The sequence below is a fragment of the Puntigrus tetrazona genome, chromosome 5 (genome assembly GCF_018831695.1).
Source record: "Puntigrus tetrazona isolate hp1 chromosome 5, ASM1883169v1, whole genome shotgun sequence".
Taxonomy (NCBI): Eukaryota; Metazoa; Chordata; class Actinopteri; order Cypriniformes; family Cyprinidae; genus Puntigrus; species Puntigrus tetrazona.
In genome coordinates, this window is record NC_056703.1 from 13913644 (window position 1) to 14194973 (window position 281330).

The following is a 281330-nucleotide window of genomic DNA, read 5'->3' on the forward strand; positions in this document are numbered from 1 at the left end:
GACACTGGATATAAACAACGCAACTATTGTAAGTAAATCCACTATTAGTGCTTTGCTATGTGTTTGAATTTGTCCATGCGATATGGAATTTCTTTTTTTGACTGGAACGGAAAGCCATGGGATTTCTAAACCGAATATTTGTCACCGTTCTGGAATTGGAGTGAGATTAAACCGGCATTGTTGGCTGCGTGGCAGATGTCGTTTATTCAGGTGAATTTACGCAATAGTTTCGAGGAAAGGCGTGAATGTTCGGTAGACTTGTTATCACGGTCGTGAGAGACTTTTCGATAACGTTCGCGAAGTGGATTTTCTTGTAATTCCGCTGCAGATAAATGTGTTGAAATGCGATGTCGGGGCTGATGAACTACTTTTCGTTTTTGAGCTGTTGAATGAAGTGCGGGCGGCGGTGTCCGTGTTAAAGAGGAAGAGCTGCGCAGAATGTAGAGTCAGCACACCGCAGTGCGCGTGACCCCCGAACGCACTCACATCCACTGGGAAAAGAGTGCAGGAGTTTGATCATTAGTGCAATCGAGTTACATATGACTTTCCATAGCCTAAGAACCTGACCTGGAAAAACAAACAGTCGAGTGGCTCTTAACAGCCTGATTAATATAGTATAAATGGACCCTCTTTTATGGAACACAAAACATGTCTGTATTTATGCTCTCACGGTTTTATCGTGATCTTAACATTTAAGTTGTTTGGTCAAGAGATCAGTTTTAGCTGAAATGTTTATTTAAACCAATTTTTTATTTAATATTTTGGTCTTCTGGATGTTTTTCCTCAAGGCCTCGCTCAAGCTGTTCCTGCACATGTGAACTTAGCAAATGATCTCCACTTGCAAGTGTGCCATCACTCACTGAATCCAATTTCAGTTTTAATTCAATTGGGTTAGTATCTGCAGCATAGTGTGCTTGCATAGCGTTTCTGCTCTTACGTGTCTGTTTCTATAGAAGCATATGTTCAGGAATCGGGTCTGCTCTACAAAATGCATATCACATCTGGAGTGGATTTGGAGAACAGAAAGATGGATAATAGTTGGCCCTGCTTCCCAAGATTGTTCTGCAGGCAAATATGTGTGATGCTGAGGGCTTGTAGTTCGCAAGAGCAGATAGGGTCATGAGGGCAGATAAGCGCATAGACAAAGCAAGAAAATGTAAAGAGTTAGATTGAGAGGAAGTGACAAAGAAAAAATGTTTGCTTCCCTCTGGTCTCCATATGTGGACCAGAACCGTCGAACATTGCCTTAATTGCTGTAGTATGGAATAGAAAAAAAAAAAAAAAGAGGCCATCTTTGATTCAAACCATTGAATGTATAATGTATAATAAAAAAACCTTCTTTGCACATGTAAGAACTGGCAGAAGGTCGAAGGTATGAAGATCAGAATTATGAGAGAGATTAATAAAATTTCACTATTAGCATCATACGCTCTCAGATATTAAGGTACAAAGTTGTCACTGGGGTTGTCACAAAATGTGCAAGGGTCCATTTTGGTACCTAAAAGGTACATATTAGTATAAGTGTACATATTTGACCCTCATAGGTACAAAAGTGTGCCTTTTGAAAAGGTATCGTCCCCAGTGACAGCTTTTGTACCTTTTATTTCTAAAAGAGTGGAAGATAAATTGATATATAAACGTAAGTTAGAAAATAAGTGGTGAACTATTTAGTTTAGTCTGGAGTGTCTCCATGGACCCGCATTGTTAGAAGAATTCCCCCATGTGAAACAACAGTGGAACACAAGAGAGCTCTGAAAGACAAATGAGGAGATAAGAAAGATGAGGAAGTGATTTCAAGTGGATAAAGTGGTGCGTTTCATAAATCCTGTCTGTTGAAGCCCTTAGCATCTCTGAGCTCAAATTACCATTTTTGTCCAATTAGTGCATATGTTTGAGTCATCTTTTGCTGCCATGTCATGTGAACATTCGGTCTGATGTAAATTTCCATTGGACATCCTGCCATTGTCAATGTGTGATGAACTTTGGAGCACAATGAGAGCAAAAGGAATACCAGATTTTCTATACAAAGACGGGTCAATTATGATGAGCTATTAATAGGATGCGGCATGCAGGAACAGTATTCACTGATTTGTGAGTCACAGGATTGTGTTTAGGAATCTACAGTACAGACTTGTAAGAACATATTAAATCTCTACAGAAATTAGATAAAAAAAACTAGACCAAGATCCTCCCAGAGGCAGACAGGCAAGAAACAACTGGCCGGCAATGTTAGAACTGAATGCACGGGTGAAGATGTTACTAATAAAAATCTGTAAATGTCTACGCCATTAAGACATTATAATGTTTACTCAGTTTGCCATAACTGAGTTGCAGTAAAAAAGAGAGACTTCTCTTTGGTGATGCATGCAGGACCTCTCCAATCCTTTAGTCCTCTTAAACTCACCTCTTCAATCTCCCAGAAAAAATCTGCCTCCACATTTATCAAAATCCAATCTTTTTTTAAATTATTGTTTATTAAGAAAATGCATATGAATATTATATTTAATTCTGGGGTAATCTGTTTGCACACATCTATTTCTATACAGAGGATGTGATGACAAACAGTTATATTTGTCTGTATGCGCGAGGAGTATATGATAGGAGACATTGATATTGTTGTGATGTGATTAATGTGCGATACCTTCACCGTGTGATGCGCTATAGACTCCCTCCGCTGTCCCGCTGGAATCTTCAGCAAACACGGAAGAAGCGACACGACACGACGGTGAACGCCAAATAACGGCCTGGATGCCGCAGTTGCAGACACGAAGAGCGATCCGGATCCAGCGAGTCCAGTCCTGCGCGCTGTGTTTCAGAAGCGATGCGAGGTGGGCTTACAGAGCTCTATAGCGCGCCTCTATTTCTACACGATCAGCAAATACTCTCTGTATAGGTATGCGGTATCAAGTGTTAGGGTTATTTTTATACTTCTGTCAGTTCTGCAGGTTTTCGCGAGGCAAGAAATATGTATGACAGAGCAGAACCGATACTGAATAATCTGAACCCGAAAGTCCTGCGCATGGACGCGTTGTGGATAGGAGTTTGATCGCACGGGCATCTCAGAGGTAGGCAAAATATAATATTTGCATGTGGAGTTTTGAATACGTTGCACGCCGCTTAAATGCAACCGTATAGGATGGTTTTCGCCGAGGATGCTTTTTTCAGATCAGTAAGTTTTTTATAATGCAGATGATCGTTTCAAACAGGATTCTCTTGAAGATGTATATAGGAATGTCGGTCGGTGATAACTCGATACGGGGTGTGCTGCTCGTGTGTCCGGGCGAGCGCGTCAAACTGCCGTGACATTGCTGCCATGTGAGATGAGGAGTTAAACGACTGCTTGTTCGACATATACATGTGTACTTAATGATCTGTAAATGAGTATACTGCCGTTAAATACTTGTCTGGTGGTAGTTTGGATGTTTTGGAGCTTGTTAGTGAAGTGAAAGACCACTGCCTTGACAGCCGTATTTGAATTCATTTCCTGAACTTCTTTTATTTACGTTCGAGGTTGCAAGAATAATTACTAGGAATAATTGCACCGGAATTACTTGAATGTATTATTGTCGCGAGTGTACTTTTGCAGGCCTGGTTTTATGTCTGTGTCTCATGTCTTTGGAGATTGAATTTGAAGTTTGGCTAATAGGATTTGCTATCAGATAGAAACATTAGTACATGTGCAATTATTGGGAAAAAGTAAAAAAAATGTTTAATATATTCTGTGAGGAAATACAGCTCTGTTTGAATCTCTACAGGACGGAATGACAACCATGGTATATCATTAACGAAATATAAAAGAAGAGTAGCAGTGATCACACGTGACCTGTAAACCAGTCATATAATGGCTCTTTTGTTTTCCCTTTTATAACTTTGTCTGCAATCCCATTTAAGCACAAGCGTAGTTTCATGAAATGAATCACACCTGTAAGGAAATTGCTCACGAGTTTATTTATTAAACAACCATTTTTGGATATTAGACATCAATTATAGCTAATTATGTCGTTCTGAATATGTTTATTACAGTTAGCAAAAATACTTTTTTTATATATATGTTCCTATATAAGAGTAGTGTGTTCAGTGAGCTCATCCACTGACTTCCTTTCAAGCAGAACAACTTGCACAGTGTGAATTTTTAAGCCGTTTTTCCCCGGTGGACGTGCTCGGATGGCCTATCTCAATGGTTCGCTCAACCTGTGTTTTTCCTTTTCTGTGTTTAGAATGTTTTCTAGTCAAATCTGTCATCAAATAAAATTTCATAGGTGCACCTCACTGCCATTAGTGCGACTGGTTTGAGGGCCGTTTTGAAAATTTGGTGGCAGATCCTAATAAAAATGTAAATTTGAATGGATTCTTTGCTTGTTAATCCTAAATTAGACCAAAGTAGAGCAGATATTTTCAGTGTTCTTCAGCGATCATTCTTCTGTTTATAATAAAAATGTGTGCTAATCTCTAAGATCAGGACTAAAATTGTGCTACTGGTGTTTTGATGGTTGACTGTCAAGTTTGACAGTAACTCTCTCTCTCTGTTAAACAGACCAAAGCTGATGTGTTTTCGTGTCAGTTTGTTCTCTGCATTGTCTACCAAACAGAGCAGGCTGTTGAGGGCTTGTCTGAGCACAGCGCCTCATTTACACTTTCCAGCAACATTGTTCACTTCTGCACAGAAACTAATAAATAACCTCAGGCCTTCAGAGGAGCGGCATGGTTCATTTCCACAGTGTGAAATCTTTCATCGGCCTCTCTTTTTTTACTTGAATAGAGTTAAATTATGGTACACATCACAGAATTCCACAGAATTGTCTAATATATGATTAGACTGTTATAAACGGAGATATAGGAATGTCATAAAAGAAAAAGTATTCACGCTTCCTGACACTCCTCTGCGAGTCTGAACAGGACTCACCCTGTTCCTTCTTGGGAAAACTATTACTTAGTTGTGGTTTGATTAAAGCCTTTCTGACATCCAAAGATTTGATCCAAGAATCTAATGCTGACCTATTTTTACTAATTGCAGTATTCAGTCATAGGCCTACTTCGTGTTATAAAGGTGATGCCGCTGTATGTAGTTTAACCAATTTATAGTTTATTAGTTTCACCCAATTTATTTAATGAAGTTAGATCTCTCTGTATTTGAGTGCTGATTTATCTGCTTATTTCATTCCACATTTAAATGTTAAACAGCATCCTGAAATATTCATGCATTTCACTTGTACCTCGTGTAAAAAACGAAACGATCTCACCTAAAAAAGGAATGTAAATTTCAAATAAAGTATGCAGGTTGCAATGTAATCTAAATAATCGTTTCATTCGGGCTGGAGCTGATGTGTTAATTGTCCTCTGTTTATCAATGGCTCATCATTATGTTGCTCAGTTTAGTGAGTCAGCACACTGGCTTCTGTGAAGCATATATCTGTGTGTTTGTCATCCACATTCACAGAATATCTCGTTGTTATCTCTCGTTATCTTCTACGTTGTTCTGTAGAAGAAAGACTTTATGTACTAAATTTGATTTAAAGATGTCAACGCCGTTCAAAACATTCAAACTCTTCCAGAAATACTTTATGAATCACATGATCAAACTGGAATAGGCATGTTTCAATGAATGACCTACATACTATGTCGATGCAATCTGTTAGGCAAGACATAAAACATAAAAAAGTCCGTTGTCACATCTAGGATCAGTATAATTTGATCAGAAATGAACACACTGTATATATTCTCTGGAACATTTCACTTCTCTGGGTTTTGCTGGGTCACTTATGCAACAGCGAGGTGGCTTTTCCCACACTTGTGTTTGAAACACTGGCATTTGTTTTCGCTGGGAGCGTGCGCTAGTTAAACTCACTTTGATAAAAGTCAAGGTTAAAGGAAATACACACACAGCGGGATGTAGTTAACAGAACCAGCTCCAGAAGTATGATTTAATGCAGAAGGTATTCGTTGAAGGAGTCGTGCTTTAAAACCCCTGATGTATTGTCACACGTATACAGCTCTTACGGTCTGTTAAACTTTTCAGCACGCAAACATACACAGTAAAACTGTTACGCAAATGTTCCTATTAAACTGCTGTTGAACCGTTTTAAGTTTTGCCAGCCAAGTCCATTATCAGCAGACACACAGAGACATGATATAGTCATCTATCATACGTGTGCCAAGACTAACAAACCCTGATTATTTGCTCAGTCTCTTTTTCTAAATTAGAGTTTGTTTATTATCTCTCACTTCTTATTAAATTTTGTAAAAATGTTTTCTGTTTTCTTCCCTTCTAAGTGGATCCCACTTTTAACTTTGACCTAAAGAACCCATGTGTTATGTAAGTGCCACTTCATCTGAATTAGGTTTTTTAGTTTGAAGGATTGTTCACTGTATAAAAAGCTTGCAAACACCCTCAATAAACTCCTAATTCACTAACGTAGTTAGGTTTAGGTATCGTGTCAGTTAAAGGATCTAAAACATGGTCATACAGAAAAATGCATTAACATTTGCCTATAAGTACTGTTTAGACAGTACAAATAAATCAGTAAAATAAACAGAAAATATGCAACTAGTTAATAGTGAGAACTGAATCTTAAAACAAAGTGTTACCAAATAGTTACTTAATAACCTAGATACACACTATCATGAAAAAATGGGTCAAATTTTTATGGATTTTCAAATATTTTAAAAAGAAGCTTCTTACGATCACCAAACCTTTTGAAACATTATTGCAATTTAAAATAACTTTTCTATTTTTAATGCATTTTAAAATTTATTTTTAGCAGATGTTACTTCACTGTCACATGATCCTTCAAAAATCTTTCTACTATGCTGAAGTGTTTCTTCTCGTTATTACTGTCAACAGTTGCTGCTTAATATTTTTTCATTTTTGATTTTCCAATTTGCTTTGTAGCATTATGAATGATATTCTTTTCTCTTTGGTACAGTTGCTTTATTTATTTAGTCAAAACCACTTAATTACTGTTGACTTATTTTATATACTGCAGTGTATGAGCTAAATACTCTCTCTTTTTCTCCCACAGGCATACTGCGTTTTCAGCGTCTAAAACGATGGCCGGATTGTTGTCCTGATAGAAATAGTGTCCTTCTGGATGTGGCCTTCAAATGTGTTTATGAAAAGACACTCTGAGCCAATGAAGAATTTTCCACAAGAAAAGAACAAAAAAGGCGCCCTGACTTTGTCCAGTCGGATTGGTTTTGAATGCTAAGTGCGTTGTGATTTTTGGCTCTCCTTCACGTGTGCAGTCCATTGATTGTATTTCACCTCTCCTTTCTTCCATTCACCCTGCTGCAAGGTCTGTCTCTCTGTTGTTCGGGAGGACACGGCAGGTCGGACATGTCTGCCAAAGCCCCCATATACCTAAAGCGACGAAGCCGCAAAGGAAAGAAGGAAAAGTTGCGAGACCTTCTTTCGTCAGACATGATCAGCCCTCCGCTGGGAGACTTCAGACACACCATCCACATCGGCAGTGGCGGGGGCGCAGATGATCTTTTCGGTGACCTGTCGTTCCTACAAGGTAAATTCCACCTGCTACCGGGCCAAGAAGGTCACCAGGGCTCATGTCAACTAAGTCGCACAGCGAGCGTAAGCAGTCACCCGCCGGCCAGCGAGAGCTCACCTCTTTTGAAAAATGCCTTGTCGCTTCCTATCATTGGGGGGGTGCAGGCGCTCACCCTTCCGGCCCCGACGGCCACAGCGACGGTGACCACTGCCGTCCCAACACCACTGTCAGCGACCCAATCACCCCCAACATCTCCGTCTCTCGCTCCGCCTCCCAAACCTCCCAGACTGCACCTGGAGGAGAGGAGCGTGTCACGGCACGCGTCACTGCCTGTGTCTCCGAAGCGCTCTCCACTTCATTTGCACACATGCAAACAAAGTCCTGAGGAGAATGAGAAGTGTGTGAAGGATGGAGATGAGGAGGAAAAGCCGTATCTGTCCAATGCCGGCTCAATGCTTTCCCTCCATCTGGACTTGGGGCCATCAATCCTAGAGGATGTGCTTCAAATCATGGACAACCAGAGAACAGGGACATTCGGTGGGGGACTTACACCAAGTGGACGGCAAGAGATATATACCTGAAAGTGAGCTAATCACAACATTTTTCTTCTGCCCTCTGAGAGAACTTATTTACCTGCTGTACAGTTGCATTTTCTTGGAAATGTAGAATTTTATGCTCATCGTACATATAATCTTTGGAAAAGATCTTTGGAAGCTCTAGGAATGGGGCCAGTTCAAACTGAATCTGTTCTGTCGTCTGATTTTTTTCCGGGTTCAAATGAAATTCATTTCTCTTCACTTTGGACTACAAGCAATACACCAATTCCGGCTACTCTTAGATACATTTTGAAGCATCTGAAAGCATTTAAGCAAGCACATGTAAAACTACCTGCGTTGTGTATGTACTACTACGGAGCAACACTACGGGAACAGAAAAACTGACATTTTTCTCTTTCAAAGCAGCAATGACATCATCTCCCCCTCTGTGTTGTTGCAATTTGTGTAATCGGGTAAAAATGCGCAGCTCCTCCCTAATGATCTGGACACACACTCATGCCAGGAGGCCTCTGCATCTACACCCTGGGATTGTAACTTTCTCTTTTTGTTGGGAGTAGTTTTCATTGTTCCGAAACAGAAACCCAAAGGCACCGAATATGGAATGTTTTCCTTTTATAAAATACCCTTTTTTTAAACTGTTTTTGGTTTTGTTGAGGTGTCTGCAATCCCTCAGGCTTTGACAGATGATCACTTTCTTTTGGCAGCAGTGTTTTTTTCTTTCTCTGACTTGAGTGGTGGGGCCTTAAGGGTTTGTGTTATCTTGGTAACCCTCGTGTAACTCAGCCCACGTGGGTTAATAATGCTCTGTGCTTCCTGTTCAGAGATAAAGACCTATTACTGTTAGTATTGTTTTGTCAGATTATAAACTCAGATAAACAACTTGTAACCTTTTTTATTAACTTACCATAAAATGCATCAAACCATCAACAAGGAGAGCTTAAAAGAAATAGCAGTAATAGTCGTATTGCAATCAACTTTATATGATGCTAACTTTGCACTGTAACAGCAATAACAAAATCTACTGCATTGATTTACAGTCAATCATCAGTTCTCATATTTAAAAAAATATGTTTTGTTCTTAATAGTGAATTGTCTAACAGTTTCATCCTTACATTGTGAAATTAATTCTAAAGCTGAATCTATATCCAAAACCACAGTTCTGTTCACGTAATTTCATTTTTGATATACATATGATCTAAAGGATTAAATGCACAGACAGATTAAATTATATGGTATATATTTCCATTTGCTAAGTACTTGTTTTTGTGAGAATAAGAACTCATTTCTTTAAGCTAAATGTTACTGAACTGAAATAATACTGAACAGGGACCTAAATCATAAACATAAATAGAGTTTAGCACTAATCATAACATAGAGTTTATTTTACATTTTCTTAGACTTAATTAACCTAAATGTTCTCATAACCACTTTACTGCTAAAATTATTTGAAAGAGACAATAAGCAATGTTAAATATGAAAATCTTGATTTAAAAAAACATGTATAGCTCGCGTAAGTCATTGTATTACATTAAGGGTGATCAGGGTTAATGAGGATCTTATGATTTTGCATCACTGAAGCACAATTACGACAAAACAAACAAAATAATAAGAGTAAATAAAAGTACAATACCATTTTACAGTAAACAACTGGGTAAATATATATGGGTACGTGTAAGTATGAACAGGCAAATGCATTGCTAAAACATGTTAATAAGCATCTCCAAAATACTTTTCTGCTCCACCACGGCAATACTGTGATCATTTATCTTGTGTAATATTAATGCTAGTTTGAGTTTGTGAAAAATACAGACTTGGATTATTACTGTATTTTAGATTAAACTGAAAATATGATGGCATGACTTGTTTCTCAGACATCAGATTCCTGACAAAGACTTTTTATCATAAAAATGCATCATGTTTTTAGACTGAAGGGGAAACAGCTGCATCTCTGTGAGGAATATTATAGCATTGCTGCCTTGTCAATGAAAGTGAATCATTGATGCCTTTGACTCCACTTTAACGATGTGTCATGTGCCTCTGCAGCACTGAAAAAGGAGATATTTTTGCCAATGTGTTGGTTTTTAATGGCCTTTATTTTTGTCGGATTCTGTGCTAGACGTTAAGTGGATATTTACTGCTGCTGCTGCTGTACACGCTACAATAGACTTGCAGAAAGAAACATAATAGTGAATAAATGCTGATTTCTAATCCAAAGTTTGACTGTGAAATCTCTCTCTGACTTATGTGCTCCTGTATGTAAACACGAAAGCAGTCAAAAATGGCATGATACAATACGGATTTGTAAGGCTTGTCCTATTTTAAAGCAAAAGAATTCCCTAGCTAAGACTGAAATTATTATGAGTGTGAAAAGAGCAGAACTGCAGGTCAGTGCATGAATGACTGTTATTACTGCTCTTACCCGTGACACGCTTTTTTTTTTATCAAGTCATAGCACGCATGCCTTTATTCTGTTTTGAATACAAGCAATGTCTTGAATTTGCGATTTTGAACATATACCTTGTGGCTGAAACCCATGCTTGTGGTTGCGTGTGAGGCCCATTGAGAGTTTGTGAGTGTGTCTATGTACTTATTTGCAGTAGCTCCTCTCTTTTCTGCACAGGTCCTGGGAATCTTTCCAACTGGCTTTATTAACACAGAGCAGCCCGAGTCCCTGACCTTACGATCACAATACCATGGGAACACCAGCGAGAAAGAGTGAGAGAGTGGGAGGAAAGGAGTATGGAAGGAAAAGGGTTGAGGGAAGGTGAACGAGGGCAAGGATGAAGGAAAAGAGGGGTTGAAGGTTTGCAGAAGAGCAAAAAGAAGACCGTTGATAACAATCCACAAATGATTTATTGTTAAGAACACATTTGTTGCACTTTCATACACATTTCATTAAAAGTCAGGAGGGTGAGGCTCCTACAAACAACGGTCATCATAGCCAGCTGATCTGCATTCTGATAGTGATTGTTATAAATGTTAAATGAATTATTAATTTTGGGCAAACCTCTGTTGTGGTAGTGAGCCATGCTCTATAGCAAATCCATATTTAAAGGTACAGTTTAGCCCAAAATGATTTTTTTTTTTTTGTCGTGCTTTACTCACCCTCACATTGCTCTGTACGACTTCCGTTTTTATTGCTGAACACAAAAGAAGATTGTTTGCAAAATGTTTCAGGCTATTCTTTCTTGAGGCAATCGCATTCAGTATGGACCGATGTTCTTTGAATCATTATTAACTTTCATTTTTTGACAAAAACTGTTTTTCATAGACATCCCAGCTAATAAAAAATTTATTGCAAGAACATTTTGGTAAAGTTAGGAAAATACCATTTCTGAATGTTCTCTAAAAATTCAGAATGTTAAATAAAAAATAATAATTTCTTGGTAATGTGCATGTTAGAGAAACTATGATGTTGGTTTTTGCTTAGTCTGTTCCTGATGCCTGCATTATTTTTTTTTTTTAAATAATAATCATGGCCGAACCTTAAAATTATGTGAGTATGTACATTGTGTGTGTGTGATTTATCTTAATGTAATTAGGGCAAATACACCCTCTATATCACAGACTTGCTCTAATGTGTTCCTCCTCACTCCCAAACTAAGAGAATGTAACAGATAATAGCCACCCAGCATCTGAGAACACACACGCACACATAAAAACATTTCCATGGAATATTCTGACAGTGCTCTGAGGAAGGGAGGATACAGAAAAGTATTCACCATGTGCTCTGCTACTTCAGTGAAGCCTTTGTGAGCGTGTCAAAGGCTTTGCTCTGTGTGTGGCTACTATTCACAACCTGTCAGTTGTTATTGAGAAAGACCAATAAAAGGAGGCAACGTTAAAGAAAAGGGAATGAACAGATGAAGAGGTTTCGAAAGGCTAAATAAAAAGTTGTTTGTTTTGTGATAGCCTATATCCTTTTAGGGAAAGTCAGCATAAAAGTGGTCTGTACAAGAAACATTTACATGAATATATTCCTTTACGAAAAAAAAACAGTGCTTGTGAGTTGTGTCTGTTCAGCTGAGGACACTTTCCACAACATTGACATTAAAGTAGGACTAATCAGATTGTATTTACAATAGCCTTTTCTATATGTTCTCCAGACCTTTTCAGAACTCCAAACAAAAACTAAAGCCAGCTGCTGAGGCCCCCAGACCAGCATATCAATCAGAGAAACAGATCATATCCATTACAAGAGGATGAAGGGGGTTAAGATTTCCTGATTTTTGGTGCTTTTATACCGCTTCTGTTTTATATTTAATTAATGTATATTAATATTTGACTGAACTTATCGCTAAAATCTTTTTTTGCCCAGACAATTGAACAAAATGTTGTTGAGAGGTCATGGTTGTGAGGTTGACAACTAGCGCCACCTCGTGTCCATTCGTGAACAGTGCAACACGATGAGTTTGACTTGGTTTTACCCGATCACGTTTCAGTCTAGAGCTTATTTACTCGTATGCACACAGTTAACGTAAATCTGGAATGTGTTTGATTCAGCATAATGAAGTGAATAAGAATTTGGTCAAAATTCTAGTCGATATGACTCATGAACTAAATTTAAGTCTTACATTAAGTGATACATATAGACGTAATTAAATTCATTGTTTGCTAAAAAAAAAAAAAAAAAAAAAAAAACCCTCACATCCAACTTCTGTCTATTCTTGGGGTCCGGCGATATCCGATTCATGAACGAGTAATTGAGTCAATTGAATTAGATGAATCTTTTTAATGAATTGATAGATAGTTCACAAAACCCTACAGGCCTACATTACGCTCGGACTCGAATCGAACAGGCCTTGTTGTGTTCACTCGCTGACTCAATTTATTTTTATATAGATATATCGCGAAAAAGTTTTATTGTACTTTTATGCCATTTTGGCTTCAATAACAACCAGTACTGCATTTAATGTTTTGCGCGTTTCACAAAAAGCACATCGTAATGGTTTAGGAAGACAACAAATCTCTATTGTTGGATGCGCTGTAACTGTCTATATTTGAACACGAATTAAAGCTTAGCGCTCACCCTCCCTTCTCCTGAACGCCCCTGACCCGTGACCTTCCCCTAAGGTGCTTCCTTTTGCGCAAGCGCAGAACACCCGCTGTGAGCGCATTAGAGCCAAGATGGCGGCGGTGGTGGAGAATGTTGTCAAGCTGTGAGTATTTTCAATCCTTATTTGACTACATATGAGATTTCCATGTTGAACTATGATATGTAAGTTTGAAGTAATAACACAACATGATGGGCTTTTAAATAATTTGCGTAAAGAGAGCTAAAGACACGTGTTTGACAAGGTTATCCAAGCTCTGGTTAAGTTAGCTGTACTAGCAGCTGCCGTGTCCCGCTGGTGTCAATGCTTCAGTTAGCTTCCGTCTTTCAGCATGACCGGGGAGTAAAGCATGTAGGAGGCTTTTCTGTTCCGCTAATGAGTGTGTTTATGTCCGCGCTGTCATAAAGTGTCACGGAGACCATGTTAACGCGATTAAATGTTTTATTCAGTTGTTGTTTGTCAGTGATTTTGTTGCTTGGTTATTTCAGCCCAGTTCAGTTTTAGAGGCAGCAGCTGTCAGTCAGTTTTATTGGATTGCACTTGTGTCATGTGTGGATATGAACACGAGAGACTCGTAACACTTATTTTAAAGCAGGCTACATTTACCTGACACCTTTTATTTAATGTTATTAGCTAAATAGTTTGCTCTACCTGAAGGTTATGTTCATTTATAACTAACGATACACTAACTGTATCATGTAGTGATGTTCTGAACCCAGTGTTTTTAGTAATTTGGGCTGCTAAGTGCCTGTGTTCTTTAATTTAAAATTAGCTGTTCAATAAGAAGGCAGTGAAATGGCTAAAAAGTTTCTAACTCGTTTTTACAACTCTGGTAGCTCCTGGAAGCACAGTTCCTTATTCAGACCTCACTTTTTTTCTGACACATGGTTTGAGGACACAGTAGGCATATCTGCAATAGTCAGAAAGGGAACAGAAAACAGGATTTGCGCTTCAAAACAGACCACAAATTGTGTTCAAATCTGTTCAAATTGATTTTAAGTTAAATTTTCTGTGATCAACACTTACCAACAAAAATACAGGAATCATTAGTCCGCTAGTAACATTAACTTTGCAGTATCAAACACTGTTACTCCGAAGCCCTGTGTACAGCTGCTTTAACATCTGTCTCGGTGGATCGATTTTATCGATATGTTTCTAGAAGGATTTCTGTTTTCACAGCCTCTACTCTCCAGCTGGTTTTATTGGTCAACTCAATCATGTAGTCATCTATTACCAAAAGTTTAGAGAGTACACATTATGTGGATCCTATCTGTCAGGCATTTTTAGCATTGTTAATGTTTTTCATTATTATGTTTTTATTAGTTTTTTGTACGTTAGATTTAGTTTTTGTCATTGTTAAATGTTTTTTATTAGTTTGTTATTCACACGTTTTTTTTTTTGTTTTTTTTAAACTAGTTTTTCTTTTATTTTGAAATTGTTTATGTCTGGCTTTCAATAATTATTATTGTAGACATTTTTCTCCTTAAATTTATTTTAATTTTAATTTCTCATTTTTGTTACACATACTTTTTTCGTCCAGTATCTAAGACTAAAAGTAATTCAAAAAAGCACATACATATACATATGCAGCAATCGTGGCTGTTCACTGTTTGACAGGTGAACAAAATGGTTATTTGCTATTGTCTGAGAGGACTCAGAATGCATTAGTGTTAACGCCACCAATTCAGTGTGGTCACATATCTGACTACCTCTAAATATGGTTTGACACTGAATCTCATTTACACCTCGATGGTGCTGTCCGTCAAGTGGATTATGATAGCAGGTGTTTGTGTGGTCAGAGTGTCTAGTTTGCGGTCAGAGTGTCTGGTTTGTGGAATGTGCTTTTCCATTGACCAGGAGTCTTTTGAAGCCACTGCTCTGTGTTTTGGCGTCTTCAAGGCGGGCGATCATCCCAGGGCTGTTTTGTTGTCTGGGCTGTAAACCCCTCAGAGCTCTTGGTTCTAACACACCAAAGCTTTAAGCTTTTGTTTCATCCTCTGTGACATCAACGCCCGTCTGTGCTCTAATCTCTCGGGCTTTAGCTAGCCTGTGCTCTCTCCGGGGCTCTTAGCGGTTGCCGGGGTGACGGGCGGCAGCAGCACCTGCTAAGTGGCTGGAGTGAGAGAGTTACAATGACTGAGCTGCATGCCTGCAAGACCTCCTGCTGCATACAAACACACACGGGTGGCTAAGCTGAACAGGGTTTAGCTGGATTCAGGGTGGCAGTGTTGGGGTGTGTGTTGACACACTATTGCTTGTCCCAGACAGAAAATGGCTACTTTAGGCTCTGTGTGAGTTTCAAAAAAGCACCTCTGGTTGAACTTGGTTTTAATTCAGGCTTTTGCATTTACCAGGGCATTGTTTCTCTGTCTGTAGGCTGGGTGAGCAATATTACAGGGACGCCATGGAGCAGTGTCACAACTATAACGCCCGTCTGTGTGCAGAGAGGAGCGTCAGGATGCCCTTCCTTGATTCTCAGACAGGTGTCGCCCAGAGCAACTGCTACTTCTGGATGGAGAAACGGCACAGAGGACCAGGTGGGAAGCACTCACTCATAGTGGTCTGTTTACAGAACAGAAGTGTGTTTTGTAGTGTTGGCAGTATACCAAATGAAGTTGATACCAATACTAGTACCAGTTGTTGCTAAACGGCAAAATTATTTGATACAAATAAAAGTTAATTTTTTTATTTATCTATATCTATCTATCTGTCTATCTATGTATGTGTATATGTATATATATATATATATATATATATATATATATGTGTGTGTGTGTGTGTGTGTGTGTGTGTGTGTGTGTGTGTGTGTGTGTGTATGCATGCATGTGTGTGTATAAGTTATGTTATCTCAAAATCGTAATGCCAACCCACCTTGCAATACAAAGTAATTACATTGCTATATATTTATATCAGTGTATCAATTTCTTTTATGCATGTATAATTAATGATTAAATATCTATTAGGGGAAAAAAATAATCCAAAGATATCCAAAGAGGTGATGCTGGACTACAATCACAAAAAATGGCATTATACAAATATAAAAAATACTGTCTTTTTGTTGTTTGTACATTTATTTAAAGTAATCAGAATTTGCATTAAGTAAGGAGATACTGTGTTCATCACAAATAAGAGTTGGTTACTTTTCTTGTCAGTGTTATTGTTATCATTGATTAACCAATATTAAATAATTATACTGCAAGGCCTAATGTACTTTTTTTCTCCCAAAAGGCGTTGCCCCAGGTCAGCTGTACACATATCCAGCACGACGCTGGAGGAAGAAGAGGAGAGTTAGCCCTCCAGAGGACCCCCGTCTAGCCTTCCCGTCTCTAAAGTCCGGTACGCAGCCACTCGCTTTCTCTGTCTAATGAAAATATAGATGTGTTGTTTTAGTAAATCCCTGTGTGTAGGTTTATTTATTTATTTGTTTTCCAATTTCAATGTAATTAGACTTAATTAAATTGTATGATTTGATGACATTTCTATCCATCTCTGTGCAGTTGCCTATGGATGTGAATGTGCGTGTGTATGTTTCAGAGCTGGATCTGGGGCTTAAGAAAGATGTTTTCTCCAGTGATGGCAGCAGTTTAGAGGCACTTCTGAAAGGAGAGCCAGTGGACAAAAGATCTGGGGTGGAGATCCGCACAGCCGAGGAGGAACCCAGCTCTACCGAGTACTCTTCTGGGGGACTAAACCCCAGCAGTAGGGTCCGTAAGGTACTAAGAAAACATCTTTTGATTGGAGCTGTCACTGTTTTTCATTCAAATCTTGCCTTGCCTAATGATTCTGTCTGATTGGTTTTCACTCTTTTGTGTGTGTAGAGAATTTTGGAGCCGGATGATTTTCTAGATGATCTGGACGATGAAGATTATGAAGAAGATACTCCAAAGAGACGGGGAAAAGGCAAGGGAAAGGTGATTTTTTTTTTATTTTATTTTTATATATATATACTATAAATTATATGCATGTACATAATCTTTACACAAAACCTCATTTGTGTTAACAAAACGCCTCTGAAAAGTTACATTTATGATAAAAAATGGTTTCACAGGGACGTGGAGTCAGCAGCACTCGGAAGAAGTTGGAAGCAGCAGCTGCTTTGGAGGATCGAGACAGACCATACGCTTGTGACAGTGAGTCATATACAGCATTCAAGAAAACCACATGACTCAGCCTGCTGACCTCTCGGTGATCTCATCTGGAGATCGACTTCTCTTTGCTATAAAAAGGCTGAGCTGTACTGTAACACATCCAGTCACAATCAAAGATCTGTGTCACCCCTTCTCAGCAAAGCTGTCATCGTGAGCTTCACCACATGAAGGCTTGCAAAAAAAAAAAAAAAAATCATCTGACACGCTGAACTTGGGAATAATGTGTCAGTTAGCTCTTTCTTGTCTACTCATGAAACCAGAAGTACATAAATAAATGCATTTTGTTACAAAAAAAACAAAAAGCATATTCCTTTTACACTATATATGCTGTGATTTACCAATCCCACATACAGCCTAATTAAACTAGTAAACAATCTTCTAAACCAGAGGGCAATTTCTACTTGATATCCATTTGGTTCCAGGTTTTGTGTTGTTCTTTCATAGTTCTGGATCTCTATTCCCTGCATTTGTGTCCTTGCCCTTAAATGTGTCATGATACTGTGATGCAGATGTTCTTTATGAGTTTATTTTTCCTGATTTCCTGATTCTTGTTGTCAGTCTGTGAGTCTTTCAGTCTTTCTTTCTCTCCTTTTTCTTTCTCTTTTCTCTCTTTCAGACACTTTCAAACAAAAGCATATTTCAAAATCTTCCGAAAGAGGTATATTGCTCTCTTTCTCTCTCTCTCTCCGTCTAGTTCTCCTTTCCTCATTCCCTGTCTTTTTCTTTTCTTTCCCCACCCGCTCATGTCTTGGTCCCCTCTTTCTCTTTATTTTGTGTGCATTGCAAACGTGGTTTGTCCCAAGATCGCACTGAACTTGTGTGAAACTAGAGCTTATTAATGGGTACATTTTACATTTTCTTTTTTTTTTATGTAACGAAAACTGCCTGAACAGTGTTAAGTGTGACAGCAGCTTCACAGGAAGACATTTTTCACAGAATTCATTTCTTTTTTTTCCCCCTAAACAAGTTTTGCTGCCTGTAGGCTATGTGAAATGTTCAGACATGTTCAAGCGGGTTGTTTGTTGCAGCATGACATAATATTACTTTCCAGACTGAGGTGTTCTCGTTGGGAATTGTTTGAAAAGCACTTTATACTAACAATTTACTTACATGGTTCTTATGAATAAGTATCAGCAGGGACGTTGCAATTAAAATATAACTGTTCAAAATGTTTGGGGTCAGATAGAATTTTAGAATTAAATAAAAGATCAAACCAACACTGCATGTATTTGATTACAAATACAGCAAAACAGTAGCATTATTGATTGTTTTTTTTTGTTTTTTTTTACAGTTAGTGATATTACAATTTGAAGTGATTGTTTTCTTATATAAGATGTAATTCATTCTTAAAATGAAAAGCTGAATTTTCAGCATCTATTGCTCTGTTTTTTTTTTTTTAGTGTCACATGATCTTTCAGAAATCATGCTAGTGCTAAATTATTCTATGCTTTTTGGTGCTCAAAGAGACGTTTGTTTTTAATCAATGTTGATATAAAAAGTATTTATTTTTAAATAGAAATCTTTTTAAATGTAAAAATGTTTACTGTCCCTGTAATGTATCTTCACTTAAAGAATTGATATCTATAACAGAATCTTACTGAATTAAAATTTTAACAGTAGTGTATATTCATGTGCAGCTCACAAAACAACAATCTTTCAGTATGTTTAACATGTAGTTAATCAGCTGTGATGCATTAGTCTTTTTTTTTTTTTAGACTTCAGTGCTTTGTTCTGTTATATTCTTAGTATGCAACTGATTGTACTCTACATTTCTCCTCCTTGCATATTACTTATCATTTGTAAGAAACATATATCTTAATTAGCTGTTGTTACCCCCCTCCCCAGTTAAAGTAAACTGATAGAAATATAAATTGCTTCTCTTTATCTCTCTTATCCTTATTCACCTCTTTTTGTGCTTCATTACTTACCCTGTTTCGTCTCCATATAACTCTCATTTCTACATTTTTTTCATTGCTGCTTGTAACAGTCATCCTTCTCTTCATCTCCAGATCACTTCCCTGTTTTTCTCATTCCTTTTTGATTAAACTGAAATAGTACCTCTGCTTTTAAGTTGCCAAAGGACTCCCTTTTCCTGAATGTGTAGTGCTTATGGTTTTAAAGGGATAGTTCACTCAAAGTTGAACACGTGAAAGTTGTGTCATAATGCACTCACCATTTTGTTCTGACCAAATACCTTTCTAGTGTTGAAAACTAAAGGAGTTACCTAACAGAATAACCAAGCTGCTCTTGTTTAGTGGAATTGGCCAGCTGTTTGCTTACACTGTTTTGGAAAAAAGGCACTTGGTTCTATACAAAGAAATAAGTAATTTCATTTTGAAACGACAAGGCTGAGTAAATGACGTTGTTCATTTTGTGGTGAACTATTGCTTTTGTTAAAGTGGAGCACATTGGGTGAATCTTAATAGCATATTAACATTTGCTATGCTGTTGAAGAATGATAATTAATGAGCATCTGGAGAGCCAGGAATGGTAGACTAAACTCTCATGCATGAGAGAGCTTTGGTGTGAAGCAGTAGTGCTTCATGTGTACAGTACAGATGATGATTTTTTTTTTTGTGCATAATGACAATTACAGGTGCTTATAACCCATAATTGTGCTCTGTGTGTGTGTGTGTGTGTAGTCTGTGGGAAGCGCTATAAGAATAGGCCTGGTCTCAGTTATCATTACGCCCATTCTCACTTGGCTGAGGAGGAGGGGGAGGAGAAAGATGAGATGGACATTCGTGAACCAACTCCACCCCAACAAGACGAACCGAAGAGTAAGTAATTAATGGCAGACTCTGGTAGCCAGCTGAACAGAGGCCATTTAACTGTCACTTTGACTGGCATGAAATAATTTACACAATCTGTTGCCAATAAAACTAAAAGTATATTTCTGGTTGGCGTCGCGTCGTAGACTAGATTTATTTCAAAACCATGTGAAGTGCTTTGCCTGCCTTCTAAGGTGGTGCTGTAAATGAAAGCTTGTAAGCGACCAGTTTGGAATGCTTTACGTAGGCAGCATCTCACAGAACCTCGTAATGCCAGCTACCTGACTGCTAACTAAGCTAGCTTCTAATTTTCTTTGAATCCTGAGTGATAATGGGTATTCTCTTTCTCTCTGGTCTATCAGCTCCTAAGAAGGGCCCAGATGGTTTGGCTCTGCCAAACAACTACTGTGATTTTTGTTTGGGAGATTCCAACTTGAACCAGAAAACCGGCCAATCGGAAGAGCTTGTGTCCTGCTCAGACTGTGGCCGTTCTGGTAAACCAATTACACATACTTTTGCTTGCTTTCTTGGTTTTGGATTTTTCTTGCCTGGATTATCATTGACTGATTCTCTGTTCTCAGGTCACCCCTCTTGTCTGCAGTTCACTCCAGTGATGATGGCTGCTGTGAAAACCTATCGCTGGCAGTGCATTGAATGCAAGTGTTGCAATATGTGCGGAACGTCTGAAAATGATGTGAGTTTAACACTATCTAGCCGTAAAAATGTGGAAAAAAAGTGTATTTTACCTAACATCTATCGGGAAAGCATTATTGTGCAAAACTGTTCCCTTCCTTGGTTTATTATGCATCTCTGTTTCTCATGCTTTGCCGCAGGACCAGCTGTTGTTCTGTGATGATTGTGACCGAGGTTACCACATGTACTGCCTTTCGCCCCCTATGTCTGAACCTCCTGAAGGTAAAGCAACATATGCAGTAATACACACAATTCTTTATATACGCAGCTCCTGTTTTTAAAAGTGATAATAATAAGAAATGTTTCTTGAGCCCAAAATCAGCATATTACACTGATAACTGAATGAGACGGGTGAAATGACTTAGTTATAATACATAATGTGACTGTTGCCCAGACGTTTTCCCTGATTTATGGTCTGAATAAGTTGACAGTAGTTGCCAAATGTCAACCAGATTTAAATTGAGAGATTTCATAGAAAAGCACACAGTGTGTGGAGATCAGACTCTCTTTTTTTTTTGTAGCTTCTATGAATACCTTTTTATGTTTGATGTTTTGAGCTGATTTTAGAACACGTTTTATTTTTATTTTTTGTCTTCTAGCAAATGAACATATTTATAGGTATAATAGGTATTTCATCCCGTATACATTGCTAAATAATAAAGATGTCTATTTAGTTCAAAGAACATATGAAGGATTTATCTTATATCATAAATAAGGGTATCATATAATCATCATTCATTGAGTATTACCGCAAGTGAATAATTGCATTATTTTATTCTTTACAGGAAGTTGGAGTTGTCATCTGTGTTTGGCCCTCCTGAAAGAGAAAGCCTCTATATACCAGAATCAGAATGCACCTCCCTCGTGATGGCCTTTTTGGAAAGACAGACCTTCTTTCTCATAGTTACCCTCCTAGATTCATCTGTTCAGTTTAAGCAAATGAAACGGGTCGAACAAAAGTTGTATTGGAACAGAAAAAAAGACGACCCCCTTGTCCGTGCCCGCAGACAGAAAAGGAGGGAGAGAAAGCGAAAGGGAGTGAGAAAAGAGTGCCCTTCTTCTTAGTTCTCTTTCACATCTCAGCAGGTTTGATCTCAGTATGACTGTTACACAGTTCCAAGTTTCAAACTACCCCTGCTCGTTGTTTTCAACTATTAGCCCCCCCACAACTAACACAGTACTTCCACAGCAAACGTCAAAGCCAGTCACAAACTCTCTTGACACTTACAGCAGTACATACTTGGAGGAAGTCGCTATGAGAATATTATGACTCTGTTTTTGAGTTCCTGCTCATATTAGACCTGATATTTCCACCCGTTTCTGGGGACACTGTTTAACAAGTAATTAGCTGCAGCTTATATCAGCCACAATAAAAAAAAAATTGCATATTCAGCCATATCCAAAATACTCTGTACTGACACTGTGCTTATCACGGAGACGAATAGTTGAAACCAATCAGCATGCCAATGCTTGTTCATAATAAGCAAAATAGAAAAGAAACAATAATGTGTTTTTGTATATTTATAAATTTGTATAGCATATAAAGGTGTGCCGTATTTAAGATCTTAAACAATAGAAATGGTTCATTATTATGATGGGAGTTACTTGGGGATTTTTTTTTGTTGTAATGATAGCATCTGTATATGCCACTGAAGCACAGAGTCTAGAAAGTCAGCGTGTGACCTCTTTACTAACTAATGGGTTAATGGTGCAGGTAAGGGTAGTGATTTTAATTTATATTTTTATATTGTCATTCATTTTTGCATTTTTTTAGACATGCTTAAGATATTCAGAAATTGGTTACAATTTAGGTAAAAGTGGATAGGACATCGGGTAATCGAGGAATAGGATTGAAAAACAGGACTAAAAAAAGAAATAGTCCAGTATAAAAACGTTCAGAAATAATGACTGTAATAATAACTGTTGGCAATTAATGGAGATGTAGAACAATATATTGCAGTCTACACTGAGATCAGTTTGAGGATTTTAGTAGTTTGATAGATTCTACCAAGAATGTTAAATGCCTTTCAAAGTAATCCTGAAGGATTCACTGTTGAGTACAGGAAAGATTTCTATAGTGCAAGAAAATATGTGGACAAATACTTCAATGCCATAATTCTTATGTTTACTGTAATGACATTTCATTGATTACGGCCATACATATGACAAACATATTCTTTTATCAAATTATCATTAAATTGCCAATTGCCGGGTGTAGGATATTGAGCAAAAGTATTTCTGGAAAAAAAAAACACATGTAAAACACACAAGTATGTGGGTCACATGCTTGGTTAGTCAGCAAATTAATTTTAATATAGCTTAACCAAGAGTCTGCTTTCAGTCCTTTAATCTGTGGTCTGTATTGGCATCTTTATGGCATCAGATATGTGCCATTTAAACTGGAAAAATTGTCACTTAGAGAGAGGGTTCACACAAAGAAAGTTCAATTGCCGTCATTTACTCACAAACTGGTATAACTTTCTTCTGTGAATCATAAAGAAATGAGAAATGTCTTGTTTTGGTCACCGTTGACTCCTATTGTATGGACAATAAAAAAAAAAAAAAACATAGTTTGATCCCAATATCAACTATCTTCAAAATATCGACTAGCGTCTAGCGTTCCACAGAAAAAAGTCATACGGCTTTTGAAAGGCTTGAGGGTAACAAAATGGTGACGGAATTGTATTTTTTTTTTTGGCTGAGTTGTACCTTTAATTAGGGATTGAATGATGGTAGTGAAGACAGAAAGGTTGCTGAAATGACCCAGTGCTAAATTCAATACAGCACGGATGTGAAATGTGGTATTTGCTGAATTTGTCAGAGCTTAGTTTGACTTCCTAGAGTAAGCTGAAGCAGATATACAGCGTGCTTCAAATGTTCCCATATTTTCCTGTCTTCTATTGCCATTTACCTTCACAATCCAGCCAAAACTTCCTTTGTTTAAAGAATAAATCTAGAGCACTGCACGCAGTTGGCTCTTTTGACCCTGTTCTTTGTAAATGTATACTGAATGAAGAAATGAATTGATCTGAGATGAGTTCTGTGTACTCTGTAAGTCTTCAGTTTTAAAATAACCGCAGACCTCCATAAAGGTTTAGGCTTATATCAGATACTGATACATTAATTATTGCTCATGGCATTCATAACATGTACAGGATCTTATCATTGTTTTATTTTTCATTCTCAGTTTAGTTACTGCATGTCTACCTTACATGGTCATTTATACATAACACAAAACATTTAGCTTACACTCACTCTGTTGTACTCGCAGTACCAGCATAGTAAAGGATTATGGGAAATGTAATAATTTAGCTTTATGGTATCAGCCAACTAACTATTCTTAAAATAATTAGAAAATGTAACGGTTTACTTTTCCTGATTTATTTTTTTAAATGATTAACTACACCGTTTAAAGACAAAGTGGCCATTTGTTTTTTTTGTTTGTTTTTTTTTTTTTGTAATTTATTTTTTCTTTATTTAAAAACAAAATGTGTTTTGTTAGGTTGGTTTTGGGGATTCATTTGTTTGTTTGGTTTTTTTAGTGTATGGTACACTTTTTTTTTTTTTTTTTTTTTCCCAAGAAAAATAAAACTCACATACCTTTATATGTTGTGATCTTCACTTCTTGTTAACTTGTTCAGTACCCGTGCTGAGCACATTTACATTCAATAGTACATCCCTTATTTAATTTACTGCAGTTACGAGTGTCTACAGATTAAAATATGTAACTAAAATAAGTCTAATCGGATTAGAGTTCCAAATGTTTGGGGGTAAATTAAGAAATGTCTTGATTTTTGGTTGCTTTAACACATTTAAAGTAATCTTTGAGAATTAACACTACTTACAAAATCGTGATATTTATTAAATTAACATTTATTTTTTTTAACGCGATTTAATAAGCACATTTAAAATGGCATCAGAATAATTTTTCAGTGTTGTTGTCAAGCGGCTGCTAAATGTTTTCTTTATTATTTATCTATACATAAGGCAATTTAAAATAACATGCAACAGATTATTATTTCTTGTTGGATCTTAAAGTACTATACCAGCTTTTGATGTAGCCAAAGACATATAGACCGCAAGGCTAAGTAACTTCCCATTAGTGTCTGACAAGATTCAGAATCAATCAGTTTTGCTCTGATAGTGTAATGTCTAAAAGCAGAGGCACACACAAATTTAGTCATACAAATATAGAAGTAAAATCTGAATTAAAAGTCATATTCCGATTTACCGCGGCCCCGAAATCATTCCATAGAAAAAAGTGTGGCAATTGAAGCACTATGTCTGGATCACTGAGTAATTAAAAGCACCCGTGCTATAAATTGAGAAATGATAGTGTAAAAGATTAAACGTTACTGCAAGATTTATTCTGCCTCACAGAGGCATGGCGATTCCAGCTGTTTGTATCCCACTTTCGCTTATCTCCACATCGACAAAGTAGCAGTGCTTTGAATGTGACCCGGAAGGACTCGTTGCAGAGGGCATAGCACATCGGGTTGACCGTGCTGTTTACGTAACACAGCCAGTATCCCAGCTGCCAGAGCTTTTCTGGCACGTGGTATGAAATGGAAGCCAAAACCATAATGTTGTATGGCGTCCACGTGAGGATGAACGCCAACAAAATGGCACTTAGTGTCCGGGCCGCTTTTTTCTCTTTAATGATCACATTGATGCGATGTTTGGCTCTGAGCTGGTGGCAAATGCTGTGGTCTGACTTTTGGGGTGCTTTTAAGTGGGGCTGATGTCTGGTGGGACGCCCAGCTGATGAGCTGAACTCTTGCACCTCTTTGATGTCCTCTGATCTGCTTTGCAGATCCTTCAATTCAATTGCAGTTGGACTGGATGAAGATGCTCTCGCCTTGACCTTCTGCTCATGTTCCTCGTCTGTCGAAGAGGACAAGGCGCTGTAATCCTCATCTTCAATGTTCCAGCTACTGTTGCTGTAAGCCTCCTTGTAACTCTCACGAGCTGACTTCTGCATAACGGCTGTGGTTTTGTTTTTCGATGAATTGAAACACCCAGCTGACTTGGCTTTGGTTTTGCCTTGTCCTTTTCTGGGATTTGTTTCCTTTGAGCGACTTAAGTTGCTCTTGGTACTGGTTTGGTGCACTGATTGTTTTTCCAACCCATCCAGAACATCTCTAGTGTTTTTTACAGCCCCGACAAAACCGGCGAGTCCTTTCGCTCTGTTCTCAATTTCCCAATAAATTCGCCAGTACAGAATGATCATGATCGTGACGGGTAGGTAGAACGCAGCGATGGCAGTACCGTATGCAAGCGGTGGAACCTTCAAGAACGGGATAGAACAGGCCTGGGCTTCAGCTCCAGATTGTCGTCCAACCAGATGAGGCCAAAACAAGATAGCAGGGCCCCATAGCATAAACGACACCACCCATGCGAGAGCGATCAGTGCTGCTGCTATTTTCGGTGTTCGCTTTGTTCTATAAGTCAGGGGCCGTGTGACTGAGAAGTATCTGTCGAAGCTTATGACCAGCAGGTTCATTACTGAGGCGTTGCTCGCGACGTAGTCAAGTGTCAACCACAGATCGCAAGCTAGATGTCCCAGTGTCCAGCGGCCCATGATTATGTAGGCTGTGTATAGATTCATTGATACAGTACCTAAGATCAAGTCTGCCACCGCCAGACTCAGAAGATAGTAGTTACTGATGGTCTGTAACTGACTGTTGACTCGGATGGAGATGACCACCAAGGAGTTGCCCAGGATGGTGATAAAAGACAAGGGTCCGGTCACAAGCACGATCAAAACCACCTCCCATACCTGGTGACCCTTAAGAGGAGTCATGGTGGGGATAGTTGCTTGTGAGATGCAAGTGTGGTTCATATTCCCAAGGAAGACACAACATCAGATCCTTGAAGGGCCAAACGCATTCTTCAGGGTGTAAACCAGAAAGCGTCTCATGCATTACTAATTATGAACATCAGGGGTGCTCTGTGGCTCCATGTTCTGATAAGAAAGAAGAAAGGTAAGTTGTTTTTAAAGCATCTTGGGTAAATGAGGTTACTTTCTCCAGCCTTTTGAGGTGATGACAGTTTTGAAGTGCTATCATTTTAATTGGTCAACACTCAGAGCTGTTCTTATATATAATTAATTACCGTTTACTAATGAGCCTCATTCACTTATTAAAGTATTACACCTTGCAATTTATATTTGCATTCCCTTTGTTTTATTATCAACACTTACTGGCAAATATGTTTGGAATGATTAGACTAAACATTGTTATGAGTTTAGGCACACTCTCGTTTACACTTGGATATAAATTTATACCTGTCAAAATGTTATGAACAGTATACTAGTCACTTAAACAGAAATCTCTTCTGTTCACCAAACCTGTATTTATTTTATCCAAAATACAGTGAAAGCAATAATATTGTGGGCAATTATAGAAATGCATGCTTTTGTTCAGCAAGAATGCTTTAAATTGATCAAGGCATTTATAATATTTCTTGTTTATTCATCAAACAAACTTAAAAAAATTCTACTTTACGCTGTTTCTAACAATGTTTTTAAGCAGCAAATCAGAATATATGAATTATTCTCAAGGATCGTGTGAATGAAGGAACATGAAGGAATTAATTAAATTTTAAAACATTTCAATTGAAAAATGTTAATCAAAATATTTTTTACTTATAATGTTACTGTTTTGCTGTACTTTGAATCAAATAAATGGAGGTTTGGTGAGCAGAAGAGACTTCTAACTTTTAAAAAACCTTTGACTTTTAGTGTATATACTTTACTTGTTTGACTCCAAACCACGTTATTTAAAAAAACCCTCACCATGTTAAGGGTTCCCTTTACATTATTTTCTCAGTCTCTGGTATAACTAATCTGTGTTGGTATGCTTTGACTCTTACAAAGTGGGCACCTCTTTAAAAAGAAATTTTAGCTATCAAATAATCAATAACATGATAAAAGGAAGAATGTATTGTTTCAATAGATTTCTGCTTTAAATAACCTGCTGTTACTATTTTTTATTCATCAAAGAATCTTAAAAAAACATTACAGGTTTCAAAAAAGAAAGAAAAATCAACACTGTAAAGACTGGAGTAAACGATGATGAATAACCTATATTAAAACACAAAATGATTATTTTAAATTGCGGTAATATTCCACAGTATTACAGTGTCATTTATTTTATTTTTTTAATATCAAGTAAATGCATCTTTGAGCATACAAAACGACTTTAAAAGCTTTAAAACTCCTACTTTTCTCAAACTTTTGCTGTGTAAACTCAAACGTGTCTGGTGTTTTGTAAGAGTCAACACATTAGTTGTAATAATGAGAAAATAATGTAAATAAAAGGCTTCACATAACATTTGGATAAAAACGTCTGAAACATTTGCAAGATATTGTTTGTAATGTTTATTGAAAGAGCGCAATTTTTTTTCTCCGTAATTTGACTTCACAGATTAAGGCAGCTTCACGGTAGTCAATTTGTGTAGGTTAATTTTGAAGTTTTATGCAATTCACAGAAATACAATTCATCAGTTTCTTACTGGATTCTCTAATCATATATTTATAGTTTAATTTTAACCTGAAAAAATAGCAGTGGCCGTGAAATAGCAATAGAAATATTTAACAACATCATTAATATATAATGTATAAGTGTATTAATAAATGTTCACTTACCTTTTGGAAACAGTCCTTAAAACTGCTGTTACCCTTAAATTGTGCATTTGAGGTCATAAGATGTATATTTATCCGTTTTCCCCAAGTGTCCACTGTAGGATGATGCATGATAACCCCTGATGCCATTGGGCATACTTTGATGATGACCAGTACTCAAGCAACAGCTACTTCCACGGTTGTGTTTGACTTGGAAGAAAATCCTAGTAACAGAAAAGAGTTGTTGTAGCTCATCATAACAGCGTAGTCCACTGGCTCAGAGGTGACAATATGTCCTCTTCTGGCTGGAGGACCTGAGCTTCGGCGGCGGAAATAGCCGACTGTCATAATACATGTAAATACTGAATGAGAGGCTGCTAACTGTTCATACTCACAGCCCTGGGTGACGATGTGCAGACACCTCTCTTCGTGTTTACCTCAAATGAGCTCTGAACGCTGATGGGTTGGTGACCATTCACCCTCATTTATAAACAAGAATATGGTGTATTACAACAGTTGGGAGCCACGCTGTTTTTTTTTCTTTCGCTTGGTTTATGTATAATGCTTGGCGTACAAACAACCTGAGTTTCTTCTCTGTGATGGGTTAATACATCTTCGCTGTAAGGTTTACATGGAGCATTTGTGAGCTGCACAGTCCACAGCCAGATTTAAATAGAAAAAGCACAACATAATAAGGTTTTACAATCTGGAATGGTTTCATTTATCAGTTAGTAGGTCATACGTGAAGACGTGTTTTGTTTCATTTAGCTCGCTTAAGACTTTTGGTGTAAATCTGTTCTCGAATTGTTACATAAGCTGATAATGCAGGTTGACCCGTTCATTGTATACTTAGCAAACAGTTTGTTAGCTTGTTTGATTTAAAACAAATTTGCAATTCAGTTTTTCATTTCCACAATTTTTAATTTCCTCTGTTGTCATTTAATGTGACACTCTTGATTGTAACCGTTAGACTACATATATTAATTTACTTTGCCTTTATAGACTACATCTTTGTAGTTAATCAGTAATCATCTTTCTCACACTTCTGCCTGGCCTTTGTAGCAGAAAACAAACACATGAACAGCTCGTTTTATTAATTAATTGAAGGACAGTGAGGTAAGATTTGCCGGGTTGGGAGAAATGAGAGCTAAAATTAATATACCCAATTATATACTGCTACACCGAAATGATAGATATCTGTTGTAAACACTTTTTTTTTAATTTTTATAAAATATGTGTCCTTTAAGAAATTCTATCCACTTTCTGTCATGTTAAAAAAAAAAAAAACGAGTATCCTCATGTCTTGGTTCACCATTACAACCAAAAATTACAGTGAAGTGTTACTTCCTCCTTGCAGTTTCCCGGCTGAGTAATGGTTACATTTTGTCATGTTTGTGAAATATAACAAAAAAATGTGTCATTTCATTGTAAAATTGAAATTTTACTTGGTAAGGGCACATTTTGTTTTTTTTCTGAGAAAGAAGGTCCATTTGCCCTAAAATTCTCAATCAAGCCAATGCAATGGTATTTTGCATATGTAGTTCTCTGATCAAGAATATGAGAATAACGCTGAAAGCTGAATCAATCTCTCATTTTGAAAAAACTGCACATTTAAGTAGTTTTAAATCTTTAGTTCTTTAGCTAAAACCATGTGTTTGTTGACACATTTATCTCCATAAGGAACACATCTGCTCATTGTAATGAGTGCTATATACTGGACTCTAAAATGAATATCTGGTTATTGTTGTCTTACCTCACTCTCTCGATGCATTGCTTTGTTTTAAAGAATATTCAGGTATTTCTTATGAAGACAATCAATTGTTAACATTATGCTTTATTGTAAGTAAAAGACCCCGTATGAACATTATAAGGAATAGGTGGCAGCAAAAGGAAAAGAGGTGAGAAATGTTGTAAATAAACGTATGCTTAGGATGTCTGTGTTTTGTCTCGTAAAAGAAGCTTGACAGTTGTGAGGCTGGTCACGCAAACCTTAAGGTAAAAGTTTTACAGTGTTTCCTTTAGGTTTTAATAGGTTGTTACTTGTATAATGCCCATTGCAGGGGTAAGAAAAACTGTTTAGGAGCAGTATATGGATGTCAAATACAGACAGGTACTGCTGTATGTTTCTTGGTAACACTTTAGTATTGGTAACAATTAACTATGACTTTTCCCTCAGTAAATTCTTAATTTGCTGATTTTTAATAGTAAGTAAAATAGTTTTTAAATTTAGGAATTGGGTAGGATTAGGGATATGGAATAAGGTCATGTAGAATTAGGCATTATTGTATGCTTAATTAGCACTAAAAGACACACATATATATATATATATATATATATATATATATATATATATATATATATATATATATATATATATATATATATATATATTATTAGTCTTTTACAGTTAATTAAGCACATGACCTTATTCTGTATGTATATGTTTATGTGTATTCAGGCCATATCGCTGCAGTGCACTGGTGTGGCTGTCTTAAGTCTCAAGGAGTTGTCATGAACCATATCTTCTGCATAATTCATTCATACAGCAGGGGGCGCCAGACGGTTTCTCAACGCTTACATCCCAAACTTTTTGATAAGTTTTTGCGTCTTATTTTTGGCTTGATATACGCTATTGTAATCAATGCAGCAGATCGTACGCTAATACATTTTAACATCCTTTGGGTGTTTTGGGGGCGCCACAGGGGCTGGACCGAAAATGGGAAAGCATCTGAAAAAACAATTATTTTGTGGGGTGTGTGCGAGCCTAGGCTCTTTCCCATTGTTTCAACCGCTCATCTGCAGGCAGGAATTCCTCAACGGCTCCCACCCACCGGTCACAGGCTGCTAGTCGTGTTCATAGAATATTTGATGTGCTTATTAGCAAATTAGTTAGTTTTTTTTATTATTCGTTTTTGTTCTCTTGGGCAGTGATGTGCTCGCGCCACAGGTGGGCTGTGCTCTCCACACCTGTCTACAGGAATGACATGTGATGCTCTGAAGCCTCACTGAAGCGAAGCGGACCGTATCGCGCGTCCCCTGCACAGCGCGAGCGTGACCTTTAGGTGGACTTCAGGTTGCCGAGCTTTTGAAACCGGAAAACTTGCAGGTAAGACAAATGACTAAATATGTCTAGTAATCTTTCCAGCTCATGCAGATACCTAAGTTTGGCATGTTCCCTTAATTTAACAAAACCAATGCAGCTTCGCTTCTGCTCTTAAACTACTCAGCCATGTCTCTCTCCACGCGGCCTGTTAGCTTTCTCTTATTTCTCTTAAGTGTCTTGTGGCTAAATTAATTAGGAGTGAACAGTAATTACACCTTTTTTTTAAGTTGAAATATTTTCCAAACCTTCTTCTCCAAATCTTATGAACATCGATAATTGAAGGCAACCTAAAAGTGTTTTAACGATTTTATGTCCTCATAAAAGAAAAATTGAAGCATTTTTCCCCCTAAAGTGTAGTATCAGTATATAGTATAGTATAGTGTCAGTTGTATTTTGGGTACATAAAATGCCACTGTCTTGACAGTGTCTTTAGCCCGAGTCTGCCAAAAATGTATAAAATGTAGAGCAAATTTTACCACAGAATGTTACAAAATACAATATATCACTGCAAATTTGGTGAAAATGATATGGTGACAGAAAAGTGTTGTGCATGTCCACTGTTAAATTTTAGATGACAAATTAAATGTGCTAGTGAGAATGTGGCGCCTATAGCCCCCCTTCCCACCCTCCTTTTTTTTTTTTTTTTTTTTACATAAGAATAGGTGTAAAAGCCATTTAGGTACTGATATGTCCACTAAAAGCACACTAGTGTGTACTTCGAAGGTGCTGATATGCACCCATTGGGATAAAAAAGGTGTGTACTTTTTGAAAGCGACCCACCCCAGTAAAAGTTTTTGTCTCTTTTATTTAGAGAGTGTACTTAATTTCCTCTAGACAACTGTTACAAAACTGTCAGTCACAGAAATGTATGATCTGTTGCAAAGTTTGACCCCTATTGCATTATTATGTGTTTGCAGCCCAAACTAAGCTTCAGTTATTACATTACACACATGTGTTCTTGTCTTAGTTTCGGTCTACTTCTTTGTATTATTAATAGTCCAGTCATTTTTCAGCTAACTTCTTGTTCCAATTTTAAGGCCGCATCGGCGATTATGACGATGGAAACGGTAGGTGTAACAACTGTGTGTGATACTTTTTTGAAAATGAGTTTTTGACTTTCATCCTGGAAACCACCGAAAGCATCTCTGTGGGAGTTCCCATCTTGTATTTCACCCCAAGCAAATTGTGCACAAGGACTAGGCCTAATTCCAACTGTTTTAAATCTTCTCAGTGTGATGCAATGAATTGCATAGTCTGTTGAGCAAGATCACGTCAGTGCCACGTTAGTGACAGTTCTTTTAATATTAAAATCACAACTTCATCTGAGTCATATATAACACTATATAATATATATTTATTTACTCTAAAATGCAATATGAATATTGCATTAGAACATACCTTGGAAGTATTTTAACAATGTTCTTTATTGTCAGTGAAAGCATGTTTTGCCATAAACATGTGCAGTGCTGTTTAATGGAATGTCTCACTTTTGCAACTCTTGCGACACAGTATTTCTGCTTCGCTCTGTTCCAGACAGACCCAGTGAGATTACAGAGCTCATATGTTCATTCCCAAGTCCTAAGTAGCTGTTTCACTTTACGACAGATTGGGATGAACTTGAGGCGGTTAATGCAGGGAATCATTTTACACGGTTAAAAACCATTATAAATAAAGCATTAATTTATCCATGTATGCTGGGTAAAGTGGAAGGAGAAAATAAATAATGTTTAGATAAATTCTGCTTTAAGGAATCATCTGCCATAGTGATTTGATAAATTACACTGTTTACATTTTTCAGAGGGAGGAGTTTATCTGGATGTCTCTGGGATTTAATCTTTTCAAAACTGCACCAACCCCTGATCTAGAATCCAGCCACTTAAGAGTTTACTTTAAGGCCCGATATACTTCAAACTAAGTTCTTTTTCGTTCTTTGCTTGAGGGAAAAAAGAAGTTTGGAAAGGCTGAGCAACAGGCTTACTTTATGTAGCCTTCTGTATGAGCCTATGAACCTATGTAACCTACTGTATGAGTTTGATAAAAACAAAGGTTTATTTATTGTATAAATTAACATTTAAATTCAGTTTTGAAAAGATGAAGAATCTTATATCTTTACTCTTTTCTTTCATTCTTTTCGTAGCTTTGGAAAACTCTATGTTCTCTATGTTGCTTTTTGATTAACTCACAAGCTTGTCCCAAGCTTTGTTGTAATTTAATTTGTAAAAATATATTGCTTTCGCTGAATTTTTAAAGTCTCTCCACAAGTAATCGTACGTTTGCAGATTTAGCTGTTCAGCTATATATACTGACCTGGAAATGTTGCTCCCTTGCCTGACCTTGGATGAATCAGAAACAAACCAGGGAAAATAAACCTATGTCAAAGAAGGTTTGGTTTCAGAATAAAACCCACCGATTGCGTAACCTCTTCGGACCAATCAAAACTCCCCAAAAACTCTGTTTTGCCCTGATTTCGTTTGAAATTCTATCATTTCAGTTCATTCTTTTTTTTCGTTTGAAATATATTGTGGCTTTTAAAGAGAGAGTTCACCCAAAAGTGTAACATTTTGCCATCATTTACTCACCCTCCAGTATGAATTTGTTTTGTATGTTGATATTTTGATGGTCCCCATTGACTTCCATGGTATTTTTGGAAGTCTGTGAGAATCAACAGCTGTTTGGTTCTTTAAAATCCTTCAAAATATCTTCTTATGTCTTCTACATAAAAAAGAAACCAACTGGTTTGGAATGACGTGAGGGTGAGTAAATTACGACAAATAGAAAATTTTGGGGTGAACTGTTCGTTTAAAGAAATACTCTCATGTTGTTCCTTTAAACTCTCATTGGTCTTTTAAAACCCCACTGACTTTCATTGTTTGAACAACAGCTGCTGAAACATTTTCAAAAATGTTGTATTGTGCAGTTTTGGAATGACATAGTGGTAAATAAATAATAGAATGTTTTTGGTCAGCAATTCCTTTTAATTTACAAGTTTAAAAAATAGTTTACTGGGAATTATTTAATAAAGGTATGTCCCTTTAGGTATATCAACATAACCTAACATTTTTCAAAGTTCTGCACAAAAATTCTGTGCTTGCAATCCAGAGTGGACATATCCCGACCGATATTTTTTTGTTGTTGTACATATTTCAGACTGTACATTTAGCCTGAAACTGATTTGCACTGAAAACGTACAAAGATGCCCAGAGATGCTTTCAGTTGAATGTGCCAGAAAATATTTGTGTGTTTTATGTGTCAGTGTATTAGTCTGGTGAGGTCTATTTTTTAAGTGATGCGATGAAACATCAACAAAGGTGGTCAGTACAGGATGTTTGTGCATGTGTGCATGTTTGCTTTTAAATGAAAGGCCCAATTGTTGATGTAGAGAAGGGAAATGCCAAACTATGCTGAACCAAAAAAAGAGACAGCGGCTCTGAAGTGATCTTACAGCTTACACACAAACTGTTTGTTTATGTGTAAATTTGAAAAGGCATTGCATGAGCCTGAAAGGGGCTGGCATAAGTTTGTCTTTATCATGTGTTCATCAGCGGATTAATTATGTACTAGATGTGTGTGGGTGTGTTTATGTGTGTTTGTTGTCTGCTACTATGGTTACCATGTCCATCATTGCTCTGTGTTTGCCATGTCTGATGTTGTAAATAATTAATTCAGCCCTTCAGTTTTCAATATGCATGAACAGCTTATTGGTATCCATGAGTAGTTTCACGTTTAAATTTAAATAGGAGATTATGAAGGTGCATTCTGTATCCGTATTATAAGTGGCATGCTGGATTGATTAAAATCTCATCTTCCTGTCTTTTCCACAAGCCCTATAAATATGATTAATGAGATCGTACGTCAAGCCTAGTACATAAGCCAAGTGTTTCCAGTTGTATCATGGCTTGGCTAAAGGCATTCAAAATGCAGTTCAAAAATTATTTTCAAAATACAGCCAGGAGAAGAAAAGAGTGAGAATTCTACAACCTTGATAAAGTTTTCACTTTTAATTTAAGCAATGTTTGCAGTCTTACACTTGCAAAGTCAGCAAATTTGGCCACTGGTAATGATTTTAATTTTGATGATTCTCAAAATAGAATATTATCTCAGAATATTAGAATGTTTCCTAAAATCAGTCAAAAAAGGATTTGCAACAGCTAATGAAAGTAATGTAAAGTTATGTTCAGCATGTATATATCATATATAATGAATATCATATATACACTCAGTATACTTGTTTGGTGCAGTACTCATTACTTGTACTTGTTTACTCAGTGCAGTACTTTGCAGTGCAGTACTTAGTGAACAGTGGCATGGAAGCGATCAGCATTGGCACTGATGAGTCACTTGAGCTTTCACTCGTCTGTAGTGCACTGTCACTTTATAGATTGCTGGGGTTCAGGTCAGGCATATTGGAAGTCCTAATTTCATGGTCAGCAAACTACTTGGAAAAGGGGCTAAAGTCCTGGTGGAAAAGGAAATCAGCATCTCCATAAAGCTTGTCAGTAGATGGATGCAGAAATTATGCAAATAATGTCCTACTGCATGGACTTTGGATAGAACACAATGGACCAACACACCATGTCACAGCACCCCCAAATCATCAGTGACTTTGGAAACTTCACATTGGGTTTTAAGCAGTTTGGATTATGTGCCTCTCCAGTCTGCCTCCAGACTCTAGACCTTGATTTAGATAAGAAATTCCAAATTTTACTTTTATCTGAAAAGAGGACTTTGGACCACTGAGCAGCAACAGTCCAGTTCTTTTTTTTTTCATTAGCCCATGTAAGATGCTTCTGGCGTTGTTCCTGTTTCAGAATTGGCTGAAGATTTCAGTTTTCTTAAATACGTCTGAGCATGGAGACTCTTCATGAAGTGAGTCCAGCTTCAGTTCACTCCTTGTGAAGCTCCCTCAAGTGTTTAAATCAGCTTAGCTTGCAGCCATCTCTGTTGTTTGTGCACCTTTTCCCACCCAGTTTCTTCCTTCCTCTCTACTTACTGCATTTAATATGCTTCGATACAGCACTCTGGTGACCTTCTGTGACTCTGACTTACTCTCTTTGTGGAGGGTGTCAGTTATTGTCTTCTGGACCATTGCCAAGTCAGCAGTCTTCACCTTTATTGTGGTTTCCAAGAACAAGAGATAACACGGAATTTATACTATAGGGATGGCTATTTATTAAAACTCAAATGTAAATATTCAAATTTTAGTATATATGTTTATGTGTGTGTGTGTGTCTATACAACTAAATAAAATAGATCCAAAAGGAGCACCGGTGCTTTTGTAATCTTAACGCACTCCTTGTCTAGTCTAACGCCTGTAAAAATGAGCTTTTAAAGGCTTAGATGTGTTTCTGCGCTTCATCTGTTTGTAATTTCAAGATAAAAAGAGTAAACAGGCAAAAAAAGAGAGACACGTAGTTAGGCTTTTGCTGACAAATGACATTTATGCATCTGACAGCTATTCTGCGATCATTTGTTACAAATGTGCCTGAGCTTGTGAGGAAAAAGAGGGAGGGACTGAAGAGGGAGAGAACGAAAGGGGGGAAAGAGAAGAAATGTTCTGAGGATGAATCATGTGACGTTTGTTTGGCCGCTTTAATAGCCTGTAGTCATGTTTGCATGTAGTGTCGGCGATCAGATGATGTTAGGCTATTTTTCCTGTTTAATTACCTCTTACTCACACAAGTTAGATTCTGCAAAAGCTAAACCTGCAACCCTTTTACTCTTTCCTTCCTTTGTAAAGGGATGACTCAGCCCAGCTTTTTTCTGTGTGCAGAATGAAAAAGAGAAGGATAGCAGATGGTGGAAAAAGAAACTGCTGAAGAAAGAGATCTATTGAAGATAGGGAAAAAGGAGGGACAGTCTGACACAGATTGACTTACAAAGTAAAGCAAGAATGTTTGATAACAGGAAACAGAGAGAAGTGTTTTGTTTGTGAAGTTTTGAAAGTGGTCTTTTGACTAATCATCTGTGGGTGGGGCTTTGGGTGTGGGAGACTGTCATCAATGTTTTCCCTTCATGGACTTCTAGAGCAACAGAGAAGAAGAGAACGAATACATTTGTTTTAGTTAGAGAGTGAGAGAGGGGGAGAGAGAGAGGAAAGCTGTATTAGTGTGTAAGTGTAGAGGATGGACCGCCGGCATGTGTGAATATGGACGTACGTGTGCTTTAGCAGATTTTGGTGTATGTTACGTGCCGAACTTAGAGCAACTACCTGTATGCGATAAAATGCACACACAGACGAGTCAGAAACACCTCGAAGATTGTTAGTGAAGAAAACTGTACGCGAGGGATTCCCTTTAAGAGAAAGAGAGAGGGGGAGAGAGAGGGAGAACGATGAAATACCGCCGCAGGGTAAGACTTGTTTTAATTACATCTGTGTGGGTGTGTCATGTATGCCTGTATTGCTGTTTTCAAACAGTGACGTTTTATCTCGTAAAGGTGAAAATTAATGCCCCATTCGGTGTCTTCAGCCTATGTATGTGCATGGTGGGTTGCAGACATGTTTTTTGATAGTCTGATCGAGCACAGAGGCTTTGTTGTTGATTTGCCACTCCTTTATGCATAGCATGTCACACATAGCTTTAGCGACACGCTGCACAAGATCTCTTTCCTACGAGGCCAGTCTGCCTGTCTTAGTGTCCCAGATAGAGATCACTCATATGGGCTGCACAGCAAAGAACAGCCCTTATATGGAAGAGCTGGAGACTTATAAACTCAGAACGGCTTAGTGCCAGATTATACAGCAATGTTGTATTACACCTCCCTCGGGGAGTACAGTACCCACATTCTCAAGCTGTAGAAATGGTGTCTACAGACTACTGCTTTTGAAATACCTGATAGAAATCTCTGTTCGAGGCATCCTCTCACTCTAATGAGTCTTATACACCTGGTGTTTCTTCTGTATTGGGTAGCTGTAGAAGTAAAAGGGGTCTAAAACATTTGCGATCCAGTCACTGAAACTGTATGTGGTGAAATGCATGTGACCGCTTCATATTTTATGTGTAATCTGTCCTGGTGTATTTTTGGAAGCAGCAAAAAACAGTACTCAAATAAATCCACCTTTGCATTAAAGTTGTTTTAAATGTAGGTTGTTTGTGACTGTGTGATACAGTATTATATATCTTGAGAAACGCAAAAACTTGAGACTAGCTGGTTTAGGACATTGAGTATACTGCGGTGGTCAGATTAAATTAACTAAAATAATCCGGTGTTGTTTGTATGTGCTACACCAATCGATAGTATCGCGAGAGCTGGAACCAGTGCAGATGCTTCATGCTTTCAAAATGATCTCATGGGACTTTGATGTCATACATCAGTGCAGCACAAACAAACAACAATTGGTCATTTTAGGCAATTTAGAAATCTTGTGTAGAATGTGTTACAAAACTTTTATTTTAATAAACATACATAACATGCATAACAAATAAACACACATTTTTGAAAAAAATAAAGTGGCTTTTGCATTCAAAATCCTTTACTAAGAAGTGCAAAGGTGGCAAAACAGTTAATTTAAGTGTCAGCAATAGAGGTTGAACGATAAGGCTTTTTCTCTGGCCCATCAAGCTATTAGAAATTAGTTGATGGCCAATATATGATGCTGATTTTTTGGGACAATATTTTTGGCTGATTTCCACCCCCTTTATCTGATAAGAAGAGAGTTATGTGAGTAAATGTTCAAGATATAATAAGATAAATATAATATAATAAGAAACACAACATGAATCTAATTCTGAATAAAGCGTTATCATAAGTCCCTGTGCTTTAACCAAAAAAAACAACACCAAATAAATCATCAGTACTGTATTAGTGAGCAAACTGAGCATGCTCAGCTGCTTCGCCATTCAGTTTAGCAGGTTCTTGCTGTATAATAATTTAAGTTACTCAAAATGGTTGTACTTATTTTTGTTGCATTAATCTACTTTTAATAGTTCAGCCAGCCTTTAAAATGTTATTGTGGGACAAAATGGAAGTTGGATTTACACTGTTGTCTTAAGTAAAGTATGCTGTCATGAAATCAGAGACCTTTCCCTTCATAAAATCTAGTCACAAGTGACCACAGGAGACACATTTTAGATCCATGTAAACTGAAATGTATCTCAGCTGATCAATTGTGTTCAGATCCCCCGGGACACATGCTAACAGCAGATGCAAAAAGCATATTAATCTAACTAATTTGGTCATGGGATTGAAGAATTAAAATGTCTATAACTATAAATGTCTTTTATAGGTGCAGTTGGGAATTTGGGAAAATCTATTTAAAATCAGTCTTTATTTTTGCAATTACATTTTTTTTTGCACACCAAATAACATGCGTTATTTTTAAAGGTGCTTTATGTAATTTAAATTGTACTAAAGCATTAAAATACAACATCACATCTGCAGATATTCAGGAAACCTGCTACTTATTTTTCCAAAAACAATGCTACAGACAGTTATTCAACGTTGAAAATGTGCATTCTGTATCGGAGTGTCTGTTTTTGTTTTGGTCTGTATGATTCCACCCACTTATAGTTTGCCCAATAATATTTTTGCAGCCTGTGTTGCAAGTTTTTTGAAAGCAAAGCACACTGCAGTCTGTAGCCATGTAAGACAGCAAACCAGTTGGATTAGAGATTTCTGATTCCACCTAAATTAAGCCAAAAAACCCCTATCCATCTAAAAAGACTACCGGCGTATTAAAACACACTCATAGTTTGCAGTGTAAGGTCTGTGGCTTCCATTGTCAGTTGCTCTCACTCATATTGCATGTCCTCAATCTGACAACCTGCATAAATGTTGAGTCTGAGGAAGAGGAGGCAGAAGAAAAAAATATTTGAATACCCATTTCAACCACTAACTTTCATTATTACATCCTGCACCTTTAAATAAAATATCAGTGCACATAGTTCCTTAACAAGCTTTTAAGTCAAAACCTTTCCAAACTTGGCTCCAGATGAACTAATGAATCTTTAGTCTGTCAGCTCAGCTCAAACAAGTTGTTAACAACACTCAAGATTAGAAACTAATGAAACTTGTCAAAAAACATTTGACTATGAAGAACAATTTGCTATTAAATGTTTTTTTTTTGTTTGTTTTTTTTTACGATTTATTATTCTACACCATTAACTACACCATTAACTATTAACTACACCACTTCTTAACTTACTACACTTAACTACACATCTCCATTGCTTCATAAAAATAAACACAAAATAAGGTGTTTTTAGGTTGCTGATAGGTTGTTTTTGAGCTGAAAGGGGTTTAAATACCTTACCTTTTTTGGTTTAATTACCTGTTTGGTTTAAAAAAGCATGGCAAATGAAACCCATCTAATGGAACACAGAAAACATGAGGGGCACAATGAGTAAAGAGTTAATTTTAGACACAGATATCATCATCTGCTCGTGCTTGTTTTCATCTGCGTACATCTGCATCCTACTGTGTAAGTGCACATTAAGACATAAAAACACACAAGGCGAGGGGAACAATGGATTAAGAATGGCTGAAGGAACGATTTAAACATGCAGGTGTCTGGGGAGAGGGTTTAAAGTCTTGTTAGGCATTTTAGGGGACCCTTATCACTAATTCATTGGAAAAGAATTTGTGGAACAACAGTGGAGCAGAGCCAAGGAAAGTGAACATCCACTCACACACTGTATTACTCCCAGCAGATTATTGTTTTAGCATGAGCTTCCACAGGTGACCTTCCTGTCTCTCTCACAAACACACACAAACTCGCTCTCTTTCTGAACCCACTCCAAAGGCACACTTCCTCAAACACTTAAAGTCTTGTCAGATTTTCCACTGGATTTACATGCAGAGGTACCAGCACTAACTCTGATAAACAGACAACTGTGTGTCAGGAACCATTGCCAAATATTTCCATGGCGCCCATCCGTAGTGAATTTGTACTCAGATGAATGTGTCTTTTAGCGATTTGTACTTTTTGTGGTATATGCTGTGTATATTTGAATAATGTTTGCATTTTTGCAATCTGCTAAAGTCTTAACAAATTACCCAAAGCTAGTAAACAACTGCACAAGGGGAGGAAAACTTTGTGAATGATGGACGTTCCAATTCCGTGTAAATTGGTGGAACTTTCTAAAGAAATTCTGAGGTTGTGAATCCATGTGGACCTTGTTGTAAGTGTACATACACACTCTCAGTTCCTGTATTGTGGTCCTGCTGTGTGTAGTGTTTGCTTCAGTGTTCTCTTTGTGTTTTTTTCAGTTTCTATCTAACTTTGTTTCTTCCTGTAGGAGGTTGGTGTAGAGGGGGGTGTAAGGTTAGTGATGGAGAGCGCTCTCTCGGCAAGAGATCGGGTCGGTGTCCAAGACTTCCTGCTCTTGGAGAACTTCAACAGCGAAGCTGCTTTCATTGAAAACCTGCGCCGGCGGTACAGAGAGGGCCTTATTTATGTAAGACATACACAAAAACCATCTTACTATATAATACAGTAAAATACTTAATTATATTTACACATATTATGCAATTTATGAGCATTTACATACTATAGGATAAAATATACAACGCTGTTTAAAAGTTTGCAGTCAGTAAAAAATAGTTAAAGGTATAGTTAACCCAAACATTAATTGCTACTCATGCTGTTCCAAACCTGTAAGTGTAAGTTCTTCATTGATCTTCAGAGCACAAATGTTTATTGTATATGTATAAACAGCAACACTACTGAAATGTGCCAAGGACAGTAGGGCTGTCAAAAGCATAGAAAAGCTAAATTCTAATTTTCTATTTATATATTATTCAAATTCAAATTATGTTTGAATTTAAAAGACATTAGACAATTAGAAAAAATATTGTACAAGTATGTAATAAAGGACCAAAAACCAATCACAAAGAGAAGGCAGTAGGATGGGGAAAAAACGCAATTGAAAGCCTTAGGGACTGTGGTAAAATAATCCATGTGACATCAACGGTTCAACCATAATTTCACAAAGCTATGAGAATACTTTTTGTGTGCAAAAAACTAAAGGGTAAGAATTTTTGAATAAAGACGTTATTTTAGTTTTTTGGCACACAAAAAGTGTTCTCATAGATTTATAAAATTACAGTTGATGTCACATGTCCTTGCTATGTTTTTTGGACCTGTGACCATTTCAGTTGCATTGCTATCTATGCAGGGTCGAATGCAGATGAACAAAGGTCTTACGGGTTTAAATTGCATTAAAAAATCTTATCAGTCCAAATTTTTGATTGGTAGTTAACACCTGGTTTTCTGCTTTTCCTTCTCTCTTTCTTTCTCTTTTTCTTTCTATCTTTATAAGACATATATTGGCTCAGTGCTTGTGTCAGTGAATCCTTACAGAGAGTTGGAGATTTACTCCAAACAAAACATGGAGCGCCACAGAGGAGTCAATTTCTATGAGATCTCTCCTCACATGTGAGTGTTAAGTGTGTGTGTGTGTGTGTTTATGTGTGTTATGGCCGTGAGAATCCCTGAGAACATTCCGCCAATTCTCTTAGTATGACTCACTTTCCTGGAGATCCCGGGGACTGGACCATGCATACAACTTTCCATTTACCCACACATTCACGCTCACCCACACCCACACCCGCATACTCATTTAAAGAAAATGTAAAATCTTTCCCATAGAAACCGGTATAAACCCATAGAAACAATATGTAAATGCAGGAAAGAAAACTGTACTTGTCAAATGATTTTAAGCACACATGAAAAAAAATTCTTCTTGTGAAACCCAAAACTGTAGTTTGTTGTATTGTGTGTTATTGATACCATATGTGTTTATATGACTTTAGTTTTGCCCTGGCCGATAATTCATATCGTGCTCTGCGGACTGAGAGACGAGATCAGTGTATTTTGATTTCGGGTGAGAGTGGCGCTGGAAAGACTGAGGCCTCCAAAAAAATCCTTCAGTACTACACACACATCTGTCCCACCCGTAACAACACACACACTATCAGAGAGAGACTGTTACAGTCCAACCCAGTACTGGAGGTAAGCATACGCAAACCTTGCTAGGGTTCTTTCTGCACAGTTTACTAATGTCACTCTCACTTTGTCACAACAGGCTTTTGGGAATGCTAAAACTCTCCGGAATGACAATTCCAGTCGTTTTGGGAAATACATGGACATTCAGTTTGACTACAAGGTAAATGAAATGCACTTTCTTAATTTATGGCAATCTTTTACTTGATCCAGCCAAATATTTTCTGGCCTACATTTCAGCTGTTCTCATTAGCAAAAGACAAAACGTATTGTAGCAATTATTTGGGCATTTTGGGCAATATTTGGGCTTATACTCTATACATCACCTTTTATGCACCATTGAAAACAGTTCTTTCTATTTATGTCTTGTTCAGGGCGCTCCAATTGGAGGTCACATCCTAAACTACCTCTTAGAGAAATCCCGTGTGGCCCATCAGAACCATGGTGAGAGAAACTTCCACATCTTCTATCAGCTGCTGGAGGGTGGAGAAGAACCTCTTTTGAAGACACTTGGTTTGGAGAAAACCAACCCACAACATTATCATTACCTTGTTAAGGTGTTTATGTTAATGGTGTCAATATGTGTTCATGAAAGAAAGCAGATTTGTCTACCATTATGGCATCATGGGCATCATATTTTAACAGACTCTCTCTCTCTCTTTCTTTCTGTCAGGGTAACTGTCCACGAGTGAGCTCTATCAGTGATAAGAACGGTTGGAAAGTTGTGAGAAACGCTCTCACCATAATTGGCTTTAATGAGGAGGAGATACAGGTATTCCACACATAAACTCCCGAGTACAGAAGACCTCCTGTCATAGCAAGAAAACACCCTAACAAAGCTCCTTTCCTCTTTAGGAGCTGATGGAGATTGTGGCCAGTGTCTTACATCTGGGTAATATACAGTTCGGTGAAGATGAGGAGGGAGAGACACACGTCACCACTGAAAATCAACTGCAAAATCTGTCCCAGGTAGGTTAATGTCCCATCTCAAGTGATAACTTAGTATGTGTCTGAACTTTATACCTGTTTTTGGGAACTAGATACCTGTCTCATTAGTGACAAACCTTGTCTCAGGTTTGTTGTGTGCTATTGTGACAATAGAGTGCTAGATGCTAGAGTAACAACATCTGACAGAAAGTTGTCTGAATACCATTAAATACATATTAATTTGAATAAAAAGTCAATATTACAATTTTTAAACAATATATCCCAAATTGTTTGGTTGCAGATGTTTTATTTGTTTGCAAAAGATGACAATGATCACAATGTTGTTTAGTTTGACAACCTGCCTCTTGATGTCCTGCACAGATACATAGTTGCAGAGAATATGTGTTTTTTGTTTTTAATTTTGTCAACAGCTGCTGGGTGTGGACGGGTCAGTCCTGAAAGAAGCTCTTACTCACAAGAAAATTGTTGCCAAAGGGGAGGAGGTAATATCACAAAATCTTTCTGTGTGTCCCACTTTGAGATTTCAGCAAACTCGATCTTTGCTAATATTATAACGCATTCTGTCTATTAGCAGATGAACAAACAGTTGTGTGTATGTTTGATTTCAGATGATCAGTCCTTTGAGTTTGGAACAGGCTCTGTCTGCTCGGGACTCTTTGGCCAAAGCCATATATGGTCGTGCCTTTACCTGGCTTGTCCAGAAGTTAAACCAATCACTGGCCTTTCAGGTATGTTTCTGCTGATGAGGACCATGTCCTTACTTTACTTAGGTAGGCAGTGTCAGAGCATCATCTCGCATTTATGAACTGGAGCTTAGTGTGCTTTTTAGGTTTTGATGTGCCCTCTAGTGGAGTGATCGTAAAGATTAATATATTTTTGTGTTCTTACAGGACGAAGTCTACTACTCCAGTAAATGTTCTTCTATTATTGGTTTGCTGGACATATATGGATTTGAGGTCTTTCAACACAACAGGTTTGTTTGATTCACTCTCTCACTCTTGCCCTATTCAGACAGGACAAATTTTCTTAACTTTGTAAAATTTAAACATTTTATTTGCACTGTTATCATCACATTATAGAAAAATGACATAAAATACCATTAAGATATCAGAACAGAAGTAAGGAAGAATTAAGTACATTCATGTCTGTCTTTTTTCTGTCTGTAGTTTTGAGCAGTTTTGCATTAATTATTGCAATGAAAAGCTGCAGCAGCTGTTTATTGAACTTACACTGAAAAGTGAACAGGAGGAGTACGAGGCGGAGGGGATTGTGGTGAGTCTGTGGAATAAAAATAGTGCAAAAACACTTTAGAAATGACAAACATTTGTATCTAAGGTCCCCTATGTTAAAGATATTTCCAGTAGTACATTTCTAAAACATTTCTATTGATAAGTAACTTACTATTAAAAGGGATCATTGGGTCACTATCACTTTAAAATAAACCCTAGATTATGCACAGCAAACCCCTCAGTTTAGAATAAATATAAATATCTTTAATATTCTGTTTATTTAAATGTTTTTCAAAAATAAATAATACAAGGAATTATAACTATTATTAATGTGTAAAGACAAAAAACTTCTGTTTCCAAGTTTTCGTTCTTTTAAAATTTCTGTTCATAGAAGAATACAAAAAACATCATAATTTCCACAAAAATATTAAGCAGCACAAATGCTTTCAACCTTGATAATAATGAGAAATGTTTCCAGAGCAAAGATTCACCTTTGCGCTCACAAGAATATTGCATGTTAATATAGTTTGAAAAAGAAAAACAACATTTTAAATTGTAATTATATATTACAACAACAATACTAAACATGGCCATGGTATGCTTACAGACTGCTCATATTTCATGTTTTCACTTGTGTTATATTTGTGTAAAAATGATATTCTTTGTGTTTGGCCAGTGGGAGAAAGTGGAATATTTCAACAACAAAATCATCTGTGACCTGGTGGAGGAGAAACATAAAGGCATCATCGCTATTCTGGTCTGTCTGTGTGTTTTCCTTCTAAATGTGATTTTTGTTTTCAGTTCATCCAAACTGAATTGAAATGAACTAATCTACTTTACTGTAATCAGGATGAGGAGTGCTTACGACGAGGAGATGCAAGTGATATCACCTTCCTGGAGAAGTTGGAGGACACACTGGGTGGCCATGCCCATTTCGTCACGTAGGAGCACTAGCATAGTCTCCATCTCCAATGTTTAAGCAGCATGCCTTATGTTTAAGATATTACTGGTATCTGTTATCTCATTGGCCCATTTTATGTTCCAGTCATAAAATGGCTAACGGGAAAATCCGCAAGGCTATTGGGCGGGAGGAGTTTAGGCTGGTTCATTATGCTGGAGAGGTCAACTACAATGTCAACGGTGAGGAGAGAACAGCTATTCATCCATCTGTCCGTGCCATTGTTAATTTAGTTTGGTGCCGTAATTGTAGTTTTTGTTCCTCTATTTTCAGGGTTTCTGGACAAAAATAATGACCTGCTATACAGACACCTGAAGGAGGTACAGTGTGTTTACTGTGTGAGCTTGATGTAACGGGTGATCAGTATGTGTTTCTAAACCCACTGCATCTCATTCTAGGTATTGTGTCAGTCAGGGAATCACATTATCAATCAGTGTTTCCAAGCAGATGAGTTGATGGACCAGAGAAGGCCAGAGACGGTTAGATGAACACAAACACATGCTCACTCATAAAGACACACACTGTACATACGAAATGAAGTCTTGTTTTCTCTTCTTAGGCTGCCACACAGTTCAAGCTCAGTTTGTCTAAACTGATGGAGATTCTGATGTCTAAAGAACCATCGTATGTACGCTGCATAAAACCCAATGACGCTAAACAGCCAGGTAAAAGCATATGTGTTCTGTATTGCTAGGACAATAAATTGCACACACAAAATGCTTGTATTTTCCTGTTTTGATGTTATTGACATTGTGCTGTTCTTCCTCGTTCCTCTTCCTCTGCCACTTCAGGTAGATTTGATGAGGTTTTGGTCAGGCATCAGGTGAAGTATTTGGGTTTGATGGAGAATCTGAGAGTAAGGAGAGCTGGATTTGCATACAGACGAAATTATGAGGCGTTCTTGGAGAGGTCAGTCTTGTGCAACCAGTCTTTCTATTACCAGATTTGAATGTTTCTTTACCTTATTTTGTTTTTTATTTCTTTCACAGGTATAAGTCTCTGTGTCCGGACACCTGGCCAAACTGGCATGGGAAACTCTCAGAGGGGGTTGCCACTCTGGTAAATCACCTGAACTATAAACCTGAAGAATACAAACTGGGCAGGTGAGGGGTGATATATGAGAACATATACCATTTAAAAATAGTGAAAAAAGATCCTCCTTTTCTGGCTCTGGGGCAGCAGTGGAGGAGCTGGGGTGAAGTCTATCTTAGTTTGTTTTCTGTTTAGGTCCAAAATCTTTATCCGCTTCCCAAGAACTCTGTTTGTGACTGAGGATGCACTTGAGGGCAAGAAACAAACCATTGGTACATTTTTTTTTTTACTGCAAGCATTTACTTAAAGTTGTAATAATAAGCTTGCTTTTTGAACATCACTTTTGCTTAGATTTTATTATGATATAATGAATAAATGTACATTTATCTGAATGTTTTTAAGCTGTCACTCTACAGACGTCTTGGCGGGGCTACAGGGAGAGAGCCAAGTACCACCGGATCCGACACGCAGGTAACCGTGACAAATAGACTAAACACAGACAGACAGACAGACAAAGCAAAGAAATGCAACAGCCGATCTGTTTTTCTCTTTCATCTTGCAGTAATTGCTATCCAGTCGTGGTGGAGAGGAGTCAAAGGCCGAAGGAAAGCCAAGCATCGCAGACAAGCAGCTGACACTATACGCAAGTATGAGAGCTTTTGTATCATGTAGGTGAATGAGTTACATTGATTGTGTCACGGATTCCATCCTTCATTAACCCTTGATTTCATCCTTCCCTAATTTCACAGGTTCATCAAAGGCTTCATCCTGCGCAATGAGCCTCGTTGCCCTGACAATGAGTACTTTCTGGATCATGTGCGATTCTCTTTCTTGATGAAAGTGAAACGAAATCTGCCAAAAAGTGTTCTTGACAAGAGCTGGCCAAGACCACCGCCCTCACTCGCAGAGGTATGATAATAATTTATGATCAGTTCTGAAATCTGAAATCTGTAAGGTCAGACCAGCTAGAGTCTGGACAACGTAGATGTGATTATATTAATGTTTGAAATGAATACTTTTACTATTCAGCAAGGATGCATTATATATATGTATTTGAACAAAACAATCTCTTTTCAAAATTAACAATAACACAAATCGTTTCATCAGCATATTAGTATGACTTATAAAAGATTGTGTGACACTGAAGACTGCTCCGAGCTGTGTCTGCCCACTGCTCCAGGTGTGTGTACACAGTGTTTGTACATGTGTGTTTGTGTGCACTTGGATGGGTGAAATTCAAAGCTCAAATTCCAAGTGTGACACCATACTTGTCAAATAAATGGAGCCTTGATGAATATAAAAGAATTCTTTCAAAACCTATCCCCAAAAAGACCCAAACATTTGATGGGATTGGGTAGTGTATAACAACTTTATTTTTCCCCACAGGCATCTGAGCACCTTCACAGAATGTGCATTCGCAACCTGGTCAATGACTACTGCAGAAGAATCCAGCCAGAGTGGAAGAAGCAGGTACTGCATTCATACAAGAGTAAACGCACATCTGCATGGACAACCATAACTGATCTCACCCTGTCTGTAGCTGGAACAGAAGGTTGTAGCCAGTGCCATCTTTCGTGGTCAGAAGGACTGCTACCCTAGAAGTGTTCCCAAACTTTTTGTAGCCACCAGACTAGGTAATATTCACAAACACGTGAAAAAATGTCTATGCTGAAAAACACAAATGCATAGACAAACAAACGTAGAAACTCAGTGACACATTTTTATCACCACAGAGACTGAAGAGATCAATCTCAAAGTGTTGCAAACTCTTGGGACTGACAACAAGGTGAAGGTAAATGTGTTTTTATGCTTTTGTGTGAAATTAAAGCTTAATATTAGTTGTATATTACATATAAATTTACTAGATGCTTTTAGATTTTTTGTTTGGTCACAAGGTTCCATGTAGTATTCATTAAAGTCCACAATGAATGAGGTTTAGTTTTGTTCATTTTGGATGTTACAGTATTTGAATTAAACTACAATGTAAGCTGCAAAGAAATTTTGAACTGTAAATGAAACAGCACAACTTAAAAAAAGGTCAGATGAGGGGAAAACAATTATGTCATCCTCGCATAACACTCAGGTACCATCTTAACACCTGAGGCTTCATCCTCTTTCTCCTGTAGAGGGTGCACTCAGCCTCCAGAAAAAAAACAAAAATATTAGACTGTATCTAATATAATACACACACACACACAAATTGATCTTACCACAAAACAATGGCAAATATTTATCAAGATATTTTTGCCAGTGCCAGAGCCAGTGCATCTGACCTAAATTATTAAGTTAACAATAAAAAACATCAATCAAACATAATACCCGTCTTAATAAATATTTTTAATTTTAATATTAGAGTGGTTGAGAATGTACTTGTGTATTATTTTCTATTTCAGTATGGTGTAGCAGTCACTAAGTACGATCGGCACGGTTTCCGCCCACGTATTCGTCAGCTGTTGTTGACCACTTCATCTGCTGTACTGGTCCAGGAAGCAAAAATCAAACAACGTATCGACTACGGCACATTGCTGGGTAATGTTACTGTAATACAGCTCTAGCCTTTGTTGCCTAACAATACTGTACCACATCCCAGCTTATTAAAATTTCATACTCCTGTTTTTCACCGTATCTAATTCTTGGGTAATCATACTCTTCCCTACTACTCGAACCATAAATTCTCCTCAGTGACAAACAGCTGGTGTGCCATTAACATCTTACTGGGTAGCACTTCACAATACCATACAATCACTGTTTGCTTCTTTTTGTAGGTATCTCTGTTAGTTCCCTCGGTGATGGATTCTTTGTTTTGCATATTCCCACCACTGACAGTAAGCAGAAGGTAAGAGATGCTTTGTGATTGTATTGGTTGTGCGGATGGACTTTAATATTGAGCCTCTGACCTTTAGGGTGACCTGGTGCTACAATGCGATCATGTGATTGAGGCTGTCACCAAGCTGGCCATCATGGCAGACAAGATACACAATGTCAACATCAGCCAGGACAGGTGTGTGCATGCACAGTGGTAAATCCCTTAATAGACAAACCGGTTCAGGAGTGTTTTTACAGCACGTATATTTATGCCTGTTTACAGCTTTTAATCTGTTTATGCTGTACTCTCCAGTATCAGGTTTGCCATAGCGAGGGGAAAGGAGGGAGTGATAGATTTCTCCAGTGGTTCGGACCCGCGAGTGGTCAAGACCAAGAATGGACACCTGTCTGTGGTGAGCTTCACACAATAAATGATAAAGAAATACAAGGCTAAAAAATGCATTGGAAAAACGTAAAATGTAATAATGAGACTATTTAACAAGTAAACTGAGTTCTCTGGTCCCTCTTTTCCAGACCACTCCACGAATGTCATGAACAGCCAATGAGAGCTCACCAGCAGTGGACAGATCATTTCACAGGAGTGCTTTAGCCAATCACTACACAGAGCCAGACTACTCTTTTATGATTCGTGTCAGTCTCAAACCAAAAGCACATTTTAGCATGTTAGCAAGTGTGTATTAAAGGACATTTGTAATCTTTTCATTTTAACAAAATTTTATTATGCTTAATGCTAAATGTTATGCTTTAATAATTTTATTTTTAATTAACTGATTAGTTTATTTTATATTTTCTCTCAGCTGACCAATTAATTCAATTATGTTAATACTTCAAGCTTTAGTATACAGATATACTACAAATATTTCTGAGAATTCTTATTTACTAGGTAATTTTTTAAAATTTTAATTCAAAAGCTTTATAACACCAAAACGACACCCCTACTTGTCAGCGCAGTGTCTCATAACTCAATTGTTGTTGAATAATTAAAAAAAATATTAAATGCATTATGGTTACTGCATTATTTTTGGTTTGCTTTATTAAATCTCTAAAACTATGTCAAAAACTGCTTCTAGCAGTGTTTGAAACATCAGTCATGACAAGTTTAGGCTGCATCAAGTGTTGAGTATGACTTTACTTACTGTCTATTGTATGTAAAAGAAGAAAAAACTGTCACACAAATATGCACTAGATGCACTTCATGGTTTTATTCAAATCAAGCTTGTACAAAATAAACATTTCACTTATGCACTTAATTACAAACAATAAATATTCTATAAAAAAATATAAATCACATAAATAAAATAAATAATTTAATAAATAACACAAGGTGGAAAGTACAGGGGAATGACAATGAAAAAGGGATGTAAAATCTCATTCTGACCTCTGATTTACTGATTAACAGTAGAGGAGGGAAGTGGGGTGTTTGGGGAATTTTGGTCTTCCAGAATGGCTGACTAACCTTTTTTTGTTTCAGTAAAATTGTCCAATATAAATAAAATAACGCACTTACCCTTCAAACAGACAAATATACATTCAAGTACAATAATTGTATTATCTAAAAATACTATTGGATCAAAAAAACACTGTTTGGCAATCTCATGATAACCCACACTAGCTGCCTGCTGATGTACTGAACCCCTGAGACTTACCAAATACATCAAAAATACTTAAATATAAAATACAGAATGCAGTAAAATCTGTTTAATTAATTGTAAACAAACAGTAAATAAAAAATAGTAATAAATTATTTTCATAAATAAAATATTTAAAGCACAAGGTAAACAGAAACTGACATGGAAATGTTTATGGATATGAATGTTAGTGTATTCAATTACGTAATTTCTTGGTTTTGTTTTAGAATTAATTCTGTGTAATACTTGTGCAATACTTGTTTTTTTTGTACTTTTTTAACCGCATTGGTTAAATTACTTAAGTGCGTTTGTCAGTATTTAGATTGGAGCACAGAGTAATCTCGTGCCAATCTGCTTAAGTACCGTTCCAGGTCTCTCAGTATCACATACCCCCTCAGATGCTGAATCCAGCGGGACATCTCTGCTGTTGTTGTCTGCAGGGTGTCCACAGATAACTGGCTTCCCGTGAAAATTAAGCCTGCTGATGCCTGGGTGGGTTGTGGAAGGCTGACGGAAATCTTCTCCGTCACTGAAGTAGAAGACTGCGTGGAGCTGCGATGATCATCTGTCTGAGTTGGGGTCTGCAGTATTGTGGTGCTCTCTGTGGAATGATGCATGCTGGGAGTCGGACTGGAAGATGAAGTTGCGTGTAGAAGTGGGGAATTTGTAGATGCCGTGATACTCAGACTGTTCAACTGCAGATAGAGGACAAGCATTAGTAATCGGTATGATTAAGCATAATTTCACCTAAAATTTTCTTGGTAACACTTTACTACTGCGCGTATATAGAATTTATATTTTTCATGTCTGACCTTAAAATAATTGTTGCAACATTATAACGGTATTAGTAATATTCTAATGCAATAATATCATTTAGAAGTCTAAAAACTAGTATAAAAAGGTGGAATTTGTTTGCTCTACCAGTAAGAACATTATCACGCAGATATCACGAGATAGACCAGACAAATATGACTAAAACGCTAGGCTGCGTGCCAGTGTCGTTAACGTTATTTTTAGATATAAATATATTAGTTTCTATATACGCTAAAAAAAAAAAACCCCTTGGGATTTTTTGAGATATTCTGGCAAGAGCCCCCTCGTTTTGCAACTAAAAGGGGTCATAATGAGTTAGTTGATCATGGGTGTTGTGACACCGTGTCTATGAGATCACTCAAAGAGGTACTGATTACGCAGCAAACAAGTGTGAACTTGTACCTGAGAGTTGACTTGTTTCATTAAGTCCCGCAAATCTACTTGCAGACTATCGAATCTTTGGCACAAGGTGAGCTGAGGCCTTCCTCGTTTGCCCCTTCTCTGCTCTCTTCTTTCCTTCGTCGCGTCCCTCTCTCTCTCCAGCTGCTGCCGTTGAACTTCCAGATGAGTCCAGAAAGTTTGGAGGTTGCGAGAGGCCAAACGCAGACGCTCAGTGTCCTGAACCGAACCACGTGTTAAAATATATCCCCGTGTCCGAAAATAACTAAATGCGCGATAAAGAAATGATGCGCACCTGCATGCGTAGCCAGGTCCGATAGCTGACGGTGACCGCGGGAAGCGTATTCAGCATCAGCTCCCTGTATTCAAAGAGCTCGTCGCCAAACAGCTGTTGTTTCTGTGAAAACAAAACCGCAGAAGTGGATTATAAATAACAAAATGCGACAACACAAGTCATAATGTCGCTGATGTGTTTCGGTTTTCTTACGTAGCGGGACAGCAGCTGCTGAACACGTGCACGAATAGAGAGAGTAAGGCGCAATGAATTGGAGAAGGACAGCGCCCCTCTGTGTCCAAAAGGGTAAGAAGAGTTTGTGAACACCAAACAGATGAGGATGAGGATGCAAAGAGGAGACAGACACCGCCGAAACATCTGGGAGAATGGAAAATTAAACTGTGGTCATTTAGAGTAGCGATACCTTCAAAATGATGCATAGCAAGAGGCACGGTTTGTCAGTTTTTATTCACCAGCGTTTTATCGATTAAATCTCATGACAGGTGGGCAAAACAACTGGACCGTACACGTTTTTATTTACATAATAAAACAAAGAGAGCCTATGTTTTTTTTTCAGTCTAGTAAGCGATGCCGTAAATACGAAATGTCAAATGATAGCCTATGGTTTCTTACCTCTGTTTGAAAGCTAGTACTTGATTGCTCAGTCGCCAGCAGTGATTTGAGATGTTGCGCTCGAGATAACATCTTATATTCGCTTCTTATTCGTTTCGGTTTCGCTCTTTTGGGAATGCCAGTGTCTGTTCTTCTTTTTCAGCACGCGTAAAAACTATTCCAAGAAGTAAAGTATAGTATCTAAGATTCTACTGTATTTTCATGTTTTTATAGTTATTAACGCCTTATTTCTTTATATCCCCCCCCACACACACACAACATCAAAGAAATGGTACGAGAGACAAAAATATATTCTAAATTAAGATGCATAGATGCGCTTGATAGAATGTGAAAATGAAATGAAAATGAAATGCAAAACATCAGTTTCAAAGCATCGTTTGGTAGATATTCAATATTATTTCTGTACGTTTAAAACAAATTGCGCTTTTTCAAAAAAGAACTGTATATCTGAAATCAGGCGGTGTTTTCAAACCTGTAGCAGATTTATTTATTTATTGGTCAATGTGTTAAAATGAAGTATTAAGAAATTATGACTTTGTAATAAAGCATACATTAATATACGTGCTGTAGTTGCATTTTACAACCGTTGAAGATATGGAAACTCTCACGAGAGTCCCTATGGGGAAGACCCTCCTACGCTTCCTTTACATAATCTAGTCTCTGTCTTTCTCTGACGTTGTCTTACTCAACATCTGCTTTCTACAAGATGAAATTTCTGTTTTGCACCATGACCATCTGGGGCATAAATTCATAAAAAGTACCTTCTTAAATAAGCAGACCACAATATATTTAAGTTTGAAAGATCTGTATAAAAAAAAAAACCTGAAAAAAGATGGTTTCACTTGCGCTAGAACTAATGCATTGCGTTTCTATATCCCCTGTTCATTTGTTTGGAGTCAGCCCATCTTTTTATCCCATTGGGCCACCATGGATCAGATTTGTTAGTCCAGAACATTAGATGAGCAGTCAGATTGGGAATTTGTAGCTGAAATTTTTAACTGTTTCGCAAACCATTTCTGCACAATTTCTGCAATGTGACGGGGTCATCCCTCTGCTGAAAGAGGTCACTGATATCAGGCAAACACCTCTGCTATGAAAGGGTGGATTTGGTAGGTAGGTGTTATGCATTCAATATCTGCATGAATGCAAAGACTTATGTTACACTGCCGAATGCTTTTGGAGCACTGTTTTGGAGATGCTCTGACCCAGTTTTAGAGCCGTCACTATTCGGCCCTTTTTTGAGTCACTTAGGTCTTTTCAAGGTCTATAAATCAACACATTATATCCCACCCCTTTACAGATGCCATTGTAACAGTTTAATTAATTATATTCACATCACCTGTCTATATTTTTCATGTTTTCTGCAGTTCCTGCTGCTTGTAGAAGTTAAAAAGACTAGGTAAACATGATAAGTGGAATTTAGTCCTAGTTTGTGCCTTTGAGTAACAACTAAAATATATTTAACATTAAAAAACAAGTTTTAATAGAAAATCCTCTGGATTGTTCTTGTACATTCCCAGTATTTGTTGAATTTACTTTCTTTCAGTCTCTATAACCTGGGATATCCGAATGCTACACAACATTTTTTTTTTAATCTCTGCTTTTCAGGGAATATCCATTCTAATGACACTGGCGATTTCATCTGCTGTGAAGACATGAAGTTTTAGACGTGCAGCACAAAGTCACTATATTTTGAGGTAATCATATTACAATTGTTTAAAACAAAATGTCGCAGATTCCGACCACAGCTACTATATAAGTTAACATGTATCGTACAGTGAGTAAAAAAATTGTGAGGTTTATTTGGTGGTGCAAAACCGCAGTTGCACCACATGAGCGTCTCACTTCAGGTTTTTCATGGCAGAAGTTTTGAGTTGAGCAATACTTCCTTTCTTCATTGCGCTCTCTCTCTCTCTCTCTCTCTCTCTCTCTCTCTCTCTTTCTCCCCGTCACTCTCTCACTCTCTCTCATGTGATATTAATTGTCAGAGATAAAACTTCTTATTTGGGAACACTTACGTCACTGTCACATCTGGTTAAAGAAGCAGACATGTAGATTCAAGCAAACTGTAATACCTTCCGGTAAGAATTCAGGGACAGACAATAGTAATGAAGCATTCAAAAACAGTTTAATTTAAATAATAATGGATGCAGGTGTTGGTGATTAGTAATCAAGTGACTGGGATCGTGTGTAGGAAGCTGCTTTCGCTGTGTGACATCATCCTCTCCCCCAAAGGTGTCTCCTGATGCTCCTGACCAACGGCGAGGAAGACCCTGCACCCTGGGAGCGGGGTGATCAGGATGGGCTTAATGGAATTCAGATGGAATTATGTAAGGGATGGATCTAAGTTATCGTCCTTGTCAGCCCCCGATCTCTCCTCTGGACCGTACCCCTCACGGTCTATGAGGTACTGTAGCTGGCCGTCCCGCCAGTTGAGGAACTCTTTGATGTCGGTAGATGGTCTCATTGAATTCGAATTCGACTTCGGGTATAGGTGGGGGTGCTAGGTGCTCTGTGAAGGAAAGGAGAAGAGGGACAGTGAAGGATTGAGCAGGGAGACAAACGTAGAGTATATTCTATAATGGTCTGGTAGGTGTAACTGGTAAATGACATTGTTGATGTGCCATGCACTGAGAAAAGGACCTATGTACCGGGGACTTAGCTTCCTGCTGGGCAACTGGAGGTGAATATCTCTAGTGGATAGCCTTACTTGATCACCTGGTTGGTAGTTCATTGAATACCTGTCACTGCAGTGGTAAACTTCCCTAAAGTGTTCTACAAAACTGTCCAGTCGAGGACTACCTGCATTCCCCAGTTCTTCTGCCCACTGCAAAGCTCTACCAGATAATAGTGAAATGATGAAAAGCGATCTTGCCTCGCTCTGTTGAGAATAGATGAGGTGGCATTTCCAGATTCCATGTGTGCCTGCCCGCCTGCCTGGTCAAAAAGAAGTGAGCTTAATTATATCAAATGTGTTCTTGAAGATTACTTGAAATTATAGGAAAAGCTGCAGTTTCAGGTAATATGAAATTAATGAAATAAAAGGCCACTTAAGAGCATTCATTTTTAAACAGTGCACTTTGTAATGTTGGAAGCATTTTATGTATTTTCTTTTAAGAAGAGACCAGGAGGTTCTTGGTGAAGCAGAAGTTCATTTTTATTTCAAACTTGTTTGTGCCCCGCTGTAGTCATCAAGAAGTCTGCAAGAAGCCTTCAAGAAATCTAACTAAGGCCCAGCACAGTGGAGTATATAGGTTTCAAGGGGGAAGAGTACATAGAGATAGAAACCACTGAAAAAAATGCGTGCAAATACAGAACAAGAAATTTTCCAGCCTTGATATATATATCATACAAGTGTCATTCAAATGCATAGGTGCAATAGAAATGCTGAAACTAAAGCCACAGTTGTACCTTGAGATTAGCATTCCCACTTGGGAAACCTGCCAGATGTTCAGGAACCTTTTTTCCGTTCATTCTTTTATGTCGGAACCTATATTTAACCTTTTATAAATTTGTAATACCACAATCCCCTCTTTGAGAGTTTGAATAACTCTCACATAACACAAATGTAATCCTCCATGAATCCACTGTATATCCTATGTTTAATAACATAAGCTCCATCTCGCAGTCATGCAACTTGAAGAAGTTATAGGCACATATATAGTTTGTGTAATATGTAATATGGTTTTCAGAACCATAACTCTTGACACATACGACACGGATGGTAACATGGAAAACCTGCCAGATGTTCAGGAACTGCTCAGGGCCTGGGCTTCCTGCTCTTGGAATGTAAATCACAATACACATAACTTTTTTCCATTCATACTGTTATATTGGAACCTATATTTAACCTTTTAGAAATTTGTAATACCACAGTAATAATGTAAAATTTAATGACTACATCATTATTAATGTGTAATTATATTTAGACAACAACATTCTGAAACAACATAAGATGTCAAAAAAAACGCAGTCTAAAGTTAGCTAATTATATTTGAAAGTTTGCTCTGTACATTAACTCAATTGTAAATAACTTTCAAGTGTCCAAAAGCATTGCATTCAGCTTTTTTTTTCATTTTTGTATAATAATGTAATCCAGCATTATTTTAGATGATTTAAAGCACATTTTGACTATTTAAAAAATAGTTCAGATATAGTGCAGAATTGGAAAAATAAATATTTATTTCTCATTTTACATCATTGTGTGTTTGGTACAAATTTGTAAAGAAAAAAAACCCAGTTTTGCTACAATTTGAGATAATATGGTTTTAGAGTTTTGAAACCCGATGTATAGAAGAAGTAGTAGACCACATGGAGGGGGAGCAAAGTGGTTTTGAACAATTTGTCATTTCTTCTTGTTTCGCTGTGAGCCGTAAGAAGGGGGTAATTCTCTGACAGACACCCACACAGATTTCACCAGGGGTCACAATGTCTTCGGAGAAATATGACGCAAATGACTTTGTATGAATGTCATGAATACATCAGTGATGTGACATATAAAATATACATTTACGCATGAACTTAATGCATGCAAAACCATGCATGTAATAATATAAACAAAATGTGTCTTAAATACACTTTTGATATCACACTTCCCTCCTGTTTTTGTTCCAGTAGTTCTTCCTCTTTTCTGTTTTTCCAGCAGTGTCTCTATTTCCATTTGCTGTGATTGTCAGTCCTGACTCATCCAATACTGTATGAGTTTGTCTTATGACACACCAGTTTTGTTACATTTCTCAGCTAAAACTTATGATCTCACTTCTGTGTCTCTCTCTAAATTTTTCCCCCCTTTTTGCTTTCTCAACTTACATATTTGAACTGCATTTTTTTTTTTAGCTGAGTTATTAATCATGACACACTATGCCTATCTAGTATGGGGTCAGACACCCTTTTGCTCTCAGAACTGCGTTTCTTCGAGATTTTGGTCGATATTAACACATTCTCAGCTTTGTCAGGTGCACATCCATAATGCAGGTCTCCTGTTGGATTGATCTGGTGACTGTGGAGGCCATTTGAGTATAGTGAACTCATTGTCATATTCAAGAAAACAGCTTTGTGACATGGCACATTATCCTGCTGAAAGTATCCATCATAAGACAATGTGTTATGATTAAATCACTTAAATCACCTTTCTACCTCATTCTGTTGCTCATTCATTTGAATTATCCACATCTCTCAAGCCATTGTCCGATTAGATGTTTTCGTTAACAAGAATGAAGGGCTAATACATTTGTGCAATATTTCTGACAATGCAGATCCTTAACCAAATGACAGCATGCCATTAAGCTTCACTGTCAAATGGATTAAAAACAGTTTAATAGCTATCAAATGAGATTAGCCATGATCGTGTATATTATGATTCCTTTTTGTCAGGTATTATATGTGGTATCACAATTTTTCCTTATCTGAACTTGATCTAAAGAGACAGGAATAATAGTAAGACAAATTCTTATTAATCACTGAAGGCTATTAATAATACAAAATATTAATACTAATAAAAATAACAGTAAATATATATTTTTTTTTTGCACGACAAGGTTGGGTTTTTTTTTCTTTACAACTGTAGAGAGAGACAAAGCTAATAATTATACTTCATCCATTGCTGGAATCCAAATTGAACTCAACTTAGACGAAAACTGCTTACCTATGAGGCCATTGCTTACAGTTTTTTAAATGATCCACTAGATGGCAATGATAACCTAAAACTAGTTAATACTAGACAGTAAGAAGGCCTTTTCTTTTGTAAAGAATGGTTATGCATGGGCCAGCAGATCTCTTGTTAGACCTTTTATGAAAATAATTTACATAAAAATATCCATGCATATGTGTAGAGTATATATAGATGCATGCAGTTGTAAAAAAACTGTAGAAATGCAAAACAGAAACATACTTAAATTTCAATCCAATAGTTAGGTTTTCTTTTTAATTGAAAATAAAACAAAGATTATAGGGAAATACAATTTCAGCTTTTTTGTTTTGTTTTGTTGTGTTTTTTTTTTTTTTTTTTTTTTACAAAATGTTACTTTAATTCATTGTCATTGTTTTTTAGTGTTAAATTTTGAGTGAAAATTGCTCTACTCCAAATGTTTTTAGTGTGCCTCAAATGCTTCACCAAAGACTAATTGTGTGCAGTTGTTAAACAATTTGATTTTAAAACATTGTCCTGATCCCCTGATAAATTGATGTACTAATAATGAAATACTGATATATGAAAAACTGAAAAAAGTAAATCTGTCTCAATCTGTTATTTAGATTTGCATTTCAAATTCTTTAATGTTGTTCTTTTGGTTTATTGTTCCCTTTTACCTAGAAAACAAGACTGACATCAAGCAGAGAGAGAAAATAAACTAAGTTTCATCAGTCACAAGCATCCCGCATTGACTCCAACAGAACAGAGCCTGCGAGGGTGACTGCAGTTCAACATCTGGGCTCTGCATCAGCCACGCACCTCCGCTTTTGGTATTCATTACACACATTATTTATTCATCTTAAAAAAATATTCTCTTGCTAAGGCTGGTAGCTATGCCAGTTTAAGAAACATGTCTGCGGTACATCATTTACTTTTAGTTTCAGATACCAGTACAATGATCGGAAATTGAATAGGAAAATGAAAGATTCAGATTTCGCAATATGCATCAGCTAAATACACAAACATTTTTTTTTTTTAAATCAATCTCATTTTCCTCACCCGGATCTTTACCATCTAAACACAAATGTCAGAACTGATTCCTGACAATCCCTGGCATAAAACAGCAATAGTGAAAGTGGCCTACAAATGTTTAGGGGGATTTCTTGTGTCCTCTTTACAAGAAAACAGAATCAATATATTGTAGTCGAAATTCTTAGAAATTGCTAGATATGCATAGCAATTTGCAGATATTGTTAGTTTGTGCATGTCTCAGGTGTAAGGAACTGGCAATAGCTACCTTTAGCTGTATAGCAATAGCTTCGAAGTTTGCCTTTATCTTGTTTGACTACTAGTGGTACAAAATTAAGTCAAATCAAATCTCAACTTTTTCTCACATTTATTTAGAACTAGGCAAGAAGTATTACAACTTAAATAATGAAGAACTCTCTCTTGTTGTTTTACATGCATAATAACTTGTGCGATGTACATGAATGCTGTTCTTTTGTACTGTGGTTAGAAAGGTGACTGTGATTTTTAAAATGTAAAAATCAGATGAAAATGCTTCTAAGTATTCGGTGAGTAAGACTAGCAAGTGTATTGAACACAGAAAGTACCAGATGGGTTTTTGTTTTCACACCTGTATAGCTGACTTTTGTTTTTGTTTTGTTTTATTTTTTCCTTGAATGAGAAGTTCAGTCAGGGCATCCTCAGTGTATTCCTCACCTTACATGAACCAAAATCATGTGATGAGACACCAACTGTCTCTGGACTTAGGCTCTACCAGTATGGAGCCGGCACCCCTGAGTGGCGATCAGAGGCCCGGACGGGGGATTGTTTGTATAAATTAATTTTTTTTTTACCTTGTTTATCTTGTGAATGGTCATTTGTGCCAATTCTGTCCAGCTTTCTCATTTGCACTTACAACAGAAGGTGATTTCGAAACATCTTTTGTTTATTCCATCGCTGGATGTCCAGGAGGTGGAAAGGAGGGGGCATTTATATGGGGTGCAGGGGTTATATATAAAAAGCGCACTCTCTGAATGATTGTGGATGTGTCTGGACCTGAAGAAAGTTGGAGAGCAATGATGCATACAGTCAAGCTGCTCTGTGTGGTTTTCTCGTGCCTCTGTGCTGTCGCCTGGGCTTCGTCTCATCGCCAGCCATGTCGTAAGGAATCCGTTTCTGTAATACTACTGATTTTTACTGTAATATTTCTGCATCTGAACATTCTCTGAAGCTATAAGCTATGTGAAGACATTTTACCTTTAACATTTCCTTTTCAGATTCACCACCACTGACCAGTGGAACAATGAAAGTGGTGAGTGTACAAAATACCAAAAAGATGTTTAATACTTATAGTTACAGTTTCGACTATGTAATGAGAGAACTTTAAAACGGAGCTTTTAAAAATGCAGCGTCATACAATTACATGCATAAGCCCTCATGTTGTCGCCATTTGTGAACTAATAAGAGCTAAAGAAATAGTATTTTGCATTGAACATTTATACTGTTTTCTTTTGTTTCACATGCAAAATGCACATTCAGGTTTCAACAGGGGGTCATGACCTTGCGTCTGGAGAGTATAGTTATGACTCCAAAGCGAATAAATTTCGTTTTGTGGAGGACACTGCTCACGCGAACAAAACTTCTTATATGGATGTGCTCATACATTTTGAAGAGGTAGGCCTTATCAGCAATTCTGACTCTCTCTATTCCTCTTCCTCTTTCAGCTTGTGATTTACAAGTTTTTGTTTTTGTAGTTTTTTTTTCCGTAATATATTTTCAAGCACTTTATTTCCACACAGGGTGTACTTTATGAGATAGACAGCAAAAACGAGAGTTGCAAGAAGGAGACTCTTCAGTTCCGTAAGCACCTGATGGAGATTCCACCCGATGCAACTCATGAGTCTGAGATCTACATGGGCAGCCCCTCCATCACAGAGCAGGGACTCAGAGTCCGCGTATGGCACGGAAAGCTGCCTGAACTTCATGGTCAATACCTTTTTTTTTAATAATTATGTATATACAGTTTTTTTCATGATTGTGCTTTTTAACATTTCAAAATATCATGCTTATTTTTTGGTGGGTCCAATTTCCTTTTCAGCTCACTACTCTCTGTCAACCACTTCCTGTGGCTGTTTGCCGGTCTCTGGCTCCTACTATGGTGAGAAGAAGGACCTTGTCTTCAGGTACAGCAGAGATTAAACTCAAGTTTTTCTGAAAATGATTTTGAAGATGTCTATGCGTTGTTGCATCCTGCAGCTTTACATATCAGTTATTAATCTGAGCTATTTTCTGCTTCAGTTTCTTCGGCGTTGAACCCGAAGTCGATGACCCACAAGTCTTTGTTCCCCCGGCCTATTGTGAGGGGGTGGCATTTGAGGATGCGCCAGACGACCACAGCTTCTTCGACCTGTTCCACGACTGAAAAAAAACATGATATACAAACTGCCAAAGATGGCTACACACAATAATAAAAAGAGCATTTAAATAAAAAATATTTCCTGTATCCATCTTTCTTTCTTCAGAAAATGTCTGCAGTTTTTTTCTTGCTATCTTTTTTTGTCTTTTGCAACTTGTTTCTTCACTGAAGTCAATAAAGCTGAGCTTTCACTGAAATCCATTTTTGATGTCTGTTTGAAAAACAAGAAAATCAAAATCAAAAGTTCTTATTTCCAGGAAAAGAGTTTTATGTGCAATGCAGTAACAAAAGTTACTGATTCACTTCAAATGTTGACTACTATATATATCACACACACTTGACCACATTGAGCAGTTGGCTCGCATTACAAAAACTATAAACACAGGATCAATGAATAAATGGACAATGATGAATGGCAAATTAATTCTTTAATGCTACAATAGCGTTTGTTTGCATGTTTGTTTCAATAAGAAATAGTGATGATCCCAAGAATCTTCTGTTTGCCTGTATTCAATTATGCACAAGAAATGTTCATAGGATGTCAGGGTCAATATCACAGACAGAAACAGAATTATGGGATTGTTTTTATTAATATTGTTTTTATTTCTTAATTTTAAACATTTAGTTATGCATAATCAAATAGACTTTACAATGCAGTGTTTATTTAAATAATAAGATCAATAAGGTATAGGTTTATTATGATTTAAGCCAGGGTTCCTCAAAAGTTTAGCTCCAACCCTGATAAAACTCACCAATCAAACGCACATAATGTCTTGAGGATCATTAGAAAACCACAGGTTTAGAGCTAAACATTATGCATGACTTTGCACTTTTTTTGCACCATTTACATGAAGTGGCAAAAAATTATGCTTGGGTGCACAAATATGCATTAAATAATGCTTAGACTAACAGTTATTTGCTGCCAAAGCATTAATAAATGGTTTAGTTCTTAAACCATTAATGTATAACTCACAATTAGCACAGATTAATGCATATTAGTGTCACCGTATTGCAAAGTGTTACCAAATAGATTAATACAAAATAACAGTGGCAAGCGTATGGATTTATTCACAACATTTTATTATTTTTACTATTATTAATTTTAGTTTACTACTAGCCTAGAAGTCTTTATTTAATAACAGCTTTCTTTGTCATAGGTCTGTTTTCTTTGTCTTCTTTGACTTGTAGCCCATCACATCCGATTTTATGTATCATTAAAACACACATCCAGTAAGTGTAAAGCAAGCTACGCGTTACGAGCATTTTTTATTTATTTATTTTAAACGTTCAGAAGATTTAATACTTTTATTTGGACGACTGTATCTACAATTCCCTTTGGTGTTGTTGTTATTGGTTGAATCGAGCACGAAACCCTGCCCACCGGAACTAGCGGTGCACTTGACACATACTGTACATTTCATTTTATTTCAACAATGGCAATAGCACGCGTTGCTACCGAATACGTGTTTTCTGATTTTTTATTGAAAGAGCAGAGTGACTCTAAGTACAAAGGCGTGCGACTGGAACTCGCAGCAGACAAACTGGTCACTTTTATCGCGGTCGGGCTTCCTTTGTTACTCATCTCACTCGCCTTTGCACAAGAAGTCTCTGTGGGTCAGTAAAATTATTTAATCACCGCTTCCGACATTTGCGCGGGAGGAAGCAGTCGAAAGTAACTGTTGTTTAATTTGAAACATCTGATAGAGACGAAGAGGCTTATACCTGTGGGGCTAACAGGTTCAAACTGATAAACGCGAAGCGCATCTCTGTTATCTTGATTTGAACAGAAAGGCTGGCAGTGGTTGAAAAACAATAGCTAAATCGACGTTTATTATATTGTTCTTACAGGACGTGTTTTACACAACTTCTTGTCGATTTTCTTTAGACAAAGGCCAACATCAATCGCTAATCGGTTTTGTGTGCGTGCGTGCGTGCTTGCGCGTGCGTGTGTGCGCGCGCGCGTGTAAATCCAGAATGGGTGCGTCTTTGCTGGGGATGAGTCAGGAGCGGATTGCGCGTTCACAAAACTAAACATAATGGCAAGCACGCAGGCAGCAATGTAAAAGCATGCGAGCGATTTATTTTTTTTTTTTTTAAGTTTAACATTGCGACCAGTCTTTCGCCACTGTAAGTGCATGCTCGCGCGTTGTAACCTTATATCTTTCTTTGGTTTATTTTTATTTCATATAGTGTCGTCTGAGGGCGTGTTAGCGTATCTGTTTCAGTAAAAGAAGTCGGAGGCAAAAAATAACACACGTCTTCAATCACAGCTGAACTAGAGACAAAACAGTTGTTTTATGAAATTTAACAAGAAAAAGAGCATAATCATATCAAACTCAGGAAATTCCCCCAACGTTCCCATATGGTTTCCGACTGGTTGTTTTGGGGAACCAAACAAGACGTTCTTTGATGCTATTTAATTCAGAAAGATCTCGTTATCTTGCTCGCTAAATGTGGCAACATTATCCGTTTTTCATGGCTATCATCATGGATATGGGCTCTGTTGTTAAACTAGTTTTTAATTAAAAAAGGTCAATAAATACCGACTGTATTAATTTAAAATAATAATATATATTCTAGGTCCCACTTTATATTAGGTGGCCTTAACTGCTATGTACTTACATTTAAATTAACCATTTGGTACAATGAACTCATTGTATACATACATGTTTTTACATTCTTCTTATATTTTTAGAAATACCTTTATGTAATTACATATGTAATACATTTTTGTACTTACATTTATAATTACACCATGACCCATCCATTAGTCAAGTCAAGTCAAGTGGCTTTTTATTGTCATTTCAACTACATATAGCTGTGCAGTACATAGTGAAATGAGACAACGTTTCTCCAGCACCTGGTGCTACATGAAGTAATTATACCTTAACCCTTAAACCTACCCATACCACCAAACCTGTCCCTAATCTTACCCGTGGTCCTTAATCAATATGGTCTCAATAAGTGCATTTCACTTTTTATTTTGGTGTAAGTACATTAAGGCCACCTAATATAAAGAGTGACCATATTTTATTAAAATAAGTAACACTCTGAGATGTTAAAGCTCACTAATATATGTTTGCTCATTTACTCACTCTTGTGTCATTCCAAAACTGACTTTATGTCATCATTTATTTAGAACTGTCTTTTCCCCCTCCATACAGTGGAACTCAGGAGACTCCAGTATTGTTTGGAGACCATTTTTCTCTCGTCTTTTGTCCTACTTTTACCAATACTTAACACTATACTTTAGTAATCTGTAAATTATGAAGGAAGCATTTGTCTTTGGTCTATAGTTTTATAATGATTAATTTAAGATGTTTGAAAGAAATTCATAAGCAGACGTAATTACCACAGAGCACACCAACATAATACACAATAATTTCTGTGTTATCTGTGGGATATGATGAATCTCATTTCCATCATATAGCTCTTGTTATGACTTGATCTGTAAGAAAATGACACGTTCTTGTGTAATTTCCTCCCTCTTAGGTACTCAGATCACATGTTTTCCACCCACTAACTTCACATTGAGACAGGCTGCATATGTGGACTCCTTCTGCTGGGCTGCAGTAGAGCATCACCCTACAGAAAATGGGGCTGATAGCGCCCCCCTTCATCTACACAAGGTAATTGTGAACAACAGTGACGTCCACAAAGGTGCTTTTTTTGCTTGGTTGTTGTCTTATTCTCTTGTCTCTTTACCTGCAGTTCTTTCCTTATATCCTTCTGCTGGTTGCCACCCTCATGTATATTCCTGCTCTCTTCTGGCGCTTCACGGCTGCCCCGTCCCTATCCTCTGACCTCAGTTTTATCATGGAGGAACTTGACCGTTGCTACAACCGTGCCATCCGCCTAGCCAAGAGCCTCACAACCAAACAAGACAAAGACATTGCAGAGGACCCACACAGGTGTAGTGCACTGAACATTTTAAAAAGTCTAGCTGCGATGGCAACCTGAAGTTTGAATTGTGAGAAATACAATGTTCAATGGGTGCTTCTGAAACTACTTCTAAAAGCCATCATCAAGCCATTAAATATAAGACTCTTATGTTCACAGAGGCTGCAATTATTAGATTAAAAATAAAGTAAAAATAGTACTTTTAAACATTACAAATGTAATGGAAAAATGCTTCTCTATTTTACTGTATTTTTTAAATGTACTTTATTCCTGTGATGAAAAAGCTGAATTTTCAGCAGCTGTTACTCCAGTCCTTAATGTCACACGATCTTTCATGAATCATTCTAATATGCTGATTTCGTACTTAAGAAACATTTTGTTATCATCAACAATGGATCTCTTTTGGATTTTTGTTCAAGAATCCTTTACGTGTGGAAACCCTAAAAGAACAGCATTTGTTTATTCATTTATCCGAATTGATCAAATCTTTTATAACATTATAAATGTCTATGCTATCACTTTTAATCAATGTAATGCACCATGCTGAATAAAAGTATTAATTACTAAATTATTTCCTTTATGAATGCTTGTGAACAATGCAATTCTTTGCTATTTAATTTTCCTGTCTATTTCCTTTTCCCCCTCATTCAGAACCCAATTATTTAAATATCCTTTATATTCTGATTCTTCTGATCTTAATCTTAAATCCCTCTATTCTCTCTCTCTCTCTCAGTGGTCTTGAAATGACTGAAGCTTGTTTTAAGTACCCTCTTGTAGAGCAGTACTTAAAGACAAAGCGTTCATCTTGGGCTTTAGCAGCAAAATATCTGCTTTGCCGGGTTTTAACATTCCTCACTTTATTGCTGGCCTGCTTTTATCTGACCTACTACATCTTTTGGGTGTCACCCAGTGATCAGTTCTCCTGTCACCTGCGCAGAGGTGTGTGCTAGAAAGCGTGTAGCTCTACATGCGATACACTTCAGAAATGAACGTGTGAGAGTGTGTGTGTGTGTGTCTAATCGTTTTCTCATGTTTTGTCTCTGAATTGTGTTTGTCTGCAGGTATATTAGTAAACGAGAGTGTGGTGCCAGATGCGGTTCAGTGTAAGCTGGTGGCAGTGGGTGTTTTCCGCCTTCTCAGTTGCATGAATCTGGTGGTGTATTTACTGTTAGTACCGGCCGTGGTTTACTCTGCCTTCCAGCCTGTTCGTCAGCACCAGAACGCTCAGTTTCTCCGTCCATACCACCTACTGCCTGCTTTCGGTCACGTGCTGGATCTGCAGCCTACCACCCGCCGTTATGATGACTTCAGCATCTACCTGCTCTTCTTGGAGGAAAACTTGAGTGAGCTTAAGAGCTACAAATGTTTGCAGGTGTGTACATATGTGCATTTGAATCGTTGCATTTTGTGCTTATGTTTTGTATTTTTGTCATCCCCAGAGCTGAATGCTGGTGTCAGCGAGTGAACACTTACACGTTTGTCTGTCATGTGTGTATGCAGGTGTTGGAGCTGCTGTCAGAGGGAGAAGAAGCAGCATTTGACACCATGTGTCTCCTCAGGACTCTTGGACAAGTGAGGACTGACATGGTGGACAGAAAACAAGCCCAAACTGTAAATGGAAGCGCAGAGATAGAAATCTCTCAAATAAAGGGTAAGTATGAGTAAAGTGAAAATAAGACACAATGATTTCCTTCACAATTAATTTGCCTTTTTTGTATAATTTACTGCTTATATTATGTTGGCTTATTAAAATATACATTATAATAAAACATATGAAAACATATTTTTCAAATGAAATGGCTTGCAAGTTTCTTATGTGAAGAGAATGAACGCACTAAATACATGTTCTTTTTGTCTGTAGGTAGAAAAAAGTAGAGAATATAGGTAAAGCATTCTTTTTGTGCAGACTGTTGCTATATCAGTATGAATGTGTTTTTCTCTAGATGCCTCTTCTGTTCTGATGGATGATGGAGTACAGACAGAAAAAAGCTGCAGCTGTGAGAAAGATGTAAGACACAGGGTGGTCTAACATACAACAAAATCAAATCAAATCAAATGACAAACAATCAGTTTACACGTATTCTGAATATGAAGAAAATGTACGATTATATCATGCTTGAATATAACCGATTTACTAATGAACTAACTGAAGAATTAAGCTGCACAAGCTTTTTATGCCTTACGTTAATAGAAATGGTATGAATGTTTTTTTTTAAACTTGATGAAGTTATTATTTGTGAGGTTGATGAATGTTAAAACCCTATTGTATGCATTATGAAAACAATATTACAACATGTATTCTGGGGTGTCCTTTGTAGGTCAGTATAGTTGCAACTATGAGAGAGAAAGAAACTAAATAATTAAGATGCTAATGTTAGAATATTAACAACTAACTTCTGTCAATGTTGCCTCTTGGTAACAAACAATTAAAATAATAATTGTAATATGGCTGCAAAAATATAATGTGACCAAGAAATCATCAAAGTCTTCTCTTCTTTATAAACCTTCAAATGCTAATCTTATATGCATCATGTATTTGCAAAACTGTGGTACAGAAAATGGGGTTGTTTCCCTGAGGCAACATCATTAAAAAGTTAAAATATAAAGGATGTATTCATGTAATATCTAAATGAATGGAAATGGTTTTATGATGCATGACAGCTTAATATTTGGCTGAGTAAAACTTTTCTAGAGGTAATAATGCACTGCCTATATGCAAAAAGCAATAATCAAATATACAAAATATAATGTATGATATGTATAATACTGTTAAGTTTAATATTTTGTAATTTTTTATTTATTTGATAGAAATCAAGAGATGTGTTTAAATCATTTTGTAGTTCTAATAGTAAATTTAGTTTTGTGTCTCCTTAGTTGTTAAATCGCATGTCTTCAAATCTGAGCTGTTCAAAAATGGTCCTAAAATGTTACTTTTAATGGACTTCATTCAGGGATGTAGAATGCCAGCTTGTAATGTAATAAAAATAACTCTCTGTTGTCATGGACTTCTACCTTTGGCACATTCAGTACATAAAAATAGCCCACACTCATAGCCTCAACACTAATGTTCAGATATATTTCAGTAAAACAGCTTCACGTTTTCATTTACTGCTAAATATCAAATGCTGATAGTTTTATAGCTAAGTGGGAATAAAGCACATGCATCATTTAAGCACAAAGGGTTCTTCAGGCTGATGTGGTTCTAACATGGGCTATTCAAGATTTTTTTTTTTTTTTGGTTGTTTTTTTTAAGAATGTAGTAGCCATTGCTTGAAAAAAAAAAAACAGCACATAGTGGACGTCACAAACATTACTACTGTCTAATGAGACATCTAATCCCATTTTCTCCAGAATGAGATACCCAGAGATATTCTGCTGATTCACTCAGTCTTTCCAAAGAAAAGCCACCAGCTGTCACCTTCTAGTAGATCCACGTTCAGGGCATTCTAAGCAAACTTCTACCCCTCAACAAGTATTAACAATTAACCAAAACCCACTTGAGATGGTCAGCGCAGGCTACTAGAGCTGCGTGAGCACCAGAATGTGTTTGTCTTTCGTGAGCACAGTAGCGCTCAGGAGTTAACGTGAATTAGTTGGGCAAACACAGCTAATGTGGCATGCGTAATTGGACAGTCACTTAAAAGTGTTAAAGTGTGTTTGCGCGCAAGATTGGTTTTCCGCTGACTCCAGAACCCACCTAAACACAAGTATAAAAGAGAGTAGCGCACACTGTTCGTCCCAAACCTTCTCTCGTCTACCATCTCTGCCGTTCCTTGTCCTCTGCTTCAAGAACAGGTACGTGACCAGCAGGATGCTAAACCAACAGATAGTGCCATTGTAACTGGTGCTGCACGTAGCTATATATATTTTATCTGTGTTTCTGTCAGCGTGACCATGGCAGTGTGGCTCCAGGCTGGTGCTCTGTTGTTCCTGTTGGCCGTGTCCAGTGTGAACGCTAACGCAGGGGCCCCGCAGCACCTGTGTGGATCTCATCTGGTCGATGCCCTTTACCTGGTTTGTGGTCCAACAGGCTTCTTCTACAATCCCAAAAGAGATGTTGACCCTCTTCTGGGTAAGTATCTAGTAGAGAATCTTAAAAAAGTATGGAAATATGGGAAGAGACGCTAACAAGACTCTGGATACAAAGACGTTCCACCTGTCTTGTAATTAATATATTGAATGTATTTGTGTAGTGTACATGGTATGTTTTGTGTGCATTTGAAATGCAAATACATTGCATGAAGAAGATGATACTGAAATAATAATATTGGCTAAAATGTGGCTAGAATAATGGCAATGGTTAACGTGATTTATCCCTGTAATGGCAAAGATGAATTTTTACTAGTCATTTTAATATGCTGATTTAGAGCTCAACTGACATTTCATATTAGCAATTTTATAATATGTTAATATTTTTGTGGTAATTGTAATACATTTCTCAGGATTCATTAATCAGTGGGAAGTAAAAAAATAAATAAATAAAATTATTTGATCAATTAAAAAAATATATACTTTTGAAAGGTAGTGTATAGGTACAAAATAGGTGTAATGTATAAAACAACTTAAAAAGTACATTTACAGTATCTCATCAATGCTAGACAGTATTTGGGGGCATCTAGATGAGGATCTGATCTGATGTCATCAAGAGCAACGATTAAATTGGGCCCTTTATAGAACTAATGTCAGGATTTTCCCTATTGTTGTTTTTCCAGGTTTCCTTCCTCCAAAATCTGCCCAGGAAACTGAGGTGGCCGACTTTGCATTTAAAGATCATGCCGAGCTGATAAGGAAGAGAGGCATTGTGGAGCAGTGTTGCCACAAACCCTGCAGTATCTTTGAGCTGCAGAATTACTGTAACTAAAGAATTTGCACGTCCTGTGACAGCCGCCAGTGACTTCACCACCTGTTTGCACACAGGTACCAGCCTTAATGCCCTTGATTTGTTTTTCATAGAAAATAAAATTTTGTCAAATGAATTCAGAAGTTTTTTTGTCTCTACTTTGCATTTTAAATAAGGTATTTAAAATTCCACTCATTTAAATGAGAAAACAATTTGGTTTTATTTGACAAGTTAGGATATTAGGATATCCAGAAATAATTCACATTAGTTCAGCCCCTTCTGAGGTCTGCTGGTTGAAATACAGACTGTGCTCGGATTCTGGTTCCATTGCTAAAACTCAAAATCTCTAGAGTGGAGTCTAAGTCAACAACTTTATGGTTTGATAGCAAAACCGTGTGCTTAATTCTGAGGGCCAGAGATGTGAAAATGGTCACTTTGGTACAATTTGATTCTGGTGACACTGACTATAGGGACCAAAAAATCTAAATATTATTACTGTAAAATAGCAGCAGCACAATGCGGTTGTCAGTCGTGTATTTGGGATTAACAACCGTATTTTCTACAGGTGTGAGTCTCGTTCATACAGCAGCTTACAGTTGAGGAGTGCAACAGTAGTCAAGCCCCACAGTGACCAAAGTAATATCAAAGATGGCGATGTCCATAAAACTAAAGTCTTATCCCTTTCTGACACAGCAAGGGTCCAATTTAGCAGCTTTCTTCAAACCTTTATTAACTGGACTGACAACCCTATTTTACTGCTGGGTGAACGCAGGCCTAGTAGTGCAGTTGCAAGATTGTGATCCCTTTTCAGAAGATTATAGTTGTAGGCCTTTTTGATTTTTAACATTTCCTGAATGCAAGCTCTTTTTTTTATTAAAATCAACTTTTTAAAAATACATATTAACTATAATCATTTTGAGGTTGATTTTTCTTATTCTGTGTTACAATGTCCAACCAAAATTTCAATGAATGTATGTCTTATCAACCACAAACACTTGAGCTGTAGTATATAACCAGTATTAATGACAAAATCTACATACACTGTAAAAAACAATAGCTGTTTCAACTTGAAATAACTTGTTACCCAACTGCCAATTTTTTTGTTGTTGAGTCATTTACATTAACATGTTACATCAAGTTAAAACAGATATTTTTAACTGTGTATAAAGCATGTCTAAAGCACAATGAGAAACACAAAAATTGAGAACATTATACATGTAACAAAGTTGATTTATTGTTTTCTCTCATTTATTTAAAGCCCTCCTGACCCTCCATTATTACAGGATAATTTTGCTGTTTTTTCCCCCATCATAATTAATTACATATTTTTAATCAGACTCATTTTCTGAATATTGAAACCAGCAAAAGTCTCCCTGTATAGATCTTCAGCCATGCATGCTTTTTTACTAGCCTAACATTAAAAAAAGAAGCTTAAATAAGAAGCAAGAGACTAAGCACCAAGACTTTTTTTCTTTTGTTCATATATGAAAGAAACAACATGTTAGATTACAGTCAACTAAAAGGCAGTGTGTTTTGCACTTCTAACACACAACCAGACCACCACTAGTGATTCTGAAATGTCCTTCATTTGAGTGGTACAAACAATACCAAGTGAGCCACATGAAAAAGCCACACTGTCAGCTACATATCTCAAATGCCACCTTACAACCTTTTTCTCTCAAACGTTTTTTTAAAGCGTAACAGAAAAGTTGTTTTTTTTCTGACATGAAAGGAAATAAGCCAACTACTCACAGCAGAGAGAACTGCTCTGCTAATTAACAGAAACTAAAGGCACCAGGAAGAGGATGAACCAATGTGGTAGGGGTGTGGGTGTTTGTGTGTGTGTGTGTGTGTGTGTGTGTGTGTGTAAGTGGTCAAGAGTCTAGACCATTCTCCCACAAACTAGCCCAGATACAAAAATCAAATATCTATGAAAAGTTTTTCTCTTTAATTTACATTTTCAGTCATGTAACTGAGCCGTTTACAGATTTTTGAAAACATTTTTTTCATGCGCTCATATATTTATTAAACATACCTGCTGATTAATTTATGGCCACAAGAGGGAAGCAGAACATTCATTTACAGTGTTGTTGAATTATTACGGACTGACCCCTGATCTAATTTGCATTCAGACAGTAAGACTGATTTGGGTCAGACCTTTCTCTGATTATAATTGTTATTTTTTATATAACTTAAAATTATATAAAAGATTCTGTAGAGGATTTCATCAATCATTCTGATTAATTCACGTTACAACAAAAGTATTTAAAGTGTGAGAAATATCATGTGAGGTTTTAGTAAAAAATAACCATGAAACATACTTTCAAAGTGTCAAACCGGAATTTTCCCAACTTTCACATGCAACCCAGAATTTTGACTAATGCTTACTTAGCGGTTTCTAGGTAAAGTTTATTAGTGAACTCAGCAGGTCAGGTGTTGTGAGGTGCACTTTTCACACATTTTGATTGTTTAAATGACTCCTAATGTTGCACCATCACAACTAATCAGGGATTCTTCTTTTTTTTTTTCACCAGTATTCCATTATCTGGCTTTAACACAATGCAACAACAGACAGAGAATAAACAAGTTTTCATACTCAGACTTTTAGGAGAAAATTGAAATCAAATCAAAACTAAAATTCCAAAGTTGTTCTACTTCTACAAACACTTCTACTTAACAGAACATTTTTGTGGCACTCTTAAAGGGCCTCAAATCTTTTAACCATCACGATAACCATCAGTTATCCATCATTTTCTTGACTAATCACATTAGCTTGAAGAAAAATTGCATTCTTACAAGTATAACACACAGAAATGGCTGTATCAACATCTGGACTAGTTGCTAATTCAAGAGTTTTCAGGCAGTTTGCTGGAAACCTCTATATGAAAAGAAAATATTATACTTCAAGTAAAGTGGGGATTCTTTCAGTTTTGTTCAGCCTGGTAGAAAAGCAGCAGATACACAAAATGAAGAGGATCATGAAAGAAAGTGTTGTCTATTCATCAAAGATTTGCCATATGGGCTATTTGTCAAGTATTTGAGTTGAATCTGACACACTCATCCCCAACCCATCAACAAAATATGTACACCTGGTGTTGAACCCTCATCAGCCACATTGCACTACTTTGGTACTTCAGCTTTTCTACCTTGGCTGGATAGAAAAAGGAAGTGGCATTTCAAGCAAAATACGTTTAGGAATAATTTCCTTCACATCAGAAGCTTTGTTGTTTAAGAGAAATAAAAGGTAATATACATACAATCTACACATTTGATGAATCATTGTATCACTATACATCATGGATCTGTCCAGAAGAGTTTAGACAGAACATAGTAGAAGCAGAAGAGGCAAATCGTGTCATTCCATTCCAGTCACATGGAGATGACAATGGGGAAAAAGGTGAATTAAGGTCCATGTTAGTCAAACTTCGGACTGTACAAGAGGTCCAAAAACATACTAATAGAGGACAAAAGACATACTAATATGAATGTAGAACCATCAAGAGTAAACTTGAGTCCAGGATTATGCTTAATCTGTGAGCACTCTACATTCACCTTGAAAAGGTCCATTGATCTTTTAAACACAATGGCAAAAAATGGGAACCAATTATTATTCAGTGTTGCAGTTCACAATACAGGTATATATAAAAAGACAAAAAAGTGCTTTAGATTATTAAGTAAAAACAATGGAGTTCATAAAACAGTCAAACTGGGCATCAGTAAAGGCCTTTTTTTAAATGTTGAGTCCAAAATTAAGGTATGAGGGTTTTGAATTGCTGACTCAGAGTCTAATGTTTAAGGGTCAGAGTAAATCTGCAGTCTCAGTGATCTTGAGCCCCACACCAGCACTAACTGGAAGTGCATTCCCTAAAACCACATGATATCGCTGCCATTTAAATCCCAGCCTTCAAAGAAAGGGCACGTATGCTCTCATTAGGTGAATTTATGAGCAAAGATCCACAGGAGACACTCAGCAAAGCAAATCCTCATCAACATCAGCCTATCAGGTGTCTTAGCAATAAAAACATCCTCCAAAATCCATGGTATAACAAAATAGGCATGAGTAGAAACCAATAACGGTAGAGTGGAACACAACAGCCAGGCAAAGTGGTGAATATGGCTGTTGCTAAAGTGATTTCATTCATCTTCTTGAAATAAAGAGAAAAAGAGAGAAAAAGAGAAAGGTGAAGTTAATTCTATTATTCTCCCAAAATGTCTTTAAGCTGAAAGGCTGAAAAAACGAGTAAGTGCTTCATGGACTATAGTGTCCTTTATACCACAGATCCATACTGAGATGTAAAGAGACAGAGCAGGAGAGAAAAGAGCAGGTACTGTTGTAAAATGAAATGTAAACACCTTCTACTGAATTTAAAAAAAAACTGGAAAATCCTTCAAAACAGTTTGTATCCTTCTTGATTAGATCATCTATATTCACTCTCTACAAAATAACACCATCCTCTTTTTGTAATAATCTACACAAAGGGCAGCGCTGACATAGTGATACTCTTTAAAAAGGTTTAAAAAGAGAATAGTTTTTTTAAAGAATTCATAAGCGCACAGATGCTTGTCTTTTTGTGTGTGATGTGTTAGTAACTGTAGATAAGGATGCTCTGTATGACAAAGCGTTTAGATATAAACCTAATCAAACACACCTGAACCAGATGGTTAAGGTTTGATGTTCATTAAAAATTACAGACATTTGTTAGAACAGGTTTAAACTAAATTCTGCAGAAGGGTGGATTTCCAGGAGCAGGACCAAGCTCAAATCAATTTTTTTTTTTAAACATACAACACTGACCTAAACAAGCTACATGTCTTAGAGGCTTTTAGATGTGTGTGCAGAGCATGTATGTAGATGTGTATGCATGCATTGCAAGTGTGTGTGTGTGTGTGTGTGTGTGTGTGTGTGTTGTGTATATGTCTAGTTCACTAAATAACAGGCCACGTGATTTTCCCCCATCTCACAGTGTTTGTGGTTCTCCAGGGGCCGTGTGTGGGCTCTGGGGGGGAGAATGTGGTGGGGACTGCAGGAGGGGGGTAAAATGTGGGATTGGGGGCAATAAGAAGGGGCGGCTGTGGGGGATGGGGGCAGTCCGGAGGGCACCAGTGGTCCAGGGGGTCCGAAGGGGCCAGTGGGTGACTCAGCAGGTGGCTGGTTGTAAAAGAAGAAAGCACACTGATGGATGAATGTCTCGATGATTGTCTGGTAGGTACGTGTGGCTGTCAGGGCATCCATAGAGGTGAAATCTGGCCTCATCAGTGTTGGCCAGAAACAGATAGAGAGATTCTCGCTGGTCATTAAGTTGACTCTGTTCCACTGACTAACCCTGAGAAAGAGAGAAAGAGAAACAGAGATTTAATATCCCTTCCCTTTAACTGATCTCCAATAGGTAGCAACTGCAGGTGGTTCTCAATCTCACTTGTTTAGATGGCTCATTACATATTTGAAGACATCAAAATTCTCCCTGGGAAATCGTCTTAACACATCCTTCATTGTGTGAAGCCTCTGTTCTCGATCATTAATTTCTATGCACAAAAAATTAAAAACTTGATTATTCCACAGGCTTAGACAGGCATGGTGTTATGTATGACATAATATCCCATTTTACTTCCTCTGCATGCAACACTTCAGGAAGATTCATTTAAAATATTCCTCACAAAAGCATTTATAGAGTTCTAAGCAAAATCTTACTGAAAGCTTCCACCAGCTCCTCCTGTGAACTGTAAGGAACCAGAGGCTCAGGCAGCTCAGAGAAAAAACTTTTCATTGCTCCGGCAACTGTATTCACAGTGAAGTCCTTCTCTACAAGGTCCAGATTGTGGTCTTAGAGGAATGAAAAATAAATAAATTAACTGAAGTGAGAGCGATAAAATGAGGGTAGCAAGAAAGAAATCAAAGAAGAACATGAACAGTAGATCTTATCCATCAGTATGATTTTGTGAGTGTGGAAATAAAACTCAAAATACATTTTACGTGTACATCCTGCACTCATGGATACAATATGTGCATTAACACAAGACAATCCACCATCATACAAAACAAATTCTTCTGAACTTACCCTGTTCGAACTGTCTCTGCATGCTCTCTATCTCCGCCTTATTCCCACTTACCCTGTAGATACCCTCTGTTGTGAGACCTGAGAGGGAGTATTGATTAACAAGATCACTTTAATGTATCTTTCTATGACTCACTGTAAGCATTTTAAGGCATTTAGCACTAATCACTGTCAGAATACCTTTAGTGTCAAAGATAATTCTACAAACTGTTACTACATACAGGTCTAATATACTGGCTAAAGCACATTGAATTACCACTGTGTATGAAATGTGCTGTATAAATAAAATTGCCTTGCTATTAAAAATGCTAAAAAAACCCACAACTTTTTTATGGTTCTAATATCTTCATTGTCAGAGCATAACTGAAACCTAGTCAGGAAAAAGAGTTAACTATGCGCAAAACTATGGTGTGGTGTGATTTATGACAGCTACAGCCCATTAAGTATCTAATTTTAACTGGACGCTGCAATAATGATAAGCTTATATGGTTTCTGTTATGGACTGAGTATAATGTTGAAACAGTAGCAGCAAATGTACCTGTGGCCTCAATGTAACGAATACACTTGTCAATGAACACTGGAATAGGTCGTTCAAAGGAAACCACATTGACCAAGGGCACTCCAAAGTAGTTACTCTCCAAAGGCTTAGAGATAGAATGACGAGGCTTTGGTCTTGTTTTCTGCCAAAGAGCAAGACAAAATATAGCTTATTTAACAATTACACATGACATTTAATGAAGCCTCAAATAGAATCAGTTATTACAAATAAATACTATACTACTTTTGTAAAGCCATGTAAAATGACTAAATAAATGAATCTTACTTTGCCTGGTCGGCGAAGACTTTTCAGTATGTTCCTCTTTTTGGGATCTTCTCCTTCTTCATTCAGTATATCTGCCTTTAGTCCTGAAACATCATCATCTTTTGACCTTGAGAGAGTGCCAATCTCATCATCGCTACCAATGGAAAAACTAGTGCGGAAACTGCTGAACTTGCCCAAACGTTTGGAACGATCACGGTAGAGACGTGGCTTTACACGTGCAGCTGAAAACTTGCGACATCTCTCCAATGAGCTGCCATCGCCTTCACTGTCTGAACCGTTGCCTCCTCCATTCGAATGGATCCGATTGGAATTGCGGATGGTAATAATTTTACCCTGTGTGCTGTCATGTGGCACAGAATATATGCTATCCTCATAGCTGGGGCGGGGTTTAGAGACCGCATCCATTGGCTCAGCATAGTCTGAAGGATCATAATCTCCTCCTAGAGGCCACGTCACATTGGATGTAAGGGAACGGCGATGGCTGACTGCATCCACATACGGATTAAAATTTGGTTTTCTAAGGTCGAATGTCACACTAGGTTTGGGTCTTACTTGTGGAGGAACTTTATTATTCAGTTTGTTCTCAAAGGTGCTAAGGTCAGAGATCACAGAAAATGTGTCACCTGAGTCCAGGTCAGGCAATTTGAATCCACCGTGAGAGGTGAGTGTGCCATCATGGTAAGGCGGGGAAGCTTCCATGTCTTCCTCAGAATCTAACAGCATTGTTACAGGGCTTGGGGAGCCACAGTGTGGCGAGTACACATTCTCATTTGTGCTACTGGCTTCTGCAACATTTTCATACATATGACTGGCCTCAACAATGGTTCTCTTTTCTAATACCTCTGTGAAAAATTGTTCCAAAAGGTCTAGTTTGTGTAGTCCTCCAACAACTCCTCCGGTGCCACAGACAATACTGCAAAACCGTCCCTCAAGTTCACGTGCCAGTTCTTCACCTTGGACTAGCATTTCATGAGCAGATTCAGAGTCCAGAAGCTCAGTCCGCGTTTCCCCCACTGCAAGCAGTTGAACGGGGACAATGTCCTGAACCTCACACAAAAAGGCACACAGGGTTTCAAAAGAAGCCTTGCGGCTAGCCGAGTATACAGCAATGTAGCCATGTACCAGCCGACTCTTACGAGTGGCAAAAGAAGCATGGTATGACATTAGCGACAGTTCAATTGTATGCTTGTGACCACCAATTGTTTGTTCTAGCAGCACTGAAGTGCCACTTGTCTGAGGAGACGTTGGCTTGCAATGCTGAGGAAGAAGAAATGGTGCAAAGAGTTGATCAATGTCATAGGAGTCTCCACACATTAGGCACATGACAATACGCAATTCAGCCTCTGGGCTCTGATCCTGCTGTAATTCTCGAATACATGGAGGCAGCGGAGGTGCAGGTGGGGAACAGCTACGAAATGTTGAAGTCCTCCTTGTTTCAAGTAGAACCTTCAAGACCTGATTGATCTGCTTTTCATTTACATTTCGCCCATAGCCAGTGCCTGGGGAGGCAGGTTCCAGGTAGTTACACTGCAGTTTTATGGCTACCTGCTGACCCTGTGAGATTAATGCTTGAGCAGTCTCACCACCAATGTCACCCAGTCCTCCAACGCCTCTTTTGGTTACTAGTAAGAGTGACAGGGGAAGCTGAGCCATATGGTTGTCTCTTCTGCCAAGTGTGGACTCTCGCAACTTCTCAATACTTTCAACAATATATGATAAGGATTCTTTTGAATTGTACAAACACAGGCATCCGTGGGGAGTAAATGTGGATGTATGAAATGAATTGACAGGAAGTCTAACATTACCCTCAATGGGCCGAAGGATAAGCTCATACATTCTACCTTCAAGCATATAATGATCGTCATTGGTACACAATGCCCGAATCTCATTGGCTAATTCTCTGGCAAGTCCATCTTTGCCGAGTATTACAAGATTGATTCTATCTACCTTTCCATCAAACATATTGGACTTTCCAAAGGAAGGGTATTGTGCAGGGAAGCACGAAGCTAGTATTTGCTCAATTTTGTTGTCAACACAGTGTGGGCAGTTTGGACACGTTTCTTTTGTAGGATGATACACAAAATGGATGTGTTTCAGCACTAAAGCATCCCTTTCGGCTTGCAGTTTCTGAAGGGCCTTGAAGCGTTGTTCTTCACCCAACACTTCTTGAATTGCTCCCATCTTCTCTTTACTAGGTTTGGCATCTACCTCAAGTTCATAGAAGAGCTCAGAGTACTCTAGTAAAAGCTCCTGAAAATCCTCCTTTGCCCTGTCTATGATTGCTTTCTGGTGCCGGTTATAAATGTCCAAATATTCTGGCTCCTCAAGCCACTGGTAAAAGTCTTCGTTCATGATGAAGCTTCGGGCTTCCTCCCAGGGTTTGCCAGGGGTAACGAAAGGTGATGATGCTAATTTCGCTTTGAACTCATGACGCATCTGGGCACGCTTGCATTCATTGCGCAAATGTTCAAGGTGTGCATCAAATATTATTTCAGCAGCCGTGGTGTCTAGCACATCAAAGGGGATACGATCATCTTCCATGTTGTCAAGATGTGGCGTGTCCTCCCAAGGCGCATCGTCCAGTACCACAAACCAATGATCAAAGTCTTTTTTAGACTCGAGGACCTTCTGGACTCCAGACCAGCTCAAATGCTCAATTTCATCCAACTCGGACACTAAGCTACTTAATGCGAGTGGAAGAGCGGTCAGGTATGCTTTGCGACGCCTTTCAATGTGTTCCTGTTTTAGCCTGTGAATGTGTTGTTGAAACAGCTTTTTAGCTTTACCAGTACCTTCTAAAAATACATACTCCTTGTATTCGGGTGAAGTCTGCATTCGTCGGCTAACATTGGGCCACGTTTCATTGTGATTCTTCACAATGTGGTTCACCAACCACTCATAGCGGTCCTTTGCAGAAGCAATTAGTTGACTCTGGTGCTTTAGTGCCTCAAAGTAAGGAATGATCTTGGGCTTACCTCTTCCCTTATCAATAAGCTGTATCAAGGTAAGGAAAGCCAAATCAACATTGACGTTGGACCGTGCCGACGTTTCAACAACCTGCAAGTTCTTTTTTGTAATGGCAAAGGTATGAGAGTCCTTGATGTATCGCTCCACACCCTCATCACACTTAGTGAGAACCAGCACAATAGGCTTTTTTGTCTTGCTTAAGTGATTGTACAAGTTGGTGATAAATTTCATTTGATCATCAAAGTTGCGATTCATGCCACGACTAACATCAACACAAAGCAGAAAGCCATCCACCTGCAACTTGCCTTCGGGCATTTGCTTCTGTTCGAAGTCTTGCTCCAGTCCCAACTGATCAGTGCAGAAGTACATGAGCTTTTCAGCAGAAGCCAGTTTGGTGGAGGCAGCTCTTTTGATGTAGGGCTGTAATGCTGTGCTGCGATGAGGCTGGAACGTTTGGTCATCAATGAATTCGGTCTGCTCAACCACATGCATTCTGCAGTCTGCGCCATCTTCCAAAACTCTCCCCACCTCTCCCCAAAACAGGAAGTGGTCATTGTTGACTACCCGGCCACCAAAGTCACTTGTACTTAGCACAGAAGTGTGATCAAGATGGAAGTCATCCGCACTGGGCCTGACAAAGCGGTTACAAAGGCATGATTTGCCAACTCCACATTGCCCCTTCTCTTTCTCAGTTCCCGACAGGCCAACAACAACGAGGTTGTAGATAGGCATTCGGGATTCTTGCTTTTTAGCCATCATCATCGTACACAGGCGTTCATCTTGCCATGCCCCAAAGGATGACAAAGGCAGACTCTTTAAAATGTGTCCATAAAATTTTGAAGGAAAGTCCTGTATTTGATTTACAATTTAGGGTTTATTTCTGATGTTTCAATCATCTTTTCGGGTCAAGAAAACTGCTTGTATGTTCTGTCCATATTAGAGAGTATTAATCAGAGATGCGACGTGAAGAGGCAGCAAGAAATGGGGCTAACCTAAATGAGAAAAATAGGGAGAAAGAACAAACCAATTATTAGGGATGCACTGTAATTATCGGCAGATATGTAATAGGCATCTTGTCAGTAAAGCCAGTTTTATAATCAGTGGTAAATGTCATCAGGTGTGTGACTTCACATTGAGCAGCATTTACTACACAGAGCTGTTGTTCACTGATGAGCTGCACAAATTCACGTTCGTTATCAGCGCGGTTTTGCACAGCTTATCAGTGAACAATGTCAGCTTTACTGAGAAGATGCACATTACATATTAGCAGATGATTATCGCGCATCCCACAAATATTAATATAATATTCAATTCACATAGTGTTGTCAAATACTAAATCCCTTAATGTACCTAGCAATTTACATAAATGCATTTCAGTATGTTTCTAATAATGTTTCTTTAATATTTAAATGTCATTCTAAACAAACATTAAAGAAATACAATTATAATAAAAAAATTTCTAGTAATATAAGACTGATAGATCAATTTCTAAGCTTGCCTAGCAATCATACACAACTACAGGGAATACAAAAAAAATGAATTACAGTAGTCAATATTTGAAGTGGATTAAAATTGTGTCAAACTGTCCTAAAACCAAAACAATATCTGATCTTGTCTTAACTTTCATGATCCATTTCTAATGTTGCTTACTACAATTAGAACACTTCACAGTCTTTCACAATCATCTATTAACATTTTAAATGTTTCATGATGTGCTTTGAATCTGAACACTGAAATTGAATACTGCTCGCTAGTTTCTGGATATTTTGTTTAGTTTTTAAGTTGCCCATTTTCCAAAACAACACTTAAAATGGTTATTATTTAAATGGCCACATTACCTGCATACAGTATGTTGGTTGGATATTTAATAATGGTGCTTTTCTTACACAGCAGACATAAGCAATAATTCCAGCATGTAATTAATCCACTGTTATCCTTAGCTAGTTCTAGTGCTGCTATTTAAAGACTTAGGAAATTCCTGATTAGTTGATTTGTAAGAAATAAGTGTTCTGTTGTCTGAAGTAGTCATTTCACATCTCAAAGTTCAAGTACATGTTAACATATACTGTAAATAAAATACCAAGACTCCCGTATTCCTACAACCAACACCATATTAATGACAGCTTAAATACAATGTGTCATTATCTGAATGTCACTGGTGCTTGTCGGTTCAACTTTGTCAAAACATTGTCAGGGTGTTACTAGATAGTTTTCATTCTGGGCGTTAAATGTTTAATCATTCAAATTTCTAAAATGATACTCTGGTTGTGGATCAGGTTGCATAATGTGCGATTACACAATAATACATACAAAATACTTAGAAAATCTTAAATAACAGTAAAGGTAATTACTTCCTCCCAGTTAACTGTAGCACTTAGCTATTAAGAGTCAAACAGCTAACCTACAATTTTAAAGTATTTTATGAGCATGATCTAATAGAAAGCACATTCAAACAAATAAGAACTAGTGAATATAATATCAATAGCACATCCACAATTTTGTCATTTTCTTACTTATGTCATTCCATACCCATATGGCCGTCTTTTATCCATGAATTTTTTTTTTTAATAATGTAGTTGATAGCCGTTTTCCATGCGATTACAATGAATGTAAACTGGAGCTTTCAAGCTTTAGAAAGGACAAAAAAAAAAACAAACAAACATAAAAGCACCATAAGTGGCTGATGTGATGGGCTATTTCATGTTTTCTAAAGCCATCTAATACCTTAGATATATAAAAATGTAAGTTGTTTTAAGTTTTTACTCGTTATTTTTTTGCTTTTCTGTATTTTGATGGCCCCAGTCCTCATTCACTTTCATTATACATAGAAGAGTGGGCAGGATATTCTAAGTTCACCTCGTGAGCTTAGAATATCCTGAAAAAACAAAAAAACGTTCTCACGCAATTTTTGCCAATTTAGCTTATCTAAGGGCACTCTCACCATACTGCATGCAGTTGTGGAAACCAGTATTAACTGTATGCATACTCTAAATTAGACAACTAAATGGATAACATTCACATTGTATTCAGTAATCATTTATTTAAAATTTACTGGACAAAAAATAATATAAAACCAGTATGAAATAATATTGTATTTACATTGTTGTGAATTCATTAAAAAAATCTTTATTCAAAAATTGGACTATAGAACTATTCTTGGACGAAGTATTACTACTGCTTACTTTTAGTGCTACAGTACCACATACAGAAAATGTTTTTCTGGTGAACCCTCATGTAATATCTGGTGTTGTAGACCAATACAGACCCTATCTGGCTACAGAGCTCTAAATAAGCGACCCACATGCAGGTCAGGTGCAGTCCAAGTGGGTGCTAGTGAAAATACTGTTTGATTGCTACATGGTAGGAGTCTACCAGCTGTTTAGACTTACCTTCAACACGCACCAAAACACAACCTGATGTTCTGACTTCCCTGCACTTGCCTTAGCACTCTGTGTTTTGTTAGACACAGAGAAATATATGGCTTGAATGCACATCAAGCACAGTTGTGGTCGCATACGCATGGCAAAATAAAAACATCCTATGGCACACTCATCAGGCAAATTACACAAGTGAAGTTCTGAATCCTCAAAAAAAGAAAAGGATTTCACTCCCAAAGCCTAGGCCCAGCATAGCCTAAGCAAGAAAGCTACGTAATGCGGATGTCATGGTTCAGAACTACCTTCCTATGAGCGGCTCAGCTGTCTGTATGCTGCTGCAACAGAAATTACACACTCAACTGTCTGTGACATTTTCCTCGCGTATTTAAATCAGGGTGTGCAGTTATAATAAATTAGCGCGACTCGTCTATGTCGGTTTATTCTACAATGCAGCGGTACATAGCCACTAACAAGGTGCACATCACGTGAGGAAAATAGTCTGCCAACTTATAACATTCTGAGATTATTAGAGTGCGAGATAAATCCGTTTTCAGTGCAACCAAGGCGCTGCCTGCACAATAGACAACACTCGCTTGTGTTTGTACATACAATTTCCCTTCTGTAGCTACTACTCCACTCCTTATTTAAACATATTCGATTTATAGGCTTCTCAAATGGCTGAAAACTGTCACGAAGGTGACACGGTCTACTCTGCCGGTTAATAATTGTTTTAACGAAACACCGGGGTCAATACATAGATACATACCAGTGCCTTTCTCCGTTCTCCCTTTCCCTTCTCAATCCCTCTTCCCTCGTCCAGGCCAGCGCAAGAGGGCTTACAACCGGCTCGGTCAGTGTTGTTGGAAACCAGAAAGAAAGGAAAACAAAAGACTACGTAAAAAGCCGAGGACATTAAATTCCGCGGGGGCTGTTTGATTGTGGCTTGACAGACTTGCAGTTTCCAAGGGATATTTTTGTCAGGCGCAACTTACTGATCTCGCGTTCGCATAGAAACGGCTGCGAAAATCCACCGACGGCTAAACATATCCAAACAAAGAAATGTCCTTTCTTGGGAGGCCAGTCGTTTCCGTGCAGAAAAGGGCTTGTTTTAATTTCTTCCTCCGGCCTAAGCACGTTGGTTTTGATCTCTTATAATGCCCTTTGTTGTGGCCATAAAATGCTGATTTCACCGTGTGCAGACGGCATGCAGCGATGCCTGTACACTGAGACACAACAACCAGTTTTTCGTAGCCAAATCACGAGCAATCTGGGCCACGCATGTTTTTAAATGTTACGAGATATATACATTGTGCGTGAGGGTGAAAGTGGTTGTCCAAGCCTCCCGATAATGGCGGTCCCTACGCCCGAGCCCAACTCCGAGTCTGCCCTCTTTCGCTCTCCTTTTTTGAGGATAAAAGAGGGTTACTGAGACAGCCGAGACTCGCCCAGTGGCGCATGGACAACAGCACAGCGCTGAGCCAATTACAGGAGCCGAGCTCTAGCGCGCGCGCGCGGACGCAGGCCCGACCTAAAGGCGAAGCAGCATCCTTTCAAAGACAGAGTGATTGATGTTGTTGCAGATGATTGTGATCGTATATACACTTCTATAAATAACCGCGTAGCAGTATCTTAAAATATATAAGATTCGCCCGAGTGTAACATGTGCTTTAAAACCGTGCTTATTGTGAAATCTGTAGTTGACATTTTTTTTTTTTTGACAAATACTCTTTGACACACTGCAATGTTCTTTAAAATTGTAAGATATTTCACAGAAATTATCTTTTGAGTTTTCTTTTATTGCGAGAGTATACATAGAACATGTGAAAGCAAATTAACTATTTGGCAAAAAAAAAAAAAAAAAAATCTTCATTTTTGGTCCTCCTCGGTGAATTACTGATGTGTCCGTTTACCTGCAGAAAGCAGAGCGAGATAACTAGAATTTGGTTATTGAATAACTGGCAATCTTGTCCATCAACATTCTGTTAATATACTTTTATGTGTTGTGAACCCGCATTCAGAGTTTCTGAGATAATGAAGTAAGAGAGAACATGACCTTTTAAAAGTCATTTAAAAAAGCTCTCTTGACAGAAAGTCATGACATTTACTTTTTAAAACATGATGTAATGCTTGCTAGGAATATGCTTGCCAAAAGTGTTACAATGTTAATGCATATGCATGCTCACAGTGAAGGTTAATGAAGGAGAGGTCAAAGATCACCATTGTCTTCAAGCCTACAGAGAAGTCACACCAAGAGGTAAGAGAGGGAGAATGTATGTGTCTTTTATTGTATCTTTTACTATATAAATATTTTATGATCCTTACTTAGAAGACGCCTTTTTTCCACAGTTGAGCCTTTTGCCTGCCAGAAAAGAAGATAACATTTGATTATAGAAGGAAAAAAACGATGTGTACGTGCATTCATGTGTTTCCATTTTTATTATAATGTATGCAGAAAGGACATGCTGTGGATTCCATGAATCTAGAGATTCTCACCGAATATGATAACCATGCCCAAACAGAACAAAACAGCTGCAAAGATCAGCCCACCTCTTCTGATTAACTCGTAATCTGTCATAAGCGCACACACAGATACTTACAAACAATATATCAACAAAAGTGTTTCGCGCTAATAGTGAAAAAACACAACTTCTATTCACTGGCAGTTTAGAAAAGGACAATTAGTTGCTTAGTTTGAGCTTTATAAAATAAGGCACAGTCAAATGTCCAACATTCATACTCACAAAATACACAAATGAATTTATGATCATTTCACAGTTCTGTCAATTTAATTTAAAGGGTATAATTAAACATCAGACATTCTTACCATAGGTGAAATCAGCATCTGAATACTCGGGTTTTTCTTAAAAGACAACACACAACGGGTATGTTAATTTTTAACATATCGTAAATAAATAATATTATTTTTACTTTCTGTAATATGTCTAAATTTGTTAAATGGATAGTTGACCCAAAAAACAACAAAGACAATGTTTTAATTTTTTTTAAAATATATTTTGTTTTACAGAATAAAAGTCTTACAAGTTAGTGACAACATAAGAGTAATTAAATGATTTTCTTTTGTGTGACACATGATGTTTTTTTTAAAAAAAAACATGATTATCAAAGTATATAAAGTTTAAACAAACTTACCCACTCCCATCGTTAGCAGTGTTGCAGGATCTCAAAGCTTTCAGGGATGATAATTGCAGAACTGTGATGTATGTGTGTGAGGGTGTAAGTCAAAGAGGAGTTTGAATGTTTGCAGGAACTCCTTAAACTCTCTTATGGTGGAGTGAATGACAAATCAGTGAGAGCTAAAGGGAGGAGAGAAAAAGAGTGTGCGTTTTGCATATAATGACCTTCAAACCCTTCACTCTAACCCGTCTTATCCAGTAAACCTGAAAACATGCGCATAAACACAGGCCTTTGGGCCATTTCTTAATATCTAACCATTGAGCAGTGGTGAATGTGCCCTTGCAATAAGCTGACAAGGTCATTAAAGCTCATTGAGAAGCAAGAAGACCATGAGAGACAGATTTAATCTCCGAAGGCAAAGATAAATAACTCACGATGCAAAATACAAAAATGATATACACACACTGTGTAATAATGTTGATAAATTATATTAAGACTGTTTATTTATCTGTTAGTTCCCGTTCATTGGGCGGTTAAAAATTAATCTGTAATATTCTAAAGGACAAATAAAAAAGTGTAAAACAAATACATAACTAAATACCTTAGTTTCATGTGGGTGTATTCGTAAGTTGGAAAGCAAATCTGTCATAAAAAAATGACCAATTGAGATATTCTTTCTAAAGATAATGATTATGAATAAGCTGACATGGTTTGGATGAAAAATAACTAATACAGTTTCTTTTAGACAGAATTGGACAGCTTACGTCCAGGCATTTTCAAGATCGGTACAGTAATGTAATCCATGTTTAAGAACATTAATAAAAGTTGTTTTTGCACCATCCTTATTTAAATAATGAATTAAAAATTTAGTAAAAATATATATATATATATATACTGCAAAAATGTAAATATATAAATGTATATATACAAAAATGTCCCTTTAAAAGGAGTAAATGTATTAAAATACAGTAATGTGTGTTTTTTGTTGTTGAAAGAACATAAAACATTTATTTATAATTCATTTACAATAGTCACAAAGACTTTTTTTTTTTTGCATCTTCCTTACCTCATTTGTACGTCGCTTTGGATAAAAGCGTCTGCTAAATGACTAAATGTAAATGTATTTAAATAATGATTTAAAAATTTTACATACATACATATTTATATATATATTCTCCAAACATGCATGTCACTGTCTGCTGTGTCACTTTACAAAAAATAAGATAACTTATTTCAGTACATAAATTTATAATTGTTTACAGAATGTAAAGATTTGTTCTTCATTGTTGTAGAAGGTCATGGTCGCTCTTGCTGTAATTAAGGAAATGGAGCCAGAAAGAAACATGGATAGAAATCGTAAGATTGTTTGTAAAGGAAATATGATAACTCATGATAAACAATATTATGTATGTTTGTAAAAATGCATGTGAAATATGTATGTAAAAATGCAAAAGTGTTTACCTGCATCTTGCCATATATCCACATTAAAAGTTGCCCTACGTCAGTGTAGACTCCTGGATTGTTGGGCTTTCCACAGCCATTTCCCCAACTTGTTATGCCTGCGAGATACCATTTGTCATCAACTTTACATACCAGTGGACCTCCACTGTCCCCCTGGAGAGAGAGGGTGATAGAAAAAGAAGAAAATATACCAAATAAACTAAGAAAAAGCATATGAAACGGTGCAAAGTTCAAAATGCAATACAATATTGTACCAAAAGGTGGCATCATTCGTACGCTTTTGAATATGAGAAGGCGTCTAACCTGACAGGAGTCTTTCCCTCCCTTAAGATCTCCTGCACACTGCATCTTTTCAGTGATACGTCCGCCGTAAACACTGTATGAGTTACACACAGATGAGTCTATCAGGTTTACTTCAACCTCCATCAAAAGAGTGGAACTACTATCTGCAGACACACACATAGAGAAAGGCCAGGGTTATTAATAGATAAATCAATACATTCAAACTCAACCAAATACATTGACCTACATATACATTACATACCATCCCCTTGTCTGATAACTCCGAAACCTGTGGTCCAGCACTTTTTTCCAGCAGGAAACTTCTGGTCAAACGCAGGCAGGCAGACAGGCTGTATATTACCTTTTAACATTATTTACAAAACCTGTCAGCGGTCAGAAGTCACTCTTTGATACACACACACACACACACACACACACATATATATATATATATAGACAGTGCTGTGTATGGTTAATAGCTAAGGCTATGATTCATGTGTTATACATGATATGAGTAGCCTACTTATGTATTCATAATTCCGTGCATGTGTGTGTAAAACTTACTGGCAGGTTTACTGAGTTTTAGTAAGGCTATATCATTGTTGTTTGAGGCTGGATCATAATTCTGATGTAAAATGATTTGCTTTACATTATATGGGTTGGGAAGCTGGAGCTGGGACACCAAACCAATATACACTTTCCAGTTACTAGGCAACTGTGAGCCGGTTGTTCCTCTAAGAAAGTGAGAAAAAAGCGAAGTCATTCATCTATTCATCCATCCATGATTTTTGCATATTGTTTGCTAATGTGCTCATTAAACTTAATTAGAATTACAGGCCATGATATTGTTTCCGACTTGTAGACTATAGTCATCAGATCTGTCTAATGTGATGTATACTGACTTGGGGAAGCAGTGAGCAGCAGTAATGATGAAGTCTGGAGCTACCAGAGAACCTCCACATGTGTGAGACCCTTGGAAATGCAGACTGGCCTGCCACGGCCACTGACCGTCGGCAGCTGCATTTCCTCCTATGATCCTCGATCCTGGTGGCTTTCCACACTCTACATAGAGAAAGTATAGGAGAGAAAGTAAGAGAGTGTTTAGACTTAGATAGCATTATTATGTACTGTAGCAAGAGTGTAGGGTACTCACTGCTGCACTGCAGGGACACAGTCTGCTGACCAGGACAGGATGTACTACAGTTAAAACAACACTGTTACACACGGTGGAGACCAAGAGTGTTTTCTACTTTCATATTTCTTCACACCTTTCTGCATCTACTATATACTATATACTAAATAATGATACCTTTTTTATATTCATTGGCATGTCCACAGCAGTTTTTCACTGATTAAAGTTTTCTGAATATTTAAATGAATGTTAAATACAAACTTTTATTGCAGTTCTAAATTACATTTAATTGTTTATTGTTTACACTGACAATATGTATATTACAACACAATTTAGTGACAATTTGTAACAATGTTTTGCTGATTTGATGGCTATTTCATATGCCCAAATAATAGTTATGTTTAGGTTTAGACCTTCGTTTAGCATTTTGTAAGGCAACAAAGTTATGTATTCAGCATTTAACCTCTTGAGCTCTGCTGCATTTTTTTTTTTTTACAGATTTTTGCATACTTGAATGTAAAAATGTATAAAAATTGTCTAATTTTACAGAGATACGAGTGGAATATATATATATATATATATATATATATATATATATATATATATATATATATATATATATATATATATATATAATTTTATATTATAAACATAAACATTTTTATGGAAAGATTTGAGATCGATTTGGTCCATCTCCTTCACAAGGTTTCATTTGATTCCACTTAAAGGCAGTAAACAGGACAAAAAAATATTTTTCTTTATATCATTTATTTTAAAAAAGTTATTAATATATTTTATTGTAGGAGTCAAGGTGTGCTCTAGGAGTCTCTATGTTCCTATGTTAGAGAGATCAGGCATACAGAAATTCCAAACCTTACCATTTCTACAGTTTGGGCTAAATGGATAGAAGTGGTCTCATTTTACACAGAAAATCTTAAATTTTAACACATGGGTGGAATAATTCATAATTATTATTGTATATATATATATATATATATATATATATATATATATATATATATATATATATATATATATATATATATATTTTTTACAATCCAACTTTATCCATCTGTATATGTAGCAAGCGTGTAGCGCGTTGGAGACACGTCAGTGTCCTAGTGTTTGGAAAGGCATAAATCGATACTCATAGGACTAGGATGGCCGACGTCTCTTTGAGAGCTGTGATTGGGAGCTTTTCCGACATATGGCACATTACGTGATGACGTAATCGTCGCCTATGCAAACGTGTCAAGGAAACAATAATCGCTAACGCACCAGTCAATTGTAACAGCAACAATTTCAACAGCAAGTTATACACATTTGTGGTTTTTACCTTGTATTAACACTCGCCTGGATGGTGCTTGTAAATTGACTGTTCAAACTCTGAAATGTGAATGAACTGGTGTTCAGGAAACCAACTTCATAACTCCTGTAAAGCACACAAGCGAAAATACAAATGAACATTGCTTTTTGTTTGTCAAAAAACCTCCAAAACCAGGTATTCTCTAAATGACTATAAAAAATAAATGAATAAGTGTCAAAAAAGTATTTTAAAAATCGTGTTTAATATGCGCTTCTGTGTTTCAGATCACAAGAATAGTGTGTTTGCGGGCATATAATGCTTACTGTCTAAAGCCAAGCTGTTGGCACGTTTGGTCTGCTATGTCTTTATTCCAGCCCTGTGCACAGACTGGGAGGAAGCTTTTGGTCTTAGAGGTCATGACCTGCAATTCATTTGCTGCGCCAAACCGCACTGTAAAAACATCAGTATATAGTATAACATCAGTGCCAAATCAGTATACGATTTCCAACTAAAAAGAGATGTCATTATTAATATGTGATTGACACTGACCACAGCGACATTCATCGCTGCCTTGAGAACAGTCTTTCTTTCCATCACAGTCGACTGATGAAGGGGGGCACGTGTCTGGTGGCGTTTCTTTTTCTGTGAGAGCCCATAGCGACGGCCCATAGCGCACTGTGCGGGAGTGTGAAAGTTACTCTTTGTGGGTGCTGCACCAAATTACGCATTCAAATTGAATAACATCATATACAATATCAATGTTATTACATATAAAATATACGCTCACCTCCAATCCAGACAGCAATTACAACCAGCACAACTATAACAGCAGTAACACTCGACCCACCAAAGCAATACCTTTTGTTCCTTTGTGAGGAAGCTCTAACGGTCTGTGCTGGGACTGAAGAAAGGATACAACAATAGCTATTGGCACAAGTACATAAATAATTGTTAATAAATAATTATTTAATACAAATGCAAAGATTTTAATTGTGATCTCTCAATTTATTTTAATCACCACGTTTTAAGACCTGTGTGTTTATTGGTAGGTTGTGTGTGCTATTAAATATTACTTGTCTGTGCACAAGGAGCAGGTGTTTGGTGTACTGGCTGTGGTATGTAGTACGGCTGGACTTGGGTGGCTGAAAGTGTCTCAAGACTCGGATATGAAGGTGGAGGCGTATTGTGATTCATCACATAGTCATATGAGGGAGGAGACTCGGTCTGTATTCATATAAAAATGCAAGATATTTATAAAACACTCTTTGAGTACAACAATAAACAATAAACGGTATTATAAATCAGAGTTAAAATTAACATACATTTATGATGTCTCATGTTAAAGGCCCTGAACAATGCAGTGGGATTTCAACTTAAAAAAAAAACCCTTGTGTAATTAGCCTATTTGTCACATAGTTCATATATTTCCACTTTATATTGTCATGCAGTTTCAGTATATTCTTTCATATCCATTTCTCGCTAGATATAAACACCTTCTCGCCACCAGAGGGCGCAATTAATATATTCTCAAATAAACAAAACAAACAAGCTTGTTCAAAAATGTTAATCCTGATGTACTTTTTGGTACTTTCGAATCTGGACGGGGGTTACCATGTGGGACACATCAGTCTATAACACACTGGTGAGCAAGGAGGAAAATGGAAGAAAATTCCTGGTACTTTTTCAGTCCAGCCTGATGAAATGTGTGATCCATGAACCTCTTTTTCTATATATTTAAATAAGCGTTGCTTATTTTAAGTGTAGCTTATCTGTTGCTTTATATATTTAAAAAATAAAATTTAGCATGGAGCTAACAGAGCAAATCAGACATCTTAGTAAGGTCTCTTAGACACTTGAATGTATTTTTTACACATAGACGCACTGTTTGTCTTGAATTTGTTATACTGTTTTACATAATAAAGTGATTTATGGTATACTTCACTTAATATTTTTATATAACTAACATTAATCATTAACTGGTTTTCTAATACACTACACCCAAAAGTAGCGTGGGACTATATTTATTTTGGCAGCAAATACCAGATTCCCTTCCTTAAAAAAATAAATGTGATGTTTAATCTACACTACAGAATGAAATAAATGTATTTTATATATATATATATATATATATATATATATATATATATATGTGTGTGTGTGTGTGTGTGTGTGTGTGTGTGTGTGTGTTTGTATACATTTGTTCTAAGTGTTGATTCTAAGTGTACTTCAAATGTATTCATATGACATGTTGCTTGACTTATTTAAAAAATTATAAAAAGTTAATTTTATTTGGAGTGCTACTTGTGCACAATACATATTTTAGAAAATTAAGCCTAAAACGTGTTTAATGACACTACTAATGAGGACTGTATGATCTTTGAACAATATTGGTCTTTAAATGGCTGATATTTCAAGTGTACCTAGAGTAGGCTACACGTGCAATAGTTCAATAGCACTATAGTGCAAATATAATGTTTTTTTTACTAAGCACATATGTAAATATATTTGCAGTATTAGCATTATATATTTTAAATACATTTTAGTATATTTATTTTTCACTAGGGTTTCACTAACCATACTGTCTTGCAGTATCTCTTGCAATATACTATTGTATACTAGACTTTTAATTTACTGGCATTTATTGTATGTCTGAAAAAATCCAGATGATTTAAATGTTCTCCATATTTAGATTTTACAAAAATCATATTTGTAATCATTTTCAAGGACCAACGTCCAAGAAATGACACTGTGAATTTTGATTTTAATCACAGTGGGTTTTTCTTATATTATTGATCTGTAAGAATCAGAATCAGCCCTTCCCTCTCATGGCATGTTGCAGATCTTATTCTCTCCAACAGCATCCAGTCGCAACATGTTTGATATATTTCACTCAGGCACATGTAATATACTTAATTTTTATAATATAATTTTTTTAAATAACCAAGTGGTTACTAATTATTCTATTAAAATATTTATAAAGTTAGTATCTATAGGTGTCGATAATAATTATTGCAGGTAACAAATGTAACTAGGACACAATACCAAGACAACTATAAGTATTACACACAAGCTGATCACTACGAGACAACATTACAGGAATCACAACATGACGCTAATACAATCCTAATTATATATATTAACAATATCACAAAACAAGACTATCGAAATTAACCACAAAAAGAATTGATCACAGACCAATCACATTCTATATATATATCTATATATATCCATGTTTGTTTTGAGAACACTTTGTTCTCATTAAAGTATTAAAGTATCCATACCTGTCTGTGCTCCATAGATGAGTATCTGTTTAAACAGATCAAGAAGAATCTACCTGTACCTAAGATATGTATTTCGTTTCTGTCGTGCACCTGCTAGTGGCACAGTACAAATCTTACATCATCAGCGCAGTAGCACCCTGTAGTAACTCATTTCTTCTCTCTCTCTCTCTTTTACCTGTTTAACTGGTCTAACAGGCAACAGTTTCACAATAAAATGTCATGTAATGCAGATGCACAAATTCAGAATATAATTTTCCATTACAACAGAACCTGAGAAAATGTAAAAAAAAAAAAAAAAGTATGCTATCAGTCTGTCATTCTCAAGTTTGTTTACACACAAATTACATTTCACACAATATCCCACACAATGTACGATTAAAGGCCAGATAATGAATACTGGGAGCAGAAACGTCAACAATTACAGATTAATTGAAAGAAGGGATTTATGTACACACCTGCACACACAGTCACAGACAAAACACAATCACGTTCATACGAAACCGGTACATGTGCATCAGGTGTAGGTGTGTGTCTGACATATTTAAAAACCTTTGTATTTTGTACGTCATAATTTTTATTCAGCATGGCGTGTCTTTCAGGTAACAAAAAATGAGCAATAAAAACCAACACCTATCATTCAAGAAAAGAAAATCTCTACTGCTCCTATTATTTAAGGTATTTAGGGCATTGTAAAGAATCATGCGTCAAATTCTCCTCATTTTAGTTAAGCTATTTGATCTTACTATTATAAAAATAATTTACATTTAAATCTAATATGAAATCAAAGGCTGAATTCAAAATTGCCTTCGCATACTTAGCGTATTACTCATATGTGGCAGAACTAGTATGCTGTTCTGAACTCAACCAAACTCTTATTAAAACCTGCCACTAACTGATTAGTTAACGCAGATCAGCTGAGTGAAGGTGATAACTAGGGAGTCCCTAAAAAAGTATCTAGTGAGCTGCTAGCCATTTGTATGAAAGGAACCCTCTTGAGATTCACTAGGTAGAACTACGAGATAATATTAAACCATTCTTAATATATTTAGCCATACAACCAGTAAAATCTACAGTTTTGGCTAGATTTCTGTCTATCAGTTTAATTCTCTGGTTCTCATGGCCCTGAGGCTGAAGCGAAGGCGAGAATTGAGCACACTGAGGACCGAGGAGAGCAGAGCACGCTGGAGGTTGACCGTTATCACTGTGTGCTGTGTGCTAGTCATACTAGCGACCTTGATAGTGGGCTTGTATTTTAGTAAGAATCTATTGCCATGCCGTTCTCCTTTAATGTTGTTTCATTATATGAAAGCAATTTTAGCCCTATGACTACTTGGTATTAAACACTCTCTCTTTGTTTCTTTCTTTCCAGCCATTAAGTTAGTGAATAGCAAGTTTTTCTTCTGCTCTGGCTCACTGAAGTTCATTTCAATAGAAAAAGCATGTGATGGAAAGGCTAACTGCGCAGGTGGTGAGGATGAAATCACGTGTGTATCTAAACTGCAGACCAATGACACGTATCCAGGTGATTAAACGCATCTGCAATCTTAAAAAAAAGTATAAATATAATGTGTGTGTGTGTGTGTGTGTGTGTGTATGTATGTATGTATATATGCATGTATGTTCTTCATGGAACCAAAGATGGCAATAAAGAGGCTTTATTTTTTTTCACATCACTTGAGAAATTTTAACTATCCACTGGCCTGGCTTTGCTAATGATGAATTTGTAGGTAAACATGTGATTCATCTATATTTACCCATGTAGTTAGGCTGATGGGGGACAGACTGGTCCTGCAGGTGTTTATTAATGAAGGTGGATGGAGAACAGTGTGTGCTGATAACTGGAGGACAAAGCACACGCGGTTAGCCTGTAAACAACTGGGTTATACAGTGTAAGTAGAGAACACACATGGCACAGTAGTTTAAAAACAATGACTTAAACCTGTAAAACTACATGCAAGTGCTGTCATATTACAAAATTTCATAAATTTAATCTTCACACTGACTGGATTATAAAGCAGTGCTGGCATAATAGTTTATTCAGAAAATATTCCACTACAGGAGTCCACGAAGTACACGTGTCCCGGTAAAAAGTCTGCTTTTCAACCCTCAAAATGCATTTGCTACAGTCAGCAATGACTCCACACACTCTGACATTCAGAGTTTCCTCTCAGTCAGGTGAGAGATACTTGCTATGAGGTAATTTGTGATATTCTCCTCAAAAAAAAGGTTAATGTTGTCATTTACATATGGGAATAACGATGTGCTCTCTCTCACAGTGACAAATGTTACTCTGGCTCAGTGGTATCTGTTTCCTGCTCAGGTAAAACTATTGAGAGTGTGTGTGTGTGTGTGTGTGTGTGGAGCTGGCTAAGGTTTCGCAGTGGTTTTGGCTTCCTTTCCATTCATGAGTTGGGATTTAAATTTAATTGGCCACAGTGCACACAAAATTGGGCAGGAATGACAGGAATTGGAATTTATTTAATTGCAGTTAAAAGACATTCACTATTCTGGCAGATTATGCATTTTGTACATAAAAACAAATAATTGGCTTTTTTATTTTTAAATACGTTTGTCAAACTTCAAAAGCAAAGGTTTTTTTTTTTCCCTTTTCAATTTTTTATTTTTTTTTCCAAGAATTAGGAAGCACACTAATATCTCGTAGGTTCATGTCTCTTATTATATTGTGTTATTCCAGACTGTGGAGAGGTGGTGGGAGAGGACCGTATTGTTGGTGGGGTGGACACCGCAATCAAACACTGGCCGTGGCAGGTTAGTCTTCAGTGGAACTACCAGCATGTTTGTGGAGGAGCATTGCTTTCCAAGTACTGGATCATATCAGCTGCTCACTGTTTCACAGGGTAAGTCATTCACTACTGCAGCATGTGTTCTAGAACAGAGTTTTAGTCAAAAGCATTTTGATTTTCAGTCTTTTTCCCTTAAATACCTTAAATGGGTAAACCTAAACCAGTAGTTTAACAACATTGTTCTCTTTACAATATAAACACTTATAATTACAGGTTAGTTTGGCCACTTTTTATGACTTGCTGCATCACTTTCTCACACAAACTCTTAGCCGGACACGAGACCTGAGTCAATGGACTGTGGTGTTGGGCCAGACCGAAATGGCAGGATCCAGGGGTGTTGGCGTAGAGACAATTGTTGTCCACAATAACTACAGTCGCTTGAGTAATGACTTTGACATCGCCATGCTAAAACTCACTTGGCCTGTCACTGTTGGGGGTACAGTACTTCATTCATCCATTCTGAATAACTGCTTTCTTATTAGATATTTAAATTATGACTATTAAAGAGGGACATTTTAAATTGCTTGAGTCACACTTCAGTATCTGCTACTACATTTTCCTCTAAGATACGTAACCCCTTTCTAACAACAGCAAGAGATCTCCCAATAAGAATAAAAATAAAGAATAATAATAAAAAAATGCTCCATGTGCCAGTGGCTATTTGCAAGTGTAAATAGTGATAGAGGCTGTTTACACTGTTCAAATAACACATTTTCTTAGCGATACATGCCATTTACACAAAGTGAAAATAGCTGCATTTGTGACCTCACCCAATAACTTTTATTACTTAATTTTAATTGAAAATAAATGCTTTTGTAATGTGATTTTGAAGGAGTTAAAGTCAATCGTGTAAAAATTGATACAACCCCAGTTTGCCATCTGCGCTACTGGACCTGAAGACAGATGACCATCTTTTATAATCCTGACAGTTCCAGCAGGCTGGCTATTTGCGTTTGGTGCAATTAGACACTCCAAAAACACACAAAAAATAAAGGTCATCCATAATGCATTGTAAAACATCAACAAGGACAAATTACACTATGTATTGGTTATTTTTAACTTGATTCCTTTTGAGAAGCCTCAGTGTGTGATTACTCAAGCATCCAAGTATTTGAAAGCAGTAATGTCTGTGGTTTGTTTTTCATTGGACAAAAGCCTTTAATAAACGTCATTCGCTAAAGGTCTTATTTTCTATATATCCTTAGAATCGATCGTGCCAGTTTGTTTACCCCCACACCAGCTATCTGTGAAGGACATGCTTGTGGTGACTGGGTGGGGATTGCTCAAGGAGAAAGGTAAAGGTTAATTTTTCTCAAGGAGATAGGTTTAATGGATAATTGGTGACTCAAATAAGGCAGAACAGTGACCTCCTACCTGTTTTAAACCAGATATGCAGAAATAAGTTTCTCGTTTGTCTCTGGTGTTTCCTCATTCTCATTTTACACAGGTGAGCTGCCCTCTGTGCTGCAGAAAGCTTCGGTGCCCCTGATCGACAGGTCAGAGTGTTCCAAGCCTTCTGTTTACGGTTCTGCCATAACTCCCAGAATGCTTTGTGCTGGATTCCTCAAAGGAAACATAGATGCGTGTCAGGTAACAACAAATACAGGCTCCCCTTCAGAAGAGATTTATATCATTGTTTTTGTCTAGGAAAAAAAAAAACTATTTGCAAATATATTATTGTCACTTTACGGTCGTCTTTCTCTTTCAGGGTGACAGTGGGGGACCGCTAGTGTACCTTTCATCTCGCTGGCAGTTAATGGGTATAGTGAGTTGGGGAGTTGGCTGTGCACGCGAGGGAAAACCTGGAGTATATACCGATGTTAGTCAACTTCTCAACTGGATTTACACTGTAATGGAAGTATATTTCACATAATTTTGCACATTAATATATAAGGAAAATATATTTCCATACTAAATGTTATGTTTCAGAGACATCCATTAGAAGGTAAACCATGGATACGTAACTCAATGCTTTTGTGACAGGAGGAGAAACAAATCTCCTCAGAGTACAGAAATCTGTGTTCTTGAATGTAGATGTTGTTCCATTTTATTGACAAAACTGTCAAGTCATGCTTTTTATAGACTCACTATTAACTCACTATTCCTGTTAGTCTACTGTATGTTCATTATAAAGCTGTTTTAATATTTTTCTGACCAAAAACAAAGAAAAAAATAAAATAATAAAGCTCTTACATCATGCATTTACTAATCCAGCACACATCACAACCATTGTTTTATCCAAAACATTTTATTTTAGTTGCTTCTTATTATAAAGAAATATATGCATGACTGTGCAGTCCAATGGGGAATAACAGGCCTGCACACTGGCCTAAAGAAACAATGGGATCAAGATTTCTGGATAATGGGCTGAGTGGCGCATCTATGATACATCATGTGTTTTACATTCAGTTTTACAGGGACTGATGTCAAACAATGTCTACTGTGTGTTGAGCTCAGATCAACCATTTTGGTTTGGTTAAACCAGATTGGTTTAAATTCCAAGTCATTTTCCATCAGTACTCCTCTAAGGCAGTGTTCTACTGACTCTGTGGACGTTTGAGTCCTTGAGGCCTCTATTCCCCTTGGTCTTACATTTTTGTCTCAACAATCTGGTGTAGCTCAGTCTTCATAAAGCAAAAAAAAAGTATTCTGGGTTTTTCCCATTATAAGACATTTTCTCCATCCATCTGAATGACTAAAAACTACAATTAACTGAAAAAAATAAAAGCAGTCATCCACCTTTTTAATTGGTTTCTTCCACATCCTCTGTTATTGCTTTGTCTCAGGCATTTTCTTTTTCAGGTTTTCCACAAAGCTTCACACAAGTTTTTAGAATCAGTTTTTGGCTACGTTAAATGTTAGTCTGTTTTGAGGGTTTCGGACACGCATTCCAGTGTCAAAAGATCAACAGAGAAATGCTTTTTAGGAAAAACATTCACTTCAAATAATGGTGGAAACTTCCCCTTTGCATTCACTCCTAATGTTTGTGGTTTGGTTGAAAAATGTGATTCACAATTTTAGACCATGACTATACATGACAAATAATGCAACCAAAACTAATGTTAATAAAATAGTGCATTAATAGAGGGGAGACCGTAAGGATAACATTAATTAAAAGCCCAACATCAAGCAGAATATCAAACTCTTTCACTGAGCGACCTGAGAAAACCTCAACTGTTCTAAAATATTAAATGCAGGTTTAGCACAATCATATGAACATGTTTGAATAAGAGGTAGTACAAGTGCTTTGAAAATGTATGAATGTACCTTTCCAATATTTCTTATTAAAAGAAGCAAAAGAGCCCTCTAAATGTGTATTGCTTTACGGACATGTGTGCCATAATATATTTAAAAACAATCTGAGGATTAATAACATTCACAACTGTTTTTACCCGTTAACAAACATAATTTCAGCTACTCCCCTTTACAATGTTAAATATATTTCCAAATTAAATTCCAGTTTTAATAGACATTTAGTGATGTTACATAGGGGTAATACAGTACACATTGCTTTTATAGATGTTTTTCAGGTCCAAATATGGTATTAATGTACCAGATTTCTCCTACGGTTTCTTGTGCTCTATAGTTACAACGTCTGACTAGATTGTATATTTGGCACTGAAAACAAGCTGCTTTTTTAAGGAAGACTTGACCAACATCATTCAAGATTCACAGTAACATTTACAATTGCAAAATCTGAAGACCTGTAAAAAAAAATATCAAGGATTCATTAGTAACTGGTGAGCTCTCTAAAGCAAATCATTAGATTTGTTTCAGCATTTATATTAACAGCTTTGTTAAAATCTCACTAAATAAAATTTAACTAAAGGGACAAAAATTGAATTAAAATAATGGGATAATCTGTTGTCAGTCGTTTAGAGTTTTGTACAGCACCTCTGTATTTTAAAAACAGATTATTTGTACATTTTGTCTATTGATTATTGATATTTCTTTTCTAACTGAATGAACAGACCTCACCAGACTTGCTTGACGTCAGTCCCTTCTCTTGTCTCCACTGAATTCCCTGAATCCTTCAAGTGAAAGTTTGAAATGCTTATTAGCTGAACTTCTGAAAATTTGAGACTATATTCAGCCATGTCTCGATTATTAAATCTATATTTACATCATATATATACTGTTTCATTTAGTTACTTGTTTTGCATGACCGTATGATGATGAGTTTATTGCCTTTTTAAATATTGCATTTTCATTATGTCATAGGGTGAGCTGCATGGTTTTCCGGTCACAGTATGTCTGTTTGCATCAAAAGGTTATATAATTTTTTTTCCCCCTTTTGGTAATCATATTTTGTTTTGCATGGAAATTCACCCAGCTATTTTTTTTGTTTTGTTTCAAAGCTGATGATAACTATGTTCAGTATGTGACAATTTTGTTTCAATATTTCAATAAAAAAGCATTACATACAATGTTTCTACTGTTATAGTCAGCAATGTACTCCTAAAACTTCTGGCCATTTAACACATGCTATAATGCATTGAAAATTATTTGAAGCAGCATTTTCAGTGTTTCATTCAGGGATTTCTCTAAGAGGATACTGATTTCTACAGATTGTCAAGTATCATTCATTAGCTTGTATTAACTAACTGTTTGGTGGCTTTTGCAGCGCTTTTTTTTTCTTCTTTTTTTTGCATTGTAATGTTCTGCATTGATTCAGTCAACCTCGCCGAAAAGGTGGCGACAGAAGCATTAACAGGCACCTGTGTTTAATTTTCAAGCAAAAACGGTAATGAGGTTTATTTTGAACTGGACTCAAGACTGTTTAAATAAGGCCTAATTCTCCCTTCATGTCCTACTGATTTATTTTTTAATTTTTTCATTTTTTTTCCTCTATTCAGAGGTACTGCATTAAAACATGCAGTGTCATTAACCAGCTATGACAGTCTGTCTTCTGTCAGTAAAACGATGCAAAACACTGTTGCATAACTGATCTTTCTACAACAGATATATTTTTCAAGGTCGATGGCCGTTTGACAAACAGCACTGCATTTCTTTTTTTCTTTTTTTTTTTTTTTAACACAAGAAACCTACTTTAGTCACATACCTACAGTACAAACAAGGCCATGGGCCCTTCACAGTTTTACAGTCCAGTTCAATGAACTAAATGAATAGCATAGCTACATTTATCCCTGTGTCAAGCATTGTTGAAGAAATTTTTTTTTTTTCTATCATAAGAATAAATATAGTCCACAGATTCAGTGTGGGCCAAGAAACTAAAGTGCGTGAGGCTGCATGTGTGGTGCATATTTAAATGCATATATAAATTTAAATATATGCAGAAATACTTTGTGCCCCTCTTTTTATTCATATCTGTGTTTATGCATCAACTGTTTAAAATTATTTTATGAATGTCATCCATGGAAATGTTATGAATGAAAATCTGGTTTAAAGGGGTCATCTGTTGCCCATTTTCCAGAAAGTTGATATGATTCTTTAGGGTCCTAATAATAATTAAAAGCTTATAATATACCTTTTAACAGTGTCAAAATCAGCTCTGTTGTCAGCAAGCCATTTTAATCCATGTTCCTTTAAATGGTAATGAGCTCTGCTGACCCTGCTCCTCTCTTCCAGGGGACTCTTTACTTCAGCTACGGACCTTGCAGCACATCATTAGCTAAGGCGATTTATAAGGTTCTTTTATGAATCTTTGTAATCACTTCTCCTGTAGATGAAGCAAGATCACAATTGATTTACACATTTAGATAGATCTGGGGAGCATTCCGTACAAAAACAAAGGTAATCCAACGGCTCAGATGTCAGGAGTAAATGACGACTGCTATGTTCATTATTAAATCCATCAAAATAACGCTTAAGTGCCATTCTTGACTACATCTGCTCCTGCTTCAGAACAATGGCAGACTGATGACAGCTCACTCATGGCAGAACTAAGGTAATGTTGTGTTCACGCCATGCTGTAATTCTGAGATGACAACACAGGGTATTTTACTCCTAGATTCCCATGTTGTTGGACTCAGAGGAAGCACCTAAGACTGGGTACACACCACAAGATAATCAGGCTAATTTTGAGCCAATTTGCCCTCTTCCGACAATCCTAGGTAATGTCCCGATACGAAGTGTCTTGGAAAACATATTTATTCTCAAGTCTCAAGAGATTTTGCGAGATTTCCCGTGTTTACAGTCGGGATGAAAATCTGTTGTGTGGTGTGCCGTCTTCATCACATTGTGGAACACCACACACTATAGAGGCAAAACCGTGAAATCTTAAAAAAAATCTTTTAGTGTGTACCCAGCCTTAGTAGAGCCAAAATGAACCTAGCAGCGGTCATGTGGTACATCTGTCAGTGGTCAGAGTTTACAAATTAAGGAGCAAGTGAGGGCTTTGTCGTTGATAGTGTTGCAATAGAAACACATAATTTAGATTAGAAGTAGAATGTCAAGTGTTGTCATCTCAGAATAACTACATGACGTGAAGGCAGCGAAGAAAAACGTTAGTGTCAATCGACAATCATGGGAGGGGGCTGTGTGATGTCACACAGACAGGCATTGAATTAGAATGGCTTTATATAAGAAAGGGTACGTTATTTAATGAGATTAAAATAAAATACACTGGGTGGACCTTTATCATTATAGGGGTGTTTGTGTAAACACACTGCCAACGCATTTCAGTTGCAAAAGTGCATGTATGTTGCATCTGATGACCCCTTTAATAGGCCTACTATGACTGCTCTATATCATAAAAACCTATTTATAGCATTTGTAAACACGGATGTGAATAAAAAGAGAGGGCACAGCATGATGGCTGATCCATGTGTTCACGTGCATGTGGGACTGTGTTTGGTTGCACGCTGTCATGCTTTCTTTGGTGTAGATTTGGAGCCCGACAGACCGTTCTCTGTGTTATCAATCCCTGAGGAGGTGACAAGGCACTCCTTACTGAAAAAATATAGAAAGAAATAGGCACAATGAGAGGAAGGTAATACATAGATGATAAAGAAGGAGTGTGTGTGTGAATCCTAACAGTTGCCATGAACTCACTTTTTTTCCTCAATCTTTGCGAGAACGAACAGAGTGAAGTTCTTTAGCAGCATGAACGTCATTAACAAAGCGATGAATCCGCCGACACAGGAGGCAATGATGATGGTAAGTGTGTTATCAACCTGCTTTACTGAGAATAGGGTAGCCAGAGAATACGACAAAAGGGGAATAAAATAGGAGAAAAAGGCAAACAGAGTTATTTTAATAGTGACCTTGAAGAGTGATGTTCATGCATCACTCTCTCTCTCTCTCTCTCTCTGTAACTCCCTCTCTTCCCACCCTGCAACACTTACATTCCTCTACCACATATAGAGTGAAATAGGCGCTGTGATTCTTGCCCTTCTCTTTGGGGTTTTTGCCAAAGCAGGTGTAGACTCCTGCATCCTCAAATGTTACATTCCAAAGCAGGATGGAGATGTTATTTTCTTTACTGGAGCCAACATAGTCCACTCTCTCACGGTAAACATTCACTTTATTTGGCTCCACATGGTCTGTTGGAATTACAGAATCAGCCACCTAATTGAGAAACAGAAATGTCAGTTATTAATTTTAAACAGAGCATAAACACTGGCTCAGGATGTTTTTTTTGTTTTGTTTTTTTTCTTTGAGACTGTTATAGGTGAGAAATAATTCATATATCGATAACTCCAATTGTTCTCCTTGACTTTGAAGACTTTGATACTTTAAAGGACACTCACAATGTGCTGCACAGAACATGACACTGAGAAACCATATCAGGTCAATGGAATGATTTGTAAGAACTGTTCACCTTCCAAGTGCCCTTGAAGGCATACAGAACCAGCTCAAGATAAAGTAAGGGCTGCTATTTACATCTAATCAATGCAGACTTAGTAACAGTAACTCATTTTAAATCTATGTTTACCAGTTGGTTTTGGATGTTGTCTAAAGTTAAAAATAAAATAGAATAAAAGCTGAATGTAAAGGACTTATTACGCGTCTTGCCAAATAGCCTAAATAAATATGTTGACAGGAAATACTGAATGAAAAAATATTTAGTAATTTTACCTGTATATTATCCTAAAGCTAACGCTAAGAAAACAGTCTACCTTAAAAAAAGACAAATTTTAAAACCAAAGGCAGTGACAAGACGAACACTCTTGTTAAATCCTCTGAAGTTATTGTAACTTCAATAATTAAGACGCAAGATGGCGCCAGTTGTGTTTTTATAAAAGAGTCCGCGGTGAAATAAAGGTCTTACCGCTGGATGACGCAAGAACAGGAGCTCTCGGGAGCAATGCCACAAATAGTACGTATATGATTAATAAACAAGACCGAGAAGCGCAAAAATCCTAACATTTTATTCTTAACATTTAAATTAGGCTCATTTTAAATAAATAAATAAATCAGTGTGGTCTCAAACTATTTTTTGGTTAGTATGTGTAATATTAAATATTGGCTGTGTCCGTGTGGTAATATCTATTCTATGCAATGCACATGCAATTGTAGGCCTATCTGCTTATTTTTTATGAGAATAAGTAGGCAATATCATGATTATTAAACTGAATATCTGTTACCTTCTGCATGGTGCCATTATCATTGAACTCCCATTTGAAGTAGAGGTTAGTGATCCCAATGCAACTGGCATATGTGCAGGGCAGAAGGACTGTGCTGCCATTCACTGCTTCTAGAAATGGAATCTTACCGGTAGACATCTCCAGAGCATGAACGCAGCACACACCTGAAACAGGAAGAGAAAGAAAATGAAGATGGAAAACATTCGTACACATGCAGTGTCATTATCAAAACATGAAGAGAAAGAAGAAAATCTATCATTAGGTCAGATCATTAGGATTAATAACTTACTGACAAATGCACAAACACCCATTTATTCTCTCTTGCTTTCTATCATTAAGGTTATGTTGAAGCTCCATTTACCCCACAACCTTAGTTACTATAGCCCTACTATGCAACAGCATTTGTATAGGCTAACTGCACTGTATGTGCTGCCAACCTTTGAAGAACCTGTGTTTTTTTAGTGGTTTGTTCGGCCCCCAGACATGTTTAAAAAATGAATCATGTATCAAACTGTGCGAGAGTGTCAATAAAAATAATTAGTCCATTATAAAAAACCCTGGTCAGTCATGGTTTATAAATGATAAAACACAGCGCTACCAACAATAGTAAATACAAATAAATAGTAAGAAATAAAAAAATAATGAAACAAATAAATAAACAATACACAGTGCATGGAGAGTTCTCTGAGATATTTAAACACAGTTGATTATAGAGTTTGAATATGTCAGGGTGTAGGTTCATATAACAGCTTTCACATTTCAGATGTGGTTCTACAGAGATACTGTTTCGTGTGCATAGCATTTTTTAGTCATCTATATTTAACTCTTTCTGTTACTGCCGTTTACGATTACTGTGAAATGCATAAGAGGCATGATTTAGTACATACATGTTCTATTGCTTTATTGTGAGAATCAGTTTGTTGATATTCATGGTATATTTTACAAACGTTTGTATGCAGTGTTGCAAGATGACAGTGAAACTGCATGTATGGATATAGAAGGTACCCATACATAAACTATATGGAATATATAACATGTATGTAAATTGTAAACTGTAACTGTAAATGTATTATTGCAGATGGGAAATAAACTGGCTGTGGTGACCTTACATACACACCTGGGCTCTCTGACGTCAGGTGTTCAAAAGTTTGCTTGGCAAGCAATGTGACAGAATGAACATGTGCTGGCGTGAGAGTGCTGAGTTTACACAGCTGTGTTACTCGTCAGGAGACGTTATATGAGCAGTGAAGAGGTCCCACCAATCAAATGTACCCTTTCATGAGAGATATTTTAAACCAGGACACGAGTGGTTGTGGAAACACAGCGTACTCAATGTGATTTAATCAACATACTTGTCATCATATATTCTAAAGGACATTGTGCTTCCATTCTAGAAATGTAGCCTGCTGTTTTAACCCACAGAAACATTTACTTGCATATAAACTGGAGGAAAAAGTCTTATGAGACCTAATGATTCTCAGTAATGTATCTTTCAAAATATCTTAGTAGACAATAAAATAAATAAAAATGGAACAAAAAAAAATACATTTAAGTATTTTGATTTAATATAGAATACAGAGTTACAGTGTAATATAATCGTATATAGCAATCCCCAGACACAATATATGATGAAATCTTTTAATATTTAAAGTGTCTTAAGTAGCTTCCTTTAAACAGTCATGATTTCCAGACACACTCAAATCTAGAGCCTGTTTAATGGTATCTTCAGCCCCTTGTCTTTCATCTCCGCTCTCTTAAAAATCTGTGATTACCTCAGCAAGAATAAAGACTCTCCTTTACCAGCGATGAAACAAAATTCCTTACTGTAAGTCTCATCTTGCATTACACAAATCTCGCAAACATAATTGTCTATTATTCACTCACAACCACAATATGCCATCATAAATGAGCAAGAGAGAAATATCCAGAGCCATGTCATGCCATATTCAAATACAAGTACAATGAAAAAAAAATTGCTTAATGGAATAAAGCAGTGAAAACATTTTAAAAAGATCAGAAAGTATCGAGTCAGATTTAAAATGAAATGACTGCGAGCAAATTATAACCGCAGTTTCCTGTGTGTAGTTCAATTTTCAGAGGCAAAAATGTCCCAGAAATTTGAGCCACTAAACTAATGCTGACTTTAACACTTTACTCTACTGCTTCTCTGCAGTGCAACATCAAGAGCTGGATCTGTGTCTGTGTTCAGGACACTGCATAGACTTCACTGCTTTGAATATTAATTGTTAGTACAGTTACCACATGAATTGGTACTAATATATACTCTCTGACAAAAACAGGAATTCAGTTTTTCAAGATTATTTTTGTAAATCAAAATGATAACTGAACATTGCAGTTAACAACAGCATGTTTCAATAGATGAAGGTAGTCTTACCAATGATGAGTGTGAGCAGAAGACAGCACGCAGTTCTTTCTGAAGGCACGCCACCACCGCCTCCTCTCAGTCGTCCTCTGCTCTGTGTCTCCATCCTCCACTTAACTTTCAGGTGCACCTGTCTTCCTCAGCAGTTCACGTCCAGTTTTGTCAGTTTCCCAGAAGTCCTCAAGATGCAAAGGCTCCTGTACGCTTCTCAGCTCTTGTGCTCTAGATCAATCTGTGCTTGCAGTTCCTAAAGTCAAACATAAGATTCCTTCTGTCAAAGGCCTGTCGAGGTCTCAAGAGATCTGGAAGCACAAGGATCTGCCCAGCTGAGAATAAGAAGTTTCTAGAACTCCATCTGGCACCGTTTTTCGGTTATTTGGTTGTCCCCTGACCTGTAAAAAAGGGAGGTGTAAAAGGGTGCATACAAACTCAAGTACTTACAAATAATACAAATCCCTATCTGTTATAACCTCACCAAAAGAGATAAGCTGGCAGAACGCATCCAAGTCAGCACGTTTTGACCATCATTTGCTTTGTATAAAAGCATTTACACTGTACATGCAAATTAATAAATATGCATAAATGTATTTATAAAAAAATTGAACACACACACACTATAACTACTTTTTATTCATATTTATTATTTTTATTTTATTATTATTTTTATATATATATATATATATATATATATATATATATATATATTATAAATATATATATATATGACGTAATAACATTGATATATACATTATTATTTATATTTGTTAAATTATTATACATTCATGTATACAACATGCGCATTCATATTACAGCTACAAAGACGCAAGAAGGATCTCATATCTTGTTTCTGAATGCAGTTACTGTAAAGACTAACACAATGAACTTTTGAATAAGTCCATTATTCAGCATTATAATAGACATTTCTGACTATAAAAACCCAACAAAAATGTTTGCAAATGACTCAAGAGCAGAGCGTTTCTGTGTCTTGTTGAGTCAGCATGTGCGTGTGTGTCTGTGCCGTACCTCTGTTAAGCAGGTAAATCTGTGTGTCCTGTTTGGAGAAGCAGAGGGCATCAGTCCACAGAATATGCTGCGCACAAATCCGCAGTGCTTTGGTCCCGATACTGCTCAGACACGCTCACAAACACCCTCTGACACACACACACATACACACACTCTCACGGACGCACCTTTTGAGGGACACGCGCAATCCAGCCGGTAAAACAGAAGTGAAGAGCATTGAAGCACTGGAGGTCTGAGGACAACTGCAGCTAGTCTGTTCAACAGCAGCCCCCCCTCCTCTCTCTCTCTCTCTCTCTGAAAAATCGGCTAAAATCTGGCTCACACTCAACTTTTCCCCTCCTTGGCTGACTGCCTGTCTCTCCCTTCCTTCCTCTCACCCCTTCTATCTCTGCTCCTTTTCTCCCTCCTCCTCCTCCTTCTCCTCTCTCTCTCTCTCTCTCTCTCTCTCTGAGCAGTAAATGTGGGTTCAGGTTGTTAGGCAGTGTTATTTGGGGTCCGGAGTCTCTTCTGCATTGCAGTTTTTAGAGAGGCAACAGGGAGGACAGCTCCAGAAAGCAACATGAGGGGTCTGCCGATGCCTCAACTGCTGGGATACACATCGATTAACAACGACAGGATGAGGAGAGTTCGTTCGACCCCTATCAACAAGAGTGACACGCATCGCTGTCCCGTACTGTGGAAGGCACATAAATGAATACGAGCAGACATGTGTGTGTGTGGGGGCCTGTAAAGTGACTGCGACTTTGAATACGTGTCTGTGTCCCTCTCTCACTTCCATGATAAATTGGCAGAATTGAGTTTCCTATGACTCTGCATTTCTCAACCCCACCCCCTCTTGGTATTGATAATAGGCTGCACCAGCAGTGTCAGGTTTTCTTGGATCAGGGCAATTGTCATCTGAAACCAGAAATTCTGTACTTGGGACTCCTAGTAATCTATGTAAACTAGGATGCTCTGTAAATAGGTGTAAAGAGCTGCATTTGTATTTATTGGTGAATCACTTGAACAAGAAGCCATGATGAGTTAGTTTGAAACAAAGGACCAATGATTCGTCATTGAAATATTGAGGAAATACCAAGCCATTTGTTGGTATGATGTCAAAGTTTTTTTACATTTAGCTAAAAGTTTTATAAGTTACAGCTACATTTTAAAGCTTGATCTGCCTCAGTGGGCTAACCGTGCTTGTCATGACTAAAATTACTGAGATGGTTAATCAAATCAAAGAAAAGTAAGGGACCAATTCTCATAATTAACTATTAACAATAAGCTCCTTAAGAAACTAATTTGCTGTTTATGAATAAAGTAGTTGTTAAGTTTATGTACGGAATCTAAAATATGGTTATGCAGAATAATGTGCTTTACAACTATGATATGTCAATATGCTATATATATATATATATATATATATATATATATATATATATATATATATATATATATATATATATATATTTTTTTTTTTTTTTTTTTTTTTTTTGTCAGATATCTTAAACCTTGAAAGAAATCTGGAAATCTCGCAATGTTTGAGCTTCATGAAACCATATGTTTTAGAGCTTTGCCCCAATAAACTTGCTCCTTATTAATAGTTCGTAAGGTAGGAATTAAGGCTGTAGAATATGGTCATGCAGCATTATGTGCTTTACTAATAAACAGCCAATATGTTAATAACAGGCCCGCTAATAAGCAATATGTTAATAGTGAGAATTAGTCCCTAAACTAAAATGTTTCACATTTTTTAAATGTTTGGTGCAAGTATGAAAAACAGAAATGCTAAATTAATAGTAATTGAAGTTAAAGACGCACTTTCTTGCACTTCAATATAAAGATTTGAAGTTACATTTTCTGACAATGTTGCTAGAAAATTTCAGATACAGTTTAAATTGGTAGCGAAAAATACAGTAAACAGTGGTCCCACACCACGTTACCAAAAATCCTCATGTTAAGCTTGCGTGCTTGCCTTTTTTATTTATTTCTGTTTTTGCTAAAAATATTATTAGAAAACAGAATTAATTACATAATATATGATAATATATAATATATAAATATATAATATATAAATCCAGGTTTATTTCCTCAAAATCCTTTACTGCAGTTAAAACTGGTCAGGAGTTTTTTGTCTTTTGTCTCCTGTTTTTCTTATTGCCCTATCTGGATCCAGATGCTGCTTTGCTTAAACAATCCTCTTTTCTCAAAATAGGCCCTTGTTTAAGCCTCTCCATTGAGCACTGCAAACCACACATGAATTAGTACTGCATCATCCCCATATGGACATGAGATGTAGCATAATGACGTTGCAGTATTACATGGTGATCTCCATCCCCAAGCTCTGCAATGTTTCAGTTGTGCCAAGACAAATCTGGCACTGACTGGTACAAATGCTGTAAACATTTGATATAATCACTACAAGTTTCTTAAAGGGATTGTTTGCTATTACTACATTAAGTACATGTAATGTGTAACAGGGTCACAAAGTGTTAACATATTTGACCAATTTTTAGAATTAACTAACTCCTGATCTGTATGTTATGGATAGTTAGTAAGAGTTCAGGTATGGGGTAGAATTAAGGGATCTAAATATGGTCATGAAGAACAAAAAAGAAGAACAAAAAACATTAATATGTGCTTTGTGAGAGCTTGGTGCATAAACTAAAGTGTTTCACATTTTGTAAATGTTTGGTATAAACTTTAAAAAAATAGAAATGCTAAATTGAAGTTAAAGACATAGCATACTCTCCAGCACTTCAGTATAAATACCTGAAGCTTACATTTATGATGTTGATGGAAAATGCTATATATAGTTTTAAATAGTTTTTTAAACAACCCCTTGCCTTAATTTCAATTATGCATATTGCAAACATGCAAGCCATTTCGAACTTTAACAAATAAATTCCAAAATATGTAATGTATTCTCTCAAATAAAATGAGCTCATAAAAAAAAGAAAGAAAAAAAAACAAGCAAGCACAATGCTGATTAGAATAGTATTTGACAAAGTATTGTGTGTCAAGCCACAGGTCACATCAAGTATCCATATACAGTATTGGCAAGCAAGGTATCCATGCCGATAATATCACAGTGTAAGACTCTGGGACAGTGCAGAAGTGTATGTGTGTGTGTTGATGGGATGAAGGCTGCAGTTTGGAGTTCTAAGCTCCGTTTTGAGGCTGCTCTGCAGCGCTGTGCTGCACTGAACGTGGAGAGGGTTTTTTCTGCTTTTCTGGACCAGTTCCCACCAATGCTGCATTTCTTTCTCATCAGACACACACACACACACTCAGAGGTGTCCTCTGCTGGTGCAGCAAAGAGTCTGGCAGGGGACGAGCCTCTTTCAGCACTCTCTGGTATACCGCAGTGAGCGAGCAAACATACGCACACGCGCACGCACACGCACACACACACACACACACACACACAAACTCACACACTCTCTCTCATGTACAGGAAGTCAGGTTCTCTATTTGGTTGAAACAATTGAAAATCTATAAATTCAATTACTCCTTTTAAGTCTAGGACTCAGAAGTCCCTCATCCATCTTAACACACACACACACACACACACACTCTCACACACTCTCACTCTCACACACACACACACACACACACACACACGCACAGCATCAGAAGAAGAGAGTGTGTGTTCATAATAAACAGGTTCATGATTGACCCCAGATCAATGTAATGTAACACAAGCTGTGATATACTGTGTCTTGTCTCTCTGTCTCTTAAACACATGATTTTAAACTACATCCTTCCAGTGTGCTAGGTTTTGCTATAATAATAATAATAATAATAATAATCATCACACTTTTATGTTCTGATTACATCAAACAAAGGAGCATCTGCAAAGCTAGTCCATTTAATAGAGGAGGATCTCTGGCTGTTCAGTGTATTATATGAAACTAACTCATGTAATCACTATTTTATGACAAACTTTACAGCCACCAGAGGGTGCTTTTTCGTATATATTATTTGCAATATTTATTACACCATAATGTTACTTCTTTTTTTTTTTTTTTTTTTGCAGATATAATGTTGACGAAATTGGTCTACTTTAAAAAAAACAAGACTATACTGATCATAGAATCTGTCTAGTGGTATCATAATCAAAATTAGGTAAATTTAAGTTAGAATTTTATTCTTGCAAAAAAAAATCCAACATATAAATGACATACAATCAGACTCGTTGGGGAGTAGGTAATAGAAAAAAAATAAAACATTTGTGGTTTTAATGGCTTATGAAACTAGCTTTGCCGTGTCAAAATTTCAAAGAGAACACAACATTCACCAAAAAATCAAAGATTTTATTTACTTTTTAAAATGTGTCTAATATAAATGTATTTGTAAAATCTTATACAGCTGTAATGTAATAAAACAGAGACAAATACAGTAGGATTAAAGGATGAGGAGAATTCCAGAACACTGAAGATTTGAGATGGGCAGTACATTTGTTCAATATTTTCTTTTCAGGCAGTTTCTCTTTGATCCATCCCTTCCACCTTTATTTACAAAATATGTTACTAGCTTTAGAATTTATATTGCTCACTTAAATGGTTAGGGTTTTTTTGCACAGGTTTACTGTATGTATGATGATACAAACTTCTTCAAAGCAGTGCAACAGACAAACGCAGAATAAAGAATGGCATGTACCTACTTACTGGCAGCAATACTCAAATCTATACATATATGCATATACAAAAACATAATATCTGTAATCTTTTTAAGAATACAAAAGATGGATAAAATTTGACCTCACCTTAAAAAATAAAAAAGGTTATGATAACTAAAAACATCTCTCTGTAAAATTATGAGTAGAAGAAAGTAAGCTTCTACCGATCAGTTTGCCATCTACATAGTTATATCATATAATTATAAAATCCTGTTGAAATATGTAATCACTTGCAGTTATAAATGGGTGAGTCCAGACAGAAAACTAACAGCACAGACTCACTAAAACCCTGAGTCATGTTTCCTCTTTCACAGCACCTGATCTTTTGATTTGTAGTTCTCCATGTCAACAGCCATGTCATCTTCCTGTCTCCGGAATACCCGCACAACAATATAAATGATGAGGATCAGGAGAACAACGCCAATGGATCCACCCACAGCTATTGCCAGAATTCCAATTTCAGAGAAAGAAACTAGAAAGTACAAAACAAAGACTATTTTTACTAGCAAATAAGGGCACTAAGTCAAAACTTACGCACTACTAAATATTTTTCATTGCACCATTACACCTCGTTGAAGTGGAGCTCTACATATAAAGAAAATATTTACGAAAGCGTCTGGTCAGGAGTAATGCTTTGAATAAAATAGCAGACTGAGTGAAGTGCCTTAATGCTCTTCTTTTACCCGACGACCTTCGATCCTTCAGGCATATTCGATGTTGCTTATGTTTTTTTTTCTTGCATTATTTATTGATCCATATTTCTTTCAACTATTTCAAATAGCTTACATGTACACTAATGCTATTAATGTATCGCATTTTTAAATGGAAGCTTGTATTTACGGTCAGTATATGTGAGGCAAAAGAAAGTTAGAATAAGTGATAAATTAAAATTCATAGCAGTTAAGCAAGTATTGCTTGTGCATTTGAAGTTTTCTACTGGATGATTTAGGGTAAACATCACATTATGCCACTATACATTACTTTACGGAGAGCTTATTAACTGCTATCTACGTCCTGCCTTACAAACAGCTGGTGCAACCGAAGTAAGTACAAGTTTATTCAATCTATCTAGTAATTACTAAGCCTCTAGTGTGGACTTAACTTTCTAATTTAAGAAAGGGCTTACAAAAGACTGGTGTAACTCTTTATTTTATTCTGATTATTTTAAAATTTTGGTTCTTTTACATTAATTACATTAATTTTCATTAAACTCACATCCCTCGTGATCCCATTTGTGAAACATTAATATAATGTAATATAATGTTTAATGCATTTCATATTGTTAATAACAATTAATAGAATATATTTTACATTTACATTTGGTCATTTATCCAAAGCAACTTACAATTGAGGACAATAGAAGCAATTAAAGAGCAAAAATATCCAATTGCTTCATAAATATACACACATGCATACATACTTTACAGATACATATAACAAAAGAATAAATCAAAGTAATAAAAAAGTGATCTGATATTAGCTAAAATATGTAATGTAATGGATTACATTATTACAATAGTACCTACAAATTCTCTCATGTCATTTGGAATCAGTAACGCAATAAATACCATTTTCAAGCAATCCATCCAGCTCAGTAAATTAAATTGTTCAAATAACAGGATGTGAACCTTTATCAGAGAAAATGGCTGACTTTTGCTACTTTTAAACTTGTGTTGTCTGTATCATAACACTCTTAGAAAAGACTGTCTGCCATTCCAGCCTGGTTGATTAGATACTTCTGTCCTTGAGCTGCTGGATCAAAGAAAGAACACAATATCCTGCTCGTACAACCTTCACATCCTCTGCCACACAGGTTTGGAAGGGCCAGTAAAGGATTTTTCAAGCTCATTTTTCAAACAAGTGGCACAGCATCTGCTCTTACCTTTTTCAACGACTCTGAGGCTGATCTCGCCCACAAAACCATGGATGTCGGGCGGATTTCTGACCTGGCAACTGTAGGTACCATTAAATCTGAACTGCACATTCTTTAGCGTGATGGATGCGTCACCCTTCATTATATCACCAGACCATACAGCATGATCCTTAAAAATGCCTGCTGTCGGGAGATATGCCCTTTGTTGGTAGTGAAAAAACTATGGCAGAGTAAAAGAAAGAGAGAGAAAGATTGAGGGTTAAATAGAAAGGAAGGACTTTGACCCAGTAAATTGGGGTTTTTAAAAATATGGAAGAAAGGAACAATAATAAAGACAAAAAGATTTTCAGACACATTAACTCCACACTCATTTAGTCTCACCGATTCTCCTGCCGTGTTTCCGAGCGGTTGGAAGCTCCAGGAAACAGAGACTCTTTCTTCAGAGAGCGGATGAGTAGATTTAAATGTACATTTGAGCCATACATCTGTCCCATTGACCGCTTCCAACTCCGAGGGTGTAAACATCTCCATCCCCTCCACCTGATGCACACCTGACGACCACGGATTAACATGTATATAAGTCACACACAAACAACATGCACATGCGTTCTCTCATCCTAGACTTCGCACTAAAATGTATATTCTCTGTGATCTTCACACAAACATTAAAAAACAACCATCATTTCATCAAGCTGCATGACAGATATATAGATAGATGCTTGCCTCTCTTCACATACCGTATCTAATCACAAATTGTTATCAGATCCCTGCAATCCAATGGCAAAACCTTTAAACTCACGTAACCATTAAGTGCTTTTATTAATAATATTGAATTCTCTACAACGCCATATTTTGATGAACCTATTGAATCCCAACTTTTAGACCCAATAGGTATAAAAATCATTTTTAAAAGCCGTTTGATCTCCAGTACTTCTAGCTAACAAATTAGCCACAACAATCTGAGACATTTTTACAGTATTACATGTTGGCGATGATTAACCTGCTCAAACCTGCATCTTTCAGCCACATGCAACCACTGCCAACCTACTAACTACCCTGAACTAATTATTTCGCATTAAGTCACAGCTTTCATAGATCTTGCTGTGATCGGTGTTTAATTCTGCTTAAAAAGAGCCTGCAGCCGTTGCACCCACTAGGTCACTCTGTAGGCCTACTTATATATAGCCTATAGGGTATTTCTAAATACATACACGTATATATTTATTTAATCCATTCAATTTCTTCCAATTGTTTCTGCATATTTCGTTCTACCTACATCGTTAATCTTTCTTAGCGCACCTGCTATCCGCTTCAAGCTGCTGTAATTCCAGCATTAACCCCCTGAGGATCAATCTAATCGCGCATAATCTTGTTTTATGAACGGCAGCACGGTGTAAATCTGATAAGTGCCGCAGTAAAAAAAAAAAAAAAAAAAAAAAAAAACTACACTAAAAAGCAGCAGCGGTTAAAACCACATACTAGCTTGTTACTCGGAGACTACCCAAAGCAGCATATAACGTGACCGCAGTAGTCTCAAATTGCCAAACGCAGCACGCAGAGAGCCTTCCTAACGCTACAAATAATGTTGAAAAAAATATCTAAAGCACTTTACGTTAATCAATCCCTTCACGTTTATTCCGAAATCAAAGGTGGATCCAGGAAGTCGGAAACTCACCTGTCAAGACAAGCGCACATAGCGCAGAGAACAGGTAAATCCAGACTCGACTCATGGGAAAAATAATACTGGATGAGCTATCAGAGCTCCTCTAAGTGTAAGTAGCCTACTGTAAACTGTATATCTAGCCGCTTACTGTATTTACACTCGGTACCTAAATATTAGTTAAACTTCGGCACTCCTGAAGGCAGCGGCCATGCTACACCACTCAGACTATTTGCTCTTCTCTGTGAAAGAGGAGGAGTTTTAAAAAGGCGTCAGCCTAAAAACCGGTCATGCAAAGTCTACCTACATCACAGGTTAAGCGCTTTCTTTTCTGTGTGCAGTGCGTGTCGCTGCATGTTACTCGTGGGCAGTGTGGGAACAACATCCATTGAGATCGGAATTTTAAAAAGTTTCGTTTCCGACAGGTATTTGGATGTTCGTTCGTCAGGACATGAAGTTACATGAAGTTATCGGTTATATAGATGTACTGTAACAAACATGTTGTCTGACTCTGCTTGTGCAGTCACAGAAAGCACACTTATTCGTTTTCTGTACTCTGCTGCCGTCTTGTGGAGTCATTGAAAAATTGCAGCTTTCAGGTTCATAAAATTATCGATATTATATCGATAAGTGAATAGAGTTGTATTGATTTTTTTTAATAACTATCTAGATAATTATAATAATTTAAATGCTTTATTAATGTTTAACCCTTAGGAAAAGTAAGCACGATTTTATTGTAGTAAAAGTATAGGAACCATGTTTTTTACTACAAATACCATGGTTAAACGTTAGCGTAAAGCAAACCCATGGTTAATTTGTGATTGCCATGGCTTATCTATAGAAACGTTTTGATTTTTGTAGTACAACAATGATTGATTTTGTAAGGGAAATCTCTTTAGTTGTAGTATGTTTTCATGAAAAAAAAGTGCATGGGTAATCAGGTAAGCCTAAGTCGTTTCAGTCCAGTAAATGTTGAAATAGTAGTAATAATGTTAATATTATTTCTACGTTTATTTTCTTAAAAAAAATCACAAAGACGTGCACCATTTTTTTTTAATTAGAAAACTTTTTACAGTATGAAGTATCAGACTGCAGCCATGCGTTTAAAAGTTTGTGTAGGTTTTTCAGCAACGTTTTAATTGTATTCATAATTGAAAGGCCTTAGACATCCACGTATCAAACATGATACAGCTGTATAAAGAGTTACCAAATTGAAGTCCTTGTATATGGACCTGTTCTAAAACAAGCTGAATGAAATATAAGCACGATACCGCTTCGATTGTAACATTTCTTCCTATCACAGACCTCGCCTGTATTTTGCCTTCATTAGGCGGGACGGCGCTGAATGGGAAGTGCGTGACGATGGCTGGAGGCGGAAGTGAGGCTTTCCAGAAAGTGCGAGGGCGGTTGCGCAGGGAAGTGGGGAGGTGGTTGGCTGGATGCTACTTGGTTTACATAACCCAAACATTTACTGTGATTTCTTGAAAAGACACCGCGCTGTACGCCCTCACAATCGAAACGTCCAACGCCATTGTCACTGTGCAGCCCGAGTCAGGCAAAGGTCGCCTTGCTTTCTAAGGGAGAGCTGGAGAAAGCAAAGTCGAGGTGCGCGGCAGCAGAAACGCTCATCTGCATCTTCCACCGGACAGTCGGTCGACTGCGGTGCTGCTGTACGTGACCGAGGGAGCCCTGCCCTGCTGCACGCCAGCAGCTCGCTCGCCGCAGACGGGATTTGCAAACACTGCAAGCCAGGTTAGTCAAAAGGAAACGTGCGTAGAGACGGACGTGGTGTGCGGGAATGCGGTTTCCTTTTGTCCCGGCTCTCGATTCATTCCTCTCCGTTGTGCCATCATATAAACAATGCCGTGACCATCCCTGACAACGGCAGTCGTTACAGTAAATTACGAAGCGTTAATCTTTAACGCACAGCCTCTGCTGTGTGCGGGCTCCATCCGGGGTCACAATCATCACCATCCTCCTCCTCCTCATCCTCACAACGCTAAAAGCAAAACACAGGCGCTCTTTGTGCGACGTAACTAGCCTTCACGCGTCCCGAATGATGCGCGCGCGCCCTTTCGGTGAATTGTGTTTTTCCAGTTGAGTTAGTGCTAAATTTCCACTCATCGCGGTCTGCGCCAGTCAAACCACCGCCGTTCATTTCCATTACGTCAACGCGTCCGTTCATTAGCGGTGTTGTGTTTGTGTTGTAGACCCAGAATGAGCGCCGAGGAGAATCCCGCAGCTGAACCCGCGCCCGTCATCGACGTGCAGGGAGACGGACGCTGGATGTCACAGGTGTGCACTTTTGAGGAAGACCGCGTAAAAGCGCGTGCTTGTAACATCTCAGGGTCGTGCAGATCTTTCCCTGGCTCTGATTAAGGATTGGAGTGTAACGTGCTTGCATTTGTCCTATATTTTTGCAGCATAACCGGTTCGTGCAGGAGTGTAAGGATGCAGAGCCTGACGTTCTGTTTGTGGGGGACTCCATGGTGCAGCTAATGCAGCAGTATGAGGTGATTGTTATCTCGTTAATGAGTTAGTCCGTGGAAGGAGAGCCGTGTGTCTCCACAACATTCCGTGTATTCAGGAAGAAGACACTTTTATCCAAATGCATATGAGAACAATTCTGGAAGCGGTGAATTCAAATGAGAAACAGTGCTTGGTGTTTCCATAAATACCAAGGCAGGAGAGCAGAAGTGTGTGTGTGGGCAAAATGTTGAAATGCGCTCAACATGCAAACTATAAAAACTGTCAGTCAGTGGTTTGCAAACTGAAACATTTTTTATATTCAAAATTATTTAGTGATTATTAATTTATGTATCCTATGAAGCTGGTATATTAAAAAAAAAAAAAAAAAAAAATCTAATTTAATGTTTATACATATTGTCCATGTATTTGTATAGTCATAGAAAATGAAATTTTAAATACTAAACAAAACTGCCCTAATAATTTAGACATATTACTCAACATGCTTATATAGTATTTCCGTAATGGCACTTTTATTTACACTTTAGCCAATGTGCACCTGTTATGTTTTCTGTCTGTTGTAGCTTATCTATAAATGTACAGTTGGTTTACATTAGTTACAGTTCTTATTGTTGCTGGTTTCAGGTGTGGAGGGAACTCTTCTCACCTCTCCATGCTCTGAATTTCGGGATCGGTGGAGACACAACCTGTAATGTGCTGTGGAGACTACAGAATGGAGAACTGGAGAACATCAGACCCAGAGTGAGGAAGCATTTTTTTTCTTTTTGTTCGAACAGCTTTAACAATATGAAGTAAAACGCGTGTTTAACACTGCAATTGCATCCTTATTTGTTTTTCCGCAGGTGGTGGTTTTATGGGTGGGAACTAATAATCATGAGCACACTGCGGATCAAGTTGCTGGAGGAATATTGGCCATCGCACAGTTACTTCTGTCTCGTCTCACCAAGTCCAAAATTATTGTTTTGGTGAGTTACCTAAATCGCTGTCTGAATATTGACAATTGGAAATATGTTGTGTTCGAATGAATAAGTATAGAGCATCAACTACTTTGTTCTAAGCTGATTAGTTGTCATTTCTGTCATTCAGGGCCTGTTGCCGAGGGGAGAGTTTCCTAACCCCCTGAGAGAGAAAAATGCATCAGTAAATAATCTACTTCGCGCATCTCTTCCTCGACTCGGCCCTGTTCAGTTTATTGATGTGGGAGGTAGTTTTGTCCACTCAGACGGGACTATTTCCTCTCGAGACATGTTCGACTTCCTACATCTGACTGCCGGTGCATACAGGACCATGTCAACCACTCTCCATGAGCTGCTGCTTCAACTGTTGGAGGAAACGCCTCAGGAGAGGCGAGCCTCGCTGGTCTAGGAAGGCCCACCACATTGGTCAATCACTGAAGAGGCAGGGTTAAGACACGTTGGCTATTCATAATGTACTTAAAATACTTTTATTTAGCAAGACAAAGAAAAGTACAAAACGTGGACGTAGGACAGTGGCCAGTTTTATATGATCCATAGAAAATGTGTATATGTATCTAAGATGCATAACAGACAGCAGCAAGAGAAAGACTAGATAATTTTCATGGCGAGAAATAGTTTTTCTTAGGACGTGTTGCTTTGCGGTGGGACCAGATTCTCTTCAAAATCCCATTGTCACAGTCTGAACAACCTTTAATAGTAGCACTTACTCTGCCAGCTTCTCCGTGCCTTCATACATGCACTCGGTCTCACTCACAGTGTCACGATGACAGCAAAATGATTCAGACACACAAGAGAAATCATGCCTTTGAAACATGTACGTCTTGCTCCCGATTTCAAGTTCTTTGGCACAGTTGTGTCCGAGACCGCCTCTTTCTCTTTTGCCCTTTCACATTCACAATAACACAATATGATAGAGTGAAAACCATCGAACCATGTCGTACCTTGTGTGTGAGAGTTCGAGTGTGAGAAAGCTCCTCTTCTTAAGCATCTAATGCACAACCGTGAGGTTTCCAGTGTTAATATTTATCTCACTTGCATCCCTGTTTTTGTGTACGTGTCCATGCGCTCTATAAAGTATTATGTAAATAATTAAGTGTGAGTATGGGAGAGCCAGTGGGCAAGAAGCGATATATAAAGTTGTGCGTGCGTGCGTATGTACATATAAATATAATCTGTTAGTATTCATGTACAGTACTCCGTGCAAAGTGCTTACATAGCTGGTGCTGGTGTATGTGAATGTTTTTGTGTTCGAGTGTAAGAGATCAACCATCGATAATTATTTGTTTGGCCCGCAAAGTGTGCACAATTACTGCGGCACAACTGCCACTCGCTTCAGATCCAAGCATTCCAATAAATCAGCAGGGATCGAACCTCATGTGTGTACACTTTATTTTTTATAGTATTTGTACTATGCATATATAATCATTTCAAAGTTTCTATATCCAGCTTCATTGATCTGAAATAGAAGAATATTAGATCATAGCCCATTGCCAAACAATAAAAGACATGAGCATCTTGCTGGTGGTAAATATATTTTGTACCCTGAATCTGCTTCAGAAAATAAATAGTAGGCCTAAAACTCATTCAGACTGTAGAGGGAGACATAACACACCAACCTCTGAAAGAGCTAGTGCGGAATAATGCAGATTCTCAATTTAATGCATTTATGTGTACAGCCCTTTTTATGGTACAAATCATTGCAAAGTAGCTTTACGGGAAATGAAGTTTCTACAATACATTTTTATATATTTACTTATGACAAAATTTGGTAATTTTGTATGCTGTCTGGGGGTTTTAAGAGGTGAACAAACCATCATTTAATGAGTGGGTCCTCTACACAAAAAGATTTTCCTCTGTTAGTTCACAACACGAGAAAAAAACTTCAACTGATTTGAAAACATGGAGTAGGCCAATCATGCTATAAAGTAGCTACTACATATATACTAGAAATCAGTTCACAAATACTACAGTGCAATGTAAAATACAGTTCCTACAGTCTTAATTATTAAAATTATTAAATTAAAAAAAAATTATATTTCATCCATATGTTATGCTATGTCCTCGTTTGGGAACATTGGGACTCAATTTCTTTAAGAAAATAAAATGACATGAATGAACAAGCATAGGCAAAAGCAATACATTTTTAGATTTAAGATTTTTTATTTACCACACTTTTAAGATTCTGAACTATGTTATGACAGAATGATATACAATCTTTTTTTCTGCAAAACGCGTGTAAAATGGCCATGAACATTTTCTCATATGTACAGCATATTTATCAACCAAATCTAATTTGCATATTAATGTGTTTTGGGGGGAAACATGTAAAGAAAAAACAAGTGTAATAATGAGAGTAATCATTTACAAGATTTTCATAATAATATAGAATATTTCATAGAATACTGAAATGTAATTTCAGTGAAATGTATAGTCTGTATAGAGAAATACACTAGAATATAATGTACTCATACGAGGAAGCAGGATCTTAAGAGCATTGTAGTTGATTTACAGTTACTAAACTAAAGCATTCTGTTTTCAGTCAAAATGCTACTCAGCATAAGCCAATCAAGAGGCTTTTGCTTGTTGAGTAAATCAAGGGACAAAGATAACTAGTTGATCAATGACCCCTGACTAGTTTTGTCTTTGGTTGGCAGTTGATAAAAAAGGATTTGGAGCAGAAGGAGGTGGAGATCAAGGTTTGCTACACGTTGCTAAATGTTTTGAGATAACTTTGCAGTCTTGTCATAGTTTCATGATTACCAGTTTATGACAGTGAGATGTAATCACATGAATGCCGTGTGTTCAATAACAAACTGCTTAATTACAAACTAATAAATGCAACCAAAATATAATAATAAAAAAAAATCACTTAGATTTGCATTTGACAATTTTGAGTTTCTGGCTTCTAATGCCGAATTGTGAATATTGATATACTAAATAAACAGTTGTGCCAAGAATCATTGATTAGATGCAGGTAAAGATCTAGTAACATTTATATGCTGTTGCATTTTGATTAACAGGGATTTAACAATAATAATAATAATAATGCCAGCAGAAAATGCGTCATTGAACGCTTACAGGTAATTCCATTTTGTGAGACAGAGAGAATGTGCATTGACGTATTTGCAGATATCTAAAAGGCATCTCTTATTGCGCTTAATCTTTGAACCTCTGATGTGTAAGAGGACAGGGTTCCAACTCCACATGCACTGTTCCTGCCCTATATAAGACCTTTGCCCCTGCTGTCCGTCCTCGCACATTCAGAGCACCACCACTCAGGTAAGAGCTCAAACCAGCAGGAGAGGAATGCAAGGCAATATCAAAGTAAATCTTGGTCGAACAGCATTATAATAAATGTTTTGCTTTTTTAGAGCTTAACCATGAAATTCGTGGCTCTTGCGCTGACCATCCTCTTTTTGGGTAAGTAGCATACTTTTTTTCTTTAGTTTTTTAAATTAACTTCATGTTTCCTAACTAATGCTAAACTAATGCTTTTGTTAACGTTTTGTTTTCTGATGCAGACTATTTGACCACCTTTTTCTTGGTAGTTAAAAGATAGGCAGTCTTTTTTCGATTACTGAAGCTTTCCTGTGTCTTCTCAGGTTCCCAGGCCCGTTTCCTGCAGGCTGATGCTCCCTCTCAGCTGGACCATTTCAAGTCAGCAGCCTTGGTGTACCTGACCCAGGTCAAGGAGCAGACTCAAAGGGCCCTGGACAATTTGGATGGAACCGAGTATGAGCAATACAAGTAAGAGCCATATCTTCTCTTGATGTCTCTTGCTTGTTTCTTCTTTGAGTCTTAATCTTCTGTTTGTGGTTTTTACTTCTTTTCCCTCTTCAGTTATGTGAAGCATAGAGTATCATACTTCAGTATCTCATAATTTCAAGTCAAGCCTCAGAGATTTATATAATACAGATATTGCTTCAAAGTAGGTTTACATAAAGAAAATTATGTTAATGTTATAAATTTATCAGTTATACACTAATTTATTGTCAGCTCTAAAGGAGATATACAGAAGAAAATTATATTGGTTTTCAGCTCAATTTGGTTCAGTGTTGTTCAATTCCTTTTGATAACCGTCAATGCTGCAAATTCTAAAACAAGTTTAATTCACCAGTAAACAGTTCTACAGAATACAATTTCATTATTTAACTCACGTCAGTGCAACATTGATTCAATTCAAATAAGAGCGTCAATATCGTAAAGTTGGTTTTATTAACCAGCTCAAATTCAGACATTTTATAATCATCCTATATTGCCAGTGGAGTTAAATCACTGATATAGCTGTATTAATATTAATCATTAATCTGGGCATGCCAAAGGAAACAGCAAGGAACCGAAACTCCATGCAGTAGTAGTGTAGAAAAAAAAAATACCAGCCTCATTTGGGTGGCCAGCTCTCATCTGGCCTTAATAAACCAAGCACAATGTGATGTATGATTCCAGACTTTGACCTAAAATTTATTTGTGCTCGAGTATCCCAAATTTATGTTGTTTTCTCTTCAGACTGCAGCTCTCAGAAAGCCTGACTAAGCTCCAAGATTATGCCCAGTCCACCTCCCAGACTCTGACTCCCTACGCTGACACCATCTCCAGCCAGTTCCTGGAGAACACCAAGCAGCTGCGCGAGCGTGTCATGACTGACGTGGAGGACCTCCGTTCCAAGCTGGAGCCCCACCGTGCTGAGCTGTATGGCGTGCTGCAGAAGCACATTGAAGAGTACCGTGAAAAGCTGGAGCCAGTCTTCCAGGAGTACGCCAACCTGAACCGTGATAGTGCTGATCAGCTGCGTGCCAAGCTGCAGCCCCTGCTGGAGGAGATAAGGCAGAAATTCGAGACCAACGTTGAGGAGACCAAGTCTAAACTCGTGCCGATGGTTGAGGCCGTACGCACTAAGCTGACCGCAAGCCTGGAGGACCTGAAGACTATGGCCACCCCCTATGCTGAGGAATACAAGGAACAGCTGATGAAGGCTATTGAGGATGCCAGAGAGAAGCTTGCCCCACACACCCAGGACCTCCAGACACGCATGGAGCCCTACATGGAGAATGCCAGGGTCAGGTTTGCACAGGTGTATGAAACCATCTCCAAAGCCATCCAGGAATAAAAATACACAAGGACTTTGCACGCTCAGATCCTCAGGCAACAGCAAATGGTTATGAAAGGAGTGTAGATGCAAGGATTGTGTTATGAATGTTTATTATGTTCAAGTTAAATAATCTTTGATGTAATAATGCAAACAAATAAAATGCCCTAAAAAAAATTCTTTGTGCCAACGTTTTCTTCCATTCTGAATAAGATGGTATAATATCCAAATGCAGATTTTATATTCAACAATATTATCATTTATTTAAAAAAAAAAAAGATAATTATCAGTGATTACAAAACATTCACTCAATGTATAAAGCTCACCTCGTAAGGGCCTTAGTTTAATAAAATACAGAAATAATATAACTGCAGCACTTTTCAGTAATACAGTTTTGTATCACTTATCAGAAAAGTTCTGAAGGAAAAATGTAATATTATTTTGGAGTTTTTATGTATGCGATATGACCTTTATAAAAGCATACATAATTAGGATTATACTTCAGGATTTGTTTGAAAATATTTGGATTAACACTGAATACTGAAAATTTAATATTCATATTGTTAGGATTTCTATTGATCTGCAAAGTAGCATCAATTAGTATAACATATTGTCCTTTTAATAATAATTAACTGAGCAGGAATTTTACCACAGAATTACAAAAACCTAATTTATAAGTGTCTTGATAACTATTTATATGATCATTCCACTTAATGTTTTGCAGGTATAAGTTCAGCTATAAATGTGTGTTTGCTCCTGAAGCCAGACCTCACTTGGATGGGCAGAAAGGACAGGAGTTATTCTTGCTGGTCTTGAGCCAAACACTAACACACTAAAGAACAGGAGAGAAAAAACAGTTATTAGAGTACAGAAGGGGCAAATAATGTGCCTTAAATGTATTTTATGAAAGTTACACACTTACTTCCTTGTGCATGGTATGGGAGCACTTGGTGTTGTACTGGCTTCCTGCATCCACATGATTCTGGCACATCAAACAAAATTTCCGGGTAGAGGGCTGAGAAGGACAGAGAAAGAGAGTGTAGATTTATATGGATTTAAAAAAAAAAAAACACCTGAGGTATTTTAATACATTCAAATAATCTGGATATATATTTTTCTGACTGTAAAATATAGTAGGGAATTGAAAGGAGATTACAATATTCCCAAAAGGCTCAATATCCTGTAATATGAGGTTAAATTTGACACTTTTTTTTAAAACGCTTTTTGTCTTTTGTATGCTACTAGCATACATCCTAAATTAGGCATGTCAGTTTTAACTTTAACCCATTTCTTCTTGCCAAGAGGACAACTTCGGTAAAATGGTGGCATGGCTTACCCTACACTTCACTACTGTTCAGAGGATTTTGTTAAATGTGATTTAAGAAAAGGGGTTTAAAGTTGACTTGTACCTGCAGAGGTCTTGTGTGGAAGACCTGAGCAACTGGGGGCTGGAAATGTGGCCTCATGGGATGCGATGGCTGAATTACAGGACGCTGAATCGGACCAACTGAAGCAGGAAAGGCTCTCGCTCCAGATGGAGGTGCTATAGGCCCCGGAGGCTATAACATCAATAAAGTTAAACATGATACAGACAATGCACAGAATGAAACAAAAGAATAAAAACACACACTATGTACGAATGAAAAAAAAGAAAAATATTATTACACACCGGTTTTTGGTTCTGTGCAAGTCTCAGTGCAACCTGCTGAGTAAGATCATCAATCGACATGCCAGCCATTGTACCACGCTCACTCTTGATTTGCTGTAGAACTCGTGTCAACTGATCTCTAATGCAAACAAAACAGAGAGATCAGTTACAGAACGCAAATCAAAAAAATCTACTAAAATTACATTACACCTAAAAAATTTGCTTGGAAGGATACAATCCTATCAAAAAATTTATTTGATTACCTTGTGCACTGTGGGAAATGTGAGCCCAGTCTCTCAAGCAGCTTGTCCAGTTTTCCTGCTGGGGCAGGATTGGAAGGAAGGGGCTGGGGGGATGCGTTACGTGCAGACGTGGATGGCATGAATGTTTGGTGAAGGTGCACTGCAGCTTGGGGTTGAAAATTGGCTCTGTGATTACTTGGCAATACACCAAAGGCACCAGCTGAGGCAGTTGGAACACCTACATGTGTTTGTTGTAGGATCTGTGGGGCTGGTGCGACAGGCACATGGGATGAGGTTTGAGGCAGGGAGACTGACTGCATGGGTATTTGATGGCCAGGTGCATGAGATGTCATGGGGGCATAAATGTTTGTGTGTGCAGACTGTGGACCTAATGTGATGGGTAGGTATGGTGTGGTTTGAGGAGATGGGGCAGAAAGTGGCGGTGTGGCCCTTTGTGGCGGTGTGATTGAGGTGTGGAGCTGTGGGTGAACTATCGAAGGAGAAGTTGTGATAGTCGGCAGACCACTGTTGAAAACGGGATGTGATGCGGGATTCTGAAGTGGACTCATTACCATCTCCAACTTTGGAAAGGCAAAAATAAATGACACGCACAAAATATATAATTACTTACATTACGTCTAAACTAAAACTATGCAAAGATAATGATTACAAATTTAATTACAGTCACATTTATGTTTTGTGAATATAATAAGAATGGATAAGCCATATTCCAAACTGTGGAAAGCCAGCTACTCTATCAATTCAACAAAAGCACATCATTCACGAGCAATCAGTCTATATCTATTAATCAAGGGATCCTTAAAAAATGTATTATGGTTTTATATATATAGTCATAAAAAATTATCCTCAAGAAACCAATCAGCATATTAAAATGGAGGCTGGAGTAATAGCTGCTGAAAATTCTAAAAAAATATATATAAATCTTTTAAATAAATATTTAAAAAAAACAACACTCTTTACTTGTCCATACAGTATTAGTAAACTTATGCTTACCGTGGGCACTGGTGGAAGATATGGGAGTGCAACTGAAGGCAAACTGTCCAGCTGTTCACCTCTCTCCAGGAGTTGATGGTTTTCATTAAACTTATTCTGAAAAGCAGAAGGACAGAGTGAGCAAAGCTGCTAACCCCCTTCACCTGTAATCCATCTATATTCGCTCCTTCCCTCACCTTTAGTCCCACCAGATTGCGGCGGATGTTAGCTACGTTCTGCTCCCACTTCTGCCTCTGGTGCAGGTGGTTCTGGGAAGGATTTAATCTGTTGAGAATAAGCCCAAATCCAGAATGAATCAATTCCCTTTTACGCATACAAACATATTGTACATGCATACCTCTCAATAGACATTAATTCACACACAATACCTGAGAAAATTCAGATATTTTTCAGCATCTGCAATCCAGTCCTCCACCTGAGAAAGCGCAAGCTCTTTCTGCATCTCTAATGCAGCTATCTGCTCACACAGACATGACAAACATACAGTCGGACAGTAATATACAGGATTTATTATGCCGTCTGTGAGATTTATAGAAAATTTTGGATGTAAAGATGCAGCATTTACCTCATCTTGAAGAACGGTCTGACTGGCCTGCTCCGCCTGTCTACACAGTGTCTCCATTTCCACCCTCAGGTCAGCTATTTCCTGCTCCCAGGACAGCCTGTCACATACACAAGCACAAAAAACAGATAAACACGGATACAGAAACATTATAGGGACTTCTTCTTTTATGTTTTTAATTTTTTTTTACTTTTCTTGATTCTGTTCCTCAATCAGCATCTTGAGTTTCTTTTCTGCGTCCCCCAGCTCCTGAGCCAGTCTAAAACAAACACACACACACACACACACACATTCAGTGACCCAACTAATATTACATGCACTTAGCAAGGATGCATAGAACTGAGCAACAACGACCAAAAGACATTTATAATGTAAAACTACAAATAAAAATAAAAAAGCGCTTTTTGTTTTTTTTTAAGTTTATATTCATCAAAGAATCTCAAAAAAAAAAAAAAAGTATCACATTTCCACATAAATATTAAGCAGCACTGTTTTAAACACTGATAATAATAAATGTTTCTGGAGCATCAAAACGATTTCAGAAGAATCATGTGACACTGAAGACTTTGCCATCAAAGAAATGAATAAAATATATTAAAACAGAAAATGGTTAAATTGTGATAATATTACTGTTTCACAGTAGTTTTATTCAAAACAAATTCAACCTTGATGAGAATAAAATACTTATTTTAAGAACATAAGAACAGTACTTCTGAATGGCAGTTTATATTCTCCCCCAAGCTTTGATAAATTACCTCGTTTTCTCGTCTTCAATCCGCTCTTTCTCTGTATTAAGCTCTTGTCGCTTTACCATGAAGTTTTTCCGTGTGGTCTTGCTACTATTCAGCTCCAATTTAACTTGCAAGGACTCAATTTTTTCAATAAAACCCTATACAAATAAAAATATTAATAATGAAATTGCATTTCAACAATAAAAATAAGCTACTTTTGACTACAATGCTTTTACGCAGAGGAGCATTCCTCAGTGAGTTCAACAGCACTGCTATTCAAATAACCTTGTGTAAATGTCAGAACCTCCACAGACTGTATATAGCGTTAGTTTCTTTATGTAAAGATGTGATGCTGAACCTGGTACTGATGATTTATGTTATCTCTTGTCTTTTCCAGATTGTGGACATGGAGGTTGTGCTCCTCCTGCTCCGCTGCATGCTGCTTCATAAGAGCCTCATACTGCTCACTCAGCTCAATACTGCAGTCTTCTAAAGCACACTACAGAGAAAGAGAAAAAGAAAGGAAGATATACATAAGGGTTTGAAAGTCTGAGATTATTCAGAAAATTCTACTTCTTGGTTTTTAATGGCGGCTGGAAACCAACATGCACTACCGCCACAAGAAAATTATTATTCCAGGAAATAAAGAAAAACAAAAACAAAAACTGAATATTTACTTTGAACACTACTGCACATAAATTCACATTTTCAAAATCAACTGTAACATTTATAAACTCCACAAACACTAAAACAAAAAACCCCAGGGTTCCAAGGCTGAAGTTCTTCCCAAAACACGCACACACAAACATACTGGTTACACTGTCATGCAAGCCCATAACAAATCTAAAAGAAAACATGTTCTGGCTCATTTTTGAGCATTTCAAGCACCACTTCAAATTCAAACTGCTCATCATGTTTCAATATATTTTTCAGGATATTTGTTTGACATCAAATGTGTTGTTCACTAATACAGCTTGTACACAAACACACACACACACAGGTTTCCATTTTATGAAGACAAACTTTATGATCATCAACTGTGGGGCCCACTCTTTCTAAAGTTTTTAAAGGTCTGGGGGAAAAAAAAAAAAAAAAAAAAAAAGTTAACCATTGTCTATACATGACTTCAGATATCTGAAATGATGAGATAATGAGTTGACCATGCTAAATGGCGACGTTTTATTGCATTTTAGATTGAGTGAACATGCCTGAGAGACCATTTTTTGTATATTATTTGCGTAATAAAAAACACTTTCCCATTTGATTTGTGGGCACCTTGCAACAACATGTATATTGGTAATGACAAAAGCATTTATAAGAATTAAATCTGATCATGTTTGTCCATTTGCGTGTCTACAATTAAGTCAAATTAAAAGACGGCAATAGTACAAAAGTTAAAATTGAATCGAAGCTTCATTGGTAATAGTTATGCATAGATTCACTCTTGCATAGAACTTCTAGTGTTTTGTATCTTGTCATCGGCACAACATGAGTGATTGACTGACTGATGTTCCTAGGTTTCACGGGAATAGCAGTGATTGAAGTGTAAAGGTAAATAAGTGGAATAAACTACTGGATAAAAATCAATGATATTGTCTCTCTGTACATTGATTGTTGTAGCATTGATGTGGACTGTGCTATTCTTTATTTTCCAGAGTGATTTTTAAAACTGTAGCTTTATGGTTATTGTTAAATCTACCAATATCTACTAAATGAACCTCAAGACATCAAATCATTTAATTTGCTGAATGTGACCTTTAATGAGTTCAACATTACAAACAATTGATTAAACCTGCAAATAAATATTTTTTTATATTAAAAAGTATAAAAAATTACTTAGAACATAAAAAAAAAAAAGGTCAAAAAAAAAAAAAAAAGGTCAAAACTCCCAAACTGTCCAACAAGTTTTGCTATACATTCCAGTTTGTGGCTTTCATCAGACATCTTAAATCATACACCAAATCATACAGTGATATTTGCAGTATAGGTTTCTGATGAAAGCTACAAGCTAAAAAGCACTGGTCTTACGATAAAGTTGTTTAATATCCTACAAGTTATGCTGGAGTTTTGACCTCTTTGGACACAGTGTAGGTATTTCTTGCACAACTTCACCTACCTCAAAAGTCAAATGGAAGAAAGGGCTATTGTAAACAAAACAATGCCATACCAGGGAGTTGATAATCTTCATATTATTTGTACTGCAAACTCTTTTTATAAGCTGTAATACGGTTATATATGAAGAATTTCACATTCTTCCAGTCCCGGTTCCTTAGAGCTTCTGGTTCAGCCTTTAAACACTTCTCACAGTCAGTCTTTCCCGGTACAGTAAATGATGTGATGAATCGCATCATGTGTCTTTCCACTGCCTGCACCTCTGTCTGCTGCCAGGGATTTTTCTTATGGGTAGTTTGACCTTAAAGCGGTGAAAACAAAGATTTACAAGATAAACAACAGTATACTGTAATTCTTATCTAAAGTTATGCATTAGTATCAGTATGATTGTAAAGCTACATGAAGTTGAGTTTTAATTATTAAAACAGCCAAATATATTAGCCCTATTTAAAGCAAGTAGAACAAACAACCAAGTAACCTTAACAACTACAGATGGGTTTCTGAGTATTGATCGAAATAAGATTATTTTAAGCAATTAATGTTATCGCCATTTAAAGTAAAATGATCACAAACTTAACTAAGGCACAAATAAGGAATTTGTTCCTACTGCATATTAATTTGCATCCTTATTTCCTCTATTTGTTCACAGACATAAAAACTAGCTTGGAAATCATAGTATACAGTAAAAGATACATGGATCTATGGCCAGGTTACTCCCCAGATCTGGAGAACCTTTGGTCAATTCCTCAAAAGCCAAACAGAAGTCAACTTGTGATTAACTCCATACACTAAGACAATAATGGAAAGCATTCAGTTAGGATTTGAAACTGATATCCAGAGGCAAATTAAAGAGGCCGTGAATGGTCAACACTGTAAATCTTGAGTCTTTACATATTTAGCATATTTCAACGAACATTTCACAAAGTTTTGTGTGCTGGCCAAGGAAAGGACTCTGAGTTGAGAACATGGCCTGAACCCAGAGTATTCTCAAAGAACTAACTGGATAGATTATATGAACACGCTCCTTTAGACTTTGTTCAATTAAAGATTATTTTGTGATTATGCAATGCTTATGCGTCAGGCCACTGACCTGAGGCAAAAAAATTGGGAATATATTTTTGGAATGGGCCATTCCTGTTACTGCAACATTTGATAATTTCTAGTTTCATTTGTAGACTGACAGTGCAGACATAATCATGACTGAGATTTAAACAATGTGTAGAGTTCACCTTGAAAAGAAGACCTCACAGCACTGGCTCCTGAAAGTGGTAATGGTAATGATGGTTTATGTTTTTTGGGTGGTGGTGGCATGTCTTTCCTCTCAGCAGAAGGACGCATCTCCATTGCTACTGATTCTATGGAAAATTATATATGAAAAAAAATTCTGTATTTTCAGAAAGACATACTTTATATGTACTATAGAAAGCAGACAAGACACAGCTTCTGTAATTTGCAGGACCAGTGGTTTTAAATCAAAATTAGTGAAAGAACATGCAATAAAACATTAAGTGTGCATTTCTGTTCACCATTCCAAGTATAAATTAACCGCATAATATTCTAATAATAAATGGGGAATCTTTCTTTTAAATATTTTTTATTGAATTTATTTTCTTATGCACTGATACTGATGATTATGATAGTACAACAAAGTGCTTTCACAAAGAACCAAGTGCTCATTAAGTTGCTTAGGTATAGTACTTGACAGTAATACAAACCATAAACAGCAGATGATCCCTCTTGTATTATCCTGTCTTCATCACTTTCCAGAACTTTTTCTGTTGAGGTCAAACAACGTACAACTTGTGATTTAGAAGAAAGGAATATATGTTAAGCACAAACAAACAAAATATTAATAAAACAACACACCATCAGGATCTATCACAATTTCATCCAAGCTCTTGCCATGAAACTCAGCTAATCTTCCTTGTTCAAGAGCCATTAGAATTTTGCAGATCTTGGCGAGTTGCAAGGTCTTCTCAGGGACTCGGAACAATTCACAATGAATTTTTATAACATGTCCAAGAAAGTTTGCTAACTGGTCCATCTGCATTTCTGTCAAGTTCAGCACTGTTGAAAGGATAGCTGCATGCTTTCGCAGTCTGGTAGATGTCAGTGATTTGGGACACTTTGCACCACATGCCTTTGCAAAGCCACGGAGGCAGTCTGACCCTCGTAAATGTGTCATGGCTTCTGGTCTTGCAAACATGTAACCATTGTCTTTTAGAACCCCACAAGGTTCTCTCTGCTTCACAAGGAGCTCTAAGGAACACAGCATTTTTGGAGTCAGAAGAATCGGAACTGGCTGACCACACTTTCCCATGGTGATAATCCTTGAGAAGCATCTGCAGAGGTTTTTTTCTACTTCGGACAGCGCCCAGTCCACACCCTCTTGTGGATCAGAAGTGTCTCTTGGAAAAAACACAGACAATGGCATGCTTGCCACCTCTCCTCCTCTCCGCCGGTTGAAGAGAATTATCTGGGCTAGACAAACCTTTGCCAGCTCCATCCAGGCTTTAGTAGAGGAACCTTCAGATAGTGATTTGTAGCACTCATCTTGCACTTGACTGAGATGTGTGTGCATTTTTTGGACATCTTCAGTAAAGGGCATGAGAGCAGGCACATTCCACTTGGCTTCCCTGATATTCCTCAATGCCGTGTCTAAGATCATTTCATTCCACTTTTCTTGATGGATGTCTTGAAACTCACTGGCAATCTTCACTCGCTGTTCGTCATTTGACATTAAGCCTTGAGCTTTTAACAGTTTGCTTACTTGAAGCAGAGAATTCCCAAGCTTCTTTGCAAGTGATGGAATCATAAACTTGTCAGATTCATACCCACATGTATACTTGACAGCTTTGACAGTCTCCATGTACTTCCTTGGATTTACGCAGTCTTCCATTGTTTTTAAAGAGGTGACTCTTCTAGCATTGTGAACCAACCTTCCCAATTCCCGCATCTTCTCTCGCACACACTGCTTATTCTTGGCTGACAGTCCACCTGTGTTTAACAAATGCTGACCAATAGCAATAATTACTTTGTCTTTTTTTATTATATCTGTGATTGAGTCAAGATTCATGACACTAATCACTTCCCACAGTTGTTTAGTCATGTTTGAAGGAACAGGGCCTGTGTATATACACATGGACTGAACACGTTTTTTTCCTGGTTTGAGGGGGACAGACTGAGGTTGAAGTATACAAGTGCGCATATGTCGCCACAGGACCTTTCTCGCAAAAAGGCCTTGACAGTATGCACAATGCATGAAATCTTTTCCCTGTGCTTCTTTGGATGGTCGTTTATATGGCACTAGTTCCCCCTTTCCTGATTCCATAACAGCAGCATTGTGAGCATAATTTCCTCGGTTGCGAATATAATCTAGCTGTTTTTTTCTCTCCTTGGAACTCTTTGGAAAGCTTAGCGCTTTAGCCACATCAGATTCACTTGCATGTGAACCTTCTAGATGCCTTGCCATTTTAGCATAAGGCTTACAGCAATACAAGCAGTAATGTCTCTTGTTGTACACTCTACTAACACCTTTTTTTTGGTAAGCACTAACAACTACGCCATCCATTGCATTCTGACTCGAACATGGTTCTTCTGATCCAGATGCTTCAGATGCAAGGCTGTGCGTTTTTTCTGGTGTTGCTGTGTCACAGTCAAGGGAGCTCAGTGAGCCAGAATCATCCACATCCAGTTCATCATAAAGAAGCTGAAGTTTTGTCTGGTTTGGTATAAGATTAGCATCAGTGTCAAAGTCACTTTCGGAAGTGGTATCTGTAATGTAATAATCTGAACTCTCTGGTGTAGAATCAAAGAGTTCATCAGAATCATCAAGATCTTTGTCTTTCATCTGAAAAAATAATATGAAGAAATTTCATAGTTAATCGATCTGTAATTTAACAGACATCAATTGGCAACTGCTGTGATAATTAATTGTTCATGTACATCAATTAAAAAACAAACAAAAACCTGTACAGTACAACTTCAACTTACTATTATACTATTAGTCTGTCTCAGTCTTGGAACAAAAATCTCACTTTCATTTCGGAGCTGTGTGACAATCTGTCAAAAAGCAGAAGTATAAAAAAAAAAAAAAAAACACTTATTACTATGGTATTCAGATTTTAAAAATATACATTTGTTCTTAAAAGAATAGTTCACTCAAAAATGTAAATTCTGTCATCATTGACTCGCCCCCGAGTAGTTCCTAATCTGTATGAATTTCTTTTTTCTGCCAAATTCTGGACGAATTCAAAATGGAAGTCATCATCAGTATCCCCTTGGAGGGGGGTATGTGAAATGAGGAGGGCACGTGCGTGTCATAATGTAGTCATTAGGAATGCACTTGATAAAGGGAGTGATGTAGTTTCCTCATTATCTTCTGCTGACATGTTCCCTTGACTCCCAATTGGAATTTGTCTGGGAACCATATGTACTGTACCGTACTGATAAGCGTACAGATCCATCCCTAGTGACCAAATTGTTTTGGGTCACCATTGACTTCCACAGCGTTCATACAGATTTGGACCTACTTGAGGGTGAGTAAATGATGACAGAAATTTCATTTTTGGGTGAACCATTCCTTTAAGGTTAAATATGCTTAAACACGTCAATGAGAGACAGTGGACTTCAAAATCTTTAGTGATAAATGTGAACATACTTGTTGAGGAGAGTTATTTTGACAAGTAGCATTATTCATCTTTGACTTGGGGGAAGGTTTAGAGTCACTTTCTGCCTTGGTATTAGCAGCGATGCTGGTTTTCTGTAAAACACAATGGGTAAACACAGGAAATAAATATGATGTAGACACTGTATGATTTCCGAATAAAATAAACTTAAAACTTCATCCTATCCAAGTGATCTCTGTCTTCACTCGCACATCTTAAATGAAATGGGCTTGACAAGGACCTCTTACACACAAAGATATGGTTCCTTACGACCTTATATATTCAGACAATGGCTAAAAAGTGTGCAGTGGGGAATTCATGAGTATTGATTATAAAGAAACAATTAACCAAGAAAAAAAACATGTGAATAATAAAACCGGCTCTAAATATAAGATTACCGCTAACTTGTTGCGACAATACAAGCTATTCTGAACACTGTGTGCTGTAGGGGTGTGCCAGATCATACAGTCTACGATAATACCAGCATAAATTGTTACATGATTTAAAAAAAAAGAAAAAAAAAAGTGTCAGATCACAATGTCATTGACATAGCGGCTTAATTGCGTATTTCTAGGGACGCACTGAATGTTTGGCCGAAAATAGCAAAAGACAGACTACGTAGTATCGAACAACGGCAGGATGCGATCAAATAGAAAAGCGCACCAATGCAGCAAACATGACGGCAGTGTGGAAGCATTTAAAAGTGTCAGAGAAAGATTATTTTTACACTGTATGATTATTAAAATCACAAAATGGCATTAAACAATTAAATACACTGCAAAACGTTACATTTTCTAATACACACATGAACTGCTTGTGTTCAAAAGGTGCTCAAAGTCCAAACTGCGAGAGAAATCTGCGCTCATTAGTTGCTCAGTAACATTTTTAGGATTTTTTTTTTTTTACAAAGCATGTGACAATGTGATGCACGCATCTTACCAAATTAGTGATGAGAATGATTTATAAATTTGCTGTTGTCAAAAAAAAAAAAAGCTTTAAGGGCTTCCTGCGGATTTCTGCCAAAATAAAAGCTGTTGTTCTGTTAAATAAAATTAAAAAGACAATAAATGATAACTACAACAGCTCTTTTAATACTTTTATTTTTTACATTTACACATAGTTTTCACATTTGAAAAGAATTCTCTTCTGTTCAGCAAGCCTGTGGCTTTTTTTGAGAATTAACCAGTTACTTCTTAAAATAACTTGCCCAACTCTTGTCTCTACTATTGCACTATAATGCTGCCTCAGCCAGCTTATTACAATAGATATACACTTCGAAGAAGGTAGTCTCATTTGAAAAGAAAGGAAAAATAAACTAATAAGCCTAAGTGCTGCTGTCAACCAACAAAACGTTGTTACATGTTCATTTAAATTTTTTTGTATATCGTCATAAACATCATCAAAGCAAATTATTATTTAAATATTGTGCTATAATTATGAGGCTATATTGCCCATCCAAAGTGTGCTGTGCAACATACTTGTGTTCTCCAAGGGTAGTCTTCTCCTCCATATTGGTATGTAATTTCTTCTCCTTCTTTAATGTCATTCAGAGCAAACAAACAAAGGTGTATCCTTCCATTCACATCAATCTTCTTCATCTTACAGTTTGGATGTTTGTGGTCATCATTAACTATCCGTCCAAACGATCCATCTTCTCTAGAAGCATCGATACTTAAAAATATGAAAACATAAGAAAATAAGTGCCTCATTTACTATAATACATAATAAAGAATAAAGCTTTGGTGCAACTTGACTTCTTACCACCATGTTTTGCCTCTCCACTTAAACTCAAACATAAATGCAGCACTGGAAGTGTGGTAACGTTTTCTTCTGCTCTCCAACTCTGCGTGATTTATTATATCTCCCCTATATTCAACAACAAATTCACCTTTGCTAATGGAACCCTTTGCAAATAGACCGCGTCCTGCAAAATAAATCAAAAGCATTTTCAAAACAATTGTAAAAAATAATCAGGAAAACCTATAAATTCAAAACATCATCAATTAGTCTATGAAAATTAATTACAAGCACACTAAAAAAAGGACCGAAACATTTGGCAGTCGATTAAAAATATGCTGCAACCAGTGCCTATTTACTGCACATATTACAGTAATTAACTCAAAAAAAAAAAAAAAAAAAAAAGAAAAAGAAAAAAGAAAACACCTTACCTTTCGCTGCACTGATATACTTCACCTCTAATTTGAATGTTTTGTCAGTCTTTGAAACAATATGATGCATGGCATCTTTAAGAGAGCTGATTCGTGATGACTGAAAGAAAAAAGAAGCGTGAAAGTGTGAACTACTGTGAAAATAGGAGAACATGAAAAATAAAACTAGCATATTCAATAAGTAGTAAGAATGCTGTTGTAACACTGTTCTGTATTATAGTTATGCAACACTAATTACAATGTTATCATAATTTATCAATGAAACAAAAAATCAGAACTAAGGTTTAGTTAAATATCTGGCACAATGCTTACCCTGAGGGCATCAACACAACTCATTTATTATGAGTATTTATTATCAACGTATTTTCATATAATGCCAGGTAATTGTAAATTATAAAGCCTTGGGAAATTGTTTAACTGCTCTATTGCAGTGGTTTTTAAACTTCTTCCTGGGGACACACTGCTCTGCACATTTTGCAGGTCTCTCTAATTTACACACCTAAACCAGATCATCAGCTCATTCGGAAAGAGCTCCATGAACTTAAAATGAGTGTGTCAGATAAAGAAAATGCAAAATGTGCAGAGCAGTGGGTCCCAAGGAACAGGATTGAAAACCACTGCTCTACTGGACAATGTCACCACACAAACCCATGTTTATTTAAATCACTGTCATAATATTTAATCATTCATATTTTTATCAATCATAATTTTACCTGTTTTGTCATTTAAAGCTACTCACCAATACGTTGTTGTAGTTTTTTTTTTACATTTTACTTAATTCCTTTGTGAAGCACTTAGGATAAGATTTGTGGATTGTATATGTTGTCTATATATTCACTTAAACGTAATTGATCTTTAATTTCACATATAATCCCCACCCTGCTTGTAATTCTCTGAAAAGAAATATAAAACAATATAAATGGTTTTTGGGGGAATAACTTTTATATTTTATGTATTACATTAAATATTAACATATACATTTTAAATAAGAAATTTTTAAATTTCTTTATATATATATATATATATATATATATATATATATATATATATATATATATATATATATATATATATATCTAAAAACATTGGACAGCTTTTTTATATTTAAAAATAACCAACTTGTTAACCCTCTTCCAGCTAACTAGACCGACCAAAAAATAAATAAATAAAACACAACAACAAACTAATATTAACAGAATCACTCTATTAACAGCCATTCAGACTAAAGATTGGACAAGATACTTGATTGTGAGATCACTAGTTGGAAAAACATCTCATGTCTCAAAACAGTTCATTAGTGCTAACTAGCTACCTATTTATATCTAATTAACCCCATTTGTTGGATACATATATGCTTACCTTGTGTTTCACTTTTTATCCTCTGCAAAAGTTTTTAGATCCTTAGTTGGCATCTCCTGCGAAAAAATCTTCTTCCTTGTTCTCTGTATGTAGTGTCAATTTAACACTTACATTTTCATTTTTCTGCTGAAATTCTTGCTAACGAGGACTAGGAAATGGGTGGTGCCCAAACATTTTTGTAATATTTAGGTCTGTGAAGAAGTGAGTGCATTACGAGCCCGAAATGTTTTAGGGTGCAACTACGCACCCCTTTAAACGCACCCACGCACACCCCTACTGATAAATGTGTTACGAACCAATGCTTTAAAAAACAAAAAACAAAAAAAACACTTCACCAACAACAGCTCCTCTAATTTAAAGGGGTTTCCCTCATGGGGACCTGAATTTAGGCACGCATGATGTGACCAAAATCCGATTTTTGTCCCCACACTGTCATGATCATTACAACACACAAACACACGCGCCTGCAAACACACAAAACCTGCAGTAAGGTGCTAAACACTTACCATGTCTGACTCCCAGTCCTCACTTGTGTTTGCAGATCTTTCCTCTGTCCAGTTCTCGGTCTACAGTTGGAAACAACAATCAAACTACATAAGACATTCAGATGATCGCTTTTGTGAAAAGTGTCATTGGGAAGTACTAAAGACCTGTACGGTTTGGCTCTGTGTTTCATTGCTGGGGATAAAACTGCTGTAATTCTGTGCTTCAGTGTATTGATTTAATACTGTTGGGACGCTGCTCTCAATGGACCAGGGCCCGGCAGACAGGCTCCATGGGATAGGACCCGGCGGAATCACCGCAGATACTGAATTCCTGTCAAGAAAACGAGGACTGTGTTGCTAAATCATTTTAAGTAGAAACAGTTCAAAATTCTACCTTAAGCTGTTTTGTACTTACTGAACTAAGTCTTCATCTAAAGCCGAACTCCACTCGGTGTGTTTTTCACTTTCCATTGACAGGCAAACTCAGCGACACAAGACTCCGGATCTGACACGCAACAGTGAGATTTAAAACCTAAGCGGCAGTATATTAATGGACGCGTCTTAAAATGCCCAGGATGCACTAGTTTTAAATCATTTTTTACAGTGAAATTATGAGCGCCAAAAGCAGAGTTAACAAAAGCGCACAGAAATTAACCCCAAAACTTACACTAAGCATTCGAAGAGCTGGACTCGATGGTAAAATGATTACAGTATTCTCAGTGTATACAGAATGTGATCTTAATAAATTAAATGAACAATGATATTTTTGTAAAAAACGAAAAGACAACTGTCGCAACTTTCATGACATCATCTACATGTTTTTTTTTTTACTTCCGGGAGGTCACATGACGTCACATTCTTCTTCTTGTGGCGTTCAGAGGCGGTTGACAAACAAATAATGGGATTCTGCCTCCTGCAGGACTGGAGTCTTGAGTATCGTCTACATCCGAATAAAAATACCTACTTTTTTAAATATCCCATTAATATATTACACATTTTTTGATTATTACATGCATTGTATATAGTAGGCTAGTGTTTTAAGTATAAGATTTCTGTGCTCATTTTTCTTCATTCATCCAACAACTGAGAACCCTTTCCCCCAATACTGCAAAACAGTTTCTGTTGCCTTACATACAGTACAATTCCTGCAAATAAGATGTACAGATAATTTTAAGAAATGAATTTAAGTCGTGAGAAGGAACACATATAGTGCCTAACCACTGGAATATTTTGCTTCTGCTTTATCTGACATTTTTGCAGATCGTGCAGAACATTCAAGTTATAGTTTCAAAAAAGATGCTTCCCACTAGTTCCCGTTTCTGTCTAATCAGAGACTGATGATATATGCATGCCATCATCGAGGGATGTGGGCTGAAGCGTGGACAAAAAAGGAAGTGCAAAAGAGAAAATAAAAGAAAATCAGCACCACAGCTATTTTTTCAGCTTCAGCGCTTGTGATATATGATTCTAAGAACTATGCATGTGCAGTTATAAAGTGCTTGTGAGCGTGATGGAGCTTCAGCAGCATTTTCCTGTGTCCGTGAATGATTATGAAGAAAATGAAGGAAATGCAGAGAAGAGGGAGAAAAATGATGCTTTTAAAACAGAAGATCTTTATCAAAGTCTTCAGTTCCCACCTACTGCACACCATGGAACTACTGACAGCACGACCCTGCTCTCAAGTAAGGCACAAAAGGATGGATAGATGGAACAAACTTTTAATGTAGTTTACACTTAGTAGAATCTTATTCATCTCTAATAATCTGTTTGACAGAACGCTGTGAAAGAAAGTACGTGTTTTTACTGTTTGCTGTGAACGCTTTTATCTCAGCCATCATCCTTGTCATTGTGGGCTTAAACTGTAGGTATAGCACAGTATTTGAAATTTATTAATTACTAAATGATAATCTAAAAAAAAAGTGTCAGTAAAATATTTCACATTTCTGAATATCTTGCTTTCCACCTAGACTCTCACAACAGAGAAACACAACCAATAAAAGGACAAAAAGGTTTTTTTCATTTTTACTTACTAGTGTAATAAAATGCATTTACTGGAAATAAACCGATTTACGCATACTTCAATATTGAATTCCAGTGTGTTACATTTCTGTCTTAAATGTTCATACATTGTGTTCTTCATTTTGGCAGTGTTGTGCAACTGTTAAAATGGCTTTCTTGTGTGTGTGTGTGTGTGTGTGTGTGTGTGTGTCTGTGTGTTTCTTTCAACTAACAATCTATTCAATATTTCATATATTCTTTCAGAATTGTGGCTTCTCCATGACAATGTGTTTTATTTGTTCTGGAGTAAGCAGAGTGATTGCGGCTCTGCTGAGAGCTTCTGTTCTGAGAGGAATGCCAGCCTGGCCATTTTAACTGAGCATAACAAGGTGCAGCAGTTATTCACACACTTTCCATCTATTTTATGTTAAATCTGAACACATCGCTGAATGTATGTGTGTACATGGGTAGGCCTGGTTGATGTCCAGAACCAATGGAAAGCAATTTTTAGTCTTGAGAGCCTCATCAGATGGATCCGGAGGCACTGCTTCTGCACCAGTGGTAATGCATATGAAATGTTTGGTTTTATTTTCAAATTTTGTTTTCATGTTTGTCAAAATGTTTTCTGAACAGTTATCAAAATAGATTTTTTTAAATAAACCTTATATATGAATGACTACAGTATCATAACTGATAACCGTCTGTTATGCAAAAAAAACAAAGTTACAAAGTGTGTGATCTGGTTATAATTTTCAAAAACAAAAAAAAATTATTTTATATTACTTATATTATAGTTGTTTTAATTTCTTTTTAAAGAAATGTTTTTACATTGATTTTTATTACAAAAAAATGACTATTTTCTGGTTGTGTTTCAGGATGATGAAGATTGTGACTGTGTCATGACTTCAGTCTGATCAGTTTGTTTTTGTTTTTCTGTCAAACATTCTGCCATGTGCTTGTGTGTTCCCGCCCCATTGTTATCTCATTAATCACTCTAGCTGCCTTCTCACCTGTGGCTCGTTAGCTCCTTAATTGCTCCCCCTACTTAAGCTCCCTTTGTTTGCAGTCTTGTGTCTGATCGTTGTGGTGTGAGGATGCTACCAGTGTCTCCAGTCCAGTCCAGTCCAGTCCAGTCCAGTCCAGTCCAGTCCAGTCCAGTCCAGTCCAGTCCAGTCCAGTCCAGTCCAGTCCAGTCCAGTCCAGTCCAGTCCAGTCCAGTCCAGTCCAGTCCAGTCCAGTCCAGTCCAGTCCTGTCCAGTCCTGTCCAGTCCTGTCCTGTCCTGTCCTGTCCTGTCCTGTCCTGTCCTGTCCTGTCCTGTCTGTCTAGGCTCCAAGTTCAGCTGGTATTTTTTTTAGTTTTTTCCTCTTCGTTCGCTCTGCCTTTTTGTTGTTTTTTTTTCCAGACCTCCGAACCCCTGTGCCGGGCCTGGTTCCTCCGGTGCAGTGTTTGGCAGTTCGCTCTCACCTGATCCGCTGGATCTGATGTTGGACTCGAGCAGCAGGACTGTAGAAAGAGACTCTATCAAGTTTCCCGGTTTTTGCTCCCAGCCTAAGAGGAGTGACTGGAGGCTGTTTTGAGTTTTTCTTCGGACGTTTTCTGTTCCTCCGCTCCGGTCAAGTTTTTGTTCCATGTCTACTAATAAACTAAGTTGAACCTGCAATTGAATCCGTGTTCGTTCCTGACAGACTGTGGCATTTTGGCTGAGGATGTTAACACAGGACATGGAGAAGGATTTGTGTGTGAGAGGATAGTCAAAAATAATTGATTTTGATGACTTTTGAAGCTGCAAAGGATGTACTGGACAGCTCCTTGGCTCAAAGTTCACCCTCCAGCATGTATATGAGTTGTACTTCATTTATCATGTTTTTTTTAATGAATAAATCTCTTCTTTGTAACTACTAGACAGAATAGCTGTATTGTGGATTCAATGCTTTCAATGACATTTTTAAAAAGCAATGATTTTCCTTTCTTTTTTCCATGTTTTAAAAACACTGCATTAATCTGACTCTAGGCAAATGGAATCAGGGAGATCTTTGGCTATGTCCAAGTTTGTTCAATAAATAAAAGTAAATAAATGTAAAGAAAATGTCATAATGTTTCTTATGACATAATCTATATTAATTCAATATATTTTTCTCCAGACACATCAATGCTAGACAAATGATTACAATTTACAGTCAGAAAGTGAGAGCAACCCCTTAATTTCTTCCATTGCAGGATATAATGATAACAATCAAGATTACACAGATGCATAATATAACCTTTGTTTATAGTATTTTTTATTAGTAGTATAGTTTATTTCAAGCTCCAGCATCCCCACAACCCTGAATATAAATAGAACAAGCAGTTATGAGATTGATGATAAATACTCAGTGGAGGATTTTAACTGATTATCAGTATGCATTGGCTACGCTGTGATGAGGTAGAAGATCTTGATGAAGACGTTTATTGCTGCATAGCAGTGACTAAGCACATGCAGTACCTTGGTTTCAAAGGAGTCAGAATGAACCCATCCTAAGCTCAGACATTTTATACATTTATAGTTTGCTACCTTAAATGTAAATGAAGCTGCTCCTGTTGTAACAGATGTGGGCTGTATGTTAATTAAGTTCTAACACCCCTCTATCTGAGATGGTTTTTGGTGCCCCACAGCCTCTTCAGTTCTACAATTGGTAACCATTTGCTCAGGGTATAATCATCCAAAATGGTCTAATTATCTCTTTTCTATAATAATTGAGCCATTTTGGTAGATGAGCGTGATTAAACATATATTGTGGAGTGAAACCTGTGTCGAGGCAGACTATAGATTCTTACAACTATCAATCAGATTTATTTGATTAGATTCCTGCACTCAGGGTAGCTGTTTGAACTGAAAGAAACTTGCATTGACTGATCTCAAAACATGTCGGTGCTTTTGTTGTTTCTTAAGATGCACACCAGAAATGAGTTTTTTCAAAAGCAATTTATAAAAATTACTTAAATGTTCAACTGATGTAATAATCTATAAAACCGGGCCAGAAAAGATTAGTTCTCTACCATTTATTAAATACAATTTACGCAAAAGAGTAGCGATATAGGTTAATTAGCTGGGTCAGGTGTGTTTGATTAGGGTTGTAGTTAAAGTTTGCAGGACAGTGGATGATGTGATATGGTGAAAAAGTGAAGTAATGCACACAAATTGAGCCATTGTGGGCTACAGCCTATCTTAGCCAAGTGCTTACTTTTTAGTCCATACAAACAACAAGTGTTATCTACTGAGCATCACGACTTTCAGCCTCAGATGACATGATGTGCTATTCTTGATGAGCGTCTTCCTGTGTTTATGACTGAATATGAAGAGAGTGAGATGACACAGATGAGAGGTGCTTCTCAAACAGTGTCTTTAGTACAGACCTCCTGCACTATAAAGAGTACAACACTGCTCTCAAGACAACATGGGAAGAATGGATGGAATCAATTAATGGAATTAACTTGCATAAAGTGTGAGATTGTATTGAACTATCATGTTAATCACTATTAATCTTTAATAGAGTACAGTGAAAAGAAGTATTTTTACTGTTTGCCAACTTTCTTATCTGAGCCATCATCCTTGGCATTGGCATCATGGCACAGCAACATTTTAAAATCACACACATGAAACGTATTTATCCACTAAATAACCATCTAAATATTAATCTAAATATGGATTGTGACTATGAGTATCCATGCACCCTTCACAACAAAGAAACACAACTAACAAAAGGAGAAAAAGGTCATTCATGTGTAGTTTCCAGCCTGTGTGAGACATTGAAGAGCTGGATTATAAACTGTGTGGCACATGAACTTAATTCTTCAGATTGTCACGAATGTTATATTTATGTATTTTAAAAGTTTACATTTTATTGTTCTTAAGTCTGGCAGTGGCAAGCTTTTAAACTAAGCCACAAAACATAAGTGTTCAACTGGACCTGTTGTGGCTTTCCTCTGAAACAAAGTTCATTTTCTAATGGTTTCACTAAAGAGACATGCATGTGGGAACAGGAAGTGTGGTCAAGGGTTTGGTTGTGTGGTGGGGTTTAATTATAACGTAAGTGTACAAAAATGAAAAATACATGCACACACAACACTAAATTAAATATTTCTCAGACTTTTCCCCACTAAGAAATAAAAATTATTACTCATTATAGTGAATTGTGTGTATCATTTCAGATTCTTTTGATACACTTTGATACATTTCATAAAAATGATCTCCTGACTATGTTCTGGCTGTGCCTCAGGACGAAGATCAAGTCTGTGGCCTCATGACAGCTGATACAGATCATGAAGAAAGATTTTTGTGATAAAAGACAGTCAATCCCGTAGCACAACCTTCTAGCGCCTTTATAAATGTAATTAATTTGGCTTCTTTGTCTTATCATTTCATCACTTTCGTCACTTTTTTTTCTCTAGTAGCACTCGTCCTCATAAATTCGGTAGTTTAAAGTGATCCAGATAAGACCATGCCAACAATGCTCCTTAGAACAAAGTTCAGATTCCAGAGAGCATTATTTAAAAATATTAGATTATACATTTAGTTCATACAATATACTTTTTTATACTTGCATTCAACTTGAAGTTCATATTACGGCTTTTTTTTTTGCTGTTCCTGTATAAATTTGTCATGTTTTATCTGTGCAAGGCAAAACTCCTCTCTATAAACAGAGAAGAATAACTTTGAAGCCTACAAAACAATTTGTCTTATTTTTTTAACAAACATTTAAATAATTGGTTTCAAAGCACTTGTTTTCCGTTCTCTTGCTCATCCCATGCATCTGCCTTTGGCTGATTGGTTATGATACCATATAAAGATTTATAACGCTAGACTGATTTATGTAAACGCCTTTCGCGCATATATTTTCTCGGGCTCTAGCGCCCCCTTCCTGTTATGTTTTGAAGTGTTGAACGGTTTAAACTGTTGTTACAAAGTTACAAAGCGTAAACCTAGCTAGTAACATCACGCTGGTATTCTCACTTTAATTTTCGATCAAAATTATATTATGGCCACAGTGTTTCTATTCTTTGACCGAATACCTTCACTGATCAAAAGAAACAGGCCATCATTCAGGTAGGCTGTCAAAAATGTTCAATATTTCTTTTAGGTCTTTACAGTAACGCGGTCCGAAAATCATTTGTTGTTGTTATCGTTTGATATTTCATGGCAGTAGAAAGATTCATACAGAGCTCTTGCGGTGTCAAACAATTAACGATTTATGATAAAACGTTTATGGTGAGGTGACTATAAGAGCCATTTTCCCCGGATGTGTCCTGGTCAGGATCATTATTATATTAAAATATTATATTATATTATAAAAGATTTTGAAAAATGTCAGCTAGCATAAAAAGCTGCAAATTTGTCCGTGTCATGCGTTAAATACATATTATATGAGGGTAATAAAAGTGAACAATTCTATTCTTCTGTAGGGCTGTCACAGTCGGCCACATTAAACTGCTACTCAGCCTGCTATAAAAACTGTTAACATCAAGTACTTTTCCGGTAGAATGTTATATTGTTGTATATTATAGTTATTGTCCAGTATGTATTTCATAAGGTTCGATGAGCATATACATTTCTCAAAATAGTTCATGATCCTCTGTTACTCCTTATAGGCATGGAATCAGGGAATTCTCTGTCACGGTGGCTGAACTCCGATATTTTTATCGTGTTTGTGGTGTTGTTGTTGCTCCTCCTGCTGGTCATCTTTGCTGTTTGTTGGCTCATAAGACGACACCGCACACAGAGACCCACAGAGTACTAAATCATACACACACACACACACACACACACACACACACACACACACACACACACACACACACACACACACACACACACACCTGTGTGTAGCTATCTTTGTGAGGACATATAGCTCCTTACCCTAAACCTGCCCTCAACCAAACCCTAAACCTAAACTTTACCCAATTATAAACTGACTCCTAAAAAAAAACTATTGATCCTCAAATCGGCCTTTAAAGGGGTCTCAGAAAGTGAGGACCGACAAAAATGTCCTCACTCTACAAATTTGTCATCACTCTGATGGTCTAGACTTTAAACCGGCCCTCACAAATATAGCTGTACAACTACATTATCACAGACACGTTTACCATAAACACAGTATCAATACACCATGTACCTCCAGAGCGCTTGTTTCTGTGCCTGGGGATCTAATTGACAGAAAAGTTCAGTTCTAGTCTTGATCCAACACATCTGTTTGTAATTATGTTCTCGAAGATCTTAATTATTTGGTGCTGATGCAGCAAATTACTGTAGTTCTCCAGTATCCTGACCTCGATCTCTTTTTCTCAAGGAAAATGGCAGAAATAGAGATTATTCCAGTTGACGGCGCACACGCGGGGAACCCACTCAGATTTACTCTGAAGATTGTGACTGAGCAGACACATGCAACAGAGCTTGTGGAGATGTTAACTCGTAAAGGTTGCTCTATTGAGGTCCCAGGCCGCCATAACCCCTCTGTTTCTGCTGTCGAAGAAGTTGATGGCAATGACCAAGATTACACAGATGCATTACAGAATATATAAATCCTTGTGTAGATCAATATTTAGTTTATTTCAGTTACTTAAATTAGAAATAAAGTAAATTAGTTTTTTTTTGTATGAAAACAACCATTTCTAACAATGAAATTAATAATGCAAGACAGCATTTGTTTGTGTTTATTTTATTTGAGATGTGTATGCCATTTTGTCAGAAAGAAAACATACAAGAAGAACATAAACAGACAATTCTATGAGTCCACTCACAGGCTCCAGCTTCCTTTCAAACCAACACGAGACAAGTAGCCTGGATAACAGATAGAACGATTAATCTGCTGTACAAACTTCATAAGCGGTTGAAAAAAAGTAAGTAATGCAAGTTACGTAATCAGATTACTTTTTTAAGCAACTAGTAAAGTAACATGTTACTTTACGTTAATTTTGAAGATACTTTTCAAATAATTGAAGTTACTTTGTTTCCCACGTATTATCAGACAGAAAACAAGCAAGCCCTACACTGATATAAAGAGTAACTCAAAAGTAACAATATTACTTTTCATGCAAAAAGACCTACTAGAAACTTTTTTAGAGAGTAACGCAATATTGCATTGCATTACTATAAGTAACTTTCCCCAACACTGGCTGTGGGTGAAACCGTTTTGGTGTTGTAAAAAAGGTCAGGACTGCTTAGCTAGCATAGCAAGACTTCATCAGAGAAGAAAAATAGTATGAGAAAACCAAAAGGAATGATATGGACAGTCAAATATGGATTTTGACTAAACAACACAGAAATACTGCCATCAGATTTAAACGTTCAGCCTGAAGAGTGTTTCAACTTTAATACAGAAATAACTATTTCCAGTGCATTCACATAGTTCACATCTCTACACAGCAGAAGCCCCTCTGTAGCATCTATAACTTGAATATGACAAAAGAAGCCTGCAAAATGTGGAGAGTTACATTTTATTGGAGGATTTAATTGGTTGTCAATATGCATACACTATCAAAAAAATTGTCTTTTCCCAGTGCGTCTGTCAAATTGGAAGTTTGGAAGTTCAGGATTTGTAGGAAATTACTTCTGTTGAGCCCTTCCTGAAGTGTACAAACAAAAACAGTTATCTAATATGACTTTTATGATATTATTAAGCACAATAAATTGACTGAGTAACTTACTTTCCTTCAGGATTGGTTTCTGGTAAGACACAATGAAAAGGTTGTTATTAGAAAGTTCTTGAATCTTAAAACTTAAAACACACACACACACACACACACACACACACACACACACACACACACACACACCTTGTCTTCATCTGTAAGCATGCATGCAAAAAAGTTATACACTTGTAAAAAAAACATGCTGATAAAATGGTAACATACCACAGAATTTAGCCAATCTATAGTATTTTTGTAGGCTGTATCATTTCTTTTACAGTCCAGTAATCCTTTGTCCTCATAAAACAGACAGTCCACTGTACATGTATTATCCCTTTTCACAAATCTTTTGCTGTCTGACACAACGGCCTCAGGATCAAATGTGTGATGAAGAACCACTAAAATGACCGGCTTATCATTTAGGTCTAAAAAAAGAAGATAATTGTCATTTACCCAGTATCTGTAACATATAACATGTTTCTGGGTTTTTTTATATTAGCAACGCCATGCACTTCTTACCTTCAATGCTACTGATAGCAGCATCAATGTCAGTTCCAGTGCGAGAAACAATTGGGAAGAAAACCAGGACAACATCACTGGGCTTTTTTTTCTTTTCTGCACTTTTCAATTTCATCTTATCCTTAAGCTTTCTCTTGAATGTGCTAGCAATGCTTTTGAGACTGTCGGGTGCCTTGATGGAATATTTAACTGCAAAGAAAAAGAATATGATCAGGTGAGAAACACTGAAACCTCTATAGAGGTTCCTGTTAAATTTAAAGGCTTGAAACATCTTCAAAATATTATTACAAATGAGAAATTTATGTAGCAGAATAGTTTCATAACAGATGGTAAATCTGTCAGGCAACCTAAATTCTTACTAAAGTGTCATAACATAATAGAATAATATCTATTTTCAATCAAATACAAACTGCTCGTATTGCCATGCTATTTCAGACCTTATTAAACCAGCCTGCTTGCTATTAAGTAGAATGAAAAGCAGGCATTATTTACTTACTGATTGTGATCTAAACCTATATTACTACAATTCTACATATTATATTACTGCAGTATGTTACTACAATTCTGCCTTAAGACAGGCGAAAGCAAGTTATACAGGTCAGATTGTCTGAATTGTCAATTTTACATTCACTAGGTTACAACAGCAACTAGAACTACTAAGTTAAACTGACTTACTCGATGGCATTGTAAGTTGCTAAAGTGGAGTGACGAAAAATGTTCGCTGTTGAAAGAACACGAGAGAGTAACGTTACGTTAATAACGATTAAAAAAGCAGTTAGCCTGCATTAAACCGCTTTTAAAAGGGCCTGTGACGGGCGATTCAGACCGCATTCTCAACATGTTTGTATTCAAATTATAATCTTCAAACCGTGTTAATTTCATTTTACCTTGCTCGTCTTGTTAAATTGAGTTGTTTATGTAAATCGCGAAGGGCGAAGCCGATGTTTTACCACCAAGAAGGCTAATAACGTCCGGTTTAGCAGAATGTGAAAGTGAAAGCAGCATTTTAACCTACGTCACACATTTCAAGACTGACGGCTCATGGAAAGAAAGCTGGAACATAGCCGGCATTGGCCTATCTGTCATTAATGTTAATCCTGTTAAACAGAAAAGCTTATGTGCATATGTTGTGACAACCTCAAACTGAATGTAATCCAAAGAGTGTCAATGAAAATTCGTGACAGCAGGTGGCGCTAGAAGCAAAAAACGGGAGTCTGGCCTTGCCCTACATTTTACACAACAAGGAGAAACTGTTGACAGCTCAAAACTGGCATACACATATGTTTATGTCTGTAAGAAAACTGATGGGAATTTTGCAGTTAGAAGAAGCAAGAAGCTGGCAAACATTGCATACTGGCTTGTGAGTGACGGAAGCCCCTTGTAAGGGTCATTTGTTCAATCGATTAGTGATTATTATTATTGTTATTTTATTAAACTCTATTATGTAAAATTCACAGGGGATACAGTCAAAGCAATACAATACATAAACAATTAGAATACAAAACAATAAACATCTAAATAGTAATAACAAAAAATAAATATAAAGAGAAAAACAAATAAATAAAAAATTAACAAACATATTTTAAAATAGCGTAGATAAATAAATAAATAAATAATGACTAAAATGAAAGTTTTTAGCAACATTCTTATTAAGTGATGAGAGATTCATAAAATTACAAGTGAATACAAAAATACTAAAATTGCCTAAACAATCAATACCTTAACGAATCATCCTTTAATCCTGATTCCTAAAATAAAAATAGTAGCCTACAATCATTTTTTAAGCGTGTTACTGTTTGCAAGCTGGAAATAGCTAAAGAATGTGAAGAGTCATCCAACTTAATTTTAACAGGGATAGTACATGATGAATTTTATAGTGAATTTATTAGAAACCTGTTAATACTGGCCCATACTAAAAAAAGAAGGAATCATTTATTTTCCACATATAAAACGCTGTAGAATAACAACTAAACCTCTTATTAAAATGTAAATCTAGAAATGTATATATTTAATATTACAAAGCTCCAGACTTAGATTTTTTTTTTTAAGATCTGTAACAATCTGCCCTAAATAAACGTATCAATTTAGGTAAAATAGTTAACCCCTTCACCCACTCTAGGTCAGGTATCCACTTCATAGAGTTCTGAAAAGTTTTTAATGCAAATGAGTGATCTGTCATCCTCAACCTTAGTAAACTTTTTAAAAGATCAGGACTTATTTTCCCTAAAAATTGCAGTTTAAATAAAAATGAAAAAAACAAAAAAACAAAAAACAGATGTAAACTCCTCTGTTAATTTACTTGATGTAGAGAAGGTAGGATTTGTGGAGGACTGTGCTAAAATCATTTCAATAATTTTAAATCAAAGCTGTTAGAAAAGTAGTTGTCCAGTGTAGCCAGCTGAATCCAAGACCTATGATAATTGAATCTTCAAATGATTAGAACATTAGAGTAATGTAGTCATGTATGTGCTCCCTGTGTGCCATAAAACCATTCTGTTCCATTATGTGCCTGACTAGATTGTGCAGTTGTTGTAAGGTGCTACACAAAGGGAGAGCTAGCCATATGATATTAATAATTTAAAGACATTCGAAATAGAATTTATATTGGTTATGTTAGAATTTTGAGGTTCATAACTGCCTGTTATATTAACCCATTTGTTTTATCAACATTTCTTTATTCTGGAACAAAACGTACGTCTTCTGTTTTATTGCAAGAATAAGTGGAACATTTTTTTTTTATTGAAAAGACAACAATCTGGCCATATAGGCCAGATATTTGTCTTTATACTTTATACTTCCCAGTTTGGGCCTGGAATAGTCTTCAGGATCCTTCATATGTCTGTTCCTTTTCTCGGTGCTTGGCTGCTTCTGGTCATTAGAGGCCTCGAGTTCCTTTTTGTTCACTACATCTCAGTCACCACTCAGTGTGGAAAGAAAACGTGATTATTAAATATTAAAGAAAATAAGAGAAAGCCAATCTATATGTAATGCACATTGATCATATGAAAACATGCTCCAATAAATACTCTAGCAATCATCTAGCAGTCTCCTAAAATAGACAGTCTGGGAAGTAACTAAAAGTCCAGTAAGTTGAACTTTAAGTGTATTCTGTTTGCTCACAAATTTACTGCTGTCTGACTAAATGCGCTCATATGTAATGAAGCACTGTTAAAATAGTTGAAAACAGGTCATTGTCAGTTATCCATTATTTATGGTTTTGTGCACATTCTACATCATAAACATCTTAAAGACATCTAATAAACATCCATTTGATATCTGATAGGAAACGTCATATGCATATTGCATGTGAGCAGACACTCAAACCCAGACGTCAGAAAGATATCTCCATGATGTATGTGTGCTATCAGGGATCACTGTCCTCCTGTTTCCCATTTCTCACAATTTTCAGATAGCGGGATGTCTTTAGCAAAATCACATGCTTACTTTATTACTGTAGAAAAAGGCTAATAGTGAGTGTGACTTAGACCAAGTCACACTCACGTTGTTTCAAATCTGTATGACTTTCCTTGTTTGTGGAACACAACAAATGTAACATAATGTTTACTGCTTTGAAAAACACCCCCCAAAAAAGCGAGCAGTGATTTCGCTGCTCGAAACAGCAGCAGCTGTTGATGTTTTACCCCACACTTACCACACGATGTCCTCAGAGGCCTAACTTTGGGTCACAGATACGCTGAACGTTTGAGAACGCTCCTGTCTTCCCTCGCGAGGGATGCGATGTTGTTTTTTTCAAGGGGTAATGGCCGCTTCAGAATCTCGGAAATGGGGACCGGGCTGTACGTCGGCGCACGCGAACACGCGCTCGTTCACACGTTCACACTCATGCCTGTTACGATCACGCGTCTTGGCAGGTGGTTCATCCTTGGAAGTCATTTCAGAGGCGACTGTCTGTCTAGACTTCAGTCACACATGCAGGCGGGCGCGCACACACCTTTCCAACATGGACGGCAAATTTATGTTATAAAAAAAAAGACACGAGACACTTATTTCAGTTCTCTCATACTTTTTTCATTTTTTGAGTGACATTGTCTTAATCACAGGCAATAATCATTGAGGAATTTCTGAATTCAACAGACATTTCTACTATATCCGTACCATACAGTCTCCCACCCGAGCCCATATTTCCCATTATTCACAGAACTATACAGTAGCCCACAGCCTATTAACTCTCTTATTAAAACCCCTTTATACACAATTGTCATTGACTGTTTCATAGAATTAGATATACAGAAGAACAGATCAAGTTTTAACTTTACACAAACCCCTGATTGTGCATATCAGACCCTTTTCCCCAACAATTGCAGGTACTTAAAGACAATAAAGGATTACTTTTCTTTTTTGTATCTTTTTTTTGGACTATATATAGATAGTCCATATACCTACAGTATACATATGACCTTGGCTGTATTTCTACATCACTTAATACCATGTTAATGTTTTCTGGAAAGAAAGTCTGGGGACATACAAGTTTATACACCAAACCAGACTATAAAATTGTCATTCTGAAGAAAGAAAAATCCCACTGCTAGAATGCAGAATCTTTAAACATAATTCCCACTGTTCTAGAATAAAAAGCATCTTTTACAGCTGCCATGTATTAAATAAGAGCTAATACAGACAATAAGGCAATCAAAATATACAAAAAAGACACATGGGGTAAAACAGAATAGCCAAATGCGCTTTGACAGCAACAGAAACACACACACACACACACACACACACAAACAAGGTTTGATGGTTTCTTTGCTTTTGTAACGTCTACCTATTAAATGAATTAAAAAAAGGCATATGTCCTGCAAAGGATGAGAAGTAAATAGAGGTTAAAACTCTTAAGGGGACAATATTAAGCCCACCCCACGTTAAAATCACCACCTGTTGTTGTTCTGTTAGTTTTAATCAGATTATGAAGGATGTGAACGTTTTGGTGGGAGGTATGCATGTTATCTGTAACCACTAACAATCACTGTATAAGTGATGTGAATGATGAATATAAACACTGTAAGCAAATGTCACCTCTATTAAACAGTTAGAAACACTGCATTGAATGTTGCATGTCTTTACACATAAATTAACTTGTATACAATATGCATAACCTAAGGAGAGTTTTATTTTTACATGATAGAAAAGGCATTCATATAAGCACTATAAGGCTTCATGTTGATTCCTGGTAACTGAAGGCAGCTGTTGTACTATGTGAGATATGAGTTGACAAAATGGGTGATAGAAAATACGCAGATTGTGCAGGCAAAAAAGAAAAGTATTGGTTACTAAAAATGTGGCATTAAAAAGCATGTTTTAATTTATGAGATCACTCTTTTCCCTCAATGCATGATCGATGGTATTGTGTGAGTTAAGAATTTGGCACTGAAACAGGATCATTTCTACATATTGTTTTTGCAAGTTACATACACTACACAAAACAAACCTTATAGATTAGTTAGAAAATTGCAGTAGCCAACAAAATTAATCTCAAAAGTCAAATCGTGTAAAAAAAAAAGACAGGCACAACTGTCTGGATGGCATAAAAAGACCCTGTTGTCTTGTAAGTCTTATCTTTAAATTCTAATACTGAAAAAAATAAGCAAAAGCAGGGCAAACTAGAGCACATTCTGTACTACAGAAAAAGTGAGGCGTATCTCTGTGTAAAAAGCAAGTTGCAGCAATGTAAAAACTAGTCAGAATATCATCAACAGGTCAGACTGAGAAATTTGATGGATATCCGCTGTCTGACTGTGGATGTGTTTAATTTATATTTCAGTTGAGTCTGTGATAATAGAGCTGCATTTGAGGGAGGCACAGTTTTAAATCTGAAAATGAGTGTATCCTGTAACCTAGGGATGGGGAGTACTACATTAATACACCACCCTGGTTATACAACTAAAGACAAAAGTCTATGGAGGGACACACACACACACACACACAAGTTCCTATTATATTGATTAGACACCCATCGGTCATCTGATTTTGTGCTCCCAGCCTTTTGATGCCATTATGCTATATTATTAGAAGAAAGGGTGGGTACTTTGTATATGTATACATGTTTATCTGTATAGAAGTAGATGCATTTACTAAAGTTTTAATAATACAGCAATATGGTATAAGAAATCAGTTTTGATCTTACATGTGTTTGTCCAGATCTTTTTTAGTAAACTGAGGCACAGGATGTCTGAGGCTTAGATGACTGATTACACACACACACACACACACACACACACACAAGCAAATACAGCACAGTAAGGCAATCTGATTACACAAGCCATACCAAATAAAGCTCTTCCATCTATCCAATAGCTTTTCTTCACTTCACTTATTTGTAGATATCTTGTCTTTCGGCTTTGTTCAGCATAGCAAACACAAAGGAATGATAGAAAAAAAAGAAGAAGCATTTTTTCTTTTACAGAGCACATTTAGACCTGTGTGTAAAAATGGCTACAATCAAAAATGAGGCACTTTTATAAAAAAAAGTCGTATTTATACATAGATAGATAGATAGATATATTCTCAGTAATATTATGTCTGCTATATATTTTTGATCTATCATTATACTATTTAACATCTCTCTTACAATAATTTAAAGTATGTGGTAGAGGAAAAAAGGAATATCATTGGCTCCTGGTTGGCAGTCAGAGTCGCAGTGGCCCTTTTATAAGCAGCCGAAGGACACGTCCATCTCAGTGATCTCTGGAGGAAATGACAGATAGTCTTTTGGCACAAATTTTATTTTGATTGAACCAATGGCAACTAATGAGAGTAAATGTTTTAATTGAGGTTTCCACTGCTGAGGGATGTGGGCAATCGCACCGTTTTTGAGGACACATCAGGTGCGCACACAGACAAACACACTCACGCAGGAAGGACAGGTGCTGACTGGTCCAAACACAGAAGCACATTAACAATCTGCAAAAAGAAAAACAGACAGAGACACTTGGTAAGGCATCTTAAAAATATATAGTTTTAAAACATTTCAAAAATCCTTTCCTTTTTAAGGATACATGCAATCGATTACCTTATAATGTGTCTATTGCAGATGATCAGTAAAATAAACTATTAAAAAGAAAGAACTGTATACACAAATATTCAAAAATGGAAATAATAATAAATAATTAATGATAATAATCAATAATAAGAAATTTTTTTAAGTGACACTAAATACTAAAAGGCTGAGGAACAAATCAGCTTTTCCATCAAATGTATTTTTAATCCCTGCTCTAGGTGTATTACTGAAGGGGAAGCTCTAAAGCATGTTCTGAATGACTTCCTGGGTCTACCGGGCTCTAACAAACAACGATCATCATAAACGGAAGGATCAGAGACAATATAGATCATAACATACATTGTATATGTAGATCATGCATATAGATCGTGCTTTGAATAGAGTATGTATATATATATATAGGTTCATATGCATGTATGCAGCCTAAATGTGCGTTTGTGTGTGTGTGTAAATGTATGTATAAGTGTGTGTTGGTGCATAGATGTGTGTTTGTGTGTGCATAAACGTGTGCGTCTGTTTGCTCTGGTTTACTAAATGCAATTTCAGTTATTCATATAATTATTTACAGGTAAAAGAATATGAGTGTATTTTGCTTGAAAATGCAGTGCTTTTATAAAAGTGCACTACCTTGATAAAAATAATTGTTTTTGTCCAAAATGTATTGTTAATAAAATATCTCTGCATTCAAGATTTTTTTTTGTTTGAAAGCAGGCTTGGTCGCGATATATATATTTATATAATATGTTCAATATATACAAATAGCAATATAGAAAATATTTATCGAAAATATTCTGAAGGCTGTGAAATTTAGGTGAAAATCATCAAAATGCTGGCGGTGACTGGAAACATCTAAAAAAAAAACATTGGTGGGGAAAGAGTTAATAGTATTAGACTCAAAAAAAAAAAAATCTCTAAATTTATTCTTTGCAATAATTTTGAACTACACAGTTGGGCCAGAAAGCCCAACTCTGAGAGAGAAATTTGTGCCATAAAAATTGGGTTTATGTTTTGCTTTCTTTTTTAAAAGAAATTTCTGACTGGTTACAATCTCAAGGCAGTGCTGTCTTCAGATGTGAGGTCATTAGAGGACACTGGTGCCAGTCTACTGCATGCCATTACCTACAGTGGCAGTCTCATACTTAGTCTCAATGTTAAAACAAACAGCATACCAGAGGATAACAGTCACAGAGGCACCAAACCACTTTCAGTTTAGTCTAGAGACAGGAGAAGATTCAGATACGCACACGCACACACGCACGCACACACACACAAAATATCAAAAGGAAACTCAATAGACAGTAATGATAATAGCATCACTTGAAACTGATCATCACTTAGATTTTTTTTATTCTGGTTACTTGAGAGTCGCTCTTCTTTCTTTCTGTCTATGTTTCTTCTACTCTCTGTGTAAAAGCATCAATGAACAGGTCCCATGGGATTTCCATCTTTTTTTTTGTACCTGGAGTTCTCGATTTCTCATATTTTTTTTCTTTACTGTCAGGCATGTTTAAGAATCATCAAAATACTCTATTTCTGTTCTTTTCACTGCCATAATTTCCTGATACCCACACATACACAGTCACACACATCTGTCTAAATGCACGAAAAGACCAGACGGGTTCACAGTCAAAGATGTAGTGCAGTATGTGAACGGCCTACACTCCAGTGAGAAGCACCTCACACACAATCAGCACACAGCAAACGCAGCACACACAGTGCCCACACTGCAAACATTCCTCCCTGTGAAAGTCAGTGTAAGCTCTCACACAAGACAACAAGTCCAACGTCTAAAGCCACTGTCACACTGCACTTTGAGCATGTGAAATATCTTCAGATGCCGCAGCGGTCTTAATGAAATATTTATTTTCTTATTATTATACCATTTAACACTGTTATGAAGTTTTCATATTTTATTTGTCTATATTTTACGCCATTTTTAAGATCTGTAAAGTGACATAGACTGTACACCTCTCACTAAAATGTGTATTAGTGGTAAAAGGATATGGATTTTTCAATGGCTGATTCTGAAATGAATACCTATTAATGTGTGGTTGCTTACACGCATTTATCGTTACTTATTTCAAACTGGTGAAAGTTTACCTAAAGATTCAGAGGAGCACGGTATAATTAATCTAATTAATCAATTCTTAAAACTTACTGAAGTCACTGTCTAGTCAAACAGAATCATTATGAATTTACCCGTTTTAACTGTCATTTGTAATTGTGAAAGCATTTATCTGAAAACAGAAATGATTTACGAAATCTTTTTCGAGACAAACATTCACACCCCTAACATTTGTTCATTTACAAAGGTTATGAATGTTGGCTGATATTTTATTCTGTAAGACGAACAAACGTTTAAAACAGTAATACAACGAATAATGTGAGTTCAACTAAGCTCAACATCCTGTAATTTATAGGAAGCAGTGAACCTATGAGAATATTCCACCACTAATACGCTACATTATAAAGTGAATAGATCATTTCTGCACATAAGCACACAATTTGACTCCCCATTCCTCATGAAAACTTGGAGGAGGAGTGAAATGTCTCGAGTAAAAGAGAAATGGTTCCAGCTGACTATTAGAGCATTTTACTTTATCTGGATCACAATATTGTCTCTCCATGCTGAAACGGTGGCTCCCTCCTCTTCTCTCTGACAGACCAATACCGTCATTGCCAAATAGAGAGAACAAACTAGGCTAGGGCAGATGTGTGTGTGTGTGTGTGTGTGTGCATGTGCTAGTGAAGTCAAGTAGAGAGCATTTTCCATGTGTTTGGGTCTGTTCGTGTACTTTTGTGAGGTGTGTGTAAGGGTAAAGTTGTGATAGGGAATGTTGTATGGATCTGTGAAAGAGGCATTGCTAAGCAGTGTGACTTTAGTTTGAAACGCCAAAAGAGAGAAAACGAAAACGAGGTGGCAGTAAAGATATTTAATATTATAATGTTGCAAAAATTTCAATTTGAAATAAACATTCTTTTGAACTTTCTATTTATAAAAGACCCCCCCACCAAAATATTGGAATATTTAATCCACACACACACACACACACACACATGTCTGGTCAGCCATCTTTGCTGGGACTTACCATGGGTGTAATGGTTTTTATACTGTACAGATCTGCACCTAAACCCTACCCCTTAAAAAGGAAACTTTTTTTAAAAAAATTAATTTTTAGCTAACTTAATTCTGTGTCATTTATTAGCTTCTTTGCCCACTTGTGACACAAGTCCCCATGAGTCTGTGCATTCAGGTTTAGGTCCCCACCAGAATAGAAAAACAGGAACACACAGAGAAAGAGAGAGAGAGAGAGAAAGAGACAGACAGACAGACGCACACACGTACAGTAATGAGAGATGTTTCTTTAGTACCAAATCAGCATTTCAGGAATATTGAATATTACTGTTTTTACTGTATTTCTGATCTAATCAATGCAGCCTTGGTGAGTCTTCAAAAACATATCTTACACTCATCATTGATTCATGTGATCAGTACAGAACAGGCATAATAAAGGGAATAAAAGGATTCTGCTCAAAATGGCACCATTGTCTCCATCAGCAACGCTATTTCATCTCCCAATAAAAATGCTAATTCATGACATCACTAGTAGTGGGCAGGACACATCCCATGCTTCTTGGAAGAGCCCCACACATTTGTTGTAAAAGTGTGTGAACTGGCCAGCTGCCACCTTCACCTTACTGTACAAAATGCCACAGACTCTCTAGAGCAATAAAATGAATCCAACAACACACACTCTCTCTATCCCAAACTTACTATATCAGCAGTTTAAACACACACACACAACACTGTCTCTTTCTCATTCTCTAAACTAGCAGTCTAACTACGCCTATATCCACTCCCGCTCTGAGTGCATACACATGAGTGAGTGTTTGTGTGTGACTGTATGTGTGTGGATGGTTTGTTAACAGCAGACAGATCAATTGGCTCTGCTCTCGGTACACCCACTTGAGTTAACCATAATCTCCCTGCAGACAAGCACCTACCCACACACATATACCCATATGCATACACTCTCACACACACAAACCCATTCTGTCTCAGACACACACACACACATGCAGATGGCGTTTGCTTTACATAAATAGTAACAAGAGTTCACTGTCAGTCTTTTACAGTCTTATCAGCGTCTATATGGAATTGATTTTTAGGATTTCAAAACTGAATTCACAAATTCAATGACTCCTGTCAGGGAAGGCATCTGCAAAAAACATCTTCTAAATTACCCCTGCATTACTAAATTACTAAAATGAAGCAATACTTACTAGAATATTTACATTATAAATACTAAAGGAAATATTCATTGATAGGATCAGATGAGCAGACTAGCAAGCCAAGCGTTAACATTACATTTTTATCATTTATTAACAGTTTGGCACATGAAAAGTCTTACGTTTCTGCACAGTATAGGGCCAAACCTGGGTCTAACAAACCAGTAATTCTCAAAATATCCTGAAGACCTTGATTTGCTGGTTTAGTTATTTGATAAGGATGGCCTCACAAAGAGCATAAATATGAAAACTTTTCAAATTTCCAGGGTTTTCAGTCATAGCTGGCTAAATCCCTAGTGGCGAATGGAAACCAGTGGTATTAACACTTTTATGTAGTTATTAAAACTAATTATTTTTTATTTCATTTAAAAACATACAAGACAGTAGTAACTAGAGCTGCATGAGAGCCAGTTGTTTGGAAGAGGGCCTGTGACTGTCAGTCTGTATTTTACACATTTCCTGACCACAACCCTAATGAGCATGTGTGTGTGTATATATATATATATATATATATATATATATATATATATATATATATGCGATATTGTCAAAGACTTGGAGAGGACGGGTGCTAAAGCTTTGGCTGACAAGCAGAGGCTGAGAGAGAAAGACAGACAGGCAGAGGGGAGTAAACGAGCAACACTCTCATTAGTATCACTAAGGAAACGAAACGAATGAGTGCTCCTTTGACGCAGGACAAATCAAAAGTCCAAAATAAGCATTAAATCTTGTCTGTTACACTACAAAAGCATGCTTTTTTTCATGTCATAGCAAGTTCTAGACTTGAATTGAAATAAACAAGGCTTCAAAATATAACCCTCAATAGGTCAAGCATGTAAATTAACAGTACAGTAAAAAGAGCCTCAAAGTAAATCCACACTTACTGTGAATAGCAACTTTAACAGTGATGTTGTGATTCAGTAAATAAAACAATCACATTTCAGTATTCCTTAGACATTAATTATTCACTTTTCAAATATTTGTAACGAAATAACTGGTTTCTATTAAGCCACAATATTATTACTATTAAAACAAAAAAAACAATTTTCAGCAGTGTACTGTTAGATGTATTATTTAATGTAATTTTAATACTTTAATCTTGTTGTTTTTATTATTTTCGTCTGAAAGTCCCTGTGCAAGAAGTGAAGGCTTGATGATGACAGAATTCTGACCAAAAATTGTATTTAAAATGATGACAAGATATCTTCACTGCACTATTTGTATTGAAATGCAGAATAGGCCTTTGAATACTTTAATCTATCTTCTACACTATTTCTTTGTTCAGTGGCTTTTGCTTTATCAGGTCCAATAAGGTTGCAGGATCGGGTGTAGACTACAAAGTCCTTCTAATGCAATTCATTTAACAGAACAAAACAACCAAAAAAATAAAAACCACAAGACGCAAAATCAGCACATGAAAGCAGCTTACGAAAGGAGAGCAAAGATTTGTGCTTTTACAACAAATTTGCATGCAGACAAAACATACCAATCCTAAACTTCACCCTATGAGAGTTGTGTTACTGGGAAGAGTTAAGATGGGGACAAATTTGGGTTTTTCTCCATTTCTAAACTGATGATCATTCTAGCTGGGTAATGTAATGAATCACCGCACATACACAAAACACACACACACATACATTGCCACACATTAATGCTGGTGTGAGTAAATGCCCTCCTTCAGGTTCACTATAAAGGATTGCATTCTCCTCTGGACCGCTGATGGGTCAGCTAGATTACAGCTCCTCTGACCTACAGCAACCTGCTTGTCTAGACAGCTTTGGGTCGGAGCAGATTCCCCTCTTCTTAGCACAACTGTGGTGGCTGAGTTTGTATGAGGTAAAGCCTTCAGAGCGTCACTTTGAGTCACACAATACCTGCATTGATGCTCTGCCTCCTGGTCTGTCTCTGTTAATCTTTCTCTGTCTATCAAGTCTCAACTTTACTGTCTTTCAGAGGCTGCATACTCTCTCCTAGTGCATTCTTTTGTTGTCTGTTATCTGTCTTTTAACCACTAAAAACCTTTCTTTGTCTTTCATGCTATTTGCCTTATACAATTTACAATTTCCACCTCTGCACACTTTCCACCCTGAAGGTAAGTAGTTTAAGAAAGATGGTTTTCAGGAAGCTTATCAAGCCTAGCACTGAACTAAATTGCAAATTCAAGGATACACCTTGACATTTCTTTCTTTTTTTAAGTTTTTGGCAAGAAAGTGCAAATCTGAGGTGTGAGTTATAGAAGATGGGATGCTTACTGAATTAGTGTTGCATGCTAGATCAGCACACACAATTAAAACTTTTACATGGACAAGCACCATTCACTTTTTCTACAGGAAATGTTAAAAAGTTAAAATTGCAGCGTACAATTACTTGTAGCACCAAATAGAAATACAAATCCTCCATCTGCTATTGCTTGGAAAAATAGGTAATCCGCCTTCAAAACCATACTACCTACAACATCAGATGATCGCAGAAAACATTTAATGGCATTAAATACATCACTTTAATTTAGACATTTTGGTTGGTCAATGGCATGTCACAGGGTGTAAAGTGAATTACATATGAAAATCTTAATCTTAGTGCCAATTTATAACTGCAACATTTAATAAAGGATTTCAGTAGTACATTCTTGCTGTCTATATGTTACAGAGATAAAGAGAGATAGAAGGTCAAGATGAAAGGCTTTAGAGGGGAAAAAGGAGAGAGAGAAAGAGAAAGAGAAAAGAGGAGAGAGATGAGTAGAAGCAGAACCACATTCAGGAACATTTTCAGCAAGACTGAAGTTAAATAGCCATAATTATCTACAATCACAGTGAGTTAAATATATATGCGGATACAGGGCTGCTCAGAGGTATCCCTTATAAACACTTAGACAAGCCACAAATATGCTATATTCTCTATCCACACACATCACAGGCACAAATATGCATATGACCTGTAACAAAGACACACTCACAACCAACAACTTAAATGATCTGTGGTTAATACTTCAATGCAAAAGCTGTCAGATTCTTCTTACACTTTACTTCTCCTTCTCTAATGAAACCAGACAGAGAGCGATTCAAATACAGAACTAGGACTCTTACAATATTTACTATTGTTCTGTAACAAAAGAAAAAGAGGAGTGAAGCCCCAAAATAACATTTGAAATGTCCGTTATCATCGCTGTGAGCCTCAGTAGGAAATATTTCGAAATTTTTCCCAACACAAATAGACTGAATAACGAATAAAAATTGACTGCATCTATTTATAAATGAATGTTAGTATGTTGATCTGGAACATTTTTACTTGATAGCCTTTATAATTCTTGTTTAAGGAGATAAGGAATATTTCAAAAAAATGTTTTGAGAGGTGACACCACTGATCATTTGCAGCAGTCACACAACAAACACCAGAGATTAATACTTTGAAAATCGTAAGTCTAACAGTATGGAGAAGCATAATTCGTTATTGGGCTATGGCTATGGCAATGCAGTAAATAAAGTTTAGTAAAAGGACAATGCTTTTACCTTTGCTGTCCTTCCTGCTGCTCTGATGTACTCTCAATTCATCTGATTTGATGAAATCAATGCTGGCATAGGTGTTGATGCTGGAGCTGGTGTTTCCTCCTGCTCCACCCAATCCCCCAGTCAACCCTCCAACTACAGGAGAGAAAAATGAATGAGGGCCAGAGGGTCCGTCCACACTGGTTTGATTCTCCTTACTGACCAAGTCCAAATCAATGTAGTTCAGGCCTTGCTCCAGGGTTAAGGAAGATGCCTGAGCAGCAGGAAGATTTGCTACTCCAGGGCTGGCACACTGTGGAGAGGGTGGCTGATTGTTTGACCAAAGGTTGCTCTCTAATCCTTGCTGTCGTGGTGGACCAACATGTGGTGTTTCAGAAAAGGGAGAAGGGGAAGCAGAGGGGGAGAGGGGATGAGTTGGGGGTGTGATAAACGTCTCTGAGCGATGCCGCCGTCTTGCTGTTGATTCAGCCCGGACTAGACGGGCACCCTGATCCACATTTGAAAAAGCCTTGGGTGAGGAAAAATTCATATTATGCTCCTGCTCCATGGAGGATGGCAGAGGTGTTTGGCCAGCTTTTGGGGACTTGGATGTTGTATCTGCACCCAATCCAAACTTCATCTCAGTATAGTCTGTGAAAGGAGCAGCAGCCACCTCTGTAGATGTCATACCTGTCATGCTGCTCTTCCTGAGTCCCATTTCCAATTCTTGTTCTACTGGAGGAGCTCTGTTGATCTCCTCTCTGACCTTTGGGGCAGGTTTAAAAGAAGAGAGGGTGGTGAGAGAAGAAGGTGAGCTACCTAACTCCATGTTTACATATTCAGATGACAAAGAGATTGAGGTTGATAGGGGTGCTGAGAAGCTCCGGGGAAGGTTGGTAGATCCACCCTGACATGGCTGTGGTCGGTGAAAGGCTCTTTGATGTCCTTGTGCCATAGAGTTCCCTGGCTCAGCCGTAGTCATCCTCTTGTTATGTCCCCCTCGCTCACCCTGATATACAATGCTCACATACTCCCCAGGGCTCTGGGATGCAGTTGGGAGCAAAGTCTCTCTGACTCTCGGCAGCGTATTGGCTTTGGATACATCAACAAAAAAATTGGACGGCTTGTCCTTCCTTGACTGTAAATGACCCTGTTTCTGAACACCTGGTCCACATCTCTGCTGGTGATGATGTTGGGATGTAATTTTGGGGTGTGCCCCCCCTACCCTGTGTCCTGCACTCAACCTAGTTGCTCTTCCAACTCCACCAACTGACAGAGACAACGACCTGTCCTCAAGGCTTTCGCTACTAGCTGAACTAGATGAAAAAGAGGATGAGGACAGAGAGAGTTGTCCACCACCACCTGAGCCCACAGGTGTGCCCCCTACACAGTGGTAACCACTATGCCCAGCTTTTACTCCTGCTTCACCTCTACCCATGCAAACCCTGTCTAGATCATCCTCAAAACGAGTTGAGAGGGTGGTGTGTTTGTATGAACGTGGCAGCGAAAAATAAGAATAAACCATCTTTGGCTGCAGCGGTTGCTGCTCTGGGTGTGATGGAGGAGTACTGCAAGCTGATCTGGCACTTATAGGTGACATGTTCATGTAGTCGCTGCCTGTCCGACTCTCCATGCTGCCCCTACTGCCCCAAATGCATCCACTTAGGCCGTGTAAGTCTGGTGAACAGCTGCTGTTGGGAGACATCATCATGTAGCCCTCATTGATGGGTAGGCGGATGTGCTGAGGGGGTGAGACACTGCTGTTGGGGGTCATGGCCATGTATTCATCTCCACCCTTTGGCACTACCTCTGAAGCAGAAACCGACAGCGACAATGAAGCAGGAGGGGCTGTAACGCCTGGTAGCATTGACATGTATCCACTGTCAATTGAGGAGTCTTCGGGGCCCCCTTTAGTACTGACTCCTTTATCTGCTGAGTTTTCCTGCACCAGTGATGTTGTGGCTGAACCCCCTGAGCCTCGGCGAGATGTAAAAGACTCTCTACTTGCACTGCGTGACATCACTGCATAGTCTTCTTCATCCTCTTCTTCCTCCTCCCTGCGGCGCGGGACCAAACGCTCTTGGGTAGAGGTGGGGGGAAGGGAAGCACGCTTGCTGAGCAGCCTGCGCTCAGCCTCACACTCGCGACTAGATGAACGACGTAGAACCCTGCGTCCATGAATACGTTTGTGAGACCCTTCTCGGTGACCCATCAGGATGTAACTGGCTCCACCTTCAACAAGAGCAGCAGGGAGTCCTGTGGCTAGCAGGGAGTGCTCTCCGGGGCTGGAGCCGTACTCATCTGACGAACCATAATCACTGGGTGATCCTGACATCGACACTCTCTGAGGAATTCGAGCATAAGTGCAGATGGGCACTGTTCCAAAGGCAGCTCCACCCAGCCCACATTCTGACCCATGACCAGAGCTGGATGAGAGGCTCGGGGCCGGGGAAGGTGCAGGGTTAGGGGTGTAACGTGCCAGGCTGAGAGTGATCTTTGCTGGAGTGGGTGCTCGTGTAGGTTTAGGCCTCAGCGTTGGGGTAGTTGAGCAGGATGAACCATTGAGACTCGGACTTGTGCTGAGAGCCGTTGCTCTGCCTCCTCCATCATCTGTGCGAGCCCCAATGCTAGCTGTCCGTGACCTAGAGAATCCATGCCTTGGAGTTGGAGATGTGTTGCTGTTGGAGACTCCAGGGGTTTCCGTTCTAGCACGTCTAGAAAAGCCAACTTGTGAAGGTGGCAGATTTGGGTGGTGTCGTCTAGAAGGTACACTGATAGGGTTAGAGGCAGTCCCTCCTCCACAGCTCACACCAACAGTCTGGGATTTGCTTCTTTGACGGAACTCTTCACTCAGAGCCTTCATAGCCTCAAGCAGGGTCTCATGCATGTTCTGCGCCACCACTGAGTCCTCAACTTGCATCCAGAATTCTCCAGGACCTGTCATGGCAGAACGACCCACTTCAATGAAAAAGAAGTTCTCTGAGTGGCCACAGCGTCGCACATTCATCAACTGGAGGACCACAGCGGCAACGTCAGAGTTAAGTTTGACAAAGTTGACTGTTTTGTCCGTCAAGCAAAGCCGGTAGATTCCAACTAGGTTCCTGGCCTGGCCCAAACCTTTAGGCCAGACTTTGACTTGCCAGACCTCCTTAAAGGCAGGGCCAGGGGAAGGCAATCCACAGTCTCCTCCACTGCCACACTCATCAGGAGTCTTACCTATAGATATAAAAGAAAAAATACAAACACAATAAAAAAATAAATAAATATGCATATGTTTAAAGCACCTGTAATGGTAAGTGTATTTTGCACTATGTTGATTGTGTCTATATATCTACTTATAGTCACAATTCAAACATTAAATGTCTAATTTCAGATAAGAATTGTCACGAAAATGTACATTTTCCCATACTTTATTACCAAGCTTTGTTATTAAACCACGCTAATGTGAAGAAAAGTCTCTTGCTGGTGACATCCTAAAAATCTGTGTTGAATTCCATAAGCCGAAAAAAACACACATACAATGTTGTACATATTTAGAGCAAAATGTTATGTGCTCTTTCTAACCGGATGTCATATTCTTAACCCAACTGCCATTAAAAAAATATTATTAAATATATGTTTCAGTTATTTCATTACCACATAAATGTATCCTCAAATTTTGTGTAGGTCAAAAAGGCAAATGTTTGTTACATATTGTGACTATAATATACCGATTTGTTTGCATACTATTCCGTTTTATTAGTTTATCTGAACAATGTTGCACTTGCACATTTTTCTAGCATGCTTGTAAAAAAAAAGCGAGGAAATTAAACACGCTCTCTGTGCAGCAGCTTGATACTAACACTACTGCCAAGTGAATCCATTATAGCCTTTACTGACGCTAATCAAACCGAGGAAGGTTTATAGAATCGCTTGCTCGGCAACTAATGTCTCCATATCATCACGCTGATGGCCTGCTGTTCAACCCGGTGATCGGTTCATTCAGCGGCGGGGTGGGGGGATAATATTCTACCAAAACACGAGGGATGGGGCAGGAGGAGACCCGTATTCCAATAAACACGCACGGCCGCCGCGGCTCCCCTCCCCGGCAGAATCGCTATGACAGAAATGTAGGTTACACGCACAACATGCACAAATGTGTAGAAAAACAAAAACAGTCGTGAGCGCTGCAGCGGCGTCCGCTGCACAATGCGCCACTCTTGCTCTACGCACTATAGTACTTCTGTCTAGTGCTGAGAGCATTTAAATATTAAACATTCTGCATCTCGATTTTTCATAAGCGGTCTAATTAAAATTAAATGACTAATTGGTCAACGTACGAATACACGGAGTGGCTCTACAAAGCATGCAATCTCGCAGTTTGGCCATTTTAGTACCGCGTGCGTCCACATTTCCAGGTGTGGTGGCTACATTAAACAGACGGGTGGGGTAGAACGTGCATCTGAATCCGAACAGCTCTGCAAATATAGATCCACTGAAGCCAAGGGGTCTCCCATAATCAACACGCAAGTTGATGGGCAGGTTAAGCAACTACAACCACCAAGGTCCACGCTTGCAGCCTATATGCGAATGACAGATCTTTCACGAATTCGACTCACGGGCACAATGATAATTTTGTGGCTCACATTTACATTGTAGATCCAGCATGGCCTGGTACCATTCGTTTTGGACCTCTTCGGTGTCCGCGGCTATGGCAAAGCTCTCCCCGCGGGTATACAGCACTATCATGTGCTTGTTCTTAGAATCCGCCCGTTTGTTGATGTTAAAGCAAGAGTCCAGGTTCACTGCTTTCTTTGGGACCGGTGACTTGCTCCGGAATTTTTTTTCGTTTTCATAATATTCGAGTCTGGCCGGGCCCTGCTCCGAGGCAGCCCGGAGAACGAAAAAGCGCCGGTGCATAGATTTCTGCTTGCGGAGATAACCGCTTTTCCGCACGTCCTCGTAGCTCTGCTGCTCCATCGCCGCCTGGTTCTCCATTGCTGGGCGAGTTGCTTGTTTTTTTTATCCTCCAGTGTCTGCCTAAAATCTGTGATGTGTTTTACATTCGTTCATGATAGCAGCGGTTCTCTTCTCTCTCATCATGCAATCGCGCTCCCTCGAGGAGAGCCCAAATAAGCGCTCGAGCTTGTTTTCCTCCCGGTCCAGCTCGTATGGTTGTGTGCACCCAGGCTCCACTGACAGGCGTGCACATGCGGCATGCGACGTCTGCACTAGCATGCAGTTCTGCTGTGTATCATTGCAAGCCTACCAGAATTGTTTACTGTACAGCTCTAGCCCGCACACTCGGATGCCCCCCTCTGCCTGTACGTCTGTGAGACTGGTAAACCCGTTAATGAGAGTTCATGTACACGGTGTACACCGAGCAGAACAGAGACTACATTAATTTCAGCGATGCCTGGAGATGGATTTTTTTGAACGAGATGGCTCGGCATCCTCCGGGTTTAATTAACACGTTTCGCGTGCCATATTTTCTACCGCACATATTCATTTAATTACCAATTTGTGGATTTACATTTGAAAATTCGGATGAAACGATGTCGGATTTTTGTTTTTTTCTTCGTGGAAAATCCACACGATCCTGTTTTTCACGTAGTAGTGCATTTTTTAATTATTAAATGCGGAATCCCCTTCTCTCCGGTCATTGGCAAGTCTCTTGCGCTAGTAGTGAATCCCTCACAGCGAGGCATTTGCGACACCTGTTGGTTGGCTTTCGCAATTGTTGTGTCGGCGCAATACGGCGGAACCCACTAAGCCGGTTTTTACCAGTATCGAGAAATAAGACGAATATTAATGCTGTTGCAAAACTCCTGCCTGCGGTTTGCGAAAGTGCATGCACATAATTAATTTATAACGTGCGCATGAAAGAAAAACTTCAGCCGAAAACGATCAGTTAGGACTGAGAGGTGATGCGCATAGAATCAGCGATATTGCCTACTGCCAATCCAAATTTGCAATTTCATTGGGTTAAGGAAAAATCTACAGCATAAAACAAAATTTCACTGTTGCACCATTTTATAGTTTTATTTCGCATAATGCTGTCAATACATGATAATTTGTCATTAAGAGATGTTATGTTGTAAAAGTTCCAACAGATTTAGGCCCAATCCTATTTCTAGCCCTTCCCCTTTCTCCTGCCCCTCTGTTCTGCGCGTGCAGGGCTAGGGGTGTCTCGATTCTCTTTTAGTAGGAAGGGTAGGGCCAGATAGCCCTTTAAACGAAGAGTTTTCAGGACCACGCTATGATTTTTCATCAGCATGACCTGGCTGCAGCTCCAATATGGCTCCAATATGGCTGCCCGAGCGAACTAAAAGATGCCTAAATGTAAGCATTATTGACATTAATAAAGATTTTAATGAAAAGTAGTAATTTGTTACAGTATATATGTTATGTTCAATCGTGTTCAAATTGCGGTCATGTTATTCAAAGAAATAAAACAAATCGCAAAGGTTTGCTAACATTAAACCGTTAATGTTACTGATTGCATGATAGTGCAGAACATATGTTTTATCAGGGCGATTACCACCACAGACATACTCTAAACATACTCTAAACCCTTTCTCAAATATTGCCGTGTGTGTGTGTGTGAGTGAGAGAGAGAGAGAGAGAGAGAGAGAGAGAGAGAGAGAGAGAGAGAGAGAGAGTTGCGCGTCTGTGCGTCTCTCTTTAAAGTGAGTGAGTTTACTGCAGAAACAGCAATTTTATCCTTCCGTTGCAGGAAAATATAATGAAGCGATTCAGCATTTCAACTGTACTTCAGCATGTAAATAAAGTGGGGAGCGTCGACAAGTTTCTTTGTAACGTTAGCTGGATGTGAGAGCTGCACGATCTCCGAGGTGTGTTTGTATGTCAGTAAGCAGCGCATTAAAAAGCGATTTAACATTGTTGACAGCTGTGATTAATATTTCGTACCCCCTAAACTCACGAAAAAGTTTAGAAAAATGCTCCAAAAGTCTCCAAGCTTTTGAATGGTGTCGAATGTTAAAAGCTTTTTTATTATTTCATATTAACGCTGATCTTTGGATCTTTGTTATCTTAATAACACTGATAAATATTTCCTGAAGAGCACATCAGTATGGGCTGTTAGAATGAGCGCTGAAAGATCACGTGACACTGAAGACGAGTAATGTTGAAAAACTGGCTGACACAGAGTTTACTTTTTACAATATATCCAAAAAGAAATCAGCTAAATAAATTCACACTGCTTTTACCGTATCTTTGACCAAATAAATGCAGGCTTGGTATACATATTAGTAGTCAACATTTTAAATGGATAAAAAAAGTTAATCAAAGTTGTCATGAGACAAGCATTCATATATGGTTTAGGTTTTAGAACAACTTTAATCAAAGGTATTGATCCACTTTAAATGTTGACTATTATATATTATTAGATATATTAATATATCATATCATATTATATTATATTATATATTTCTTCATGAGTTAGTCAAAATGTTCCAAATAAAAAAGCGCTGTGCTGACATTTTTGGTAATGAATCAGATATTGCTACGTTTTTGTAAAGTTAATGTTCCTTGTCTAACAATGTATAGCATGTTATAAAAGGAAAAGAAAAATATATAAAAAATATGGCGCGGGCTATTGTGTTTCCCGGAGTTTTATTCAGTCAATTTAAATTGGACATTTTACCAGTATTACCGACAGTTCATTCAGTGTTTAACGTGTATTTTTGTTTATTTGTTTTTGAGGGCTTGAATAAGAACGACCAATAAAATAAATGCAAATACAGTACAAATAACTACAAATGTTGAGTTGTTTTAACTGCGCGCCACGAAGGGAGCGTTTTGGTTGGCCAACTACTCAATGTTCGCCACTCCAGCTTTATCCAGTGAGCCGTGTGCTTCGTCTCTTCTTAAGGCGTTGCGATAGTGTGGAAAAGTTATTTAAAACGAGAAAGGAAATGGAGGTAAACATCAGCCCTGCGAATCCTGCAGTGATCGCTGATGTGTCGTTCTCGTTTCAGGAGGAGCTGACTGCGACGCTGCAGAACGCGCTCGGTGTCGCGGTCGAGATCGCCGTCGCGGAGATCACCAGACTGCTGGACAGAGCGCTCAGAGACGTGCAAGGCAAGGTTCAAGAGGCTCTGCAGGACAACAGTGCGCTCAAGTTCAGGTTACAAACAGCCGAGACGCAACTTTCTAATGTGTGTGGGCGCCTGAATCATCAGCCACAGAGACTCGAAGATTTTAACGTTAGCAGTCAGCTGGTGTCGACCCCCATCGGCTGCGGCAGGGTTCAGCGCGGGGGTGCACAGTTAAATAACGCGACCCTTAATAACGTCCGGCAGCAAACCGAGCCTTCTGTGGACTCGCAACATGTTTATGAGGTACGTGGACCCAAGGAAACTGATGTATTCCAGCGAGGATCGGTCTGTGGGAACCCTCACGGAGGCGCATGCGCTCAGGCTTCGCTTGAAGAATCGACCCCCTATAGATTAGATGAGACAAATGGTAAGATATTCGAAGGCGATTAAAATGCGTACGTTTAAATGGCTAAACCACTTAAAATGACCGAATTTCAGTCATCTTGCAACAGCAACCCTCCCATGTAAGACCTGGCACATTTTGGCTCCATGTTTACCCTTACCTTGTGCATTTATAAACCTTGTGGCTTGTTATTACTCACAACTTTGTGGTATCTATATATACACTCGTATGACCGCGTTCATATTTAAAACATGCGTTTAAAAAAATGCTTACAAATGCTAGGGAAAAATGTTACCAAACCGTGCATGTTTTTTCCTGTGCAATGTAATTCTATCTATCTATCTATAGAAATATATAGTTGTAATTGGAATAAATTACATTTTTCGAAAATACTTGCAATCAGACTAAAATTACGTTTTTATTGATTACATGATTATATATCATCCACTGAATAGAAATAAAATATTAATAATTAATCGATTCACACACACACACACAATTCAAGTGCCCCTAAATTTTTTAAATAAATATTTTTAGGTGTAATAATATAATTAGGTATCCCATTTGAATGTTCACAGTTCTCTGGTTAATGGTCACATGACATGCAGGTAAACAAATAAAATATGTAATTTTTTTAATTTTTATACAAAATAAAGAATTTTATTTTAAAATATTTTTTGACTGATGTTATTTTAATGTTGTTGCTTTACATTACTCTCAACAAACACAGTTAATATATATATATATATATATATATATATATATATGTATATATATATATATATATATATATGTGTGTGTGTGTGTGTGTGTGTGATATATTTTAATTTTCTTTGCATTTTTATATTGGTATAGTAGGTTAGGAAAATTATTCTGATAAGTCTCAATTTGTGCTGTCAAATGATTAATCGCATTGAAAATAAAAGTTTTGCTTAAATTTGTGTATGAAAATATACAGGTACCAACCAGCCATCCTGTTATAGCTCAGTATTTTTAGTGGTAAATTTCTGCCACAATTGCCTGTTTTACATAAATGTAACAAATGTTTCTACCGTGCGGTTTGGACAGTATTCATGAAATTTAATGAGACGGTTTCTTTTTTAGACGTCAAGAATGAGCTACACAGTATGACCAAAACTGAGCAGGGAAGTGCTGGAACAGATACAAGTGTGTTGAGTGAGGAGTCATCCCTTGAAGTGGCTGTAAAAGTAGAAAAAGAGGAGGGATATGGAGAACCAATCCCTGTAACACTCTCTGTAGTGGAGGAGCCTAACTCAGACAGACTTTCTCTGGCTCAGTCTCAACTGCTGGAAGACTGGAGACCTGAGCCATTGCAGTCAGAGAGCTGCCAAACAAACATGCACTTTCAGTCCACCAATCAATCCCTAGGTAAGTACTGTATATCTAATATGTTGTGCTAGTGGGTCTGATTCTGATTTGCAAAAAATATCATGTTATTAAATACTCCATTTAAGCAAGGATGTATGCCTTTTATACAAGACTTCTTTAATGTATTTTTGCTTTTCTCTGCTTCCAAGATTTCCTGTCATCCTCAAGCTCAGGTCATCAAAGCCACTTCCCGAAGCTCCACAACAACAATTACAAAGTTCCCGAGCGCCATGCATTTCCCCCCGGCCGAAGATTGTATCGTTGCGGCCTCTGTGAGCGAGACTTTAACCGCAAGCAGCATCTCAAGATCCATCAGAGGATCCATACGGGAGAGAGGCCGTACACTTGCTCCATCTGCAGCGCACGCTTTCGTCACGCACTGACACTCAAGCGGCACTCTCGCATCCATACGGGAGAGAAACCTTACGTTTGTGATCAGTGTGGGAAAAAGTTTAGGAATGATGGTGGTTTGAAGTTCCATCAGTGTTCATGACAACAGTCGTATAATTGCACTGTCTATTGTAGTCATGTCTATAGGGTTATCCCAGGAAAGGAAAGGTCATTAAATAGATGGTTCACCCAATTTGACATTTAATGTAAATATATTTTTAATGAAATCTGAGTGGTTTCTGTCCCTCTATTAAAAGTCAAGTTAACCAAAACTTACAAGAACCAAAATGGAGTAAAATTACTTAATAAATATTAAATAATAAATCATTTTTTCAGCCTTTTATTTACATCTTAACAATAATCAGCGCACACATACATAGAACATAGCATTTGGTAAACACAGAAGCTTTATCAATGAGGTTTATTGTAGCTTCCATGTGATGGTTTACCATTTGTGATGCACTTTATGTTTGTGTGTTTATATGTAGAATCCACATAACATTGGATCAAACCTCTTGATTCATATGCGTGGACTCTTTGGATCTTTTAGCCTGAGTTAGAGGTTTTAGTTACCTAGACTTTCAGTGGAGGGACACTGAACAGATTTAACCAACACTATTATAGAATTTAATATGCTTTTCAAAGAATAAACAAAGTGTAATGGGTTTGAAATTACATGAATTTAAATTTCCGGTTGAAAAATCCCTTTGAGATGATATTAATGGATCCTGGATTCCTTGTCTATGAAATCCCTGCTTTAGGTAAAAGCATGTGTCTAATGGATATCGGTTATACCTTAATGCCTTTCAAAAATATCTGTATTTCCCGGTGATTTGAAGTGCCTGACAAGACTTTAATACGAATACTGTTAGATTGAATCACACTTTGAAAGAATGAGATGAAGTGATGGAAAAAAAATAGCAAATTTTATATAATATTTCTAAGGTCTGGAATATCTTACAAGACTTCATGTAGAAACATGTAGTTCATTAGACTATTTACAAAGTTGGAAAAATGTATGATGCCTAGCATTTTAAAATCTGTTCAAATTTTAAAAGTCATGTAGTGTCTTCCAGCCTTTAGCCATCTGTGTTATGGTGCTCAGGATTAATCTGAACTTGAACCCTTTTGTACTTGATCTTCACAAATCAACAAGTGTTATACCAACCATCAAAATCTTTAAAATGGAGACATTCTCTCCATTTCTAACTTGTGAAGACCCCTCAAACCACACAAACATAATAAATGAAATAAAGAAAAACACTACAACTGCAAGGGGAAAAAGGCAAGTAATATAGAAGACCTGCTAACTAAAGTTCATCTTAGGTATATGGCACAGCATAGATTCAAAGCACAGAGGAAAAATGGGCTCAATGCAATGTTATTTTTGTTTTGCAGATTAAATTAGTTTGTGAAATGAATTTTGTTACTGTTTGCTTCTATATAGCATCTATATTCTATATTAACAAATCTTTTAATCATTTGGATCTTAGACAATATTATCCAGTGTGAAGGATCTCTGTTTAGGATTGTGGTGACATAAATCTCTGTCTTTTTGCTCTTGGATTTTTGCAAAAAAGATTCCAGTACTTTTCTTTATCTTTGCTACAATCACCTTGCAAGCAGATGAAACAAAACCGGTGAAGGCATGATCTGCATGTTACAAACTTGCATCCTTTTTCATGCATAATCAGATTGTGACATTTGGGACAGGCTCTGAACGTTGGACAACCGTACACTTTGCTCTTTGAATCTGATACCAAGTCGCAGGTTAGCAGTGTGGAGACGAGGGGGCACAGCTTGTTGGTGCAGGCGGCTGAGGTCGTGGGGTAAAGGCAGGAGCCGCACAGGAGCTGAGTGCTCGGGCATCGAGTGCACTGAAGCAGTCCAGTAGTACCCTTTATACATGCGGCTTTAAGTGCAGAGAAACAAACCGGGCACTTTGGGAAAATGCAAGACGTGTGGAAATTAATAAAGATTTTAAACCTCATGACACCATGTTGAGTTTGGTTCAGATGCCATTGATTGCAATGAAATGCAGCAAATAAACAGTGCTTACTGTGTTTGTGGGATATAGTTTGTTTTCATCTTCCTGGGTTCCAAAATTGCTTATAGATTTGTTATTCATTATTGATTCAGTTCGAGATGGCGGAGATGGCACCTTTACAGACCAGACAGAAGATACAATAAATAATTTGGTAAGTTTAATACAGTACTACTGCCAGAACTATAGCTCCATGAGGCAGTACTGTCTTTATGCTGACCTACCTGATTTTTAATCGCCTTATTACAGATGTTTAGCATATTTGACTGGTATTTTATGACGCAAACGTGGTATGAAATTTATTAACATAACAGTTTTCTCACCTCTAGAATATTTTCCTCCTCGCTGAGATCGTCGGTCAGATCATACACTTGTACATTTTCTACAGAACAATGATTGGCAGATTTTGGAGCGTAAAAACAAACGAATCGTGCAATAAGTACAACTTAAAGCATTGATTAGGCATGTTGCGTCGTAATGTTCTCAGGACAAAAATGAAAGTGAAAGTAATATTAAAAATATTACTTTACTAAGTTATTATAAATATATATATTTAAATATTTTTAAAAAATGCGTTAATTTGGTATTCACATGTATAAATGGTTAATAAACAACAAATACCAGATATCACTGTCGTCTGTCCTCTTCTATTCCACCGTATAACCGTCGGTCTCACGCTTATTAGCTCTTCCTCGTTTGTGTTTATACCTCCTTTTTTCACAGGTTTTTTCCTGGTTCTTCTAGTACGTTTCATCGTATACGTTTGATATTGTTTGAAAATCCTCACTGTAAATGCCTCTGCTGTTCTGTCGACCTGTTCTGAGTGGGAATGAGAAAGCAACATCATTGCATTCAAGGAAACCCACAGCTGCGCTCCGGAAAGTCCTGGATATTCACGACATGATTATTTGAAATTTTCTGTGTCTTTGTGAATTAAAATATATAGTTCACAATAAGATCCATAATAGGCTATTCCATTGTGTGTGTGTGTGTGTGTGTGTGTGTGTGTGTGTGTGTGTATATATATATATATATATATATATATATATATATATATATATATATATATATATATATATTGAAATTTGTCTGTGTAAACGGAGGTTCTTAAAATGAACAAATAATGTTACTGTTTCTGTCTAACTTTTAAAATCAGATAAAATAGGAAATACTTGGCATTGGCTAAGGGTTATGTATACATAAGTCCTTAAAAATCATAGCTGGCTAGAACCTTACTGTAATAAAAATGCAAAAGGTCCTGCAAAATGTATAAACATAATTTATAAACAAAAATCCATTCAGCCATGAGGATTAAATCAATGTAAATAGTGAGTTTTGTCAGTGTAGTGGTTGATTTTGGATTAACTCCTTTGTTTATCTAAGGTTCAGTACATAATCTACGAAACTGAGAGCTAACCTGTCAAACAGGTTTTCTTGCACAGGGCATTCCTGTACTAAAAAATTCAAACATGTCTCTGTATGAAAAAATTTTACTCACACAATTAAACACTTGAAAACAAGCGGTACATTTTTTAAGATTTAAAGCTACTAGCTCAAAGCCACTAGACATTAATTTCCAAAAACATAAAAAGTACAAAACGATAAAAAGCTAATGTAACAAATCATTATTATCAAGCCTGTTTGTTTGTGCAGCATTAACAATAGCCATTATTTTGTAGGCACCCAAAGCTAAATATTTAGCCTGCCACCATGCACACAGTGTGGGGAACAAAAAAAAAGTCATCCTCTTACGCACCAGTCCATTGAGCTTCACCCACCCCTGTAAACATGCTGATATATGTATGGAAGAGACTATAAATCTGGTTCCAATCCCCTGTCTTGAGCTGAAACCCCATTATGTCTGATGGTCCTTATGTGGGGCAGTAAATATTGACCTCTCCTGAATCATGAATTGGATGCTCTGTGCGTGTTGGAACTCTCACAAGTGCACTGTACGTGCATGAATATTGTATGCTTGTGTGTTTCTGTCTGTCCAGTTCTGCCCTTTTAGGCTTCACAACATCAGTCAAGACAAGTCTTGCATTCTCCCTAAGGTCTGAACCCAAACTGTCTAATGTGCTTAATGTGTCTTCGATCTCCCTATAGTCCTGCCAGCAATGCCATTATAGCCAGTCACAACACAAGAAGGCCTCTGATGATACGATTCCATATGATGTGGCATTAACCGTTTGCCAAAAGCAGTTCTCACTCAGTATGTCTGTACATCAGTTTGGTCTCTGTGAAGACAAGAAGACACTGTGATCATTAATAATGTTGCTGAATGCAGCAAAAAAACAGTTGTTATCACAATTTGCGACAAATTATTTATAAAGAAACTAAAAAAAGGTATTCGCACATTGTCAAGTTGTTCCAAACCTGTATGAACTTCTTCCTTGAGTTTAACACAAGAGAAGATCTTTTGAAGAATGGGGTTCATTAAACAGCCATGGTCCCCACGTTCTTTTTGTGTTAGACGGAAGGAAGAAATTCAAAAAGGTTTGAAATAACTACAAGGTGAGGTAACAATGACAGAATCTACTATCCCTTTAAGTTACACAGAGAGAACATAGTTGTGTATGTCACAAAAGGAAGTCAGAGGAAGTTTGTGTTCATTGCCTATTAGGCCTATTAGCTGCTTTATTGAACAGTTAGTAGCACCAGTCACCTTATCTCTATGGCTCCGCTGATGAGCCCTGAACTGCTCGGGGTTGGTGAACATCTGTTGGCAGAATGGGCAGACTGACTCCGGGATGGTTTTCCATGTTACCCGTCCGACTGAATCTGGAGAGTTCAATTGTTCTTCCAGGTGATCTGCCGTTGTCCAGTGCTTCTGCCTATCCGTGTGCACCATGTTAATAACCGAGGGTCTGGCGTTTCTCACCACTGCTGCGTCACTACGAGATCCAGAACCAGATTCTGCTCTTGATCTGAAATCCGATTGCAAAGCAGCATCTGGTTTAGCAGCACGGGACCTTAGAGGTGTGTTACCTTTCTCTGACCTTTGTGGGACCTCTGAGGTGTAGTCGTGTTGAGGCCTCTCCTCCTTGCCTGAGACAGAGTTGCGTGTGTCTCTTGGGAAAGAAAATGATATAACTCTACTCCTGTCCTCGTTGTTTTGATCTCCTGCCTCATTGCTTATGTTATTCTTCACAGTGCCAGGTTGAGAGGGTCTCTTCTGCGACCCAGAGCCATCCTGTTTCCCCTCTGCATTAAACCTGACCAGCCCTGCACTCCAGCTTTCTAATGGAGGCACAGACAGCTGCTGAATGCAGTGGTGGAGAGATGGGTAGTCCACGTATTTAAACTTGGGCACCTTTTCCTTCGGACTAGCGGGCCTGTAGTTTGGTGTCTTTGCCAGCGAGCAAGATCCGAGCCAGCCGTTCAGTGGAGGCACAGAAAGTTGTTGGATGCACTGGTGCAGGGAAGGGAAATCCACATACTGGAAGCGAGGAACCTTGCGAGGAACATCGCAGAGATCGTCTTTTCTTACACGCATTTGAGCGGAGGTCTCAGGGTCTCCATGCTCCTTCCTGACTCCTCTGTCCTCTGTGTTGCACTCAGCTGAGGTGGAGCGTTTGGCTTTGCCACCTCCATCTGGTGGCAGGTGCCTCCTGTCCTCCATCCCTCTGATGGCACAATGGTGCTTTTGTCTTCTGTGACTATAAAGAGATAGAAAATGTGATGATCTTATGAATAATATTAAGTATCCTAATCAGATCTGTCATTTTGATTGTGAATAGTTTTTAATGAATATTTAGAATTTTGCATCTATGGCACAAAAGGTGCAGTCAAATATAAGAAAAAAATCAGTGATAGAAGGTCTTTGGTCTATTGGCAACAAAAAAAATTAACTTTCAAGGGTTTGGTAACACTTGACTTTTCCCTCAATAAATTCCTAATTCCTAATAGTTGTTAAGTTTAGGTATTGGGGATGTAGAATAAGGTCTTGTAGAATAGGGCATTAAAATGTGTTTAATTAGAACTAATGAATGGCTAATATTGTATTAATATACATGCTAATAAGCAACTATTTATGAGATCCTAAAATATAGTGTTGCCTTAGTTTTCTGATGGGGGATTTCGCCTGCAGACTTTTTCCATAAAGAAGTAAATGTGATCACATGGTAATGTTAATTGGCCACAAAAATTATTTCAGATTTTCTTAAAAACAAAATAACTAATGGATTCAATTTGATTGTAATTGTGTAAATGGGCAAAGTTTTAAAAGCAGAAATGTGAAGCTTATAATTTAATTAAAGCACTTAAGATTAATTCTTTGTTGAAACAGTTGCTTTAGGGCTAATGATTTACAACCTAATGTAATAATAACAACAAAGTTGTAAAACTGGTTACAAGGTTAGTAAATTCTGTGTATTTATGCTTTGTGGCTATACTACTGAAACAGGAGGAATTTTAATGTTTCACAGATTAACCCCATTAAGGAAACACCACATTTAATTTTTAGATATATATTATTTTGTTGTAATAAACATTATGGCACAAGTGCTGTTGATTGAGCTTAATTTATATTCAACCCTTATATTTAACCCTGAATACTCTTCTGAAGTTCACACATAACAGTGGCATTCAACATGACTTTTTCTTTTGTGAGTCTCTAGCAATTCTGGAACAAACAAAAATTGCAGATGTGGGTTGATTCTTACAACATATAAAAAGGCATTCATGCTTTGATATATGAAACAGGCTTCTACATGCATACTGGGACCAGACCCTTTAAAAGAAAACAACTCACCCTCACCGCTCTCCTTGAGGGGGTGTGGATTTCACACTGTGTGGGTGGGTGGATCGCTGGGTGGGTTTGCTCTCCACAGGCCAGGCTGGGAAAATGATAATAACAACCAGATTAAAAAAAAACTCAGAGATGGCAGGAGATGTGTACACAAGTGCGTGAGCACTAGAGAAAGTGTCTATGTGTGTGTTAGTGAGGGGAGAGATGGTCTGAGCTGCTCCCGTAGCCCTGTGCCATGAGTATAAATAGCTCTGCAGGTATGGAGTAAAGGAGAAAAGTAGGTCAGCTTCAGACTGATCGCCTTCTCCAGGGGGCCCAAAACAAAATATCTGTCACACACGCACACACACAACACTACAATCTTCTCTTTCTGTATTCACTGTGGTCAAAACCAAGAACACCCAATACTGCCACACAAAAGCCTAGCAGCAGCCCAGCCCACCCTGACTTCAAATCACAACACACAACTACTGAAATTGACACTGGTTCACTCCCCATGTGTAATCAACAGGTGAAGAGACGTGGTTTACCACCTGGTCAGCCCACAGGCTATACATAAACGGGAGATTCTTTTTTTATTTTTCCTGATTTAGCACCAGCATCTCACCGCCACACCCCAAGCATTATCTATAGTTTATTTTTCTTATATTGCAAGAAAATATTAAAGTGCCAACTGAGCCTGTGCTGTGTTAAAAAGCTCATGCTTTGCTTAGCCGTGAAATATATATTTAGTGAAAAAATGTTTTTTGAAAGCTGAGAGACTGGAGGGCTGATTATAGGTTTATGCGTATAAAATAATTTCACACACACGCATTTAAAAATAATACTTTGAATAAACAGTTTCACTGACTTATAATACGTTACATGTCAGTAACGAGTCGTGACATGCGAATACTTACGATACAAACTTTTGATACCTTGTTGATATTATAAATAGCAAATTGGATAAACGTAACATTTCTTTCTTCTTTTTCATATTTCTAAAAGCCCCCGAACATTGCCTGGCACGGAGAGAAAAACACACACTGTAGAACCGCCCTGGAACCGTGCCGGGCGTGGGGGATAATAACCGTGCTCCACATTCACACTCGCTGTGTTGTTCATGAGGAACTGGGTCACGCGCCGTGGCCTACATTTTTAAGGTTTGTTGTCTTCGTTTTTTCCCCTCCCCACATTTATTTGGGCTGGCCCCGCCCTCGTTGCCTAAGCAGTGCAACGGGGGTTGGGGAAGAGCGGCGGTTCGCACAGTTTGAAGCTGAGAGCCCAAGTGCTGCCAAGCAGTTAGATGCGCCCTCGCAACATGTAGACAAACAGAGCATTCACACGCGCGTGACAGCAGAACAGTGCGCGAGCCAACGAGAAATGTGCGCGTGCGGACACGAAGGGCAGAAACCGAAAGACGCGCCTGTCTATAAACATATTAATTTGACTTCTTATTAAGATACGTATCCACCCGCCAAATATTACACCTGTCATGGACAGCACAATAGAATATAAGATCATTCAGACAGCTGTTGTTACAAACCTGCATTTAGTCATGCGAGATGACGACAGCAATTCAGATATGAACAAATATCAGGTTTGAATACATATTTGAACGTATCAGATATAATTGACAAATTTCATGTTTCCAGAGGTTTACCTTATGTTACCGTAGTAGTCCGTGGAGGTCCGTGAAGTGCATGTCAAGTGAGTTCTCCGTCGATTTAATCGGAATTGTGTCTTATTTCAAAGAAGAAAGAGCGTTCTCATATAAACACTATTTAAAATAGGAAAAGGAAATGATATCTCTCTGGTTTGCTTTCTTGGAGTATCATTTAAACTTCTTCAGTTTGAAAACAGTGACCAGGAGGGCACGATATTATTTATCCTGTCTTAGTATCAGCGACACTTTACCAGAAACAGTTCCTTAATGTGTAAAATGTGGTTTGGCTCTAGGAGCCGCTATTCGGATTCTGATGGAGGGAGACGAAAGCCAATCATAGTTTGGTCACGCTTCACGACACACCCATAGACTCCGCCTGATTCGCGTATCTTTGTCCAATCGACGTGCTGGTTTTTGATAAGTGGGCGGAGCTACCATGTCCTAGTTCTTGGCGAATTATAATTCAGCTCAGACTCCGTTTACTCGAGTCACCCGAGCGCGAGTTGACACCCAATCCTCCGCGCGTCTTTATCAATCAGTCATATTAGCCCTGACATATGCACGCAAAACGGAGATGTCTTTCTTTTAAAACCACACGGATACGCAACTCGTTCAAATGTTTAAAACAATAGCAATCCACCTAGTCAAAATTAACACTGAATCTTTTGTCTGTTGACATTATTTTGCCTCACGATACCTGTAACTCTTGCTCAGTGTAGGAGAAACATCCATGCTTGCACTTTAGATTTGTGCTAGAAGAGTAGCCCGCTTCGTGTTGACATGAAACGTCAAAAACAAAACAGGCTATATAATGACTGGGGAAATCGTGTGACCATCTTGCTGTTGATAAAATTATTCCAACAGTGGAGCGCTTAGGCTACTTGTGCAAATTAAATGTCATATTTATAGGAAGGGTGCTCAGTTACTTATATGGGAAAATAAGCACATGCATGCACTAAATACCAAGAAAGAATCTACACACTCACTAAAGCCAGCTTTTATTTACACAGTTACACAGACAACAAGATAAAATGGTGAGATTGCAATTGAAATTCAGCTACATCCTGCTATGACTGTAGCTCCCTAGATTGTGGTTTAGGTATCAGGTGACAGAAACGTCATCCTGGACAGCCACAGGCGCCAGAACCCTCCTATCTTAATGACGATATCCAGACCACACGTTTAAAATTCCCTCTGTCATGAAGCATAATACCCCTTTTAGGGGGCACATACATTTACTGAGCGTGTGAGCAGGCAATGTAGTGCTGAGGATAAATCTCATGTTTTGTCTTTGGTAATAGACTGCATGTCAGGACTTTGAAGCAGGGTTCGACATCAGAATATTATGCATGGAATGCGCTGAATATCAGGATCAGGTGCCATGCTATTATAAACGTGACAGTTTGAGTCTCAGCTCACGAGTTTCCTTTTTTAACGTATCTCTTTTTCTTAACTCAAAGAGGACAGTGGAGCTAATAAGACCAAATAGTTGTCTGCCATATAACCTTGAACTTGAAAGGTGTTAGCTTGGCTGTGAAAACTGCACTGAATGCTTTTCACTTTCTAGAAAGGCCAAACAGTGCCACGTGGAATTACATTGAATGCGAGCATTTTCGAAAAGAAAATGTGAAGAATGTGAAGAAGTTCTTTTTTGAACTAACACCTAGTTTCCTAGCAAATAAAATCAACACCTTATTTTCAATCATTTCAATACATGGATATTATTGGTGTTATTTCCACTGAATTGTAACTAAATTGTCAGATGCCGTTATAAATAAGCTCCACCAATTTGTTGTTTTTGGTTTAGAAACAATGAAATAAAGACAAATCTCTTTGCAGCAGTAGACTAACTGGAGCGATCGCATAACTGCAGAGATGTGTGCTGCTGTTCTCATTTTCTCATCTTGATGAACTGTTATCTCGGCAGTGTCTTTACTTTGGTATTGGATGAACTGCGGTATAAACTCTATACGGTATTTAGAAAGTCCTCTGTGACCATCCAAAGCAGCTGGTACATGCCATCTTGTTGAGCTGATGGTTTTGATGGACTGGCATTCAGAGTTCAAGCGGTTTTGCTTCTTGTGAGATGTCCTAGTGAGCGTTTCCACTCTTTTTAGGATTGAATCAAGTAGAAAAGGGTAGTTGAGGGGGTGAACACCTCAGTCCACTCCTTTCATCCCCTTGCCCCACTTTCTCCTAAATTTGATAGGCTGGTGCAGAAACATGAGCATCGCAACCTATTGGAAGGCACAGAAACAAAACAGCATGAGTACAGAAGTTTCCCAACCTTAAGATGCATGGCTTACAGGCATTTTCTAACACACGAAAAAAGAAGAAATAAATTCTGTCGTGATTTCCGACATGATGTGTTTGCAAGCCTGTATTATATTTTATTTATTCTGTAGAGCTAACATGTTAAAGCAACACTGGACCTCATTGACTTTTCAAAATATCTTTTTATTGTTTTACAGAGGGGAAAAATGAGTCATAAATGAGTAAATAATGCTCATTTTTGGGTGAAATATTTTTTACCAGGTGCTCTTACATGACATGTAGGATGCAATGGCAAATACATTAGTGAACCTTTGTGAACTGCTAACATCTTTGTTCCTTGATTCATTAAAACAAATTATAATAACAACAAAATCAACCAAAGAAATAAGTAAAATGTGACAAAAAAAGAATTTCTCTACCTCTAATTCAATTGCCCATCTTCTTCTGTCGATCCAGGAATTTCTGTCGCCTGTCTATCGGAATCTCATCCAAGCTGATACCGTGGTTGCTCGCCCTTTGTGGCAACAAAATCAAAATTTAACTTCCTATTATAAACTTCATTCTAAAATATACATACGTATAGAACAGGTTCCTTTCTTACCCAGGAGTAAGGTCTGGCGGTATAGGTAGCGGCTTGTCGAATCCATCTCTCCCAACCAACCAGAATGTTTCCTCTACACCTTTACCCTGTTAGAGAATGACAGGAGCTCATCTGACAGGTTTCAGGATATTTAAGGCATTTAGTGTCATGTGTGATCTCAGGTGGTTTCTTGGCAAATGCTAAAACATAACCTTTCTTGAAACATTTTCCTCTTCGCAATTTTTATTTAATTTGCTTACTATAAAGGCGAAAAAAGCGTGGTCATTACTGACACTGTTATCTTCTAGATAATCAAGTTCAACTTTTGATAAAAACATAATAGGGTCAACTTTTTCCATTCTGAAAATTATTCTAGAACGTTGGGACAGTTGCCATTCTAGATATATACTATCATAGTTGCACAGCTAATACTGAATTGGTATTGATTTATGATTATGTTACCATTTAGGATTATCTGTTTTGACCATAGTTGTGCATATATACGCACGTCCTGATTCATGTTGACCCTGGAATAACATTTTGATCCAAAAAATATAGCCTTGACCATATCTCTACACCTAAACCTAACCTTACCCATGAGTAATGCCTAAAACCAGAATTAATTAGAGATGAATAACACTGATGTACAAGGACTGAGCACTGATTGGAAGCTTCACAAAAATTAAAAAATGTTTCTTTAAATCTGATTGGTCATGTTGATCCAGGAACGTCACACTCAGCAAAATCAGGTTCTGCGTGCATATACAGTCATAAAAGTGCATGAACTGAAGAAACATCCATCAGCGTGTGTGTTTGCGTACCTTGAGCTCTGTCCTGCCCCTAGTATCAATTTTGTAGCCAAGTTTGAGGCTGTTCAGGACATCAACAGTACTCTGGTTGACATGAATTCTGTAAGCTTTAAAAACAGGGACAGCAAAGCAATTAAGAAAAACATAGTAAATTAATTCATATTAAATCAACAACAACTGATCACTGCCCATATTGATTTCTTGTTAACATATAGAGTCACTCAAAAATATATATATATATTCCACTTGAAAGTAATGATGTTTCTTGAGAAACCACTAGATGGCAGTATGTCCATAACGGCTTGACTGTTCACTCTGAGCCATTTTAAAGCTGAAGCAGTGGGCACATTACATCACTCCAGGCATGCTGTCACTCTTCTGTTAGTTTCATATGATCTGAACAACTATGTTTTAGACTCTCATTGTGTAGGTGAAAACACATAGCACTAGATCTTTGATTAGTTTGTGGCCTAATCTATGAAAACTTCAAATATTTAATTTAAAAATAATTTAAAACAAATTTGAAAAAAAAAAAAAAAAAAACCTTCTTGTACAATATAATATCCTTTATAATAATAATTTTGAGGCATTTCAATTAACATTTACACTATTGAAAACATGGGGGGGCGGGGTTCCATTTCTTTGATTTGTTGATTGTTTGAAATCCATTTTTTATGGGTTTATCGACAACTGAAAATGTTTAAAAAGCCCAACATTTATTTGGAGAATATTTGTGATATTATAAATCTCACTTTGTTGAATAAAAGTATTGATTAAAAATGCACTAGCTTTATAACGTCAGCGTATAATTTTAGGCACTGGCAACTTAATCATGTTTCACACATTCTTCCATGTTCTTCAACATGAAACGTGTTCTAAAGGTGAAGTAAATGTTCTGGGATAAATGTGGCACAAGGTCTGATTAAAGGTGAGACAGTTCAGGGTGATGTCGAGGCGGAGGAGTTCTAAGAGGACATTAGCTTTAAAGGAGAATTTTCGTTCTAATTTGGCTTATACTCTTAAGAGCTTACAGGGAACTCTGCAATTTAAGCCCTCTGAGCTTCTCACTGACATGCACTCACTGATCAGCACACACACACACACACACAGTACTAACCACTCAGTCTTCAACTGATCCTTAGCCAAAGACAAATTCCTGGAATCACGACTTCAGAGATAGCCACTAGCGTTTTTTTTATTTGTTACTATCAGACACGTGCTGATGTATGTACATATGAAACACACGGTTGTACTCACGCAACCCTGTGGATTCCATTCGGGAGGCTGTGTTTACTGTGTCCCCGAACAGACAGTACCGAGGCATCTTCAACCCAACTACACCTGCTACCACTGGACCTGTCACACACACATCAACTGCAGGTTAGCACATTAGCAACCGCATAGAATTACATGTTGTGTCAGTCACACCTGCGCAAGCACCATGTGATCTCTGTTGAGTTGTAGGGTGGGGGAAAGGGCCAACGGCGTGCTAACTAATTGGATGAATCGGTTAATTGGATGATGCCTGGGCTTTACATTTCACTTGTTCTAGGAATACACAGCCATCAGAGGATCAAGTGTAAATACGTTTTTACATTTAGCACAATGTTGGTGATGTAAGACAAGACCATCTTTGTCGATGAACGTTTGATTTTTAACTTTGTGAGATGATGCATTTCATTTAAGGGCGTGAAACACTTGGACAAACTGGTTTAACTGTACTCTCAAGTAGTCTGAATATACTGGATTATGGCTTTTGGCTTTGTTAGATGTATTGGGTTACAGAGTTTACCCAGCTGAATATGTTATGAAAATCGGCATTCGAAGGTTTGAGGTCATTAAGAAATCTTTTTAATGCATCAAAGCTTTTTTAATGCAAGTATGCATTAAATTAATCAAAAGTGACAGCGAAGACTTCAAACATTGTTACAAAATATTTACATTTCTTCATGAAAAGCTGTTTAAGCTTTCTAGCCATCAAAGAATCCTGAAAAAATGTATCACAGTTTGAACAAAAAATGTTGAGCAGGAAAACCTTTTTCAGCACTAATAGTAATGATTTTTTTTCTTGAGTGCTAAATTTATCATATAAGAATGATTACTGAATGGACTGATTTTAGAGTAATGGAGTAATGGCTATTGAAATGCTTTACTATCAGAGGAATGTATGTCTTTTAACCTATAGTAAAACAGAAATGTATCTTTCAGACCCAAAACATTTTAATGTTCTTTGTATATGTGTTTGTGTGCTTTGTGCGATTCATACCAGAATGAAGTCCAATGCGGATTTTGACTTTGACGTCAGGCATGTGCCTCATTTTAAATGTTCCGATGCAGTGCAGGATGTCCAGAGACATGTTGGCCATTTCTGCTGCATGACGGTTGCCGTTGCGGTTTGGGACCCCTGATGCCACCATGTACGCATCACCAATAGTCTCTACCTGTTGATATGTATCAGATAAAATGTTTCTTGTTCTTGTTTCATTTAGATACTAAAGTACACTTTAGGTACTAATACGCAACCTTACTGCAAAAATATGAACCTTTAATGCTGAAAAAGGCACAAAGGTATACCTTTTAAAAGTGTGCCATGCAGTGACAGTTTTTTGATCTTTTTTTCTTGAGATCAGCATTGATCATGAAATAGTCTACTTAATTTCCACAACAGTATAAAAAAAAGCTTATGCCAACCTTGTAGACATCGTGGATTGCAATTATTCCATCAAAATGTGTGTAGAGGTCATTAAGCAGATCAACCACTTCGATGGGTTCACTCAGAGCAGAGATGGTGGTAAAACCCACAATATCACTGAAATACAGCGTGACCTCTGAAAAGTGCTCCGGCTTCACCGGCTTGCCTGTCTTTAATGCCAAGGCCACAGATCTGAAAGACAGAATGGCGTTGTAATAAACTAAAGGAATGTGAAAGCGATGTGAACACCTGAAGTAGGACTCACTTGGGCAGCATCTGGGCTAGAAGAGCATCGGTTTTCTGACGCTCTACCTCTAGTTCTTCGGTCCTCTCTCGGATGAGATCCTCTAGGTTTGAGGAGTATTGCTCCAGCATCCTTAACATTGAGTCAATTATATTTGTCTTCTTTCCCTTGTTCACATTCTTAAACTGCAAGAAAAAATATTTTTTGTTTTTCTCCTGTATGTGTGTGTGTGTTTAATGTCTAATCTGAAAGAGTGTGTGTGTAAAGTGATGTGTAGCAGTGTGAAGATCTTCAGACACAAGTATTGTGTATGTGTGTGTGCTTGAGAGAGAAGAAAGACAGTGCACCTGTCTGAAGATCTCCTCAAACGTGGGTCTCTTGTCAGGCTCCTCACTCCAGGACTGCTTCATGATCTGAATCACCTCCAGCGGCGCTTCATCCACAGACACAGTGGGTCGGCACAGCGGTGGAGGACAGCGTACCTTATCTATGATTTCTGCACACAAAGATGCACAACTTGAGCATTCACAACTAAGAACTGTGTATCCATGTATGAATCCAAACCAACTCCATTAAATCATTGCCATCTTTGTTTTTTTTTTCCATTAACTAGGTGAAAACCTGAATGGTATGTGATTGCATAGTGGTATATGAGAGTGTCTAACCTTCAGGAGGCATATCTAACATGCAGAAGGGCGCACAGCGAGAGATCACCTCCTGCATGATAATAGAAAAGCTGTACACATCAGCTGAATAAGTCCCCTTCTTCTTCAGTTTAGGATCTCGCAGCATCTCTGGAGCTGTCCAGAATTGATCTGTACCAACAATACAGAGATCAGAGTCAATCAGGAAGACTGAACACAACAAAAAAGCAAGAGGAGATGATGAGAGCAAATATATGTCCTGTCACCTCATGGTTTGGCAGTTTGCACATGTATTACACGTACCCTCTGGTTTGGTGTCCTCCAGGATGATGTTTTGACAGTTGATGATTTCACTGAAGCCATAATCTGTAACCTTCAGAACAAATCGACCATCTACCACACAGTTCCTTGACTTCAGGCGTCCATGAATAATCCCACGATTATGCAAGTACTTCATTCCCTGCCAGGGAAAGATAAAAAAAAAGACCTTAGATGGAAAGTTACAGAGAAGTATGAGGAGATGGGAGCAGGTGACATCTTTGACAGTTCAATAGTGAACAGCCAGTCATTCTTTACCACATTTTCAGCATATCTTTATCATTCTCTTAAACTGTTTTTACTTCTCTATTCATCTATGCATTAATTCAACCCTAACTTCCTCACCCTGATCAAGTCAAGGAGAAGAGAGGATTTAAACATCCAGTCCAGTCTCATTTCCTCGTTGTTGAGCAGGTCTTCCAGGCTGCCTCTGGTGCAATGCTCTGTAACAATTCCAAATATGCCAGTATCCATGAACAGACCAAGAAACAGGTTCAGATTCTCATGACGCATGTCTCTCAGCTAGAAAGAGAGAAGAGGAGGACAAGCAAAAGGAAAAAAAAGGTGCAGAAGACAGGGAGGGTAAGATGAGTAAAATTGAGCTTTTGTTTCAAAACATGTCCACAACTTGTAAGACAAACAATGAATTATTAACTTTCATTTACTTCTCTCTTACCTTGATAAAGATGGCCTGAGTGCTGTCACTGATTTCTGAAACAGAATCTTCACAGGGACATTTCTTCAGCCAGACCCAGTCACCCTGACAGCACAGAATAATACAACTAAACACATCTCCACAGGCTCACACACAATCTGACTAACTTATTGGATGTTTCACCATGAACAATCCTTCTCCTTGGTCTTCAAAAATGTCTGAAATGAATTTAGTGACACTTTTAGAAAAAATTATGCATAAAATGCATTTTAATTCATGTCTTTTCATTTAAAAAAAAAAATACTCCCGATTTACTCAAACGAGGACATAGCAACTTATGGATGAGACTTATTTTTAATGCTTTAAGTGTAAAGACAAAAAAACCTACAAGGAGTAACTGATATGTAGCATTTTGTGAAAGTCAACAGGAGTGCAGTGATTAACAGATTTTTGAAAATTTTTAAATCAACTTTTGTTGTTTTTAGTGAGCATGAAAAGAGAAATGAAAAACTTATCGGAAGCTTGATTCCACCATGAAATAAAAAATAAAAGGTAACTGCAACTTTGTATCTCACAGTTCTGAGTTTATTACTCGCATATTTGGTTTTACAATAGTGCAATTCTGAGATTTTTTTTCAAGATGTTTATATGCAATTACCAATTTTAAAGTGGCAACTGTGGGTTTAAAGCTGGAAGTTGTGTCATATAAACTCACAATTCTGAGAAGAGTTATACACATTGTGAGTTACAAATTGCTAAAATAAAAAACTGGAATGTGCGACGAAAATTGCAAATACAAAATCATGAATTTATATCTTCAATTCCGAGATAATGTATCTTGAAATTCATTAGTGGAGAAAAATTATACAGAAACTAACTGGTTGAATTTTGAATGTATCATGCTTTTGTACTGAATATATTGCTTCAAACGGTACCAAAACACTATGCTAACAACCTATCAAAGCGTATCTATGTCTGTACTCCAAAAAGTACAAATTTCTCACACCTCAAATACAGCAACGTTGGACGTCTCAGGAGTTGACGTAATGTAACTGCGACCTGAAACTGAGTGGCGAGGGGTTTTAACGTCTAGCTGACTCTTCACCATGCTTTCCTCATTCAGCTTCTACAGATAAAATGGAAAGAAATGGAATATGTGAGAGACATAGATAAACATCAGAGCAAGAGCGAGAGTGAGAGAGTAAGTTCTACTTAGAGACTCATGTCTGTCCTATTAAGTATCATCACACTTGCAGCAGATCACGCACTAAAGTCATATTAGATTAATTTAAATTATTACCATACTCTCCTCATTCAGCTTCTACAGAGACACCCAGAGAGAAAGAGCGAAAGGGACAGTGAGAGAGGCATTGGTAAAGTATAAGAGCAAAACAGATACAGAGATAGCATTTATGACTGACCCTCCTGCTGAGTGTTGTGTTGATAAAGACCAAGTCATCCAGTGTCAGTATTATCTTAGTGGGGCTTCCAATTCCTCCTCCACCAAATGCTCCTAATATCCCCATCCCGTGTTTCCTAGACACATACACACAATTATTTGTTTATCAGTAGGCTAATCCAATAAACTTATTCAATACAAGGTGGTTTGCTGAAACTCAAGCAAGTCAATTCATACCTTACATGGAGAAATAATACACCTCCTCCACTCATAAACACACAGAACAAGAGAAGGAGGAGGAAAACGGTCATTCCACCCAAGCCTGCAAAGATAGGAAAGCAACAGCAGACAGAATCGGTGATTAAATACATTGTGGCTAATAAAATGTATGTGGTACAAGAATTTCTGCTTTCTCACCTCCACTACAAGCGATGTAAGGACTGAACCAACAGTTTGAGTCAGTGCTCGGAGACGCTCCAGCGAAATGAATCGATTTCCCCAAGTACTTCAAGCCTCCATATTTCCCATACGTGTGCGCTGCTTCCAGGGCATGCGTGCGGTGTAGGCTGGACCCGGAGCCATCTGAATCCAGGACAGCGTAGCGGGCTTGCATTCCTTCCCCATCAGTGCCTGCCGATATCCTCTGGTTAAAGCCATCGAATTCAAATCCACCCTCGTTTTTAACCAGTGTATCTCCCGATACCCAGCGCCCTCCACTCGCAACTCGGCTCTGCTCTGCAGCCTTGGCCGTATAATACAGCATGTTATAGATGGTCCCAAAGAATGGAGAAACCTGCCAAAAAAAACTGAATCCTTAAAAATGGAACAAATAACATTTTCAGTCTAAACGGGACAATTTTTCACAGGAAATGTAATCAAAAAATCCAAGTTTTAGTTTTTTTTTTTTTTTAGTAGTATTATTTTCAGTCATGGCCTAATGTAAGAGTTGGACTTGGGAAGTGTCAGTACCAGCAACCTTCAACCTTCAGTACCCATGACTGAGGTGTCCTTGAGCAGGGCACCAATCTACAAGTGGTCCCTGGGCACTGCAGCAAAAACAGCTACCCACTGCTCCAGGTGTGTGTTCACGATGTATGTGTGAGCTTGTGTTCACTCCACAGTTGAATAGGTTAAATTCAGAGCATAATTCCTAATGTAACAAAGATGCTTTCAACATATCTTTAGCTTTTCCCACCCTGATCCCTGTATTGCTTGTCTAAAATGATACCTCTAGTTGTAAAACACTAAGACCAATTATGTTACCTCTTCAGGTGGTGTGCTGGTTCGGATGTCATAAGATTCCTGAGCTGCACTGAAGGCCTCATAGAAGTTTTGTTCTCCTTGGTCCATGGTTATTGTCAGGACCCCATCATATGCTCGTCGCAGTTTGGTGTCATTGGCCAAGATTGGATAGTTCACATCTTTATATGGCAGTGAATACAGGAGGGTGTCATATGGGATGAAGATGTAGCCTCGGTCAATCATTCTCATGTCCATTGCTGTGGTTAGCAACTGATACTGATCCTCTCCGCCAATCAGAACAGAGTGCATGCACATGATGACAACTGCACACAGAGAATAAACAGAAAGGGAGGAATAAATAAAGAGGAAATGTGCAAAGAGGACAGAGGAATACTTAAAATTATTAATAATTATTAAGACAGAAAGAGAGATATTACACAAATAGATACATTTATAAAGTGCCTGCTCTAATTTGCATTTCAATCTCATTGAAGAGGACATTAAAATTAGATTAAAAAAATTTAAAAGAATATTTAATAAAAATTCAATATTTAATTAAAATAATTTTAAATTGTACAGACTACAAACATGTTTTACTATAAAATAATAGATTACATTCTCAAACAGTAATTATAGATTTAATTATAATTTAAACTCAGTATCTCTAATGCGGATTGCATTTACCGAACCCACTAACCAGCATAAAGTAATCGCACATTTAAATTGCAATCTTTAAACATCAAAATTTAACACCAGTTTCAGTGCTGTTTTTTTTTTTTAATTCAAACATAACTTTGAGAACTCACCCCTCACTCGATCGGTCTCCCGTATTGTCTTTAGGGCTCGCCGTGGCCCTTCCTTGTCCATTTCCATAGTAACAACCACACCAACTGGCAGACCAAGGGCACGCAGGGAAGCTGCCAGTTCATGCCCAGTCGCTTCCCACATGTCATTCTCGGCCGTTATAATCCCAACATGTGCCCAGCGGAAAAAGCGCAACACGGAGAAGAGCACACGAGAAGACAGCGGGAGTGGCCGTAGGAAAGAAGAATACATCCCCTCATCCATATCAGCCTTCAGACAAGCCCAGGACAGGATGCCCTTGTTCCAATTCTTTGCCAGCAGCGCAGCAGCAGTGCAGTATCCAGGGTTTGCCGGTCCAAGAAAGGCCGAACCGTAGCCCTCCAGCTCGGCAAAGCGTGCCAGGGCTTTCGAGCTGGAGCAGTCCTCATTAATTAGTGTGTAATCATACCAGTAGCCTTTGTTGAGGTTGGGGTCTTTGTTTATTCGGCTCATGGCTAACCGTGCAGCTAGATCTGGCAGGGCTTTGGAGTACATGGGGTCACATGTCCATGGTCCTACGATGGCGATTTTGAAGGTGGTACCCCAGGCCTCACAGGGAAAGTATGAAAGCATGACTAGAGGAAGGAGAAAGCAGTTGCCCCACCAGCTGCGGCTGCGTAGCGTTGGGGTCGAGGACGTGGGACACAGTGAGCCATCAGGTTTTTTTGCTTTTTGATTTGAGTTTTGTTTTCGTCGTCTCTTTACAACACTAAACTGTTGCCATCGTGGGTGGTGGGATTGGCGGAGAAAGCTAGAGTTTCTGTGGTCATCCATTTTAATTTTTGTCTTATTGTTAATTGTCTGGGACAATGAAAAGCAGGTGGCACTGAGAGGTGTTTTGCTGTGTTGTGTGAATATTTGGTTAGCGACAGTGCAAAGGCTGATAAAACCCCCAGCTCTAGATTTGGATTCTACCCACTGAGGGGCACTAGCCCAAAACTATTGCACAATAACCAGCCATTACTGTCTGTTTTAGAAGAGGAAAATGTGTGCAGTTGTATTTGAGGGAAACAACATAGAAGGGTTTGGTGAAGAGGGGAATATACAAGGGATGAAAACAGAACAGAAAAAGACAAAGTTAGTATTTTTATATTGGAAAATTAACTCAATACAATGCATTGCATTTCTTTTTTTTATTTTTTACCATATTTTAAATCAACATCAGGTCATATAAATGAATATGGGAAACAATATATTATACTTTCAGAATAAAAAGTATTAGGACTTTTTTACTAATAATTGTGACTTTACATCTTGCAATGTACCTCACAATTATTGTTTTATTTTATTTATTTATTTATTTATTACTCTAAGGCAGATGGTCTTAAATGTATAATTACACTGAAACAGGGACACATAAAATAATCTGTAACAGTTTATTTAATAGAATATTTCAATATACATTTCAGAAGAAAGGCATCTTACTTCTTTTTAGAGGCAATGCTCAATGAAGTATTTACATGTTGTTTGCTATTAAGAGTTTTGCTTTGTTTTCAAACCCTCCCATCATACTGTGATCCTAGAGAGCTGATATCTGACTGCAGGCCTGGTCCGATCAGCCGGCCGACCACATCCTCACCTGACTCGTGTGCCATCTGTGTTTAAAGGTGGAGCTGGGGTGAAGTGTCACACGTCTTGTACCAGGCTGTCTGACCAATCCTCCCTCCCTCTCTTTCTCTATTCTATCTATTGCTCAGCAAGCAGCAAGCAGATTACAATTAAAGAGCTCTTCTTTCATTAGCCTTGGCCATAATAACTGCCAAATAACGTGAGGCTTAATCAGTTTTAATCTTAATCAACCTTATCTCTTTACACCATCATCGCTCTACTGACCTGTCAAAAGTCTTTTGTTCCTCAGTGTTTTTTTTCCTCCATGTCCTCATGATTCTGTCTAAATTCCTTTTGAATGTCCTGTCTACCCCTCATATCTTAACCTCTAGGTTCGGATTGATCTCTTTCTTTGGACTTTCAGCCAACTCAGGATTACAGAGGATTGCACGGGACCTTGCTGTCAGACTCACGCTACTCCTATACTTTAACTACTGTATGCAATATTAGGGAACATACCACAGCCCTTCATTTATTCAGACAGTGTTTGTGTATAGCATTACAGCACAACAGTTTCATCAGCTGACAATCTGCCTAAACATTTCATATGTAGTATTTAAATATGTTAATCTAATAATGGAGCTTTTGTGGTATGACAATATGGTTATATCAGCTATGTGTACAAACCCTCCAGATATTCATCCTTACTAAAATGATTGCTAATAAGTGTTTTAGGTTCAAGGAATAGTTTACCCAAAAATAAAAATTCTGTCACCATTTACTCACCTTTAAGTAGTTTTGGGTCACCATACTATTTTTCCCTGACAATGGAAGTCAGTGGTGACTCAAAACAGCCAGGATACAAACTTTCTTCAAAATATCTTCCTTTGTGTTTAGCACAGCAAAGAAATTCATACAGGTTTGGAACATTTTTAAATTTTTTGAGTGAACTATTCCTTTAAGGTTAATGAATCTCAAGAGCAGAATATGGATCTTATTTAGTGTTTTTTCTCATGGAAATTAAGATGCATATTGAAATGATAGCTATTGTCATATAGAAATCTGAATATTGGAAAGTTTTGATTGCTGTGTAATAAAACAAACCCTTTTAAATAGTCTGTGATAAGAAAGATCTATGCAGTACATTCAAGTTCATTGTAACTTTGTGACGCCAGCATTCACACTAAAAATCGCTAAAAATTTAGCATTTATGTATGTATGAAGCATGTAATGCAATTGGCCGATAAGTGACTGAACATTACGACACTATTTTCAATACTATCGACAAAGATCCACGTTGTTGAATGTTAGTGAATGTTAGCTGAGTTAGCATAACTAGCAACTGACACCTTTAATAGCAGAACATTTAATTACATGAACCAATTAAATTAAGTAGTCTAAACTGATTTTAGTCAATTTTTTTGATGAATAAAATAATAATGCAATTAATTATGGTTTAATACACAGAATAAATAATATAAAAATAAGACAATGAAGTAAAACAAAGCATATGTGTAAAAACTAAATTATTTATCAAACTCCAATACGAAGAAAAAAGTCTTTGTAGTTATTCTGTAACAACCAAAGATTACTTAGCATCTCTCGGGGAAATCCTAATCCTCTAAATCTCGGGGACTACTCTAGCAAATTCAATATCGAAAACTACTGTTAGCCTTAATAACGTATTGTTAATAAAAGAGAAAAATATCAAAATATATGCCAACCTGGTGAGTGTGGCTAATTGAGAGCCATGGCGAGTGCTTGTCCCATTAGAACAGAGAGAAACTGAGAAGAACAAGAGGGGGACCAGAACTGCACTCCCAGAGAGGAAACAGTAACAAGAAATGACAAATTCCAAATTAAAAATGTAAAAGTCCAGATCGGAGGTGGAGAAAAGACAGATATTCCATGTCAAAATAAAAATGAAATAAAAAATGTCCTTTGAAAATAATAGTATAAAAAAATTTAGATGTAGAAATCCACCTTTCTTTTTTTAAAACGGAGAGCTGGTCTTTGGTTTGTGGTCGTCGAAGGTTGGAGGCCCTCTGTTGGACTGAGTACTGCCCCAGTCTGGAGAGCCTAATGGGGGAAGCCAATGGAACAAGAGCCTCTCTGAGTCCTGGGTCTTACTGGGAATAGGAAGAATTACAAAGAGAGAGAGACAGCAAGAGACAAGAAACGAGCAGAGAGATAGGAGGGGCAGGCCGGGAATCCAAGCAGTGACTTCTTAACCCTCTTTAGCCTATAATCCACAAATACATGGCAAAAGGCACTGTCTCTTCTCAGTGTCCATATGAGCTTGTGGCCCAGTAACATTCAAGATACCGACTTACAGTTTGAAAAATAATAACAATTAAACACTTTTCAAAATTCATTTAAATTATTTTGTAACTAATTTCAGTAGTTTAACTCTAAACGGATGTTTCACTTGACTTCAGACTTTTTGGCTTTTAATACAATACCGTGATAAATATTACAATAGATAGATTGTATGATTGTTTTTATTTAAGATGAGAATTTGCTCCAGCGGTGTGTGTGGAATCAGCATTGAGCTTTCAAACGTTACAGATTTTACCTGTGGCCCTCTCCATCTAGTTGCCTCAGGTGCACTCAGTAATTTTTGCTTATATTGCACTGGCCAATATGGCAGTTGCCTTGGACACAAAAATGGCTGTACTACTCATAGTCACCCTTCATTAATTATTTCTAAATTGAAAGTGTCAGTAACCAGTGTCAGTGGCATTTGGCTGGTCACGTGGCTTCAATATGGCAGCCCCTATTAAGGTCAAATAACTATTAACTTTTTTTGGAGGGGGGGCAAAACCTTTTAATTTCACACAATTTAACACAATGGACAAAAGTGCAAATAATATGAAGATCACAAAGCACAACTGACACCAGACTTCTCCTCATGTCACATTAAAAAAACACAGTGTCAATGTGCCCCTCTTTCTTTTCTGCTCCTCCTCCTTTCTTGATCTTTCTTGAGTTTATAAGCTTGGTTAGCATAGGGCCCAACAGGTGAAAGGAGATTTGAGTTCCCAGGAAGCCCTAAGCCACGATACATCTTTGTTCATTGTGACATTGTGTCCTACAGCAGAACCATGTTACACTCTGTTTAGGGTTTGACATAAACCTCTACATTTCAGTCTGGGAAGTCATAGAACCTCTTAAAGGCCTCCTGGGGAAACTGGAAAGAAAGGGTTACCAGGCTGCTATTGCAAGAAGCAGCATTCAAAATAATGTAACTAATATATGAAACAAGAGAGTGGGAGCTGTGAGAGATCATTCAGCGCTTGTGAAGTGACAAGAGCTCTAAGGTCAAAGGCCATGAAGATTATGTCCTGACTTTATGTCCTCCAGGACTGGAGCAGTGTTCAGACTTATATAAAAGTAAACTAATTCATTTATACAAATCGGTTTCTTCAAATTTTAAACATTCATTTGTAAAATAGAGAATTCTTTTGGAATAATCTAAATGAATTCAGGGGGAGAATTACTGTAAAAACATTTATGCTTATAAAACAGGTCCAAAACAGAAGGAAGAAAATTATTATATGTTATATGTTACTCCTAAACCCCCCAGAAACATGTATTTGTAATATTGTTTCTCTCGTTTTTTCAGTCTCTCATTTAGAATTTTTTGGTCAGTAAGTTTTTTTAAAATAAATTCTTACTTTTATTATGAATTAAAGTTAATCAAACGTTACAGCATAGACATGTTGCATAATATTCTGATCTATTTTGATAAAATGATTTAAACTTGAACCAAATCAGCATATTATACAATAAATATTTTATATACAGAATTCTGTATAGGATCATGTGACAATAAAGACTGGAGTAATTCAGCTTTGTGGGAATAAATTACATAAATAGAAAACAGTTATTTTAAATTTCACAATATTATTGCTTTCAATGTATTTTTATTCTGAAAAAATGCAGTATTATTCAGCAAATGGGACATTTTAATTCCCAGAAATATTTTTTTGGTGAAATGCACCATTCTTTTCCCTTCGTGGTTCAAGAATGTCACTGTCACTTGATCCAGTTAAATCTTTCCTTCCACTTTCTGCCCCAATTAATGGTCCTAAAAGAAGAACCTCCACATGGCCACTGAAATATTGACTTAGCTTTGACCACAGCACTATTAAACACTATGAGGCTGGCTTGTAATAATCAGAGAGCAAAGCTCACTGTGCTCGACTGAGAAGACATATATTCTTGTCTTAGTCCTTAAATCTAACCTTAAGCTCTTATTCTCACATTTAACTACACCAGAATGTATTAAAGCATCTTGATCAAGGCCATAATGGTGTCAAGAGGTGGAGGGGACGCAAACCTTGAAGGCTTTCAGACTAGCTCCTGTCCTACACTTTTAACTTGTTGCTGACTGGAACAAATAACTCTTTGATCTCACGAGCACTAGGCTTGCTTGTGTGTGTGTGTGTGTGTGTGTGTGTGTGTGTGTGTGTGTGTGTGTGTGTCACGCTAGCGCATGATTGATAGGAGTCCATTTTAAGTTAATCAGATTAGTCAGATTGGGTTGTGCTGTACTGAGCTTCAACCGACAAGCCTCTTACCTCTGATCGGAGAGAGAGAGAAACGTGGTGGGGGAGACAGGTAGCAACATGATTCGCCTGAAAGAATTGTTAATTAAAGTTTGACAGAATTATTAGTAAATTTTTGTAGTAAAATTGTGTTAATGAAAAAATATATTACAACGTTTGATATGGCAAACAACGTGTATGCTATATTTGTGTAAACCTGCAGCGTTTAAAGTAATCCTTACCCTCATGTTCTTCAAAACCTGTATACATTTCTGTCTTCTGTGAAACAGAAAAAATTATGGCAGAAAAACTGATTGGTCGTTCACAAAGAATGTCTTTCTTTTTCAGTCAAATGATTAATCGCGATTAATCACATCCAATTTTTTTTTTAACTGGCAATAAAACAGCCCATAGGTGGCAGCAAGTCTCTGTTTCAACAAATGCTCTATTAAATCATTCAAATCAAACGATTCGAATGAATTGCTTGAAGGGTATTCTAACTGCATTCCAATGCTTTTGGACTTTTAAGACGTTCAAAGTTGGATAATGTCAGCTCTCCTACTGTCTCTCAGTCCCTCACAGTCACACAATATGTCAGGGTGATGTACATTTAAACTGTAACACGCTTGTTACAGTACCGAGTCCTGACTGACCAATCGCCGTTATTTAATTTGTGAATTAACATATCTAGACAATTTTAACTTTTTTTCTCCCTCTGCATCTACCCTTAATTCGAGTTTTGGCTGTATGTAAGATTGACTAGGATTTCCCAGGCCCCTCTTCCTCAGAGTTGACGCACACGCAAGTTGCCAGATAGGAACTGACCTCTTTCATTTGGAAGATGGAAGACTGAAATGAAATACGTCTACTGGCAACCTGAGGTGACAAAATACAATTGGGTAAACTGGCAGAGGACAGGTTAAACAAACCAAAACAAACACAGACGTTTTCAAAGGAGAACGACTGTAGCATTGCTTTTAGATAAACAAGTATGTTAGCTGTGGTTAGCTTCGGTCTGAAATACGGTATTTTTATAATTTAGTTGAGTAAAATACTAACACTGTAAGCACAGAGCACTGTTTAAATATATTTACATAAATTATATGAATGTTAATGTAAATATTTGCAATATACACGGTATGTATGTGTATTTATATAGAAACAATAAATATACACAGTACACACAGATATATTGTGTAAATATTTTTTATTTTATTTTAAATGCGATTAATCATTTGACAACACTGATTTATACATACATAATAAATATAAATACATACATAATCCTAAAATGCCTTTTGAACTGCAATAACAGAAAGATTTAATGAATTCAAATAGGGTTAAGCATTTTAAAGACGTTTACTGATATTACTCAATATAATGTAATCACTATTTCTGATTTCAAAGATAACCTTAATTTCCAAATCATCCAGGCTGCATTAATTAAAGTGAAGAGTTTTTTTGGCTTTGTACAGATAACAATGTTTACATTTCTTTACAAACCTACATATATGTTAGGCCATACCTGGCCATATTTCATTATACTCAAGGTTTTTTGTTTTTTTAATGACGCCATCCATTAATTTATATGTTCCAAAAATTCTCATTACAGTCCGAAAACTGTGAGACTCTGCTTGTTGTCCACTACTCTACATGGATTTACATTATGACCTTGTAAGAGGAATTGCCTTCGGGTAAGAAACTCAAAAAATTCAAACTCCCCCAGCCCAGGGCACCTCTGACGGAGGCAGCGGAAGCAGAAGGATGTCCCACAGTGAGGGCAGACGATGTTGGGACAGCCTATTCCACTGTGTGTAAGTAGCGCCTTGCACCCTGGACAGGCCCTGAAGTACGGACATCCTCTCACCGAGCTGGTTGAGTCAGTGATTTTTGTGTTGCTGAGGAGGGCAGCACGGAAGGCGCAGTTCGGCAGCGTGCAGGAACTAGTGGTCGGACTATCACGTGGCCACTTTCTCTGACACGCCATGCAGAACTGAAACACGGACCTGGTAAGTTCAGAGCAAGCCTTGCAGACGGCACGCTGCCCATCCAAAACTCTAACATTAGCCTGGTGACAACTGGGACACTGGGGAGGGAGAAAGAATTGGTGAGATCTGGTCACAGAATAGAATATCTCAAGGGCTCTGATTCACAGATTCACTTACTTTTCCACTTATTATGAGCTGTATTTCCACAACTTTTATAAACCTTTTCTTTAGAACAGCTTTAGAAACTGACTGATGAATTAAGAAGCAGTCAAGTTTTTGCAATTTTTATAAAGCCACCTGTGTGCACCAGATGATAAACTCATAGGCACAGTGCAGAGTTTCAGTAATGTTTAAAGTAACATGTCAAACAGTTATAACCCGCTTTTAGAATCAAATAGGACTGGTCGTGTTTCGCTAGGCTTCAGCGTTACATACACAACGGCCACTATGCAACTTAAGGTGTAAATTACAAAATAAACTGTATTTCCCCAATGTGCTGTTTTAAATGAGCAGGCCTAAATATTTTGTTTCGAGAAGTGTAGCGAGCTGCGCACATCAGGCTTCGCGCAATTCAATTTTCCAGGGATAATCTTGCTAGCAGCCTTAGCAGCACATGCTCGCCTTTCAAATATAACTGAAATGATCGAGCAAATAGCTCCTAAACGTTTTAACCCAGAAAGCGACGGCAGTGGAAAACTGCGTCACAGTTAATCAGACACCTTGACATAGTGCGCTAAATTGAGTCTAAGAGCTTAATTCCATCCTATAGTACTCGGTTTGAAGAAGCGTCTGAAAATAGCGCTTGCGAAAGCTCTGACGTCACGACGGATCGCAGCGATCTCGCGCGGTCGTCTACCTTTGGATCGGTCATGGCTCAAATACTCCTGGACAGCTTCCACGGATGGACAAACCTGACAGAGAGAGTGAGAGTAGAGGGTCAGAAGATTAGTGAGGGGAAAAAAAGTAAGACAAAGGTATTGGGAACTGTGCTGACAGGGAAACTGAGGACAGGACGCCGGTACGCACTGTACCAAAATAAAACAGCTTACCAACAACATTTAACATATTATGCTGAATAACGTGCGTTTACGAAATCAACGCGTTTCTGGCGGCAAACAACTAACAAAAAAACAATATTCCTTCCTACGAGTGTCAATTCAAATAGTTTCAATTTACCCACTCTTAGGCTGATGAATGTATGGTGATGACTGGCAAAACTAGCCTTACCGTAAAAGTACTTACTGGAGATCAGCACGCTATTCTGTCCACTTGTTTGCTCGAAGAAACAGAACATGAGAGTATTTCTCGTCTGCTTGAATAGACTGAAGGGGAAAACCAACACTCCTGTGTCTTTCACTTTCTGTTAAGCGGAAGAAACGGAAAATAAATAGATTACTCCCTCTTTCAGGTTTTTCCTGTAAAGATCGTAATATATTTTATCACTAGAAACAAAAAAAGTAAAAAAAATATATTTGTAAAATGTAATGTTTTCCCATCCATGGTGTATATTTACTTTAGTGCTGGGCAATAATTAATCACGATTAACTGCGCCCAAAACAAAACTTTGTTTATATGTGTGTGTACTGTGTAAATGTATTATGTATATATGAATAAACATACAGTATATATTTTGAAATTTGTTAGATGTATTTACATGTATGTATTTACATTCATATATCATATATTTAATATAGATACATAACATTTTTCAAATCTATACATTTACGTGTGTATTTATATATTTCTATACAAAGTAAATAGAGACATATTATGTACACAAAACATTTATTTCTGATGCAATTAATTGCAATGAATCATTAGCCAGCCAGCACTAATTAAAACATGTTTACAGTTTTTCCAAATGTTTATTTCTCCATCTCTGGCTTAAAGGTAAAGACAAAAACATAAAGTCTAAAAAAAAAAAAAAAGATTATTTTGTGAAATTAAATGTTAGTTTTAATAGTTTAACCTCAAACACTAGAGTCTCAGACGTTTAAGGACCTCAGCATTATCCACTATCACACAGAGCTCTGTCTCAAGATCATCATCATCATCATCACTGTTACAGAATTCACCATCATCATCATTAAAGTACTCATTTTCGTAGCATTCTGCACGCAAGCAGCGAAAGCAGAACTGCTCGTCGCAGTGGGGACAAATGATGTTAGGGCAGCCCTCTCCACTGTGTGTTAACAGGGCCTGGCAGTCAGGACAGGCCCTGAAGTACGGGCATCCATCCACTGAGCTTTGCGGGTCACTGATCTGTTTGACGCTGAGGAGGGCAGCACGGAAGGCACATTTGGGCAGCATGCAGGCGTTGGTGGTCGAAGCATCGCGTGGCCATTCCCTCTGACAGGCCCAGCAGAACTGAAACACGGTTCTCTTTGCTTTAGAACAAGATCTGCAGACTGCGCGCTGTCCATCCAGCTTTCTGATATCAGATTTCTGACAACAGGGACACTACAAGACAGACAGACAAGTTATATTGTTGCCATGTGTCTGAGCGTGTCACTGAATCGTGTTCATTCAAATGATTCATTCAACAACGAAACAAGTGTCACTCTTTAAGTTTGAGTCATTGAATCCTTCACTCAATCTAGACCTACTAATAGTGCTACTGTGTGGTGGCAGGAAATACAACAATTCATTTGGTTGGAATAGTTTGGAACTATTTTGTTAAAAAAAAAAGTAATGTATGTAAATTATTTCCTTCTTATGGTAGGGCAGTACAAATTCATGAAAAAAAGAAAATAAAGGTGTACCTTTGGACTGCTCATGGTTTATATTTTCCTGTTCCACATCCACAGACTGACTGAGAAACCTAAAGCAAGCAACGGTAAGCAAGAGGACAGCATGAGCATATATAACACAAATCAGTCAGCACCTCATTTTTAATACAGCAAGACAGAATATTTTTGTTTCTAACAGTCATAAATTTACATTTTCCACTAAGCTGAATACTCAAAAGTATAACAAAAAAGTCAATAGTGAAGTAATTGGAGAGAAATCATTAGTAAAAAAGCAAATAAATACCTTCCTCACTGGCAGATCATAAGCGCACTGTGTCTGTTCATAGAAGATGGGTTTACTGGCATGAAGGGGAATGCCAGAGTCATGTAACTTTCACTTTGTCTTTGGATTATTTATGGTTTAAATACTCCTGGACAGCTTCCAGAGGTGGACAAACCTGACAGAGAGAGTGAGAGTAGAGCCTCAGAAGATATATTAGTAAGAAAAAAGTAAGACAAAGGTATTGGGAACTGTGCAGTCACTCATTGCACCAGTGTTATCCACAGTTTACCAAGAACATCATCTACTGTGTAAAGATACCAAGCATTTAGAAAATGATTATGCATCTACCAAAAAACAAAAACAATATTCCATCCTACAAGTGCCAACAAACTGTAAATTAATACTTACTGGGGAGCAAACTGTTTATCTCTCGCTGCTTAGACAGGTTGAAGGGGAATTCCAGCAGTCCCGTGTCTTTCACTTTCTGTTATTAGGCGGAAGAAACAAAAGAAAGAAAGAAAAAAGATATCAAAAGCATATCACTGGCAATATTTTAAAATTTTAACGTTTACCTGAAAAAAACTATATTGTGATATATTGTCATTCTTTAGTGTTTCGTTTTGCAAAACATTAATTTAGCTATTAATTTATCCAGCGTTTAGACGATTGATGATTTAGTTTTACATAGCGCCATCTGCTGATCAAAGCGTGAAAAAGGAAATAAATGCATTCTATCTGCTTGAAGAAAAGAAAGAAAGTCCATTACAGTTCCACATGCACAGATTGACTGAGAAACTTAAAACAAGCAATGGTTAGCCACTGGAAAACAACATGAGCATATATTACACAAATCAGGCAGCACGAATTTTTTTTATACAACGATAAGACAGAATGTTTTTGTTCCTACCATTCATAAATTCACAATTTTTCCCACTCGGAATGCTCAAAACTATATAAAAACAAGTGAATAGCGAAGTAATAATAATAAAAAAAATCTAATAACTTCCTCACGGTGTCTTTCCATAGAAGCTGCATTTAAACGTTTTAGTTATAGCTTTTTACTTGGTAAAGTAAACAAACAAACAAACAAACAAAACAACAAAAAACAAAACAAAACGATTTTAATAGAACAATTTTAAAAGTAGTCAAATTTTTAACAAGATTAAACATTACAGCAGTGATTTATGAATTCTAGTGATATAGAAAATCTTTTTTGCATTACACTGTAATATTTTATTGCACTTGTCGCAACAGGATAATTATCTCTAGTGATCCCATATTTAATCTTTTAAGTTTTTTTTTAAATTTCGTCTTTAACAATTTATTTATATATTAAACTAGACAGCTACTTAAATACGTATATGTTGTGACTGTTTAAAATATCTTTGAACCTGCGCGTTATACCGGGCTGAGAAACAAGACTATATCGCCATCTTGTGTTTGTGAATAGAAACATAAATAAACAATATGTACAGACAGATGTTCCCGCATCTACTAGTGCGCTGTATCGCATACATCACTGATGTTCTTCTCTACACTTGTCAGTGTTTACAAATTAACAGGAAATGACACGTTTGCTCGTGATTTAATATCTGTGAGTAAGGCTGCAATCAGGGACACCGCGTGGCTTTTTTTTTATCTGTTTCGTACAGTAATGAATTGTTCACACAGCATGTCACTCAGAAGTGATAAACTTTGACGTGAATGGCTGGTCGGACCACGCAACAGACACACGGGCCTACCAAAACAGAGAGGACGCACACAATCTTAGAGGTGTGGAGAGTAGCTACATAAACGGCTTTTCACCTGTTACCACGAGCAGCGCGTTTAATTAGAACTTACACTTCCGAGGATCTGGCGTTCCATTCTATACTGCCGACCAATGAAAGATAGGCCTCAGGAAGAGTGGGAGGAGCATGCATATAATTAAGTGTGTGTATGTATTTGGATTGGAGTTCTTTTCCAACCCTAAACTCATTGTATGGTTAACGTGTAGTTGCAAAGTAGTGAGATGGGAGCCTTTGCAGAGTGCAGCTGGTATTCTCTGGTTTTATGCAGCATCGGTTCCGTTACGGTTGTGTATTACCTGCTAAAGTGGTCGTGGCTGTTTTGGCATGGATTCAAAGTGTATGTGCTTTCTGAGATTTGGCAAACGAACCTGAGGAAATATGGTCAATGGGCAGGTAAGGACTTCTTGCTTCTTTCTCTAAGACTGATATACCAAACCATTGTTGCATTTATTATTTATGTACTTTAACCTTCTAACATGCATCATTATGCAATTAATGTTTTAATTTAATTATTTATGATAATCCTGAAAAGCAAACGATGTTAACATTACGCTCTCTCTCTCTCTATATACACCATACACACACATATACATACACTTTGCAGAACACACATATATCTTATATAATCATCAGGCACTTGTTATTTCTCCAATTAGTTATTTCTCTCAAAAGTATCTATTTAAGCAAATCTTTTCAAATTGTTAGTAATAACATTTTGATATCTTGTTATTTGTAATGATTAACCTGCTTGCAGGTAACCAGTTGAGCCAATACTAGTCACTACTGGAATAAGTACTAGCATTTAATAAATGGTTAATTATAAGACTGAAAAGATACTACAGCAGTCACTATAAAATGTATATTTGTAATTCAAAATAATCACTAGTACCAAAAAACATACTATTTTTGCAATACTATTTTATTTTACTACTTTAATGCCTGTTAAACTATCTTGCCAAAAAATCTGATCATGAAGATTGTGTAAATATATTCTTTGTAAAGTGTTTCTGAACTAAATCTGTATATTTTGTGAGCACCAAAACTGCCATTGCAGTGTTCTCGGTAAATTATATACTAAATTACTGTATTAAAATCATTTAAATGACCCGTTTATATGCATTTCTATTTAAGTAAAGTCAATGCATCAAGTTGTGGGGGTACACATCAGCACCTAGTGTCCAAAAACACAGCATGTGCTTGTGGCCTTCTTTGCTGTTTTTCCTGCAGGGGTGTTCCTTTGCATTGGTTGTACCTGATTCTGCTCGGGGCATCTGCACAGTCAGAAACTCAACACTGCTGCCTTTTTCTTGTTTACTTAAAATGTTCAGATTCCAGACATAATAGCATAACAGCATTAAAAAAATCAGACACAAACAATTACAGTGGTTAAAGGTGGGCGACAGAATGATAACTGACGGCAAAACAGAAATGATGAGATGGTTTTGATATTTCACTAAAACTTCCTGTCTTTTATAGTTGTAACTGGAGCAACATCAGGGATTGGCCGTGCATATGCTGAAGAGGTCAGTAAATAACTCTCATATCTTACAACATGAATTAGCATCACAGTTTCAGTACTTAAACATTCACTACAGATCTTTGTAGTTTGTAATTAACCATTTATCAGAGTTGCATAGTTGCTCTAAGCTACATGCAATATTTGATTGATTTTAGCGTCCTAAAGTGACGAGTCCTTGTCAAGGAATGTCAGGTTTGTTCTGTAATTGTCAATAAAATGCGGTTGTAATGCAGCGTTTGACAATATTGGCAATCAGCTAGTCTGGAGGTCATCATAAAGATATCTTAAGAGGATCCAGGAGCATTGGTAATTCCATTCAAAAAACTGCATGGATGTTGTAAAGTATGGATCAGATGAAAATCCAGACCTCTCTTTGGCCATCACAGCGTGTTGTTCTTGTCCTTAGAGTAAAGGACAGGGAAAGTAAGTCTGATTAATGATAGGACGTACAGCAAACAACGTGCTTGCTGCCTTGCATATCTGACAGAGAATGAGAAAGACTCCTGTGATTGACTTGAAACTCTTATCGTCTGCACAATGAAGGTTAATGGGATCCAAACCAATACTGGACTCTGTGACTTCATTCTGTGGACAAAAATATGTTGAGCAATAATTATTATTTCCTCTATATACAAGCACATTTATCTTTGTGGGTGTATTTGTTTTTTAGCTTGCCAAACGAGGATTAGACATTGTTCTGATCAGTCGCTCAGAGGACAAGCTTTGCAGTGTTGCCAAAGAAATAGGTGAGTTACAAACTAGGAGTAAAAGAAAAAAAACTTCAGAACAGAGATTAATCCATTTGTGTGCGAGACATTAACCCATTTTTTCTTAGAATGGCATGACTGTAAAATTTTATAGCCCTAGTTTTAAACGCCATAAACCATATTTGCAAATATGCTGCTGAAAGATAATCGAATAATCTAAAAATAGTTTGAAGACAGTCTAATATGCAGCTCATTTGTTATTCATCTCTAGTATGTGTTCTACCAGCAAGACTAATTTTCTCTGGGACGAACAGCTTTATTTATTAAGTTTAGACAGAGAAAAAACCCTGTATGTGTTTGTTTCAGAGTCTCGGTACAAGCGGCAGACACATGTGATTCAGGCAGACTTCACAGAGGGCCATTCCATCTACTCTACTATCACACAACAGCTAGAGGGCCTGCAGATTGGAATTCTGGGTAAGATAACAATCAAGATCAAGAATGAAGTGTAAAACACTGAAAAGGGTGAAAAACTATTTAATTAATTTCGTTAGAATAATGCCATAGAATAATTTTGTTTCTTTTTTGGATCGAAAGCCATCAGTTTTAGTTTTACATGACAATTTTTAACTCCCCTTTTATTTTTTGCTTTTATACATGGGAGGTTTTATGAACATTAAGAATTTCTGTAAAGCTGCTTTGAAATATGCATTGTGAAAAGTGCTATACAATTGGAATTGGATATCAAAATTTTACATTTAAATTAAACGCTGATTTTCTGTATATTTGGTTACCCCCATATACTACTCTAGCATCATCATCATGACCTCTTCTTGATTAGAACTGTGTTTATTCTGACCTGAAGGTATTGAAGACAGGTTCAGTAGATCAGAAGCTCTACGCTATCAAAAATGAGAATAATAAAATACGCTCAATACAGATTCATTCTTGACTAAAATGTTTCTCATAGCACTGAGAAAAGAGAAGCATAGCCTATTTTACTTTTGTCAATTTCTTCTGTTTTCTCTGTAGTGAACAACGTAGGTATGAACTACATAGGGGTTCTGGCAAATTTTCTGGATGTTCCTGATCCAGACCAGGTCTGTCTAAGCTTCTCTACACCACACAGCTTGACTTTCTGCTTTATTGTAATCAGAATCTATTGTGTGAAAGTGTACTATATGAAGTATTTGTTTCTGTCTCCAGAGAATCACACAGGTGATAAACTGTAACACACTGTCAGTCCCTCAGGTAAGACTGTCGTTATGTGAACCTGTTTACACACTGCCTGTTAGGCCGCTGTATTTGTTATCTTATATATTGTTTTGACATAGCAGCATACATAATGAGTGCCACTGGTTGAAACGGCTTCTTACTCTTCTTTGCAAATCTGGCCACAGTGATTTAGTAATATTGTCAGGTGATTGAAATGGCCAGGGCAGATGTTGAAGTTCAACTTTGCCGTTTTATGATCATATTGTTCACATTTTAGCATTGGAGTCCATGATTACATTTTTTTTTAATTACAGCTCTTTCATGCATGTTAGATCTGTGAAGTGCCCTTTGGATATTTTTGTAGAAACAGTGTTCAGGGTTTAAGTTGAATTTTGCAATCACTTTGCAGGATTAGTTTTGTGTTGTTTATTCACAGTTCCTATCATTCAGTTCAACCACATTAAGGTTACAGATACACACACACACACACACACACACACACACACACACACACACATAAACAAAATTTATTTTTCCTCTTATGATCTTTTTGTTCTTATGTATTATTTTAAGTGTGAAATATTTTTTTATTTTAATATGTAATTTGTTCTGGCAAAGGTAAAGCTGAATTTTCAGCAGCTGCTGTATTATTCCATTCCTCAGTGTCACATGATCCTTCAGAAATAATTTAAATACTAATAATTTGTGCACAATTATTATCAATAGTTCATACAATATTGGAATTTATATACAACAGTAAATCTTTTTTTTTTTTTTTTTTAAACAGTGATGTTGATGACAGTGTTGTTGTTTTGCAGATGTGCAGACTCGTTTTACCAAGCATGCTTGAGAGGTAAACACACAGCTGGTACTGATCATACCTGTTAAATGATGAAAACTGCATTTATGCTTAACATGAGGGTTTGTGCTTACTCTCAGGGGGAAAGGCCTCATTATAAACATTTCATCAGAAGCGGCATTTCAGCCACAGCCAATGCTGTCAGTGTATTCTGCCACTAAGGTACACAAAAAATGGTATACTCTTATATATCTCGATAAAATGCAGCCTTACAGAATACCATGCAAAACATAACTTAAGTGTGTCTTTCTTTTCTCTCACACAGATATTTGTAACATATTTCTCTCGCTGTCTGCATGCAGAATACAGAGCGAAAGGAATCACGGTTCAAGTAAGTCCATTAGCGGTAAACATCTTTTACATTTTTTTGGCCAAACCTTAATGTTGTTTCTCTTCTTTCGTCCAGTGTGTAACCCCGTTTGTGGTCTCCACTAATATGACTCATAACATGCCTGTGAATCCACTGGTAAAAAGTGCTACTTCATTTGCTAAAGATGCCCTGAACACTGTGGGTTACACAACATACACAAGCGGATGTTTAACTCACGCACTGCAGGTAAACGCCGCACGCTTAATACATATTTCTAGTTTGCAGTATATAAATATACAGGGTTATGTTATAATGTCCTATTCATTTTTATTTGCTTTAAATCATTTCAATATCTGAATATATTATGGAATAATAACTTACCGATCTTTCTTGTTTCAGCACATTGCGCTGTCCGTCTTTTTCCCGGGCTGGCTGCGTCTCACATCCTTTTGTGTGCAACACATGGCAAATTTCGCTCGTAGCGTTGAACCCAAATTACGGGAGAGGATGGCAGAGACAAATAACAAACAGGATTGACACAAATTTATGGACGGAGATGGAAAGATTTATGGAGATGAAAAGATGGGGGAAAAAAATGCATACACGTACAAACATACGTAGAAGTTATATTAACAATAGATATTTTACTGCAGAACAATTGCACACAATCATTTTTATGTCAAGTTGGTTGATCTGTTTCTGCGTAAAGGCTAACATTCGTATTTGCATTGTGTATTTGCATCATAATCCAAAGTCTCAACCTATGTACCCTACTCATAGTTAAATGACATTGACACGTGCATTTACAGCAGGATCAATTTAGAAAGGGTGAATACAACTTTCTCTCCCTCATTTGCACATTACAGTAATGTATATTTACACTACTGTTTAAAAGTTTGGGGTTGAAAGACTTTTCTATTCATATTCCTTGATCAGTGGAGAGTGCAAAAGAACATAATTTATTAATCAGATTTTGTCATTAAAAAAAAGACATATATATATATATATATATATATATATATGAACGGGCAATATATACAGCACCTTTACTTTACAGAAAGACAGAAGGAAGAACAAATTAATTTTATTGTGGATATCCGTTCAGTTACAAAGATGTATTTTTCCCACTTGTTTTATGTGAATCAGAATTTTTTTAAGAAGTGCAATATGAAAGATGCGATGCTTATAGGTTTAGCTGACAACAATTAACTGCATCATATAATAAATGATTATACAGGCCTTTCATGCATTTGCACAAAATTAAGGTTGAATCACTTTATGTCACATGGACTACATTAAAGATGTCCCTACTGACCCTCTAGGCTTTTAACCACTTTATAATCATTTGTTTATAAATTTGGCTATGACTTTTACATACATATTTTTATTTATTGTTTTTTCATAATATGACATGAAAACACACAGCCTAGACTGAAGGAACAGGATTGTAATTTTAGCATAAAGACAGAGGCAATAAAGAAAGAGATGACATTTGAAATATTTTGTTTAATCAGTCTTCGGTTCTGTTGACTCTACATTCAGTCGTATAATTAAGCTTTTGAATAGTGCTGGGGAACCGCAGCATATCCTAACTGAACCTCCTGACTAGATCCTAACAAAAATGCTAATGATGCACTTTAATGATGTTTTGATCTCAGATATCTAAATACTTCATATCATATGGAAACGGGATTGTGTAAAGCAAGCTGTGCATACTCAATGACTGTTAAAAACACGTTATATATAATGAATGTACAGAATGGAATCGTTTGTACACATCTATTATTTAGCATAAGACTCCTATTATTTTAGATATGATAAAGACCTGACGTTCTTGGGCTTTGGCATAGTGTTTTTGTTAATGCTTAACAAAACATGCGCAAAATATTCAAGTATTTAGCCACGGTCCCTTTTTCATCTCACAAAGACTAGCATCCTTAGCCCTAATCAATCAAGACGCCTGTCACAAGATCCGCTTCAACTCAATCAGTACTGTAATAATTTAACTTCAACCCAGTCAGCACAATGCGTTTGAACTGTAAAAACGGCAACACACACACACACACACACACAAAACAGGATGTAAAAACAACAGGAGGTAATGCAAATAGTCAGGGCAATTTCTTGAGGCACACAATATGAAATCCAGACTGAACGAAAACTAGTGCACAAGAAGACTTACTTGTATACACAAACACAAATGTAATAATAATAAATAACATGTCTATATGAATGGCAAAATGACAGAAAATACACTATGAATGCATAAATCCAATGAAAGAGCTCTAAATGCAAAAGTTGAGAACAGTAATTCTTCCATGGCCAAAAATAAGGGGTCCTTAACTGATCACAAGCTCTAACTGGGACAAAAGGGGTGCAAAGGGCCTGTTTTTTTTAATCAAGGAACGCAGAAATGATTAACAAAATTCTCCAAGAGTGCATTACAATAATAAACAACAAACAAAAAGTGAGTAAACTGACTCACTCTGCCCTATTACTGTGCCAACTGTAACCATATCTCATTTAAGACCTCTTTCAATGACTTTTTTCCATATGCGGTATCTTGCACAAACAAACATGAATCGCAACATATGCAAGCACTCACCACCAACACTGAACTTAACGTAAAAAAAAAAAAATTGAGAACACAAAAATAAATGCATTATATAATGATTGGCAGTATTTACCCATTAACCCAAAACACACCTGCTATCCGTTTACCAAGAGAACATATTTTACCAGTTTATGATGTTTGGTCCTCAAAATCATTCACCATTTGAGAATATCAGTAATCAAATATACTCGTTTTACACTCTCAGTAACATTCCAGAGGTCCCCTATCATACAAAAACAATTTGGTTACGGTTTTTCAGAGTTCAGTGCATGTCACCGGCGTGACCCCGTGAATCAAGAGAGTCGGGCCCAGGTCTCGTGTCAGCGTGTCCAGCTGTGTCAGGTACTGCTGTGACAGCTGGGAATTGGAGGGAGGGTGGGGCAAATACAGGAAGCGGACTGCTGCCGTAGAGCTGTGTTCCCTCAGAAGGGCATTCGCGGCACACAGGAAGTCTTCTGTCACTTTCTGACCCTCAGGCTTCGGCCCCCTACACATGCGCACCACGTTATCCCACGCCACAATCTTAATAGCGGCACGAATCCTCAGCTTTCCCAGCAAATCTCTAAACTGCTCCTCTTTGGCCAGCCAGCCCTGGTCACCCGATTCGGACTCCACACAGACAAATATACGCAACCTTGCACGGCGCCACCTGTTGGCCATGTTTAAGACACACGCCATCTGAAGCAGGAAAAGACTGGACACATCTGCGTAACTGGCGGTGCCTGGGGAGAGCAGGTTGGTCGGCCACACGTCAATGGTGTCCATGTTGTCATTTGCCCTCATATAATTTATGCCTTTGGTCTCAGGTGGTAGCTGGTAAAAATAACGGCCTAAACAAATGTTCTTGCCCATTTTTATGGCATCTTGGATGATGCTCACATACTCCTCAGGCTGCAGAGCACGAGGGCTCTCAGCATGGCGCACCGGTGGAAAATGAGCCTGTAATGATGGGAGGTCCACACCGAAATTATCCCCCTCACCCCTATCACCCTCACAAAAGACTGGGTCCTGCAGGAAGTAGTCTTCTGGATAGCAGTTGTCATAGAAGCCAAGGACCAGAGTATTAGGCTTCATGCCTCCTGGAAAAGAAAAGAAGAGAAATGGGCTACATTAGTTTTTGATTCACTCAAAGAACCACTCATGAGAGTCATTTATTTCTGAATTGGGTTATACCGGTCACGTTATATGTTCCTGAATCACGAAAAAAGAACCTGCTCTTTCTTGTTTTGAGGATACCGTGGTTTTAGATGTTTTTGATTTACTATAGATGAACTAGCTCATAACTCACTCACTCCGCAAATGGAGTCGTTTGTTTGTGAAAAAGGCTGCATTATTTGTGCTGCTGAATTACTCAAAAAAAGAATTACCTCACAAGAGTAATTTGTTCTTGTATTATGCTATAGCTGTTTTTATGTTCTGATTCGATTAATAGAGCTAACTCATTTGTTTGTGAATTTGGCTGCTCTTGTTGTGCCATGTTTGTTTTGTAATGCAACTCAAAAGTCAGCATAAGTCTATAGAAAGATATTTCAAGATATTTAAGCTTGCCTTTTAGTGAATCACACTGAGCACAGACGGAAAAGTCACATTTTCAATAAAATAAATACAATAACGTATTTACTGTATTATTTCACTAGATATGTACTTGCTCTTTGCACAATAACAACAAAGACGAATGTCATCTAATTGATGCTTCCTGCCTCTGTGCTGTAAAAATGATGTAATGAGGAAGTGTTTTACCTAGTCCAGTAATGCGGAGCAGATGCTGAGTGCCTTGCCTGACAGACGGAGAGAGAGTCAGATCCACAAAGGCTTTTACACCCAACTTATCCACTAAACTCAACCAGAAATTATACTGTGGCTGCACCGGGTCTGCTGGCAATGCATCTGTAAGAGTTCAGAGAGATTGTGTTTGGTTGTTAAAATAGAATGAGAAATATATTAGCACACACACTAGATGCAAAAAGAGAATCATCAGGTCTTATGACAGATTTGCTCAAACGAGAAAGGAATAAAATGTATTTTATCTTAAAGTAAGATTTCTATAGACAGTTATTTATTGTCACTGGCATTTCCATGCAACGAGTAAAAACACTGTGACTGGATCATGCAAACAAGAAAACCGTTTTTCTGTACCGTTTAAGAGATTAAGAAGCCAGAGAAGACACCTAATGTAGTCATAAAATGCATATGTTACTTTATCCTTTATACCTTGAGAAACCATTTCTTTTTTTTTTATATTTTATCATACAATTGCTCCCTATTGCATCCTACCCAGATCTCCAATCTGCACATGCCCAAGGACAAACAGCCCTCCTTTCTTCAGCTGGTTGACAAAGCAGATGAGCTGACAGGAGGAGCGTGGGTTTGCCACCATCAGCAAGACCTGAGGCCGCCAGAACTTGACATGATCCTTACGGGAGTCTAACATCAGAAGGTATTTCCTCACCTGAGAAAAAAAAAAAAGAAGCATAGATAGACTATCTATCTATCTATCTCATGGATTAAATGTTCAGTGCATTGATATGTGGCTTGCATTTTGAAGGTACCTGATGGAAGATAAGAGCTTGGCTGATGTAGCCCCAGCTGCTGGTGGGAGAGCGGTAGTGCAGGAACAGAAGAAGTAACAGAAGCAGTACTATACTGGCTGAGGAATACACTGGGTTTATTACGAACATCATTACCAGACAGCTTATAATACCCAGCAAACATGTGTGCCAAGAGAAAAACTGAAATGTTGGCCTGGAAAGAGAGGAGAAGAAGAGAGTAAGAAATAAACATTATATTCAGCAAGGATGCATTACATTGGTCAAAAAACACACATTGTTATTTGTTCTTTATGAGGACTCTCCCTAGGTGCCCTACACCAAAACTACACTTAAACCTACCCCTACAGGAAACATTTTTACATAAAAAAAAAAACAAAAAACAAACAACAACAACACTATTTATTATGTTTTTAAGCCTTTTGAATTATGGGCAAATAGGCAGTGTCCTCATAAACTACCTTCAAATTGTAATACCTCTGTTATTAAAAAAAACAAACAAAAAAAAACAGTGCACACACACACACACACACACACACACACAATTAGAGCAGTACCTGAAGTTTGGAGCAGAGGCCCATTCCAGAGCCAGACAGGCCAAATCAACAGCTGCATACGCTAGCAGGTAAAACACTGTCACAATACCAGCTATCACATTCAGCTGTCCTGCAAACAGTGTACACTACAACACAAACACATACAACCTTAAAAGACATATTCTTTATATCTTGTGTCACAGATGTAACACTGAAAGACAAATGCGCAGAGCTCTCTATACCTGCACCAGACCCCAGGTGTAGAGCACAGACACCCATGGGTTCCCAGAGCTGGACGTGACTGTAGCCGGAGCCAGAGGCAGACCTGAAACCAGATCAACAAAACGCTGACACACAACAGAGCAATGGAGTACCAACATCTCATCACTTCAGGATAATATTACACCATGATATCATAAGCCAAGTCAAAACCAACAATGTTGACCCAGTCCCTGGGTCAGCAGGAGACTGACATAATATTCTTTATTATATCCACAGTGTCATGCATTTTTCACCATTTATCTGTTTATATTCATAATCAAATTATGCCTTTGTAATGTATCCTGGAATTCAGAAAGTAACGCAAAACATTTCTACTAAGAATTGCTATAAACATTTCAATCATACAAGTGGTGTGAAGTTGCTCAACCAGACAGAACAGAGCCAATCTCTGCCATTTCCTTTTTAAATGCAGTTTCATTCAGAAACCACACTGGCCACTGGTTATCCAACAACCATGACCTGATATTTTCCTTTAGTACATGTAAGAATTCAACAAGCCTGGTTATTACATTCCTGTTGGTTTTAGGGAAGCACAATATTAGACTTTTGCAGATTTTTTTTTTATAATTTTGGCTGATAGTCAATGTTGATACCCATACACATTTCCTTTTGTTTTGAAACAATGCAAAGTCTCTCACGTGCAGAAATTATGTACAAATTATTATTAACTTACCATCTATTAACGCTAATGCCATAATACAATTTTATATATATATATATATATATATATATATATATATATATATATATATATATATATATATATATATATATATATATCATAAATATCATCAGATTTACAATTTGTAATTTGTGTATTTTACCTTCATTTCATTTTAAGTAGGTCTACATCATCCCCTAAATAAATAAAAAGGGCTTAAGTGAGCTATATATCTTATCGGCAAGGCATATTGGCATAATTTTAAGCCTTTATCAGCCAATTCAAATAACATTCCTATCTTTTAGTGCATCCCTACTGCATTTTTTTGATCTACGTAATATTTTTACAACAAATTGTGTGATCAATCATTTTCTGTAATTCCTGTGAATGACATGTTTAGAAAAAAAAAAAATACATTTTTAAAAAATTAAATAAAATCAATTTCTCAAATAGAATAGCTTGTTCGTTTGGATTATATCTGATTTAGGTAGAATATGGTTGGAGGAAATATGATTTTGGTTAAAATGTAATTTTTTACCTTTTCACACAGATATGACCTCTCTCACCATATATAAGCCTAAAAAATGTGACAAAAAAAATTTACACTGAACAATATTCTCTAAGCACATTTTCCTTAGAAGCCATGAATACTGCTTTCCAAGTACTCCTCACTAATGTTTTCCCATAACACTTCTTGTGGAGATGTCAACATCCCTAACACAAACATCTCAGTATCAGTTTTCAGACAGAAATATGTCCCAAATGCACAAAAACACACACTAACCAAAAAGCTGGTCCAGAGCAAGCGCATGGAGGATTCGAGAAGCACCTATCATGGAGCACATAGCAGCTGAGAGAGACGCGCAGTACACTCCAATGGTCACGAACGGAGGCCACACGTTCACACGCTGAAACACTGCGTAATCATTGATTAACAACAACCTGAGACACAGAGAGACCAAAAAGTGACAGAAGGGAAAAAGAACAAAGCACAGTGTAAACACATTGTGTAAATTTCCACATGGCTTCTTGAGTGTTGTAAACGGCACCTGTCGCAGGTGGAGCTCAGCAGCAGGAAGAGAAGCACGTAGACAGTGAAGGTGTATGACACCGCCATAATGGTCCCTTTAGGTATTGACTCACTGGGGTTCTTCAGCTCACCTGAGAAAGTGACACAAATCAAATGACATGTTTACGACACTCGTCCAATATTGCAATTAGATTAGAAACCAAAAAGAGGACGCAAATAAATAGAGGTGTCTGCGGTTGTCTGGTTTTGTACCCGACATGTTGGCTCCTGCCATGATGCCTGTGCAGCTGGTGAACATCACAGCAAAGACAGTGGCGAAAGACATCATTGTGTTGGTACTGTAGTCCAAAGAGTAGTGTGCTACAGGCCAAGACATTTGGACAAAAATAAATAAATAAATAAATAAAATTATATGCATCACTCAGTACATCAGTCTAGATCAGTTGCTTATCTCTGTTATATTATTTATGCATATAAAAAAATGTATTATTTAATATTATTTTTAATATTAAAAAAATTAAAAGTTTAATTAGAAAAATGTTTAATTAGTCATTTTTCATCTCAAGCGTTTATCATCTAATTAATGATTTAAATTGGGTTAACCATAAATTAGGCATAAAATTGTATACATTTCAAATATCTGTATTTGAGTAAAGAATTTAACATTTTAAAATGTTTCTTATAAAATTCTCAACAGATTTATATGATCTATTATCTAGCTAAAATCAGAATTTGTCTTCTGTAAAATTATTATATATATATATATATATATTTGTGCAAACAAATGAACTGAATAGAATAGCATTTTTTTTTTTGTCACACTTCAAAGTGACCTTGGACAATAAAAATATTAATTTCTTTAAAAGAAAATCTTAATGACCCCAAACTATCGAACAGCATACATGCATAGTACATAAAGTATAGGAAAATTCATTAGAAACTCCTTTTACCACAAAAGCAAAATGCTCTTTTGAGGAACATTTCACTGCCGTATACACCTTTTTCCCACTAAATGTTTCGTCTAACACACACAACACAACCATGACCAGTTTTATTTCCCTTTTATGTCTCTTGAAACATAGCAGCTACATAACCTCAATAATCATCATTGCAACCACACAATCATCAATACCACTATGGCATGATCTTACTCACGTCCGAGGTTGTTTTTCAAAGTAGTGCCGTTGAAGCCTGTGTAGCTGGGGCTGACAGTGACGGTGTGGTTGTTGCCGTACGTGTGTGTGATGTTGAAGTGCTGTGGACTGAGTATCAGGGGGCTGATGATGATAGAGATCAGGGACACCGTCACCACCAGCAGAATGATAAAAGAGGCTTTGGCGTAGATGTGAGCACCAACCAGACACACCACCAGACATAGCAACAGCACTAAAGAGGAGTACAGCACGGTGTACCAGTAACCCTGTGGCAAAACACGCAGGTCATGTGACACAGCAGAGCCTAGAGAGAGAAGAAAAGAGACGTTTAAAATGTAAAAACACAAGCCATACGCATTCAATTCTTGTTTAGTACAGTGTTGTTCAATGCACAGCTCACCTGGATCCTTGCCAAAGACGTCCAGTATGGCCTCCACCAGACCAAGTACATAAACGCCACACGCACATACCTTCGCCAGGTAAAACATCAGGCCGATACTGCCTCCAAACTCTGGACCCAGAGAACGACTGATCATGACTGAGACTAAAGAGTTAAAGGACAACAACTTTATTCAAACACTCACGAACAAGACGACTGAGCCTGCAATTCTAGCCTGCTCTATTTGGCACAGGGATAGGTCAAGGATACAGTAGGCCCCGCCTCCTTCCACAGCACCATTAGTTGAAATAGCACATATAGACAGGATTGTCAAGGAGATGATGAAGTAGGCCACAAACAGCATTAAGAGGCCGTGGAGAAGACCAGCATGACCCACAACAAAACCTGCAAAATCGACATCCACAGAATCATTCCTGCAGAAAAAACACCTGGAGGAAGAGTACTTTATCTCTACTTTAATTCTCTGGTCATTTACTCACCCGTGCGAAGAAAGAGCACAATACTGAACATGGAGAGGATGGTGGGCACCATGACGCCAAAGAAGGTGTTGAGTTTACGGGGGTTTGATTTGGGGGATGCCTCTCCTGTCTCTGCTGGTCTGGCCCTGGAGTCTTCAGCATCACCCATCATGCTGTACACCCCGTGAACAAGAAGAGGAGAGTGCTCGTTTGCCATGGTCTGAAAAACAGGAACCTGCAATAAGAAACCATGGCTAGTACATGCAATTCAAAATAAGACAATAAATGTGTCACGGAGTTGAGCTATAAAACAAGCTATTATTACTACTCAGACACTTATAATATACACTACAGCACATTTGGGGTCATTCAGTACATACTTTCATTCCTCAAGGGCACACTGTTACACAATATTTAGTGAATATTTTCCCTACTGTTCAACTACTGTCAATTATTATAATGAAGGCTGGGGCAATGGTTGCTGAAAATTCAGCTTCGCAATAATATAAATAAATAACATATTAAAATACATTTTGAAATTGAAGTTTTACTGCATGTCCGATCAAATAAATGCAGGCTTGTGAATGATACTTCAAAAGATACTGCAAAATATACTTCAAAAACGAGTTATAGTATGCATTATAGTATGCATTTTTATGTTGTAATGTAAGAACTTTAAAACAAATCAGCATAAATTATTTATACAGTGGTTTTTGTCCTTTTTGAAAAAAAAAAAATCTAACCGATTGATTTAGAGCGGATTTCACAATGAACGTCCATCATTTAAATATCCCATGTAAGATTGAACATTTTCTATTTAATCGACTTTTCATGGCCGTGGAAACCTTGAGATAGCAAGACCTCGATCGCCCATCGAACCGCGTTTTTAAAACAAACATTGCATCTTTTTAGTAGCGGAAGTGCATGACCATGTAAACAACCCGAAGTACGCTGATGAAAAACGACTGTATTACGTCCTACACATGTAAGGATAATAACGTAGTTTTTAAAATAACCCCGCTGCCTAACTAACACTACGTTACTAGTTGTCTGAATAAACTAGCAGACATTAATCCTAAACAACAGCGGGCATTTCTAGTTGAGACCGCCACCTCCCTGAGCCCTCAAAGGATGCCTGTGCGTTTAAGGTTATACTGACACACATAACGGTGAAGTATAGAGAGGAGATGAGAGAAGCAAACATGACCTACCTGCCCTTATGAACAACAGCGGCGGCGACGCCAATCGAAAAGCGGTATGTAACTTCCGCTTTTAGGAAGAAACAACACAAACCGCAAACTACTCGTTTTGACAACGTAGATGCAGGATGTCCTGAAACAGACGTTTCACCAGAGCATCGTATCGAGTTGGTTTCGTTTCTTTAAAGAATCGCAGGTGGAAAGTTTTCTTCGTCTGCAGCCTCAGATCTCGTGATCGTCAAACCCCCGGGACATGACGGCCGGCGAGGAGCGCGCTGTCGTGTCTCCCGTGGACCTGACTACGAACGACAGACAGCAAGACCTAATGAAAACGGAAATCGATTATGTAAGGGTCCATTGCGAACTGATGACCACGTACTCTCATACCGCAGCACGGCTGGACCGTCCCGCCTGCCCCTCAGTTTGTTTAAAAAAAAAAAAAAAAGTCACGGGACAGAGGAAGCGCCCATGTGACTTCACAGAGAGGAAGGCTGAAATATCACAAGTGGGAGACGATTTTAAGTCGACCACGAGAGAACCGCGTTGTTTACCATTTGATCTGTTTTGAAAACTGCGTTTTATCTGACGTTAAAGCAAGTGCCGCACTACGCAGGCCCGCTTAAAATGCAAAATAATAATAATAATAATAAATCTTAACATGGGTGTGGTACTTTCTGCCTTTTTGTCAGGCTATACTTTATTCTGATGGGTGTCTTTGAAGTGCTGCATATGCTATGCATCAGAGTTGGTAAAAATCAGATCTGGAGACAAGAAAATGCCTTATTGTGAAAGTTTAATCATAGCTGGAACCGTTTGAAAAGTTTCATACTGTAACACTTGCATTGTTGTTTTTATGTATGAAAACAACTCATTATAGTTATGCTGCAGCATGTATGACATGAATCTAAATGAATGTGTGTGTGTGTGTGTGTGTGTGTGTGTGTGTATAAATGAACAATGGACAAACTAATCTGGGAAACGTAAATCTGGCAAAACTGTTACTGAACAAAGTGTATCTGTTATGTGTTTTGTACCGTAACAAATATTCTCATAAATTATGTATTCACTGTCTCTTCTCTAGGCCTTGGACTGATTCAGACGTGCGCTGGTATCTGGTAACACAGTACGCTGTGGTAAAGAACATACAGTATTGTAATCATGCACGCTTCAAAACATAGCAAGTAATTCTAGGGAGCCTCGTTTTCTGAATCGTAAAAAGATTTGTTGTTAGACAGCACTGCACATTAGCTTATTTTCCATCAACCATTTAAAATTTGACACTGCATGACATTTATGCTCACTTTCACATTGATCTCACGTTTTCAAGAAAGCAAAAAGCAAACAGGCCAAATGTAATTGAAAATGCACTCTCCAACGGTGTGTGGCACTTACAGAAAAGCAGTACAGTGGGTACCCCTGAACACAAAGTGGCTGCTTAAAAACATTCCTGTTTCTCAACTGAATAAAGTCAAATAGTATTTAAATGCTTTCAAAGCAACCATTCGGATTTTGCATTTGCTACAGTATTTATAAAAACGAGAAGCAAAATATTGTGTATTTAATACTAAGCGTTATATATTACGCATTTGTTTACACCGTACATTGTAATCCGGACTAAAACACACCAGCCCAGAAAAAAAAAAACAGCTAGATAACGGTTAATTCGTTATTATTGTGCTTTATGGTTGTGCTCTTTTGCACTTTAATCCGTTTGAAACATGTTTTTGTAACATCAATGAATACTGCTGTAATACCGTACCAGTTTCCACAATTACCACGCTTAGAAAAGACACTCCTAGACCGAGTCCAAAGACTGCGTGTTGAGATGCGGCCAAACGTAGGAGGGTCCGGCTGGGAGGAGAGGGAAGGTGGGATTGGCCACCGGAACAAAAGTGGGTGAGTGTTTGAGTCTGTGCTTTTTGAGCTGACCGAGTTCTCTGAAGCAGCATCCACACTCAGCACAGCGGTATGGTCTCTCTCCTGTGTGAATGCGCTGGTGCTTGTGTAAGCTGTCCAAATGGCGGAATCGTTTCTCGCAATATCTGCAAGGATACGGACGCTCTCCCGTGTGTATGCGCTGGTGTGTTTTCAAGCAGTAGAAACGCCTGAAGCCCCGGCCGCAAATGTTGCAGCGGTGCACTTTATCGGGGCTCTCGATAGTCCGGCTGAACCCCGAGTCGCTACTAACAGGCGCTGCCAAGGCCAGCAAAGCATCACCGTCACTCTCCCGCAACGACGGAGAGGAGATCTGTGCCAACTCTTGCATGGAGTTGGAGGAAGATGCGACAGGGGGCTCTAACGTAAGGGAATCAGGGTCGTCTTCGATTTTAATAGTGCCCTGTTTGACGTCATCGGAGTCCTCCATCACCTGTATCAGCTCCAGCTCACTAACGTTCCCAGCTGGCGTGCTCATTTCAAACTCAAACTTTGTCATGTCAGACGGATCCTCTGGTGGGTTTGCGGAGGGGTCTGGATTTTCTGGTTGCTCATGTCTCCTCTCACTGTCTGTTACCGCAGAACTGTTGTCTGTAAAACATAGGAAATCATGTTCATATACTTTTAGCATGTGAAATACCCTTAAAAAAAAAAATAGCCCATTTTAGTTGTGGTGCTTCTATTGTTTTGCTGTGAAATCTGGTGATTTAAAAAAATAAAAATAACCAAGTATAACTTTCATGGTCAAATAAAGTGTCATCAAGTGATCACAATTGAGACTGGGTACTACAGAGCGGAAACAAAAATGAAAAAGTGGATTATATTGCAAAATAAAAAATCCAGCCGCTCACATATTTAATATGTAGCTCCGTCTTATAAATATTTGTGCTAGGTGAGTGCCTGGATGTGGATTTTTTGTTCTGCAACATAATCCACTTGTCGTTTTGATACATGATTATTAATATCTTGTAATAATTAATATGGTTATTAATATCTTAAAATAAACATCTTCTGAACTGAATCAGAAAAAAGTTATTTAACTTGATTTTCATCAAAAAAAGTATGATTAAATTAAGCAAACATAAGCTATTTTTTGGTGAAAATCAAGTTAAATAACTTTTTTGAGGCTTTTGATGAAAGTTTATTCGTATATCATTGTATGGTATTATGTTTTGTCCTCTACAAACTTCAGAGATTTGACAACTGATATACATATGCTAGTAGTCTGTTATATATATACCATTGTTTCATATAAAACACACTTAAAAATGTAACTGTCAAAAACTATTCCTTTTCTTGGTCAGTTTTTCTATTACTATTATATTAGACACTATTTGCAACTGGTAAAAAAAGAAAGAAAATATAATTAACCTTTTTCACCCTCATTCGTGATGTAAAACGAGCCCTGTGTCTCGTCTTCTGGTTTGAAGAGAGCAGGGTTGTTTTCCACTAGAGTTTGTGAGGTCGTGGGGTCACTCGCGAGTTCTAAACTGTTGCCTACTGAGGTCCCTCCTCTTGCCTTTCTGCGATTGACGCACTCCCGAGGCCAGTCTGACTGCACCGTGGGGAGACAGAGGCCAACACTAGGGAGATTTCTGGGATTGTGGATTCTTCCCGGTGAGTTTCGTAAGCTCTTGCGGGAGGAATCTCTGCTTTGAGTCTGTAATGTGGGGCTTCCATCCGCAGCGCGCGACGGAATCACAAAAAGTGCGTCGTCTACGTTTGGTCGCACGAGATTCGACCCGGGCTGGTTTCTGTTGAGAAGTAAACACTGTTTGATATTCTTTTCGGCCGCGGTCATGTAGTAGCGCACTGCTTTCAGCTCGCTCTCGGAGATCTCCAGTCTCTCGCGCAGGGTCTGGTTCTCTTTGTGCGACTCTGCAGCTGCGTTTCGAGCCGCGGCCAGCTTTATGCCAACAACTCGCGCCGTTTCTTTTAAAACCGTTTCGACGGCGCATCTTACCGCCTGGTCGATAGTAGAGGCGAGTTCGCACTTGAGAAAAGAAACGCTGATGTCCATGCTCAAAGTCATGGTAACGATCCAAGGCAGTATTTCACTGCGAGATGTAATGTTGCGTGCGTGATTAAAGAGCTCAGAAACGGCGGTTTCGTTTTCTGCCTTGGCTAAATGAGGACCACAATCGAATAATTTACGGCCTCGCTTCCATGCCTAATGTAATACTTCGATAACGCTGTCTGTTTGCGATGTGAAAGAAACAGCAACCCACAAGTGTTTGGTAAATCTCACTCAATCTGTCGCGTTCTGCTGTCGTCAGTGTCGAAGAACAATGACGTCATTAGGAGCCTGGGATTTTGAGTTTTCGTTATAGATTTTTTAAAATAAATGACGTTAAGTATATAAATTGATCCATATGAGAATGAATGTCATTTATATAGAAATGAATAAAATGGAGTGTAATTGTTTTTGAGAGATACGATGTTCTGTTCTCCCCTAAATACAGATCAGAGAAGAATCATCAATAAAGACTGCCTTTAAGGAAAATACTAGGTAATATCAACTAAAGAACAGATGTGTTGCATAAATTATGGGTTTGCACGTGTTTAGATTAAAAAAAAAACATTTCTGTCTTCCTGTGACCTTTACACTACTGGACATTGTTTGATTAAACACACAACATGGTTAAACATTAGAAGGAGCTTGCAGCAGAACACTAGATAGATCACTGCTTCTTTATTCAAGTTTTGGTTTGATTAAAGGTTCAAACAACATCTTCCTAACATTTCAGAGAGAATTGTCCATTTGGTTTCATTTGTGTGCACAACATTTTTTAAATCACTGTTGGAAAAAAATATTAAATAATATTTAATTACTTATTTAACACATTCTCTGATTTATATGGTGGCCTTTGGTCAAATAATGGCAAAATTTGGACAGCAATTGTTTTATTTCTTCTTTTCTTTTCCCCAACGTGCTGTAAGAAAGAGCAATAGCGCACTCTAGAGGCTGACAAACGAAAAGCACAAACTCTATTTATTTTACACCCAGTGTTGTTGCACCAAAATCTGCTCGTTCTGACACCAGAATGTGAACCCTTCCCTTTCCCTGGTGTCTGTGAATCTGAGCCCTATTTAGCTCATGCGGGGAGGAGTGTGATCACACTTCTTTACCCATCCGATCATTCTGTCCATGTCATCTGTCGGCAGAAGTATCTTTAGAGCATTTAAATGCACTTTATAGTCATTTCGTTAACTACGCCAAAGACTAAGATTCATCTACCTAAGTTACTATGAATAAATATCTGGAGGATTCATACAGTTAATGTCCATCCAACCACATACTGCTTACATGGGTCTGTGAAAATGGTGTTGCTGGGCAACCCATCCACAGCTATACTACAGTCCCTTATGGGGAGTAGGGCAGGTGGAATGTACCATCAATAAATTTGGGGAGGGGGAACGCATGCTGACCACATTTTCCTGCCCATAATGTGTGGGCCAATCTAATGGTGCAGAGTTGTAGACATAAATGAAACGCATATTAAGATATTATTTGTTTAATATTCATTCACAGCAATACAGCATAGACAGTCCAGCCTGTCATAAATTTTAATGCGGGCCAATCATCAAGTGCAAAGTAGAATAATCTGTCTTCCCCTCCCATCAACTTGTAATTATGGCAGGTGTAATTAGGAGTGTGTCTCCGGTGGGTGGCCTCTAGAGAAAAAGTGCGCATTGCATTACTAAGCACCCTTACATGGGAATTTTAATTACAGCTCTAAGTAATTTGAGAAAGTGTCAGTGAACTTATCTGTATAATAATAGATGGTGGGTATTTTTAGAAATGTTTTGAAAAATACTGGAAATAAATGTTTCGTTAATATGCTCAATCAGAAACAGAAAAGGTGAAAATGTATACATTTTAATAAAGTATGCAATTTTGTACAATGAGTACAGTCAATCAGTGTTATATATATATATATATATATATATATATATATATATATATATATATATATATATATATATATATATATATATATATATATATATATATATATATATATATATATATATATATATATATATATATATATATATATATATATATATATATATATATATATATGTGTGTGTGTGTGTGTGTGTGTAGAGAGAAAGAGAGAGAGTGAAAGAGAGAATTTTTACCCTTGTATCCAAAACACTTTGAGAAAAATAAATAAAAAAGTAACTAAAGAACACTTACTAGTGAGAAATTATAGCTTAATTAAGTTGGTAGTAAAAAACAAAACAAAACTAGCGGCACTTCCAAATACCCCGACCTACTGTTGCAGCATCGCCCTCTGCCATCATTACTTTGCCCGTCTCAGCTCAGTTACGCTTCTTAAGGGACGTCGCTTATTTTCGACTCTTCTTGCGCGATCTGGCAACACTCCGCTCAGGAGCGCGTTCACAGTCGCTGAGCGGCGCGCAGGAGGGGGGGGGGATTCTGTAAAATGTCACGGTTTTCTCCAAGTCATTTATTTGCCGTCTTGCGCAAAAGTTTAAATTGAGATCTACCCATCCTCGGAGGAAACACCTGATATTTATGTGTAGCGGCCTACAGCCGAGCGTGTTCCAGCGCGAGGTGCCGCTCATCCCCCCGTTCGGCGGCGGGGAGGTCTGCGCCGCAGTGGTACATTCGCAATAAAATGGGTGTGGTTGAATCGCGCATAAGTGATGCTACGTGTTTCTGGTGCAGACCGAATGATTTCATACGGGACTGAATTGACGGCAGAGCGAGCGCACATTATTTGAATTATTTAGAAAACAACTGTACTGTTGTTTATGTTGAATTCACCCCGCCTCCCGTTCTGGCACAGCCACATTTGAACTGATGGACGGGCATGCTCCTCCGAAGAGATAACCAAGTCGATTTTGGTTACTTTATTTTAATTTTTTTAAAGGGCCACTGGGCGCCTCGCGCTGTGCCGAACTGGTCATTTCTTGAACGAGGAGCGACGGTCAAAACGGAGAGATCAGAGCGAGAAGACGGAGGAAGAAGACACTCGGGAGGGAAGAGGCGAGGACCAAGCGACGCAATTTAAAGACAACGACGGCATGTACTTCATTTGAAAGCTTTAATGTATTTGGACTTACTACAGTTGTAGGTAATTATATAATTTAAGTTTGTCCCCCCCCCCCTCTAGTAGCAGCGTCTATCAGGAATACCGTGGTAAAGGCTTCCTCCCATCTTCACTAAACAATAAGAGGGCGACGCGGTAGCTCCGTACTTCGTGATAACGTCGCTTTGATTGGTTTCGTAGGTGAAACACAGTCGCCGAGGCCTAACTAGCACTAGGGGGGAAAAAACGACAGTATGCGGTCCTAATCATTTTGCAGAAGAAGAAAAAAAATTCCCAGCGAATTACTTCCGCCACCCACTTCAGCATTCCTCTCACTTTACGTGGAGACTAAAGCCAAACAGGAAGATTAACAGGTAGGCCTGTATTTATTCCTAAAATCGACCAGAATGCTGTAACCCACGCGAGACACATGGATGAAAAGTAGGAAAGGCATCAGGGATCTAGAAGATTAAAACGGTTCGCGTTTAGTGTTATTTTCGATAATTTGGGGTTTAGCGGGTTTCCCCCCCCCACAAAACCACATTAGCGGATTGTTTAGCAGAATATTATAGAGATCATATATCGCATCGCATCTGTTTTAAAGGTGCTGCATGTTTCATTTCAGCCGTTGAGTCGTGAATTGATGGATCAGAAGCCTCCTGTTCTTCAGCTGGCCGCAGCCTCCAGCGCTTTACTCACTCCACAGCTGATTATGGCAAGCTGATTCGACATTTAATGCTTTATACTAAATATATTCACTATTTTAACAGAAACTATAGAATACCCTTAAAGGGAGTTAGTAATCAATCTCACTACTTTAATTTCAACTTTCACTAGATACACAATCCACTAAATAGCTGACTGTTCACTACAGTCGATACATATACCAGTTTTCACTATTCAGAGGGTACTAACACTTTTTAACTCTTATAGTTACTGTAATATATTTCAGCCTAATATAGTATATATATATATATATATATATATATATATATATATATATATATATATATATATATATATAACACTGGTATTTATCATTTAGTTATCTCACTATTGACACTTGCTTTATTGCTTGTCATGTAATAACAGGCTAGAATGGCTACCGTTTTAAATCTTAATGGTAGAGAAACAATTTTTTTCTAGTACCGCTTTGAATAGACTGTCGTGTTAATAAATGGACACCAGTGTGTGATTAGTTAATAACAGAAAAGCTGGAAAAGAAACGGCAAAAGTAACTAAAGAATAACGAGTAATGCCCTTACTAGTAAAATTAGAACAAGCATCAGTACAGAATAGTTACGAAGCCCAAATCCCAATGTAAGATACTATTAAGTGCTTCATTTGGTGCTAAGGACGATATAATACAAATAATTAGCTTTGAGGATAACTTGTTAAAACGGCTTGCCATATGCAAATGTCAGTAGCATGATAAAAGAGGACGTTCGTAAGTCTGTTGTTCTGGGCGTAGGATGATCGGGCCGACATGTAAACGTAACCCATGTGACCAAGAAAAAGCACGTTTTGCAGCTGTCTCCCGGGTTTAAAGGGACGCGTGGTTTAAATAGGTTGCGGTTTCAGTGAAAACAGCAGTTGGTGCTGGTGTACGATAGAAATGCCGCTTACTTTTCTCCATTTCCTCGCTGCACGCAGAGAGCGCACAGAGAGTCGCTCTGCATTCAGCTCTAGGGGTGTGGCAAAGTCTGACTTTTTTCGTAGCTCGCGCTAACAGAACTCCAAGGACGCAAATTCAACGAGCGCGTTATTAGTATTGGCGCCTCAGCGTTTGATTAGTTCATCTGGTTTAACCCAAAACGGTTCTGTGCGCCCGCCATTCTGCGGCAACGTGACCATAAAAGCCGGACGCAACATGCTGTCTCCACGCCTCATCTGTCTCTTTACCAGCTTCTGTGTGTAATACAGTCGTCGAAAACATTTTACCTGTCTTTTACTGGGACGGAGAAAACATTTGCCCACTCCGAGGCGGTGGCCTTCTTTTTTGCTCTCAATTTGGTGCTTATCAGCTGACAGCCCCCTCCAGTCATATTTAATGTATGAAGTGGTATTATTTTACATAGTGCTGACAGTAATACAGCCCCGCTGCAAAGAAGATAAAAACAGAAGGTTAATAAATAGATAATGTTTGACCCTAAGGCTATTACTAACCTATATTTAGCTGATTTCAAACACTACATCAGTTTATGTGGCATTGTGGTGCACTGCTATGGACCAGAGGATAACCAGTTAACCAGTTGCTCTTTTCCAGACGTGCTTGAATACCTTAAAAGGTGCAGAATTGGTTTCAGTCGTCTAGATTAGCCAAGATTCCTCAGATCTAAGCCGTTTATATCTGAGTGAAAGGTTTTGTGGGTAAAATGGGATTGTACATCACCGCCGTGCCTTTTTCTTTCTCTATGATAGGCTGTGATGTAAGTTTTCAAGTGGGTGTGTGTGGCTTTTATGCTCTTTGTGTGGAGTTTCCTCACAGATTGATTCTTATACATGGCTTAATTTCTCTCTTCCCGCTGTGATGTTGTGTTTTTGTGTGTGTGTGTGTTGAGGGAGTTAAGGCTCTCTAATAAGTATGTGTGGTAAGGGGGTAATAACAATAATTTTTGCATCTGCGTCTCGGAGTTCCCATCAGCACCGATACAATAGCCACACTGAGATCTGTGGGTTATAACTGGAAACATGCAAAGCAGAACTGGTTAGAAGGTCCAAAACACTATGGGATGGGTTGATGATTTGTTATATATTTGACTGTGAAAAAAACACATGCAAAAATCCTGTGTGTTTTTGCATGCCATTTTGAATGCGTAACCTCATGTATGGTTTCAGGTCAGGCGACCTATTATGTCTCTCATTTCAGTTCAATTAAAATAACAATATTGACAAGTGAATTTTGTATAGAACGTAGTTCAGAAAAATCAATGATTGAAATTTTGATTTTATGTAGCCTCTTGTTTGTGCGTTTGGAACGGCTCCCGGAACATTAATCCTATTATATTAAAGATTGTTACCCAGATTATACCAGATTAAAGATTATGCTGTAATGTTAATCTAAACCCTGCAGCACATCTGCACAATGAAATTATCCATATTAAATGCATCTTTAATACGTGTTTTTACAATAGGTACAACCAAAGACTATAAATCTTACAATGAAGATTTATTAAAAAAAAAAGATAATTTCAAATTGCAGTGTAACATTTGTATTTTTCAGCTCGTCAAACCTACACACTGTCTGTGAATCGAGTGGCCTCTAATGTTATTCATATATCACGTTTTAATCTACAGGTGTCTGAGGGGGTGAGAGAGGTCAGAGGGTAAAGGTTAAAGGTGATTTCAAGATGAGTGAGCTCGAGCAGCTTCGTCAGGAGGCTGAGCAACTGCGCAATCAGATCAGAGTGAGTCCTAATACTGGAAAAGGGCTAAAAATAAACTGCACTGGGGTTGACATTATGCCTTACATACAGTACTGACTAAAATGAGTGTTTATGGCACTGCTAAGTACGCTTGAATGAAATTCAGTTTGATCAAATCTGCACCGATCCTCATTTTCTTGCACATCCATAGAATACTGTGTTTTTTTAATTTGCCATGCCAGCTTCTGTTGCTAAACTGATGGCAAAACAATACTCGTGAAATAAAAAAAAAATTAAATGGAAGCTAAATAACACATTTACAAGCCATTTTAAACTTTTTCAAACTTTTTCACCTAACACGGTCTTCTGTCCCTCAGGATGCCAGGAAAGCATGTGGAGACTCCACACTCACGCAGGTGAGATGTGATCACACGTAAGAGCTGGATGATGTGATCTCCAGAGTTTTCTGTGGGTTTTCACTGATGTGGAGTTTGTGTGTGTGGTAGATAACAGCGGGCCTGGACCCGGTGGGGAGGATACAGATGAGGACGAGGCGCACACTTCGTGGGCATTTGGCTAAAATCTACGCCATGCACTGGGGCTCAGACTCCAGGTATCTTTATCCACAACCTTCTAACAATTCACCGCTCACACCTGGCATCAAAGAGAACAAAAAAAAAAAGTTGTGGCTTGTGGTCTGTGCCTTGACTTTGGTTATGCACCTGTTGATGACACAGAAGACAATGAACAACACGACACACTGACCCACATGTTAACTAATCTTTGTTGGCTATCATCTACGGCTACTGACACACTGGAAAGGAATTTCTTTAAAAACATAATTTTTGTGAGCTGTACTATATTCCAAGGACATACTGCCTCATGTCTCATCTTTTATGTCCATACCCAGCCCATAATTTTGAAGGCTGTGCCCCTCAAAATGTAGTATTTGTATTACTCTTATTTCTTATCTTATTTATTTTTGCAATCTCTTTCTTACTTTGATATGTAATGGTTACTTTCCTGAAATGAGGCATCTTCAATGATGTATGCAGACAAAAAGTGACTTGCTATAAACTCATTTTGTTCTAGAACAGCAACATCATTATCAGTTTTAAATTCAAAATAGTTCTTTATTAATTCTACTAAACAATGAAGTATGTTTTTCATATAATATTATTTGTGCTGGGTAGTGATTAATCATGATTAATCATTCAAAATATATATTTTTATGTAATATCTGAGTGTCTACTGTGTATATTTATAATAAGACACACATATAAAAAATATATAATTTATTTAAATATCTTTATGTATTTACATGTGTGTGTATATATTTATATTCTTATAATTTATATTAATTACAGCACTAAATATTATTAAGGGGCTGTTTATCATCGTTGTATGTTATCTTAGGCTACTGGTTTAGAACGCTAACCATAGAGATGCATTAGTGAATTTAAGCTTAACAGGCTAATTGTTAGTCAGAAAATCACAACAGTTTGTTGCTCTGCTCATATCTTGTAATATTTTTAAAGTGCATTAAAATCCAAGTGGCATGGGATTCTGGTAAGTCAATTTGAAACCGGTGATGAAAAAAAAACATATAAACCTATAAGAGAATTAGTTATAAGCTACTATTTTTCCTTGACAACTAGCTCAATAAAGTTGGAGTACAGAAATGAAGCGAGTGCAGATGAAAGCTTTAAGTTAAATTATATATTTAAAGTAACTCTCTAACAATAACATTCAGTAAGACCTCCTGGCCATTTGCCTGTCTCGTATTCTGTTGCATTATCTATAATAATATATTTCCTTATCTTATCCTCAGGCTTCTTGTTAGTGCCTCACAGGATGGAAAACTCATCATCTGGGACAGCTACACTACAAACAAGGTCTGCAGCTCCATCATATTATTAGACATAAAACATGATAGCGCAGCCGAGCAGGTCTAAAGTAGTAACCAAAAGCTTTTCACGGAAGATCACTATTAAGTAAACAACGGGAATGCCTGGTTTTATTGTCCCTTCAGTAAATGCATTAAATTCGTCAGGCAAAATAAGAAAATATTTAGAAAGACAGTTTATGATTAACACTGGCAAATGGTTAGTTATATATTACGTCGTAAAGATTATCGGCATGTGTGTTTTTCCTGTCATCATCTGATTTTCAGCAGCCTGTTTTAAGCATGAAACGCATGTACTATATTATAAACTTTAGATTCATGCCATCCCGTTACGGTCATCGTGGGTGATGACCTGTGCGTACGCACCATCCGGAAACTTTGTGGCCTGTGGTGGACTGGACAACATTTGCTCCATATACAGCTTAAAGACTAGAGAGGGCAATGTTCGAGTGAGCCGGGAGCTGCCTGGACACACAGGTTCGATTACACGCATTTACCTCACAACTTCACGTGCAAAGAAGATGAAGCGGTGTCCCAAACATTAACTGCGGTTAGCATACTGTTGCCGGCAGCAATCAAACAGACCGCATTTGTTTTCTGTACGTCTGAAAGAAAAGAGAATCGGACGACATTTCAGGGTGTGATATGTTGACTTCCTGTCTGTTCATTTCCTAGGTTACCTTTCCTGTTGCCGTTTCATAGATGACAATCAAATTATCACCAGTTCAGGAGACACAACCTGGTGTGTTCAATAACAACACGCTATTCTACACTGTGGAAAAAAAATAATTAATACAATGTTCAGTGGTTCTCAACCGGTTTTTGCTTCAGCACCAAAATTTGTGGCGCCCGCTAATGATTTATGTATAGTAATATACTATTGAAATGTATTAGCAATTATAATGTTTTATTTAAGAAATCAAATCAGTATTCTCAAGCAAAAAAAACAAAACTAAATCACTTTTATCCATGTTGTAAGTGATTTGTTTGTAATTTTCTTTTACCTGGTGCAGTTTCGTGGTTTCAGAGGAAGACATATCACACGGTCCGTCCATGTTATCACAGCTAGCTTTTATTTTGCTTTAGGAGATTTTTACACATTTACACTAAAACAGTTTGAACATCAACAGACGATGATATGGAAAGCCTGAGCCGGTTTATTGCTCATGATAAAAAATGGTTATTTGTTTTATCATTTGCATTTAGACCAGTTGAGAATCACTGCAGTCAAACACACAGTTCAGTTACAGTTCTGTGCAGTTTGTACACCAAAAAAAATTTTTTTTTTGTCTCGTTTCCAGTCAAAATATCTTAAGAATTCTTAAATCAAGAAGGATTTTCGAGACAAGAAAAAGTCAGTTTTTACTTGAAATAAACTAAATCTGTCAATAGGATAAGCAAAATGATCTCGTTTCAGTTTGAAATAAGATTATTTAGTTTGTTCTAAGTCACTTAATTTGAACATTTAAAAAAAAAAAAAAAAAAAAAAAAAAAATATATATATATATATATATATATATATATATATATATATATATATATATATATATATATATATATATATATATATATTTTTTTTTTTTTACTTGTATAGAAAATTCTTCTTGATTTAAAAATTGTAAGATATTTTGCCTAGAAACAAGACAGAAAAAACTAGGCTAGAAAATCATTTTTTAACCTTCCAGTTGTGTTTGTTGCAGCGCTCTGTGGGACGTGGAGACCGGTCAGCAGACCACGCTGTTCTCAGGTCACAGCGGAGATGTGATGAGTCTGTCATTGGCTCCAGACTCACGGACCTTCATCTCTGGGGCCTGCGACGCCTCAATTAAGCTCTGGGACATCAGAGACAGCATGTGCAGACAGACGTTCACCGGGCACGAGTCAGACATCAACGCTGTCTGTGTGAGTAAATGCACTGCTTAAACAAACACGCATCACTTTTCCTTCGACTTATTTTCTCGTCCATCTCTCAGTTCTTCCCCAGCGGCAGTGCATTTGCAACTGGTTCTGATGACGCCACCTGCAGGCTGTTTGACCTGCGTGCGGATCAGGAGCTGTGTTTATACTCTCATGATAATATCATCTGTGGCATCACCTCTGTGGCCTTCTCCCGCTCTGGCCGTCTGCTGCTCGCCGGTTACGATGACTTTAACTGCAACATCTGGGACGCCATGAAGGGAGACCGAGCAGGTGAACATACTGGCGTTATTATTTTGCAGCAGTACAGTAACCACAGTGGTTCATTTGTGAGGTACCTGAACTGTAGTGAGATCTATAGGGTTTAGGGGCAGAAGATTTAACAGGTTTGTTGGCACTAAATTATTGTATTAGACTAAAAAAGTGAAATATAGGTTTGATGCATTACTACTAGTGCTAGCGATTGTAATTAATTGCATACAAAATAAGAGTTTTTGTTGGCATGTGTGTAATTATTATGCATATGAACGCACATACATACAGTATATATTTTGAAAATATTTACAGGTCTATATTTAAACTCCTATCATTTATATTATAAATAAATATTTAGGATCAATATAAAATCTTTCTAAAATATATTCATGCATGTGTGAATTTATATATATGATAATAAATATACACAGTATTCACATTATGTAGACAAAAACTTGCATGCAAATAATCTCGATTAATCATTTGACAGCACTAATTACTACAGTTGCTGGTAGTGTATACTTTGTGCATATTTACAATATTAAAAAATAATTAAGTGGCACATACATTAAACATTTTTAATATGCTTTTTATATTGTTATTTTACTTGATTTGTAGGACCAGTAAGATACTTATAAAAAACTTATTCGGCAAGGTTGCATGAAATTATAATAGTAATCTCTTGAAATAAATTTGTATTGATTAAAGAATCCTGAAAAAAACTCAAGCCGCACTAGTTTTAAAGTTTCAACACATTCAGTATATGAGAATAACGTGACACTGAAGACTCTAATAAATTGGCTTTTTTGTTTTAGGAGTGAATTCATTTAAATAAATTATAATCAAAAAAAGATATTAGAATTAGTTATTTTAAATTGCTACATTTCAAAATGTTTTTTGTGGAAAAAAAAAACAACAAAAATCTCACTAAGGCTGCATTTATTTATCTTAATTTTTAAACCACTGTATATGTAAAGGTCAAAACATTTTTTTCCATGTTGTATGAGGTGGGACATCTCCTAAAGCAGGAGTTTTGTACTGAATGTTAACTCTTCACACTGGTCGTCTCTTACAGGAGTGCTGGCTGGCCATGACAATCGCGTGAGCTGTCTTGGGGTCACAGATGATGGCATGGCCGTGTGTACAGGTTCCTGGGACAGCTTCCTGAAGATCTGGAACTGAGCACACAGAGCTCACATGCTGTACACGTTATTCACTCATCATACACAATGTACTTTACTGTACATATGATGTACACTTGCCTACACTGACACACATGCCTGAAAAAAAAACTGTACATTTTATATATATATATATATATATATATATATATATATATATATATATATATATATATATATACAAAACACATTAGTTACACGTTTACACCAAATCTTTTCAGTGCCACATCATTCTATACACAGTCACACTATAGGTAGGCTTGGACCACAAGTTTGAAATAGGAATGTTTACACACGTTCACACACACACACACACTTTTTCCCCCTTACTTAAGGTTTGCTGGAACTATATGGTACCTTCACTAAGAGACACAAGTACATTTGGAGGAATGCGCATTGAGTGAGTTGTCTAATTAGAGCATACAATCCAAAACGTTTATTTGACACGCTTTGACATGCTTCATTTTGAGACTGAGCTCCGAGTGGTGGGTGTTGATCCATCGAAGAGCATTCTTTTCTTATTTTGACTTCCATTGTCTTCTATACTGAAAAATATGTCTGAAGTACCGTTGTTTCCACGAGCATGTAGAGTCGGAAAGATGAAGGAGATGTACTCAACTCATCTGTAGTTGATGCAGATCACATTTTGTGTAGTCCATGTTTTTATAGATGCGTATGCCGGCATATTTCAAGTATATAAGTAATTAAATTACATTTTTTGTCCATTTTTTTTGTTTAGAATTTACATTTTTTAAAGGCTTTTATTCATGTTTTCCTGTGTGCCGCACTCTAAGGAGAATAAAGAAAAATGAAAATAAATAAATACAAATCTGTGCCACTAAATATGTGATCACAGCTCTCTCAGAACTGTTTAAATACTGTTGTTAATTGACATTACTCAATTCATAAAAGTGGTTTTCAACTAGTTTTATCTGAAGGACCCAGATTTCACGCTGGACAAGCAACAAGATTAATCTGAAAGTGTTAGAATTCTAAAAGCAGAAATGATAAAAGAAGTGTAATACCAAACACCTGCATATGATACATTTGGGGCAAAATGTGAAAAGTTTGGAAAAACATCAAAAGGTATTTTTCAAAGTTGGTTTTCTATTACAACCCAATCGGAAACTTGTTGAGAACCACTTGTTTATTTGCGTAAATTGATTTGTTTCCGGTCTAAGTCACAGGAAACAGTGTACGTTTATAGTGTGTTTATGGTACAACCAAAATGATAATTATCTAACATGCCATGAACGTAAATGAGCTAATAAGATGTTCCAAACAAACGAATGTAAACGTTGAAGGAATAAAGAGTTACACCATTTTAACAGAGATCAAGTAATTTTTAATTTTCAAATAATGCTGTATTGAGACATTACAGACTTGTGAATGCATTCAATCTTTAAGACTTAAAATCATCTGAAACACCCTCTCCTAAACAGAAACACTAAAAATATGTCCGAAACATCTACTTTTTTTTTTTTTTTTTTTTTACCTGAAACATAAAAACCTTTAGAAAGTAAATGAAAAGAATGATAATCAACCCATCACAGAGGATCAACTTTATCAAGTCCTCCATAAACAACCTTAACCTCTCCTGGCTACTGCTATGAGTTTAAACCAAAAGCACAACGTAAAAGAACTACAAATCATGATTTTTTTTTTTCATTTTTCTTTGGAGTAGTAAATATTTTACAAAAATCAGCTAAGGGATTAACTTTGTATTACTAGAGAACGACAAGAGAAATGCCACTTGTTAGCATAGTGCTAAGAGCATGTAGAGTAGATAAATACCTCAAACACAGCAGTAAAGGCCTTAAAACGAAAACCAGACAGCTCCGCATCTCTCGAAGACCGCTACACACGTCACCTAGTCTAGCTTTTTAAAGACCGACTGGTTGAAAAGGATATAAAAGCGTTTAAAATGATAAACATTTTATTCAAATCTGGGGGATGGAGTGTAAAATATATCTTTACCATGGATTCCGTAAACCTCTAACAAGCCTTCAATCCGACGGACCAGTTTAATACACCAGAATAAAACAAACTGATTACATTCAAAACGTCCGCAATAAAGCCAACGACACGTATTCCTTCAGAGCAACCCCCGACGCGCGCGATCGGATATCGACACCGGCTTTTTACGCGGGATCAGGACTGCGGTCAGCTGCCGTAGAAAGACTACAACGTTCAATTGGTCATCAGTGGCATTCACAAACACGACTGGAGTGGCACGTGTGGCTCGGGTCCAGTGATGATGCGTGCGTGTTTGACCACGCTGGTCCTCAATCGCTGTCTTTTCTCTCTTTTCTCTGAGGGAATAATGAACAGCACACACACGGATCAGAAATAGCTCTCCTATTCACACATGCACAGTCGCACACCCACACGCTCTCTTTTATAACACTCGCCGGGAAAAAGAGAGGAAAGAGACGAGTCTAACCGAACGTACGGCCGTATGTACAGAGGAGAAGCTTTGTGCTCAAATGATTATTCTTAGCCAGAAAAATGCTATATAACAATGCATTTATTTATTTATTCAGTTCTACTGATGAGGCTACGTTCAATAATTCTTTTTATATAAATTCACATTGATATAAATTCATGTATATTATTTTTGAGAGATATATATATATATTTATTTATATATATTTTTTGTCTTTTTTCCTCTCCGTTCATTTCCATCGTCCTGACAGGCCATGGGAATCTTAATATAAACTCTTTATTTAATTTATAAAGCATATTTCCTCTCTGTTCAACTTTGTTACTCGTTACATCATAATTCTGCTATAAAAACATAAATTCTGTCAATCCAGTAGCGTGAACACCGTTATACACATTTACTCTTAAGCATAAAGGCAACATCTCACTAAATTTCAAGAGTTCTCGGGAAAGCTGGGGACTATTATATCACAAGCATGCGAGCAGCTCTTCACCATGACAACTCGAACCTTTTGTGAACCTCCTGCATAAAAACCAGAGGCTTTCCCTGTTTGGCAAAACGGTACGCGAGCTACAAGCATCACCATCCAGAACAAAGAGCTCGTCTTGTCATGTAACTATAGGGCGTTTGGACTGTGATATGGTATTAAATAAACATCTGAGGAACGCGCTGCCTTCAAACTGGAGGAATGAACTCTTTATGGCATGGCTTTTGTGCTAAAAACAGAGTGAGAGGAGCCTGTCTTGGTGCTCTGGCTATTGTCATTTTAAGTGCACTTTGTTGGCACAAGACCCCTAACTGCGCACTGGACTCTCTTCCCTGAACTTCAGTTCTTATTAAAACAATCACATGCTCAGCGCTCTCCCACACACACACACACACACGCACACGATCGAGCAAATACACCCAACTCCGATCCAAGGCACTGTTATTTCAGTAAACATGGCAGTTTGATTTACTAAGCAAGAAAATGCTTAAGTTCTACAGCAAGAGAGAGAAAGAAAGTAAGGATGAGGGGCACAAACGAAGTAACTCTCAGAAAGTGCGAATCTGTCATAATGGCACATTAGCGTTCAAGTTCAATTTGATTTTGCTCACTTACAGATGATGAGAATTCAAACCATTAAGCCCCCGTCTCTGTCTGTGCAATGCAACAATTTGTAATTATTCGTCTGAAGTGTTGCGCCGCCATATTTTAATAATGACTTGCTAAATGTGTCATCGGTGTTTAGTGCTCGTCTAGACTGCGACAGCGGCCAATATGTCCGGTGGGAGGGGCTATTAGGTAACAGATGATGATTGTACCATCACAAGCTACTGTACAAATCGGTGCTAATATCAATAACTAGAAAAATATTTAGGAGGGACAAAGTGCGTCAGATATTCTGGGATTAGTGTACACTAATAGTATAGTACCATCTTTAACAAGAAGGGGGGAAAAAAAATAAGATTGTGAAGATATTCTGTATTTTTATAGGTGAATACTGCTTTAAATGTAGATTATCTGCATTGAGATGAGTGAAAAGCTCGAGAAAAATCTAGTATTGCAGAACTGGAGACAGTAACACCAGACACAAACCCGTCAATAATCCTTAAACTATTGCTTTATACCGATCCTTCTGTATGTTACTGATTAATATTTCCCACCGATATTCATATACACACACACGCGCGCACGCACGCAGCTCGTTCGCACATTGTCAGATAAACAAAAGAATATTCTTGCTCCGATCCACCCAAGTCTTCGTCTAAAACATGACGTTTGTGTTGCTAAAAAAATGGTGGGGTCCAAATATCAAAGAAAAAAAAAAGAAAAGAAAAAAAGTCTGATCAAATGCACACATCCCTGATGAACTACAAGCCTGCCTAAAAAAACTACACCTTCCATAAGCAATCAAGCACTTTTGACAGCACAAACACATGACTCGGTTATGAAACACTCAAGCGTATTACGCAGTCGTGTAGTGATTAAACTCCTAAAAAATCATCATGTGCCCAGTGAATACAAATGAGATGTAAATACGATCATGGCTGCTATGTACAATTTACACCATGTCAACCGAGCTATAAGTTTATGCTGCCAAAAAAAAAAGCTTTTTCAGTCATATCCGCAGTCACTTACTATATCTTCCCGTCTAAAATCAGAATAACCCAAGAGAAACTCCCTCGTAAAACTTCGAACAAGAACGAGCACACAGCACGTATTGCAATAGAACAGCTATAGAACAGCAGATAATAAAAGTAGGAGTAATACCAAATACGTTTACGTACAGAGAATATCAAACTGTAGTAGATATGATGATACTTCCCACATAGAAAGAAAAAAAGTGCTTTGAAAAGCGAAACCAGAGACTGTTGCTCCATTGTGGGTGACTTGGTCTCACTAGCTGACTAGTGGAAAAGCAAGACGCCGGATTCTGCTCCTTAATCGGCCACCACCGTTTCTATCGAACCAACAGTTTGGTGACACAGGCGTCAGATTATTGTTTACACATCAAGAAAGCGAAAACCTTCTCTGGCTCGGAAGGGAAGCCGTCTCAGATATATATATATTATATATATATGATATATATATTTGAAACTCAGTGTTAAATCAATTTCTAAACTTCTACTTGTTGAAAGAAAACATTATAATCACTTTTATCTGAAACTCTGAATGCAACCAAGAACAAACGACTACTACAGTATACAGTTGAAATGGAAAATTACAGATGTTGCAGTCCCACCTCACACCACTGCAGTTTCAAGTTGTTCAAAGCTGCTCAAAGTAGCTTATAAAGTCTCTCAAACACACGCACGCCGCTGCTGCGTCACAAGACGCACGTCAATAGAACGATTCTCGTAGTTTACAAGCATTTCTAGTAGAGTAATGTACAATTAAGTCTTTTTGTCTGGTCCTAGAAAGGTCAGAAATATTAGCAGTGAGGAACGTTGGCCCCAGTGAGGTGAAAGCTAACCCATGTGGAATCAGATGAACACAACATTGCTCTGTCAGGGGTCGGCAGACACAAGCACGTCTTGTACAGTTGGCTCAGAGATCACAGGAGAATGGTGAAGGAGTGTCTTCAGGAAGATGTGAAGTAAATTACTCTTCTATATGTAAGTTTGTGCAGGAGTGTGTTTTTGTCTGTGTGTGTGTGTGTGTGTGAGTGCGTGTGTTTATTTACACAGTGTGAGAGTGTCTGTGGATGTTGTTGTAGCGTGTTATCTCTTCAGTGTTTGCAAGTGTGCACACAGCAGAATCTATGTTCATGTGACAGCTCTTTCACCAGTTCATAATGCAGTTTCTGTTGAGGGTCATAAAGTAGACTTGACTGCTGCCACCGGAACGCACTGACGCAAAAAACACCTGAAAAAAAAAAGAAGAAAGAAAAAAAAAAGTACAGTGGATAAGTTCAGTGGATTATTTTTTGTGTGTGTGTGATTCTATTAAATTTATATTGTAGTAAATATAATAAAAATAATTTTTTTTTTTTTACTCATTACCTTAATGATGTCAAATTTACCCTTGTCCCACTTTTTGTATGCAACTCTGTTTCCCTTTATTTATTATTCCCAATATACATTTTTAACTTGTACTTATACTTTCCATATTGGTAACACTTTAGTTTAGGAACCTATTCTCAGCATTAACTAGTTGATTATTAGCATGCCTCTTAATAACATATTGGCTCTTTATTAGAACTTACAAAGTACATAATCTGCATAACCATATTCTACATCCCTAATCCTACCCAATAACTCAACGTAATAATACCTTACAAACTATTGATAAGCAGAAAATTTGAAGTTAAGAGGCAAAAGTGTAACCTCCATATTTTGGCAGCAGAATTGTAAAGCTTGCAAACATAATAGAATATGAACAGAATTTTAATAAAAACTTTTTTTTCGTCTTAAACAGCTGTTAATTTATTTTCTCCACCTGAGGCAGTATTTTCTTTTGTTAAAAAAAGAAAGAAAGAAGCCCTTTTTGTGTAAAGTGCAGAGTGTGTATATGAAAATTGGTTACCTTGTCATTTCTTTCACATAGGAACTTAAGCCTCTGAGCTCTTTTGTGCATGAACACCCCATCCAGGTGTCCCGTCTCCACAGAACGGATCTCTATGGCTTTCTCTCCCCAGCCCATAATCTGATTAGAGCAGATGTGGGCTGCGCGAAAAAAAAACAAAACACAGACATAAGAATATTTCATCATTCACTTTATTAAAGCACACCTACAACAAAAATAATGCAATCCTCTCCTGAGTAATTCAATCTAATGTGCTTAATCTAATCTAATAAAGGACTATATCATTTTAAAGACTATTTAATGTTAACATTTAAATTAATAATAACAATATTTTATTTTGCAATTCTGCAAAAAGAATATGAGATAACAGTGTGTGTTTGTGTGTGTGCATACTTACCCACAGAAGTGGGCATTTCTCCCCACTGCAGCACCACATCTTTAATGATGCGCCCATATGTGTTGACATAAACACCCTCATCCTCATAACATAACAGCATCTCCATCCCATCTGAATTGGGCAGGAACACGATGGCGTGAGGAGTCACTTGTGACTGGATCTACAGACAAACAGATACGCAGGGAGCAAGAGGGAGTGAAACAGAAGACTAGAGATTAAAAGAGATTTATCTTTCTAAAGGGGCTGTAAAACTTTAAGCTTCTTTTTCCAATTGACCAACAAATCACTGATAGTTCCCATGTGATCCAGTGTATTCTTGTGAAAAAAATCTTGTGACAGCTTAACTCACATGTACAGGAATGTAGATGTCATAGTTGTTGCCAGAGTCAACATCAATTGCATGGAAACCAGCGCTTGACCCATAAATAACCTTTAACCTCTGACCCTCTTCCACTGTGAGGTCAACCAACAGAGGTCTATGTGGCAGGTCTCCAAATGACTGAGAAGAAAGACAAATATTCACATTACATATTAGATCATTACAAAGATTGGTACTGTGGAATGGTACAGTGAACACCTATGCCGATTTTGTCACATTTGCTGTATTATAAAGGAATTGATGTGAAGAAGCACACTTGTCTCAAACTATTTGGTAATTGGCTACTTTCTAAGACAATGATCATAAATGATCATAATAATTACAACACCCCTATTAATACATTTATTATAAACACTCACACACAGAGTGCCGATTTGGATCTGTAATGTTCTCAAACTATTGCTGGTATAATTTTAAGCATATTTAAGAAATGTAAATATTAAATTAATATTGTGTTATTTATTATTTTTTAAATGCTAAACAATTACAGTAAAATAGTGCATTTTGGCTATTAAATTTATGAAATAGTGGAAAACAAATTGGCAAAATATATGAGGAAAATACAATATTCAGCCTTTGGTGCTTTTTCGGTGTTAACTTTTGTTCAGCTTTGGCCAAGAAATTCTATTTCAGTGCATCCCTAGTAATACTGTGAAATATTACATCTATAATATATATCTATTAAATTAGAATTTAGAAGAACTGTTTAAAAATAAAAATAAAATCCAAACTGAACCAAAATTATTAATTATGCTGTGTACATAATAAAACAAACAATACAACACATGTCTCTACCTTAAAGGCCATGAATTTGTGGTAAGGTTTGGGAGCCCAGGCGTAAACCTCCACCGCATTCTTCAATGCGATAACCAGAAACTTAATCCTTTCATATTTCACTGGAAAAACATTCAAAACAAAAGGTGATATATGACATGAAGTACTTTCAAATTAATTTGTCTCAGATACTACTGTAACTACATTTTCCTTGCCAGCAGTAGTGCAAACTTTTGCCACTTTCCTGTAGCCTTTAATTTGTTCATAAATAAGCACTCTGCAAATGCAAACTTACCAACTTTGTAGTGCACACAGCCCTCCATTTCTCCTACAGTGGTCCAGCCCTGTTTCTTCTCCACCTCAGGGTCATTATGGAGGATTTTATTCCTCAGCCAGGCAAGATAATACACACGCACCTTATTCTTCTTGCCTGAGAGAGAGGCATTAAACATAAACAGACTGCATATATCCACTCCTGACAGTAATATTAAAATGGATAGAAGGTAAGTGATGAATAGGCGCGTGTGTGTAACCTGATATAGTGATGAGGAGATTTAGTCCCTCCAGAACGTCCATCTGTTGAAACCTGCGTGAGTTGATCAATGGATAAACTTTTCCCTGGCCGCTTCGATCCAGCAGCTTCAGACCGTTCTCTGTCCCTACCAGCAGATTTACACCTGACAGAACAAACACACACACACACACATATATATACACAAAGACCCTCAAAAAATAAACACACTGTTAAGGGCGCAATTCTGAAAATAAAGTTTGAAAAAAAGAAAGAAGATCGCTGATTACAGAACCGGCTGTACTGACGAGATGTGTATTACATATCGGCCGATGATTATCGTGCATCCCTGCCATATTCCAAAGCTACAATTCTTTTTGATCTTATTTTATGCACTTTGGCCAGAGGGTGGCACTGCCACCAAACTAGTCTTGACTGTTCAGGGAATTAAGACAATGGCGTTACAAAGTTCATGCGAGTGCATCTAAGTGTAGCACACATACCTTCCTGTCTCAATTCATATCGTGCCAAATGCTTTAAATAACCTGACTGCCAAATGACAGGCTGATGACAGGAGATTTGGAAAAGATGAAACTCAAAATGGCAGAAAATTAAGGTCAGAAATCACTTGTTGCATTGGTACGACCTAATGAATCAGAGAAAAAGGTTTTGTTTCTAGGACACTTGCTTGAAACGGGTTTAGATAAAATGTGCAAAAAGTGTAATATTTAGTAATACTGTGGAGTTTAAGAGACTCAAATGAACACCAGGGACACAGAGACCAGTTCTTATCAGAAATGTTATACTAAAATGACCCAAAATAGACCAATGTAATTGAAATAAAGGGAAATTTTAAGAGTGCTCTCGATTCGCTAACCGAACCATGCCTCTGCTTTGTGCGTTAGCTTAAGTTGTTAGAGGCTCACATTGGGGCTGCACGATTGACCTAAAAAACAATTGTTGATTATTTCCTTGAAATTGTAATTGTGATGATTAATTAAGATTATCACAGTTTACAATAAATGATGCTAATACCACTGTTTGAAGAAACTGAATGCCCTATTTTTACATAAACAAGCTGAAAACCCTTAACTGAAAAAACCTGATTTTTAGTATTAAGCCTCACATGTCAATTATACATTGAATTGGTTCATTCATTAGATAAAAAAGTTAAACTATGAATGGTATTATGTTAAAAACTAAAATTAACCTGTAGATTAACCTGTAGAAAGACACGCAGAATAACTTAAGTGGACTTTGAATGACTGAACGACGCTGACTGACGGCCATAATTGTTATTGCTATTAGCAAATCGATTGATAGTGCAGTGCAGCCCTAAGCCTGCTCGGCATCAGGTCAACGTGTGTTCAGTTTGTAGTAATGAACTACCACATAATCTGACGTGTTGTGTCATGTTACACCACTACTACACCACACAATTGTTTAAAAAGTCAGCTGGGATACCGTCATGAAATATGTAGTTAGTATCACTAACATGGGCAATGCTCACACACAACTACACAAACACTTTTTTATCTCTTACCCCAGAGAGCAGCACAGAGGATCTCAGAGTTGAATCTCTTCTTGTATTTGCGGATTTCAGGAGTGTCACTAACTGGACGAGTGTTGGTGGGATTGACGTTGACCATGGAGCCTTTCCTCACCTCCAGCTTCAGTTGCTCAAAGCGAGAGCCCAGACCTACAGCACCAGAACCAAGAAACACAGCGTCATCTTAAAAGTATCTTAAAGGACACTTCAGATGCAAAATTCACTTTTATGTTGTTTGAACAAATGTTTCTTGGCAGGGTATGTACACAACCAACCTGTAATGATAAAAATTCACCCAGTTTTTTTTTTTTTTTAACCTTGCTTGACTGTGCTGGTGCATAGTTAGACAATAATGTCTCCAAAGCAATCAAGGTGTTATGTTGTTGGATGTATTAATGAACATAGCAGTCGTCATTTACTTCCAACAGCTGAGCCGCTGAAGACACAGTGGATTACCTTGGGAATTCTCCCCAGATCTATCTAAATGATCAAATCATTTATGATCCAGTTTCACCTAGAAAAGTAGTAAGAAGTTTTTTTCTAAGAATCTTTGCAAAGCGCCTTTCCTAATAATGTGCTAGTTAGCAATTTCCACAGCTAAAGTAAACTTCTGAAACCCCACAGAAGAGAGGGGCGGGCTGAGCAGAGCTCATTAGCATTTAAAGAGCCATGCATCAACATGGGCAGCTGCGAACAGAGCTATTTTTGACAAGGTAAAAAAGGATGTTGTTTTTTTATTAAGGCCCTAAAGAATCATATCAACTTGTCGGAAATGGGCATCTGATGTACCTTTTAAAATCAATGAAGCAATGATCGCAGACCTACAGTGCAAAAAATGTCTTACCCACCCCAAACCACTGAAAGGATGTACATTTAAAACACAGTGCGACTGTCAGACAGTTTAATACTATACCTCCAACAGACATGTTATCGCCTGTGCCTCCTGATGGTTGGTACATTCCAAGGTCCACAAAGGTAGTAAAAGAGGACTTTCCAGAGGCTTTCACCAACCCCCTGGACTGATACTGAAATTGATTGCATGATCTGAGTTAACCAGTGAACTACACACACTGGGCAATGTATTTGTTAATGACTCAAACAAACTAAGAAAGAAAATATGATGCAATTATATAGATGGAGAGAACGAAGCTTTAAAAGTTAGGTGGGCAGAGAGCTCACATCATAGGCAGAGTCTTTCCCAGGGGAAGAGTGGGAGGCAGAGTCTGTGGGAGAGTGGGAGGGCTGAACCACATCAGGCAGGTTGGTGTATCCATTATGACTACGCTTCTCTGGAGTCTGCCAGAAACAAACACACAAAAACAAACACATATTGGTACTGGACAAAAAAGCAGTGAATTCATTATTTTAGTTTTAAGCATGCACACAAAGGCTCAAAAGCTTTTTGGGAGGGATTGTGGAGACACTACTGATGGAAACCCTCAAACTGCAGTAACAAATTAATAACATTTTAAATAAATGCTGTGTATTTGAATTTTATTTTTATCACAGATTAAAAAAATAAATATGAATGTTTCCACAAAAATAATAAACCGCCCAACAGATTTTAACATGAATAAAAAATACAAAATATTTTTGGAGCAGCCAATCAGCATATAGAATCATTCGTAAGATGCATTCGTACTGTCTGCTGAAAATTCAGCTTTTCCATCATAGGAATGAATTGCATTTTTAAATGTATTCACTGAAATAAAATACATTTTTGTACTTTAATATTCTATATTAATATTGATGTATTTAATAAACAACCTTGGTTAACGTTAGAGACTTTTTAAAAACATTTGGAAAAAAATAAAAATAAAATAAAATTATTGACCCCCAAACCCTGGAAAGAATTATAAATTGTTTATTCAGATGAAAATAATTAATAAAATCATATTTTCAATTAGAAGGACAGCTGTATGTACTTACAATGTAGATCTAAAACCTGAATATAATTTACATTATAAAATATATTTAGTCATTGTAATGTAGGGGAAAAAAACAGCACATGCATACAAACAAACACACACAAACATCCTACCCTCTGTACAAGCATGGTTTGGTCTCCATATCCTCCGGCACGTTCTTCATCTCCTCCTTCACCTTCCTCCTCCTCATGGACCACCATAGTGTTAACAGAGTCAGAATCTGCATCACGTGGACTGACAAACACATTGAAAGAAAAGAAAGTGTGTAAAACGAAACCAAAAACGACTGTAATATATCCACATATCATTGTCTCGTACCGGTCAGTAGGGCTTTCCTCTTCTGCTCCCTCTCCACTCTCACTCTCTTCACTGCTCTCACTGCTTTCTGAGGAAGAGGAGTAATCATTAGCCTTCACCGGGGGCCGCGGCTGCTCCTCTGCCCGCTCCTTAGAGTACAGTCCGTGGTCCTGACACATTCACATGAGGAAGAAATCAACAGGCAAGTGAGAAACACTTCATCACGTGCCACATATCTGTAGTCATCATTACATTCACATTGAACCTCTCCAGATTGAATCAGACCATGTGATCATGCATTCTGTATTTCAAAAGCTATCTAGAGTTTGGAGGTTGTGTTGTGGTTGTGGGCATGGGATCTTGGTTGGAGAGGGTAAATGTGGTCACACAAAGACCATGAGCGTGGGACTGTCCCCCTACAGATGCTGGTGGTTGTGGACTGGTGTTCAGGTGAAAGTAAGAAGACAACAGACTTCTGAGGAGAGACAGGAGATGCTAAAGAATGATCCAAGATGTACATAATGCATCCTGTGTTAACGTCTCTTCGAGATATACTTCACCCAAAAATAAATGCTTGCTTTCTTTGGTAAACAAAAAATATTTTTGAAAATGTTTCAACCTTTTTTTTTGTTCACTGAATCAAAGTCAAAAGGGTCATTATTGCATTATTCAGAAAATATACACTACAGTTCATAATTTTGGTCCCTAATGCTCACCTTACGCTAAGCTTAATTTATTAGCAAAAATAGCTATATTATTAATTTGAATATTGGCTTTACTGTCACTTTTGATCAGTTGAATGCATCATTGCTAAAAAAAAAAAAAAAAAAAAAAAAAAAAAATCAACAAAAGCACACTGAACCTGAAATTTGGAACGGTAATATATATATATATATATATATATATATATATATATATATATATATATATATATATATGTATGTGAGTAATCATGATTCACTTGATTAATTTATCAGCATATCACGCACAAACTATAATTCATTTGATTGACAGCTTTTATATTTTTATGTCTTAAATTGTGGAATTTATGCAGTGATTACCCAGAATTACATTTACTTTGAACATGTAATGGGAAAACACAATGTCGATTTGACATTTAGCCTCATCCAGATGAACATCATCACGAGACGATGTAATCATGCAAGAACACAGACCGACATCATGCTGATACACAGATACGGGCACTGACCTCTCCTATTGCTCTCTTATAGCTCTGAGGGCAGGAAGAGGGAGGAAAAGAGATTGATGAGAGGAGAGAGGGATGAGAAGGATAAAGGGAGAGGAGGAAAATGTAAGGAACAGAGGTTAGTGTTTAGAGGAGGGCTGAGTGTGTTCATTCTATACAAGACACGGGCGAATGATTTGGGACTCTATGTGCATGAACATGTGTATTTACATGCTACTCTTATGTTTATGCGAATGTGTGTGTGTCTGCATCTCACCGCTGGTCTGCTGGGTCTGGATGAGGTTCGGGATTCTCCTGGTTTGTGTCGGCCGTCATGAGATAGGGTAGGGGAGGAATCCATCTTGGACGAGCCTGAAATAAATCAGCAACAACATTATCACTGAAATTGTGGTCCTGGTACTCCAAGGCAATGGAGACACCTTCAAAAAACACTCATAATTCTGCTTTCCTGTAGGACAGGTAAACATTGATTTGTGTTTTGATTGTGCTCTGAATTACGTTTTTTGATTAGCCGATATTGTTTTCCCAATATGTTTTAAAGAATATGTATAGGAAAAAAAAAAGAGACAAAAATGCATGCTGATGCAATTAACTTTAAATGCCACGGTGTGAAAAAATAATTAAGCTGTTGTCCCCATGACACAGGTCATTTCAGGTTGTGGGGACTTGTAGCTCCACAATGTTGGCAAAACCTAACCTACACAACACTCACTGAGTATGCGGTGTCTTTCTAGAGAGCCAGTCTGTGGCAGGTTGGACATGATGCTCATGCTGTCTCCTCTCTCCCAGCGCTCATTACGACTCAGATCAGGATTACTGACACAGAGAGAACACACAGTGCAAGAGTCAGTGCAGTCGAATGACTTGTGCAGCAGCTGGATGTGTGTGTATGCATGTATGTTACCTTGCTCGAACTGGGTGTCTGATGCCGGAGGAGAGATTTGTGTTCAGTGCAGTGGCAATGGAGGCTGTTCTCTGGGGAATCTAAAAGAGAGAAATAGAGTTAGGAATAATGGGAAAACATTAATGATATAAGTGTGATATATGCAAACACTCATTACATTCTCTTTTTAACATGCTGTTTTAATGCCCAATCCTGATGACCTTTACAAACCCTGTATGATTATTTTGTCTTACTTTAGGAGGTTGTTCAATCTCAGGAAGACGGATCCAGGGTCCCCGGTCGTCTCTCATCGGCCGAGACTGAGGGGCAGGGGTCTCTGAGGTGGGGTCAGAGTTTTGACGGACTAGTTCTCTGGAGTGTAGAGGACGAGGTGTGGGTGTGGGAGAGGGATCCTGGGTGGGGAAGGCGGACATGGTCTTAGTGGGCTGATCGCAAAGAGACTGAGAGCGAGGGACGGGAGCGGCATACGGTTTTAACGGCACTAGGTGGGCCATCTGGAACTATGGCAGATGGGAAGGAGGATGAACGATCAGGAGTGGAGATGAGACAGGAAGTAGTATAGTCAACATAAGAAAAATAAGAGAGTGAAAGGTTTTTTTGGTTTTTTTTTTTGAGGCAGAGAGATAAGTCAGGATGTTTTTACAAAAAGGTTTTAGAAGAGAAGAAATCAGTAAAACAGTTAAACAGGAGTGTGTCATGCAAAGAAAGGAAACAGGCCACCAGGGTTGGGTAGCAGAAAAAGGTAGAAGATCCAGCGCAGGATATGGAAGTGAAGAGGAAGTTCCCGAAAATGATGGAGGATTACAGAGGAAGCAAGTGGGCCCCACAGGAAAGAGAGAAAAGGAAAAAAAAATGTCAGTAAACAGAGAGAGTAAAGAGTTAGCCAGAGCATGCATTAAAAAAAAAAAAAAAAAAAAAAAAAAAAAAAAAAAGCAGAAATGTTGCCATTTTCTTTCTAAACATTATTATTCCAAAAGTTTCAGGTCAGTTTCCATTTCATTTTTATTATTATTATTTAAAATTATTCTAAAACAAAAAAAAACCCACTCTAAATTCTACTTGAACTGACAGCTCTAATAATTGCATCGCTGTTTTAAAGCTATATTTAAAGGTTAGTGAACTGAAATTGTACTGATTGACAAGTTGCGCACCTTTCCCTGCCCACCCTGTGGTTCCACAGGTCTCTGCATAGGTGGGGTCTGAGCAGCTCCTGACTGGCTAATTGATTCCGAACGGGACTGGATATTGGTGTCAGACACTGTAGTGCAGATTTTAGGAGAGCCCTGTCTGTTCAGTTTACTGCGCTCCTCAACCTGAGAGACCAAACATAAGAGTTTATATTCTGAGAGTTCAGTTTAGAGAGCTACTGTCCTCAGCAGCTTGCTAGTGTACCTCTCTAGCCCAAGCTGGTTTGTTGTTCTCTAGGTTCTTGCTGTAGTGGTACATCTGTGGTTTCTTGTCTTGCTGCTGCTGCTGCTGCTGCAGTGAGACGAGGTACGCGTGCTCCTGCTGCAGCTGTCTCTGAAGTCTTTCTGACTGTCTCTGCTCCTCCAGCTGTTTACGCTTATACTCCTACACAAATAAGAACAAACAATTAATACCTTATTAACTAGCAAAATGTGACTGCTGGAATTGCAGGCAGATGAAACAGTTACAGCACACAGTATACTGTCACATGCATAAAGCCCCCACACACACACACAAACAAAAATGTAAACATATGCGCCTTTCCAACATGCAAATTAAATAATTATGAATTATTGAATAATTACACACAAAACATGATTATGGTACAAACTGTTTTCCCTAGCTGTACCGTGCAGTTCTTTCCTCAAAGATTTAAAGCAATTAAACAATTTGTAAAATAGACGTAGTGTATTGGGTACACAGATGTAATTATTGCGTGTAATTATATCATGTTGTTGCACATTGATATTTTGACTGCATCCCCAATTAAACTGCACATTTAAAATAATTCAAGCAATATAATTGATCAAAACAACCCTTCGTAATACAGTGGCTAAAACACACACGGGGTTTTAACACATAAGTGAGCCAAGTTTGATGAGTTTCACTTTAGCAGAGGTTTTTCTGCTTTAAATCAGGATTATACTTCTCAAGGACCCCAAAATCCCCTCAGACTCTTTTTTTTTTTTTTTAAATACAGAAATAAATACTTAAAGCCAAAATGTATTTGACCGACCAAAAATTAAAGACATTCGTAATGTTCTTTTGAACACTGTATTCAAGAATCCAGAAAAAAAGGCATCACAGTTTCAACATATTATTATATTAAGTGGCAATAAAAAAAAAAAACACTTATTGAGCTGCAAATCAGCACATTACAGTGAAGGGTCATGTTACCCTAAAGACTGGAGAAATGGCTGCTGAAAATTCAGCTTTGGCATCACAGGAATAAATAACATTTTTAGATGTATTCAAATTTCAATAGATAATCAAGCACATTATAGATAATAACATTCCCAAGTTTTTTACTAGGATAAGGATATTCATACATGTTAAACTTGTTTATACTGTAATACATGTTCAGGATCATAATGAAGTTAACTTACATATTTGATTTTAACACTTTATAAAAAATAACATAAAATAACAATTAAAAAAAATTATTTACAAAATAGTAAAAAGTAAAAGGTCATATGCTGTTATGTACACATACCATTTTAAGCTTATATATTGCTTTATTTTAATTTGGGAGCGTCAATGAAACATTTCTCTCAACTTGGGCTTCTTAGCTTTTGCTTTTTAACTTTGGTGAACTTTAAATTTAAAATACTGCCTTTAAAATATTTCCTTCAATGCATATTTCATTAAAATCAGTGATCAAGGATTAATTGAAGACCCCTGCTCCAAATCTGTTCCAAAATCCCCACTCCGATACCAGCAGTCGTTTGATCATTAAAGCACTATTTAAGGGTCCTTTAACATGAGACGCATCAAAACTGGCTGAGGGCTGACAAGACCAGAGAAAAGAAACAGAGGGAAGAAAAAGAAAGATGTGTGTTACCATTAGCAATGCCTGCTCCTGCAGTAATTGCTGCTGCAGTATCTCTAACTGCCGCTGCTCTTCCTCCAACTTATGTCTTATAAACTCCTATAGAGAGAGAGAAATGAGGAGCAGTGGAGGAGGAGGAAGAGACGGATCAGAATAGACTCAAAAGGAAGGAATAAAAAGATATTTGAGGGAGTGGACAGATACACCTGTATTTGCAGCCTCCGAAGAAAGAGGCAGACATTTTAAAGAAGTGTTTCTGATGGGCTTTTTAAAATGGCTGAAGACACGGAGTGAAGAGATTTGTTCCGCGCGCGCTTCATTCACCTACTGCGGTAGATCGTCACACCGCTTTATAATCTCAAAATGGCGCGCAGTGAGTGTTTACAAGTGGTTCCTGTCACTCCGAGGTATGTGTTGGGTGTGAGGTTGTTTTAAGCAGGACGACTGAAGGAAGTGTGATGTGAGGCATGTACATGTGAGGTCGTTCTGAAGAGTGTGTCCTGTGGCACACTGCGCACTAATTCATGCTGATTGGTCTTTTGTGTTTCTGTCAGTTTGAATTGTATTGAATGTAGGGCTGCACACAGCTCACCCACACACACACACATACACACTGCGTTTGAGAGCCTGCTGCCATGGCAACCACTCCACAGACATTCCAGGGCCAGAGCTGTGCTGAGTGGAACACCCACGCTCTGCTGCGATTGGCCGGCTGGCTGCAGTTCTGTGGCTGTGATTGGTTACCTGCTCTCTCTCTGCCATCCTCCTGTCCTCCTCTCGTCTCATGTCATCGAGTCTCCGGTGAGGAGCTTTATCCTGTTGCTGCCGCACCATCTCTCTCTCCTTCCTCTGTTGCTGTGGGTTCGTGAGAGAGAGAGAGAGAGAGAGAGAGAGAGAGAGAGAGAGAGAGAGAGAGAGAGAGAGAGAGTGAGAGAGAGTGAGAGAGAGAGAGAGAGAGAGTGTGAGTCACTTTAACATATTTGGCTGAAATAATAAGAGCCTTCCTGTTGCTAAAAATCATCGAACGCTTTTGAGAGGGGAAATTAAGGGGGAGAGAACGAGTAACATAGCCAGAGAGAGGGTGAATATAGTGATATTGGTGAGTCAGTGCACTGCGGTGCTGTGTTCAGTAGGTTAGTGGCTAGATGGTGCTGTATGCTTGTGGCACCCTGTACGCAGTATTTAACTTTGGACAACAAAACGAAATTGTAGAATTCCCAACACAAAATCTGAGACTACTGGTGATAAGATTTTTTAATATGTCATTTTAAAGCTGCCGTTCATAACTTTTGGTGCTCTAGTGGTTAATAACATTGTGGCCGGAGATACCTTTCTCTGTTTCTCTTGTCTTTGACAAGTCACGCAGGCACTGGGCTACTCCGCAGATGTACCTACTCGAACCAGTCTAAATATATAAACACTTATTATGAGCCAAAAACACTGTTTGGAAAATGGATTCATGGTGTACTCTCTTATTATATAAATTTATATATTTATATATTTATTATATAAATATAAAAAAATTACCAATTGCACGTTATATAATTAGAATTAATCAAAAGAAGAATCAATGTGCTTCAATGGAAGACCATCTGACTATCTGTACAAAATGTTGCATAGTAAATGACACAGACATAGGTATTATTATTATTGTTATTCATTACCATTAAAAGTTTGCAGATTATTAAATATTAATAATCAAATAAATCAAAACAGTAATATTGTGAAAAATCTGTACAATTGAAACTGCTAGAATATATTTTAAAATTGTAATTTATTCCTGTGATGCCAAAGCTGAATTTTTAAAAACTATTACTCCAGTCTTCAGTGTCACATGATCCTTCAGAAATATAATTCTAATATGATGATTTGACTTTCAAGAAACATTTCTTATTATCAATGTTAAAATAAATGCTAATAAATGATTCCTTTTGGATGATTTTTGGATAAAAAAACAACAACATTTAAATAAAAGCATTATAAATAATATAATAACAGATATACATATAAATATATGTATTACTACACACAGCCCAAAAAAACTACATACCCAAAATTGTTTAGTGGAAATGTATTAATAAATGAAAATATGGTACCACTTTATATTAAGGGGCCTTAACTACTACGTTTTACATTTAAATAAATTATTTGATACAATGCACTTACAGTGTAACGTATCTGGTGTTGTCCCACGTGCTCTGTATGCCCTTTTAGTTTTTCTTAATTGTACCATTGTCTTGTGTGCGTGTCATTAATTTAGTAATTCACTTTGTGTATTTAAGTCCAGTTTGTTTCAGTTCAGTTTGTCCAATCTTTGTCGTTTTTACATGTGGTTATGTTCTGCCTGCCTGCATGCATGTACGTTTCTTTACACCTTAGTAGAAGGTTAAACACTATTGAAAGTTATACTCTCGTCGAGTGCTCCTTCCCTAAACCACACTGTGACATGTTTTTACACTGTACTTATAAAAACATACTAGCATGTAATTACATCTGTAATTAAACTGTTACAATGTTGACCCTTAACCTTACCTGACCTTACCTTACATTCAACCTTATTTTTTGATGCAAGTACATAGTAGTTAAGGCTAGTTATGTATAAGGGGGGACTAAAAATATTTATTTTGGCTCAAATAATTTGTTTGCTTTATTATTTTATTTATTTTTTCATACTTTCAATGTGGTCCTAGATTTTTGTTCCCTTCTATATACAGTTAATTCAGCACTGTATTCTGCAGCCCCAAGCAAACATGTCTTGATCCCACATGGACTTGATTTAATTAGCTTAGCTGTGAGGGGCTTGACTTTGAGAACATCTCTTAGAGTATAAAGGCAGACAAGAATATAATGGCTTATGATGCTTAGTTCATAACAAATACACACACTCCTTTGTGCTGCGGCCTATTCATCACCCCATGTCTCACTCAACTAATGCAGTGCTAATCAGTCATTGTGTCCTTTCACAGTCATTTAGCGACAATGACCGCTCAAACTAATTCAATTAAAAGTTTGACTTTGCATAGTAGTTCTCATTTACCTTGCACATCTCTTTCAAATCTACCTTTATGTATGTCACAAAATTCCACAAATGCTTTCCTCTGTTCATTCTAATAAACAAAGCGCAGCTCTAGATAAGAGAAAAATGTTCAGCGGTTCAAACAAACACTGCAGTAAAACTGGCTCTGAAGTATGCGTTTTATTTTAAGCTTCATAAAATATTCTAGGAGAGGAGATAAAAATCTAAAAATTCCTCAATGATTAGATCACCAAACAACAAAAAAAAACTTTGAAACGATGTACTTTTCAGCAACACACTGTTCACTTTTTAACAGTTTAACTTTTAAACATTATGAAAGCTAATAAAGGGACTATTCTGAAAGGTTACAAATGCTATTTAAGTATTATTAAAGTTGTTTAAACTTGTTCAAAGTCTACCAAACTCATATGAATGAAGAATAGGCCAAGATTTAAGTCATTAAGAAGTTGACCATTGATTATTTATTTATGCACTTGATGAGGGAAAGGAAGTGAGCACAATTTCTGGTGAACTATTACAACAATCTAAAAAAGATATTTGCCACGTGCGTTTATACCGACACCTAACATGATTAGCACTCTTCCCATGTCATTTCCTGTTACAACAGAGATCATGTTCAGCTACATTAATGTGCACATGTAAGACACATACCTCCTCCAAGCGACGCCTCTGTTCTTTCTGCTCCTCTATCCTCTTCTGTCGGTCATGCAGCAGCTGGCGTTTGTGCTCCTCAGGGTCTCTGCGCTGAGCGGCGAGCTGCGCCTGCTGTCTCTTTAAGGCCTCTGAGCGCTCCTTATTCTCCTGCTGCAGCCGCAGGAAATCCCTCCGCAACGTCGACTCACCAGGAACATTCAAAATAGAGCTTCAGACAGAAATAATCAGAATACGAGAAGAGTTAGCAGATATAAACAGAGTTAGGAGCAGAAATTGGACTATGTAGTACATTCATCTCTTTGTCAGGTACATCAGTGTCCTGTACTCATGTGTATCAAAGGACCGATCCACGCTGAATAATATGATTTAATGGAGAAACCATCTATGCCGTTAAAACAGCTCCCTAAACAAGTTCATTAAAGGTGAATGAGTCACATCTATCCACAATTGCAAAAAAAAAAATTATATATCTCTTCCAAATAGCAGATGTCATGTTTTGACAAACAGTAAAGTCCCACCTCAAACAAACAAAAGCTTACCTATTCTTGACTCATTCAGACATGTACAGACAAGTCCAACTCAAGTTCTCATTTTTTCATCTATTAAATTGTACAGTAGTTAAATTAGTGTCTCAAACCAGTCATCTACTAGTTTGTCAAACCACATGCCAATTAAACTGGTTTATTTTAGGTCTCAAGTCAGTTATCTACTAGTTTGTGTCAAGTCAGTCATCATTTTTCCAAGTTTACTTCAAGACTAAGTCTCTGGCAAGTCATCTACTAGTTTAATTCTCAATACAGTTGTCAAGTTTAGGTCATCTTAAGTCAGTTATCTATTATTTTAAGTACAGTTTTAAACAAATATAGTTACCAATTTGAATCTAGTCAAGGTCAAGTCAGTTATCTACTGGTAAATGACTATATTATTTAACAGTTTATCTAACAGGTTAATTAAAGTTTTTTCTAAGTAAAGTCATTTCAGGTCAAATTGACTAAACTACAGTAGAGTTTCTGTCTCTTAACGTGGATAGGAGAACATCATAAAATTGACATCAAGTTAGTGATTGAACAATAAATGTAAATAACTATGCAATTAAAATCTTCTGGGGGAGTTTCTGCAGCGTGGTGTAGTGCTGTGTAAGGTTGTGTAAACACAGATGCTGCCGTGTTTACCTGGATTCTCTCTCATCTCCTCTGTTCTCATCCTCTTCATCACTACCGCTGTACTCATACTCGGTCTCCTCTGAGAGGAATCAAGACAAAATGAGAAAGAGAGAAACAGAGGAGGGCAGGAAAACAACAAGAAAGGCTTTAGGCATTAATATAATATGGCTAAACACAATTTATGCAGACTGCAGCACTTTTAGATTCTAAATCATCTGCACTCTTCCTTAACTCATACTGTACGCGCTCTAATAATGCTGCTGAAGGCTGTTGGCTGGATGCTACTTTTAGCGGTTTCTTGTTCTTCATATCCAAAAAGAAACATAATTCAAACCCAACTGTGCAATTTGACTACACTACTGACCACAGATCTCACGACTTACTATAAGATACATGAGTTATGTACAAGCACCACTTTTGTGATCCAAGTCAAAGATGAGCTCTGATTTGATGGGAGTTTTAGTGACCTCACTGCACAAAGGCAAGTAAACAAGCTTTATTAAAAATTATTTTCCACCACAAAGCTCTGGAATATGAATAGACACATAATCTACGGTCCCAGATGAGCTCTTGACTCTTAAAACAAAAAACGAAAAACACAAAACTGGATTAGTTATTAAACGGTATCAGAAAATGTGGGACAGAAAGATTCTGTCTTGAATTTCTGGGATTGATAAAGCTCTACTTTTCTTGTCTATAATCATTTGTTAAGACATGCAACAACACATACCTTTTTCGCCGCGTTTCTTGCGTGTGCGGTCGATGTGATCTTTTAGCTGGATGCGGACTTGTCTCTCAGTGGGCTGATCTCTAATGAACGAGTGCTTCAGCAGCTGTTCTGTGGAAGGACGACTCGGATACGACTTCACAAGACAGCCCTCAATGAAGTCGATGAACTTCTTAGACCTGAAAGAGACCATAAAACATGCAAGAAATGAAAGCTTTAGTAAGAAAATAAATGCAATAGAAATCCAGATTGAGGAATGCTGTTATAAAGGCATTAGAGAATGCCCTACAGGCCTCAGGTCAGTTGTTGGTACAGCTGCTTGATCTGTATCTGGTGCTGACAAAGTAAATACATTTTTATATAAATATAAAACACTTGCTGCTGTGAATTCTAGTGATTTCTAAGTCACTATTCACAAAGATAAAGTCAGCTGGCTAACAGATGCTGTTAAAAACGGTTGCCAATAAGTTTTGGAAGCTGCAGTAAGAAGGAGCTGAAAATGACAAATCAGCAACACTTTACACAAAAGTTATATAGTTATATGAATACTGTAAAGTGTAAACACTTGTAAATAAAATAAATAGTTTGTTTTGCTAAAAACACATTTAATAAAATGAATACGTCTTTTGTGTTTGGCGATTTTTTGATGCATTAGAAAGAATGCTTATGCTCTTAAATAGTGAAGTGTAAAATATCATTACAATTTTAAATAATGGTTTTATATTTAAATGTGTGTGATGTCAAAGCTGAATTTTCAGTGTCACATATGTTGTTTTTGTGTTTTGTGCTCTTCATGTTATCCATTTTAAAAACATTTTTGAAAAAAAATCATTTGAAATAGAAATCTTTTGTAACAAAATAATTGTTACTTTGAATTGAATGCAGTCCTTGCTGAATAAAAGCATTCGCTTCACTAAAACACAATAAAAAAAAAAAACCTTTTAAGCAGCGTAGAATGGATTTCTTCGTGACTTAGAAAAGTGTTTTAAAACAGGAAAACTCCTCTTCGATCATTATATGACTTTCAATATAAAATTTTAAAGAAGAAAATCTAACTCGAACAAAAGCAACAGGAAAACGCTGATGAAAAGTCAAAGAAAATGTATGTTTTAAACAGTCAGGAAACAAAGTAGAAAACATAATTTCTAACAAGACACAATGCAGCAAACTGAAACATGGCTGCCTTTAAATCCCAGCCCAACATATGCTCCATCTCTTCTTCTTATAGCCAGCTGTTCAAGGGCAGGGCTCTGACCAGAAGGACTAAAATAACTCCAACCCGAAAACTAAATCATAGCATGCCAATATATGACAACTACAACAGGCCAACAGAAAAAAAACAAAACAAAACAGAAGAAATGAAGGAAGAAAGAGAAAGCATTTTCTTGACATAGATAAGCATTCTACGCATAGGTGGGTGTAAGAGCACACACTGCAACTCCTGTCTGAGAAATATTATTACACAAGGAAGCCACATATGAGAAGAGAAGCTATATGGATTGTAGCGATCATAAGTATGCAGTGCGTGTATATATAGACAAGGGGGAAAAAGGGAGGGAAGGAAGAAGGAAAATATAGCTTGATCTTAAAATAACAGCTGAGACAGTGTGTCCTCACCATTTCTTGGACTTCAGTTTAGGAGGAGGGTTCCGTGGGATAAGGAACAAAGCTCGCATGGGATGCATGTCACACAACGCTGAAGGAAAGAGCAGAGCAATCAAACAAGCTGATAAAAAGATTCTTTCACTCATGTGTCCAATTATCAGTCTATCTGACTCAAGAGGTGACAATAATTCATGAACGCAAGTAGAGCAGTGACTGGGTCGCTGCTACATGCTGTCCGTGTGAGAGGGTGACTCTGTGTGTGTGTGTGTGTGTGTGTGTGTGTGTGTGTGTGTGTGTGTGAGAGAGAGAAAATATGACTAAGTGTTGTGCTGCATAAGTTATGACAACGGAGCACAGATCGACCTTCACCTATGATCATCTTTTTCAGGAGTGCGAAATATCATAAAATATGTCTGGGTAAGGCACTAAATACAGATTTTTTTTTTTAATTTACTATACTTTTTAATATTTTATTATTACTGCTTTTGTTTAAATGGCATAACTGGGATAAGGAAGGAGGAGGTTTAATATTATTTTTTGTTTGTTTGCAAAACATGAAATGCTGAAAGGAATTAATATTTTTTTGCTTATATACACACCATATACACACTTTATTTACAGCCAGTGAGTTGTCCGAGCAGTGTTCAAATAGCTTTGACTGCTTACAGTTAGACATTTGCATTTTAGACCAAACTATGTGAACAGTATGGTAAAAGCAGTAACAGTGCTAGGGTAAACTCATACATTCGACTCTTTTTTGATTATTTTTTTAAAAGCAGGAGCTGCAATGGTGACTTCAACGTTAGCGTAATGCAGCTGGTATGAGGAACTGATATGAAGTATATACATTAGGTATGTTCTTGTTCATAAAAAGGCCTGATCAACATTGTAATGTGAGGCTGCATCAGTAAACACAAAAACATTGCACTTACGAGGCGCTCCCTCAGCCATCTCTATAGCAGTGATTCCCAGAGACCAGATATCACTCTGTTGTAAAACAACAACAAAAAAAATATGCTATTGTACAAAATCAGTAAATTAACACACAAACACATACAATCAATAGAAGAATAGCAATTTTCTATCAAATAACAATAAAGATCCAGTTAAAAAAATAAAAATAAAATAATAATAAATTATATATATATATATATATATATATATATATATATATATATATATATATATATATATATATATATATATATATATATATATTAAGCAAAAGTGGAAAACAAAGGTTTTCACTAAATAGTTTTTTACAGGAACCATTTCCTCTTTTGTTCTCATTGAAACCAAGTGATAGCACGCATTCAAACCAAGCAGAGAGAGAGAGAAAAAATGGTGTTGTACTTCACAAAATAATGACCACTTTAAATATCACATATAAACCTTTTTTTAATGCCGATTAATATTATAGCTATTTTAAATCAAAGAAAAAAAATGGCAATTACATTCTATTATTGGTATTTAAGGGGGGGTGGGGGGATCCAGCGGTAATTTAATAATGTAAAATTGATATACTATGTATTTTACCTTGGCTCTATTTTATTGTCAATAATCACAAAAAATCCTGTCCATGTAACAGAGGTATTATTAGTGGTATAAGAACCTGATAACAGGGCTTTATGTGATCTCTAGAGTAGCAGTCACCAAGAGAGGATAACTCTAGACCACTGATATGCTAAACATACTGTAATTTAATATACACTATGTTAAAAATGACAATGTTTATTGACCCACACTCAGGTGTACGCAACTGTTTAAAAGTTTAGACTCCTTCACCCACCCCAAACTTTTAAACAGTGGCGTACATCAACAGTTAGAAGTACATTTTACCCTATAATCATAGGTGGAGTCGGGATTCTCATCACAGGCAATGACTTCTGGGGCCATCCAGTATGGAGTGCCAATGAAAGTGTTTCTTCTGCCGACTGTACGATCCAGTTGTGCGCTTACCCCAAAGTCCACTACAGTAAGAGGGAGAAAATAGGAAGCAATCAGAGACACTTTGTGCTTCCAAACCTGTTGCACAGCTCAGATGTTTATATTCATCTATGCTAATTCCTTCCCTCTCATATACGCAGACACTCTTTCACTTCCGCCACACTCTCCCTCAGGTTGTGGTGTGTGAAGATATTTTTGTCATGGTGTCAGGCCTATATTAATGAGCTTCGGTGCTTTGCTCTAGTTGTTAAAAAATGATGTTCTCTAATCAGACAGGATATAGGCTAGACAACACACACACACACACACTCAAACACACAAAACAGAGCTATGCAAATCAAATGAGAGACTCTGTTTTTCTTAGTGTGACAAGCAAATATCTCACTCACCGAGTTTAACCTCTGCGTTCTCTGTAAGCAGTACATTCTGTCCCTTGATGTCTCTGTGGATGACTTTATGAGCATGGAGGTGAGACAGACCCTGAGGAGCAGAGACAGTGTTTACCGGCTGTGCGACATTGCATGTAATTACATGGAACTAAAAGATCAACTCAAGTAAGGCTGGTGTTAAATGGCATGTGTTAGATATGTAATGTATATTGCTAAAGCTACCATGAAACGGAAATTGTGATCCATCTTCTAGGGCTGAATGATGAAATCAAAGCTGACCAATGCATAGCAAATGGGTGTAGCTTACATGTAGCGCCCCCTCTTCTCTCTAAAGGACCCCATACCCACAAAACTGAAGCTGAGCCACTGATGTTACATGGACTGTTTTACAGATGCATTTATTAGTCTTACTCTCAGTATTTCTCTGCAGATGTAAGCAATCCAGTCTTCCTTCAGGGAGTTGCCCTTTGTGTTCTTCACCAAGTCTGTTACTGAGCCGGCTCCGCAAAACTCCATCACCAACTAAACAAAAACAAACTGAATTTACATATATGAAACATCCCAACTACTTGAGCATTGATAATACAACTTGATACAGGTTACTTTTTCCCAAATCAACAATGTCCAGGACCCATTTTTCATACCTAACCATTTCCACTAATAACAGAGTGCAGCTATAATTTATATTGGCATTTTATACAGACCCAGAGCTGGTCGTCATGTCCAGGCGGACTCTTCTTCACGAAGGCTCCATAGTAGGTGGCAATGTTCCTATGGTGACTGTACTTTTTCAGCATGTTAATCTCAGCTTTGATTTCCTCCTCCTCTTCCTCCGTCACATCCATGACCTTTATTGCTGCCAGCTGACCAGTCTTAACATGACGACCCTGAGACAGAAAAAAAATTCCAATAGCAAGTGGCATAAAAATAATTTAATGACAGATTTCATTTGTTAATAGACAACAATTAGCATACTGTATGGCATATTTCATTTAGGAAAATATGAGGCCTAGAATTACGAAGAAAATCTATGATTATACACAACACGGGGGAGTTATATAGTTCTATTTAGCGAGGAGATATTAAATTGATTGAATTGAACTTCATTTGGACAACTTTAAAAAGGTGATTTTCCCAATATTTACATTTTTTTGAACCACAGATTTCAGATTTTCAAATAGTTGTTTATTGGTCAAATATAGTCCTATCCTAATAAATCATACATTGATGGAAAGCTTATTTATTCAGCTTTCAGGTGGTGTAGAAATCACAATTTTGAAAAACTGACATTTATGACTGGTTTTGTGGTCCCATAACTACTGTAATAAAAGCATAATACTTTAATGAAATACCATAGGTAGACACATCGTATACACTGTTTATGAACTACATATTTAAAACACCACTAAATCTAAGGTGGACAGACTACTTCACTATCTCACTACTACCCATAAACTACTCGTATACCACATTGTGTATAACCTACACTTGACACTCATTATACACTAGTACATAATCTATAGCCTCACTAAAGCCCATAAACAACACATTTTCCAAACAATACAGCCTGAAGTATAAATTACATCCTACACTTTTTAAAGAAGGCTCATGTCATACATTGGCATAATTACAGAGGCCTCTAGGGTTAAAATCACTACATGAGCCTGTGAAAATAAAGGCTTCTCACACACTACATGTCACATGGAAAGCATGCATTTTTCTATGTTCAGATACCTTTCCCAACTTAAATTGCAGACCATATGTAAAGTCATTTGTAAAATGATTTACCATTTCTACCAAAATAAATAAATAAATAAATAAAATAAAAATCATCACTAGTGGTGAGGAAGTTACACGCAATTTAGCTGTAAACAGTGACATTCTGTCAGCTTCCTCCCTTCATCCAGGCGTCTTCATCTCATCGGCGAGTATTGACAGGTCTGAGCACAGCTGCAGTGATCTGACTTACTCCGTGTGTTATTGCACCACGCTGAGAGTGCGATGACATTCTCGCACATGCCCTCACGTACACATGCACACAACTGCTTTAAACCACTTCTGTCCTCTGTTACTCATGTACCAAGAACAGCATCTCTAATCCATCTCCCACTGAACCCTTCATCGCTCTCGCTTTCAGACACATATGGCTCATAAATGGGTGTTTTATTTATCATTTGTGGAGCCATCTATTATTGCTGAGTAACAATAGGATAACGTTTACTCATAGCAAAATGCTGCTGTCGCTCTCCCCCTCGCCCTGCATCTCTGTCTCACCTTGTACACTTGTCCGTAGGTGCCGTTGCCCACAACCTCCACCAGCTCGAAAATTCCTGCTGGGTCCTGGAAAGAAAAAGACCAGGTTTAGAATGGTAAAATCATTCTATCATGCAAATCCTTCAAAGTGAAGGTGATCTGGATTTAGTCTGCAAAAGTTCTGTCCAATTCCCCAAAACAAAACAAAACTGAGGCTTAGACTGGAAACATATTTTACGGAAGAATGTAAATGCAAGCTTGTTAATGTCAACAAGCAGCCCGGCTGAACATATCTAATGTGTATTTACTGCATTAGTCAGACAATAACAAGGAGATGGTTACCTTCAAATGTCTGTGTGTAAAAATGAAGACACTTGTTTGTCTAGTAGGATTTTTTAATATACACTTAAAAAAAATAAAATAAAAAAAAATAAAAAATTGGTCTTAAGTTTGCAAATGCACCTTTTCCCTCACGTTTTAATTGAATTGAAATCTATTATTTAAAAATATTAGTAAAACTGTTCAAGATCCAATAGGTAACCGGAATATTTAAGATGAATCAGAATAAATCAATTAAGTCACAATGAAGTAGTGACAGATCTTTTCTTTTCTAATTGTGACACACATTCAAGTGAAAAGGATTAGCCTATTGAAAAAGAAAACAAAACGCAGGAAGGTGACTTGGACAGATCTGAGCTTGCAGTCAACTGAAAGAAAGGGGTCGGGTATGAGTGTTGAAATGCATAACAATTTTCAAGGTCAAAGATAAAATAAAACCAAGACTTTTTCTGAGCTGAAAAAGGAGGATACAAAATACATTATGCTAATATTAGTTATATTTCCCCTTGAGAATTAATAACTAGTGGTCGGACATTTCAGAATGCTGCAAGACATAAAATAAAGCTATAATAGATGGAAATGTTTGTGCATTTGCACTGGGTTTTTTTGCAGGCAGAACTTCGCTCTCACCATCTCAGTGAAAAATATGGAAACTACATCATTTGATGTGACATATTTCACGTCTTCGATCAAGCTTATTTTGAAGATGATTTTTTTTCTCTCTTACACAAATGGCTCCCTGCTGGCAATGACAGAACCATTACCTGCTCAGCCATTGAGAACAAGACAAAGCGTCATGTTTTAACAAACCCCAGGGTTTAAAAAGGGAATTCATGCTGCATTGTCGTGTATTAAGAACCATTATGAAACTCTCTAGCAGCTTTATGTACCTCTTATGTGCGGCTTCAGCTGGGGAGCGCAGCCAAAAACTAGAATGAGTAGAGGGTTAAAAACAGCCAGCGCAGCACATACACACACACACACACACACACACACACACACACACACACACACACACAGTGTGATTCAATATGGCCTCGGTACAGCTCTGTGGGTGGACAAGGCTAACGTTCTTCCTAGCTCTCACACACATATATACACCACGATCATCTCGCTCTCATCTGCCTCCAACAAACTGCAATCTTTTTCTCTCTCACTCTCTTCATCTCTCTTTTTATGTCTTCCTCTCTTTTTCTCTCAAAGAGATCTAGAGTGGCAAGCTGTAAGCGAGCAACACACTCTTATGTGAAACATCAGTAAGAGGCCGAATGGAAATGAGAACAAACACAAACAGGATTAAAAAAACAAAACAAGACAGTTTAGAAAACAAAATGACATGTCATATCCAACATATATATTTTAGTGCCCTAATAATATTAAAGCCGAGTTTACAAAGATCATCAAAGGAAATTAGTCTATACTCTAGAGAGCATCTGTCTCAGGGAGAGAAAAAAAGAAAAGAAAAAAGATGACACATAAGCAGTGAAATGAATAAATGAGCTAATGAATAAGATGATAAACAGATAATAAGGCTTTCCCTGGAGATTAAAGGAAGACAAATTGAGAAAGGAACGACAGGAGGAACGAAGGTTGGTGAAAAGGTTGCCTCTGGCTTTTCAATGATCGTGAAACAACAGAATTTAAAATGAAAAATACAAAATAAATAGTCAGCGTATGTTCGTAAAAGTGTGATGAGTGACAGGACACAACATAGTCTGCAGCATGGCAATGAAAAATATATGGCAATATAAGCCAGTGTTCACTCAAAATACCATATGAAACATGCAGAAATATAAAATGAAATGACAATTTTAATACTAAATGTAACTGCAAAATAGTAAAGTGTCTTGCATGTTTGGCTAGGTGAGCTCATATCCATCTTATTCCACACACACACACACATTTATGTTTAGGATTACTCCATTTAAAGTGCAGGAAATGATGCTTGAATTATTACCATACACTGCACATGACAACATTACAATGTATAGTAAAAAAAAACAAAAAACTGCTATGCCACTGTATTACTTCCCTCGTGGATGTCTGGTGAAGTTAACACAGCAGAGACCAACTTAAGGTTGGAAAATGAAAACAGCGGAGGAAATATTCTGCAGCTATTGGACCAAGGATAAAGCCATTAGGCACTCAAGTAACGCCCATCAGATCCAGTATACGGTTATCAATATTTAAGCATTACTAGGTCAAGTTACATCATTAACCTGCAACCTCATGAATGCAGACCCCAACAAGCATTAAGAAGATTGCCAGTGTACAGCAAACATCTGCTTTCACGCACAAGTGTTCTTCAGCTGCTTCATTAGACAGCTGGTTTCATTTTCATCAGCCAATGACAAGCCTGTATTAAATTTGTCAGACTTTTCTAGCAATGCACATTGATTACTTTGTGTCTAACCAACAGCTTAGAACATTACCATTTAATATTCTGGCTGCTGTTATGATGTCATTAGCATTTATGTCTCATTTACATAAGCAACCCAACCATCAAATGGCTGCTGTTATGATTATGTAATAGATGCATTTAAATATGATTTTACAAAATTCAGGCACTAGCAAATAACTTCACCTACTTCTATGCCAAGTCTGATGCTCTGGCAAGTCAAACGTTATTTAAAAGCGATCCTTACAAGACCGGAAACTGAGATGACCGCAGGTGAACAGGTTCTCAAGTTCAAAAACAATAGAACAAAACTAAAAACCACCTCGGCCGTGTGCAACTCTGGCTAGAGAGCCACATGTAAGGCAGACCTCTTCTGATAGTCTAAATGTGTGTCTATGACGGCGTGTGAGAGACGTGCTATGTGGGTGTTATATAGGACAGCTATCAAACAATGAGCTCAAGTGAATCATCGTGCTCTTTCTCCATCTCCAGGGGCAATATCAGACGCATCACACCCTGGAGAGCCGTGCCCAGGAACTCACTGTACCAACACACAAGACAGAAGGAAAGTTACGGCCAGAGCTCTAACGTTTATGGCTTATTCACAACCCCACTAACACACTAAACTGCTTAAGTGTCAAAAGAGGGATACTGTTTACTTCCAGCCCACACGGCTCAAATCAGTTGTTCAGGAAGGATGAATATCTCTGTATTCCTAAGCCTTAAACTACCAGGGTGTCTACTTAAAACTATTAAAATGCTTTTGTTCATCGAAATAAAGCTGGAAAGTAAAAATATAAATATTAGATGAAAAAAAAAATGGAAATGTTGCCTTGGCAACTAACTAAATGACTGGAGAAGTCTAGTATGCATCATCGGAGAGAGATCTGTCATTGGAAAGGAAGACGATTTCGACTGAGGCTTAATGACAGGTCATAAGTGTTCAGGTTTGAGGTGAACTCCTAACTAGAAAGAAAAAAAAAAACTAAAACTGAGATAAAAACTTAAATAATAATAAATTACTAATAAATTAAAATTAAAAATATAAAAGTAACTATAATACTCACAAATATCAATTTAACACCAGACATTTAGTAAATGTTTTGATATTTGTGCAGGAATTCACCTAATTAGTGAACTTAATTAGCCCATAGAGACTGGATTAGCCACCTGCTAACATGCCACTAAGCTAGATGACTAGATTAGCCTTCTGCTCCCACATGAACTACACAGGAACTATTCCGGTATACAACATATGCTATGCTGAGATTTGATGCTATTTTTGCAATAAAATTTCTTTAATATATTACAGTTTTTAAATCAAATCAACTCCATTCTTAGTTGCACTTAAAAAAAAACATTTTAAAAATCTCTCTGTCCCCAAACATTTGAACGGCGGTGCATGAGATAAGAGATTAATCGTCGCTAAAACATATTAGGCAGGTTTCCTGCTAAAACAGAGTTTGGTAAAGGATTATCATCTTCTTGCCATGAAGCCTGGATTAATGTCAAGATGGTAATCTGCCCACTTCTGCATACTAACTGGGCGACTAATTTTCTCCCTTCAGTTGTTGATGTAAAAATATCCGATATATCCATTAACCAGCACTTTCCAACAGCTGGCCTGCAAGGAATTCGTCCAATAAATAAAATTAGTCCACTAAATCATTGTATGTAAACACAAAGGGCGAAGGCCTAAATGGAAAGCTACACTAATGTTTTGCAGGGTATTCCCCATATAACAAGAGAGCTATTCTAAGATTACAAAGCCAGCCTATTCAGTGTCAACACTTATTTGCAAGGTAGGCCCTCCCAAAACCAACCGTGCCAGAGACAGTGAAAGCTAGACTTCCATATGCACACACACAGAAATACATAAACACTTCAGGCCTGGATTATTAGATTACACGATGCACGCCTAAGATTTAACTGCTCACAAAACATAATCGATCACGAGCTAGTAAACCTTTAAGATTATTACTTAAATCTCGCTGATGTGTTTGCACCATCCCTCATAACCCATCGCGACGGCACAGTTATGATTTGTTTGGGTGTGAAGGCCTCTGGCAGGTGCAGGCAGGTGAACAGTAACTCACCCGCAGGGCGGCCAGGTCGATGTCATCCAGACTCCGCGTAGGTGCGTTTTCGGACATTTTTGCAGGATTTCTGAAGGAAAATATAAACTAGGTACTCCGAAAGCGCAGCTACGACCGCGCTATTATTTTATTACAATGTTTATTTCAAGGGACAGTTCAGAAAAACTTGTGAGGTCTCTGGAGAAACATTTGGCTCGTCCCCGCCGCGACCAGTTTAACCGACAACAGCTGCAGGATTTCTGACCATAAAATGTTTGTTTCTTCTTTACCGGAGAACAGAAGGTTCTTTAAGGCCAAGTGATCCGGTTCTTCGGGCGAACGTTAGCCGGAGACGACCGAGAAATGCCTAGCGAGCATTTATCGATGATGAAGGCTGAGGTTGAGCCTATAATCCCGAAGATTGCATGGCAACATTTACATGAGCTTGAGTCAGATGTGCCACACTGCGCTCCGTCTCTACACTCATTTTGGCAGCACTGCGTAAGTTAAACCCAGCCTGCCCCCGTCACAAACGGCAGATTAATATACGCACGAACCGTGCGAATCGCAAAATGGGTAAATCAAGAGGCTGAACTTCGCGATAAGTCAGAAGCCGAGCTCCTAAACAGCCGCGCTCGTGATATCCGCGTCAATCTGCCTCTGCCGTCATGTTACGGCGCAACCCACGCACACGCCTTAAAACAGGACCTCTGTGTGTATTTCGATGGCACTGCTCGGCTCGGTTAATGTCCACAGTTTTTAAAAAGTCTCTGCAATGTGTACGGGGTTGAAACGCGCGGTCCCGGTGTCAAAAACAAGAAGTGTTTACGTCGAATAATATTCCGCCCGCCTGGCAAACTTTCATTCCCTCCTGCCGTCAGTCAGCGGCACCTCCCGGTTGTGCGCAAAACCTCCGCCGATTTGTTGGAGAAAAAGAGAGGGGGACGAACGGAAAACCATAAACAGTCCCTTGTTTTCAGCCCGGACCCTTTATGGCAGCGGCTGGTCACGATGCATACGTAATACGAATTATTATTCAGATATTTCCTAACGAGTCGCCACGGGAATCAACTTTGTCCTTTTGCTTGTAGCGTTGTATGTTTTGATGTGTCAGATTGAACTTCTCTCTCCTGTCTTGGTATGATCCTATTCCTACTTCTGTCTGTGGTCGGGCTGTGACGTCCCTCCTCTGCAAGAATACACAACACTCTGTTTTCCAGCCACTTTGTTTTTTTTTCTCTCTCTCTCTCTTCCTCCCTCCCCTGCACTCCTCACTCCCGTCTTCCTGGAGTGTTGAAGTGCTACGGTGCTGCAACAGGGACAAACTACCTTAATAAGCTAGTTACAATAGAGACAGGTGGTACCGGGGTAAAATCTCCCTAACTATTGCAACATCACACACGTCGTTTTTCTATAATTTACTTTCAGTTGACTTCTGTTGCCTTTTATAGCAAGTTTCCCTTTTATATTTAGTTCTTTAAGTACTTACCGTTCAACATAACTAAGTCTACACTTCTAAAAATAAAGGCGATGCCATAGACCTTTTTGTGACTAAATGGTTCTATAAAGAACCTTTAACATCTGAAGAACATTTTTTTTTGTTGGACAAAACGTTCTTCGTTTGTTGTGAAAGAATGTTCTTTAGATTATACAAAGTTCAAGATTCCATGGGATCACTGTGAAGAATATTTTAAACACATTTATTTTAAGATTGTGACCCTCTAGCACTAATGTAACGTATAATTTAGTATGTTTATTAAAGGAATATTTTACGACAAAAAAGCACTGTCATCGTTTTTAGCCTTTATTACTGCCTTTCTATTGTAGAAATATGTAACAAAATCAGTTTTAGTTGTGTGTGTTCATCCGTATAATAGACGTCAATGGTCAGCAAAACATTTAGTTACCAGCATTCCTCAAAGTATCTTGTTTTGCTGTCTGCAGGGGAAAACATCAGGTTTGGAATGACATGAGGGCGAGCTGTTTATATGATAACTCAATTTTCTTAAAATGTTTCCTCCCTTAACTATCTTGTCCCACTTTAAGTGGGTTTTCTCATCATTACTGATTTGTGTTTTTCTTTTATACTTGGTTTCTATAATAGTCTCCCTTAAATTTAGTTTTTCTTCATGTATTATATTCTGTTTCTGATTGATCTCGTGTTCATATTTTCGTGTTGTTTGCTCTGTACGGTGTGCTTGAGTTTATGAAAAGTGCTGTATAAAAATGCATCGTTGTTGCCTAGTCCTCTTCAGTATGTAAGCAAAATGTCTCACTTCTGTCTTTGTAGGGGACATACCATAGATTTATATTGTTTTTGTACTAAGCAACAGATATTTTCTAACTACAAACCCAAACCTACATAATTTTGAACATTTTTAGTATTTTAATGTATTGTTTGCTTTGTAAATTTCAGGTTTTATTATCCTTTTAGACTTTAGGTCCCCACAATGGAGAATAAACCTGTGCACACACACACACACACACAACAAGACTTGTGAATTAATACATTTATTTAAATGTCCATATGATAGAAGTTAGATGGAGGGAAAAAATTTGATTGCTCACCGGTTTACAAACAACTGTGATACATATTTATAGTCATCAATCCAAAAATTATCTTGTACATTTAGAAAAAAAAAACACGCACACACTTATAAACCTTAGTCAGGGTAGCACCAAATTTAATTTCTGACAGAAATGAAAACAAAGCTGTGAGGGAAAGCAGTGTAGTTTGTTCAACTGATTGTACTGTTTAACAAGCAATTTGTTTAGCTTACAAAAAAATAATATTTAAAACAAAACCTCCGTAAAACAAAAAAAACATAATAATAGTGAGTTTGTTTTGAAAGAGTGCATGCCATTGTAAAGACTGTTCACAGCATAATTTTCATCTGAAGAAAATTCAGTTTGGCATCTACCCTAGGAAAGGCCTATGCAGATGTCCAAAAGTTGTGAAAACACATAGTGTTAGCCAAGATTCATTTAAGTATTAGTAAGTGAGTTTTGCTTTTTAAATAAAAGCAATTTTATGTAAATAAAGTATAAAATGTGCAAAAGCAGATATGTTAATATGCCTTAATAGGAATAGAAATTTAAAAAGATCAGAACTGTTACTTCATAAAGGTGATTGCTTGATGCGATTGGAATGTTTACAGTATAATAACGGTCATGTCTCCAGTGGTCAAACACTAAAACATTCTCTTCAAGTGCAGACGATGTCAACTATATAACATTCTACAACATTACACACGCAGATTAGTGATCGTGGAAGTGGGGCACGGACAAAATTAGCATTGCTTGTTTGGCCTCCAGTGTACTCTCTACTTGTGTCAACACCCCCTCCAAAAAACCAAAAGTGGAATCTTCTGGGCTGCTGACATTATTACATAACAATAATTTCTCCTGGTTGTCATGGAGATTTGAGGGGGTGATAAATGTTGAGCTGAGACTCCCCCTGAATATCTCACCATGTTTGAAGCCCCACCTGATCCCTGCTCCGTAACACTCCCCCTCTACCTGTTTCAAAAAAAAAACATTACATAATTTCTCTGACCAAGTATGCCAGCATACCCTTCGCCTCGACACGCACACACAGTTATACGTGTTTTTACGGTTCGTCTATTTTTTCCTGCTTCTTCTCAATCTCTTCCTGCCTCTTTCTTTCGTTCTCTCTATCTCTCTCTCTCTCTCTCAGCAGCCAAGACCAAGTCAGCTCTTTATACCCGTCACCATAACAACCACAAATGTTCTGACAGATTTGCTGCCACTGCATTGAGAGGTGTAGTGCACACAAGAAAGAAATAAAGAGAGAGGGAAAAGGAGGTAAAGCAGCACCATCCACCCACACACATTCACAACAATAAATGTACGTTCTGTTCCTCGGTCATCAAAAATACTCTCTCTCTCTTTTTCGCCTGATTCGCTCTTCTTTCCTCATTTGATATGCAGCACTTTTAATTCTCTGCCATTTTACCTACATAGATCGTGCCAATCGTGGTCGTAATGGCCATTTGGAATTTTTTCTTTTAATTTCATTGTATTTTCATATAATTAGCAACTACATTATGTGATTCTCCTGGTATAAACACGTTTATCTTCTTATGCAAGAACATTTTTTTTGCGTTTCTACACTAATTTCGTTAGTGTTTAGAGCTAATCATCCATTTACTACCATTACTTTAGTCCAAACCAAAATGGACAAAAAGTGTGGCTGAAAGAAAACACCATAGCTTCCAGCTTAGTTAGCAGACGTGTGATATTTTAAGCTCTGAAATCTTCTGTTTCACTGGCATGCTTCACTGGAAAGTCTTCCTTGCTAGGTCCACACCTCCATAGGAACCATTCGTTCTTTACTTTTAAGAGGTGGGAGAAGGTACTCCTCGCACAGGAAGTGCAGCGGGAAATGGACCAGGATGCCCTGGATGGCCTGTATTTCTTCTTTGGCTTTCTCCGGGTCGGTAAGACTGAGGTTTTGAGAATTTACATGTTCTTGCAGCTCACGCAAGTTGCGGATGGAGTCCAGTGGAAGACATCGGAAGACCTACACAGTGAAGAAAAGATTTCAGTACAAACACTGGTCTAATGTTACAATTTCAAAACATTTAATCCTGATATTAATACTGTAACTAGTACAATCACCCACTGGGATCTCTGGGATTAGAGTAGTGAATGTAAATATACGGGTAATGATAGCGCAGAAGTGTATGAGAGTGGTGCTATTGTCTGATGGCTTTACTGCAGGACTACTGCACAACCTGCAAATTACAGTAATTACAGGTTTTGCCATAGTTTAGTTCCGCGCTGAGTGATTTTGTACCAATTCAAATCTTTTACAGTGACTTTAAACGAAAACCTTTAAGACATGAGGAAAACAAAATGGCTTAGTGGGAGAACACATGCTCTGTCCCTCACCTTCTCATAGATGATGGCATTTGTTTGCGCGATTTTGTTCCAAACGTCATTGAAGAAATGATCACAGACTGGATCATCAATGTTCAGATTCGGATCAGATGTTGCTCCGAGAAGTACGCTGTGGAAAAGAGGTAAAGAATACATTTTATAGGTACATTTAAGTATCTATTTATTTAGAAAAGTGAGTCTTGCGATTTGACTCTTTATTAAAGGGATAGTCCAAAATTTTGGTCATTAATTACTTACCCTCATGTCGTTCCAAACCCGCAAGACCTTTGTTCATCTTTGGACCCCAAATTAAAATATTTTAAAAGGAATATTTCCTAACATTTAAGGAATGTTCTTAAGATGAAATCCAAGAGCTTTCTGACCCAGCATAGACAGCAATGCAACCAAAATGTTCAAGGCCCAGAAAGGTAGTAAGGTCACTGTAAAATAAATCCATGATGAATCTTTATTTTTCTTTTCTTTCCACACAAAAGTATGCTTGTAGCTTTATAATACTGATGTCATATGGACTATTTTAATGTGGTAGCTGTGCTTTTGTCTATTCAGGGTTAGAAAGCTCTTCGATGAACAAAGGTCTTACGGGTTTGGAGAGACATTTAAAGTTTTGGGTGAAGTCTCTCTTAAAAAGCATGTTCAGATCAGCAGTTTATTTGCTTGGTTAAACTGTTACAATAACGCATTTTCTGAGCGGCTTGGTTGAGTTTCACAATGCAACACTTAAATGGACCGAAGCATGTTGATAAATATCACATGTGAGCAATGCCACCCTCCCTCGTTGGTCAGACTGTTCGTAAGCCATTTAGTTCTGGGATTTCCGTTTATTACAACATTTGTTCAATTCAGGATGAA

The 281330-nt window shown here is 37.5% G+C and overlaps 29 protein-coding genes across 64 annotated transcripts in view; 13 read left to right on the forward strand and 16 right to left on the reverse strand.

Moving 5' to 3' along the window:
- The first annotated feature begins 2691 nt into the window (after positions 1-2691).
- cdc42ep2 (CDC42 effector protein (Rho GTPase binding) 2) lies at positions 2692-10270 on the forward strand. Of its 3 annotated transcripts, none has more exons than XM_043239978.1 (4): positions 2692-2828; positions 2938-3065; positions 7020-7205; positions 7293-10270. In XM_043239978.1, the coding sequence occupies exons 3-4, from the start codon at positions 7199-7201 to the stop codon at positions 8078-8080; spliced, it is 795 nt and encodes a 264-aa protein (XP_043095913.1). In that variant the 5' UTR covers positions 2692-2828; positions 2938-3065; positions 7020-7198; the 3' UTR covers positions 8081-10270. The 3 variants fall into 3 exon arrangements, with proteins under 3 accessions (XP_043095913.1, XP_043095914.1, XP_043095915.1); XM_043239979.1 differs by lacking the exon at positions 2692-2828 and adding an exon at positions 6271-6313 and having other exon boundaries at positions 2835-3065; XM_043239980.1 differs by lacking the exon at positions 2692-2828 and having other exon boundaries at positions 2835-3065; positions 7020-10270.
- A 2798-nt stretch (positions 10271-13068) lies between these two features.
- On the forward strand, positions 13069-23688 carry dpf2 (D4, zinc and double PHD fingers family 2). 2 transcript variants are annotated; one of them, XM_043239930.1, is made up of 12 exons: positions 13069-13215; positions 15487-15647; positions 16339-16446; positions 16645-16823; positions 16929-17021; positions 17159-17240; positions 17875-17916; positions 19901-20038; positions 20392-20523; positions 20611-20723; positions 20863-20944; positions 21508-23688. In XM_043239930.1, the coding sequence occupies exons 1-12, from the start codon at positions 13184-13186 to the stop codon at positions 21588-21590; spliced, it is 1245 nt and encodes a 414-aa protein (XP_043095865.1). In that variant the 5' UTR covers positions 13069-13183; the 3' UTR covers positions 21591-23688. The 2 variants fall into 2 exon arrangements, with proteins under 2 accessions (XP_043095865.1, XP_043095866.1); XM_043239931.1 differs by lacking the exon at positions 17875-17916.
- A 1309-nt stretch (positions 23689-24997) lies between these two features.
- On the reverse strand, positions 24998-26573 carry chrm1b (cholinergic receptor, muscarinic 1b). The gene has a single exon (XM_043240379.1). It carries the CDS (start codon positions 26562-26564, stop codon positions 25068-25070), a length of 1497 nt encoding a protein of 498 aa, XP_043096314.1. The 5' UTR covers positions 26565-26573; the 3' UTR covers positions 24998-25067.
- Positions 26574-31138: 4565 nt separating this feature from the next.
- On the forward strand, positions 31139-51396 carry myo1ca (myosin Ic, paralog a). Of its 2 annotated transcripts, none has more exons than XM_043239845.1 (32): positions 31139-31452; positions 41685-41843; positions 42708-42823; positions 43201-43399; positions 43473-43553; positions 43765-43947; positions 44064-44162; positions 44246-44359; positions 44749-44820; positions 44947-45066; positions 45229-45311; positions 45505-45610; positions 46244-46324; positions 46417-46508; positions 46613-46707; positions 46799-46845; positions 46924-47004; positions 47085-47190; positions 47317-47434; positions 47515-47628; positions 47753-47829; positions 47960-48028; positions 48120-48204; positions 48307-48466; positions 48944-49027; positions 49098-49191; positions 49291-49349; positions 49951-50086; positions 50323-50393; positions 50461-50558; positions 50676-50775; positions 50897-51396. In XM_043239845.1, the coding sequence occupies exons 2-32, from the start codon at positions 41718-41720 to the stop codon at positions 50915-50917; spliced, it is 3087 nt and encodes a 1028-aa protein (XP_043095780.1). In that variant the 5' UTR covers positions 31139-31452; positions 41685-41717; the 3' UTR covers positions 50918-51396. The 2 variants fall into 2 exon arrangements, with proteins under 2 accessions (XP_043095780.1, XP_043095779.1); XM_043239844.1 differs by lacking the exon at positions 31139-31452 and adding an exon at positions 37445-37797.
- Positions 51397-51511: 115 nt separating this feature from the next.
- Positions 51512-54184, reverse strand: LOC122345582. Its single transcript, XM_043239846.1, has 5 exons — positions 54131-54184; positions 53711-53875; positions 53519-53620; positions 53227-53442; positions 51512-52706 (listed from the first exon to the last, which is right to left on the reverse strand). Exons 2-5 carry the CDS (start codon positions 53873-53875, stop codon positions 52323-52325), a joined length of 867 nt encoding a protein of 288 aa, XP_043095781.1. The 5' UTR covers positions 54131-54184; the 3' UTR covers positions 51512-52322.
- Positions 54185-61770: 7586 nt separating this feature from the next.
- epd (ependymin) lies at positions 61771-63377 on the forward strand. The gene is made up of 6 exons (XM_043238520.1): positions 61771-61925; positions 62042-62076; positions 62304-62438; positions 62564-62750; positions 62863-62947; positions 63063-63377. The coding sequence occupies exons 1-6, from the start codon at positions 61799-61801 to the stop codon at positions 63184-63186; spliced, it is 693 nt and encodes a 230-aa protein (XP_043094455.1). The 5' UTR covers positions 61771-61798; the 3' UTR covers positions 63187-63377.
- Positions 63378-64566: 1189 nt separating this feature from the next.
- On the forward strand, positions 64567-70085 carry panx1b (pannexin 1b). 2 transcript variants are annotated; one of them, XM_043238328.1, is made up of 7 exons: positions 64567-64794; positions 66673-66809; positions 66892-67091; positions 67814-68019; positions 68142-68452; positions 68581-68731; positions 69024-70085. In XM_043238328.1, exons 1-7 carry the CDS (start codon positions 64614-64616, stop codon positions 69107-69109), a joined length of 1272 nt encoding a protein of 423 aa, XP_043094263.1. In that variant the 5' UTR covers positions 64567-64613; the 3' UTR covers positions 69110-70085. The 2 variants fall into 2 exon arrangements, with proteins under 2 accessions (XP_043094263.1, XP_043094265.1); XM_043238330.1 differs by lacking the exon at positions 69024-70085 and having other exon boundaries at positions 68142-68423; positions 68520-68659.
- Positions 70086-70725: 640 nt separating this feature from the next.
- Positions 70726-72063, forward strand: ins (preproinsulin). Its single transcript, XM_043238331.1, has 3 exons — positions 70726-70875; positions 70968-71152; positions 71793-72063. Exons 2-3 carry the CDS (start codon positions 70975-70977, stop codon positions 71939-71941), a joined length of 327 nt encoding a protein of 108 aa, XP_043094266.1. The 5' UTR covers positions 70726-70875; positions 70968-70974; the 3' UTR covers positions 71942-72063.
- Positions 72064-73845: 1782 nt separating this feature from the next.
- arhgap35b (Rho GTPase activating protein 35b) lies at positions 73846-86613 on the reverse strand. The gene is given in 8 exon segments (XM_043239548.1): positions 73846-76979; positions 76982-77244; positions 77338-77443; positions 77610-77741; positions 77977-78054; positions 78512-78653; positions 78797-82755; positions 85907-86613. Coding segments are annotated over 7 exon segments (4551 nt in total). The 5' UTR covers positions 82526-82755; positions 85907-86613; the 3' UTR covers positions 73846-76878.
- Positions 86614-86915: 302 nt separating this feature from the next.
- Positions 86916-88432, reverse strand: fxyd2 (FXYD domain containing ion transport regulator 2). The gene is made up of 6 exons (XM_043239554.1): positions 88291-88432; positions 87965-88000; positions 87634-87708; positions 87463-87499; positions 87324-87371; positions 86916-87050 (listed from the first exon to the last, which is right to left on the reverse strand). The coding sequence occupies exons 1-5, from the start codon at positions 88298-88300 to the stop codon at positions 87347-87349; spliced, it is 183 nt and encodes a 60-aa protein (XP_043095489.1). The 5' UTR covers positions 88301-88432; the 3' UTR covers positions 86916-87050; positions 87324-87346.
- tmprss13b (transmembrane serine protease 13b) lies at positions 88291-95893 on the reverse strand. 6 transcript variants are annotated; one of them, XR_006251003.1, is made up of 15 exons: positions 95738-95893; positions 93530-93680; positions 93244-93357; positions 93006-93131; positions 92780-92906; positions 92487-92582; positions 91172-91215; positions 90921-91080; positions 90583-90752; positions 90281-90379; positions 90040-90182; positions 89737-89889; positions 89536-89586; positions 88877-88917; positions 88291-88454 (listed from the first exon to the last, which is right to left on the reverse strand). XR_006251003.1 is itself a non-coding variant. In XM_043239552.1 (14 exons), exons 1-13 carry the CDS (start codon positions 95750-95752, stop codon positions 89572-89574), a joined length of 1413 nt encoding a protein of 470 aa, XP_043095487.1. In that variant the 5' UTR covers positions 95753-95893; the 3' UTR covers positions 88291-88454; positions 89536-89571. The 6 variants fall into 6 exon arrangements, 4 of the variants coding, with proteins under 4 accessions (XP_043095487.1, XP_043095486.1, XP_043095484.1 ...); XM_043239552.1 differs by lacking the exon at positions 88877-88917; XM_043239551.1 differs by having other exon boundaries at positions 88291-88917.
- A 786-nt stretch (positions 95894-96679) lies between these two features.
- Positions 96680-100733, forward strand: tmprss4b (transmembrane serine protease 4b). The gene is made up of 10 exons (XM_043239652.1): positions 96680-96992; positions 97107-97259; positions 97500-97626; positions 97796-97912; positions 98014-98057; positions 98433-98595; positions 98811-98977; positions 99747-99836; positions 99989-100131; positions 100250-100733. The coding sequence occupies exons 1-10, from the start codon at positions 96854-96856 to the stop codon at positions 100412-100414; spliced, it is 1308 nt and encodes a 435-aa protein (XP_043095587.1). The 5' UTR covers positions 96680-96853; the 3' UTR covers positions 100415-100733.
- Positions 100734-100770: 37 nt separating this feature from the next.
- On the reverse strand, positions 100771-110909 carry scn4bb (sodium channel, voltage-gated, type IV, beta b). Its single transcript, XM_043239654.1, has 7 exons — positions 110664-110909; positions 110497-110524; positions 109486-109865; positions 107091-107254; positions 105849-106071; positions 105556-105685; positions 100771-105453 (listed from the first exon to the last, which is right to left on the reverse strand). Exons 3-7 carry the CDS (start codon positions 109577-109579, stop codon positions 105369-105371), a joined length of 696 nt encoding a protein of 231 aa, XP_043095589.1. The 5' UTR covers positions 109580-109865; positions 110497-110524; positions 110664-110909; the 3' UTR covers positions 100771-105368.
- Positions 110910-114773: 3864 nt separating this feature from the next.
- Positions 114774-118943, reverse strand: mpzl2b (myelin protein zero-like 2b). Its single transcript, XM_043239655.1, has 4 exons — positions 118708-118943; positions 117414-117583; positions 117042-117252; positions 114774-115631 (listed from the first exon to the last, which is right to left on the reverse strand). The coding sequence occupies exons 1-4, from the start codon at positions 118760-118762 to the stop codon at positions 115468-115470; spliced, it is 600 nt and encodes a 199-aa protein (XP_043095590.1). The 5' UTR covers positions 118763-118943; the 3' UTR covers positions 114774-115467.
- An 860-nt stretch (positions 118944-119803) lies between these two features.
- Positions 119804-123526, forward strand: pafah1b2 (platelet-activating factor acetylhydrolase 1b, catalytic subunit 2). The gene is made up of 6 exons (XM_043238797.1): positions 119804-120444; positions 120903-120987; positions 121116-121205; positions 121804-121920; positions 122022-122144; positions 122266-123526. The coding sequence occupies exons 2-6, from the start codon at positions 120910-120912 to the stop codon at positions 122542-122544; spliced, it is 687 nt and encodes a 228-aa protein (XP_043094732.1). The 5' UTR covers positions 119804-120444; positions 120903-120909; the 3' UTR covers positions 122545-123526.
- Positions 123527-125326: 1800 nt separating this feature from the next.
- apoa1a (apolipoprotein A-Ia) lies at positions 125327-127416 on the forward strand. The gene is made up of 4 exons (XM_043238796.1): positions 125327-125435; positions 125528-125576; positions 125759-125903; positions 126663-127416. The coding sequence occupies exons 2-4, from the start codon at positions 125537-125539 to the stop codon at positions 127261-127263; spliced, it is 786 nt and encodes a 261-aa protein (XP_043094731.1). The 5' UTR covers positions 125327-125435; positions 125528-125536; the 3' UTR covers positions 127264-127416.
- rnf214 (ring finger protein 214) lies at positions 127339-143062 on the reverse strand. Of its 9 annotated transcripts, XM_043238794.1 has the most exons (16): positions 142898-143062; positions 142646-142735; positions 142396-142561; positions 142252-142311; positions 131798-131938; positions 131464-131597; positions 130899-130967; positions 130712-130808; positions 130515-130603; positions 130323-130410; positions 130147-130242; positions 129154-129713; positions 128912-129029; positions 128652-128801; positions 128165-128257; positions 127339-128074 (listed from the first exon to the last, which is right to left on the reverse strand). In XM_043238794.1, exons 2-16 carry the CDS (start codon positions 142699-142701, stop codon positions 128012-128014), a joined length of 1980 nt encoding a protein of 659 aa, XP_043094729.1. In that variant the 5' UTR covers positions 142702-142735; positions 142898-143062; the 3' UTR covers positions 127339-128011. The 9 variants fall into 9 exon arrangements, 7 of the variants coding, with proteins under 7 accessions (XP_043094729.1, XP_043094730.1, XP_043094723.1 ...); XR_006250968.1 differs by lacking the exons at positions 127339-128074; positions 128165-128257; positions 128652-128801; ... (6 more) ...; positions 130899-130967; positions 131464-131597 and adding exons at positions 133556-133852; positions 134781-134906; positions 135267-135326; ... (4 more) ...; positions 139980-140142; positions 140387-140486 and having other exon boundaries at positions 131834-131938; XR_006250967.1 differs by lacking the exons at positions 127339-128074; positions 128165-128257; positions 128652-128801; ... (6 more) ...; positions 130899-130967; positions 131464-131597 and adding exons at positions 133556-133852; positions 134781-134906; positions 135267-135326; ... (4 more) ...; positions 139980-140142; positions 140387-140486 and having other exon boundaries at positions 131834-132511.
- Positions 143063-143619: 557 nt separating this feature from the next.
- LOC122344888 lies at positions 143620-146137 on the forward strand. Of its 2 annotated transcripts, none has more exons than XM_043238507.1 (6): positions 143620-143912; positions 144005-144091; positions 144198-144239; positions 144493-144617; positions 144700-144789; positions 145227-146137. In XM_043238507.1, the coding sequence occupies exons 1-6, from the start codon at positions 143711-143713 to the stop codon at positions 145275-145277; spliced, it is 597 nt and encodes a 198-aa protein (XP_043094442.1). In that variant the 5' UTR covers positions 143620-143710; the 3' UTR covers positions 145278-146137. The 2 variants fall into 2 exon arrangements, with proteins under 2 accessions (XP_043094442.1, XP_043094443.1); XM_043238508.1 differs by having other exon boundaries at positions 143621-143912; positions 145104-146137.
- A 4768-nt stretch (positions 146138-150905) lies between these two features.
- On the reverse strand, positions 150906-172835 carry si:ch211-284e13.4 (insulin receptor substrate 1-B). 5 transcript variants are annotated; one of them, XM_043239081.1, is made up of 8 exons: positions 171823-172833; positions 167222-170413; positions 156063-159328; positions 153426-155330; positions 152411-152599; positions 152117-152316; positions 151910-151928; positions 150906-151828 (listed from the first exon to the last, which is right to left on the reverse strand). In XM_043239081.1, the coding sequence occupies exons 1-3, from the start codon at positions 172172-172174 to the stop codon at positions 159321-159323; spliced, it is 3552 nt and encodes a 1183-aa protein (XP_043095016.1). In that variant the 5' UTR covers positions 172175-172833; the 3' UTR covers positions 150906-151828; positions 151910-151928; positions 152117-152316; positions 152411-152599; positions 153426-155330; positions 156063-159320. The 5 variants fall into 5 exon arrangements, with proteins under 5 accessions (XP_043095016.1, XP_043095015.1, XP_043095017.1 ...); XM_043239080.1 differs by having other exon boundaries at positions 153426-159328; XM_043239082.1 differs by lacking the exon at positions 152117-152316 and having other exon boundaries at positions 153426-159328.
- A 1952-nt stretch (positions 172836-174787) lies between these two features.
- si:ch211-284e13.5 (uncharacterized protein LOC793850 homolog) lies at positions 174788-178839 on the forward strand. Its single transcript, XM_043239092.1, has 3 exons — positions 174788-175663; positions 176744-177028; positions 177178-178839. Exons 1-3 carry the CDS (start codon positions 174958-174960, stop codon positions 177519-177521), a joined length of 1335 nt encoding a protein of 444 aa, XP_043095027.1. The 5' UTR covers positions 174788-174957; the 3' UTR covers positions 177522-178839.
- LOC122345200 (E3 ubiquitin-protein ligase dbl4) lies at positions 175502-180399 on the reverse strand. 2 transcript variants are annotated; one of them, XM_043239096.1, is made up of 4 exons: positions 180084-180399; positions 179786-179844; positions 179478-179579; positions 175502-175640 (listed from the first exon to the last, which is right to left on the reverse strand). In XM_043239096.1, the coding sequence occupies exons 1-4, from the start codon at positions 180307-180309 to the stop codon at positions 175614-175616; spliced, it is 414 nt and encodes a 137-aa protein (XP_043095031.1). In that variant the 5' UTR covers positions 180310-180399; the 3' UTR covers positions 175502-175613. The 2 variants fall into 2 exon arrangements, with proteins under 2 accessions (XP_043095031.1, XP_043095030.1); XM_043239095.1 differs by lacking the exon at positions 175502-175640 and adding an exon at positions 178323-179358 and having other exon boundaries at positions 180084-180376.
- A 535-nt stretch (positions 180400-180934) lies between these two features.
- Positions 180935-186170, reverse strand: si:ch211-284e13.6. The gene is made up of 4 exons (XM_043239094.1): positions 185855-186170; positions 184216-184300; positions 182128-183121; positions 180935-181699 (listed from the first exon to the last, which is right to left on the reverse strand). Exons 3-4 carry the CDS (start codon positions 183082-183084, stop codon positions 181688-181690), a joined length of 969 nt encoding a protein of 322 aa, XP_043095029.1. The 5' UTR covers positions 183085-183121; positions 184216-184300; positions 185855-186170; the 3' UTR covers positions 180935-181687.
- Positions 186171-186848: 678 nt separating this feature from the next.
- Positions 186849-198433, reverse strand: gucy2d (guanylate cyclase 2D, retinal). 2 transcript variants are annotated; one of them, XM_043239083.1, is made up of 20 exons: positions 197521-198433; positions 196736-197037; positions 195890-196265; positions 195710-195794; positions 195495-195609; positions 195374-195394; positions 195080-195199; positions 194095-194178; positions 193764-193940; positions 193404-193560; positions 193122-193271; positions 192804-192952; positions 192478-192641; positions 192212-192404; positions 191787-191961; positions 190778-190876; positions 189533-189627; positions 188733-188818; positions 188551-188645; positions 186849-188094 (listed from the first exon to the last, which is right to left on the reverse strand). In XM_043239083.1, exons 1-19 carry the CDS (start codon positions 198329-198331, stop codon positions 188558-188560), a joined length of 3447 nt encoding a protein of 1148 aa, XP_043095018.1. In that variant the 5' UTR covers positions 198332-198433; the 3' UTR covers positions 186849-188094; positions 188551-188557. The 2 variants fall into 2 exon arrangements, with proteins under 2 accessions (XP_043095018.1, XP_043095019.1); XM_043239084.1 differs by lacking the exon at positions 195374-195394.
- A 12032-nt stretch (positions 198434-210465) lies between these two features.
- Positions 210466-216406, forward strand: hsd20b2 (hydroxysteroid (20-beta) dehydrogenase 2). Its single transcript, XM_043239093.1, has 11 exons — positions 210466-210838; positions 211922-211968; positions 212635-212710; positions 213038-213148; positions 213704-213771; positions 213878-213922; positions 214705-214739; positions 214826-214907; positions 215011-215076; positions 215152-215301; positions 215455-216406. The coding sequence occupies exons 1-11, from the start codon at positions 210667-210669 to the stop codon at positions 215590-215592; spliced, it is 990 nt and encodes a 329-aa protein (XP_043095028.1). The 5' UTR covers positions 210466-210666; the 3' UTR covers positions 215593-216406.
- A 748-nt stretch (positions 216407-217154) lies between these two features.
- On the reverse strand, positions 217155-226408 carry slc12a9 (solute carrier family 12 member 9). 4 transcript variants are annotated; one of them, XM_043239087.1, is made up of 15 exons: positions 226323-226408; positions 225948-226234; positions 224758-224956; positions 224528-224662; positions 224279-224416; positions 223880-224182; positions 222977-223084; positions 222744-222855; positions 222479-222636; positions 220994-221076; positions 220773-220897; positions 220219-220411; positions 219944-220118; positions 219410-219556; positions 217155-218748 (listed from the first exon to the last, which is right to left on the reverse strand). In XM_043239087.1, the coding sequence occupies exons 3-15, from the start codon at positions 224951-224953 to the stop codon at positions 217925-217927; spliced, it is 2697 nt and encodes an 898-aa protein (XP_043095022.1). In that variant the 5' UTR covers positions 224954-224956; positions 225948-226234; positions 226323-226408; the 3' UTR covers positions 217155-217924. The 4 variants fall into 4 exon arrangements, with proteins under 4 accessions (XP_043095022.1, XP_043095024.1, XP_043095020.1 ...); XM_043239089.1 differs by having other exon boundaries at positions 226315-226362; XM_043239085.1 differs by having other exon boundaries at positions 225948-226354.
- A 190-nt stretch (positions 226409-226598) lies between these two features.
- LOC122345196 (zinc finger protein 16-like) lies at positions 226599-230148 on the reverse strand. Of its 2 annotated transcripts, none has more exons than XM_043239091.1 (2): positions 229251-230148; positions 226599-228461 (listed from the first exon to the last, which is right to left on the reverse strand). In XM_043239091.1, exons 1-2 carry the CDS (start codon positions 229900-229902, stop codon positions 227731-227733), a joined length of 1383 nt encoding a protein of 460 aa, XP_043095026.1. In that variant the 5' UTR covers positions 229903-230148; the 3' UTR covers positions 226599-227730. The 2 variants fall into 2 exon arrangements, with proteins under 2 accessions (XP_043095026.1, XP_043095025.1); XM_043239090.1 differs by having other exon boundaries at positions 229242-230148.
- A 2177-nt stretch (positions 230149-232325) lies between these two features.
- Positions 232326-242891, forward strand: gnb2 (guanine nucleotide binding protein (G protein), beta polypeptide 2). Of its 3 annotated transcripts, XM_043240389.1 has the most exons (11): positions 232326-232978; positions 233135-233307; positions 236231-236340; positions 236676-236714; positions 236805-236911; positions 238130-238193; positions 238519-238681; positions 238880-238946; positions 239905-240106; positions 240178-240394; positions 241452-242891. In XM_043240389.1, the coding sequence occupies exons 3-11, from the start codon at positions 236284-236286 to the stop codon at positions 241556-241558; spliced, it is 1023 nt and encodes a 340-aa protein (XP_043096324.1). In that variant the 5' UTR covers positions 232326-232978; positions 233135-233307; positions 236231-236283; the 3' UTR covers positions 241559-242891. The 3 variants fall into 3 exon arrangements, with proteins under 3 accessions (XP_043096324.1, XP_043096322.1, XP_043096323.1); XM_043240387.1 differs by lacking the exon at positions 233135-233307; XM_043240388.1 differs by lacking the exon at positions 233135-233307 and having other exon boundaries at positions 232327-232926.
- Positions 242880-276829, reverse strand: mink1 (misshapen-like kinase 1). Of its 5 annotated transcripts, none has more exons than XM_043240385.1 (32): positions 275580-276829; positions 270768-270833; positions 269198-269380; positions 268905-269015; positions 268494-268584; positions 267997-268127; positions 267090-267144; positions 266170-266248; positions 264556-264731; positions 263835-263904; positions 262660-262870; positions 259716-259826; positions 258984-259070; positions 257348-257527; positions 257107-257268; positions 256189-256347; positions 255956-256035; positions 255764-255867; positions 255308-255402; positions 255055-255078; positions 253866-254014; positions 253661-253781; positions 252799-252915; positions 252533-252644; positions 251614-251769; positions 250093-250236; positions 249855-249989; positions 249581-249681; positions 248756-248905; positions 248407-248566; positions 248010-248149; positions 242880-247349 (listed from the first exon to the last, which is right to left on the reverse strand). In XM_043240385.1, the coding sequence occupies exons 1-32, from the start codon at positions 275634-275636 to the stop codon at positions 247266-247268; spliced, it is 3801 nt and encodes a 1266-aa protein (XP_043096320.1). In that variant the 5' UTR covers positions 275637-276829; the 3' UTR covers positions 242880-247265. The 5 variants fall into 5 exon arrangements, with proteins under 5 accessions (XP_043096320.1, XP_043096317.1, XP_043096319.1 ...); XM_043240382.1 differs by having other exon boundaries at positions 256189-256455; XM_043240384.1 differs by lacking the exon at positions 258984-259070 and having other exon boundaries at positions 256189-256455.
- Positions 276830-278051: 1222 nt separating this feature from the next.
- The window catches only part of pld2 (phospholipase D2), a 20623-nt gene continuing 17344 nt past the window's right edge, over positions 278052-281330 (reverse strand). The window contains exons 25-26 of the mRNA XM_043239938.1: positions 280473-280590; positions 278052-280101 (exon numbers count right to left, since the gene is read on the reverse strand). Coding sequence (XP_043095873.1) covers positions 279877-280101; positions 280473-280590 — 343 coding nt within the window. The 3' untranslated portion in view covers positions 278052-279876. The remainder of the gene's footprint in view (positions 280102-280472; positions 280591-281330) is intronic.

Excerpts from the sequence above, each read along its gene's own strand:
- dpf2 (XM_043239930.1), top strand. The coding sequence starts at position 13,184 with ATGGCGGCGGTGGTGGAGAATGTTGTCAAGCT. Across the intron at positions 16,447-16,644 it reads CTTCCCGTCTCTAAAGTCCG|AGCTGGATCTGGGGCTTAAG; the intron begins GTACGCAGCCAC and ends TGTATGTTTCAG. Across the intron at positions 16,824-16,928 it reads CCAGCAGTAGGGTCCGTAAG|AGAATTTTGGAGCCGGATGA; the intron begins GTACTAAGAAAA and ends TTGTGTGTGTAG.
- chrm1b (XM_043240379.1), bottom strand. The coding sequence starts at position 26,564 with ATGAACCACACTTGCATCTCACAAGCAACTATCCCCACCATGACTCCT.
- myo1ca (XM_043239844.1), top strand. Across the intron at positions 43,948-44,063 it reads ATTATCATTACCTTGTTAAG|GGTAACTGTCCACGAGTGAG; the intron begins GTGTTTATGTTA and ends TCTTTCTGTCAG. Across the intron at positions 44,360-44,748 it reads AACTGCAAAATCTGTCCCAG|CTGCTGGGTGTGGACGGGTC; the intron begins GTAGGTTAATGT and ends TTTTGTCAACAG.
- LOC122345582 (XM_043239846.1), bottom strand. The coding sequence starts at position 53,875 with ATGTTTCGGCGGTGTCTGTCTCCTCTTTGCATCCTCATCCTCATCTGT. Across the intron at positions 53,621-53,710 it reads AGCAGCTGCTGTCCCGCTAC|AAACAACAGCTGTTTGGCGA; the intron begins GTAAGAAAACCG and ends TTGTTTTCACAG. Across the intron at positions 52,707-53,226 it reads TGAAACAAGTCAACTCTCAG|TTGAACAGTCTGAGTATCAC; the intron begins GTACAAGTTCAC and ends CTCTATCTGCAG.
- epd (XM_043238520.1), top strand. The coding sequence starts at position 61,799 with ATGATTGTGGATGTGTCTGGACCTGAAGAAAGTTGGAGAGCAATGATG. Across the intron at positions 62,439-62,563 it reads TGCTCATACATTTTGAAGAG|GGTGTACTTTATGAGATAGA; the intron begins GTAGGCCTTATC and ends ATTTCCACACAG. Across the intron at positions 62,948-63,062 it reads AAGAAGGACCTTGTCTTCAG|TTTCTTCGGCGTTGAACCCG; the intron begins GTACAGCAGAGA and ends TTTCTGCTTCAG.
- panx1b (XM_043238328.1), top strand. The coding sequence starts at position 64,614 with ATGGCAATAGCACGCGTTGCTACCGAATACGTGTTTTCTGATTTTTTA. Across the intron at positions 66,810-66,891 it reads CCCCCCTTCATCTACACAAG|TTCTTTCCTTATATCCTTCT; the intron begins GTAATTGTGAAC and ends CTTTACCTGCAG. Across the intron at positions 68,453-68,580 it reads AGAGCTACAAATGTTTGCAG|GTGTTGGAGCTGCTGTCAGA; the intron begins GTGTGTACATAT and ends GTGTGTATGCAG.
- ins (XM_043238331.1), top strand. The coding sequence starts at position 70,975 with ATGGCAGTGTGGCTCCAGGCTGGTGCTCTGTTGTTCCTGTTGGCCGTG. Across the intron at positions 71,153-71,792 it reads AGATGTTGACCCTCTTCTGG|GTTTCCTTCCTCCAAAATCT; the intron begins GTAAGTATCTAG and ends TTGTTTTTCCAG.
- fxyd2 (XM_043239554.1), bottom strand. Across the intron at positions 87,709-87,964 it reads AGATGCTGATTTCACCTATG|ATTACGAGTTAATCAGAAGA; the intron begins GTAAGAATGTCT and ends CGCTTATGACAG. Across the intron at positions 87,500-87,633 it reads GGGCATGGTTATCATATTCG|GCAAAAGGCTCAACTGTGGA; the intron begins GTGAGAATCTCT and ends CTTTTCTGGCAG.
- tmprss13b (XM_043239549.1), bottom strand. Across the intron at positions 92,907-93,005 it reads CAGCGATGAATGTCGCTGTG|TGCGGTTTGGCGCAGCAAAT; the intron begins GTCAGTGTCAAT and ends ATGTTTTTACAG. Across the intron at positions 90,753-90,920 it reads GCTGCTCACTGCTTCCCCAA|AGGAACAACCGGCTCACAGT; the intron begins GTCAGTATACAT and ends TCACTTTCTTAG.
- tmprss4b (XM_043239652.1), top strand. The coding sequence starts at position 96,854 with ATGGCCCTGAGGCTGAAGCGAAGGCGAGAATTGAGCACACTGAGGACC. Across the intron at positions 96,993-97,106 it reads GATAGTGGGCTTGTATTTTA|CCATTAAGTTAGTGAATAGC; the intron begins GTAAGAATCTAT and ends CTTTCTTTCCAG. Across the intron at positions 97,627-97,795 it reads AAACAACTGGGTTATACAGT|GAGTCCACGAAGTACACGTG; the intron begins GTAAGTAGAGAA and ends ATTCCACTACAG.
- scn4bb (XM_043239654.1), bottom strand. The coding sequence starts at position 109,579 with ATGGAGACACAGAGCAGAGGACGACTGAGAGGAGGCGGTGGTGGCGTG. Across the intron at positions 107,255-109,485 it reads TCTGCTCACACTCATCATTG|GTGTGTGCTGCGTTCATGCT; the intron begins GTAAGACTACCT and ends TTCCTGTTTCAG. Across the intron at positions 106,072-107,090 it reads ATAATGGCACCATGCAGAAG|GTGGCTGATTCTGTAATTCC; the intron begins GTAACAGATATT and ends TTTCTCAATTAG.
- mpzl2b (XM_043239655.1), bottom strand. The coding sequence starts at position 118,762 with ATGAGTCGAGTCTGGATTTACCTGTTCTCTGCGCTATGTGCGCTTGTC. Across the intron at positions 117,253-117,413 it reads GAAACACGGCAGGAGAATCG|TTTTTTCACTACCAACAAAG; the intron begins GTGAGACTAAAT and ends ACTCTGCCATAG. Across the intron at positions 115,632-117,041 it reads CCTCAGAGTCGTTGAAAAAG|TTTCTTTCTCTGAAATTGGA; the intron begins GTAAGAGCAGAT and ends TGTACTTTCTAG.
- pafah1b2 (XM_043238797.1), top strand. The coding sequence starts at position 120,910 with ATGAGCGCCGAGGAGAATCCCGCAGCTGAACCCGCGCCCGTCATCGAC. Across the intron at positions 120,988-121,115 it reads ACGGACGCTGGATGTCACAG|CATAACCGGTTCGTGCAGGA; the intron begins GTGTGCACTTTT and ends ATATTTTTGCAG. Across the intron at positions 122,145-122,265 it reads AGTCCAAAATTATTGTTTTG|GGCCTGTTGCCGAGGGGAGA; the intron begins GTGAGTTACCTA and ends TCTGTCATTCAG.
- apoa1a (XM_043238796.1), top strand. The coding sequence starts at position 125,537 with ATGAAATTCGTGGCTCTTGCGCTGACCATCCTCTTTTTGG. Across the intron at positions 125,577-125,758 it reads GCTGACCATCCTCTTTTTGG|GTTCCCAGGCCCGTTTCCTG; the intron begins GTAAGTAGCATA and ends GTGTCTTCTCAG. Across the intron at positions 125,904-126,662 it reads ACCGAGTATGAGCAATACAA|ACTGCAGCTCTCAGAAAGCC; the intron begins GTAAGAGCCATA and ends TTTTCTCTTCAG.
- rnf214 (XM_043238788.1), bottom strand. The coding sequence starts at position 142,701 with ATGGAAAGTGAAAAACACACCGAGTGGAGTTCGGCTTTAGATGAAGAC. Across the intron at positions 142,312-142,395 it reads CACAGAGCCAAACCGTACAG|ACCGAGAACTGGACAGAGGA; the intron begins GTCTTTAGTACT and ends TTCCAACTGTAG. Across the intron at positions 139,890-139,979 it reads TGGAGAGGCAAAACATGGTG|TATCGATGCTTCTAGAGAAG; the intron begins GTAAGAAGTCAA and ends CATATTTTTAAG.
- LOC122344888 (XM_043238507.1), top strand. The coding sequence starts at position 143,711 with ATGTGCAGTTATAAAGTGCTTGTGAGCGTGATGGAGCTTCAGCAGCAT. Across the intron at positions 143,913-144,004 it reads CAGCACGACCCTGCTCTCAA|AACGCTGTGAAAGAAAGTAC; the intron begins GTAAGGCACAAA and ends TCTGTTTGACAG. Across the intron at positions 144,240-144,492 it reads ACCAATAAAAGGACAAAAAG|AATTGTGGCTTCTCCATGAC; the intron begins GTTTTTTTCATT and ends ATATTCTTTCAG.
- si:ch211-284e13.4 (XM_043239078.1), bottom strand. The coding sequence starts at position 172,174 with ATGGAGAACCAGGCGGCGATGGAGCAGCAGAGCTACGAGGACGTGCGG. Across the intron at positions 170,414-171,822 it reads GCTGGATCTACAATGTAAAT|GTAAGACTCCTGATGAGTGT; the intron begins GTGAGCCACAAA and ends TTATATCTATAG. Across the intron at positions 166,395-167,221 it reads CAGCAGGAAGGACAGCAAAG|CCTTTCATCTTGACCTTCTA; the intron begins GTAAAAGCATTG and ends TCCCCTCTAAAG.
- si:ch211-284e13.5 (XM_043239092.1), top strand. The coding sequence starts at position 174,958 with ATGTTGAGTTGTTTTAACTGCGCGCCACGAAGGGAGCGTTTTGGTTGG. Across the intron at positions 175,664-176,743 it reads TAGATTAGATGAGACAAATG|ACGTCAAGAATGAGCTACAC; the intron begins GTAAGATATTCG and ends TTTCTTTTTTAG. Across the intron at positions 177,029-177,177 it reads GTCCACCAATCAATCCCTAG|ATTTCCTGTCATCCTCAAGC; the intron begins GTAAGTACTGTA and ends TCTGCTTCCAAG.
- LOC122345200 (XM_043239095.1), bottom strand. The coding sequence starts at position 180,309 with ATGATGTTGCTTTCTCATTCCCACTCAGAACAGGTCGACAGAACAGCA. Across the intron at positions 179,580-179,785 it reads AGGAGGAAAATATTCTAGAG|GTGCCATCTCCGCCATCTCG; the intron begins GTGAGAAAACTG and ends TGGTCTGTAAAG. Across the intron at positions 179,359-179,477 it reads AACTATATCCCACAAACACA|TGCCCGGTTTGTTTCTCTGC; the intron begins GTAAGCACTGTT and ends ATTTTCCCAAAG.
- si:ch211-284e13.6 (XM_043239094.1), bottom strand. The coding sequence starts at position 183,084 with ATGGAGGACAGGAGGCACCTGCCACCAGATGGAGGTGGCAAAGCCAAA.
- gucy2d (XM_043239083.1), bottom strand. The coding sequence starts at position 198,331 with ATGGATGACCACAGAAACTCTAGCTTTCTCCGCCAATCCCACCACCCA. Across the intron at positions 192,953-193,121 it reads GTTAGATATGCCTCCTGAAG|AAATCATAGATAAGGTACGC; the intron begins GTTAGACACTCT and ends CTTTGTGTGCAG. Across the intron at positions 188,819-189,532 it reads GGGGCAGGACAGAGCTCAAG|GGTAAAGGTGTAGAGGAAAC; the intron begins GTACGCAAACAC and ends ATTCTCTAACAG.
- hsd20b2 (XM_043239093.1), top strand. The coding sequence starts at position 210,667 with ATGGGAGCCTTTGCAGAGTGCAGCTGGTATTCTCTGGTTTTATGCAGC. Across the intron at positions 210,839-211,921 it reads GAAATATGGTCAATGGGCAG|TTGTAACTGGAGCAACATCA; the intron begins GTAAGGACTTCT and ends TGTCTTTTATAG. Across the intron at positions 215,077-215,151 it reads CGAAAGGAATCACGGTTCAA|TGTGTAACCCCGTTTGTGGT; the intron begins GTAAGTCCATTA and ends TCTTTCGTCCAG.
- slc12a9 (XM_043239087.1), bottom strand. The coding sequence starts at position 224,953 with ATGGCAAACGAGCACTCTCCTCTTCTTGTTCACGGGGTGTACAGCATG. Across the intron at positions 223,085-223,879 it reads TTTGAAAAACAACCTCGGAC|CACACTACTCTTTGGACTAC; the intron begins GTGAGTAAGATC and ends CTTGGCCTGTAG. Across the intron at positions 221,077-222,478 it reads TGCTCTGGACCAGCTTTTTG|GTCTGCCTCTGGCTCCGGCT; the intron begins GTTAGTGTGTGT and ends ATCTGGTTTCAG.
- LOC122345196 (XM_043239090.1), bottom strand. The coding sequence starts at position 229,902 with ATGACTTTGAGCATGGACATCAGCGTTTCTTTTCTCAAGTGCGAACTC. Across the intron at positions 228,462-229,241 it reads CACGAATGAGGGTGAAAAAG|ACAACAGTTCTGCGGTAACA; the intron begins GTTAATTATATT and ends TATGTTTTACAG.
- gnb2 (XM_043240389.1), top strand. The coding sequence starts at position 236,284 with ATGAGTGAGCTCGAGCAGCTTCGTCAGGAGGCTGAGCAACTGCGCAAT. Across the intron at positions 236,341-236,675 it reads AACTGCGCAATCAGATCAGA|GATGCCAGGAAAGCATGTGG; the intron begins GTGAGTCCTAAT and ends TCTGTCCCTCAG. Across the intron at positions 240,395-241,451 it reads CATGAAGGGAGACCGAGCAG|GAGTGCTGGCTGGCCATGAC; the intron begins GTGAACATACTG and ends CGTCTCTTACAG.
- mink1 (XM_043240382.1), bottom strand. The coding sequence starts at position 275,636 with ATGTCCGAAAACGCACCTACGCGGAGTCTGGATGACATCGACCTGGCC. Across the intron at positions 252,916-253,660 it reads AAACCATGCTTGTACAGAGG|ACTCCAGAGAAGCGTAGTCA; the intron begins GTAGGATGTTTG and ends TGTTTCTGGCAG. Across the intron at positions 248,150-248,406 it reads AGAAATGCCCACTTCTGTGG|CCCACATCTGCTCTAATCAG; the intron begins GTAAGTATGCAC and ends TTTTTCGCGCAG.